This window comes from Lissotriton vulgaris, chromosome 4_1 (genome assembly GCF_964263255.1).
Source record: "Lissotriton vulgaris chromosome 4_1, aLisVul1.2, whole genome shotgun sequence".
NCBI lineage: Eukaryota > Metazoa > Chordata > Amphibia > Caudata > Salamandridae > Lissotriton > Lissotriton vulgaris.
In genome coordinates this window covers 1,625,786,608-1,626,074,965 of record NC_141691.1, presented here as the reverse complement: position 1 = coordinate 1,626,074,965, position 288,358 = coordinate 1,625,786,608, and the positions used below count along the sequence as shown (strand labels likewise).

Genomic DNA, 288,358 nt, shown 5'->3' with positions numbered 1-288,358 from the left:
ATTTTGGAAGGTGGTAGAAGCACCTTTCCTGACGGATATAAAAGATCAGCCAAGCATAGAAGTAGCTATTGAGGGACAAACCTGGGTAAATCATTTTGCAAAGATTTTTGGCAAATCCCCAGTAGTAGCCCCTACAGAAAGAAACAATAGCCCAAATCAGGATAATCCATTTCCAATCCCATTGGCAGTCAAATTACACGAGGTAATAACTGCAGTGAATGCCAGTAAGAGTGGAAGAGCCCCTGGTCTGGATGGGGTACCAGTTGACTTTTTCAAATTTAAATTAGATCTTTGGGCCCCCATCATAAAAAGGGTGTTTGACGCAACAATGAATTGTGGACTACTCACATCCTGGACCCAATCAATTCTGGTACCCATTTTCAAGAAGGGAAATAGAGAGGAGGTGACCTGCTATCGACCGATCTCCCTCCTGGACTCACTGGGGAAAGTACTAGGCAGAGTGGTTCTCCAGCGTTTATAGGAGTGGGCGGACGATACCGGGACCCTCTCGGATATCCAGTATGGCTTCAGAGAGGGCCTCGGAACAACGGAACAAGCCCTGAACCTGGCCCTGCTGATGGGAAAATATGTGTCGGCAAAGCGCGAGAAGTTATACATGGTATATGTCGACCTTTCCGCAGCTTTCGACTGCGTCTCCCACGCAAAATTATGGTCGGTCTTGATCAACATGGGAATAGATAAGGTTCTTGTGACCTTTCTCAGAGAACTCTACTCCAACGCCTCCTCCAGGGTGCGTTTTGGAGTACGGGGCGAACTGTCAGAACCTTTTTCCGTAGAGCGCGGCGTCAGGCAGGAATGTGTCCTTGCCCCCTTCCTCTTCTCCCTCTATACCAACGGCCTTGAGGTAGAGATGTTGAGGGGGGGCTTGGACTTGCCCCGTGTGAAAGATCGACTGGTGCCCGCGCTCTTGTACGCGGATGACGAGGTGATCCTAGCACGCACCCCACGTGAGCTACAAAAATCTCTGAACAGCTACGCAAAATTCATGAGTGACCTAGACCTTCACATAAACATAAAGAAAACATACGTTATGGTAGCAGGCCAAGTCAGGAAACATGGAAAAAGCATCTTACTCAATAATGAAAAATTAGAATCAACCCCCCAATACCCCTATTTAGGGATTACGATAGATGAGAAGCTCAACTGGAGAGCGGCCATAGAAGCGCGTAAACATCAACTTTTGCGCTCTATTGCTGCTCTTATGAAATTCGCCCAGAAATTAGGGAAAAAGCCTCCGGTTGAACTACTTCAGATCTGCAGAGCCAAGTGCCATTCCATCGCACTTTACGGGGCGGGCCTGTGGGGTCACAAAAACACAAAAGCCCTCCAGGTAGCGGAGAATACCTTCATGAGATTCTTATTGGCAGTCCCAAAAAGAGTTTCCACCTTTGCCTGTCATGCAGAATTGGGATTGCCACATATCGAGGGCCTGGCCAAAATTGAACCCGTACTTCTCTGGCGCCGAATATGGGTGTCAACAAAAAACACTCTCACCAAAGACATTGATGCGGACTGTATGACTCTAGATCGTGTCGAAAAAATAGACTGGTTAACATACGTAAAAAATCTTCTCACTGACTTAGGAATGGCTGGGTACAATCACAACCCTGAAACGATTGCTGAAATTCCAAAAAAAGAGCTAAAGGCAAAGGCGCTGAGCCATTTTGAAGAGTTACGTATTACTGTGGAGATTAAGAAACCATCTGTACAACACTCTCTAGCGGTCATGACTACTCTGGAAATGGAACCATATTTAACTTATGTTGATTCGCAGCTTGAACGATTCTTATTAGCGAGATTCAGGTTGAACATCTTCCACAGGGTTGTAGCATTTCCTAACAGAAATAGCTGGGAAGAAAGTTTAATGGCCTGTCCATGTGATGAACTATCCAAACAGTCAACAATTCACACCGTACTGCTCTGCAAATATTATTCCGCACACCGCAAGCTTTGGCTAACCCCCTGTTGAGAACTTTAGGCCTCAGAAAGTGTCGTCCTGCCATGTTGTGGCTGCAATTTTTAAGTTCTGAATACGTATGTAAAGTTGTAAGCACCTTCCTAAAATGTATTTTTAAACATAGGCTAAATCTCCAAAATAATCATTTTTAAATCACCTTGATCAAGTAATAGTTACATAAATTTTAAATGAACTGAATACGCATTAGTACTGTTAAAACGCATGTAAATGAAATGTATAAATGCTTTTATGGTTTTTCATGTAAAACTGAAACCGAATAAAGATTTTACTACTACTACTAGACTGCACACAGGCCTTGCAATTGTAGGCCTGAGACACACTTTACAAGCTGCTTCTGTGGGTGGCACAACCAGTGCTACAAGCCCACCAGCAGCATTTGAATTACAAGCCCTGGGCGCACATGGTGCACTGCACTAGGGGTTGACAGGTAAATCAAATAACCCAATCATGGAATCACCAATTAGTACATCAACTTAACATAGGGAGCACTTGCACTGCGGCACTGAATAGCAGTGGCACAGTGCCCAAAGCATATAACCAGCAAAACATATGAAAACAGAGGAGGCAATCCGTCAAAAAAAGGAAGGGAGACTCACGCCAATGATGCCAGGTCTAACACATATCCTGGCTTTAAACCCGGAGTGGGACAAGGGGCAAGTAGCAGGGTAGAGATCCTCCCTAAAGTCCCGTATAAGGGTTTCAAGTGGGACATAAGACACATAAACGCACTGTGATCATGGACTGGGAATCTGTGCTGGGAGCAGGGACCCATCTGCGTTGTATACGGGGCCTAGGAGCCGAGCAGTGACTGCATACCCCTTTAAATGCTGGATAAGAGCCAGTAGAGGGCAGCAGTGAAATTATCCTTGCTAAATTCTGCGATATGGGTTCTTAAGAGGGGAACAGACGTCATATTCCCCTATAATCTGGAACAGAGTATGCAAGGTGTGTGGGAGAACACATATCCTGCCTGTAGACCTGAAATAGGACTTGGGGCAGGTAGCAGGGCAGAGATCCTGCCTAGCGTCCTGGATAGGGACCCAAAGTCTGGAAGCAATGCCCTGTCTGCGAAGTGATTATGAATAGGAGCCCGGTACTGGTGGCAGAGGACATAACCAGCTATAGTCCATGATAAGGAGTCTCTAGAAAAGGGAACACTGAATGCATCTCTGCTATAATCCAGGATAGAGGCATTCGTGCTGTAATCCAGCATAGGGTCCCCAGTGGCGAGCAAGAAGAAAATGTTGGCAGTAATCTGGGTCAGGTCCCTGGTGGGTGGGTTAAAGCCTCCTACCATTACCTTGCAGGGTAGGTGTCCCTGAAGTGGTCAGTGTACCGAAGTGTAATCCATGACAGGCATTCCGAGAGGGGGTCAGGCCCCTACCCCCGCTGTAATCGGATCCTGGTGCCTCTTGGTGGGTTAAGGACCCTGACTCCTTGCAATCAGAGATTTGGGGTTGCTCAACGTGGGACCAATGTGCTGATCTTTATTATAATGCAGGACAGAGGCTGAGAACAGTGCACCATAGACCTTCGATGTGTTCCAGGAAAGGGTCGTGGGGTATACAGCACAGCACAGGTTAGAAGTGCAGCTACAATTAGGTGCAGTGATACCGAAGCCCGTGGTTATGAGGGATCTGCTACTCTCCAATTTTTTTTGCTATCAAAACTTGTAAATGTAAATGTGGCTGTACTTGTAAAGCGCACTGTGACTCCATGGAGTATCCTGGCGCTGAAGACCACTGGGGAACCCATCCTGGTTTTCCCTGTGAGATGGTCCCTTTCTGGGTATCTCCAAGTTGAAACCAGGCATCCCCGGCATCTGTGGGGGGCCATTGTAGAGATGAGGCAAGCTTAATGCCCAGAGTTGCAGAGTGTGTTCCCTGGTTAGAGTAGGCACCAAGGCGAGAATTATCGAATCCGCTTTGACCCTGGTCCACGACGAGGGTCGGGAATTGAACCCTGGTCCCAGGCCGTTCTCTGCTTACGGGTCTGCCGCCTCTAACCAGTGAGCCACACCACTCCACTTATGACCACGGACAATTTTACTCACTTGTGTTGGGGTTATGGAGCCTTTGCTGGGTCTCCAGCCCCACCAGCCTATTAGACTATTTGACCCCATGCCCCCTTAACACACCCCAGTGATCAACAACTGGTCTGCGTCGATAAATGCAAATGTGTGTCCGATAGGGCCATGTTGTGGTGGGGGTAGGTGGGGGAGGTGGGGGGATTGGCTGGCATTTGCATGTCACATTTGACAGCTGAGCCGGCTCTTCTAATACTGCAAAGACAGTACCTGCTGATCTGGGGAAAAGATGAAGCCTAATGGCTAGGGTGGAATCCAAATCTGGGCTACAGGATCGGAGTATCGGCAATGACGCTCAACATCCTGTGATTCTGGGCAAATCACTAGCCTAACAAAAAACAGGAATGTGTCCTTGTGTAACACAACTAGTGCTTGTGTAAAGCGCTATCATACATGGGTCAAGTTTGCACTATATAAAACTCCAATAAACAAAAAAATCTGCCATTGGGTATACGGAAGGGGGGTCTTAGTGAGGAGGGCAGTGTTCCGAGTGTCTCAAGGATTTGCTGACACAGTTTTGTACTGAACGATTAGCCATGCTCCTTAACTCTTTGACAGCCTTGTCACTTCAGGGTGATTTCCTAACCGATTTGGGGCTAGTAGGTGGCATCCTGGGGCGCCAGTGCACCCCAGGCTCACTACACTTCGGAACCAAGACTGATGGTACAAACTTCGCAATGTAATAGCAAGGTTTCACCTCCCTCACTTGGAATATGCTTCCAGCACTGATATGGATGCTGTAGCTGGAGGCACAGGCCCCCCAGTCAAAGCTTGCGGCCGTGACTGCGAGGGTCAGGTCGGCAATGAGGCAGTGGGTTCTGCTTTCCTGTCAGAGGACACATCCGTGGCTGTGCCAGAAAGTGGAGAACGGCGATAATTCATCAGGCTGCCGCCAATGCACCCTGAAATGAGGCCGCACTGGAGGACATTTTATGGGTCAACCGAAAACACCACCAACCTGAGCACAAACTGCAAAACTGCGCTGATCGCAATTCTATTTACATTCTCACAAAACCTGACACACACACACACAACACACACAATCCTGAATGCCTGTAGAAGCCAACACTGTCAAACACACAGACGTACACAGGGGCGGAACCGGAACACAGACACGAGCACAAACAAGCAGATAGAGACTTGGACCCTTCCAGCCACATAAAAGTGCATACACATACGTCGTATAGTATAAAAGAGACACAAGCACACTAATCGCATACAGAGGCACGGCCACCCTTAGACAGACGCACTCAACCCACACAAACACATCGATGCACACACAGACACACAGACAAACAGCACAGAACAAATATCTGCACCACGCATAGCCACATGCAGCCCTACCTACAACAACATAGGCACAGAGACACAGAAGCAAATGACAGACAAGCCCACACATCAGCAAATATACCCATGTATATTACAGCCTGTGCTTGAAATGGAAAAATAGAAGTGCTGTACTCTGAACCAGAGTACCTGCTTGTTTCTGAAAAGTACAGTTACTCTGCAATTAAACATATTAGGTCACTCTCGAAAAGTGCTGGTACTCTCCCTTCCAAAATAAAAAAGTGCTGGTACTCAGTACTAGGCCGGACCGGCCCATTTATGTCACTGATTACAGCCACATGCTAACAGGCAACCAGGTGCAAATGCACAAACACACACATACATGCATTCACATGGTTACCCTCACACACACATAAAACACATTATAACCCAAATGCACACAGACAAGCAGGCACACCAGAAAACAAGCACACACTCGGTGGCATACGAAACGTCTCTCTCACGCACACACATGCAAGCACACACCACTGTACCCAGGGTATCATATGTACAGGTGCCTGCAATGTCAAGGGCTGAATTTTGTTCCTGTTAAAGAATGCGCAGCACCAAGCACATGCCTGGTTGCTTTGAAAAGCACCGTGGGGGCGAGGCATTATATATTTTATACCCTTTGAGTGCCATTTCGAATGGTCACAACTTGCAGCTGAAATTCACTGATACTGGTAGCTGCAGCGATCGTTTGTTTTAGTGTGTCACCCAAATGTATCAAGTGACAGCTGTTTATCCAAAAAAACTCAACTCTGCAAAACCTGACAGCGAATTGATGTGGATATGGGGTTTTAGCCCTTTTGGGGTACTCTGCAACCGTAAATACAATCGGACCCATGTTTGTGTTCTGCCTTACAAGACAAGAGCACAGTCCTCCAAGATAGCTCACGAGCTTGTGGTTTCAAACCACATTGCTCCAGACTTAGCCCATCAGTGACCCCTGCCTGCCTGCCAACCCAGTGCAGACACCCCTTCACTGCCCTCCACACTGCACCGGGAGACCACGGCCACACTGCCTTTAGCTGCCAAGGGTCACGTATGTCATGTATGACCACAGTACTCTGGAAGATGTCTGGTCCACAATGTGGGACAACAGCGGGGACATAGCAGTGGTGCCACAGGCCCTGGTGCAAGCAAGTAAAATGTGTACCCTCCGCCCACTGTCTGAGAAGCAAAATACAGTAGCCACCTGGGGGTACTTTGCTCCCTAACACCCACATGATACTGAACCTGCTGCACTATTAATAGCTACACTCTAGAACGCAGGCTAATAGAGTAGCAGCATAGACTGAGAAAGCTGTTTCCGCACACAGTCTCCTCTATAAAAGTGTCTCTTACACACATCTCAGCACACCTCCATTTCCCCTTACACTGTGCGAGAAAAGCAGGTCCCTCTTTTAGCTGGACTGTGTTAATTTACTATATGCCTATAGTACAGGCATTTCTGTGTAAGTACCAGATTGCAGAAGTCTAAAAATGCAATAGGAATATTGAAGGCAACCTGAGAATGCTGCAGTGGGAGATTTGTGTGTCACTTTCGTATTCTAGTTAGCACCCCAGAAATCTCCATATGAAAGTTATGCTGTCAGCGATACGTATAATACAAAAGTCATAATAATGTTAATTTTGGCTGACAGGAAAGCACAAAGAGGGTTGAGGCAAGAGTCCTGCGCCTATTACTTATGGCTGCTTAATAGTATTGCGATGGTGCTAAAATACCAGAAAATGCACCCCTCTCCACTTTTAGACAGTACAATTGCAAAACCTAGAACCACCCACACATCTTTTAGCGTACAATGGATGTGTACATTTATACATGTACTATTTCGGACTCCGAAATACCATTTCCTTTGTGACCAACACATTATAAAAGTGAACTCATGTGAAATAACAAATTCAGAGCAGATTTGCTGTCACCAGAGCAACTTGACACTAGTGACTGTTCATTGCAAAGCTCACAGAGGCAGCTTCTAACTACAGCTCAACTTTGGCATGTTCTCAAATTTGAGTTGTCTTCAGTGATGTCACTGACCATCTCATGAGTGATGTAATATGTGATGTCATCAGCAGGGCATTGGGGGGCTCGATTTATAGTGACCTCAGCTAACTATACCGGCTGAATTTCTCTGGTTTTGTATGAGTGAAATGTCCAACTAACTATAACGGCCCTGAAACCTATGGTTTTTCAGTGAATTTCTAAGGTTTTTTAGATGCTAATTACTAACTATAGCGTCCCTGAAACCTGTGTTTTTTTCCGGAGAATATATATATATATATATATATATATATATATATATATATATATATATATATATATATATATATATAAAAATACGTTTATTTTAATGTTTAAGCCAAGCAAATAGTGCCATAATTTGTTTTGACTTTGGGATGGTTTGACAAATCTTCACAAGATGTTTGAAAAAAGAAGTGTGCCTCTGATTCTAGTTGTGCATTGAAAGCTTTGGGGTGAACTGTGAAGCGGGTGTGGAGAATTATAAGGATTTCCCATGTTAATTCCTATTGATATTTTAGACACAACAGCCTGAACCACTGAACATAAATACATCAAATTTGGCAGAAAGGAAGCTTTTGATCTAGACCTTTTTGGTATTTGGTGTAAATCTGTTCAGTAATCTTGGAGATATTAAAGAAAATCCAATTTTTTATATATATGGTTGTGAAGTATTTGCAACTATTTTGCATGGCAACAGAATGCCATGATTGACTGGTCTCAACCTGTGTAGAAAGTTGAGGCCACCCTTTCAAGTAATAGAACGTGGTCCCCTGGGCTGAAACTAAAGATGATAAAAGGTATTAGGGGTAATTGTAGAGGTATCCTGACACCATGGTTGCAATATAGGGGTGATTAAGAGCCCAGCTATATGTAAAATACATTGCAAAAGGTTTTTTTCCCCATTTGCGATATTCGTAAATTTGCTGCCATGCTCAGTACAGCCCCCTGTGTATAGTTGTGACTACTTTGAGCATATAACCACAAAACAACATTCACACCCACTCTCAGATGCACTCAGACACTCACACACCCAATCACAGACCCACTCAGAGACTCATGCAGCCATTCCCAGATCCACTCAGATCCTTATACACCTACTCAAAAACCCACTCAGGAACTCACTCACAGACCCACTCAGAGACTCAGGCCCCCACTCATAGATCCACTCACATACTCACGCACCCCCTCACAGACCATCTCAGAAACTCACACGTCCACTCACAGACACACTCAGGCATCCACTAACAGACCCAGCCAGAGACTTATGCACCCACTCACAGATAGTCATTCACCCACTCACAAACTTATGCACCCACTCACAGGCCCACTTAGAGACTCATGCACCACTCAAAGACCCTCACAGATATTCACATCCTCAAAACTACTCATATACCCACACCCAGACCAATACAGCCACTCATATACTCACTCTGTGAAACATACAGCCGATCACACACACACACTGTCAAAGGTTACAGATAGAAAATAGAACTAGAAAAACCTTATAAATGTACTTAATAAAATGAATGGTTACAGGGGCATTATAGTTAGGAAATCAAATTAAAATAACATAGAAATTCTTGGAAAAAAGCAAAGGTTACAGGTGGCATCACTAATGAGATCACTGATGATACATCTCAAATGACATCACTGATAAAAATCATCCAGTGAGTGTGTTTTGTAAGCATTTCAGAGAATTAAGGTAAGCTACAGCATAACTTAAATTAATATTCTTTTTGTATTAGCAATTAGTCAAACTATTACTTACAAATATCATCTGATTGGTTGTGTAAATGAAAAACAAATTTAAGAGTTTTTCACTACCAGGACGTACAAAGCTTTAAAGTACATGCCCAACTTTTTAAATATAATGCACCCTGCCCCCTTGACTGTCCAGGGCCTAGCCCTAGGAGTGACTTATATGTATTAAAATGGAAGGTTTGGGCCTGGCAAATGCTTTATTTTGGGCCATCTCGGAGTTATTTGTTTACACTGCGATCATCGTATTGCACTGTTCTTGTTTTTAAATTGGAAGAGGCTCACGCCCAATAAAATAGTTGTTGTGAAGTTCCCTATCCTTTTTTAATCACCACTTAGATATTATTTTTGCACTGCACTTTCCCCTTATATCAACATCATGTGGTAAAACCGAGTGATTGCGGGTTATTACCCCGAGCCAACCAACGGGGTATGTAGGCTGTCTCAAGGATCAAGAGACACAATACCCGGGTAGGATTACCAATTGATAATATTGATCACTACATGACATTGATGGGAATCCTCATTTCGGTTGATTGACAATCACAGGTGTTGCACATTTTGGTGATATGTTCTGTTGGTATAATATAATTTATCCTTTCCCGGTGTACTCTATGAGACATTAGGTTAATTGAGAGAAATCACTAATGGATTTCTAACCTAGACCCCTAAGTTGTCTTTGTTGTATTTATCAATTCCCCTGGGGGATAATACTTAGGCAAGGTCTTTAAACATCCCTCTAGCCCTCATCCATCGTATTGTTATTAGTAAATGCTTTATTTTGCCAGGTGGAAATAGCAGTTTAAAACTGCACCAACAGGCTGCAATGGCAAGCCTCAGATATGCTTACATGGCTACTTAAGTGGGTAGCACAAATAGTGCTGAGGCGCACTAGTAGCATTTCATTTACAGGCCCGGGATGCATGTAGTGCACATTTACTAAGGACTTTTAAGTAAATTACATATGCTAATTGGGAATAAGCCAATGTTACCATGTTTTAACGAGGGAGCCCATCCACCTTGTCATTGGGTAGCAGCGGTAAAGTACACAGAGTCATCAGGACAGCAAAATTGAAGGAGAAAGGTAAAACAGTTGGGGAAAGACCACCCTAAGGCTGACAAGTCTAACAGTAAAGTAAGATATTATTTCCAGTCCTAACTATAACGTCACGTTAACCTTTTGTTTTTTGAATGGAAGTCTGTCTTTTATTTTTACATAAATTAACAATATAAAGGGATGCAATTTTAAATAAGGCAGACATAATAGCTTTTTCGAAGGGACAGAACACCAAAATATAAAAGGCTCGTCTATTGGCTTTAGCAAGTGGTGAACACATCAGCCTATGTAAACCAATCACCACTGTCATTTTTATTAATCATATTCCCAAGTAATCTTTATAAATACACACATAGCAATGTACAATATTTGTTGTCATAAAAATAGATAAAATCAAGCACTTCTATTCACAACCAATAACTTGTGTTTGAGTCTTTTTTTAACACTGTTCAGGCCAAAAAATTCTGTCATAGAACCAACCACAAAGATGGGTACAGCATACAGTTCCAGCTCAGAGTGGTTTAAAAAAAATGTTAAGCTCTCTAGAGGTCATGCATTCTATGACCCAGGGGACTTATAGTATTGTTTTTAAGTTTCCTGATGGGCTGCTGGTATCTTTGCAGCCCCCTGCCACACTTTTGTAAATTGTTGCTGGTGCCCCGCCACTCCTTGTGGCACCGCAACAACTAAACTATATGAAAAAATGACAATGCAGGGCCCGCTGCTAGACCACATAATAATAGGTACGAAAGAACTAAGGCTCCAAGGGACCGATATGTCTCGTATTTATGATCGGAAGTACCTATTACTAAAAAGCTTGGTAGCCCACATGACATCGGCCTGGGAGCTTGACCAACATTTTCCCTATGTGGACCGGCTACCAAGTCATAGCTTAAGGAGGGAAGTCCTAAAAATGAGAATTGGAATAAACCCATGTTACGCTAATAACGGAGCTTGAAATCAAATGATAGGAGGTAATGGTGATTGCACTTGCACTTTAGGTACTACCTGCAATATTATACATATTTTACTAGATTGTATGTGGTTTTTAGATATACGATTTTAAAATTTTATAATATTACGAACAGGATGCAAGCCGCTAATTTGTTGGTGGAAATGGGGAATTTAGATATAGCCTGTGCCCTGGGGAAATATATGAATAAAGTTAAGGTGTTCCTCAAATGCACAGAGTAAGATTTAATAATGCAAGTCCTCAACATTAAATAAGGGTGAAACAATTAGTGTTTACAGTAGTAAGTGCTGTATGATTAAGGAGGTGTCAAGGCATCAATTAAGTGATTTTATTAATTTAACTGTTATAATACTCCGATTTTAAAAATGATAGTTAATTATATGTATATCGAGAAGTAGTATGTTTTTGATACCGCCGTGTTATGTATCTATTGTTGTTTTAAATTTTTCTCTTTTTAGTAGGATAAGTGGTAAATTGTACTTTTATGGTTGTAACAAACCAAATAAAGTTTGTTTTGACTGACTGACTGACAATGCAGGGCATTATATTAATGAGTGGCCTCAACCTTTCTTTTTTTTTCTTGGGTGCACCGATCCCACCGTGGGGTGAGAGCAAAACTATTATTCCTTTCTGTGAGAGTGAATTTCAGGAAATATGTTTTTCTTCCAGTTTGCTCTCTCTGGGGCAGTGACTAAGACTGTGTTCTGGAGGATGGGGTCCCGGGTACACTGGATCAATTGGGGCACTGGGAATGGGGTACCCGAGGTCATACCATGACTTAGTGTGGGGGGGACCCATGCCCCCTCACCAAATAATGCATGAGGCCCCAGGGAATGGGGTCTCAGAAATGGGAGACCTCATGCACGCCTCACCATAATTAAGTTTAAAAATCAGTCTGGCTCTGGGAGATGTGCCCCTCAGGCCATTTAATGGCTATAGAAAGGTGGCTGCAAGACTCCCTTCCCATAATTAAGTTTGCAAATCACCACAAGCCGTGGGATATGGGGCTCATTGGGCTTTATACTTGCTCAGGGATGGGGCCTGAATGCCACTTACACTCACAAATATGCATGCCGACCCCTGGGACCTGGTCCACTGAGGGGAATTGGAATTGAAAAAAATCTTTATTTTGCCTCATTGTGGTAGATCCCCCACAAGGCTTAGGGAGTCAGTGTTTCCCTACTCTGACCCCCTATATGTAATTTTTATATTTATTTAGGACACATTTTTATATACTTGGAAATGGTCCCTGGCGCTGACAATCTCGGTGCAAAGTGTATGAAATGAAGTCTCCTTTGATGCTGAGGTACCTTGGGGGCCAAGAGCCCCTCCTCTTAACACTAGTAAGACCCACAGAGCAGATTGCTGAGAGCTCGTCAGAGGCCCTACCCCTTTCTCCACCACTCTGTAAACTCACCTCCTAGTGCACTACTCGTTAGGGGATAAAGTTCTCTTGGATGCTAAGGGTCCTTGGGTGCAAAGAACCCATCCTGATACCACCAGTAAGTCCCACACAATGGGAATAATGAGAACCCGTCGGAGGCCTGTCTCCTTTTTCCACCACTCTTTACCTGTCTCTTGGCAAACTACTCATTGAGGGATGGAGTATCCTTGGATGCTGAGGGTCCTTGGGGGTGAAGAACCCCTCCTGTTACCACCAGTAAGTCCCACACAGCGGGATTGTAAGGAGTTAGTCGGAAGCCCCACCCACTTTGTCCACCACTCTGCAAGTGTCCCTTCTGGTGCACTACTCGCTGGGGGATGAATCCCCTTTGGATGCTGAGGGTCCTTGGGGGCTAAGAACCCCTTAGTTTACCACCAGTAACCACACAGATTGCTGAGAGCTCATCGTAGGATGTTGGACCCGGCCCTTTGGGCAGGTTCACCCCGAGACTTTTTGCTTTTTCCTAGCCTGTTTCTGTGACCTGGTGTTTGTGATTTTAGGCCTCTGCGCACTTTTTCACTGTGGTACAGTGTAAAGTGCTTGAGCTCTCTGTGTATGTGTGGTGAGTGACCTGTTCTCCCATAGGAATGAATGGGGAATATGTATGCCCATGGTAGTTCCTGATGTGTGGGGAGTGCAGGGGCGAGTTTGGTATGAGAGAACTCGTGAGACTGAATGCTGTGAAATGGTATATGCGGCATGAGTGTGTCTAGTCTAGAAGTGCCACTTTTAGAAGTTAGAAAGCAACTACGGGGTGGCTCTAATCAGCAAGGCTGAGCCGAACTAGCAGAAAACAAAAGAAGGGTGCCAGTGCTGATATGAATGATTTAATTAAACGAATCACCAAGCAGAACTTGAAAAATTATTCAAGAACGGGAGTCACTAATTAATAGTTTTTTTTATTTTACCATTTTTTGGAAAAGGAAAACTTTATGACTTTTTCATTGTATACATCATACAGAACAACTTTTAGAAGTTGGCATATTTGTGTAATTTGTGTCTGGCGTGTGATTGGCTGATGGGCCTGGGTCAGGAGTGCCTGGGCCTGCTTGTGGATTGACTGTCTGGTTTGAGGGTGACAGGGGCTGGAGAGCCCAGGAGGTTGTCTGAGTCAGCCCATGGATGAAAGGCAGCATCTGCTGCCAGGGAAGTGGGAGGAGATGGCACCTGATAGTGAAGGGCTGTGCCTGCCAAACCACAATGCTGGCTCCACCCCCCGCTGGGCGACTGTCACCTCTGTCCCTGATACTGACAGGACTTCCCTATAACCAGTTCTAACTGGTTCTCACACTGCCTACACAAATACTTCAAAGACTTTTCTGTGTATAAGAAGGGGCTGTGTCCCCTTCCAAAATGTTCTTGTTTCTAACTTGAGTCTGCCAGGGGCATGCTGATGCTGGGGCTCAGGGGAATCCCTGGGCCCTGCCTAGCCCCTGGACTCCTGAGGACTTTGCTTTGCCCTGGATTCTTGATGGACTTCTTCCTGGATGCTGGAGGATTTTCCTGCTGGGGGCTATGCTGCTCCCTCTGTTATTCCTAAAGCTTTGCCAAAACGCTGTGCAGATTGGGCTGTTTTGGACCTGGAGCGTGTGGTGCTCAACTGCAGAGCGTGTGTAGGGATCGGTGTGCTCATCGGCACATTCCCAACGAGGGTCGGAGGTCTGTGGTGCCTCCCCTCGTGTATCTTGCTCCAGAGCGCTTGTGAGGCCAAGAGGGAGGTCTTTCCCTGACCTGCGCCCTCAAAAGTCATCTGCCGCATATTCACCGCCGCTCCCCGGGGCCAGGAATACCCCCAGAAGTTGCCGTTCGAAAACGAAGGCTGCCGCGGTGAAGATTGGAGCCGCTGCGCTCCCATTGGCTGGAGGAGCCGAGCCCCCTCACCAACGCCGTGACGGGATAGGCCCGTGCGGCCCAGGGTCATCGTCGTGGTCGTGCCGTGATTGGCTGATACAGAAAAGGGTGTGGTGATGAACAGAGTGTCTGAATTAAGCAGACCACTCTTACCCAGTCCAAAGATCAGGGCTTGATCCATCACCGTTATTTATCTCACTGCAAGAAACCGGTCCCCGGAAGCTTGTTTCCTTCCCAGTATAAGAATTGGCTTGGTAGTTTGGTTTGCCCTCTTCCCATGATGCAATGTGACAGGGACAGACTAATTTGCATGTAGCCAGGTTCTGAGCTGGGATGGTGCAGTGAGCTAAAAAACGGTGATGGATCAAGCCCTGATCTCTTGACTGGGTAAGAGTATTCTGCTTAATTCAGAAGCTCTGTCCATTACCACCCCCCTTTTCTGAATCGTGATTGGCTGATAAGCGGAGCGTCACTGAGAGCCTGTCCCGGGAGCCGTACTGCCATTGGCTGACTCCCGGGTGTGTCAGAGGCTCACCCCAAACGCCGCGTCCGGATTGGTCCCTGTCCTCGGGACTGGTGGAGGAGCCGAGGGAGCTGAGGAAGAAGGTGGCGGCCGTTGCGGGACTCCCATGCCCGAGAGGGAGCCCCGAGAGAAGACCGGATAAAGCGTAGCCTGTTGCTGGGGCTCCCGTGTGCTGAGGGAGCCCCGGCGAGAGAGAGAAGGCCGGCGCGAGGCTCCCCGAATGGAGGGAGAGCCTCGAGTGAGGAGAGCCACCGATCGCCAGCAACCGGTGAGTGGGGCAGAAGAGAGGGAGGGGCGCCGGGACACATTGTCGGTGTCCGCGCCCCCCCCCCAATAGCGCGAGCTCGCGCTTCTTGTTAGTATGAAGCCATGAGGGCTTCAAGGGCGGCCCCGGTTGGCAGTGGGTCGCCCCAACGTGTGTAGAGCCCTGAGAGGCTCCCCGCCCCATTTTGTGTTTAGAGCCACGGAGGCTCTAGGGGGCCTTTTTTGATTTACGGGCCCACTGAGGCTCGAGGGCCCTTTCGTGGTGAAGAGGCACAGTGTCAGGGCGGCCCCGATAGGCAGCGGGTCGCCCCAACGTTGTAGAGCCTTGAGAAGGCTCTGAGGGGGCATTTCTTTGTGTAAAGCCCCGAGGCTAAAGGGGGCACAGTTGTTTCCAGAGCCTGTGTGGCTCCAACGTTTAGGGCATGTGTGGTGTCCAGAGCCTGTGTGTCTCCAGCGTGGCGCAGTTTGCGCCTAAGGGTCAGTGAGGACCCTGTCGCAGTTTGGACTCTCAGCTGCCCAGCAATTAGTGGGCAGCTGCACCGTTTAGGTTTTGTGATTGTCCTCAGGTGCCCAACAAGTAGTGGGCACCTGCTACATTTAGGCTTGTTCTTGGACTGGCGCTGCATGGCAGCGCACCCTGACATTGGACACAGGGCGTCTGAGCCCCAACAAGGCCAGTTGGCCTAGGGACTGCCACAGGTGGTAGCTTATGTAAGTTCTGCGCAATGTGATTTCTATGTTTTTAACAGTAATTGCCTACTGTGTGTTTTTGCGCTATTGTGTTGTTCTGGCACCTCTGAATGTTTTTAGGCATCATGTGTCTTTCTTTCCATGCGCTGCACCTCTGAATGTTTTAGACATCATGTGTCTTCTTGCGCTGCACCCCTGAATGTATTTTATTGCATCATGTGCTTTATTCTTAACACCTCTGAATGTTTTAGGCATCATGTGTTTCTCTTTATTACTCCTCTGAATGTGTTTCATGCATCATGGGTAAGGTGTTCTGGTTTATACCCCTAAATGTATTTTATTCTTAGGTGGTTGTTCTTTTTAGTACAGGTGGTCCTAGTGAGGTCCTGGTACCTGTTCCCAGTAGATACTGGATGTGATTTATAACTGTTACTTTGTGCTACAGTGATTTTATATTCTTTTATTCTTTATTCTAGAAGTGCTATTTCTGATTATGACAGTGGCCCATGTGGCCCTGTCCTGTACATAATTCCATGTGAATATTGCCCGTGCCAGTTGGCACCATGTATTTTGTGTGATACTATCTGATGTGTTTTTCCAATACAAAAGTTATTTTATAATAACCTTGTGTGGAGTCTCTTTTGTGGTGTGCCTAGTATGTTGTTGCTGTTGTGCGCTGGCACAAATGCTTTACACATTGCCTCCGAGTTTAGCCTTACTGCTTGTGCCAAGCTACCAAGGGGGTGAGCAGGGGTTATCTTGGCGTGTGACTTCCTTGCCCTGACTAGAATGGTGGTTTCTGCCTGGCTTTGGCGTCAGCCTTAGCCTACCAGAAATAGCCAGTTCTAACAGAGGAGATGTCAATGTCATTGTTTTTAAAAAAAAACGTAGTTAATCTGTTATACCCAAAGCTAACAATACCTTCATTTTAACCTTTTTTTGTGAATGTTTATTTCACCACATACAACAGTTCATTGTGCCCAACCAACCAGGAGCAGCCAGCCCCTACTGTGCATGGCTATTGCTCATGCACTGTGGGGGCTGGCCACAAGGACTAGCCTGTAGTCAGGCCCTGCACCCAACTATTACTGGGCAGTTGTCCACTAAGGGGCTTATTATGATTGCGGTTTTCCCGCATCCTCCGGGCCGGCGGAAGCCACCGCCGGCCCGGAGGATGCGGGAAAACCGCTGCAGAGCCTCCACAGACCCACCGCCAAATTAGGATGGCTGGTGGGTCTGGTATTCTGTCCGCAGCTTTTCCGCCGCAGTCGCCTTCTGACCGCGGCGGAAAAGCACTAACATGTCTGGCGGTGTCTATCAGACACCGCCAGGCATATTAGGATGTCTGCACTTCTATGCTTTTCCACGGCGGCTTTTCCGCCGTGGAAAAGCATACGGACCTTCACTTCCCCTGGGTGAAGGGGTTGTGGGGGGTGCACATGGGGGTACCTATGGTAGCCCCCTGCATTTGCGTGCACAAAGCTGCAGGCACCGCGCGGTGCCTGCCGCTTTGTGCACGCAAATGCCGTGCATGCATTTTTAACATTGCAGCGGGTGCAGCTTGAATCTGCACCCGCCGCAAGGTTAAAGATCGAGGATGTGACCGCCACCATGGCGGTCACATCCTAATCTGCACAGAGGGAACGCTGCAGCCCATGCGGACGTTCCCTCCTACTCTGGGGTCGCGGACGGACTCAAGTCCGTCCGCAATCCTAATGACCCCCTAAGTCTGGCCTTTGGCCATCCATAAAGAGAGTGGGCCTTAATGCTGGGCCTTTGGTGAGACACAACATACAACCCTCTCCAGAAATCCAACCATTCTGCACACAGACTTCAGCTATGCATTACAAGGGTTGGCCACAGGTGGCCAGGCCCTACGACCAACTTGTAATGCGTGGCCAGACCCCACTGACTAATGCCTTCGGTAGTGTGTAGTAAGGGTTGGCCTTCGGGCCTCATCTCACTGAGGACAGCCAATGTACAATATACATGACTGTTGTCAGCAGGGGCTAGCTGCTGGGACTGTGGCCAGGCCTTGAATAGATTTCTAAACCACATACTGCAAGACACTTCTTTGAATAATGTTCGATTTACTTGTGCAAGTTTGGTGTAATTCCATTCAGCCCTTTTTCTGTATTAAAGATCAAAGAATCCTATGGGAGATAAAATTGGAAATGTCACTTCCGGGAGCCCCTTCTTTTAAACTTCCGCTTACCAGATCTCTTTTGAAAGGTTTTGAGTAGAGTGCTGCCATTGAAGTAAAAAAAAAATATATATATATATATATATATATATATATATATATATATATATATATATATATATATATATATATATATATATATATATATATATATATATATATATATATATATATATATATATTTATTTTATCCGATGTGCCTGTGGCATTTAGGAGGTCACACGACAGAGACTTGCCATGCGGCTTTCACATGCTGCCTGCCTCGATTCTCGTTTGCATATTTACAAGCCGACGCACTTCAGGGTTTCAACACCCCTTCCTCATGGGCTGCAGCATACAAACACCTGAGCCTCGCATTTTAATTGTCAGCGATCTTTATTAACATCACTGCCCTTCAGTGGGCGTATGCTTACTGAAACATTGGTGCATGCTGGGATACACAGTTCCTAATGCGAGTTGCATTTGTTTTCTTTGGTAAGTTCAAGTGTTCTGTTGCATTTAGGCTTAATTTATATCCTTAGTAGATTCAGAGTCCCTTAGCAGGCATTCATTAACTTTAGAGTCTCTGTGCTGACAGAACACTTGAACTTACCAAAGAAAACAAATGCAACTCGCATTAGCAACTGTGTAGTGAAGGGCAGTGATGTTAATAAAAATCGCTGATAATTGAAATGAGAATTCTCTGAATATTCCAGTTTATTCTCATTTTACATGGGTTGAGGTAAAATCACAATGGGCTGTAAGAGTGCACATAAGAGTACTACATGATTACTAATTGATGTACTCTAAAATGCTATTGTGAACAGGCCCACAGACTCTGAAATACCTCAAGGCTATAAAACAAACACATCAGGCAAATCATACAACGCATTTCCGTTCCTATCTATGTCACTCACAGTTACATCTTCTGCAACCTACCTCTGCTTCCTTAACTGATGCATTAAAAAAACGTAGGGGCATATTATCAAGAACTGCGATAACATTTTTGCCGCTTTAACGGCAGGAAACTGCTGCTAAAACGGCGATAATGGGCTTGATAATATGTCCTTGTAAATTCCCATAGCAGCCCAGGTTCTGGTGTTAACCTGGGCTGCTATGGGAATTCACAAGGGATTATTATCAAGCCCATTATCTCTGTTTTAGCGGCAGTTTCCTGCCGCTAAAGCGGCGATAATTTTATCGTAGTTCTTAATAATATGCCCCTTAAGTCTTTATCTCTATGAGGTATCTTAAGATTTGCTGGTCGCTTAACCTGATCTTGCTTACCCACACTACCAACGCATTCCAAATGCCCTCAAAAGCTTTTGTACTTGTTTGGTCAGTTGAATATTATTAGGACTCTTGGTTCTATTGTGGTTTTTTTCATAACGTGACAATCCTGAGATTGGAGCTTCTGTTGGTTATTTTGTGTTTGAAAGATGTGTCCTTTCCGTCACTTTTAGAGTCTCTAGTTATGTATACACTCTAAAAAGGCACTGCAAATCTACACAAATATTTCACCATTCTGGTGTAAGAAATAAAAAACAAAAATGATTTCAAGAAACATTTCAGGTCTCTTCCTTTCACCTCGACTGGAAACGTGTTCACTTGATTCTCTGCCTACCTACTCCTTCCCTCAAACTTTAATTTTTGGAAATTGGGAACTGAGCCCTCACTGTCAGGTGATATATCTGAAGAATGATACACTGGGTAAATTGAAGCCATTCTTAACGATGCCTCTTCCTGAGGATGTTTTGATGGGCACCTCTTGGTGGGTGGGTCCTATTTGGGACAACACCTAATACCAGCAGCCTCGCCCATGGAAAGGACACTGATATGCTAGAAATTCACACTGGAGTAATTCATTCCATTTATTTCTGATGTCAGTGTAAGAATATTGGCACCTACCAGAATGACTTCAGGGCTCCCATGAACGAAGGCCATTTAAGGTTGTTGCTTCAATTGCCACAGCAGGAGCAGTGGCACCAGTGTCCAGAGGCCTGAGGGGTCCAGTGAACCATGATTATTGCTGTATTTCATGCTTCAAACATCGTCCGGGGGGGGGGGGGGGCATTTTCTTTCTTGCACTAGGGGGCCATTCCTAAAACCCCCTTTAAAAACTTACCCTAACCATAGTAACATTAAACCATTATAGAGCAGCATGGACAGTAAGCGCCATATTTTCTTCAAACATCTGAATATGTGGGATTGCTAATCTGTTTTACCTCTCGGTCCCTTAGATTTGCGTGCACAGAAAACATAAACGCAACAGTCTGGTTTTCTCACAGAGCATGCAAAGATCCACAAGCAGCATTATTCGCAAAGAGATCATATATACAGGGAACGAACAGTATGCAAGCATGCTCACATAAACACATGTATGCGCTCCATATATATATATATATATATATTGAGTGTTCATTTCTGACTGTATTTGATATCAGTATGTTTGTTCTCTTTGCAGGAATATCTTACCTGTAGTGTTTCGGTTAATGTGTGCTCTCTAAGAAAGTCGGCTGCTGACTTTGCCAATGCATGTTTTAGCTAGCCTCTGCCTACACCTTGGCCAAGAATAATACAACAGGCTGAGGTAATTCATATTATTTGAGTCCAAGTGTAATAAACTAATAAACGGAAAACAAAGTGCCAAATAATTAAATTGGCAGCATATTAATTTTCCAGGGAATGACTATTATGTATTTGAAAACTGAAAGGTTAGTCCTGCTTTCGTTGCATAACCCCTGTTGAGGTCACCTTTTCAGCTTTCAGAAATGTTTGTTTTAAATTGGCAAATCAAGTACACATTTGGTTTGTGAAACCCTAAAAGCAATTGGAAAAAAACTAAGATTTGTTCCCACTTATATTTTATGAAGCTCAGATTATCATGCCCTCTAGCTCAGGATTTTTTTCATCATAACCGTTGTTCAGCTTTTTCAAACACTAAGGATTATGCCCTTAAGGTATTTGTCTATATGATAGATTAATGCTGATATTCATCCACCAATATATGATCACATCTATGAATCATAGACTTAGTCCTGCAGAATAGTCGTTTTCTGCATATTCTGGGAGTCTTTAGAAAAGAAGCATATGCCAGGAAAAATACACAAATCTTAACAAAGGTGTACTCCTTCACCTGTCTGGAGAAGATTTTGCTGAAATATGCATTTGCATCTTATTATATGGCTGAGATACCCGCCACCCCCTCTCAACACAATCCCCAATGATGGGAAATCCGGAAACGGTTTCTGAACTTTTGGAAGGCGGGAGGGAGTGACCCTCCCGGCCGTATTTATTAAAATATGAAACAAAATCAAAACATTAAAATAACAGTTTCATATTATGTACAATTTCATTTCCACAGTACGATGTTTGGCTAACCTTAACAGATCTCTAATACAAAGGTTCTCCTAGCCGAACTAACATCCTACAAAACATTTGACTTGAAATTGTACATCCTAACGTTAAGGGCCAACGGCAAGGTCGTAACCGGTGTCAGATCCCTAAACCATCAATATCACCCTCACTTGTGAGGGGACCAACCGCACAGAGGTGTACCTCATGTGCACATACCAATTTCCCTTGACTTGACGGGGGCCCCAATTAACTCGACGCCATTTAACGGTCGTCCGAGGACTCGTGTGAGGTGTCTAGAAGGTAGCGTAAACCCCCCTCCCGAACCCCACACAACTTACCACATCTGCCGTCGCAGATGTCCTGGCCCTGGGAAATTCCCCAGGAGGGCCCGTAGCCCCTCCTATCCAGGAAGGGGCCTTGACCACCTTTCCTTTCCTTCCGGCGGCCTATCCTTAGACGGGACCGCCTCCCCGTTGAGGGGCCAATGGCCACCTCCCCCGAGCGCTCCCATCCGTAATGGGTGACGCCCCCCGATAGGGATCTTCCAATTACTGCTCACCGATCATGACCTTACCGCCCGACAATAAATACGACAAATCTACCTAAATTTCTAAATTACAAAGCAATTATAATTTATTATGAGCATGATTACTGATCAACACTAGTGCCAATACTTTATTTGAAAACATCCGGAAAGTGACCATCTTTATTGTATATTCAAAATATCACGACAATCATCACCACCTGAAAGAAATAGAGTAACCACATCAAAACTTTATTCAAAACAACTAGCTGTCCTCAGGGGCTGGTGGGTGGGTCAAAATTGGCTCTTCGTTCCGTCTCGAGCTCACGTGCAGCGGGGAGGTGCAGCTTCAGAGCACAGGAACAAGAGGAAGCTTCCATGGCTTGTTGCTCCTTTTATCCGTCTTCAGGGCGGGCGTAAACCCGCCCCTGCCTGCCTCCGTGGGCGTGGCCGGTCGCGTCCGTGTCTAGGACAACCCACTCCAGGGCGGGAAAAGGCGCGCCCCGGATACGCCGCTTCGGGCATACCAGCCGAGACTCGCCTCCCGCCCAAGATGGCTTCCCGGGGGGATCGTGGTACTCCACCATACGTTCGGGGGGACCGAATGGTCGCCCCTTTCCATATGGCTGAGATACCCGCCACCCCCTCTCAACACAATCCCCAATGATGGGAAATCCGGAAACGGTTTCTGAACTTTTGGAAGGCGGGAGGGAGTGACCCTCCCGGCCGTATTTATTAAAATATGAAACAAAATCAAAACATTAAAATAACAGTTTCATATTATGTACAATTTCATTTCCACAGTACGATGTTTGGCTAACCTTAACAGATCTCTAATACAAAGGTTCTCCTAGCCGAACTAACATCCTACAAAACATTTGACTTGAAATTGTACATCCTAACGTTAAGGGCCAACGGCAAGGTCGTAACCGGTGTCAGATCCCTAAACCATCAATATCACCCTCACTTGGGAGGGGACCAACCGCACAGAGGTGTACCTCATGTGCACATACCAATTTCCATTGACTTGACGGGGGCCCCAATTAACTCGACACCATTTAACGGTCGTCCGAGGACTCGTGTGAGGTGTCTAGAAGGTAGCGTAAACCCCCCTCCCGAACCCCACACAACTTACCACATCTGCCGTCGCAGATGTCCTGGCCCCGGGAAATTCCCCAGGAGGGCCCGTAGCCCCTCCTATCCAGGAAGGGGCCTTGACCACCTTTCCTTTCCTTCCGGCGGCCTATCCTTAGACGGGACCGCCTCCCCGTTGATGGGCCAATGGCCACCTCCCCCGAGCACTCCCATCCGTAATGGGTGACGCCCCCCGATAGGGATCTTCCAATTACTGCTCACCGATCATGACCTTACCGCCACAGGCCGGATAGTTGACCGGCTATCCGGACCCCCCACAAACACTCCTGCCTAAAGGTCATGTTATAAACTCTTTAACCAAGCTATGAGGTCTCCTATGAGTAACTCGTTCCCCACCCGGGACAAATGAACACCGTCCCCCATATACATACTGTCCCCTTTAATACAACCATGCGAAACAGAGTGCAGTGTACTTGAACGAAACAATCTACTCACTTTATTATTAATTTTCCTTACTGAATGATTCAAAGCAGAAACCGAAATAGCCCCCCGCCACACTTTTCGTGGGATCATATGGGACCATGCAATTGTGCACCCTGGAACTCTTCTAGCCAACCAACTTACTGTGAAAAGCATTGCCTCAAGAAGAAGTCGTCTACCAGTGGCCACCAAATCGTTGCCCCCAAGATGGACTATGATTATAGACGGCGGTGACCTTGTCCGCCCTAACAAACCCTCAAAAAATGATTGAAACCGGTCAATACAGAGCCCGCCCTTTCCGTAGAAGGACACCCTGTACCCGTATTCCCCAGCCACGTGAATCATGTCACCTGCTTTGAATACGTCCGCGGCACGCCTCACGTATGAGTGGCCCACGACCCACACCTCCTTTTTCACCGCCGGTGATGTCTGACCGCTGGTCACCAGGTGTCGGGTCGACTGCACAGTCCGCCCCGCCTCGTAGGCTTGCGCAACTGAAAACTAAACAAAACAAGAAGCGTGAGTACATCATTACAGCTTCACAACATGTGCAAACGCACATACCTCTTATAACAGTTCGAGGACCAACGCCCCACACGTTTTACTTGTTCTACATTTAGACCCCTGGCTGTAGCCTCTGTAGCAGCCCCTATCCGAAAGGAATGGGTCCCAAACTCGCCGGGGTTCAGGCCCGCGGCCGAGATCGACATCGCAAGCACCCGCTGAAACTGAAACCTCATCAGTGGGGTGGCGTCCGCGTGTCTCAACAAGGTCCCCCCCCATGATGCCACCCTTTGCGCTAAATATTCCTCTACGCAAACAACAGGGCACATGGAAGACCCGGGAATCCTTTGTATAATTATGCAGTCCCCAATCGCCCCCTGATCGGTCTTGGACCTGGCAAACGAGACGGTCATCGTCTCCCCCTTGACCTGAATGTGTTCTCGGCACAGTCCCCCCAACACATCCTGCTTGTTCTTCGCCACTAGTTCGCTTACCCGCATAGACCCATGGAATGCTAGCGCAAAAGCGGCTCGGAATAACACCGTTTCATACTGGGATGAACACGTAGCAGGGAGTACGGATAATAACAGGGCTAACCTATCCAGACCTATCGGGCGCCTATCATCTACTCTGTGCCCCTCAAGGCGTTGCCACCCACGTAGCGCTTTTTGCACAACGAAAGACGCTGTCGGGTCCTGGATCCCATGAGCCCTTGCCATAAAGGAAATGGCGGCCCGATGCCTCTGGGCCGTAGCCACTGATTTGCCTGCCTGATGTAAAGACAGCAGAAATTTTACTACAGACTCTTCCTGGCCCCAAAGCTCCCCGCTAGCAACCCCCAAAAAGGCCCAATAGGAACGGAACGCCCCTTCATATGCCTTCCTCGTCCTGGGTGCTAAACTCTCTCCCACAAGGTTTTGTAGTTCGGGGCACCGAGAGACCAGAGAGCTTCGGGAAAGGGTGCCGCCACCGGGTCCGCTATGGGCAGAAAACCCCAGAAGGCCTGCATACGAAAACGAGAAAGCGCATCAGCCGCTTGGTTCATCACCCCTGGCACATGTCTTGCCTTAAATAGCACATTCAATTGCATACACAATAACACAATTTCTTTGAGCAGTCTCAGAATCCATTTGCATCGTGCTGCCTGACTATTGATACACTCAACCACGGTCATGTTATCAGACCAGAACACCACAGAGTGATCTCTTAACCCCTCGGGCCAAGTTTTCAGGGCCACCAGAATGGGGAAAAGTTCAAGAAAAGCAATGTTACTTGTCAGCCCGCACTCGTGCCACCATGACGGACATTTTTGAGCCGACCATTGTGTGCCGAATATGGCACCAAAACCAATACTCCCTGCCGAATCTGTCCACAGTCCCAGCTCCTCGGAGGAGACCGCCGATTTGTTCCAGACAATTCGACCATTAAAATCCGCCAGAAATGCCAACCAAATGCGCATGTCCTGGCGAACCTCTGCCGAGAGCCTCGTGCGATGATGACCCTCCTTCAGGCCGACCATGGTTTGAGCGATCGAGCGGGAAAAGGGGCGGGCCATCGGCATTACTCGCAGGGCAAAATTCAACTGGCCCACCAATTGTTGCAATTGATGCAGTTTAACCTTAGACTCACTAATACACGTTTCTAGGGATGCCCTGAATCTTAACACTTTTTCTCTTGTTAATCGAAAACAACCTTCCTCTGAGTCGAGCTCGATCCCCAGAAACTCGAGGCAAGTCGAGGGACCCACAGTCTTACCTGGTGCCAATGGCACACCAAAATGATTCATTAAGACACAAAACTCATTCAAAGCCTGTCCACATTCTGGCTCCCCGGCTGCCCCCAGAAACAAAAAGTCATCGAGATAATGCATAACATGTTGAAAACCCGTCTTCTTTGTGAAGACCCATTGCAAGAAAGAACTGAACTTTTCAAAATAGGCACAAGATATAGAGCATCCCATTGGCATACATCTATCCATGTAATAGTGACCCTGAAACATGAAACCAAGAAGACGCTGATCGTCTGGGTGTACCGGGAGCAACCGGAACGCTGACTCAGTATCTGATTTTGCCATCAGCGCACCGGGCCCCAGGCGATTCAACATGGCGACGGCCTCATCGAAAGATGCGTACCGCACCGTACACACTTCCGGGTCTATCGCATCGTTCACAGAAAGACCACGTGGGGCTGACAAATTATGTATCAGCCGAAACTCACCCGGGTCCTTCTTGGGGACCACCCCTAAAGGGGAACAAACAAAGTTAGGAACCGGTGGCACATCAAATGGACCGGCGACTCGACCCCGAGTAACCTCCTTCCCAATCTTTCCCTGTACCACGGTCGTATGTTGCAAGACCGACAGTTGGTTCTTACATCTTGCTACACCCTGAAAATCCCCCACCGGGATGCGGAAACCATATGAAAACCCGTTTCGCAACACCCCAGCGGAAGCATGATCCGGGTATTCATTGAGCCAAGGAATCATTGCCATGGTATCAATCGGAGTAGGTAAAGGCGCCCCTCGGACCATTTCAGACCTGTTTGGCGCTTCCCCTACCACCGTTATCACCCGTTTTGGCTCTGCACATGGACTCAGGATGGGATGGCTGTCCACACCCCCCACATTCATGTCTAAACTTGCATGACCCCTGGGGCCTCGTACATTTACCCCTGTTAAAATTCCAACAAATCCCCCTTTTACCTGCGTTGCCATTTGGCTTTGAGGGATAGTCGTTACCTGCACCCGTCCGAAAGGGTGTCCCAGAGTATTGGCGGGAGGATTCACCCCCGCTACTTCCTACTAATGGTACTTTCAACATTCCTGTACTCTCCATTTTTGACCATGAGACGGAGTCATAACAATCCCAAGTCAGGATTGGGTCGTGTTCCTTCGCTTTTCTAAAAATATTATCGTAGCAAAACCACTGATTGCCCCCATACGATACGTAATATTCCATGATACGTGACTGATAAATAGGCAACTCGGTCAGTAACTCGGGCCTACGCTCGCCCATGATGGAGGTAAAAATTCCCCATGCTCTACCCCAAGTACCAATGTTTTCGTCAACCTTAAAGGCGGCCATCTTTGCGCGCCAAACACTCGGATGCATGAGCTCCTTTTGGCTCTTCACATGCTCCATCTCATAATGGTCGGTAAGTAAAGAAAAAATGTTTACATATTTATCCGCCCAAATCTTCTCCTTAATTTCAAATGGAACATGCTGAGCCACCTTCTCCCTTCGTGAAGGTGCAGACCCCTCCCCCGCGATCGGCAATGGCCGCTTACCTGAGCCAGAAGCTGCATTTTCCGCCGAACCTGGGCCTGTTGCTTTTCCCGCCGCCGGAGCCAGCGGTGTAACTGACAATGGCGCCTTCACCGCCTCTCTAGTTTCCCGCAGTTGTTGCATTAACACCCGGGCGTCGTCAGCCGTGGCGCCCTCGCTATCTTTTCCCAACCACGCTGCCAACTGTGCTGCTAACTCGAGAGGCATATCTGCCCCGGACACGGGAGTGACCACCACGGGAATCGGATTCCCCTCCTTCGGCGCCGGGGTTGGCTCTTCAAGTGGGATATCGGGAACCGGGGTTTCCCCCCCAGGTGCCCCCCTTCTGGACCTCTTGCCTCTCCCTCCTGGGACTACTCCCGGCAAAGGTCGTTTCGGTCCTCCTTCCCCGTCCTTAGCTGCCACCTTCTTTTTCAAATCGGTTACCTCTTTCATGAGCATGCGGAGCATCTGATCGGTGCTGACCCGCTTTCCGACTTTCTTGGGCATTCTCAGACGGAGTATCTGTAAGACAAAAGAAAGATTACAACGCTCAAAATTGGCTCTTCGTTCCGTCTCGAGCTCACGTGCAGCGGGGAGGTGCAGCTTCAGAGCACAGGAACAAGAGGAAGCTTCCATGGCTTGTTGCTCCTTTTATCCGTCTTCAGGGCGGGCGTAAACCCGCCCCTGCCTGCCTCCGTGGGCGTGGCCGGTCGCGTCCGTGTCTAGGACAACCCACTCCAGGGCGGGAAAAGGCGCGCCCCGGCTACGCCGCTTCGGGCATACCAGCCGAGACTCGCCTCCCGCCCAAGATGGCTTCCCGGGGGGATCGTGGTACTCCACCATACGTTCGGGGGGACCGAATGGTCGCCCCTTTCCATTTGTATCTGGGTGTTACGGACTTGGTCTCACCCATATGTAAATTTATTCCAAAATGTGTGCCACTGAGTATAGTTACACAAATAGCTTGGAATGTAGATGACTATCACAAAACCATGAATATAAGGAAGTAAACTAAATTCTGTCTGGCCAGCCGCCTGCCACCCTTCCACAGGAACATCCCTGTTCCCACTTATACCCCTTAATAAATGAGTGTAGACACACTACTTGGAGAACTTTCCATGGCTGTGTATCAAATTTGGCGGTGTAATTTAAGAATTAGAATCAGCAATTTGTGCCCACTGAAAACACGTTTTTCAGGATATTGGAGAGCATTAATTTCGATTGTCAAGATCAGAGTAAGGTCAAAACCTGACAGGTAAGTCTGTAGTAAGTTGAGGCGATCCATGTGTCATGCGAGTCGATGAAGGGGACTGTCATTTGTCATGTTGTTATGTGTCATGGATAGTTTTGAGGCTGCCGGCTTTGAAGCATGAAAAAGAGTTAATGATGTTTTTGTTAAGGGCAAGGCATTTGGAAAGAGCGCTTAATAATACACGGATGAGGATGGTATTAGATTATTGCGGTTGCAGCATCAGCTCCATGTTGCTGAAGTGTGACAGGAATGTTGCATTGGGGGGTAGAGGAGCTGGGTGCACAGGCACTATGAAATGTGTTAAGCTGCTTGTGGATTTGGCTGTGGCAATACTATTAACGAGGTAGCTGTTGAGTTCTGTATGGAGTGGCTAGTGGTGCATGGTGGGATTGGGTTTCTGCAATATTTGACTGCTTCAATGAGTGATTTATGTTCATTCTCTGCTTCAACTGTGATCTTGGTATCATCGTCAAATTTGGGTTAAAAAAATAGGAATTTGCCACAAGACATCATACAACACTAGCTTACTAAGAGGTGTAGGTCGCAGGGGTCCCTCACTCTGTACAAGAAGCATTTGCAAACAATACTGGGGAAGGTGCTCTTGGCAAAAGAACAATATCAGTTCTCCAGTCTCAACTGCAGGTTGTACTCAAAGCAGAGCAGCTGACTCCAGCCGCGGGACTCACCACTCAATCACCGGTGCCGGTGGCAGCTCAGTTCAGCATCATGTGACTCTCGCAATAGCTAACTTAATCTACCCGATGGCCCCCAGCGCCTGGGTACCCTTAGAGGTGATAAGTTCACATTTTACAAAATGTGGAATTCAATTCAATGCCATTCAAAAAGAGGGACCACAAGTCCTACTATGGGTACCATTATGTCCCAGAAGTTGTTGGTTTCCCCCAATAATGTTGTTGTTTTGCCCTAATCATTTATTACAAATACTTTTCGCATATATTCAAGAAGCAAGTCATGTACTTCATCTGTAAGGTGACTACTTTTGTCATGGCTTTATGTGACTCCTAATTTATCCAGTTTTAACATTGCAAAATGTTCCTTTCTGTTAATTTGTTCAACGTAGACAGGGCCTAAACTGGTAAAGGGTCTAGAAAAGCTGCCATATGTTTGTTGCAATGCTTCTATCAGAGACATAAGACCCTTTACGCAGTTTACCAAACAGCTTAAAATCAATGTATCTTTGTTCTCTTCTACAGTTGTACGGTTCCTACTTTCTCAGTAAGACTGTGCATTTAGGCAACATAAACTTCAAAACTATATTTGACTAATACCCTCAGAATATTTTGACTTAATTCCTGGCTAGATAACACAAAAGATCCATTCTATTTGGTGACTGACAAAATTATGGTCTAATTGCCACCGCAGAAATGTCAGTGTAACTGTGATTTGATTCATGTAGCAGGGACAAAGTACTGAGCTGAATTTTCTCAGGTCTCAACATGCCGAAACTTCCGTCTCCCATAGGTTTTTTTAGGAGGCCATTTAAAACTGCATCCATACACTTTTGACTACTGATCCAGAAGAAAATGAATGGTAAGCAGCCCAAGTGACATTAACAAACTCATATCTATTTATGTGCAATGCATTGAGCCTTAGCCTGTCTTTGGTAGAGAGAGAAGATCTCAATGCCTACTGGAGTAAGATGGAAGCTCTTCACTAAAATAAAAAAATCCACCCCAAAACAGGAAAGATTTTTCCTCCTTCTGAGCTGCTACATTGAGTGCATTGACTGAACTCCAGTCTAGGCTACACTCCTTATTAAAGAGCTACTCTCATGCTAGGTAGGCTTTGCACCCTTCTTCAGGGCTAGAGGAAAAGCATTAGACTTCATTTCCGGTGGATAAAGAGCTTCCTGATAGTATGAATACGTGCTCAAAACAAACATCCTACATAAATTCTATAAGTATGATGTTGATCATTGCCAAGCCTCAAAGAGAGGCCGCTATTGTGGAAAAATACTCACATTCAAGCTCAAAGAATGGGTGTTGCAGAGTCTGCCCACATGGAACGTTTGCAAATAGGTCAATAGGACAGTAAGATCTTGCTGGCTCGCCTGAAATAGCTCAACTGACAAGAAACAATATTGGCATTCTCCCCGCTGGTGGCAGCTGACAGTGCTACATCTGTAGATGATACAGCACTTTAGCTCAAGGGAGAGTACTAGGCCCAAGGGCCCAAGAAAATTAAGAGATAAGTAACAATTTTCCCGGCGCAGAGATAATAAGGAAAAAAACTCACTGCAGGGCAGAAAAAGGGGTGGTGCTGGGAATTGTATTTTCTCCCAGTCAGTCTCTAGACCCAATAGCGCGGCAGAGTCTTCTGTGGACTGAGAATGGAATTTGAAATGAATTCCAAAGCAGCTTTCTCAAATTAAGTGGACCAGCATTCTGAAAGTAGAACAGGAAATTACACAAGCATGAAGAGATGTTGTTATCTGCCGACCTTCACCAGAACATTAACTTTCGCTTAAAAAAGGCAGGGTTGTTGCTTTGAATCATAAACGGCCTGAATAGACAATCAAGACTGTCAGAGGTCAATGGGGCAGCATCAGCCGAGGTACTGAGATTCACCTAAATTCACAAGTGGAACTAAAGCTACTGTAGTGTGAGATGCTGTCATAGGGCTTAGGGCCTGAATATCAGTCCTTAAAGTATGTGTGAACCCCAATTTTAACAAATCCCTGCTCACCTTGGAACAGACTACGTTTGACTAATGATATGAAATTCAGTGATCACATCATGTACACTGTGTGAGAGAAACACCTGATCATAGATAGATAGATAGATAGATAGATAGATAGATAGATAGATAGATAGATAGATAGATAGATAGATAGATAGATAGATAGATAGATAGATAGATAGATAGATAGATAGATAAATCCACAGTGCTCCTGTGAATGCCCAAACCATGGAGGGTGGAGCGTACAGTCGGCGGAGCAGGTCGACAACCAAATTTTAATTCCCAACAAAATGAACGCTCAGGCAAGGCTCCAATGTGCAGTGAAAAAAGTTTTAATGGATACCCAGTGCAAATGGTACAACACGTTTCGGACATGAAAAAGCCTTGATCACATATCAATGCAGCCCCAGTGGGTAAATGCATTAGGGGTACCCGCATTATCCTGTGGGAAACATACTACAATGAAAGTCAGCATGATTGGACTTAGACAAAATTCAAAATTTTCAGACCGAGAATATAAAACTATTGCAAACTAAGGAAAATAAATGATCATGGGTGCCATCTTGAAAGCATATTAATACTATGGTGGGTGTTATGTTTTGAGACCCAAACTCTCTGGTCTGAAAGTGGCTTCAAACTAAAAGGTGAAATATGATCTGACAGGATAGAGCACCACAAAATTTACATATGAGTATGTAAACATCTGAATCAATTCAATGCACATAAAATCAAGAAATTGTGTGAAAACAAAGATATGTGACCTCAAATGGGCCTGTAATGATACAATAAAGACAATCAAATGTATGATTCAAAAAAAGCTGGACTCCCCCTGTACATAAGAAACAAACTACATTCAAGGAGGCACCCAAAAAGTCTTATCTGTAAATCAAAGTGCAGCACACCATTGTGTGTCCAAGAAGAAAATTGTAGAGGAATCCCGGAAGACAAGTCCATTTCAGCATGCGAGGCTCCTCTTCCTTCATTTCTGTAATAAAAAGAAACATATGTAAAAGTTAAAACTAATGCACACTCTTATGGGAAAGCTGCAGAGTCAAAGAGATAGAAATAGGAATTAAAAATCCCATAAGTGTACCTTGAGTTCTTCTTCTGTGTTCAGACCAGTATGATTCTTAAGGCCTAATTATGAGTCTGGCAGTCCGAGGACTGCCAGATTCACCAAGCAAGGCATTGGCGATCCAGCCACCACTGCACCAGCTGTCCTTCCCGTCAATTACAATTTTGGAGGTCAGACCACCATTTCCTGTGGTGGGGCGGCATTCAGGGGCTCATCAATATGCTGGTGGTGCTACTAATATTTAACAACAAGGGGTGGTGATGGACAGAGTTTCTGAATTAAGCAGAATACTCTCACCCAGTCAAGAGATCAGGGCTAGATCCAACACGGTTTTTTAGCTCACTGCACCATCCCAGCTCAGAACCTGGCTATATGCAAATTAGTCTGTTCCTGTCCCAGTGCATGATGGGAACAGGGCAAACCAAACTACCAAGCCAATTCTTACACTGGGATGGAAACAAGCTTCCGGGGACCGGTTTCTGGCATTTCAGCCATCGTCGGCCCGGCTTGCTTGAATCCTGATGGTGCAATGAGCAAGGGACTCACATCTGAGTATACCCTTCCACGCTTAGGGTGGACAAAATATTTAACAACAAGGGGTGGTGATGGACAGAGTTTCTGAATTAAGCAGAATACTCTCACCCAGTCAAGAGATCAGGGCTAGATCCAACACCGTTCCCAGCTCAGAACCTGGCTATATGCAAATTAGTCTGTTCCTGTCCCAGTGCATGATGGGAACAGGGCAAACCAAACTACCAAGCCAATTCTTACACTGGGAAGGAAACAAGCTTCCGGGGACCGGTTGCATGTAGCCAGGTTCTGAGCTGGGATGGTGCAGTGAGCTATAAAACGGTGATGGATCAAGCCCTGATCTGTTGACTGGGTGCGAGTGTTCTGCTTAATTCAGATACTCTGTCCATCACCACCCCCTTTATTGAATCGGTGGTGCTACTAAGGCACTGACATGCATGTTACGAGTTGCAGGACTGCCAGGGTGTCATTGAGGACTTTAGTCAACGAAAAGGCTGTCCTGGAACAAAGAAGCCCCCCTGTTGTGCATGGGGATGTGTGCCGGGGGCACAACATGCACCCCCCTGTGTGCGTGCACCCCATTTCCTGCATAGCATGGACTACACAGTCCATTCCATGCAGGAACTATTTGCAAAAAATGCCCTCCAGACACGAGAAAACTTGTAATCTGGCTTGCAGTGCGCACACAGGTTTGGCTGTGCAGGAGAGGGCGTCAGTGTGGCAGTCCGCTCCAGCACCACCAAACTCGTAATTGGTGTCCAGCTCTATTATGTGTCTAAATGCCTTTCTGCGCAATGTAAAATGTTCTATTCCCTCCTCTCCTAATAAATAGTACACATTTTATTGCAAAGTATGTCAATTTATTTCTGTCCCCAACGTGCATTTCATTGAAGTGTCTCACTACTGGATATTGCGGATCACAGTTGTCAATGGCCCACATGGGGAAACATCCTTTACGACACAACTTTTACAACGCAGTGCCTTTACAACGCGGTATTTACAACGACAACCATTACAACGCATTGCGCTGGGGGGCGCTCTAGGATAGGGAATACGTTTAATTTACTATCCAACACCTTCCCTAGTGTCCACGGGGACTGGAGTTGGAATAGTAAATTAAACTATTCACTATCCAGCAACCCAAAGCACTATGCGTTGTAAATGTTTTCATTGTAAATACCGCGATGTAAAGGCATGCGTGGTAAAAGTATGTGTTGTAACGTCATACATCCGCCCACATGTGTCCCAGAATGCATTTTCTGACAGTGTGTATTGTGCTGCATATGTATCTTCTGTTGCATGGACTCTCAAGTATATAGATGACAAATTGCAAACTGCATGTGAGAAATTGGATTATTTTCTTACTTCCTCTACCATAAGGACCTCATATTCCCTTCCATTCTTGCTGTTCTTACATGCCTTGAAACGGCTGCAGGGATAAAAATCTTCAAGTATCAGATCTTGATTTCCCTGAGATACTGTGATGTCACTAAGTACAAGACAGTCACTGAGGGAACGGCCCTTACGGTATGGCACACTGGGTAACTCGCTTCATGATTTTGTTCAAAACCCATTGAGGATATCTCCTCTCCTTGAACCTGGCCACCATGGCCTTTTCTTCCTTAAGATAGGATTCTGGTGTGTTACAGTTTATTTTTGCTCTCAGGAGTTCTCTGTATGAGATGCTCCATTTGAGGGCATCTGGGTAGTCACTGAGAGCATGCAGGAGACTCTCTTTCTGTTGGGTTTCTGTATAAGCTGGTTTGGATCTTATTCTCCCTGATTTCTTTGGGACATCCAAAAACTCAGTTCTCTCTCTGCTCATGTTATGTGGGAATTTCAGATTCAGTTTATTTGCTCTGAGTCTGTCAACAGATTTAAGGGCTTATCTTTCTCTGCCTTTCCAAATAATAAACAGGATGTCAATGTATCGAAGCCAGAGGATAGCATTTTGCATGTTCTCCAAAGTAGTGAGATCTTTGGACAACTGCTTCTCCCAGCAACCAAGGTAGATATTTGTAAAGCATGGGGTGAAGTAGGTGCCCATTGCAGTTCCGAGGCATTTCTTTTAGAGAGTGCCATTGAATAGAAAAATGTTTTCTAGACAATACCTAATCATATTTGATGATTGTGTAGAGTGAACCTACATCCAATGTCATAAGCAGGAAAGTCTCTTTCCATTCCACCCCTTCTAACCTGCCTAGAAAATCTTTAGTATCACGAACATACGATGGGGGCTCATTACAAAGTCCCTCAAAAAGGAATCTATATATTTGGGAACATTCTCTGCTACATTGTCACATGAGGAGCCTTAAGCCAGCCAAACAACGTGAGCGCCAACGACGGGGGGACTTCAAGCCCCATAACACTTGGCACCGGCCCCGGAGGCGCTGACGCTGATGCTGCATGTGCACCCGGAGGCGCTTTAAATTTCAGCATGGCCCCCGCTCTGCAGGAGCCTTAACCCACAAGCCAGCCAAACAACGTGAGCGGCAATGCTGGGGGGACTTCAAGCCCCATAACACTCTCTACCGTGCCCGGAGGCGCTGGCGCTGATGCTGCCGGTCAGCATAGGACCCGCTCCACAGGAGACGCACGGGCACGTGTGGGCTATGCCCTGGCCAAGGGTGGGCCCGTCCTTGCCCGTCATCGCCCGGAGGAGGTTGGGCTGGGCCACCCCTCCAACTCTCATAGTTTAGAAGGTACTGTCTTGATTATTGATATTTCTCTAACTGGATCACACACGTCTTTTACTCTACTAACTAATACCTTCTGGAATTAATTCTTTGTCCTATTTCCTTTTTGTTTGACCATTTTGCGCTTCTAATTTTCTTCCTTGGTTTTTCACTCTCGGCTGCGAACATTTGCTTGGGGGTACAAGTAAAATGAGCAATCGCATGGAGTGGCGGGCACTTTGGATGCCTTAATTGTTAGAGCAGAATCAATGATCTGCCACAAGATTGTAGTGACAGAGAGGCACTTATCGCTAGAACCTTTAGTAGTATCGAGGCGCAATTCACTAGGCATTATTGATGCAGGCACTGACCCTTTTAGCTGTCCTAATCCCCCAGTCAAAGGCCACCCTCAACCTTCCCCTGCAATTAACACATCTATCACAATTATTCCATCTGAGACAAACATAGCAACAAGGTCGCAGACCCTAACCTCTCACATTGAGGACACTGAGGATCCTAAGGACAAGCTGAGAGAGCCTATAGGGAAGTGAAGGAGAGGGGCGGGCACCCATATATCAAAACAACAAATACAGCCTTGTCAAAATGCCCATGAGGCACCTCAAACTCGTACTATCAGCACACAAACTAACATACAAACTACTGATACCCCCTCAGTATGAAGTGTTCCAGGGCACTCTGCGGTGGACACTGTCGAGAGGTAACCCTGGACCATGTTTTCACACAATTAAAAGACTTGCCTCATTTCGGGGGTGCCTGGAACATTTGGACTCTGCTATTAGCAAAATGATCGGTCTACATGAGACATTACGGCCTGCTGCTGCCGCAAGGGAGAGTCTGGGTCCAGTGGTACCACACACATTAGCCACAGTCTCACTCAAAAATGTGTACGCTAGGATAACAGCAATTGAGGACATGTTACGTAGTGGTCTAGGAGTATATGCTGAAAATGTGTTGCATAACCATTCAGTATTGGAAGGTAGAATAACAATTCCCACTTGTAGGGCCAAGTCCCCTCATGTTCTATACAACATACCCATAGAATCAAAGAGTACCTCCAGGCCAACATTAAATTCCGTCCCTGCTCATGTTAAGCCCCCTGACACTGTCCTGCCACTTATCTCGTCTGCTGTCTCTATGCAGAAAGTAGAGGCGAACTTGAGCCTGCTTCCTGAAGCCACTTCATTGACCATCATTTTAGCTAATGTACTGCCCCTCGCCACGCAGGCAGCCGAATCTTGGGAGGCGTTGAGAAACAAGGCACTCTGCTGGCCCGCTACCAAAACCTGGCTAACAGAGTCCTTGTTCACTGAATTTAAAATGGCAAGAAGGGTAGGCAAGATAGGAAGAGGGGAAAAACACTCCATTTGGGACTGTGTTGTTCTTACTTTTAAATCAACATGTTTGGTGCACAAGATTCTCTGTAGACTTGGTAGTGGTCTGATAGCAACATCTGGAATAAATGTCCTGCCCCTGGGGTATTTTTATCCCCCCAGGAATCAATCTTACCAGTCCTTACAACGGAGACAGATAACCACTAATACCTATCAACTGTTTAGCTTACCTGTTCATAACAGGTTCGATATTCTACCTTCTTTAGAAGATATAGATTGACTTGTTTCCTTACCTACTCCTGTGGCACAAAGCAGGACCACAAAAAATATCAACCCCACCTTAAATTTGGAATCTATGGATCAAATGAACCCTATTTATAATATCAGACTTAGTATTGAAAATCTAGTTGAGTCCCCTCCCATTTATCAAAGTTTGGGTTCACCTGATAATCTCTTACAGGCGGGCCTAGTGGCGGACGCTTATCTAGCTACTGATAATAACGAGTTGGGACTCCACACAATAGATATAAACATTAGCCACCCATGCTCCTTAAGTGACGCTGTGCCTCATCTCAAAGTAACCAGTATGGATAACGGTTCTACCAAGCGTGTAAGCAAGGGAGATCTCCGGTCTGCTCTATTAAACGTGATTTCATCGAACTTTGCAGGCCTAATTACCAAACTGTCCATTCCCCATTGGTTTAAATTAATTTATGACGTTCACGTTTTATGCTTTCAGGAAACTAGGGCAACTGAAATTATACATATTAATAGGTTTAAATCTTTTTTTACTGCTGCAGTGCCCTCCAACCATGGGAGGAGTAAGGGTGGATTAACCGCCCGATTCATCAACCAAAATTGCGCTCGCAAAGGGCCAGATTCTGAGAATCTGGCCCTTTGCGAGTGCGATTTTTGCATTTGGGATTCATCATCCCAAATGCAAAAATCGCTAATTGCGATCTCGCAATTTTGCGAGGATTTACATTTAAGGAATCTCTATTTGAGATTCCTTAAATGCAATTCATCATGCAATTTTGATTTGCGAATTCGCAATTTCTGCCCGCAATTTACCGCGAGGTCAGACCTCGTGGTAAATTGCGAAAACTCAGAAAAATGGATTTAAATGCATTTTTCTGAGTTGCATGTTACACACACACATGTCCTTTGGACATGTGTGTGTGCAACACCTGTGCAAAATTTCATTTGAGGGGTGCTACAGGGTGTCCTTTGGACACCCCTGGCACCCTCCAAATCTCTATTTTATTTGCGATGAGCAAATTGCTAATCGCAAATAAGGAATACTCCCCATTCATTCCTATGGGCCTTTTGGCCCATAGGAATGAATGGCGAGTTATTCCTTATTTGCGATTAGCAATTTGCTAATCGCAAATAAGGAATTAGTAGGAATCGCATTTTTTTTGCATATTCCTACATGAATCCCGTTTTGCGAGTCCTTAATAGCGATTCGCTATGAATTCCTATTAGGGGCTCGCAAAACGGGAGTATGATGAATCAGGCTGTTAGTATCTTCATATCCCACAGGCTGAATGCAAGTAGGATGTTCCTTATTGCATCTAATATCTATTATCAGGTCTTAAAAATACATATTGATAAACATCATAGTATTGTCCTTTTAAACTTTTATAATAATATCTCTGCCTCAGGTATGAGGGAAGTTATTAGGGAGGTACAGGTGGGTCTGGGCGTAAGCCTAGGGAATACATCCAAAGATCATTGCATAATTTGGGGAGGGGATTTTAACGTGGGCCCCTGTAGTTAAATGGAAGGAGGTCACTGTAACTTCCTACCCGATGATGGTATAGATTTCTCCCACTTCTCTCATTCTCCTGCTGGGGAAATGTTAAATTTGATTAAATATTCCATGGACCAAGGCTTTGTCAATGATCTGTGCTCACAGCCCATACCGTTTAGTAGCACTTTCAACAGTCGTGGGTTGTTATCTACCATTTACTTTTTTTTAATATCAGATAGATACACTGACAGAATTTACCATTTTAACACTCATGATGTAGCTTTTAGCGATCATTTACCAAATAATTTTACTTTAGAATTGCCAGTTTGAGCACTATCCACAGGATCTCTGCCAATCGAGCCCTTAAAAGATATTGTTATCAACAGGTCCAACGGATATACTATCAAATGGGCTGGGCTGGACACTTTACAACTAACCAAGTCACTTCTGACTACTTGCAAAGCAGACTTCTCGAATTGTTTGGATGAGACGGCCACAGACCTAATTATTTGTAATTCCTTTTGTAATATCTCAAAGGTCATTCAAAACAACCTGTTAGCCAAACTTAAAAGCACAACCAACAGTAGGTCAGATTTGTTTGATTCGCAGTGTAGCAAGTCACACGCAGCTTTAAAACCTGCCTTGCATGAGTCGAGGAGAGATCGGGAAGCAGTTAAACGAGCTAGGGCAGCATATAACACATCTCTTAAAAAACGCAAAGAGGGCATTAGACTTCAATTATGGAAAGCACTTAAACAGGCTTCTGCCTTAAAGGATATGAAAGGCTTTTGGAATACTGTAAATGCTCCATTCCTGGCCGCCAAAAATTCACCAACCTTCGCAAATACGACAGAGGAGGATAAATGGGTGGCTCACTTTTCTAGCCTACTGCAACAATGCCATCCCCATTACCAACGAGGGTCCCAGTGTGGGCTCCTGTAGTTACCTCCCTATCTGCCTCGACTTTGAGGTGGATGAAGTGATTCTGGCCATCAATGCTAGTGTAGGCGGTAAAGCCCCGGGTCCAGACAGTGTACTAGTGGACCTTTTTAAATCTTGTCCTCTGCTCTGGGGCCCACTTTTAACCACGGTCTTGAGGGCTTGTTGTACACAAGGCTTACCTCAACCTGGACGGAATCTATCCTGGTTCCCATCTTTAAGAAAGGTGACCACAATGACCCGGCCTGTTATAGACCTATCTCTCTTTTGGATTCCTTAGTGCAAGTGGCCGGGCATGCGGTCCTAAACCGACTACAGGTCTGGGTTGAGGACTCCGGTATCATCTCAGAACTCCAGTATGGAGTCCGTAAAGGCATAGGCACCGTGGAACAGGGCTTGAGCCTGAGCCTTATAATGGGAAAATACACTCAGGCGAAAAGCGGGAGTATTTTTATGTGCTTTGCCGACCTGAGCTCGTCGTTCGACTGCGTTAACCTCCAGAAGCTTTGGTGTATCTTAGAGGACATGGGGGTGGAAACTCAAATAGTCAACTTCTTAAAACAGTCCTACTTGGAGGCCGGGGCCAGGGTTCGCTATGGCAGAAATGGTGAGCTCAGCCATAGCTTCCCTGTTAAAAAAGTGGTGAGGCAGGGGTGTGTGCTAGCTCCACTCCTCTTCACCCTCTACAAAATAGCCTTGGTGATACTTTATCACGGGAATGTGATGACCTACCCTGTGTCGGTAAAAGGAAAGTTGGTGCATTGTTATATGCCGAAGACACTGGCTTGTTAGCACGCACCCCAATTGCCCTACAAAAAATCGTCACAAGCTTTGCTTCCTACATGTCAACCTTAGATCTTCATGTTAATATCTCCAAAACTTTTATCATGAAATGTAGTAAGCCTAGTGTTGAGTGGCGAGGAAAACTTGAATTTGTTGATAATTTTTCATACTTTGTTTTTGATAAACGATGCACATTGGCAAAAGCAGTAAACTGTAGAAAACTACTCTTCGCAAAAGCTATAGCTGCCTTGATTAGTTTCGCTACGAGACTGGTCAGCGTACCATCTACGATCTATTGACAATTTACAAAGCCAAATGCATCTCACTTGCTCTATACTGAGCCGGCCTCTGGGGATATGTAAACGTAGAGTCCCTTCAACGAATTGAGAACCAGTTTTATAGGTACCTTTTAGCTGTTCCTGATAGTACTGCTACGTATATTTGCCATTCTGAATTGGGATTACTATACCTGTCCAATCTTATTAAAATACAGCCGATCTTGTTGTGACATAAGGTCTGGACTGACGTGACCACAGGTTTTAACCGGGATGTGATTTTAGATTGTCTGAACTTGCAACAAGTAAAAAGTATCCCTTGGCTTGCCTATATTAAAAGCGTTATGTGCGACTCAGGCCATCCTGAGTTTTTTGCTAATCCTGACAGCTGTCCCTTATTACGAGGAGGGAATTAAAATCAATATGCAGAACCACCTGGAGATGATCAGGCTGTCTTCTAATATCATGAAACCTTCAGTGAGAGCCAACCAATTGCTCCTGACTCAGACTGGGATACAACCATATTTATTACATTCTTGCAGTAAATATGACATGTTTTTATTGATGCGCCTACGTTTAGGTACCTTTCACACCCTGGTTACTTTTCCCCAGATTAACGATTGAAAACACAAGGCTTGAGAACTTGCCGACCGGCTTTTATCAAGCTGCAACTTTTGGATGATGAAATTGTTAGTGACCATATTGCTAAGTTTCTGAAAGGGGTGCTCAGAACTAGAAAAATGATGCAAAGCCCGAACCTCGACTAAACGAGAATGGTTATCAATCATGTTTTGGTGGTGCACTGAACTGAGATGGTGGTTTTCTCATTTATTTTATTCGTGTAAATTGTATTTGTTGCTACATGTTTTACGTTTTATGATTTTATTTATTTGCTTGTAATATTTTGGCTGTATTAATTGACGTGTTGCGTGCTTTTATGATCTGATTTTTCAAATGGAATAAAGCATATCTTGACTTGATTTGATGGCATAATAGGTATGCCTGGTGGATTAGTGCAGTCTTTGTGTATTTTAAGGAGCAAGTATAGAACAGGTAGTTTGGGAAATTATTTTTTGATAAAACAATATTCCTCTCATTCTAATAATTCCTTGTCTTGCCATGTCTTAATTTTGTCCAAAGGTTCTTTCACACTCATGTTGTGAGTCTCTTTATCAATGTTTTCATAACATCTAATATACATATGTTGTCTCATCGCTTCTTGTATGTACAGATCCCTAAATAAAATAACAATGTTCCCTTCTTTATCCACAGGACGGATGATCATATCACCATCATCAGGTATTGAGTTATTTGCTTTCTGTTGTTCTCTGGACAAATTCCTTTTGTTGGATTTTTTCTCCTCATACCCTTGAGGTCTGTTGTCATTTTTTTGTAGAAAGTGTAAGTAGAATTGTGGGGTGATTTGGGCAGAAAAATTGCATTGGGGTGAAACGTTGCTGGGGCATCAACAATCATACACAATACCCAGGTCATCTAGGAAGGCTTTCAGGTCAAAATTCCCTATATCTTCTTGTTGATTGTTTTCTAGTTCATGAAATGAAATGTCACTAGCATAATGATATTTCTGATGGTCAGATTGGATGTGTCCCTGACATTAAATGATGTATTGTGATTATCGGGGACCTCTCCTCTAAATTTCATGTGGTGCCATTTTTTTACTTTAATTTTGGGACAAGCTTAAACAGATCAAATCGGGTTTCAACATAATTGACATTTTTTACTGGACAAAATGAGAGTCCAAAACATAAGGTGGATTTTTCAACCTCTTTAAGTGTTATCTTAGAGAGAATGCTAAAATATTTATTTACTGTTTCTTTGTCCATTATTGTTTCACTTGTGAGCTCTTTTTTCCATTTCCCATGAGAGACTGCAATTGTGCACCGCCATTTCTAATTTCTTTGGTGGTTTATTTTCCTCCTTTACCTCTTTCTCCACATCCGCAGCCTCATCTCCTTGTTCCTGTTCCTCTTCCTTTGCTTCTGTTCCCTGTAGTCTGTAACTGAAGAGTTTTATAAATGCATGCAAAATCGAAAATATGGACACATCAGGGCCTTCTTCTGCTCATTAAGTGGTGCCCTTTTCTTGTTATCTTTAACATGCATAAATTCCTAACTTTGATTTTTGGAATGTTACTTAAGAATTGATAACAATATGTTCAAGCATTTGTTACCATTATAAGATGTTCAGGGGCTTTGTCCACTTTACTTTTTTTTCTCTCTTTCTATACAGTCAATATTATAACTTAATATTGATAATTTATCCTTATTTGCTTCCTTACAGGTTTATCATTCAGGTTTGTGGTCTTCCCCATATTTTGCACTTTGTCCTATGCTCCTCTAGTGCCATTCCTATGGATCCCTGGAGTACCATCTGTTCCATGTGACCTCAGACCCCCCCAACCTTCACTAAAACTCTACTTATCATATGTTTGGCTCATTTGCTTTTTTGTTAACATTTTGTTATGTTCTATTTTATGGATTTCTATCTTTTTCTTTTGATCTTTATGTCTTAGTATTTTATATATATACCTATCCTTCTCTGTCTTTTTCAGATTTTTTTACTGGTCTTTTCCTGTCTCACGTTTCCTCTTCTGTCTATCCTTTTTTTCTCTATCTGGTTTAATGCTTCATGTTTATATTTTAATTCTTTCTTCTTAAAACTCATCTACAATCATACTAAAACTGTACATGACTGGGTTGATGTAAAAATGTTGATATATTCTTGGATGGTTTGCCATGTGGTGCGATGTCCAGCAGCCGGAAGGACGGAGCTCAGAAGGTGAGCGGTTAACTGGCGAGCAGGGGGGGAGCTCTGTCCACACCGGCGAGACGGAGCATGTTGCTACTTCACTTGCCATCCCCATTAGAGCAGGAACTCCGTGGGAATAAGTGGGGCGATCTCAGCTTGGACAATGTCCCGTTGTACTCTATGCAAGTACTTTTATTGAGCAGAGGGAACAGACGCCTGACCCCAAAATGGCGTCCGCAGCAAGGCGGTCCCGGTGGCCCTAAATTCTGGACAGTGCTTAGTTTCTTTGCACCTGGTAGGGACTTCTCAGCGGATTGCATGGTGAGTAGTTGATCACCACAGCACCTACGCTATTTTTGCCCCTCCTTCCAGATAGAGATGAAGGCCTGCCGGGAACAGCTCGTAGAAACCCGCGCCTGACGCCAAATTGCCGAGCAATTAAGATGAGGAAGGGACGGCTGAGTGTGAACAGCCGCTGACTGATCCCCATTGACTGAGGGGGAAATACAAGCTAACAAAGCCCCACTCAGCACAAGTTCCAACAAGCTTGGTTAAGCAGAATCTAACTACCTCTATGCCATGACGGCCAGTCCCCACCTAGCCTCGCGTGTAGCGGGAACAAACAGGAAAAGTGAAGAACACCTCCTTACACTCAGTGAGGACTGGAAATCTAAGCGGTGCTAAGAGGCTGCTGAGGGGCTACAGGGAAACACTGTGTAGACACCAAAGGTCACACAGAAGGGCACAGGAGGCAACCATCTTAAAACCGGACTACAGGAAGCCGCCAGGTTAACAGCAACAAGAACGAGTGGTGCAACAAAACAAAGACACAACAATACAAAGAGTCTCTGTGACCCAGCACAATTCTGGTATACAACGGGAGGCACCCAAACGACGCAGTCATGGCAGAAAGATCACCCACCTGGTCCTTTTCCCTGCTTACTTCCCTAGACAGCTGAGACCTAGCTACTTTTGTATGATGCCCAGTGGAGCTACATCGCGAGCGATAGGGGAGATTGACTTTGGACGCCCTCCTTTGACTATCACCTACCCAGCCGGACTTCGGGCAAACGCTCCCGCGTCTTTCCTGACCTTATCTTCCCCCTCTCCCTTCTCCAACCCTCTCCACTCCTACTCTTTCCAGCTTCTGTCCTCTGCCCGGTGGAGCTACCTCGCGAGCGATAGGGGAGATTGACTTTGGACGCCCTCCTTTGACTATCACCTACCCAGCCGGACTTCGGGCAAACGCTCCCACGTCTCTCCCGACCTTATCTTCCCCCTCTCCCTTCCCCAACCCTCTCCGCTCCTACTCTTTCCAGCTTCTGTCCTCTGCCCTCACCTGCCTCTGCTCTTTGTCCCGACCCTGTTTTTCTGTGAACCTCTTCCATAGACACTTGAGACTGAACTAGTTTGTCTGATGCCCGATGGAGCTCCCTGATTTAGCTATAGGGGAGAAGGGCTGTTGATTCCCTCCTTGGTCGTCACCTACCCAGTCGGTCTTTAGACTTCCTTTTGTATCTACGGTTGTCTCTACCCTTATCCTCACTTTCTCACCTCCCCTACCCCCCACTTCTTTTCTCTCTCCTTTATCTCCTCTCCTAATTTATTGCTGATTGTTTGATCTAATGTGTAATGGTTGATCTTTTTCTGTTATATTGTTGAACCACATTGTTGCACTTCCTTTCGTCCCTCTTGTCGTCTCCTCCCGCATCCTCCCTCTATTTATGTCTCTCCTTCTCCCCTCTCTCAATGTATTCAGACTGAACTATTTTGTCTGATGCCCGATGGAGCTACCTGGTTTAGCTATAGGGGCGATGGGCCGTGGATTCCCTCCTTGGTCATCACCTACCCAGTCGGTCTTTAGACAGACTTATTTTCATCTCTCCTTATTGTTTCTTCCCTTATCCTCCCTTTCTCACCTCCCCTGCCCCCTCCACTACTTTTTTCTCTCCTTTCTCTCCTCTCCTAATTGTATTGCCTATTTTTTTGGATTTATTGTGTAATTGTTGAACTTTTTCTGTTAGATTGTTGACTCTCATGTAAGTGCTCTGATACCTCTGGGTCTAGCCAGCGCTACATAAAACTCTTTAAATAATAAATAGTCTTGTCGTTATTTCAATGTCTCTGAAAATTGTCTCACAGAATGTCAGAGGTTTGCATTCTCTCATTAAACGACAACGTGCGTTAACACATTCAGCTAAATTAGAGGCTGGTATTGCTCCTATACAAGAGTCTCACTTAACGTCCACTGAATCTTTAAACCTTAAAGGAAATTGAGAAGAAGTTTTTTTTTCACCAGGGGATGGTAAACGAAATTGTTTAATGACTCTCTGTCATAAATCGATTTCTATCAAATTACTTTCTCAATTATCTGATGATGATGGAAGATGGTTGTATACCAATCTGGAAATTGTGAATGCTCCGATATCTTTGTTCAACCTATATTCTCCCACTAATGATAACCCCTCTTTTTGGTCTTTTATAACTCAACAAATGTAATCTTGCATTGATGATAATTTTATTCTTGCTGGAGATTGCAATCAAATTGTTGACCCTTTAATAGATCGCAGTTCATTGCTTTCCTTTAGATCAAACAAATCACATAAAATATTTCTCGATGTCATACAACAATATAAGCTTATTGAGGCTTGGAGAATATCCAATCCTGTTTCAAGGGAATATACTTTTTATTCCCTGGCCCATCACTCACAATGTCGAATTGATCACTTTTTCATATCACACAATGTTGCTCAATCACTAAGAGATGCAGATATTGGGTCAATTCTAATATCTGATCATGCTCCCATCTCTATTAAATTGGATCTACTGCCAACGTCTAATATACCTAGGAGATGGCGTTTTAAAAACTCTCTTCCTTTAGATTCTAATTTGTATTCCTCTTTTGTCTCCTTTTTAATGAATATTTTTATCTAAATCAAACTGGTAGTTTGTCATTCCCTGTTGTATGGAATGCATTTAAAGCAGCCACCAGAGACTTTATTATTGGTTTTGTTTCTAAAAACAGAGATTTTCATGCAAAACTGCAAGAGATCTTTTAGCGAGAATAAAGAAATTGGAGCATTCCTACTATTCCTCGAAGTCCAAAGAATGTTTATCTCAGCTCATTAAGGCGAAACTTCAATTCAATAAGGAGTCGACTGATAATACCTCATTTTATTTGTTGAAGTCTAGTGCAAAATTTTAAGGTGGCCAGAAAAAGGCTGGTACACAGTTAGCAAATTATTTAAAAGGTAAAGATAACAATCTTGACATTTATTCAATCTTCAATAAGCGCAACACATTAGGGTTTAAAAGATTAGTAAATATTAGGTGAATTTCTCCTTTTTTACAAAGAACTATATACACCAGAATCTAAACCCTCAGATCTTGACATTTCCCAGTTCCTTCCAGATATTTAACGTCCCTCTGACACTCATATAGATTTCAACCTTTTAGAATCTGACATCTCACAACAAGAACTCCTCGATGCTCTACAAATGCTGAAGAAAGACAAGGCCCCAGGCCCTGATGGGTATTCAGTGGAGTTTTTTATGCACTTTGCATCAATGCTTCTTCCTAAGTTACATACCCTTTTATATTTTGTTCTACAATCGGGTGAATCCTCTGTTGTTTTGTTTTTAGATGCACTAAGTTGTTGAATTCCTAAGGAGGGAAAGGACTCACAGCATTGCAAAAATTATAGAACTATTTATTTGGTAAATATTGATTATAAAATGTTTTCCAAAACTTTAGCCATGCGTCTGGAATCCTATGTCCCTCAATTGATGGGCGCAAGCAACCCACTTGTAATAAAGGACGCCACATCTCAGATAAATCCCTCTTGTTGTTTTTACATAATATCTAAGTCTTCTCACGTTCCTCACACATTAGCGACTGTGGCCTTAGACGCAGAGAAGGCGTTCGACCATGTCAATTGGACGTATCTCTTTCAAGTCCTTCAATGGTTTGATTTTGGCCCAAAAATCATATCTTTAACATCGCTCTTATATAGTTGCCATTTTTGTAAACAGCAACACATCCTCCTATTTTGACTTGGGAAGAGGTGTACGCCAAGGATATCCGTTGTCCCCTTTTCTTTTCAATTTGGCCTTAGAACCCTTTCTGTCTAAAATTTGTCAGAAAATAGATATACATGGATTTGAGGCTAACAATAAACAGATGAAATTAGCAGCATATGCTAATGACAAATTATTATTTATTTCCAATTCACAATCCTCTATTTCTACCTTCTTACATGAGGTGGATCTCTTATCTTCCGTTTCTGGCCATAAATTAAACAAAGATAAATGCAAAATACTACCTCTGACCAAATTTACATTTAAGGAAGATTTTATTATCTAAAATTTGAATGGGAATCCTAAACATATAAAATATTTAGGTTTACATTTTGCCCTTCCAATTCCAACAACACTTTCTTTATGTATGGAAAAATGCATACACAGAATTTCCACATTAGCATCCAAATGACATCTTTTATATCTGTCATGGTGGGGGCGTTTGGATAACATTAAGATGATGCTCTCTCCTGTAGTATTATACACTATTTCCAATATTCCACAACCAATTCCCTCAAAGTTCTTAAAAAATGTATTCCATACTGTCATCATTCTTATGGAACACTAAAAAGTCTTGCATGCCCTTATTGAGATTAATAAAACCAAAGTCTGAAGGCAGGGTGAACTTTCCTGACTTCCCCACTTATCACAAATCTTTCCTACTTTGTCAATCCTCGAGATTTCTTTCTGAACCTCAATTAGATCATCCTTTGTGGGTAGACCTTAAAAGTTCAAATCTCTTTCCTTTCTCCTTTAAAGAATATCTTTCCATTATCCGCAAACCACAATCTATGTCTATCCCTATCACATACTTGCAAACTTCTGGAATCTATCCCAAAGTTGGCTCCAACAGATTTGAATTCTTTCCTTGATTCTACACTATGGCACAATAACGTTATACTGATCCATGGCAAACCTTTGTTTTGGAATTATTTGAGACATGAAGGTTTATTTGGGACGCATCAAATTAATTATATCTTTTTCACAGACTAGTCAGTTTTTTGACTTTCCATCCTCCTACCAACCCAAATATACCCTTTAAAACAAGCCTTTTCAGCTGCTCATATTCAAGTTTTATCTTTCAGGCATCCCACTTCTCATCCTGTCAATAAGCTACATACTCTTTTGTATTGATTGATGCCCTAAAGCCTCTACTATTTATAATCACCTTCGTATTCAACAAGCTGTCAGAGGAAACTCTAAAGTAGAATTATCTTGGGAAGTGGCTCTTGAGGTGGAATGGCCGATCTTCTTTGGAAAAAAATATGGTCCAAAATTAGGAAAACCTCAAGAGTGGCAAATATCACACAAACAATATTTTTTATTTACAATAGAGTTTTTTTTACACTGGTCATCTTACATAAATTCCATTCTGCCGTTCCTGATACTTGTTGCACGTGTTCATCCTCTTCTGCTGACCTGAAACACTTGCTCTTCACATGTCTGCATGTACTCACTTTTTGGGAAAGTGTCTGGTCTCAAATTAACTTAATCTTTGGTTCTAGAATCCCTTTTTCAGTTCTCCACTTATGTTTGGAACGTTTATCACCCGTTTGGGGTAATTGCACCCATAATATATAGATTGTAGATCTGTTGATAGCTGTTGCCTTCCAACAGATTACCAAAAACTGTAAAGATTTTACTAAGTTATCCTTTCAGGCCTGGTGGTAGGCTTTATGCTACAATCATGGACCAGACACAGCTTTGGTCCATCCTATACATTTAGCTATAAAACACCTACATTTACGGTCACCTGTCACAAAACATATTGAAGCTAGTCCTAGAAAATCTTTTTCCCAAACTCCTATCCAGCAGGAAGTTGCCCAACCTCTGTGACATTCTTCAATTTAGCAACTTACCATTTTGTATCCGCTTATGTAATTTTTGTTTACTTTATAAAGGTTATAGTATTTAAAGTATCATACTATTATCTCTTTTTATCTGTACCGGCATTCCACTTCAGTCATGTATATTTGCAATTTTTTACTTACCAAGTTTTATTTAATGTTTAATTGTTCATTCATATGATTATATATTGCTTAATGAATCACTGCATTTTTATACTTTCAGTTTCTTCAATAAACTCTCTTTTGAAACTAAAAGGAACACATTGCCAAAAAAAAGTTCATGGTACCTGCTCTGTCTTCTTAAGAAAGTCAAGCCATTTCTTCCAGAAAGTTAATTTCAAAGCCCATTTTTCCAGTTACCTGCTTGCTGCTTGGCTCCGGACCACAGGTTGCAGCTTTCCTGCTCCCACGCCATATTACCGCGCCTGGGGGTGCTTCAAAAGCAGCCGGGGGCTCCCACAGCACGTGAAGCCCATTTTTTCAGTTACCTGCTTGCTGCTTGGCTCCAGACCACAGGTTCCAGCTTTCGTGCTCCCATGCCATATTACTGCGCATGGAGGCGCTTCAAAAGCAGATGTGGGCTCCCGTAGCACGGGACGCACACAGGTGTGCCCACGCTGTGCCCGGGTGAAACGCGGGCCAAGGGCGGGCCCTTCTGCGCCCATCCGAGCCTGGAGGAGGCTGGTCTATGCCTACCCCATTGGTTCATCACAGGACTTATTCTACTACATTCTAATGGCATCACCTTGGGCGCGGTTCTAACGTTTTGAGCACATGAAAGTTTGTTCTTCTGCAACAGATGAGGACCAGGTAGGAGGCAGATTGCCTTATTCCGTCCTGTATAGAAATTTTGTGCGGTTGTGGACTAGCAAGCCGGGGCTTTGGCTTTCTGATTTTCAATTTTTGGGAGATATCTTTTATTGTTATTAAGTCAGCATATTCAATCAACTATAACCCTTGCCAGCCTCCGGGACAGTGAGCAGCTACAAAGTACTTTACAATGGTTTTAACATGGTGAAATGCATGGCAACCTTGGCCCCAGAGAGGGTCACAGCTGGCACTACAGCCCCAGTGGCAACTATGGACGCGTTTCTACAACATGCCGAGGCTGTACTGGATAAGGAGATCGAGCTGGTAAATCGCCATTTTTCCAGGTCTCCGGTTAATGCTCCATCATTTATACCTGTAGATACTCAACCAACTCTGACTCGCATCGAGATTAATCCATCAAACATCCTGGGATTGCAAGAGACCATGCAGGATTTCATTGAGACAAATAACTATCCCACAATTCATCAGCCACCTCTTTTTCCAGCAGTCACAATCAGCAACCAGGGGGTCGATAATGTACCCTACAATCAAGGGCATGTGGCAGATACTCATCGTATTCACTTGGTTAAACTAAAAGCTGTAGGTCCAACACCTGCTGACCTGAAACACTTGCTCTTTAAATGTCTGCATGTACACAATTTTTGGGAAAGTGTCTGGTCTCAAATTAACTTAATCTTTGGTTCTAGAATCCTTTTTTCAGTTGTCCACTTATGTTTGGGAAGTTTATCACCCATTTGGGGTAATTGCACCCATAATATGAAGATTTTTGATCTGTTGATAGCTGTTGCCTTCCAACAGATTACCAAAAAGTGGAAAGATTTTACTAAGTTATCCTTTCAGGCCTGGTGGTATGCTGTATGCTACAATCATGGACCAGAAACAGCTTTGGTCCATCCTATACATTTAGCTATAAAACGCCTAAATGTATTGTCACCTGTCACAAAACATATTGAAGCTAGTGCTAGAAAATCTTTTTCCCAAACTCCTATCCAGCAGGAATTTGCCCAACCTCTATGACATTCTTCAATTTAGCAACTTACCATTTTGTATCTGCTCTTGTAATTTTTGTTTACTTTATAAATGGTATAGTATTTAAAGTATCATACTATTTTCTTTTTTTATCTGTACCGACATTCCACTTCAGTCATGTATATTTGTAATTCTTTACCTACCAAGTTTTATTTAATGTTTAATTGTTCATTCATATGATTATATATTGCTTAATGTATCACTGCATTTTTATACTTTCTGTTTCTTCAATAAACTCTCTTTTGAAACTAAAAGGAACACATTGCCAAAAAAAAGTACATGGTACTTGCTCTGTCTTCTTAAGAAAGTCAAGCCATTTCTTCCAGAAAGTAAATTTATTTCAAAGCCCATTTTTCCAGTTACCTGCTTGCTGCTTGGCTTGCTGTTTGGCTCCGGACCACAGGTTGCAGCTTTCCTGCTCCCACGCCATATTACCGCGCCTGGGGCGCTTCAAAAGCAGCCGGGGGCTCCCACAGCGCGGGAAGCCCATTTTTTCAGTTACCTGCTTGCTGCTTGGCTCCGCACCACAGGTTCCAGCTCTGCTGCTCCCATGCCATATTACTGCGCATGGAGGCGCTTTAAAAGCAGCTGTGGGCTCCTGTAGCACGGGACGCACACAGGCGTTTCCAGGCTGTGCCCGGGTGAATCCCGGGCCAAGGGCGGGCCCTTCTGCGCCCATCCGAGCCTGGAGGAGGCTGGTCTATGTCTACCTCCTGGGTTCGTCACAGTACGAATTCTACTACATTCTCACGGCATCACCTTGGGTGCGGTTACGTTTTGAGCACATGAAAGTTTGTTCTTCACCAACACCTGCACCAGATGAGGACCAGGTAGGAGGCAGATTGCCTTATTCCATCCTGTATAGAAATGTTGTGCAGTTGTGGACTGGCAAGCCGGGGCTTTGGCTTTCTGATTCTTTTATTGTAATTAAGTCAGCATATTCAATCAACTATAACCCTTGCCGGCCTCTGCGACAGTGAGCAGCTACAAAGTACTTTACATTGGTTTTAACATGGTGAAATGCATGACGACCTTGGCCCCAGGGAGGGTCACAGCTGGCACTACAGCCTCAGTGGCAACTATGGAGTTGATGAAGACTATATTGGATGCCAAACTGGGTTCGTTAATCCAACGCTTGAACTCAATTGAACAAGGCCTATCTGACCTTAAGCACTGTGTATCAACAGTAGGGGCAGTTGTTAACACTGGACCAGGTACCCCACTGGCTCCTTCATCGCCTGATAGAACTAACATGACAGACCTATCTACAGATCCCAGGGGTCACTCACAACTGATAAGGGGGAAGTTACTCCTCAGTTTCTGTTTTGGGTGTAAACCATAGATCCATGGACAGGCCGGCCAGGCTGGACTCTTCAGTTTTGAAGAATGCTCCACTGGGAGGGGGCACCCTCAGGGGGGAGCAGAGCCCCCTATGCAGAGTTTACCAGTCATCCACCTGCCAGCAGAATCTACACCTTATGTTCTGATATTGGGGAATGTGCCAAGCCTCTCTCAGGGCTCCAAGGTGGACTTTTTTCAACTAAAAAAACAAAGTCCTACTCTGGTTATCAAAGAATACCACCTTGGGATTGAGTGTGGAAAAAAATATTAACATGGTGCGTAGGGTTAACTGGATTAGAAGCTACCTTAACCCCTTTGATGCTTGTGATGGAACCATTCCGTCATCAGTCACGGTTGAGCTGTGCTGATGACGGAATGGTTCTGTCACAGCCACACCCAGTTATGGAATGTCCAGCAACGGGGGAAAATCAGGGCAGCACGCAAGGTGTTAAAACCTGTAAGGCCGACTGTGTTATTATAAACTTTAACAGGCCCCATATTGCGGAAAGGACCCTACCACCAGACCTGCACCTTGCTCCTTTTGGTCACAAGTCATCAATCATGGCTTTACCCCTCGACTTCTTTTACAAACCGGTGGCATTGCGGCGCAACAATATAAACACTGGCAACATTTCTCTTTATAGTAGTCGGATGCCGGTAGACAGAACGTTCAGGAACGCTCGCCCAGGCGCGTCTTCCACCACAGCTCATCCGAATCAGATTGTTTTAAGTAGACAGGATCTTGGTCCGCCTCCTTTGGAGCTGTCAAATAGATTTTCCTCTCTGACTGTGAAGGATGGTTGAGATTGACTCGGTGGCCCCTCTTTCATGGACCAAGTGAAACACAACGATCAGTGGGTTTGTTCACAACAAAGCCTTGGAGACTTTGGTGAACGTTGCAGGACTAGCTAATAAATTCTCTGATACCCTGTGGATTGCACTTGTGGGACAATTTTGGATGATATGCTTGCAGGAAACATGACTGACATATAGCAGCTTATTGTAAGAAGGTTACAAGTCTTTCTTCGTTCCAGCATTCCCCTCTTCGGCTGTCAGACCAAAAGGTGGTCTTGTAATTTATATTTCTATAGCGGTGGATTGCAAGATAGTGGTGCTGCCTACACAGAGCCAGTGCATACAGTCTCTGGCATTTAGAAAAGGGTTGATCAATCTGGGTCTTATTAACTTTTATAATTCACCAACAAGTTCCAATGGTGTGTGTAACATCACTATGTTGGGTTCTTTTATAAGGCAACACTGTAACACCGCTCTTCAAAATCTCATAATTGCTGGGGACTTCAACATCCACCCATGTGGAGCCCCAGGGGTGGCAATGTTGGCCGACTTGGAATGTCCACGTGTGTGAGGAATTCATTTTGAACACTCCTCTCTGGGGGACATGGTGAACAATTTCCTCCACTAATTTGATTTAATGTCTCTTTTATCTACATGTGACCCCCCATAGCCAAGCTGTTGTTCCCTCATTCAAAGGGAGAGGTGGAGGCTCACTTCTTGATTTCATATTGATTTCATCATCCGTAAAAACTCTATTTATGGGATTCAAGATCGAAGCAAGTGCCCATACTGACCATAACCCTTTGTGTGTCAGTCAGTCACACAGCTTTATTCGATTTTTGATAAACAGACCCTAAAAGCACATAAGTACATCTAACATTTCAGGACCAATAAATATACGTATATACATAGTTAAAATGAGTATTAAACAGATTTGTTGTGATGCAGACCTTTAAAATAATTTAGAAAAACCAGTTGATAATTAAAATTGCACAATACTACTAAGATGTGAGCCTGCCTTTTTCCTCTTCCTAAAACAGGTCCATAAAAATGAAGCAACCCGAAACATACAAATGGGTTCAGTAAGGCCTTTAGAAAATACAAGGTGACCCGCCATTGCCTAGAATTATGGTGCCTCAGGATTGGAAGCATAAATGTTTTCCTTTCCTCTGAATAATTTTTACAAAATAATACAATATGTAAGTCTGACTGTAGGGCATGGTAATTGCAAGGGCAAGGAGCAAGATCTACTAGTCTGTATTCATTTTGTGGGTATCCCAGGAGTACCAGAATCATATTCAGTAAGAAGCGCAATAAAATAAATATGTGCTGCACTTTATTTATGCGAGATAAATAATGAAAACCTGCTCCTGATATTGATGGGACCGGATCGTACGTAATGGAGGAATGATAGATATGTTTTTTTTCCCTTCAGGCATATTTTATTCTTTGGGTATATAAATCTGTTATCCATTTCTTCATGACATCTTTACAGGAGTCAGGGCCGAGAAAAGGTTTCCCCAACCCTAGAGCTTTTATTTCCGTTTCTACGTAATTTAGCCACCGGATCCTTTTGAAGTGATCTAGGTTACAGCATTCCCTAATGATTGTTTGGGTCAAGTCCACCGTAGTTCTCTGCCATATTTAAAGCCACAAGAGGACTTGAGCAAACCTTATGCTGTCACTCCAATAGAAAAGCCCCAATTCAAGATGTAAAAGTTTGGAGCTGATTGGGGTAAAGACACACGATTTAAAAAAAAAGGAGTCTTCCTTTTGCTGTAACGTAGCAACATAAACCATCCCCCAAACACCTGCTCCATATGTTACAGCTGACTTTGCTTTAGCTAAATAAATATTTTTAATTGCATCCAGTGGGCTTTCTCCCAGCTTTTTTGCAAATCTCTTAAGAGCATTGAGGCTCCTTTGCATACCCTGGCCTCTTGTTGTCATAAATTTAGACCACGAGTGATACTTATCAAAGAGCACTCCAAGATATGAAAAAGAAGTCAACCACCTAAATTCCTTTGCCTGCCAACTGAAAGTGGGGATGTTTCTCACCTCTAGTCACTCCAGCCACAATTATAAATGATTTGGATTCATTAACTTTTAGGTCAAGGGAGGCCATAAAGATGGAATGAGCTTTGATTAATTTTGTGTGTCAAAATCAGTGGTTCTTTACTGCTGCTAAGAGAGGAGTTGGGCAAAGCAGTTTGTGCGATCCACAGATGGCAGAAGGCGGCTAAAGTGGTCACAGATCTCTCCAGATGGATTTTATAAGTCAGTGAAAGACTCATGTGCAAGCGAGTTAGCAATGTGCACTTCATCGCAAAAATCTCCAGGAGAAGCTATCAGCACCTTTAAAACCATCTCTGCTAAAATAGGTGACCTTCTAAATATCCCGGGCCTATGCCCAGCCACCCAGGCCTCAAGATGGTTTGACTCCTCCTGTTCTCTGGCGGCTAGAAAGCTTTGGAAGCTTTAAACAGTAGCCCAAGAATTCAGACCCTGGTCAGATCGTGTCGGAATAATTATAAACTGGAACTGGCCAAATGTAAATCCACCTTGAAGGAAGAGGCATGGGGAGGGTTGATTGAGACCAGCACGCTGAGGGACAGCGGAGACTCTGGGGAATTATTAACTGTCCTCTGTTAAATACTGATGAAGGCTGTGCAGTAGTTGCATATTTCACAGAGGATAATTGGGTGCTCCACTTTGAAATTATATTTGAGAGCCCCGCTGAGCTAAATCGCCTGCCAAACCGTGCTATAGTTGGCGCTGACCTGGTTTTTAGCATAGAAGAGATCGAGGAAGGTATCGTTGGGCTGACTAGTAACAAGGCCCCAGGACCTAACGGTATCCCTCCGGACCTCTATAAATCTGATCCAATGTTTGTGCAGTAGTTAATGATGCGGCAAGGACCGGCTGCCCCGAGTCCTGGGCCACCTCGACCATTGTGCCAGTCTTTAAAAAGGGAAATTGTGATAACACCCACTGTTATAGAGCTATTTATTGGTTGGATTCAGTGGATAAGGTGGTGGGCCGAGTGCTTCTAGAAAGGATGACTAGCTGGGAAGGGGCACACGCTACATTATCAGAAGTCCGTATGGGTTCCACACAGTTCAGTCCAAAGTGGCCCAGTGCCTTAATCTAACCATGATTCTTAACAAATATACAGTTGTTCAAGCTGGTACCATTCACCTTGCATTCATGGACCTGTCTTCCGCATTTGATCACGTGAATAGGACCAAACTTTGGCAGTCCGTGACTGATATCGGGGGGGCAGAAATATAGTTTATTTTTCCAGAAGATATTCACCGTGCAACTAAGGCCCATGTTCCATTCTCACAGGATTTAAGAGTCTCACGAAATTTTGACATAAGGAGAGGTGTACACCAAGGGTGAATTCTAGCACCCTTTTTGTTTAATCTATATATCAATGATTTAGATAAAGACGTATTGTTAACAGGGGTAGATTATCCATATGTTGGCCGCCGTGGTCTCCCATTCATCCTATATGCAGATGACACGGTCCTTATCTCTAGGACCGCCAGGGGGCTACAAGCCCTCTTTGATGCATTCTCTGCCTTTATGTCAAAGCACGATCTATCTACAAATTACTCTAAATCCTACTTTATGCAGGTGGGTGCCAGTCCAAAACAATCCTCCCAATTTCAGGTTGGATCTGCTAGTACCACTGATGTCTTTTCGTATTTTGGGGATAGTAATGGACGAGCAGATGAAGTGGGGCCCTTTAAAACAAAGAAAGAAGGGAGATTTGGTACGGGTGAATGCAGCCATTTTTTATTTTGCATCGAAACTTGGAAAGAGAGGCATTGCAGCTCTCTTAAAGATCTATCAAGCCAAGAGTGTCCCGACACCTTCCTATGGTAGCAAAGTATGGGGGCACGTTACCACAGACGTTTTACAAGTAGCGGAGAAGGCATTTCTGAAACGTTTACTGGGAGTTTTGTGGGGCACCTGTAACCTAGTGGTACATGCAGAATTGGGTGTGCCATATTTATGCGACACACTGGACCTCCACCATCTAAACCTTTTGGATGAAAAAATGGTTGAGTGGGGAATCATTACTGAGTCTCGTTTCAAAAACTTTATTCGATTCATAAAATGGATCATAAAAGTACTGAACATACAATTCATCATGCCTCATTGGGTAAGAAAGTTCTTGTTTAAAAGCACAATTTTCCAAAAATTTATAAAGACATAATAATGACCATAAAAATATATGTAAAACATGATTTTGACCAGGGGATATTCTATATAATGTGATACTATCCATAGGCCTTCCTGATCTTTAGCGAAATTCTAATGAAATTTAGCATGGCACAACAAGTTTCTACGGAGGATAATGCTGACAGATAATCATACCCTTCTTTATAGGTGCAAGGTTGCCTCCCCTTCAGGATTGGTTTAATAAACCGAAGTCTTGGCTCTTGATATAAGGAGCAAAAAAGGACCACATGTATAGTGCTTTGACTATCCCTATTATTGCATGGGCAAGGGGGCAGCCTCTCACACCAACCCCCTTGTTTCGGGAATGCAAGCAAAAAGTGCAAAATGTCCAGTCTAAACCGTGTTCGTAGGAATCGCCATTGAACGTTAGGGTAAATGTTAAGTAAAACTGGGGTTGGGGTTTACAAGTAGCATCATCCACAGGTGGTGGATTCAATGATTTCCGATACATTGCCTTTATGTCCGCCTTATAGTTCCCCTCTATTTTTTCAGGATTGTCATAATAGGAACCCAGACCAATCTTGTTAAACATATTGCAAACATAAGACAACCAGGGGATCTGTTTTGAGTTCTCTAAAGCCATGCAATCGATAATAATGTCTTTAGTAAGTTGCAGGTCTTCAGATTTCCAAACTTTGCCCCATAACAATAGAGGGGACAAGCGAATTGTATCAGAAACACTGACCATGCCAATTTCTTTGTGGCAGAAGATGTTTGAACAGCCTTTGGGAACTGATAAGACCCTTTTTATAAAATTATTTTCCACCACCTGTATCACAGATGGTGTTTCGGTCCCCCACACCCCTGCCCCATAGGTGGCCACCGATAGACATTTTGAAGTGTAAAGGGTTTTGAGATGCATAACATGTTTTTGCCCCAATTTACTACAGAAACGAAAAATGCCCTCTATGGCCCGTGTCATGTTCTGGGCTCGAACCTTCATGACTGGCGTCCAGCTTAATTTTCTATTAAACAAGTTACCAAGATAGTTAAAATTTTCCACCTTTCCAATTGTGCGATTATTTACCACGAACTTCCTAATATTTGACCCTTTGGGCCCACAAGACATTATAAAGGATTTGTCAAAGTTCACCTTTAAATCAAGGTCAAGCATGAATGTATTGAAGGCATCTAAACATACTTGCATGCTATTCCCTGTTAATGTCATTAGGACAGTATCGTCTGCATAAGAAAGCATGGGAATACTTTTACCATTGATTTTTGGGAAGTCACAACCCTGGTTTAGTAGATACTTTTCAAGCCCATTTGTATAAACGAGAAAAAGAAAAGGCGCCAAAATGCATCCTTGACGCACACCCTCAGTAGAAGGTATTGGTTTAGTTATTTCACCTCCAGGGCCAAATCTGATTGATACAGTTGTTGCTGCATGTAACCTGCGGAGCAATGTGACCAGAGGTTCCTCAAAGCCCATATCATCCATCATCCGCCACAACTTATGTCTGCAAACAGTGTCAAATGCACTTGTCAAGTCCATGAAGGCAAGATGTACTGAGGATTTTTTTGCCTTCATGTACTTGCCTAGAATTAGTGCCAGATTTAGGCACTGCTCGTTGGTCCCCTTTCCACGCCTAAAACCATATTGAGAGTCAACTATAAGTCCTGTAGAATCTGCCCAACTTTCTAATCTCGCTAAGATTACCCTACCCAGGATTTTACATGAGGCATCTATTAAAGAAATCGGGCGATAGCAACGTGGGTCGCACCTATCGCCCTTTTTGAAAATCGGCACTACGGTTGCCTCCTCCCATGTACCAGGGATGCGCCCAACCACAACAGCCTTGAAGACATTCAGTAATATGGGTGCCCACAAACTAACATTGGATTTGAAAAGGTCCAGGGGGAGAGCATCTGGGCCTGGAGCTTTTAGTGGTGCTCCCTTCCCTAGGGCTTCCTCAATCTCTATCAGTGTGAGTGAAGAGCTGAGGGTCAAAGCCGAGGTAGGTGCCACCAAATCCCCTGTCCCTTCCGTATTTGCCCTTATTAAAATGGATTTAGGATTAAAAATCTTAGTAAAATGTTGAACCCATTGTTCAGCGGTGACCTGCATGACTATAGATTCTTTGTTGTCGCTCTTAAAAAGGGGTCGATTTAGGACCTCCCAAAAGAGTCTACTATCTTTTAGATCTGCAGCCTTTTCAAGGTCTTCCCAGGCAGTGTTTTTAGATCCTGCTTTCTTTTTGCAATAGCATCCCTATAGGCCTTTCTGCTAGTCCTTACAAGCTCTTTGTTTCTTGGTTTTTGGCGCAGAGCTAATTTTAGCGATGGGTGTGTGGCAGAACACACGGAATCAAACCATCTAAAGGCCTTTTGGCCCCCCTTCCCCTTGGGTTTCCTAAGGTGTTTTGCTACATGATCACACAATTTCTCAAAGCTTCCAATAACCTGATCGGGGTCAGATGCCGGGGCTAGACATGATTCCATTTCTGTTTTATATTTAACAACAATGTCTTCCTCCAGTTTTATTTCGTTTACCTTCCCCCATTTCAATGTGACACCTGATTCTTGCTATACTTAATTGGCTGTTCCCAGATCCTTGGTGATTCTTGTGTTGGCACACACAATAACAACATTAGGGGATTATGATCACTTGCGGGATTGGCCACCACCTCCAGCTTATCAAAATACTTGAAAAAGTTACTGGACACCAGGACAAAATCAATTGTACTCATCTCCCCCCTTGTGCCCTGAAAAGTTGGTATATGCGGTGTATCGGGGGCATACCAGGGGTCTACCACACACAAATCATTCATGATGATAATATTATTCAAAGCATCCCCCTGGGGTGTGTGTTTAAAATGGGTCAAGGGCTGAGCGTTCGAGTCCTCTAGTCCACACACGTTCGAACCTCCAAAACTGCACAAAGTGCAGTTGAAATCACCAACCCAGATGAGAGACGATAAGGGGTGCCTGCTGCGTGCTTAACCCACTGCGTCCTCCAAACTTTGTATTATCGAGATGTCATGTCCATTAAAGATGTTATAATACCAATTGATTAATAACACAGGTTCCGGGAAAAGATGTTCTAATAACAGTAGTTGGTACCAGTTTGTGTCCACCAATTTCGAAGTTTTCAACTTCTGTAGTTTTATAGATAACGCTGTTGTTTAACCTCCCTTTGCCCTCCCTGATGTGGATGGAACAGCCAAGACAGTGAATGATTGAAAACCCTCAATGTCGCAGGTGGACCTAGTCCACGTCTCCTGTAAACACAGGATTCCATGGGCCTCCACAAAATCCAACCATGCCTCATCTTCCAGTCTGCTTGTTAGTCCGGAAATGTTCCAAGATATTAAGGATATTAAGGATGACCCCTGTGTTCCATGGTTGCTTCCCAAAGCATCTCTTGTGCTGGGAAGATCTCGTTCAGGTAGTAATGATATATGCTTCTCATAACCCAAGGAGATGTTTCCCCCAAACGTGACAACATTCTGTACATGAGGGGGGCAATACTCAAAATGTCACAATCAACAGTCACCAACACTGAATCATCATTGCAAAGTGTCCCTAAGTTTTCCTTCTTTCCCAAATCTAGGATGGTAGGCACATTGCCTTCAGACCCAATTAGTGGTCAGTCTACCCCGTCCATACCCATTAGTGGGTCAAAGCGATTCAACAATGGGATATTATTATTATTATTATTTGGGAACCATCCCGGGTAATCTACACCTTGAAACCTTGGTCTTCTTGGGTTAAAAGGAACTTGTGTAAAAGGGCCCATGCTTGATGGTCCCATAAACCGGCCATTTGTCTCATGCCATGGGACGTGATAATTTTGTGGGCCTTGATTCCTGTTCAGGTTATGTGCCCAGCCCATGTGATTTTTACCATTTGTTCTATACCCACGGTGGTTGGGGGTTGGGGCAGTCTGATAGAGGTTGGGATAGAAATATTCAAGTCCCACACACTGAATATCACCCATTCTACCAAACCTAGCTTTACTACAAATGATATCCTTAACCCAAATGTCTCTAAAGTTAATCAGGATGCAATCTCCCTCCAGATCTTTTTTGCTTGGCCCAACCCAGGGGACCCTCCGCACACTTAAGATTTTTGTGGCAGTATCTCCGGTTAAAGGCCTATTGGTATTTAGCCAAAATTTTGTTTTGTTTAAGAGGTCCTCCCTTGTCTCATATTTGTTCTCTGCAATTAATGGAACACCTGTCAAAATTGCCATATACGGGGCAGACTCCGGGGGTATATTTACATAGATCTGTTTACCTTGTAAGGGGGTTTTACTAGGGACTAGATGTTTACTAACTGGAGTTTCTTTCCCTTCAGTATTTGGCAGGGTCGGGGCAGCTGTGTTTATTGGTGTAGCCACCACCATGGAGTTGTTAGCCTTAGAGTCTACAGTAGTCGCCGGCTTAGTTTTATATAAAGTAGCTGGCGCTATACAAGGGGTAATACCGTTAAGATCTGCAGACACTGCAGTTTTAGGTTGCTGTGGTTGTATCTGGTTGTTCTTAGCACCCTTTTTTGCTAAACTAGTATTATTGTTATTGTTATTGTTGCCACCAATGGTAACGGGTTGTTTGCTATTACCCACAAGGCTCTCCAAAAGAACGGTGTTTTTAGATGTTAAAAATTCTAGTTGATCTAGTTTTAGATTAATAATTTGAGTTTTTTCCATCAGGGGATTCAGTAGGTTTTTTATTAACTTCTCAAGACTGGCCATAAGTTCCTTATCTTGTTTATGGGTTGGTTTTTTATCTAAATTTGAAATGCTTTTTTCCATGTTCAAGAGCTGGGAACCTATCTGTGAAAGTCTGTCTTCAAAGGGGTTTAGGAGTTTTTTAAGTGTTTCCCATACCACAGTCAGGAATTCAACGTCTTTCCCTTTTATAACGCAGAATGGCACCCCACTAGTTTCATTCTCTATTACGAGATTCTTATTATCATCGTGAGTTACCACCAACGAATCTATATCAATTTCTGGTATTAAAACAGAAGGCTGCTTGTTAATCATTGAAAGTGGATCATGGGGTAACGGAGATGGTGCCTTGGTAGATAACTGTGCCTTCGCAATCTTGGCCTTTTTTCTTGCGTATGCTGTTAGGTTTTTACGCTTCCTTTTAGTATTAGTATTTGGCCCTTGATGTTTAATCTCAAAGGTTCCCTCACTCGGCTCTGTGGATTTCGATCTTAGCGCCGTTTCCGGGGAACCTCCCTTACCCTCCTTCTCTTCCCCGTCTAACCCGACCATAGAAGTTTTTGGGGAGTTAGAGGATACTGATAGTAAGCCCTCCGTTGGTATTGATGTAGTGGGTACTAATGGTTGGTGTATGTCTGCCTTAATTTCAATCAGGGTAAGAGGTGGCCCAATTAAACGCTTAGGGGTTTTTGCAAAAGCTATGGGCCCTAGTGAAGATTTTTTTGCCGCTGCTAACTCCAGTGACAGTCTCCTTGCAGCATCCAGTTCAATAGAAACTCGGTGCTGCATTTTAGCAATCTCTGTGTCTATGGCTGTGTGAGTCCTAGTAATAAAGTCATCTAGGGTACCATTTTTTAGTTTGGATTTGGCAGCCCTCTCCTTGTACTCGCGGGATGACATCGTCGGTAATCAAATGGGCCGAGGATTAGGGCCAAGAGGGATGGCCCAGTCCAGTCCACTCAGTCCTCGAACGGCCTCAAACGGCCCGCTCTTTGCCCGCTCTTCGTCCCGAGCTGCGTCCCGCGCTGCGGGAGTTTGCGACTGTGATATAGGGGGTGTGTTGGGCGGGGGGCGGGCCAGCAGGGAGAGCAGACCGTATGCTGTTTCCCGGTCTCACAGGGACTCCTGGTTACTGGAGTCCCTGCACGCTCGCAGCCCCGCCGAGCCTCTCACCCAGAACCGCCTTGGAAGTCCTCCCCAATGCCTGCCACGCACAACAGGGCGAAGCGGCACCCGCGGAGCGGGTGCGGCGAGAAGTGTAAATAAGCCGCTGGGTCCGCTTGCACAAACACACCGTCTGTTTCAAGGTGCCTCGGTTAGAAAGAACAGATGTCCCAAGAATGGAAGGTAGGGACTGCCTTTAATCTTCTGCAAAGGGCGGGGGGCGGGCCAGCAGGGAGAGCGGACCGTATGCTGTTTCCCGGTCTTGCAGGGACTTCTGGTTACTGGAGTCCCTGCACGCTCGCAGCCCAGCTGAGCCTCTCACCCAGAACCGCCTTGGAAGTCCTCCCCAATGCCTGCCACGCACAACAGGGCGAAGCGGCACCCGCGGAGCAGGTGCGGCGAGTAGTGGAAATAAGCCGCTGGGTCCGCTTGCACAAACACACCGTCTGTTTCAAGGTGCCTCCGTTAGAAAGAACAGATGTCCACAGATTCTCAAAGAATGCATGACCCTTAAGCATGCACTTCACATACCATGGCTTAGATATATCAAGAACAGTTTTGTAAGGTTAGGAAGAACCGAACTGTATACTAACCCTGAATTTGTAACTACAAAGGATGTGGGGTTAATAATGGAGACTTTTAGTAGCCTAAGGAAATTGGAGAGGGAAGAACTGGAGCTGAAGAAACACAGTGTTTGTAAATTCATCATGTTGAAAACTACACCGTTAGACGAGCCTTATCTCTAGGGCCTTTAAAGTATATATGAATGGTTTTTACTAACCAGGTTTCGACTGGATCTCTTCCATTTTTTTGTTGGCTATCCCGAGGGGGGGTAGCAGAAGCCAGGTATTAGAACCCTGTGGCTGTGGCGATGAGTCTCCACAGGACCCGCTTCACTTTACATTTTTTTGTAAATTTTATGAAGTCTCTTGAAAAACTTTAATCGCCCCGATTTTAAAGAAGATGAATTTTACACAGGCCTGCCCAGCTTTTATCTATCTACAGTTCTTGCATGATGAATATACTTTCTTTGTTCTCAGCTTCTTGAAATCTGTTATGTTGGCTACGTACTGTCTTGATTTAATTTCAGTATTAGACAGGGTATATGCCACCCCAATGATATACATACTCAAGAAAGAGGTCTGGGAACTCATTGTCTTAACTGTTTAAAATTTCTACTGTGGGTTTATGGTCATGTATTTACCTCCTTGCTCCCTAGGTTTTGAATCAACAAGGACGCTTGTGGGTGTGTTTTAACCGTGCCTTTGCCCTCCCTGATGTGGATGGAACAGCCAAGACAGTGAATGATTGAAAACCCTCAATGTCGCAGGTGGACCTAGTCCACGTCTCCTGTAAACACAGGATTCCATGGGCCTCCACAAAATCCAACCATGCCTCATCTTCCAGTCTGCTTGTTAGTCCGGAAATGTTCCAAGATATTAAGGATATTAAGGATGACCCCTGTGTTCCATGGTTGCTTCCCAAAGCATCTCTTGTGCTGGGAAGATCTCGTTCAGGTAGTAATGATATATGCTTCTCATAACCCAAGGAGATGTTTCCCCCAAACGTGACAACATTCTGTACATGAGGGGGGCAATACTCAAAATGTCACAATCAACAGTCACCAACACTGAATCATCATTGCAAAGTGTCCCTAAGTTTTCCTTCTTTCCCAAATCTAGGATGGTAGGCACATTGCCTTCAGACCCAATTAGTGGTCAGTCTACCCCGTCCATACCCATTAGTGGGTCAAAGCGATTCAACAATGGGATATTATTATTATTATTATTTGGGAACCATCCCGGGTAATCTACACCTTGAAACCTTGGTCTTCTTGGGTTAAAAGGAACTTGTGTAAAAGGGCCCATGCTTGATGGTCCCATAAACGGGCCATTTGTCTCATGCCATGGGACGTGATAATTTTGTGGGCCTTGATTCCTGTTCAGGTTATGTGCCCAGCCCATGTGATTTTTACCATTTGTTCTATACCCACGGTGGTTGGGGGTTGGGGCAGTCTGATAGAGGTTGGGATAGAAATATTCAAGTCCCACACACTGAATATCACCCATTCTACCAAACCTAGCTTTACTACAAATGATATCCTTAACCCAAATGTCTCTAAAGTTAATCAGGATGCAATCTCCCTCCAGATCTTTTTTGCTTGGCCCAACCCAGGGGACCCTCCGCACACTTAAGATTTTTGTGGCAGTATCTCCGGTTAAAGGCCTATTGGTATTTAGCCAAAATTTTGTTTTGTTTAAGAGGTCCTCCCTTGTCTCATATTTGTTCTCTGCAATTAATGGAACACCTGTCAAAATTGCCATATACGGGGCAGACTCCGGGGGTATATTTACATAGATCTGTTTACCTTGTAAGGGGGTTTTACTAGGGACTAGATGTTTACTAACTGGAGTTTCTTTCCCTTCAGTATTTGGCAGGGTCGGGGCAGCTGTGTTTATTGGTGTAGCCACCACCATGGAGTTGTTAGCCTTAGAGTCTACAGTAGTCGCCGGCTTAGTTTTATATAAAGTAGCTGGCGCTATACAAGGGGTAATACCGTTAAGATCTGCAGACACTGCAGTTTTAGGTTGCTGTGGTTGTATCTGGTTGTTCTTAGCACCCTTTTTTGCTAAACTAGTATTATTGTTATTGTTATTGTTGCCACCAATAGTAACGGGTTGTTTGCTATTACCCACAAGGCTCTCCAAAAGAACGGTGTTTTTAGATGTTAAAAATTCTAGTTGATCTAGTTTTAGATTAATAATTTGAGTTTTTTCCACCAGGGGATTCAGTAGGTTTTTTATTAACTTCTCAAGACTGGCCATAAGTTCCTTATCTTGTTTATGGGTTGGTTTTTTATCTAAATTTGAAATGCTTTTTTCCATGTTCAAGAGCTGGGAACCTATCTGTGAAAGTCTGTCTTCAAAGGGGTTTAGGAGTTTTTTAAGTGTTTCCCATACCACAGTCAGGAATTCAACGTCTTTCCCTTTTATAACGCAGAATGGCACCCCACTAGTTTCATTCTCTATTACGAGATTCTTATTATCATCGTGAGTTACCACCAACGAATCTATATCAATTTCTGGTATTAAAACAGAAGGCTGCTTGTTAATCATTGAAAGTGGATCATGGGGTAACGGAGATGGTGCCTTGGTAGATAACTGTGCCTTCGCAATCTTGGCCTTTTTTCTTGCGTATGCTGTTAGGTTTTTACGCTTCCTTTTAGTATTAGTATTTGGCCCTTGATGTTTAATCTCAAAGGTTCCCTCACTCGGCTCTGTGGATTTCGATCTTAGCGCCGTTTCCGGGGAACCTCCCTTACCCTCCTTCTCTTCCCCGTCTAACCCGACCATAGAAGTTTTTGGGGAGTTAGAGGATACTGATAGTAAGCCCTCCGTTGGTATTGATGTAGTGGGTACTAATGGTTGGTGTATGTCTGCCTTAATTTCAATCAGGGTAAGAGGTGGCCCAATTAAACGCTTAGGGGTTTTTGCAAAAGCTATGGGCCCTAGTGAAGATTTTTTTGCCGCTGCTAACTCCTGTGACAGTCTCCTTGCAGCATCCAGTTCAATAGAAACTCGGTGCTGCATTTTAGCAATCTCTGTGTCTATGGCTGTGTGAGTCCTAGTAATAAAGTCATCTAGGGTACCATTTTTTAGTTTGGATTTGGCAGCCCTCTCCTTGTACTCGCGGGATGACATCGTCGGTAATCAAATGGGCCGAGGATTAGGGCCAAGAGGGATGGCCCAGTCCAGTCCACTCAGTCCTCGAACGGCCTCAAACGGCCCGCTCTTTGCCCGCTCTTCGTCCCGAGCTGCGTCCCGCGCTGCGGGAGTTTGCGACTGTGATATAGGGGGTGTGTTGGGCGGGGGGCGGGCCAGCAGGGAGAGCAGACCGTATGCTGTTTCCCGGTCTCACAGGGACTCCTGGTTACTGGAGTCCCTGCACGCTCGCAGCCCCGCCGAGCCTCTCACCCAGAACCGCCTTGGAAGTCCTCCCCAATGCCTGCCACGCACAACAGGGCGAAGCGGCACCCGCGGAGCGGGTGCGGCGAGAAGTGTAAATAAGCCGCTGGGTCCGCTTGCACAAACACACCGTCTGTTTCAAGGTGCCTCCGTTAGAAAGAACAGATGTCCCAAGAATGGAAGGTAGGGACTGCCTTTAATCTTCTGCAAAGGGCGGGGGGCGGGCCAGCAGGGAGAGCGGACCGTATGCTGTTTCCCGGTCTTGCAGGGACTTCTGGTTACTGGAGTCCCTGCACGCTCGCAGCCCCGCTGAGCCTCTCACCCAGAACCGCCTTGGAAGTCCTCCCCAATGCCTGCCACGCACAACAGGGCGAAGCGGCACCCGCGGAGCAGGTGCGGCGAGAAGTGGAAATAAGCCGCTGGGTCCGCTTGCACAAACACACCGTCTGTTTCAAGGTGCCTCCGTTAGAAAGAACAGATGTCCACAGATTCTCAAAGAATGCATGACCCTTAAGCATGCACTTCACATACCATGGCTTAGATATATCAAGAACAGTTTTTTGTAAGGTTAGGAAGAACCGAACTGTATACTAACCCTGAATTGGTAACTACAAAGGATGTGGGGTTAATAATGGAGACTTTTAGTAGCCTAAGGAAATTGGAGAGGGAAGAACTGGAGCTGAAGAAACATAGTGTTTGTAAATTCATCATGTTGAAAACTACACCGTTAGACGAGCCTTATCTCTAGGGCCTTTAAAGTATATATGAATGGTTTTTACTAACCAGGTTTCGACTGGATCTCTTCCATTTTTTTGTTGGCTATCCCGAGGGGGGGTAGCAGAAGCCAGGTATTAGAACCCTGTGGCTGTGGCGATGAGTCTCCACAGGACCCGCTTCACTTTACATTTTTTTGTAAATTTTATGAAGTCTCTTGAAAAACTTTAATCGCCCCGATTTTAAAGAAGATGAATTTTACACAGGCCTGCCCAGCTTTTATCTATCTACAGTTGTTGCATGATGAATATACTTTCTTTGTTCTCAGCTTCTTGAAATCTGTTATGTTGGCTACGTACTGTCTTGATTTAATTTCATTATTAGACAGGGTATATGCCACCCCAATGATATACATACTCAAGAAAGAGGTCTGGGAACTCATTGTCTTAACTGTTTAAAATTTCTACTGTGGGTTTATGGTCATGTATTTACCTCCTTGCTCCCTAGGTTTTGAATCAACAAGGACGCTTGTGGGTGTGTTTTAACCGTGCCTTTGCCCTCCCTGATGTGGATGGAACAGCCAAGACAGTGAATGATTGAAAACCCTCAATGTCGCAGGTGGGCCTAGTCCACGTCTCCTGTAAACACAGGATTCCATGGGCCTCCACAAAATCCAACCATGCCTCATCTTCCAGTCTGCTTGTTAGTCCGGAAATGTTCCAAGATATTAAGGATATTAAGGATGACCCCTGTGTTCCATGGTTGCTTCCCAAAGCATCTCTTGTGCTGGGAAGATCTCGTTCAGGTAGTAATGATATATGCTTCTCATAACCCAAGGAGATGTTTCCCCCAAACGTGACAACATTCTGTACATGAGGGGGGCAATACTCAAAATGTCACAATCAACAGTCACCAACACTGAATCATCATTGCAAAGTGTCCCTAAGTTTTCCTTCTTTCCCAAATCTAGGATGGTAGGCACATTGCCTTCAGACCCAATTAGTGGTCAGTCTACCCCGTCCATACCCATTAGTGGGTCAAAGCGATTCAACAATGGGATATTATTATTATTATTATTTGGGAACCATCCCGGGTAATCTACACCTTGAAACCTTGGTCTTCTTGGGTTAAAAGGAACTTGTGTAAAAGGGCCCATGCTTGATGGTCCCATAAACGGGCCATTTGTCTCATGCCATGGGACGTGATAATTTTGTGGGCCTTGATTCCTGTTCAGGTTATGTGCCCAGCCCATGTGATTTTTACCATTTGTTCTATACCCACGGTGGTTGGGGGTTGGGGCAGTCTGATAGAGGTTGGGATAGAAATATTCAAGTCCCACACACTGAATATCACCCATTCTACCAAACCTAGCTTTACTACAAATGATATCCTTAACCCAAATGTCTCTAAAGTTAATCAGGATGCAATCTCCCTCCAGATCTTTTTTGCTTGGCCCAACCCAGGGGACCCTCCGCACACTTAAGATTTTTGTGGCAGTATCTCCGGTTAAAGGCCTATTGGTATTTAGCCAAAATTTTGTTTTGTTTAAGAGGTCCTCCCTTGTCTCATATTTGTTCTCTGCAATTAATGGAACACCTGTCAAAATTGCCATATACGGGGCAGACTCCGGGGGTATATTTACATAGATCTGTTTACCTTGTAAGGGGGTTTTACTAGGGACTAGATGTTTACTAACTGGAGTTTCATTCCCTTCAGTATTTGGCAGGGTCGGGGCAGCTGTGTTTATTGGTGTAGCCACCACCATGGAGTTGTTAGCCTTAGAGTCTACAGTAGTCGCCGGCTTAGTTTTATATAAAGGAGCTGGCGCTATACAAGGGGTAATACCGTTAAGATCTGCAGACACTGCAGTTTTAGGTTGCTGTGGTTGTATCTGGTTGTTCTTAGCACCCTTTTTTGCTAAACTAGTATTATTGTTATTGTTATTGTTGCCACCAATAGTAACGGGTTGTTTGCTATTACCCACAAGGCTCTCCAAAAGAACGGTGTTTTTAGATGTTAAAAATTCTAGTTGATCTAGTTTTAGATTAATAATTTGAGTTTTTTCCATCAGGGGATTCAGCAGGTTTTTTATTAACTTCTCAAGACTGGCCATAAGTTCCTTATCTTGTTTATGGGTTGGTTTTTTATCTAAATTTGAAATGCTTTTTTCCATGTTCAAGAGCTGGGAACCTATCTGTGAAAGTCTGTCTTCAAAGGGGTTTAGGAGTTTTTTAAGTGTTTCCCATACCACAGTCAGGAATTCAATGTCTTTCCCTTTTATAACGCAGAATGGCACCCCACTAGTTTCATTCTCTATTACAAGATTCTTATTATCATCGTGAGTTACCACCAACGAATCTATATCAATTTCTGGTATTAAAACAGAAGGCTGCTTGTTAATCATTGAAAGTGGATCATGGGGTAACGGAGATGGTGCCTTGGTAGATAACTGTGCCTTCGCAATCTTGGCCTTTTTTCTTGCGTATGCTGTTAGGTTTTTACGCTTCCTTTTAGTATTAGTATTTGGCCCTTGATGTTTAATCTCAAAGGTTCCCTCACTCGGCTCTGTGGATTTCGATCTTAGCGCCGTTTCCGGGGAACCTCCCTTACCCTCCTTCTCTTCCCCGTCTAACCCGACCATAGAAGTTTTTGGGGAGTTAGAGGATACTGATAGTAAGCCCTCCGTTGGTATTGATGTAGTGGGTACTAATGGTTGGTGTATGTCTGACTTAATTTCAATCAGGGTAAGAGGTGGCCCAATTAAACGCTTAGGGGTTTTTGCAAAAGCTATGGGCCCTAGTGAAGATTTTTTTGCCGCTGCTAACTCCTGTGACAGTCTCCTTGCAGCATCCAGTTCAATAGAAACTCGGTGCTGCATTTTAGCAATCTCTGTGTCTATGGCTGTGTGAGTCCTAGTAATAAAGTCATCTAGGGTACCATTTTTTAGTTTGGATTTGGCAGCCCTCTCCTTGTACTCGCGGGATGACATCGTCGGTAATCAAATGGGCCGAGGATTAGGGCCAAGAGGGATGGCCCAGTCCAGTCCACTCAGTCCTCGAACGGCCTCAAACGGCCCGCTCTTTGCCCGCTCTTCGTCCCGAGCTGCGTCCCGCGCTGCGGGAGTTTGCGACTGTGATATAGGGGGTGTGTTGGGCGGGGGGCGGGACAGCAGGGAGAGCGGACCGTATGCTGTTTCCCGGTCTCACAGGGACTCCTGGTTACTGGAGTCCCTGCACGCTCGCAGCCCCGCCAAGCCTCTCACCCAGAACCGCCTTGGAAGTCCTCCCCAATGCCTGCCACGCACAACAGGGCGAAGCGGCACCCACGGAGCGGGTGCGGCGAGAAGTGTAAATAAGCCGCTGGGTCCACTTGCACAAACACACCGTCTGTTTCAAGGTGCCTCCGTTAGAAAGAACAGATGTCCCAAGAATGGAAGGTAGGGACTGCCTTTAATCTTCTGCAAAGGGCGGGGGGCGGGCCAGCAGGGAGAGCGGACCGTATGCTGTTTCCCGGTCTTGCAGGGACTTCTGGTTACTGGAGTCCCTGCACGCTCGCGGCCCCGCTGAGCCTCTCACCCAGAACCGCCTTGGAAGTCCTCCCCAATGCCTGCCACGCACAACAGGGCGAAGCGGCACCCGCGGAGCAGGTGCGGCGAGAAGTGGAAATAAGCCGCTGGGTCCGCTTGCACAAACACACCGTCTGTTTCAAGGTGCCTCCGTTAGAAAGAACAGATGTCCACAGATTCTCAAAGAATGCATGACCCTTAAGCATGCACTTCACATACCATGGCTTAGATATATCAAGAACAGTTTTGTAAGGTTAGGAAGAACCGAACTGTATACTAACCCTGAATTGGTAACTACAAAGGATGTGGGGTTAATAATGGAGACTTTTAGTAGCCTAAGGAAATTGGAGAGGGAAGAACTGGAGCTGAAGAAACACAGTGTTTGTAAATTCATCATGTTGAAAACTACACCGTTAGACGAGCCTTATCTCTAGGGCCTTTAAAGTATATATGAATGGTTTTTACTAACCAGGTTTCGACTGGATCTCTTCCATTTTTTTGTTGGCTATCCCGAGGGGGGGTAGCAGAAGCCAGGTATTAGAACCCTGTGGCTGTGGCGATGAGTCTCCACAGGACCCGCTTCACTTTACATTTTTTTGTAAATTTTATGAAGTCTCTTGAAAAACTTTAATCGCCCCGATTTTAAAGAAGATGAATTTTACACAGGCCTGCCCAGCTTTTATCTATCTACAGTTGTTGCATGATGAATATACTTTCTTTGTTCTCAGCTTCTTGAAATCTGTTATGTTGGCTACGTACTGTCTTGATTTAATTTCAGTATTAGACAGGGTATATGCCACCCCAATGATATACATACTCAAGAAAGAGGTCTGGGAACTCATTGTCTTAACTGTTTAAAATTTCTACAGTGGGTTTATGGTCATGTATTTACCTCCTTGCTCCCTAGGTTTTGAATCAACAAGGACGCTTGTGGGTGTGTTTTAACCGTGATGAATTGTGTTATCGCTTTATTATATTTTATGTATCGATTACTTCTAATAGTGATGGATTTGGCTATCTTTTAATGATATTTTTATGTATTGATAACTTTTATGGTTGTATATGTTGAAACTGAATAAAGTTGATTGACTGACTGACTGACTGACTGACTTCAGACCTGATGTTCAATCCCTTGTACTATAGCATCTAAATGCTGGTAAAGCCTTAATTCAAGGTCTTCCAGACTCCACATTTGCAACCCTTATGGGCATCCTACACACTGCACCATGTCCCATGCAGGGCCTGAAGAAATATGCACACATTACCAGCATCCTGATGGAACTCCTTTGGCTCCACTTGCCAGCCTGCACTATCTTGAAAACGAGCTGCATCATTTATAAAGCCATCACAACCAGCTTCCACACTTATTTTCTTACCTTCTCTGGTGGTTCTTGGCACACCCACAGCCAAAACAACAGGCCTTATCTATCTATGCACCCAGGAACAGAACCACCCCAATGCTACTCCAATTTAGGAGAGAGCTGAAGACTGAGGGCCTCGTTTATGAGTTTTTGCAGCAGAGCAGCGCCGCAGTCCTTCCTGCTGCGTTCCTCTACGGCAAAAGAAAAGGGCAGAAATGCGCTGTAGCTATCAGATGTGGAGCATTCCTATCCTTTTCCCCTGCACTGATGCACAATGGGCTGGCGTGCGCCAACACAGGCACCTTTGCACCATGGTACAAGGGTGCCTGCGTTGCGGAGTTGATTGATTGTGTGCAGGAAGGGAAACCATCCAGCCCAAAACAATCACAAGAGGCTTTTTCCTCTTCCTATGTGCGCTTCAGAAATAAGCACACAAAAAAAAAGAAAAACGAGGAAAAATAAAGATGTTTCTCCTCGTTATGACACCCATATGCCTCCCCTACGGGGGCAAAGGTTTTTGGTGCTGCCTGAGAGTTACGATTTCACGTAAATCTGGGGCAGAGTCAAAAAGTCATGGATGTTGCTGGGAACACCCCCAGCCACACCCATCGCACACCCCTTTAGCGCAGAAAACTGCGTTAAAGGGAACGATATTTACAAGCCAGCATTAAGCTCAAATAAGTGGCTCAGTGCTGCCTGGTAAATATGGAGCAGGCTCCTGCGCCACCGGAGCATCACAAAAAGTGATGCACCAGCTGGCGATGCAAGAAGTTTATAAGTAAACCCCCCACTTCTTTAACCACTTCTATGCTCATGACGGAGCCGCTCCGTCATGAGCCTCGGTTGAGTTGTGCTCATGACGGAGTGGTTCCGTCATGGCCTGCTCGGCGCGCCTGCGCGGCGCGAATTCCGCGCCTGCGCTGGAAGTTCCATTGAGCGGGCGGGGTCATGACGGAACGCTCCGTCATGAGCACAGCTCAACCGCGGCTCGTGACAGAGCGGCTCCGTCACGAGCATGCGAGCGCTGCTCAGCATCCTGGCCCCCTTAGCGCTGCGGCGGAATTCCCGCCGCAGCGAAGGGGTTAAATAACACTGTATCACAATGCATCAACCGTCCACAACTCAGCTTCCTCTCCTATCACTCGCCGACTTTAGGATTGCCCTTGACAGCACTCTGCTGGCTATGGGGCTAAGTTCATGCTATAGGAATATCATGAACATGCATACATACATGTATACTTTCACAAGAAAGTTTGTGGAAAGCACCTTCTGGTTTGATGGTTCCAATAACAAGCCACTTTTATTTACCGACAGACACTACGTGGATTCGGTGGCAAGCAAGAGCCCGGCTCTTGGACCGCCAAAGTTGAAAATATGAGATAATGAGAGGCAACAGCATAACTGGCTAACTTTGCGAAGCCTTGCAATATATATGCAATGTTTCAGTAGCACGTGATGAGCTGGAAATCTCTCTTTGTAAAGCGCAGCTCCTTTCTGGATAAAGAGATAAACGAGGCGCTTAACAACTGACCGGCAGCATTCTTCCAGTGCAACTAACTGTTACTAGGCCGAGGACAGCTGGTCTTCCCCACAGACGTCTTAAATGAGAAAGATATCCCATTCGACAAATGCCTGCTCTGGCCGAAGATTCCAACTCCAACATAAGCATCGCACGCCTCTACCAAGTTTGCATTTCTATAAAACAGACACATTACAGGTTGGTATTGCTGTATCTTTATGCGTTACGTTCTTGCGCATAAAGTAACGAAAGGTTTCCCGCATGTTATGTTTGCTTTCCCTGCACCCCGTGGTATTCCTGCCTATATTGATTTGTGGTAAACTAGCAAGAGTCCAGATGTTCACGCCTTTGTCTGTAATTCCCGAACCTATAAACGCACCGGCTCCCAGCCTTTTTTCTATGGCTCTTCTTGTGAAACTTCCTAGAAATTATACCTCCATGCCTGAACACGCGCTGCAAGGGCTGCTTAGCATAAGCAGTTCACGCGCAAGAGACTCCATGAATAGTTGAAGTTATAAACACAAGACAGTGCCCCTCGTATCCCAGCTCAAGTTTACGTCGGGGCTATCTTACAGCATGATTTTACTGGCGATTGTTCTTCAGCATGCGGCGCTACCCCCGGTACAGTGGCAGAGGCCTCTTACCTAAACAGCGCTGACGTGAGGCAGTCGTCTTTTACTGGAAACCCCTTCTGCGGTTACAAAGATGAAATGCAAACAAGTAGTACACCTCGTGAAAGCACTCGGGCGAAAGATTAGATGAAAGATTTACACCATCCTAAACACCTTGAAATGAAAGACTATTCATGGACAGAACAAAACAGCAGTGGCAAAGAACAATAAACAAGCATTGGTAATGAAAATAGATCTTGCTTATGCATGAAGTGCATTTTAATGGTTCAGGCACTCAGTACGTCATTTTACATGCCCTCAATAATTCATTTTTGCACTCGTGCATCCATTCATCCATCTACTGATTCATTCTTTCATTCACCCTCTGACACAACCACAATCCACACTAATATAATAAAGAGAGAGCCCAAACCTTTGAGGTGGGTAATCTCAGGAACCACAGCACCAATCACAACACCCAATACAGCGTTGGAAAGGGCAGTTGCAGCAGAAGGACATCGGCTATACAGACGCCAACCATATACATTTAAAAGGTAAAAGAACTGTGCCAGCAAAGTAGTCCCTTGTGGGCGTGTCTGCGTTGTGCTGTGAGCATTTATTTATTTATTTATTTTTTAAACTTATAAAGCGCAAACAAATACCACGAATGGTGTCTCGGCGCTGAGCAGACAGAGAGGCACCTCCTGTGCATTATTGGATGAATAGCCAAGTCTTCACTTGCTTTCTAAAAATCATCAGTGATGAGCTGCTTTTTATATGGTGGGGCAAGGTATTCCAGAGCTTCGAGGCGGCTACCAAGAAGCGTCTGTCTCTCCATGTAACTGTTCTCACCCATTGAATGCATAGAGATGCGGATGAGGCAGATCTTAAAGCTCTCTTAGGGACATGCACCAGCAGTGATTCCCTAAAAAATTCAGGTCCTTGGCTGTTCAATGCTTTGTAGATGATACATAAAGCCTTAACCCCTTAAGTGCTGCTGACAGCCAACGGTCGTCAGCAGCGCTACCTCCCCAGTGCTGCGCACAGCCATTTGACGTCCATTCAGCACTGGTTCCAATGGACAGCGCAGCACTGGGGAGGGATGTTTACACGCAGCTAAGGTGTTAAATTTGGTTCTCTTTTTTACTGGGAGCCAGTGTAGTTGGTAAACGATAGGGGAGATGGATGCGAACTTGGGAGTTTTGGTCAAAATTCGTGCAGCAGCGTTCTGCACCATTTGTAATTTTTTTAAAAACCTGCTCCTGGGCATTCAGCAGAAGCCCATTACAGTAATCCACCTTGGATAACACCAAGGAGGACATAAGGTTTTTCCCCGCAGACAGGGGAAGGAAAGGTAGCAACTTTTTCACTTTTCGTAGCGTGAAAAAGGAAGAGGAGACTACTGCATTAGCATGATTGGTGAAACTTAGTCACGCCCCCAGCATGTGCTGGGGGTGTGACAAACACTGGGGGCGTGTGGTACGTTCCTCCCTTCATGCCATGTCTCATATTGTGTGCTAATCTCACCCTGCTCCCTTTAAATACCCCTGCACCCCATAATCATAACCCACCCTTACTCCTTAAAATACCCCAACACCATTAAACACTAACCCATCTTAACCCTATAAATATACCCTGTACCCCAAAACCCAAACCTATCCGTAATCCCTAAAAACCCTGAACCCTATAAATACCCTTGTACCTCAAAACCCAAACCTACCCCTGAACCCTAAAAAATGCCCCTGTACCCCAAAACCCAAACCTAGCCCTGAACCCTAAAAATACCACTGTACCCCAAAACCCAAACCTACCCCTGAACCCTAAAATACCCCTGTACCCCAAAATCCAAACCTAGCCCTGAACCCTTAAAATACCCCTGTACCCCAAAACCCAAACCTACCCCTGAACCCTAAAAATACCCCTGTACCCCAAAACCCAAACCTAGCCCTGAACCCTAAAAATAACCCTGTACCCCAAAACCCAAACCTACCCCTGAACCCTAAAATACCCCTGTACCCCAAAACCCAAATCTAGCCCTAAACCCTAAAAGTACCCCTGTACCCCCAACCCCAAACCTAGCCCTGAAACCTTAAAATACCCCTGTACCCCAAAACCCGAACCTACCCCTGAACCCTAAAAATACCCCTATACCCCAAACCCCAAACCTAGCCCTGAACCCTAAAAATACCCCTGTACCCCCAAACCCATACCTATCCCTAAACCCTAAAACTACCCCTGTACCCCATAACCCAAAACTATATCTGAACCCTTAAAATACCCAAACACCCCAAAACATATAACCAGTACCCTAAAACATATACCCCTATACCCATACTTACCTTATCCAAACATTTAAAAAAACATGCTTTTACCATTCATGCATTTACAACGAATTTCGTTGTAAATGTGTGCGTGTTAAAAGCATATAAAATGTAATGCCATGCGTTATAATGGCATTGCAGAGTCATGGTACTTTCGTAATGAAAGTATGCGGAGTGATGGTATGCGGAAAGAAAGTTGCGGAATAATGGGTGTTTACCCTCCCCCGGTAAGTACATTGATGACGGCCCACATCTCCAGCAACAAACTCATATTTTTTCACCACCTATTTAAAAAATGCACAGGTCTCTCTCATTGATGGCCAGCACCGACATACACTTTTAGACACATCTCCCACCACAAGTTCCAGAATTGCGAACTTTAGAGCTGGGGAGCTACGTTCGAATCTCAGCATCAGCTCAACATCGTGTGATTCCAGGCAAATCGCTTTGTCTCCCCGTGCCTACCACAAATGAATGTGTTCTTCTGTAATGTAAATTGTGCTCATGCCATGTTGTCGAGTTCGCGCTATATAATATTGCAAGGAAAAATAAAGTAGGGAAACTCGAGTTCACACACTAATACTCTTAAGTGCATCAGCAGTGCACTGTGAATCGGAGCGTTTCACAGGCCTGTCACAGATAAGAAATGCTATCTAAACGAAATCCTACAAAACAATATACTACTTGGCGGCAGCAATTCATACCCGAACAACGTCGGGACGGGCTGCTAGAAAACAATAAAAGAATAGAGAGGGACCCCTTAAAACTATCAAGGAAATTGAGGTACTTATACCGAAGGAAACAGGATTCCCTTGACCCAGCAATCAAAAAATGTTTGAGTACAGTGACTAACAGTTCATTAAAATATTGAATGCTATATTCAATATGTTATAATAACACGTTATTGTTAAAAAAAAAATATTCAAATAGAATTATTTATTGATTGATTCTCTTAAGGAAATTAGGTCCACCACATATTGAATACCATACTGAAAATATGTCAAGTCAAGTCAAGTCAAGTCAAGTCAAGTCAAGTCAAAGAATTTGTATAGCGCTCTACATACCCAGAGGGTCTCAAGGCGCTTGAGGAGGGGAGGGGAATTACTTGTCAAATATCCACGTTTTAAGTTTCTTTCTGAATGCTAGGTGATTCTGAGTGAGGCGAAGGTGAGTAGGAAGGGAGTTCCAGGTTTTAGCAGCCAGGTAGGAGAAGGATCTACCTCCCATGGTGGCTTTGTTGATGCGGGGTACAGTGGCAAGGGCTTGGTTGGATGATCGTAGCTGGCGGGAAGGAGAGTAGAAGGACAGTCGAGTGTTGAGGCATTCTGGTCCGATTTCGTAGAGTGCTTTGTGTGCGTGGGTTAGGAGCCGGAAGGTGATCCTCTTATTGACGGGTAGCTAGTGGAGGTTCTTCAGGTGACCAGAGATATGTTCTTTACGTGGGATGTCTAATATGAGCCTGGCTGAGGCGTTTTGGATTCGTTGGAGTTTTTTCTGGAGTTTAGCGGTAGTGCCGGCGTATAGGGTGTTTCCGTAGTCCAGTCGGCTCGTGACCAGGGCGTTGGTGACCGTTTTCCTAGTTTCGGTGGGGATCCAACGAAATGTTTTTTTGAGCATGCGAAGGATGTTGAAGCAGGATGAAGAGACGGCGTTGACTTGTTTGTGCATCGAAAGTGAGGAATCCAGGATGACGCCCAGGTTCCGTGCGTGGTCTGTCGGGATGGGTGCTTTTCCAAGGGCTTCTGGCCACCAAGAATCGTCCCATGCAGAGGGGGAGGTGCCTAAGATAAGGACTTCTGTTTTGTCAGAGTTCAGTTTCAGACGGCTATGTTTCATCCATTCGGCGACTTCTTTCATTCCTTTGTGTAGGTGAGTTTTGGCGGTGTGAGGGTCATTGGTGAGTGATAGGATCAGTTGAGTATCATCCGCGTAGGAGATGATGTTGAGGTTGTGTTGGCGTGCGATGGTAGCGAGGGGGCTCATGTATACGTTGAAAAGGGTGGGGCTGAGTGAGGATCCTTGTGGAACGCCGCAGATGACTTCAGTGGCCTCTGACTTGAATGGTGGAAGGCGGACTCTCTGGGTTCTTCCGGTGAGGAACGAGGTGATCCATTCTAGTGCTTTTCCTTGGATTCCGATGTTTCTGAGGCGCTGTAGAAGGGTGTTATGACAGACTGTGTCGAAGGCTGCGGAGAGGTCGAGGAGGATGAGGGCGACTGTGTCTCCATTGTCCAGTAGGGTCCGAATGTCATCTGTTGCTGCGATGAGTGCAGTTTCAGTGCTGTGTTTGGCTCGGAAGCCGGACTGTGAGGAGTCGAGGGAGTTGTTGGTTTCGAGGAAGGCGGCGAGCTGGTTGTTGACAGCTTTCTCGATGACTTTGGCCGGGAATGGGAGGAGCGAGATGGGACGGTAGTTTTTGAGTTCGGTGGGGTCCGCTGTGGGTTTTTTCAGAAGGGCGCTGAGTTCTGCGTGTTTCCAGCTTTCCGGGAAGGTGGCGGAGTTGAGGGAGCAGTTGATGACGTCTCTGAGGTGCGGTGCTATGATGGAGTCTGCTTTGTTGAAGATGTGGTGAGGGCATGGGTCTGTGGGGGATCCTGAGTGGATGGAGTTCATCAGGCGGATAGTGTCCTCAGTGGAGATTGGGTTCCAGTCATTAAGGATGTTCGAGGGTGGTGAAGGTCCAGCGGATAGTTGGGTGGATTGGTCTCCCGGTTTGTTGTCAAAGCTGTTGTGGATGTCTGCAATTTTGTTGTGGAAGAATGAAGCTGGGGAGTCGCAGAGGGTTTGAGAGGGGGTGATGTCGTTGGAGTTGGCCGAGGGATTGGTGAATTCCTTGACGATGTTGAAAAGTTCCTTGCTGTTGTGGGCGTTGCTATCTAGTCGGTCCTTGAAGGCGGTTTTCTTGGCTTTTTATCCTTAATGAGTTCGTCAATTACAAAAGAGTAAGTTATAGTCTAGAGGAGTAGTGGGTAGGTGGCATAGGATCGTACACCCTACTAGAATTAATACGGTCTGTACGGCATGACTCCCGCCATCCAGCACGGGGGGCCTATGAGTTAGAAACCCGTAACAGTTGAATCAGGGGCATCCCTATTGATATCTTTATATCTGTGGTTTCCTTCGAAGCTGCACGACCCAGAAGAGGGATTTAAAACCCAAGTTCAAGCAGCCGTGCGGCAAAAATACTCGAAATCCACCAAATTAAAACACGTGGAATACAAGAGAACGTCAGCCCAAGGTAAAAAAAAGAAGTCGTGAATGAGTAATGGAAAGTAGCTGGTGGATGTAACAGTCAATGATGGGATACTATATATCTCTCTAGACTTGAAAAATGGCAGAATCCACGAATCATATACGTGTGTGATGCCGGCAGAGAGGCAGATTTTATTGTCATGAAAAACGATTAGAGCTTATGGAACGCCTTGAATTAATTTATGAACAAGATGAGGCAACCAAATTGGGATTAAAGGGTAAAACTCACAAGTAGCGATAACCAAGACCCGTTGAGGGTCATCTGGCTACACATAAACAATGGTAGCAATAGAGTTTAACCCCTTCGATGCTCATGACGTTCCGTCATGAGCATCGGTCGAGCTGTGCTCATGACGGAACCGTTCCGTCATGACCACACCCATTTTCATTAGGGCCCAGGACCGGCGGTAAATCTGCGCTGCACGGATGAGGTTAACAAGTGGTCCGCTCTACGTGCTTTTGTTTTCTATATTAGAAGAGGTGACATATCACTCAGAAATTAAAAATGAGTAAAACGCCTAAGAAGTCTAATGAATGATTGAAGGACAAAAATACAAATCCCAAGAAACAAGGTTTATAATAATAAACCTTTTCTTTCACCTTGTTTGTCCCTACCGAATCACAATGTAGGCAAAATAAAACCACTGCATGAGGGTCACCTCTCTTGAACAACTAATGCGGGGGATGGTTAAAACCCAAGGCAATAGAAGGGATATTATTAACATCTCTGTCAAAAGCAGATCATGGCTTGTCAGTGCCCATTGATAGTGCAATAATAATGCCAAGAAATTAGGAAATAGGTGATGGTGATGAACTGTTCTGATAAATTCAACATGTACAAATATGTTCATTGATTTTATGTATATCTGTTTTACTTAGGGAGGAAAGTAACAAAGCAATTGAAATAATACAGAGACAGAAAACTGTGTGTCTTGATAAAGATGGTGTGATAAGCTTGAAGCCATCGGAACGCGTCAACGCTGTTAAAAGTACAAGCTAAGGCCTGACACAAACGTGTTAAATACTGATTGAACCATCATATTAACTACAGTGTCTTTGAATCCAAGTTGATGTACATTTGTATTTAACAAACATTGCGTCTTGCATCTGTGTCTGTCTCGATTATGCTGGTCATAATTGCTATGTGTTAGTAATCAATTTCCCTCTGAATTATATGTTTCTTAAATAGATTCGTAAGAATTTGTTTTATTGTGTTGTAATTGTGGAGCTTTATGCGGTTTTAATTTTGGGCACAATGGTATTTGAATAAAACATTTTTAACAATAAAGTGTTATTATAACATTTTGAATATAGCATTCAAAATTTTATTGGACTGTTAGTCACTGTACTCAAACATTTTTTGATTGCTGGGTCAAAGGAATCCTGTTTCCTTCGGTATAACAACCACAATAAAACCAGTAGCGGCTCGTGGAGGGAGTGCCACGGGGCCGCCGGGCGGGGCGGTGGAATTGTAGGGAGGGGGGTAGTAATTTCCAGCTCCCAGCCGACCAGAGTAATGTAAAGGAATATATAAATAAAAATGTTTATTGCGGTGCTGAAACGCATTTGGCGTTTCAGCGTGTGCGCAATGAAATTCAGGTTTTTTTTTGTTCTCATCAGACCAGGTCCACAAAAGGTATAAGTGCTGACCTCCGGGGTCTCCCTGAAAATATTACCATCCGGAGCCCTTTTGTTATTTGATCTAAGTTGCGTCACTCTGTACCTTGCTTCTCATACTCCTACCATAGGTAGCCTTGTCATCGACCAGACCCTCTCGACCGCCACCACCGGGGAGAACAAGCAAAATGGTAAGAAGGCCGATTCATAGGACTATTTTTATATTACTTTCCGACAAGAATTTACCCAGTTCTCAAAAGGGAGCCAGAACTCATTTCGCTTAAGCGTTAAAGCTCTGTCAATCATAACCGTGTATTTTACTGAGGCTAACCTTCTGCTTTGTTCGGGGGCGTAGCTTTAATCAATTTTTAACATATTTCCCTGCGAGGCAGCAATATTAAATAAAAGATTAGTTTTTTTATATTTTGTGCTAGAGAATCGTGGACAACCGGTAACCCAAAGAATATCAGTGGAGAAGTGTGGCTCACTGGTTAGAGCAGGCAGACCCTGAAGCAGAGGTCAGACCGGGACCAGGGTTCGATTCCCGACGCGGCAGGGTGTTGAGCTCAAATGTCCACGGACTCGATAACTCTCGCTTCGGTGCCTGACCTAATCATGGGTTCACACTATGCAACTCTGGGCATTAAGCTTGCTTAATCTCCACAACGGCCCCCCTGCGGCGGGATGCCTGGCTTTCACCTTGGGGATGCTCTGTAGGGGCTATCTCACAGGGAAAAACCAGGACGGGTTCCCAAGGCAAGCGCAGAGATACCCCTTCGGGGGTCGATTCTGGCGCTATATAAGAAATGCAATAAGAAATGCAATAAGAGGTATGCTTACCTGGAGCTGCACTACAAGTATTAAACATAATGTATTACTCACATCCCTCCAAAAAAACTTGGAGTGCCAGGCACTCCAAGAACATGTGTTCATCATTGCTTCTTTCATTCCCACATTTGGAACACTTCGGAGTAGCACCTTTTGCAAATTTTGCCAGCTTCTATGCCGTCCAGTAGACATTGTGGAGACAAAAAAGGTGGTTCCGCCTTAAATTTGCAGCACGTACTGTGGAGTATAGCATGTCACAAGACACTTGCCATAAATTTGTAGACTGTTCTCCCGGCAAGTTCTTTTCCCACAGTATTGCTGGCAAATTAAAGTCTCCATCGAAGCATTCCACTAGACTCCAGTACCATCTTGCCACCTCTTTTCCACGGGGTCCTTCAGCTTTTATTAGGGTTTCTAACACAATTGATTGTCCCTCATCTCTCCCATCCGTGAGGCTTCAACTTTTCATTTGAAGGTATTTACATTTTGACAGTTTCCCATCAGCTTTCTTCTGGGACTGATCCCAGCAAATCAATACACCTTCATCCATCAGTTGCCCCCAGGTTTTTATCCCTGCGTCTTTCAAAGGATGTGCCAGGCAGTCTTTTGACCACTCCGGAGACCCTGGGGAGTCCCAAACAGGAGCAAGTTCACTATAATAGTTTATGTTGGATTCTCCCCTGATCTTATACCAAATTATTGCGAAGCTTTGCAGCGTCTTTAATCGCACCTTTTTAAAATATCGTGGGTCTCCAGATTTCTGTATGAACTCATGCTCGCCCCCTTGTACCACAGATAACATAGCTTTAAACATTCTCCCGGTATCTGAACTGTCTGGTTTACTTAATAGACATTTTCCCCCTTTTAATAAGAATGCCCAGGCATAATAAGACAGAACTAGTAGTTGAACGCCCTCTTTATCATATTGCCATCTGAGCTTTCTCTAGGCACTTCCGGTCACTTTTGACGCCCAGATAAAGCTACTAATATTTGATTGAGATTTTCTAAACCTAACTTCTTTAAAGGCCATTGGATTGTTTTGGAACAAAAATGAAATTCATTTTATTTATTTATTTCTTTACATTACTTCAGTCAGCCGTGAGCCGGAGTTTACTACCCCCTACCCTGACCCTCCCCCACCCCGCCACACTGGCCCGCGGCACTCCCTCCACGAGACGCTACTGAATAAAACACACACAGACTCAACATCACAAGGAAGATAAATTGAAAGAATACAAGTAGAAAAAAGAAAACATGCTGCCATCTCAACATATTGGGAAAACGACCGCAATAAAAAAATACAGAGGAGCCTATGTCAGTTATACAGTGGTACTATGCATAGTCTATAGTTGTTAGAACATGTTTATAACCAACGTGTTGGCCAGCTTGAAATGGTAAAATAATAACCCTATGAACAGCGGCATTCCATAACAGATGCATTTGTTAAAGCAAGTAGCCTCACTGGATGGGTCACACTGCAAACAAAATGAGTGGCAAGTAAGTGACCCATTAGCACTGTCGGGAAGCTGTAGTATCCTTAGTGAAAAATGAAAATAAAAAGACATTTAGCAAAGAAATGAAAGGGGGAACTATGAAAAGACAACATTCTAAACTAAAAAACTGGTCATCCAACCCTGACATTGAACTGCTCTCATTGTGTGACAATGACACTCAAACAGTAAAATGGCAAAAGTCTGACACTTAGGGGCCGATTATGATGGCAGACGGACCTGAGTCCGTCCGCCACCATAGAGTAGGAGGGAACCTCCGCATGGACTGCGGAGTTCCCTCCTGTGCAATTAGGATGTGACCGCCACCCTGGCGGTCACATCCTCTATTTTTACCATTGCGGCGGGTGCGGCTTCAAGCTGCATCCGCCGCGATGGTAAAAATGCATACATTGCATTTGTATGCAGAAAGCGGCAGGCACCGTGCGGTGCCTGCCGATTTCTGCATACAAATGCATACCTATGGTACCCCCCTGCATACAAATGCAGGGGGGTACCATAGGTACACCCCATGTGCACCCCCCACCCCCAACGGGCCCCCGCAGTGAAGTTACACATGCTTTTCCACAGCGAAAAACCCGCCGCAGAAAAGCATTTTTCACAGCCCATCCTAATATGGCTGACGGTGTCTGAGAGACACCATCACCATATTAGAGCTTTTCCGCTGTGGTTGTAAGCCAACTGCTGCGGAAAAGCTGCGGACCGAAACCAGGACCCACCAGCCATCCTAATGTGGCGGTGGGTCTTTGGTGGGTCCGCAGAGGATTTTCCGCAGCCTCCGGGCCGGCGGTGGCTTCCGCCGGCCCGGAGGATGCGGAAAATCCTCCATCGTAATAGGCCCCTTAATGTGTATTATTTATTGATTTTTTTGTTACAAGATCAAAAGGTCCTGACAAAGAGCTAAGCCTGATGGTCCTTCTAAACACATTCCTGCAAGATTTATTACAGTTCACATCTTCTACCCACAGCGTTTATTATATGGGATAACTCACACTCAAATCCTTCTCTAGCAAGGTAGTCTATGAGATGTTATGCAAAACAATACTTGAATGTACGCTTTAATACAGTACAAAAAAAAGCAACCTTAAAGACCAATTGGCTTTTAACATATGTGAGACAAAGTAAATAAAACAGGTCTTCTGCCTTTGTTCTAACTTTTCATAATAAACAGACGTATGGAATCAGAAATACAGTTTACTAGTGTACCAATCAGGCCTATAGCTTTTAGTGTTGGCTTATGACCAGAAAAATGTCAAGCTTCCTGTATGGAGTTTAATATTTCCCTCAAGGCAACCATTAGGCCTACAGTATAAAATTGCATATGTCTTCAAAATTACAGTTGGGAAAGCAAAATGCTATCTCTCCTAAGAGAGACTAGCAAGGATTATCACAGTGCAACTCTTTTATAACCACCATTTGTCAGAAGTGGTAACCAACTCCAAAACCTCTCCCTGCTGTGGTAAACTCCATATAATAAAATACCTATCTATATGCTTTAAAACAAAATAACAACAATCCCCCCAAAATGTCTATGGACTATAGCATGTGCTTTTCGCTATAAATCTGCAAAGTCTGTCACATTTATCGTAATAAACAATGGGGCCAATAGCCATCATCATCATCATCATGCCACCATAACCAACATATTCCTGCTGTTTTGAAAACAGGCTTTTCCACCAGCCAAAAAGTGAAATACAAGCACTCTTTTCAAGCAAAGCACACAATTTCGGCCCAATCGAATCCTGCACTCAGAGAAACGCACATAAGGGTGGAGCCTAAGCCCTTCTCTAAGTATTATCGCTTTTTTACAAGGAAGAGACTATCTGTTATTAATAAGATACAAATTTGTTCTGGTGTCTTATGCATTACCATATCTTATTTTGTGACGGCTATATTATATAGTTGTGAATGCATTATTGAGATCAACTATACATTAGAGGGGAGGGTATCTCTTTAAAAGTATCAGGTTTAGGTATGGAATGAATGGTATATAGCTTATTTTGGAGTAAATGATAGGAACTTCAGTTTATTCTTTATCACTTTTTTAACACATTTTGTTATTGCAATATGATTCTTGTTTGTAATGATTTGGGTATAGATACAGATCATGAGATTATAAACACAATGAGTCTCTTGAAAGGGAGGGTATAACCCCAGTATATGAATTTCCTTCAGAGTTGGAAATTAATAATTGACGGGCCGAGTAATATAACTATGGGCACACTTGTAAGTCTGTCTTCAGTGTATGACACTTATTTAACATTTTCAAAACATTAATGAGACTGCGTTATGTGTAAACCTAATACCCATATTCAGGGTATGACATTCATGGAGTATATATTGATATGATGCTTGGATATCTGCCACCGTTTTATAATCTCCCTTTCCCTTATTAAGAACCACTGCAATATGGCGACTATAAACCATTACCACAATATATTCCATTTTCTATCTATAGATGCAATCATGACTCTGCCTTCTGTTTATGGTAACTATTAGGCATTACTGAAGAAGGAAGGCAACTGGTGAATATGCGCATATCCCAAATATGCATACTCATGGCGTAAAGTTGGTAGGATATTTATTGATACAAAGCATTTATATCTGTTACTTTTTTAAACTTTTCTCTTGCCTTACAATGGACCACTCCAATATGTCCATTATAAATAGGCTTTCCTGTTTTCAGTTTCTATTTCCAGTAAATTCAGGTGGGGTTTTCCAGTGTTTTCAAAACCTTAAAAAAACAGTGGTTATCAGTGGTTACACATTTTTGCACCATTAAAAACAACAGAAACATTGTTTTGCCGGTGTTTATGGAATGTTTTGATTTTATTATTGCATGTTTTCTGCACTGATAGTGTATGTGTATAGACTGTGTCCGCAAAGGGTATATGAGGTCCTAATACATTTTAACAAATCTAACTTATTGTAGTGCACCATACAATACTTCTCTAGTGAGGCTTTGGTCATGCATGCTCACTCTTTCCTTCCCGTGTAAACTTTTATCTGTGAAAAGGCCCTCTCCACATTAGCACTTGAGACGAACTACACTAAAACAGCCAGTACATAATTTGCTAACTCTGGCCACCGACATTGCTTTCCATGCAAATACTGGTGCAACTGAAGATTGTGATTCTGTGGGACAGGTTCTGCAAGATATGCGTTGAACTGGGCGCATGTGCTCTAAGTTATTGAAGTGCTCAAAAATGAAGCAGTACTTTTCAAAATCTGGAAAAAATCTTACTTTGCGGAAGGGATCTGGAACTTTTGCAGAGTTCCTCAGTGAGGCTTTATTGTCTTCAAATGTCACAGTTGGTGAAGGGACATTTCAATTCATCATTGCAGGCCATTTCTCATGCACTGTAAAATAAAATTTCCCGACTTGCTCCTCAAAGTTTCTTTACCTACCAAGTGGCAAGGTTTCTAACATGGAACATATTGCAGTGCCAAAGTCACTATAAGTACTGCCCAGCCTACTCTTGCGGAGATGTTCCACATCTATAACAATTACGCTGAACACACGGTAGACAAGGGTATCTTTAGACTCTAGTCTTTGATTATGTCCACTACAGCAGTCATGTTTTCCTTTACAAATCTAAGAATGCAGTAGAGTGTCACATCGTTATCAATATGCAACCAAAGATCCTCACATTTTTAGGTCGAGCCTCAGCCAGCACGCAAGTGCTGCTCTGGTGATCTGTTGCAGGTAGAGTACGGTGGAGACCCCCCGCCCATAATTTTCATTGGCTTGTGTCTTTCTAAATGCCGGCGTTTGATTCCTTAATAGGCTTGTTAGTCCCTCTTTAGTACGGCCATGTTGTCATGTGTATCCTCCCATGGCTACTGGCCCCTTTACTTGGTTGTTACATGGTACGAGTACTTTTTTTTTATTGAGCCGGGACAATGGTGGCCACTTGTTTGCAATGCAATAGGTCTCGCATTTAAATGCGAGACTTCAGCTGGTTTCTTTTAATTTGTCTCTCACTACCTACCGCCTCCCAAACCCCCACTGCTTGACACCTCTTCGAGATCGAGATTGCTGTTTTTTAAAATTTAAATTAAGTGATATGCTATGAATCACAGAATATTGGGTTGAGGTTCGAACACTGGTCCTAAGCTCCCGAGTTGGCAGCTATGATCACTAAGCCACATCCTCTCCCTCTGCAGCATGATATTACTGGGGCAACTGAATACAGTGTGTTTATGCGCACCCACCCTTTCTTCTCTCGCCTGTCCTCCATTCACTTTGTGGTCACTCTCCCAAGCAGTCTTCCCTGTTTTTGTGCATCTTCTGTCCCTCCACATGCTCCCTCATCACTGCTTGTTCCCATCCTTGCTTGTTAATTCAGTTATAAGAAGCTTTGCACAGGGGTGTGCACGCACTTCTTTGACTTCCCCCTTCCCGCAGAAGCCCTGCTTTTGGTTTTTTGCTGCCTTGTTTCCCGTTGAGACCGACTTTGATCCTGAACGGGGCGGAACTCAGCATGCCTCTGGGAGGAAGCACATGGGACTAAGTTGGTGTCTGAGGAGAGCTCTGGCGATCTTGGGAAAGCAAGCATGAGCCGTACGGATTGTTATGTTTATCCTATCTCGGACAAATTGCACCAGGCAAGCAAAAACATGGCTCTGTGAGCAAGAGACTTCTTCAGCTGTTGCTGCCCACGGTAAACCTTTTGCAGGCTCTGCTGGTGGCAGAGCGAACCGTAATGTGGGTACGGTGTTTATCACTTGTAGGGAAAAGCTGATCTGTTTTTATTTCTGTGTATGCAGAGTCAGAATGTGTATTTTTAGAGTTGATACTGAAGGAGAAATCACATCTGGGATTTCTAAAGTTTAAGGAGGGACAAGGTTTTTAAAAAAAACTTTTTCTTTTGTTAACAAAAGACCACAGAAGGCAAAAAATGTCCCATGTAAATATAATATGTGCCGGACATTTACAAGCATTACATTGAATCAGTTCCATCATTGCCTAATAATATCGTGAAGCAACACAATATAAGACGCCTAGATCTGCTCTGTCAATGCTGGAATGCGTGTTTGTGTCTGTCGGGGTGGGGCACTTCTAGGGGAACAGACTCATCTAGACCTCTTTTCTGCTCAAGGACTTTCTTTACATTTCATTCAATTCATACGTTATTACAGTTTCCAATTTCAGGTAAATCCTTTCAGTTTGACTAATTTCTTACTCTCTATTTAACACCGTATTCCAACTATTGCATTCTATTGTTTAATTAGTTACATAGCTCGTTCCATAACCTTTTGTGGCCTAAAACACTTCAGTTTATATTGCTTCAGTATATATTGCTACAATGGTGTAAGGACTGTGGTGTAAGGCACTTATGATAATCTTAACGGCTAGGGATTTATTTGTGAAAGACTTTGCTATTGTTTCATTTGAACCATCATACTGTTTATGACTCCGTTAGTATCAGTGTGCATATGGAATAGAAAATCGGAAATAACAATTTTTTATTCATAGTTGTGTGCACATTACGCCTGAACATGACCCTTAGGGGGCCATTACGATGGCGGGCGCTTCACCACTGCCAGCTGGGCGGTGGTGATCCACCTGCGGTGGTGGCGATCCACCTTACATTACAAGCCCATTTACCCACCACCAAATTAGCATGGCGGTGGGCACCACGGTGGATGGAAAGTCCATATGCCGCTTTTCTGCCGGTCGGATTGCCGGCCGGGCGAAATTGGCACACATTATAGTGGTAGTGCCTTGCAGGCACCGCCATCCATATTATGATGTGTGTGGTGGTCATGCCTTTCCATGGCGGAGACTCCGCCATGGAAAGGCATGCAGAGATTGATTTTGGGGGCCCTTTGGGGGCCCCTGGGGTGAGTGGATGCATGGGGGTACCTGTGGTACCCCCTTCATTGCCATACACAAGGTGGCAGGCACTGCGCAGTGCCTGTCACGTTGTGCATTGCAATGCATGACATGCACCTTTAACATTGTGGCGGGTGCTGTTTACAGCACCGCCCGCCGCAATGTTAAAGGCAAGAATGCGCCCGCCGATGTGGCAGGCGCATCCTAATTTACCTGGTGGGACCGCCGCACCTCTGACAGTCGGTCCCATTTTCCATTACGGTGACGGGTGGTGCCCCAAATGTTAGTTCAAGAAAATATATTACCATATCAAAAAGGGTCTTTGTGCTCTACATCAGCTGGGCACATACTTAACTGATTTTAATCAATATTTCACTTCTGTTTTTTTTTAAAACAATATTCTCCAATAATGATTTGCTTTGCCAATTTCTTCTTACTCGTGATGACATGGCATATCTTGCATTTTGTGGCATGGTCAGGGTGTTGTCTTTCATTTGACTGTGCCAAGGCGAGTTGAGTTCTAATTTTCACCTAGGGTCAAACATTAGTTATTGAATAACATGTTGAATTCTACTTGCTTCTGCATTAGTATTTAAAAAATGGAAGCGTCTATGCATGTGGAGGGGAAGAGGGACAGAAGTGACATTTGACTAATATTCTGTGGCTGGTGACAAGTGTCCGTTAAAAACATGCAAACACAGTCAGCCCTAGACAGGGGGAGAAAAACAGAGAAGTGTCATGCTACGTTTTTTAACATGATCAGTAAAGTAACCATTAGTGTAACTTAGTAAGTTAATGTAGTTGTTGCAGGGATTTCAAACAAGTGTGTGTATTTATATATACACACACATATACATATACAGAGGCAGAAATAGTGCATTTTTACTCATGGTTAGGTGTAACTTTATATCGCAAAAGCTGTTTTATGTTTTTTTTAACAACTTTAGTGCCATTTAAAAAAAAAAAGAAAAACACACAAGATGATGGACCGAATGTTGCACAATGGCAAAACATTCACCCCCAGTCACAGATCTTGGTTTAATCCATTGTTATTTTTCTCACCAAGCCACCTCAGTTCCAACATGGCCATATGCAAATCAGTCTTGGCCCTGTGCCTCATGGGAACAGTCTAGCCCGAACTGCAAAGCCATGTCTTCCCTGACCAGAATCAAGCATCCTAGGATCGGTTTCTGGCTATCAGCCGTCGTCAGCCAGGATAGCTTGACTCCAGTGGCCTAGTGAGCATGAGACCAACGTTTGGGCATACCCTTCCCACATAGGGTGAACAGCAAAACACACAAGATGATGGACGGAATGTTGCACAATGGCAAAACATTCACTCCCAGTCACATATCTGGGTTTAATCCATCGGTATTTTGCTCACCAAGCCACCCCAGTTCAGACATGGCTATATGCAAATCAGTCTTGGCCCTGTGCCTCATGGGAACCGTCCAGCCCGAACTGCGACGCCATGTCTTCCCTGGACCGGAATCAAGCATCCTAGGACTGGTGTCTGGCTATCAGCCGTCTTCAGCCAGGATAGCTTGACTCCAGTGGCCTAGTGAGCACGGGACCCAGATTTGGGCATACCCTTCCCACATAGGGTGAACAGCAAAACACACAAGATGATGGACGGAATGTTGCACAATGGCAAAACATTCACCCCCAGACACAAATCTGTTTTTAATCCATTGTTATGTTGCTCACCAAGCCACCCCAGTTCAGACATGGCCATATGCAAATCAGTCTTGGCCCTGTGCCTCATGGGAACCGTCCAGCCCAAACTGCCAAGCCATGTCTTCCCTGGACCGGAATCAAGCATCCTAGGACCAGTGTCTGGCTCTCCATGCCACTGGAATTAAGCTATCCTAGCTGATGAGGGCTGAAAGCCCGAAACCGGTGCTAGGATGCTTGTTTCCAGTCCAGGGAAGACCTGGCTTGGTAGTTCGGGCTGGACTGTTCCCATGGGGCACAGGGTCAAGACTGATTTGCATATGACTGGGTTCAAACTGGAATGGCATGGTGAGCAAAAAAATGATGGATTTAGGCCCAGATCTCTGTACTGGGGTGAATGTCTGACATTCTTCTGCATTCTGTCCATCAACTGTTGTTTTTGCATTTGTCACCCCAAGTGGGACGGGTATACTCAGACGTGAGCCCCGTGCTCTCCATGCCACTGGAATTAAGCTATCCTAGCTATTGAGGGCTGAAAGCCCGGAACCGGTCCTTGGATGCCTGTTTCCAGTCCAGGGAGGACCTGGCTTGGCAATTTGGTCTGGACTGTTCTCTTGGCACACATGGGTCAATACTGATTTGCATATGGCTGGGTTCAAACTGGAATGGCATGGTGAGCAAAAAAATGATGGATTTAGGCCCAGATCTCTGTACTGGGGTGATTGTATGACATTCTTCTGCATTCTGTCCATCAACTGTTGTTTTTGCATTTGTCACCCCAAGCGGGACGGGTATACTCAGACGTGAGTCCTGTGCTCTCCATGCCACTGGATTTAATCTATCCTAGCTGATGAGGGCTGAAAGCCCGAAAACGGTCCTAGGATGCTTGTTTTCAATCCAGAGAGGACCTGGCTTGGCAGTTCGGGCTGGACTGTTCCCATGGGGCACAGGGTCAAGACTGATTTGCATATGGCTGGGTTCAAACTGGAATGGCATGGTAAGCAAGAAAACAATGGATTTAGGCCCAGATCTCTGTACTGGGGTGAATGTATGACATTGCTCTGCATTCTGTCCATCAACTGTTGTTTTTGCATTTTTTACCCCGATGCTCAGACGTGAGTCCAGTGCTCTCCATGCCACTGGAATTAAGCTATCCTAGCTGATGAGGGCTGAAAGCGCAAAACCGGTCCTAGGATGCTTGTTTTAAGTCCAGGGAGGACCTGGCTTGGCAGTTCGGGCTGGACTGTTCCCATGGGGCAGGAGGGTCAATACTGATTTGCATATGGCTGGGTTCAAACTGGAATGGCATGGTGAGCAAAAAAATGATGGATTTAGGCCCAGATCTCTCTACTGGGGTGAATGTATGACATTGTTCTGCATTCTGTCCATCAACTGTTGTTTTTGCATTTAAAAGTAAATGCCATTTCATATGGGTTCAGTATGGTAAGTCTCAGGCAGAAACGCCAAGCGGGGCGGGGTGAGACAGGCAAATAAAGGGATGGGAAATACACAGAAGGAATTCTTCTGTATCTGGAGCTTAAGGCTCAGGTTAGCACTAGGTGCCCCAACCCTTTACCGGACAGTGCTCCACGGGGCATTCACGAGTGTAGGTTTGTACTCAAGATGAGCAGAAGCCGCAAGTGACGGATACTTGCCGTCTTGGATAACTCGATGCCCATGAAGCGATAGTTACTGCTTCAAGTGTTTTCTCCTGAATCAGGAAAAGACACTTTTTTACACCAGACCACAATTTGTGCTCTTTATTTGAACGAGGGCTGGACGCGCCTTAGCGTGTGCGGACCACCCCGCTCACAACACACGGTCCTGACGAAAACCAAATAATTTTTCCATATGGTTGAAACATATGGACCTACTTTTAACTAAATCACATAGCACACTACGCTATTTTTAGATTTATCACACTTCTTGAGACACCAAAGCCTTCCTAAATAGGCACTGGTGCCACACTGTTTTTAGCAGGGTTCAAGCACTCAAGAATAAAGTCTTGGTGTGAGTAGTCTTGGCCCTTTTTAATACACGTATCACAATATCTTTTCTGCACATATAAAAAAACAAGAAACCCGCTCCACTGTAATCAGGTGTCGCAGCACACCCTATGGGCACTCGGCCTATGGGGTGGGACCCCGATGATGAAGCATGTCACCAACCAGGTTGGTGAGTGAGGGGTCTTCTTCAAGGACAATCACTGTCCGGTAAAGGGTTGGGGCACCTAGTGCTAACCTGAGCCTTAAGCTCCAGATACAGAAGAATTCCTTCTGTGTATTTCCCTTCCAAGGGGGTACTCCTCCATTGTTGTTTAATCTATCTCAGGGGACCAGGAGTTCCCACCACACATAGCCTGTGCAATCTCCCTTACTCTCTCTTTTGATTTATACAAATAAAGGGATGGCACAAAATAAAAGGTGGCCTTTCTCACTTTGACTCCTATAAGAAAATGGGCTCTCCAAAACCAATTTTATGTGATGTCACTTTCAGCTAAATCAGTTACCTGCTTTTGTTGCATTCCGGCATGCCGGTATTATTCTATTTATGCTGTTTCTGTCACTGAGCTCGATCCCTCACAAGGTGCAGTAACTTATTTTACTTATTTATAGGCTTGTATAGCGCTAGACTCGACTCCCGAAGGAGTATCTCTGTGCTTATTTCACCCAGCAGGCTGAAGGGTCAGTGCTCTCAGGATCCAGCAAAGAGGGAGACGCTATATTTAAAACAGAAAGGTCTTCAACAATTTCCTAAAGGCTAGATGATTAGTGCATAACCTAAGAGTAGCAGGCAGTTTGTTCCAGAGACTGGGGCCCAAAAATGAGAGAGCTCTTCCGCCCAGTCTCGCCCTTCTAATAGACCGAAGACCGAACCTGTAGAAGATATTTGTTGCTGAAGCGGAGGGTACTTACAGGATTGTAAGGGACAAACTTCTCAGCCAGGTAGAAAGGGCCTGAGCCATAAATACTCTTATGGATAATACAGCAGGTTTTGAATTTAACCTGTTGTCGATTGGTAGCCAATGAAGCTTTTCCAAAAGAGGACGGGAGGGTGTTCTGGGCGGGGCATTGAGAACTAACCTTGCAGCGGTGTTCTGAGCCACCTGGAGCCTACTTAGCAAGTTGTCGTTTGCTGATATTAGTAGCCCATTACAGAAGTCCAGACGGCTAAGCACTAAAGCCTGGACAAGGGTCTTTATAGAAGCGTCTGGCAGTAAAGGAAACCCACGTCTAAGGAGTCCAATTAAATGGAAGCAGGACCCAGTTGTTTGATTGACATGCTCCTTTAATGACAGCCCTTGGTCCAACCGAACACCCAGGTTCTTTACTGTCTGCTTAGGACTGGGGACGGGGCCCAGATCTAATGGCCACCAGTCCGGCGACCACAATAGTGGAGCCTCCCCAAACAGCATGACCTCGGTTTTCCCTACATTACATTGCAGGAAATTCGAGGCCATCCATCGAGACACAGCCCTCAAACCTTCAGAAAAGCAGTGCTTAACTGCAGCAGTCAGAGTCTGAAAAGGAAAAAGCAGCTGAGTGTCGTCAGCGTTTTTAGCCAAAAGTGGTCCAAAGGGACACCTAATGATAACCTGTGGTATTGCGCCTTTTCACTGCGTTGTGCACAGTAAAAAAGTAAATGTTTCTGTACCAACAATAATATGCTGCATAGCTAAATACTTCTAAGGTCCCAAAGGCGAGACCCATTGCATTGCAAATGCTTGTTTGCCTTTGGCATCGTCACTAAGCACAAATTCTGTAAACAGTTGCCATATGGATAATATAGCATTCACTGCCTCTAGGACTGAGAACCACTGGCTAAATGACACAGTTGGGTGGACTCTTTCTTTGATGCTACGCAAAGTACAAAATGTGAAATATCTGCGTTTTGGTTACCGCATATAACGAAACAGTGCACCAGAATGGACTGCAAAGTCAATAGCATTCTTCATTAACTCTGAAGATATCAAAGATGCTTTCAGCAAACCATCTAGCAAGGATCTCTAACAGGGAAGCACTTCAGCTCAGGTATTGATTTTGACAGGTCAGCATACAACATTTTCATATACGTAGCTGAATTACTGCAAATACAAACAATATCACTCCAATCTTTGTTTATTTATTTATTTTAGAATTTGATAGCGCGCGAATCAGACCCGTAAGGGTATCAGAGCGCTTTACAGGATTGACAGGTGGTAAAAACAGTCTTAGGACAGGAGTATACAATTGGGACAGGAACAGGTAGATGCATTATACAAGGAAAGAAATAATAGGCATTAACATATACCGGATACAAACAGGTAGATGCATTATACGAAAGAACAGCTGTCTCAATTCCCTGGTGGGATGCTCAGAAGTGCTGGGTAGATATCATCCGGAAGAACTATGGGTAATTCCGTAATAGAAGGAGAATCAAAATCGCTGAGGTGATTGAAATACAAGGGTTAGTAGAGGAATTTGCCCATCAGGAAAGTTTTGGCCTCCTTTTTAAAATACGCTAAAGATGGAAGTCTTCTGATGGTGGGCGGGAGTGAGCACCATATTCTTGGGACGGCCCCAGAGAAGGCCCGATTGTACGTTTTTTTCTGGTTGGAGCAAAAGGTCTCTGGCAAATCGTGAGATTCTGGCTCCTCCGGATATCACATGTTTCTGGGCGAGAAAAGCTGGCCTTGTAAGTAATGCAGGCCACCTTAAGTTGGATTCTGGCCTTGAGAGGAAGCCAGTTTAAAGCTTTGAGTTGGAGAGAGATATGGTTGAATTTCTTTGAACCTGTTAGGAGTCTGGGAGTGGCGTTGAGGCAGGCTTTCAATGGGGACAAAGAGTTCTTGGGTAGACCTGCAAGGGTAGAGCACCCATATTCTAGTCTGGAGATTACTAGTGCCTGGGTTGCCATTTTTAGGTCGGGGTGTCGAGGAAAGGTTTCAGGTGCCTTAGGTAGCACAGGTGAAATCTGGCAGTTTTGGCCATCGAGTTGATATGGCCACGCATATTCAAGTTGCAGTTTAAGGTTATTGCCAGGGATTTAGCAGAGTCCACAATGGTGAGAGGGCAGTTTAACGCTGTGATAGACTTGATCCATTCCTGAATGTCTGAATCGGTTTTGGGTGGGGAGAAAAGGAGAAATTCTGTTTTTTTGCGTTAAGTTTGAGCGGGTTAGAGGTGAACCAATGCACCTTCAGCTTCAAGGCCTCATTCAGGGAGTGAATGTCCTCAGGGGAAGAGATTTTAATGTAGATCTGTGTGTTGTTGGCATGCATGTGATAGGCGATGTTGGTGGTGTGTAGCACCTCAGTGAGCGGTTCAAGGTAAAGATTGAAGAGGGTAGGGCACAAGTTTGATCCTTCTTATGGCACTGCAACCCTGATTGGTGAGGGAGCGGATAAGTTACTGTTGATAAAGGATTCTCTGTGAGCAATTCTAGAGGAAGGACCTAAACCATTCAAGAATGGTGCCATCCAATCCCATCCGGAGTTTGAGGCATTCAAGGAGAGTTTTGTGGTTGACCGTATCGAACACCGAGGATAGGTCTAGGAGGATTAGGAGACAGGTTTTGCCTTGGTCAAGGGCTTGGAGGGCATCATCCACGATATGGAGGTGGGTGGTTTCTGTGCTGTGTCCACGTCTGAACCTGGATTGGAAGCCATCAAGTAGGTGGAAGTTGGTAATGTGTTGGCTCAACTGCTGTTGCACACATTTCTCCAGAACTTTGCTAGAAGTGGGATGTTTGATGTCGGTCTATTGTTGTCAGGGGAAGCAGGATCAGGCACAGGTTTATTTAAGATGGGGACGACTTGTCCGGCTTTTAGAGAGTTGGGTATCGATCCCTGTATTAGGGATGCGTTGATTATTGCAGTCCTAGAAGGGATGATCACCTAAGAAGCGGTGGCTAGGCAGTTAGAAGGGAGAGGATCATTGTAGTGATTGTTCTGATTTAGGGAAGATAGAATTTTTGAGACAAGAGTGTTTGTAATAGACTTTAAAGTTGGACCACTGCGCTAGGTTTTTGGATGAAGTGTGGGAAGGCAGTGCGTAGAGAAGAGATTCAAAGCAGGTGTAGTTTATGAGTGCATTGCGGAATTGACTTCTTGTTGAACTTGGTAAGATCTTTTTGCAGCAGCATTCCAAGTGACACTGCATTCAATGAATTCCAAACGTCTGGTGTCATGTTTTCATCGTTATCTCAGATGTTTGGTGACAGCACTCTTGTCACATATACTTGTCACTACACCTTGCATTGAATGTGTAAAGCCTGGGTTGTTGGCAATTCACCTATTATCAATACTGACTCGCTAGAAAAGGGGGCTGATGTATCAGAGGGTTTCACCCATCTTCTGTCTGTGGGTAAATGTGATGGTACATATTGGGAACAATTCTTATGAAACTACCCATTTTATCCATCAGTGAAATAATCCAACATAGCCAAAATATCAAGCATGATTTTGATTTTCTGATTCTCTACAGTTTATAAATAATTAAATAAGTCCTAAAACATGCTTCGCAACCCCTGCATCTGTAGACCAACGACCATGAAAATGGTAAAAAGCAAAAGGAACAATATTTCAGTGACATCCCTAAACAACAAAATGCAAACAGAATAATGTGAGCCCAGTCTTTCCTGCTGCTGCCTTGTAAAACAAAGTTACATTGTATGGCCCCTTCAGGAAGAAATCATAATGGAGTTGCCAAACGAATGCCCCCCTCACTACAGCAGCATGCAACCCTCATGACGTTTTATAAAGACTAGGCCCAACCCTCTGCAACTATTCAGAAGAACTGTTCGCCCTCGACTCTTGGTCCACAACCTCAAGTGATGTAGTATCCCTTTCTCTAATTGCCATATATGTTTTGTATAATGCCCAGAAGTTCTTAGGTCTACTACGTGGTGGGAGAAGATCACTGAAGTGCCCAGAAGTTCTCAGTTTGCATGCTGCAGAACAGCATGTCGCTCGTCCATTGAGCTATCGTAGGGATCGGGCCTCGCAACCAACACATCGCTACCCTTCGCCTAACTAGTAGCAATCCCATGTCAACCAACCTACTGGCCCCTTTTGGTGTCAACTTGGGGTAGCCCAACAGCGCCAGTGCAGGCTCTGGGGAGAGTGCCAAATCAGCCACCTGTTACAACTCCTTAAAGACTAAATCCCAAAATGTGGATATCCCAGGACAATGCCAGGCCAAGTGGAAAAAATCAGCCATCTGTTCACTGCAGCAGTCGCAATTCACCCCCCAGACCTCAGTCCGTACCTACACAATCTCTCTGGGGTGCAGTAGACCCTATTTAAATAAGTGAATCAGTCTGTGTCTACCATTTAAAGAAATGCACTTTGTGCTGTTGCAGCAGAATTTTCACATATTGTCATCTATGTCCCTGCCCAAATCTCTCTGCCAAGCCAGGCGAGCTTTAGTGTAGTGGTTTCCCCTACAGGTTATGGTCAGTTTGTATATTTTAGACACTATCCGGGTCGGAGATTCAGTTTTTATGATATAGGATAAGGAGGACAGCTCCAGTGGTTCCGACAAGTCGCTACCCAGGATATGCAGCAATGCTTTCCATGTTCTGTGGAACTGAAATTTAGTAAGGAGGTTTACTGCTAAATCTCTGGCCTCTAGCACCTCCCAGCTCTTTGCTGTGCTCTCCTCAAACAAGTCCCCCATTGTCCGCACCCCTATCAAGTAAAGCGCTCGTGTGACTCCCTTATCTCTGCATGGGGTAGCCAATTACACCATTCCAGCGGCGTGAGTGGGGAGTACAGAATGGCACCCACCTGCAGTTTTAGAAGGATGTACCAGGCATGCTTGGTAGCATTCACTGAGTCCAGCATCCCCGTCCTACACTCCACAGGCGTGAACATCAGAGGAGGTAATGGGAGAGGGGAGGCCACAACTTTCTCTATACGTAAGTGGGGGCTGTCAGGGGAGCAGTGCATCCAGTGATAAGCATGCGCACTTTGTGCTGCCTTATAATAAAAGTCCTGGTTGGGTGCGCCCAGCACCCCATATGGAAGGGTAATGTAAGTACGTTCCATCTGACCAACCAGCCAGCTTAATCATCAATGACGAAAAAAGGAGCCCGGGAGAAACAAAGCAATATTAGTAAAAAGGAACAAAAAATGGGGCAGTATTACCATTTTCATAATGGAAACTCTGCCCAGCATGCACAGTTGCAAAAAACACAGTTGATGGACAGAATGTAGAACAATGTCATACATTCACCCCAGTACAAGGATCTGGGCCTACATCCATCGTTTTTTTGCACTCCACACCACCCTGGGTTAGACACTGGCTATATGCAAATCAGCTCTGACCCTGTGCCCCATGGGAACAGTCCAGTCCGAACTACCAAGCCATGTCTTTCCCAGACCGGAATCAAGCATCCAAGGACCGGTTTCTGGCTATCAGCCTTCATTCAGCCTGGATAGCTTAACTCCAGTGGTGTGGAGAGCCTAGGACTCACGTCTGAGTATACCCAGCACACTCGGGGTGAAAATTGAAAAAAACACAGTTGATGGACACAATGTAGAACAATGTCAAACATTCACCCCAGTACAAGGATCTGGGCCTAAATCCATTGTTTTTTTGCACTCCACACCACCCTGGGTTAGACACTGGCTATATGCAAATCAGCTCTGACCCTGTGCCCCATGGGAACAGTCCAGTGCGAGTGGAGTGCAAAAAAACGATGGATTTAGGCCCAGATCCTTGTGCTGGGTATACTCAGTCGTGAGTCCCAGGCTCTCCACACCACTGGAGTCAAGCTATCCAGGCTGAATGAAGGCTGATAGCCAGAAACTGGTCCTTGGATGCTTGATTCCGGTCTGGGAAAGACATGGCTTGGTAGTTCGGACTGGACTGTTCCCATGGGGCACAGGGTCAGAGCTGATTTGCATATAGCCAGTGTCTAACCCAGGGTGGTGTGGAGTGCAAAAAAACGATGGATTTAGGCCCAGATCCTTGTACTGGGGTGAATGTATGACATTGTTCTACATTCTGTCCATCAACTGTGTTTTTTGCAATTTTCACCCCGAGTGTGCTGGGTATACTCAGACGTGTGTCCCAGGCTCTCCACACCACTGGAGTCAAGCTATCCAGGCTGAATGAAGGCTGATAGCCAGAAACTGGTCCTTGGATGCTTGATTCCGGTCTGGGAAAGACATGGCTTAGTAGTTCGGACTGGACTGTTCCCATGGGGCAGAGGGTCAGAGCTGATTTGCATATAGCCAGTGTCTAACCCAGGGTGGTGTGGAGTGCAAAAAAACGATGGATTTAGGCCCAGATCCTTGTACTGGTGTGAATGTATGACATTGTTCTACATTCTGTCCATCAACTGTGTTTTCTGCAATTTTCACCCAGCATGGACAGTGGCAGTCGGATCCAGCTTTCCACCTTGTCTTCTAATTTGCTAATTGTCAACCCGTAGTTTTCCCTGAACACTACCTCAGCGTCCATATGGATCTTAATACCTAGGTATCTCACGGGTTCTGTTGACCACTGCAAAGGGTAGTCAGGTGCAAATGGGGTTGAGGCTGGTGTGAGGGGGAATATTATAGACTTTGGCCAATTATCATGAAGCCCAGACATCGCTCTGAATCGCACCACTTCTCACAGGACAGGGGAGAGGTTACGTTCAGGGTCCCTTACATATAGTAGTTAAATGTGGCACCAGTAAGTCCATGAACGCCTTGTAAAAAGTTACTGTTAGGCTATCCACTCCTGGAGCACTACCTGATTTCATGCTTCATAAAGCCGTGGTGATTTCATCCCTTTCCAGAGGCTGCATAAGATATTCGCGATGTGTGTCCGTTAGCCATGGTTGCTTTATGTGTGTTCAATAGTCCAATATTCACGCCTCAGTGCCACTACTGCGAGTGGAGCACTCAATATTATTGCCAAAACCTACCTGTTATGGCAGCTTTTTCAGTTATTGTGTCTCCCTCAGTTGTTTTGACCTCTGCAACTATTGTTTTGTCCCAACGATTTTTGAGAAGTTGGGCCAATACCGCACCCGGCCGTTCGCCTTCACTGTACGAGCGAGCTGTGGCATATTTACAGAGGTGTTTTATTTCAGCATCAGCCGCATCATGGTATTTTCCTAATTTTGTTTTAACCTCCTGTGTGACATTATCATCAGCCCTTACCAGGAGTTTTTCCTCCAGACTGGCTAGTGGACCCTCCAGGTCCGTAAGTCATTTGCGTATCGCTTTAAGTACCCCAGAGTGCTTAGTCATAGTGATACCTCGGATAAATACTTTGAACGCCTCCCAGACCACTTGAAAGCTGTCCACTGACCCTACATTAGAAGCAAAGAACATTCTGATTGCTTCCGTCAGTTCCTCTTTAAAAACAGCATCTAGCAGAGAGTAAGGTGGGACCCTCCAAGTAAAGGGGGGAATCATTTTTGGAGGGGTATCTAATACTAGTAGTATTGGGGAATGGTCTGAAAGCATACAGGGAAGTACCTCACTGGCTCGGGCCCTCTCGTGTAACGACCTGGCTGCCAGCCAATAATCTATGCGGGTATGCAAGTCATGATACCCTGAGTAATGCATATATCCCCCTTTTTCCGGGTATCTCTGACGCCACACATCACACAAGTCAAACTGTACCATTGCATATTCTACTGTTCGGGCTGCCGCCGTGATATGCCTCTCTGGCCCTCCGGATCTATCCTTCTGTGTAGTGATGACTAAATTGAGATCTCCACCCCAAAGCTGCTGACCCCCAAACGCATGCAAACGTTTTCTGACAACGCAGTGTAAAAGTTGGGATTGTCAAAATTTGGGCTGTATATGTTAACAATAGGTAGTTCCATTCCCTTTCCCCTACATCTGGAGATCACAAATCGCCCTTCATCGTCTGTGTCTAATCGTTCGAGTTTAAGAGTGGTCCTAGGGTTTACCCATGTAATCACTCCTCGCGCATGTATGGTGAAACCTGCAGCATGTATGTTTCCCTGCAGTCTCCTGCTGCGTAGCATAGGGCTCTTGAGGGGGAGATGTGTCTCTTGCAGTAGTGCAACATTAATTTTGTGTGTCTCCCCAAGTAGGACAGGACCTTTCTAAATTTCCTGTGGTCATTTAGGCCTCGCACGTACCAAGTGAGTGCACAAAACATGCTACTAGCTGCATTATTACTGGACCTTATAAGGATTGTCATGGGGTGTGTAGTGACTGCATTGCCGCGTCTGCGGCTTAGATATATAGGCTGTGTGCTCACCATGTACAAGGAAGAACACAGCGTGAAAATTGCCCTTCATACCCCCACCCACGCAAGGCATGCCCCAACTACACCTTGATGAAATTCCACAAAAGATTCCCCATTCGCCCTCTGAATGTTCAGCAACCCAAAACAGCAAAAAAACTGAACAAGGAACCCCCCCCAGTACACTTCCCAAGGTGTGTGGCACACTAATGGGTGGATGTTTCCCTTCTAGCAGGGTAATGTGACGGAACCAGACTGGGTTCACCCCCCCACCCACCGCATCAGTGTATCTTTTCACACAAAAAGTGGCATACTGGAACTCCCACTAAGAGACGACCACTCTGTAAGTAACACTATAGCCCAATTGTCTCTGTGGGGCTCTCCAATTGTCCAATTGTCTGGCGCACATTCAATCAAGCGTTCACCCAAGCGATCCCATGGTTCCCCATACTTCTCCCCTCAGCCACCTCCAGAAGTAGCTCTCTTATCTGTAACAAGTGTAGTCCAGTGATCAGTCCTGATCGTCCATTCGGCCCCCAGCAGCCCCTCCAAGGAACTCCGCTCTGGGCTGCAACACTTTTCTTCAGACCACTCCTTCAGGTCTTTCTGTAGGGCTTTAGAGTCTGTATAGACTCTTGATTGGCCCTGCCGATTGACGCAAAGTCTTGCCGGGTACAGCATGGCATAGTCCAAAATGTTAGTTGGCACTTCATTAGCGCAAACTGTCTGCCTGCTTCCTGCACTCGTAGCGTGAATTCCAGGTACACCGATATACTGGAGCCCTCGTACTGTAGTGACTGTTTCTCCCTGGCTACATTCAGCGGTGAATCCCCGTCTCAGTAATTCAGCAGTTTCGCAATTATCGGTTTCGGGGAGCACCAGGAGCTGTGTGCTCTCTCTACCACGAATATGGGAGAGAATGTCTTGCTTCCAAGCAGTGTTACCAACAGTTTCTTGATGAATTATTCTGGGTCGACTCCGGAAGTCCTGTGATCCTTAATTTGTTCCGGCAGGATTGCGCTTCAAGGTCTTCGGTCTTGTCCTGTAAAACCTGCAGCACCCTCCCCGTTTGTTTGTGTTCAGTGTCCATTGATGTCTGTGCTTCCTCCACCTCTGTGACCCGGTGCACCGTCATATCCAGCCTTTCTGTGTGTTTGTCAACACATTTGGACATTCGATCCATCCTATATGAGAGGGAGTCCAGTTTAGTCCCCAGCATTGAGAGGCTGTTCTAAAAGCCTTTCTCCATTGCAGCAAGCATTGTGTGGATGTCTCCATCAGCCTCCTCTGGGGCTTGTTCCTGCATGTTCTCCCCATCTTCTGAGGCATTCTACCTCACTTTAGTTTTCCTTTGATCAAATGTAAGTTTAGGCTGCATCTTGTCCACTCTACCCATCGTGGCTGGTCCGCAACGACTACTAATGACCTGTATTCATCAATCAGCTAGTCGGGCATCCACAGTCAAGCAGCTCACTCCGAGTTATGCCCTCTGTGTCCACCCACTGTCATGGGCCAGTGTACTGACCAGCATGAGCCAGGTGTGTAGCAGCCTCTCAGGTGTGCCTCACTACAGAGCGGCTGTCGCCAACCGCCACAAAAAATGACACCACCCAAGAGTCACAACTATTCCGGCCTCTCAGGCAACTGGACAAGCCAAGACGTGCCAGGGACTAAACTCGGGCTCAGGAGGACACTCCTGGAGAGCTACTGCTGCCAGCGGCACTGCCCCCCACCTTGATGAGGGGATACCACCACCTTAGGCAGCTTCTTGCACAGATTCACACAGAAGGACGTATGGTTACTGGGATTCGAAACCAGCCACTCCTGGCGTGCACAACCAGAAGCCTTTCCTCCGTCGAGAACACCATGCGTCCTCTCAGTCAGTTCCAGTCTTGCAGTACTCTGTGTGAGATGGCGCCGCTGTCTCCAGGATTCCCACACTTGTGCCAGCGGGTGCAGGGCTACACACAGTTCACCACGATGCTCCAGAGTCAACTCTGTCCCCAATCAATAATTACCCTAGGCTGCCGCAGGAACTACAAAGAACATCAGATAGGCCTCCGTATATGCAGGCATCAAAATGGCCGTCCTCACCAGCCACGCTCCTGTCTAGCCCGCGGGCCCACTGCTTTACTCACAGCGTTCCGGGGTATTTTCACAGTCCTTGCAACCCCGCCGCAGGTCATCTCAGGTTACCTGATCGAGCCAGCTCGGGCCCACACAGGGAGAGAGCCTCCACTAGAGATGGCACCGGGCCCTACTCCGCCATCGGCCTGCTCTTCAGGCCTCCTGGGTTTCCCGCACTCTCTCGCCACTGCTGGCCTCGGTACCTCACAGGTATGCCGCTTTCCCGGCAGCAATATGCACCGCAGCTGCCACCGCTGCTAAGGTACTCTGAGCTCGCTCTGACCCCAGAAGCGCCCGGGGGTCAAATCCGCCACTGGGTTTCAGGCCGCCGCTCCCCTGTCACAGCAGTTCAGGGATCGTGGTCCGGGGCAGAGGTTCTGCAGGCAGAGTCAGCTAGCCCGTTCGTCAGCGGGGGTTTAGGAACCAGAATTGGCTCACCATGCTCCCGAGACACAACAGATCAGACTGCAGCTCGAGTCCAATCAAATTGACAATGCAGATGCAGGATTCCTACAGGATTGTGTGATGGCGATGCAGAGTTTACAGTTTAAGCAGCCATCTTCATTGTGAGCCAGCTGCGCTCCTCTAACCCCTGAGAACATTTACTCCATTGGTTAGAGAGGAGCCAGGAGTCAGTCTCACCCACAAGCTGGTGCCAAGCATAAATGTGGAACTCCCAGTAGCCTTCTCAGACCACTGTACGACATAAGGAAGATCAAAACTGGACTACACCATCTTTCTAAGACCTTGAAGGACTGGACCATCTCTTTCGTGGAACCCAAGACAAAGAAGTGGAGTCCAAGGGTCATAAGCTTGACTTCCCATTCAAGCTACAGGGACACAACAAGCTACAAGAGACCATTCCAGTTCCAACTGGGTCTGAAATGGACCCAACTAGTAGCCTCATCTGGAGTAAATACTAACCCCCAAGTATTGTTCCTGTAGTCCTGGTACCCTTGGCTGTCTCTGGCAAGACTTTTCGTACCACCCCTGAAATTCTGGGATTTAAAAACGGTTAGCCTCCTTTCAGAACCCTATTCAGAGAGCCACAGGCATGCATTGGCTACTGGGCCCAACCGTGGGGGTTGAAGTGTTTTACTACTGATTTCCTGGATTGTGCATAACTGGGCCAAGTACCCCTTCTGCACTTGACTTTCAAGGTATACATGTTCCGAGCAGCCCAAGGCTCCCTTGTGGAGGAGTTGCGGATACAGAATACTGAACACAGGATCACAACTCAAAATATGAGCAGCAATACATCATTGTCCAGATAAATACTCACTTTTATGAAAAAAGAGAAGTAGTTTATTTATACTGCTCATCAACACAAAGGTAATGTACCACATCCACAAACAATTTCACAGTCTTTCCCTGGTGTTGGGGCTCAAGTGTTCCTTTGGATGTTCCCTGTCCCACTCAATCTTCAAATCAGCGATCATGGTTATTTCTCATTCACTATTTGTAACATCCTGGGTATGCCCGACTAGTAGTCTGAGTCTCAAGAGTGCACTACGACTCTAAATTTAAGCCAATAGTGTTCCAGCGCTAAATTAGCAGCAAGTTCCCCAGGCACAAAAGACCCAAAACCAATCTTACCCACACCCGTTGATGTGAAGAATTCACTGTTCCAGAGTGTGCCCAATCTGCAGCCCAGTTCAAGAAAGCCTGCTGCACGCAACCAAGATGGCTGCGCTCAGCAGGTGCAGAGTCTCTCAGTTGCAGTGGCACTCCAAAAAAGACTGGAGGCTTTCTGCAGCTCCTCCTGCGGGTAAGTGTTCATTTGGCTCCCAATGGGAGACGGCTACGACGATCAAGTCTTGGGTGTCTCGCCTGAGTAAAGGTGCGCAGATGTCACATTACTTGGTGCTCCCGGTGACCACCTCTGACATACCAGATAACCACAACTCATTTTCCTCAGGCTCCAGCCCAATCAGCACAGTGAACTTCTCCATGGTGGCCCATCCTGGATTATGGGCTCGTCCCTACGTAAATGCACACATTTTTGCTTTTCACTGCACAGCAGTATTGTTCGACCTGACAAACTTAGGTAGTGCTTCCCTAAACTTTTTTCTCATGGGTTTTTCTAATTCTCTTTTAGTGGCCTTAGGGCTCTGGGCACATTCCCACTGTAAAGGCAGTATCAAAATGAGCACGCCATTCCTACTCACATTAGGAATTGATGCTTACATGATGTTTTTAAACATTCCTGAAGCCTTCCATTGCTGGTGTGTGGGTGTGCACCTATGAGGCTTTTAAACATATGTCAAGCCTGCCATTGTAAGCCAGTGTGTGAACAATTGCAGTTATGCAGTGGCATAGCAAAGGGGGTGGTGGGTGGTCAGGCCTGGGTGGCACGAGTTTTGGAGGCAGCAGCCTCCACCCCCCTCTTTTTTCATGCGGCTGCCATGGGTGGCAATACAGAAACCGCCAGCTCTGTCACATGGCTGCCATGGGCAGCAAAAGCAATAACCGCCACGGGCAGCACATGGGCTAGCTACCCCACTGAACTTATGCTCAGGTTGGCCTTTCTAAACCACTGGCAAATCCTGAAGGGACCTTTCACTAGCACTAGAGCACCACTGGGGTAAGTCTTTTGGGGTGAAGCTAGTGATAGGTAAAAAGCTGGGCAGGTACACATATGTGACCCCTGCCCAGGTAGTGAAGAAAATCAATGTGTATTTTCACTACATGATCTTCCCATAGTTTAACAAGGGGAATGGATGAAATTACTTCAAGCTGCAATAGTGGCTTACAGTGGAGCAGGCTCCTAATGTGTCCTATCATTGAATTCACAATTACAAACCATCTCCTGTGGTAAAGAGGGATTTGTCATTAATCACTTAGAAATTCCACTCTTAAGAAAGTGAGCATTTCTCTGCTATGAAACTTGTTTGACTCCAGCTCACACTGGAGGCCTGTGCAATAACCACAATATCTATGCAACTGGAACAACAGACTTCTGCCATTTGAGGACCTGGCTGAATAGATTGAAGGGAGAGGTTTTGACACTTGGCCTCTGGGAATGCAGATCATAGTGCGACTAAAGATCAAGATCTGCATTCCACAGCTTCATGGCAGGCAGGACTGACATTCAGTGGAAACATCTGTGGGAGCAAGACCACTGACTCATTGTCAGTGAAATTGCTCTCCCCCCTTCGCAGCTCCACCATCAAGTGAGGCCTTCCCTGCACTCTCGAGTGCTGGTGTTCGAGACCCTCGTCCAGCCGCCGGTCTCACCTCAGCCTCATCCCTGGTGGTCCAGTGGACCTCTGTCTCCTTTCTCTCGCTCTGCTCTTTCTCTCCGTTTTCACTTGTTTTTCACTGATTTCAATCTCCCACTTTTACTCTCCTTCTGTGTCTTTCTTCTGTTCTCTGTCATTTTTTACTGATTTCAATCTCCCCTTCACCCCCCCTCTGTGTCTCTCCTCCGTCCTCTCTTGTTTTTTTACTGATTTCAATCTTCCCTTTCACTCCCCCTCTGTGTCTTTCCTCCATTTTTACTCGTTTTTCACTGATTTAATCTTCCCATCTCACTCTCCTTCTGTGTCTTTCCACCACTTTTCTTGCACCTTTCACTGCCTCATTTCCACTCTTTCCTCTCTTATTTGCCTTTTCTGCCCGTTTTTCCCTGCTGCTGCTGCCCCCGTGGCCCCTCCCCCCAAGCACGGCCAATGCGGCCTGCCCAATCCAGATCCCCTCCCAGCTGTCCAGCCCTCCCGACCCCTACTTAATGGTGGCTGCTGCGGGGACAGGCGAGCAAGACCACTGACTCATTGTCAGTGAAATTGTTCTCCCCCCTCTCAGCTCCACCATCAAGTGAGGCCTTACCCTGAGCCCCTGCACTTTTGAGTGCTGGTGTTTAAGGCCCTCTTTCACCCACAGGTTTTACCTGCGCCTCATCCCTGGTGGTCCAGTGGACCTCTGTCTCCACTCTTTCTCTTCGTTTTCATTTGTTTTTCACTGATTTCAATCTCCCCCTTTTACTCTCCTTCTGTGTCTTTCCTCCATTTTCTCAAATTTTGTACTGCTTTCAATCTCCCCCTTTCACTCCCCCTCTGTGTCTCTCCTCCGTTTTCACTTGCTTTTTACTGATTTCAATCTCTCCCTTTTACTCCCCCACGGCCCCTCCCCCAGCACGATCAATGAGACCTGCCCAATCCAGCTCCCCTACCAGCTCCTGCCTCCCGGCTGTCCAGCCCTCCTCGACCCCTACTTAATGGTGGCCGCTGAGCGTCCGTGCTGCTAAAGCGCCAAAGGAAAGCCAGCCTGCTCCCGTCCGCGACCCAACCGCAACCAGCACTAGGAACCCTGGACCTCCTCAATGGCAACACTATGACCCAGCGGCACTCCACACTCTCAACCCAGGATGCAACAAAAACTGCAAGCTAGCATCACCAACTGACACCCACGGACCCTTCAGCTATCACCGCTGCCGGCACACCTGCAGCACCGCCAAGACCATGGATCCGGTGCACCCTGCCTGCAAAACCACAACCAAAGTGAAGACCCTAAAATGCATCATCCTCAACGTCCAATCCCTCCACAAAACACCACTGAAATCTGTGACCTTCTCAACAGCACCACCTCGGACGTTGGGTTCTTCACCGAAACATGGACCAACACCACCTCCGGACCATACATCGCCATAGCCATTCCCCAAGGGTACCAGATCTCCAGGAAGGATCGCCCCATCCGCCTAGGAGGAGGAATCACCATTGTCCACAAATCCGACTTCTGCCTGAGCACACTCCCTGACGAGCCCACAGACCTGATGGAACACCTTCACTTCAAGATACTGGCAAGCCCTACCACCACCCTCCGAGGAACCCTTATCTACTGATCCCCTGGACCACGCAGACTTTTCGCCAACTCCATCATGGACATCATCTCCCCGCATGCCATCACGTCCACCAACTACACCCTACTGGGAGACCTCAACTTCCACCTCAACAATCAACTGGACCCCAGCACCACATCCCTCCTGGACAACCTCCACAACATTGGACTCCGCCAGATCATGACCGAACCCACACACTCAGCAGTACACACCCTTGACACCCTCTTCACAACAGGTAACTCCATCACCTTCAGCCACACCACCGATCTCCCATGGACTGATCATTGATGCATGCCTTTCACCCTCAGAACACCCACCATCCACGGACACATGCACCTGCTCCCACGAAGAAACTGTACCAGAATCACTGACGAACAGCTATCCTGATCACTCAGCAACTCCACCCCAACCATCGCGGTAAACATCGACCCCAACACCGTAGCCCGAACCCTGCACAGATGGATCTCCGACAGCGGCAACACCATAGTCCCTGCTCAAGAAAAACAACAACACCCACGCCAAGAAAGCCAGATGATTTACCACCAAACTTCGTGAGTTCAGACGCACTTGCCGCCACCTTAAAAAGGCCTAGAGGAACCCAAATCCAGAGAAGCCTACAACAACTTCAGAGCCGCCACCAACTTCCACCACCAAATCATCAGAAAAACAAGGGAAAAAGTGATTGAAGACAGAATCTCCACTCATGCACACGACAGCAAAGAACTCTTCTACATCATCAAGGAGATAGCCCAACCCACCAGCAAGTCCATCAACATCCCTCCCACCCAAGACCTCTGCGACAAACTCAGCTCCTTTTTCCACCACAAATCAAGAGCATCTACAACAACTTCGACGAAGACAACCAACACACTGAACTCTCACCGACCACCCCAGACACCCTGAAACCATCGATCGACAACTGGACAGCCCTCACACTGAAGACGATGAAGTCAATCCAGTCCGGGGCCCCCACGGACCCCTGCCCCACCACATTTTTAATAGAGCGTCTGACACAATCGCACCCATGCTCTGCCACACCATCAACCGCTCCCTGGCAACTGCCACATTTCCCGACGACTGGAAACAACCCGAGATCAACCCCTCCTGAAGAAACCCTCGGTGGACCCCACCGACTTCCAGAAACTACAGACCCATTTCTCTGCTCCCGTTCCCAGCGAAAGACATTGAGAAAGCCATCAACAGACAACTCGCCACATTCATCGAAGAGCACAACATCCGCGACTCCTCCCAATCCGGCTTCAGAAAAAACAACAGTATGGAAACCGCCCTCCTCACTGCAACAGACGACATCCGCACCCTACTGGACAAAGGTGAAACAGCAGCCCTCATCCTCCTCAACCTCTCAGTGGCATTCGACACAGTCTCTCACCACACCCTAATATTCAGACTCCACGACGCAGGGATCCAAAACAAGGCCCTCAACTGGATCTGCTCCTTCGTCTCTGGCAGAACGCAGTGGGTCAAACTCACCCCTTTCCTCTCCGACCCTACACTACCACCTGCGGAGTCCCCTAGGGGTCCTCCCTCAGCCCTACACTCTTCAACGTCTACATGGCTCCGTTCACCCCCTTTGTCAGAATCTACGGACTCAACATTGTATGCGCAGATAACACCCAACTCATCCTCTCCCTATCCAACTAACCCATTACCGCCAGACACAATTTTCGAGAAGGCATGGAAGCCGTCGCCAAATGGATGAAAAACAGCTGCTTACAACTAAACACCAACAAAACAGAAGTACTCATCATGGGCCCAAACCTCAACGCATGGAATGACACCTGGTGGCACCACCGCCCTCGGAAGCCCGCCTACCCCCACGGACCACGCACGCAACCTGGAAATCATCTTGGACTCTGAGCTCAAAATGGACCACCAGATCAACTCTGTCTGGTCCTCCTGATTCCACACAGTTTGCATTCTACGTAAGACCTTCAAATGGATCCCCCTCTAACACAGAAAGACCATCACTCATGCCCTGGTCACCAGCAGACTCGACTACGGCAAAGCACTCTACACCGGAATAAAGAAAAACCTCACACGCAAGCTACAGAACATTCAGAAGCAAGACTTGTCCTTGACCTGCCAAAACACTGCCACATCTCCCAGCACCTGTGCACCCTCCACTGGCTTCCCATCAAAGCTAGAGTCACATTCAAGATGCTCACTCACGCCCAAAAGGCCCTCCAAGACACCGGACCAGCATACCTGAACAGCTGACTCAAATTCCACGCATTCCAGAGGACCCTACGATCTGCCCAGCTCTCCTACGCTGTGGTCCCCCGCACCAGAAAGACCCGATCGGGAGGCGGATCCTTCTCCTTCCTCGCGGCCCAAGCCTGGAACGCCCTGCCGCTCCACCTCGGACAGACAGCATCGCTCCCAATCTTCGCAAGAAACCTCAAAACCTGGCTCTTCGAAAGACGCTCCCCTTGTGGACTGGGGCCTGCTAGCCCCCCCCCCCCCACAGAGCCTTGAGACACTTACAGGTGAGTAGTCGTGCTTAACAAATGCCTGATTGATTGATTGATTGATTGATTGATTGGTTCAACCCACCCCCAACTTCAAAGGCACACTTCTGTATAACCACTAGTACCATACTTCATCAGAGTAGAGGTACTCTTGTGTGGACTAGGGAAGGGAGACTCTGGGACTGCGTGGTGCACACTGCCAGAGGAATCTGTTGTGCACAAGGAGGATTGCTGCAATTGGAAGAGAACATGCACCCTTCCTGAATAGTGACTGGCCAGGGCTGATTACCTGATGCTGTGTTGCACCCTGAAGTGCTCTCCCCAAGGGCTTGTTAGTTTCTTCCCTATTCTCTTGTGAAGTTTCAGGGACATCAAAGACCTCCCGTGAGGGACCCACACCACCCACTTGTGACACCTGGAGAGCGGTGCCATCTTAAGTGCCCACATCCTCTTGTGGATCCAACTTGTAGCTTGGCGTGAGTGTGGAACTGAGTATTCTTCCTGGAGATTAAATTGCCTTGTGCGAAGCCCCAGAAGTACTACCTGCAACTCAGGAGTGTGGCTCCTGCATGGTGAGGCCTCAACATGCATAAGCTTCTTGTTGGTGGTGAGCAGATTCACTGGTTGTGGGGCCCCAAGTGGACAGCTTTGTCGATCGCGCTGCATCTCTCTTGTGCGACACGCCGACTGCATGCTCATTGCGTGCAGTGTCCAATTCATATTGAGGCCTCATTCAATCTCGTGCTGCACTGCTGAACTTGCGCCTGTGTGTGTGACCAGAATTGTCTGGTGCGACCCGTAACAATCTGCATCTGTCATTGTGCCTCATTTCTAGGGAGATACTGAGTTTGCAACTTTTCTTTGCATGTGACCGGAACTGTCTGGTGCAACTCTTATCAACGTGCATCAGACATTGTGCCTCATTTCCAGGGAGTTGCGGAGGAGGGATTTTGCAATCTGAGGTGCCCGGATTGCCTGGGTGCTACTTCCATTGACGTTTGTCTGAAGGGGTTCCTCCTTCTTCCGAGAGGCTTCCCTGCTTCAACTACCAGTCATCGATTGTTCCTTTTGTGCCCTCAGGATAATGGACCATCTGACCTCTCATCACCCTGCTATGATGGCTTTGTATTGTCAGGTCGGAATTTGCAAACAAAACAGGTGATGGACCGAATGTGGATCAATGTCACACATTCACCCCAGTCCGAAGATCTGGGCCCAAATCCATCATTTTTTTGCACTCCACACCACCCTGGGTTAGACAATGGCGATATGCAAATCAGCTCTGACCCTGTGCCCCATGGGAACAGTCCAAGCTGAACTACAAAAGCCATGTCCTTCCCAGAACGGAATCAAGCATCCGAGGACCGGACCGGTTTCGAGGTAACACCTCTCATCAGTCCGGCTAGCTTGACTCCAGTGGTGTGGAGTGCCTGGGACCCACGTCTGAGCATCCCCAGCGCACTTAGGGCGGAATTTGCAAACAAAACAGGTGATGGACCGAATGTGGATCAATGTCACACATTCACCCCAGTCCGAAGATCTGGGCCCAAATCCATCGTTTTTTTGCACTCCACACCACCCTGGGTTAGACAATGGCGATATGCAAATCAGCTCTGACCCTGTGCCCCATGGGAACAGTCCAGTCCGAACTACAAAAGCCATGTCCTTCCCAGAACGGAATCAAGCATCCGAGGACCGGACCGGTTTCGAGGTAACACCTCTCATCAGCCCGGCTAGCTTGACTCCAGTGGTGTGGAGTGCCTGGGACCCACGTCTGAGCATCCCCAGCGCACTTAGGGCGGAATTTGCAAACAAAACAGGTGATGGACCGAATGTGGATTAATGTCACACATTCACCCCAGTCCGAAGATCTTTGTATTTGTATTTGTATGTCGATTTATAGAGCGCGATTGCTGCCCGGGGGCGTCCAAGCGCTAAAACCAACAGAACAGGAGGGGGTAGCCAAGGCGTTATCAGACGGCAGTGAAAAGGAAGGTTTTTAGCTGTTTCCTAAATGAGGTAAGATTGGGGTTCTTCCTTAGGTGGAGGGGTAGGGTGTTCCATAGCTTGGAGGCATTGTAGCTGAAAGTCCTGCCGCCAGTTCTGGATTTTTTTATTTTGGGGATAGTGGCCGTTAAGGTCTGGTTGGAACGCAGATTCCTGGTGGGTTGATAATGTGACACAAGGTTACGGGTGATGAGGGGACCCGTTTTCCAGAACGCCTGGTGCGCAATGCATAAGGCTTTAAATTGGATTCTTTGGGGAATGGGTAGCCAGTGCAGTTTTTTCAGTCCATTTTTGACTGATTGACGTCGGGGGATCTGAAGCAAGGTGCGCGCGGCGCAGTTCTGTACTGTTTGTAGCCTCCGTATTGTGTACTCTGGGGCAGCGAGGTACAAGGCGTTGTTATAGTCCAGTCGTGACTGGATAAGGCCTTGGATGGCTACTTGTTTTGCCTCCATCGGTAGAAGATGGAGTACCTTCCTTAGCACTCTGAGCAGGCCAAAGCAGGTGGCTGCTAGTTTGGTGGATTGAGTGCCAAAGGACAGAGATCCATCGAGCCACACCCCAAGGCTCTTAATACTGTCTTTTGGGGCAGGGGGGGTACCCAGACAGGGTGGCCATAAAGTGCCAAGGGAGTTGGGTTTTGCAGGGCCAAGGAGCATAAGCTCTGTCTTGTCCCCGTTCATTTTTAATGAGGAGGAGGACATCCAGTCCTTAACTTCCTTGAGGCATTTCTTGAGCCCTCCTTCCGAGGTCTGGCTGGCCTCCTGTGCCAGAGAGACCACTAGCTGAGTGTTGTCAGCGTATGAAATGATCTTAATTCCATACTGACGAACAACTTCAGCCAGTGGCCTCATATATATGTTGAAGAGCGCAGGGCTCAGTGAAGAGCCCTGCGGGACTCCGCATTTTAGAGGTCTGCTGGTAGAGGAGGATGTTCCGTCGAATACCCGAAAGGATCTGTCCTGTAAAAAGGATTCAAACCAGGACAAAGCTTTGTCTTTTATACCAATGTTTGCCATACGGTCCAGCAGTATGTCATGGCTGACCGTGTCGAAGGCCGCGCTTAGGTCAAGGAGGATCACTGCCACTGATCCTCCCTTGTCCAGGATGGTTCTGGATTCCTCGGTGACCATGAGGAGCGCGGTTTCGGTACCATGTCGTGGTCTGAAGCCCGTTTGGGTAGGGTCAAGGAGCTGGTGGTTTTCAAGAAATTTGATCAGCTGGCTATTAATATGTCTCTCTAGGATTTTGCTAATCCAGGGAAGGAGAGAGATTGGTCGGTAGTTGCTGAGGTTCGAAGGGTCCAGTTTGGGCTTTTTTAATAGTGCACGCACCATGGCTTGTTTCCATTGTAACGGGACTATGCCGGTAGAAATGGAAGCGTTGAGGAGGTCCATTATGACAGGCAGGGTGATAGCCGAGGCTGACATAATGATGTCTGGCGGGGCTGGGTCCCCCGGAGACCCGGATTTGACTTTTTTTGCCAAGGACTCAAGAGTCGAGATATTAAGAAGGGCAAAGTGGTCAAGAGTGGGGGAGGAGTTCAAGTCGGAATTGCTTGAAGTAGAGGGGGTATTGGGTAGGACAGGGAATGATTCAAAGATGGTGGTGATTTTTTGCAGGAAGAAGTCTGCCATGGTGTTGCAGTGATCTGCAGTCTTGGTCTCATCTAAACTGGGTGGTAATTTGGTGAGGCTTTTCACAATACGGAAAATTTCCCTGGGTTTAGATTTCGCCAAGATTATTTCATTGGCAAAGTAGGCTGTTTTGCTGGCCTTGATTTGTTCTTTGTACGTTTTGAGTAGTTTAAGGTATTGACTTTTGTTGTCTGGCAGAGAGTCCAAGCGCCATTTTCTTTCCGCTTGTCTACACTGGCGTTTCGTAATTCTGAGGGGTTCGGAGTACCATGGAGCTGATTTGTGACAGCGTTTGGTGGTGGATTTTCGTTTAGGTAGAGAGAAGTCTAGTGACTTGGTAATCCAGTCCTCATAGGAGAGGTTAGCAATGCATGGGTCATCGTTAAGCGGTGGTAGGTTGCTGGACAGTTTTTTGGTCCATGTCTCCATAGGGAGGCGGGACCACGGTCTGGCAGTTCTTATAGTGGGTTTGGTGGCTGGGGGTTTAGGGGTGTGCCATAGAAGCGGGACCATTAGATGGTCGGTCCAGGGGAGCGGGAGAGGTAGACTAGTTGTCAAATTAGTACAGTTACTGAAGACCGGGTCAAGCAAATGGGCCCAAATCCATCGTTTTTTTGCACTCCACACCACCCTGGGTTAGACAATGGCGATATGCAAATCAGCTCTGACCCTGTGCCCCATGGGAACAGTCCAGTCCGAACTACAAAAGCCATGTCCTTCCCAGAACGGAATCAAGCATCCAAGGACCGGACCGGTTTCGAGGTAATTTGTATTGTCAGGTAGCATTGCCCGGTTTGGGTCTAGGTGCTGAGAGTAATTGAGTGAGCTAAGTAATGCTTCCAAGAGAGGTCAGAAGTGGGTCAAGAGACTTCATGACACCCCCTGTGCTTCACAGAACTGGGCTGGTGCCGGAAGACACAGTGTGGAATCCCTTGATTGACTCACCCTCAGCACACTTCTGCTCCCCAAACCGTGGGTGAACTTGCCGAGTAGTTGTCAAATCTCCCTTTGTCGACTGACACCTAATTATCTGCTACCTCCCCCACCTTCTTCCCTGGGACACTGATTAAGTGTGACTCCGGCCACCATCAGCCTAGTATCGGGGGGAAGTCTTTCTTTATCTTCAGCCCATGGGTGTAGGGTGGCTGGGGTTTGCTGAAAGGTGAAAGAGGCTTGGAACACCAGGTCTGCAGGTGCATTATCAATTGACCTGCCGAATATCAGTTGCACCACATTACGGTGCTGTGTACATGTGTGTGCGCGCCATATGGACCTGTCTGGTATCTGTGGCACAGCGTATCTGTGCTGAGTGAGTGTGTCGGAGTGACTACCTGTTATTATTTACACCGCATGGTGGTGTTGCTTTACACAATGATTCCTTGCCAAAAGAATACTAATTTTGACATTGTTTTTACCTGTGCAGCCTTGGCCCAGGGTGCTGTTTAAAAGTGTTGAAATTATCTGTGTGTACACATTTCTGATATCATTGTGTTCTGAGGTGCATCTTATAACTGTGTGGTATTGAATTATAATAATTGCCAGGCTGGGCCTCATTCTGATAATGTTTCGCGCCGCATAAGAAAGCTGGGAATAAAGTAGGATCTTTCCCAAGAGTGTATATTACATTTTAACACGGTTGGGCTTAGTACTCCTAGTTATATTTCCAAATGTGATTTATGCCCAGAAATACATGATGTTCATGTTGTGTTGATTAATGCGTGTGTTGAATACACACTTTATTCATATACACCATGTGTGAAGTCTCTTTTGTGACGCTCATTGTATTTATTGTGTTAGAGTGCTGTGCCAATGCTTTACACATTGCCGCTGGGATAAGCCTGACTACTAAGTGCCAAGCTACCCAAGGGCAAGCACAGGTTATATAGTGAATGTAATCACCCACCGCTGATGAGAGTGGTAGGGCCTCTCTTCTACCAGCCAGAATGTGCAAGATCCAACAAGTCTGTTCCATGGGGGCCCCTCCTGGCATATGTAGTTGCCACCTCGCTACTTCGCACAGGCTCAGGCCAAATCACCTCAGCATGAAACACAGCTAATTTCCTGACGTGTGGGGGTCACCGTCTCAGTCCTGCACACAGGCAACAAATGGAACAGTACAGCTGTCTTTTCCTCACACCTCGCACAGGAACCCCACTTGACAGGTCAGTCCGCTGGACCTCATTCCCTCCAACAATCTCATCTTCCTCACTGGGCACACTGGCCTTGTCAAGCAGGCAGGCTCGAGGGAAGGTGATCTTGTATTCCCTGGATGGTGTCCATCACCCAGCAGGGAGAATGGCAGGCCTTGGCCCCAGTACTGGTCGCAAGTGGAAGTCTTGCAGAGCTTCCCCTCCTCACACAGCCCATCTGGCTTCTTAGATGATAGTTGTTTTGGGTCTCAGGCTTCCTTCTTATAGTCCCTTTTCAGACAGAATGTGATTTAGGGTCTATGTCTTTGAGGTTTTATGTTGGTGTTCTGATTCTTTTGAAGTGTCCACTCCTCTGCTCCCTCTTCCTCTTGAAATTCAGGAGTGGCTTCAAAGCTAATAGTCCCACAACACAGTCAATGGAAGTGACTGGAGCTCACTCCTGGATTTTAGTCACAGTACTATGTCACAAGGTTAGCCCACTGCCCCATCCCTCCTCTTTATGATTCTCTTATCAGCCCCATCTCATTCCTGAGATGTGCCCAGGCCTCTCCCTAGTGACCTCTCAATGAATCAAAGAGAACTCTTTGAAGGGTACAGGGGAGTCATTGTCCTCCTCTGCCCAGTGTGTGTCCCACCCAGCTTACAGGAATGCAGCAATACACAAATCTATCTGGGGGAATCTCTCTACCACCTCTCCGTGTTTCAACATGGTCTCACAAAATGGAACCCAGGGCCCTACAAAATTATACCATTCACAAGCACACACACATCCAGTGCATCTATACATCATTAACACACTGCACAGTTCTATATCCTCCATGTACTGTACCACTCAGAGGCACACATACATCCAGCAGTTGCATCGGACATTCATGCACATTATATGTCCAAATAGGAATCCCTTTAGCCCTCAATTCAGACAATAATATGGCAAACGAACTGCCTCCATAACTGCAGTCAAAACTAGGCAATGCTCTGTCGTGTGACGTACAAAAACATTAGCATTTTCATTATTCAGCTTTACAGAGTTACGTCAATCAGAAGGGACTACTATTAAACCTATCAACTATCTCCAAATTTCAATCCCTTTCAAATAATACACATTTATTTTTTTCCTCACTCCAAATTCCATCACCTTTATGTTGGTATGATTTATATTCAGACCAGTGGATGTAGAATATGTTCATAGAAACAACAGTCGATCAGCACAACAACATTTAACTATTGATAAAAGACACGCCCATGCTCCCAGGTGCAAAAGCTAAACCTTTGCAAAAGGTTTTGCAGTAATAAGCAACAGGATGATCATTCTATAATTAGCCAGATCCACTGTGCTCCAATTTAAAAAAAACAGTAAGGACATACAATGTTGCCCTTCTAGTTCCTGGAATCAGTTCATTGTCCCAGTACCTCTTGATTCCATAACAGTCTGGGCGTATAGGTTGGTCAAATGTTTTATCTGTAATCTTCACTTCTCCAGGAGGGAAGCATTCTTGCCTCATTGTTTGTTGGCTAGACAAGAGCTCTACTTTATTTCAGTTACAGTTTAAACACACAATTAACATTTTCTCAAATAAAACTAGTATCCTCCCAGTAAATACTGATTTGAAAATCCAGCATCTACAAACAGAGCACACAAAACATGTAACTGACGAAGAATTTTACTTCTTCAAAAACAATTTACACTGTTCTCTGATATTAGGATAGAAAAGGAGGGAGTTCTTTCCACTGAGACTGATGAACAATATAAGCACAAGGCTTGTATGTAATGGTGACTTTCAATTCTCTTTATAATTGAATAAGATTTATTTATGGAATGAAATGTTCAATAGTTACTAAACAGTTAATCATAATAAATTAGATCCAATAAAACACTGGATTAAGGTTGATGCGGATTCCGTTGTTGAACATTTGCAGATAAAAATTTTGGGATAATGCTAAAAGCTTCAGACTTTTGGCATTGGATTTAAGGATTTGAATATTAGATTCTGAAATGCTCCAAGTGCTCCAGCTTCCAGATAGAATTTAACAGCATAAAATACGGAGCCAGTGAATTATTTAATCACCTGCTATTAAAATCAAAGGGCCTCATTCATGAGGTTTTGAAGTAGGGCAGCGCTGCAGGTCTTCTTGCCATGCTGCCCTATGGCACAAAAAAAGGGCAGGAATGGGAAACGTTCCTGCACAAAAACAATCACAAGTGGCTATTTCCTCTTTCTATGTGTGATGCAGAATACAGTACACATATAAAAACGAGGAGAAATAAAGATCCTTCTCTTCATTGTGCCTCTCCTATACCTTCCCTGGGGATGCGTAAATTTTTGGTGCTTCCTCAGAGTTAGGATTTCTCGTAAATCTGGAGCAGTGTCAAAAAGACATGGATGTTGCAGGGAACGCTCCCAGCAACACTTGTAGCACACCCTTTTAATGCAGAAAATTGTGTTAAAGGAAACAATATTTACTAGGCAGCATTAAGCCAAAAAAAGTGACTTAGGGCCAGATGTAGGTAGCCCTTTACCGATCGGTAACGGCCGAAAATACCGATTTTTGGCCCTTACCGATCGGTAAACAGCCATCGAGATGTAGGGAACGAAAAACATAAAGAATCGGAGTGAAAACCGATTCGGAATGAGCACCGAATGGGAAAGAATCCGATACGTACATACCGAAAATCGGACATGTAACGAATCGGAAAAACACCGATTCGGATGCAAAGACCGAATCGGTCCATGTACCGATTCGTTCGTGACACTGAATCGGAAAATCACCGAATCGGTCCATTGACCGATTCGTTAGTGACACCGAATCGGAAAATCACCGATTCGGTCCATTGACCGATTCGTTAGTGACACCGAATCGGAAAATCACCGATTCGGTCCATGTACCGAATCGTTAGTGACACCGAATCGGTAAATCACCGATTCGGTCCATGTATCGATTCGGTAGAAAGACCGATTCGGACATGAGCCGAATCGGAAAACATGCCGATTCGTAGGATTCGCCGATCGGGAAATTCCCCGACTCCGACAGTTGGGGAGATGTAGGGAGGCACAGAAACACCAAAATCGGCTCAAAATCGGTAGAATTCACTCGGTATTTACCATGGATTGCAATCAGGTGGTAACCAACTCCAACCCATATAAACAGTCCCAAAATGCATTGCAACTTGCAGGATGGCAGCTTTCTATGTCATTGCGAGGCGGCTACGGCTACAGCAGGAAGGACAGAGGGAATGGCTAAGAAATGAACAGGTCTACAGACAGAGGATAACCCTGTTCATGCTCACAGAGGCAGAGATACTACAGAGATACAGGCTGGACTCTGACACCATACTTGAGCTCATCAGGGATCTCAAGCCATTCTTGGACCACCACACCCCAAGGGCACACGCCATCCCTGCGCACATCTAGGTGCTATGCAGCCTACACCTGCTAGCGTCTGGCAGCTATCAAAGTGGTGTAGCAGCAGCAGGAGGGGTGAGCCAGAGCAGCCTGTCAAGGTTCTTCCACACATTCCTTGACGCCATGATACACAGGATGGACCAATACATCTCTTTCCCTGCAACCCACGCAGAACTGCTACAAACCAAAGCTGACTTCTACCAGATGGCACAATTTCCCCAAATCATCGGTTGCATAGATGGCACGCACATTCCGATTTGCCCACCAGCGGACACCGAATACATATACCGCAATCGCAAGTCTACACACACCATCAACGTGCAGGTGATCTGCAATGCAAAGTGCACCATCACAGACCTGGTAGCAAAATTTCCAGGGAGTACCCATGACTCCTATATTTTCCAACAGAGCGGCATATATGCACGGCTGATGGCTGGCGAATTTGGAGAAGGATACCTCCTAGGTGAGACACATCATCAGACCCCCATAACACATAGTAGGTAGGTGGAATACATGTATGCATGTGTCTAATGTGACCCCTTTCTCTTCCAGGCGACAGTGCATATGCCCTCCGCTCATTCATACTCACCCCCTACCTCAACCCCTCCACACCCAGCCAAAGGAGGTATAACCGGGCCCACATACGCACAAGGAATGTTGTCGAACGGACCTTTTGCATCTGGAAAAGTAGATTCAGATGCCTGCACAAGAGTGGAGGTGCAAGGCAGTATACCCCCATCACCTGCTGCAAGATCATAGCTGTATGTGCAATGTTACACAACCTTGCGGTCAAGAAGGCCACTGAAGTGGAGTTGTCTGACTACGAGGACCATGACGACGACGAAGCTGTGCCACTGACACAGCCAGCTGGGGTGTGTACGCCAAGTGATGGCAGATACAGACGTGAGGAGATCACTGAGAACTATTTCTGACTGAGTACAGATGCAAAGACAGCTAAATGTTGCTTGGAAAAAACAAATTTTAATAGTGTAGCACCACAGTTACAGCACTGATGTGCAACAAAAAATGGAGTATGGTAAATAAAATAAAGTCCAAGGTACTGGTTGCCTCACCCGCCCTTGCCAGGCTATTTTTTTGCCCGCTTGCCAGACCCACTGGGGTGTCCCTCAGCCCCCTCTGAATGCCCAGCAGCATCAGCGGAGCGCCTGGTGCTCCTCCGTGGCTCAGACGCAGCGCTGGCCAGGCTGCTGCGGCTGCTGCTGTCCCCAGCATCACCCAGGTCCAGGGCCGGATTGGAGGCGGTGTTTGAAATTATCATGGCCTCCATGGCAGTGGTGATCCGGGCCATCCCCCTAGTAAGCTCAGCCGTATGCTGACTAAGGACGGATTCCTGGTTGGCACTGCGATGGCACAGTTGTGCCGTCGCCGCTGCAAGGCGGCCCATGGCGCGGTTCAGAACCCGGGCATCCCGCCTGCGCACCAGCTCATGCTCCTCCTGTCTGCTTGCTGAGTGGGTGATGGCAGTGGTTAGCCTGCCTAACCCTGCTGCCACCTCCTTGTTCGATTCCACCACGGCCTGGAATCCCTTCACCAACTCTCCCATCTGCATGTTGTGCTGCAGGAGCTGGCGTTGGCAGGCCATAGTGGATCTGGCTTGTTGCCTCTGAATTTTCACCATTTGTCCCTCCAGGCCCAGGAATACACTGCCCTCCCGTGCTGGTGCAGCAGTGGTGGTGATGTTACGGCGCCGGGCACTGCTGCTTCCAGCCTGCTGAGTGGGCTGGGGTGCCACTGGTGGGGGTGTGAAGCTGGCCGGTCCCTGAGCCCCTGCTCCCAAGACAGGTTGAACAGGTGGCAAGGCCACGGTTGTGGCAGGAGCTGGAGTCGGCGGAATGGTGTCCCTTGTAGGGGAGTTCTCTGGGGAGAACTGCAAGGGGGGTGTGCTGGCCATTACTGGGGAGTGCAGTGCATCGTAGTCAATGACCAGGACTCCCTCCATACCTAGCCCTGTGGTGTCTCCTTCCTCCTCCTCCTCCTGGCCAGCCTGGCTGGTGCTCGGCCCTGCGACTGCAGTGTCGGACGGTGCTGCTCCCTCTGCTGTCACTGTTGTTCCGCCTGATGGGGCCCCTAGGTACAAAGAAGCATTTGTAAACTGAGTGCCGATGTATTACAGTCAGTACAATTATAGCATTCCACATGTCCTTGCATCTCCTTACACTGTGTCACACTGTTTCCTGTCTTGTGAATCTGCACTGCCATATTTAGCTAACTTCTGCTGACTACATGTACCATGATGCTTGTCTCTTGTATGTTGGTGACAGTACTGTGCTGGGGTTTGCCTATGCATTGTGTCTAATGGGGAGGTGTCTGGTAGGGTGTGTCATGATGCGCATGCTTCTTACCTGTAGCTGTGGCTCTCGCAGAGCTGTCCAGGGTCCCGATTCCACTGACACTCTCCCTCTCAATGGTGCTGGAGACCAGGTCCTCCAGCTCGGTGAGGGGTGGCTCCGGGTTCCTGCCTCCTCCTGTGCCTCCAGCCTGCCTCTGTATCTCGGCCATCTTCCTCTTAGTGAGGCTGCGGATGTCATAGAACCTTTTTTTAAGTTCTTCGACAGACCTGGGGGTGACACCCGCAGCATTCACCTTCTGGGCGATGTCGGCCCAGATTCTCCTCTTGGTGCTGTCTGGCACGTTCAGGGACAGCTTGCCAAACAGCTGGCGGTGCACCCTCACCACCTCCTCGACCAGCACCTGAAGTTCGGTGGTGGTGAACTTGGGCTTCCTCTTCTGGGAGGACTTCTGGCTTTCTGACTGCTCTGCCATGTTCTCCAGTTCAGTTGGCAACCTCCTACTCCCACTGCTGCAAACTGTGAGTGTTGAGCTCAGGCTGGCTCTCCAGAAACTTCTTAATTAGCTGCACCTGCCAGTGTTGCCACTCCCTGTTTGGGTGGGGGACGGGGAGCCACCTCATTGGCTGAATCGGCTTTTGCCGAATCGGCTTTTAACGATTCGGTAATATCCGAATCGGTAAAATCCGAATCGGTAAAATCCGATTCGGTATTATCCGATTCGGTAAAAGCCGAATCGGTTCCTTCAATGCATTCCTATGGGCTTTTTCGCCATGGGTGTGTTTTCATGGCTACGAATCTATGATTGCCGAATCGGATTTTACCGATTCGGCTTGTACGGAATCGGTATTCGCCGATTCGGGAATATCCGATTCGGTGGTAGCCGATTCGGTAATTTCCGATTCGTTGTTAGCCGATTCGGTACTTTCCGATTCGGACCGAGCCGATTCGGAACGTACCGATTCTCATTACCGATGCCGACCGAATCGGTATTCATTCGGTTTTTTTTCCCTACATCTCGTTTTCCGATTTCAGAATACCGATTCGGCCCGCCTCGGTATTTTGAAATCGGAAAATCGCGTTTACCTACATCGGGCCCCTAGTGCTTCCTCGTAAATACGGTGCAGGCTCCTGTACCATGGAACGTCGCAAAAAGTGCAGTTTGACAGCACAAGGTGCCTCATAAATGAGGCCCAAAAAGCTTTTACAACTTAGACTACTGAAATTCTGAACTTTGAGAAGAATAGACCACTCACCTATATCACTATGTAATGGACAATTAACATTATGGTTACTAAAGAGTCAATCAGCGCTAGACAGACTATACAAATATTGTTTCCGTAAGTGTGACTTGAAATTATGAGAACCAACAATGTGGTTTTTATAAAGATAGTAAACCCCATACCAATTTTATAACAGATGGACGATAACACTACGAGGGTGCATAAGTGAGCTCAAATGGCTGGCAGGAGTCATCCTTTCTCCCTCTTGGTGTTCCCCAGCAGAGCTCTCTGTAGTTATAAGGATAAATGGACACTACTGCGGAATGGAAGATCTCAACACCTTTCTTGGAAAGCACCATTGTATGATTGCAGCCATGGTGCTTGCAGATGGTTGACGGCCTTTGACCAGGGGCTTCTCTCTGCAGGGTGAGCCTTGATTCGCCCTAGCGTGTGCAAAGAGAGGCAGCCGAGGCTGGTGTACTTCCTAGAGGTGCCAAATAGGAGTCTGAAAATCTGTGATGTCTAAGAATGAAAATAAAAGACTGTAGGCAAGCACATTTTATTGCTCCTAATAAAGTGGTTCATCATAAGAGTTGCAATTTTTGAGACTGACTCCACGCTCCAAACACTCTTCAAAATGTGAAATTGCAATATTCCTGTGGGCAGATCCACGTCTCAAAGATGCTTCAAAAAACCAATGGTAGAAGTGGGCGAATGCAAAGCAACGAATGGCTAAGGAGGTGTGACCCAAAGCCCCTCTGTTCATTGTTTTGCAAAACATGAGGTCTTTGGCTTTTGAAAAAAGAGGGCCAGATGTATCATAGTGTTGTGCTGCCCTTGCATCACGCAAGGTAACGCAAGGGCAACACTACACTAAAGTCAGATTTACCAAGTAACGCAGCCACCTTGAAAGGCCCTGCAGAGCTTGGTAAATCTAGAGTAACACAATGTAGCACAAGTCGCTGCCTTGCATTCCCCTGCATCAAGGAGCTTTTCCCCGGGTGAAGCGTGGGTGGGTGTTCCCACACATCCATCAATGGATTTTGGCCCATCTACAGATTTATCATGAGTGGTAGACGTGGGAATGCACCATAACTAGAGAAAGAGAAAGAAAACAAATTCTCCTAATTTTTCCTCTTTCTATGTCAAAGAAACAATGTGTCCCTTGAAGCACAAAAACAATCCTGCATAAAATGCAGGCACCTTAGCACTACAGCACAAGGGTGCCTACATTGGTGCAAGGCAGCACATTGTGTGCCAGTGCAAGAAGAAGACAGGGATGCCCATAAGCATGTTAAGTATGGCACATTCTTGTGCTCTGCCTTTCATGCAACGCAGCACAGCATGGTGTTCTGCTTTTTTGCATTGCGTGACAGTTTGATAAATCTGGGCCTAAGAATCAGACTCATTAAATATCACACAATGTTCTGGATGTGCTGAGACTATTTAATAAAAGTATGTACAATACATATTCCAGGGTGTTTGGGCATGATATGCCCCATTCTAATTGGTAATCCCACCTAAACCCAATGCTTTTTAGACACAGTCTGCAGCTACAGAGCATGTGGTGGGACCCTGAATTGCTACCCCATCCTCCCCTCCCCCAAGTTGGAAAGGATATACCAGCTGAGGATTGCAGATTTCCCTTTACGATCCCTTGATAAGTAAGTGGAATGAGAAGAATGCAAGGAAATGCCGAAACCTAAATGACTTACAAAATATGTAAACGTTTATCATTGCTCTCTTGCTAATGAGTATTGAAGCGGTTTAGTCATAGTGACAATGGCCTTGCTATTTGTTTTATTTTCTGTGTTTAATTTTCATAGTTCTATGAGTCATGCTATTTATTGCATTATTCCGTAATATTGCTTGTATCGCTACCAAATTGAAAGCACCTGTGGCCGCATCACAGAAACTTGCAAATGGCTCATGGTGTCATGCAATTACATTCTTACAAATATTTAGGCTTATGAAATAAAGAATGGAACAAAAGGTATTTACACCAGGGCAATCATGTAGCAAACTAATTTTGCACTTTTTGTTAAGTACCTAATGCGAATTGTACAAAATATATGCTCCTCACTTTTAAAATGTGAAATATGGGCCCTTGCTTAGCAAATGTGGCAGAATCTTTTTTGTTCAATTTTTCCATTACCTAAGTACAAAAACAGTTTTAGATATCTTTGAAGATTTTTAAGTGTCATTCATTAATTAGGATTTCTGTAGTAAATTAAAATAATTCTGGAAATATACATTTCACAGTCCGTCTGTTACACTTCATATAGTTCTGGCGTATGACATATGAACTAAAGCAAAATCTGTGTTTTAATGTGTACAACAAAAGCAGAATATTGATGCAAATGTTTTTCTGCCCTATTTTTTCAACTGCGCAAATTGTCTATATCTGTATAAAATTGTGATGACGTTGTTTCTGTATTCAAAATTATATATTCTAATTTATTTTGTACATATTTAGGACTAGGTGAAAGGAGTTTTTTTGTTTTTGATGTAAAACAATTTTTTTTATAAGTAACCTAAAGACATATTTTAGATTTCACTAGTGCATACATGATTCCGTGAGAAGTATAATTAGCACATTGGGTGGTGGACAGGCATCTGGAGTAACTAGGACTGGCTCTCGCCGCCCAGTGCAGTGAATGCAGTCGTGGCCGGCATGACTCGTGGGTGGGGGTGAGGGTTGTTGCATGGGGGGTTTAATTTAATAATAAAAAAATATGCTTAACTTACCTTCCTGCCGGCCAGGTCCCATGTTGTCTCTGCTCCTCTCCTACTCCTCTGCCTCAGGAAGAAACAGGAAGCAGGCAGCCAGGCTCCCACCCCTAAGCCAATCACAAAGTTTCAAGCAGCGTTGTGATTGGTTGGGATGCTGCCCAGCCAGGGGCTAATGGCCTGGCCATGTTCTCCATGTAGGCTGCATTGCAGCGTGCATGGAGAAGGACAGAGTATGCCCCAAAGGGCCGACCAAGCCAGTCATGCACACTCAGGAGTGGGCACCCCACTCCTCCCCTGTCCAGCCCTGCTCACAGAGCAGCCCCGCCCACCTGCCTGCCCTCAACCAACACCCTTATGTTCTGCTTTCTCGCAGTGCGAAAAGCAGAAACATAAAATGGTAGGTATTACCATTTTATGTTTCTGCTTCTCGCACTGCGAGAAAGCAAGGGGGCGATGCCCTTCTGGCCTAGTGAGGAGCCTCCCCTGAGTAAATGGTGAGTGAGGTCTTCTTTCCACATTTATGTACCCTAAATCCATCTAGGCTATATCCCGCCATTTAAAGAACAGATTGGGGACAATGGAGTAACAGTGTTGGAAGAGGCCAGAGTGACCACATTGGGAGACTTGTTTCAGGAGGGTACCCTGATCGTATTTGAACAATAGCGTGATGGCAGACAGCTCCCGGCGGGACACTTCCTGGGCTGTGGTTGGCTGAAGGCTGAGCTTGGGCGAAGATGGCAGATCGCAGATGCAGAACTTGTCACACACCCGTTAGCACCCTCTATGCACACTGTGCGCTAATTGATAACCTGGCTGATTGTGCCTTTTCGCAACATACACTGTGAGTTTGGCAGGATGACATGCGTCAGGAACTGATGCAGAAAGAATGGAATAGAACACTCCTCTACTTGGGGAAGGTCTCCCATAACACCAGATTCCAAAACATTCAACACAATATTTTAAATAGGGCTTATCTAATGACTGGCAAGACTTAACAGGTTCTTTCCCTGGTCCTTGTGGAATTGCCCAAGATGTATGGACCCTGAGGCAGATATAGCGCACATGTTCTGGAATGGTACCATGGCTAACAACCTGTGGCTAACAGTAACAAACAATCTCACTGACCTCACAATTGCCAGTTGCCTGCTTGGGATAGACAGAAAGGGACAGGCTGGGGCTGCTGTCACTCGCTTCATAGACCTGGCAATACTGATGACCTGTAGACTGATAGCCATGAATTGTAAAGCTGTAGCACTGCCTAGGGTGGAGCACTGGAGTGTGGAGATGCTCAAATTGGGTAGGGCAGAGGTGATAACATTAAGAGGAGAAGAGGCGTGGGCCAACGAAAGAGCCACCAATAGCAGTGGATTGGGAAGGACTGCAGGCACCCACAGAAGATCGAGACATATAAGAGTGCGTCGACCAAGTTCTGTGCATGGAGGGGATGTGGGACCATGCCACGAAAAATTGTTATGGGATCGACCCCAAAGATGATAAATGCTAACAAGCAGGGGGAATATGCGTATGGGGCTCAAGAATCACGGGATGGCTGGGACACGCCCGCCATTTAGGGAAAACTAGAACATAACGACTGCAAGTTTGACTTATTGTTTCTAATATTGTTCTCTGTTTTTTATTCCTTAATATCTTAAGAACATGCAACCGCTGCAAGAGCAGTAATGGCTCGATATAATAGTAGAGATAATGTTGGCAAAATTATTCAGATTGAGATATGTATCTAGCTATCAAGTGCTGGTAAAACTGCTCTAAAGTGTATATAGAAAATGCTAATAATGATGGTAAAAGAAAAGAGTATAAATAGCACATTTTGCATATGTGCACTAGATTGATAAAATCGTTAACATCATGCATAACTTATAAGGATGCAGGGTAAAGACCTAGAAACATAATAAATCTGACATCTTTAGATTATTTAAAAGATGTCAATGAAATACATAGAAAGTCACTTGACATAGTAAAGTTGTTTCTGTACAAAATTACCTTATAATAATAACAAAAGTAGATTTGCTAGTGTGAGGCTTTAGCCATCTTTCTCTTATCTACCTCGACTACTTATGTTAGTCAATTCTTGGAACTAGTAGGAAATATCTTAATATCTCGGGCAGCATTTTAATAATATTGAAAAATAATATCATTTATAATAAGTGTGCAGTATTAACTTGCAGCTTTAAAGACAAATTAAATGTGTTTAAACGCAACATTTTGTAGTAGGCCATTCTATTTACTCACTGACCTGAAAAGCTGAAATGGCATTGCTTGAACAAAGCTGACAATACCAATGTATTTATGGCTCTGTTTGCATCTGTTTAGATTTATCATGTATTCTTTTATAAGATGTTTTTAACAATACTGTCTGTCCTTATCCCTTGTGTAAATTTTCTTATATTTTATTGTGTTTTTGCTTTTATTAATTTATTACACAATTTGAATAAAGCTTAACTTTGATTTGACTAAAGAATGCTGACATAACCCTAAATGTTTATTTTCTTGACCTTTTTATAAACATGTTGTTTCATAATAAATAATAGTTGTATAAATGTTTTTCATATATTTCCGCAGAATATTTCTACTTACAAGTAGAGCACTGTTAACAATGATTAAAAATCGGTCTTTTAACGGGTTAATGATGAGTTCAAAGATGTAGATTCAGCATTTAAACTTGATCTTGACCATTTCAACTAACAGGTATTTACTTTCAAATGAATGGTTCCTGTTAAATGTTTTCTTTTTGTATATTGATATTTCAACTTATACATAGACCATTGTTAATAAACTTAATATATTAGAAGGTTAGAAATGTAGTTTATACGTTGGAAAGTAGTCCTAATTGAGAAAATAACCCACATAAACTTAAAAGTGATACAATTTAGTAGCAAACTAAACATTGTTGTCTGTGGACTATTGTATTCCTGTGAGAAGACAAGGAGTGATCCTGTTCCAAGGGAAGCATCAAAAGCTGATTGGCTGACTGCAGATGGAGGAAGCAAAATATCGCAAATCTTCATGAAATATGTAGTCTATAATAGTGTAATAGTGTGTGTAAACCAACACACTCTTTTCCGGACATTTGTCCAGACCAATTTATCCTTAATTCATGCTGTGTTGAGAAGTTCTGCTGAACTATTGAGCTGACTTTAAAGCTGAAGCTTTATGCTTTCTCTCGCTCTCAAACAAACTGTTTTCATCTTAATTTGAAAGAGGTAGAAAAGGGGCAATCCTTCCAAACTGCAATTTGGCATGCATTTTATCAATGGTTTTCAACCACAATTGTGGACTCAAACCATTATACAGTTACAGATGCTCCACTGCTGGTTCCCTCTCCTATGCGCAGAGGGGGTTTGGCTGCTTGTGGGAGTTGGGCTTTTAATCTTTTTCTTTTTACTTTTAATAAAAAGATTTTTGGGGCTTCAACTAAAAACATAAAAAGGGGTATCACTACTTGGATCCATGTACAGCTGGTTCCTGGTTGGGTATGTTTCTCCCTTGCCAAACTGAATTTTCTGCGATCCATGCAGAAGAGCGGTATGCGCCCGTAGAGGTGATTTCAGGATCCACAGTGTGGTCTGGAGCATACAATGTTGAGGATTCAACATCTTCCTGCCTCTTTTTTTTTTTTTTTTGAAAATTTCTTTATTGGCAGGATAAATGAAGGCATAGTAAGCAGAGCATAACAGTTCGGTACATAAGTCTCATATTTGCATCATATAATCGCTCTGACAGGATATACGTATTTTCATTTTTCATTATGTTACTGTAACACCCGAACTAAACTCCCCCCTTCCTCGCCCTCCCCCCTTCAGGCACTTCCCATTCACTTTTATACCAGCCCGTGATGTCGGACATTCCTACACGTGTATATAGCGGGTGTTACAGCATCCCTGTTGAATGAGCACTAGGGGCATGTGGGGTTAGATACTGTCGTGTGAGTGCCGTCTGCAGCCGTGCACCTCTATATTCGTGCAATGGGTCCCACCTTTTGGTTGCCGCCGCATATGTGTCAGCCTATAAAGTGGAACTACTCTCATTCCTGGTGTCCCATGTCTATGGTGTGTTCTGAGTCCGAATCGCTCCCCGATTCCAATGACCCCAACAAAGTATTCCAGTCCAGGGAAATGGGATGTTTCCTAAGCCCTCTGCGTTCTTCGTGCTGTAACGTCATACTTTCAGCCTTTCCCCACCTCACTAGCTCCGCCCTCCACATTCCAGGGTCTGGTGGCTTGGGGGACTTCCACCTCATGGTGATCGCACGCTTCGCTAAGATCATGGCTAAGTCTGTGAACCGTGTACCTACGCTCTTTCTCCGTTCCACAGGGCCCAGTCCCAGGAGGGTATATTCCAATGTGTTGTATGGTTTGGAAGGGACCAGCCTAGCTAAATCAGACTGCACTGAGGTCCAATAGTACCCCAGCTTAGGGCAAGCCCATAGCATGTGAACCAGCCGGGCATCCTCCCCCCCACACCTTGGGCATGTATTAGGAGTGTCTGGGAACATAGTGTGCAGGCGGTGAGGCGTCAGATATGCTCGATGGAGGAGCATGAGCTGAATGAATTTAAACTTCTGGTTCCTCGATACCTTTTTGGGGTATCTCAAGATCCTGTCCCATTCCTTATCCCTGAGCGTTCTCCCGATGTTGTGTTCCCACTTATCTCGTAATGGTTGCAGTGATATGGCCCTGCCCTCTCTTATACCATGCGTTATCCACCTGGTCAGGTGGCTGCCAGTCCCCATTAGATACTGCATCGTGATTAGCGGGTTCGTGGGTGGCTCTGTCCTGTCAGGGGCCCATGCCTGTGCTATGTAACATTTCACACCTGCGTGTAGCAAGAACGACCTCCCAGGTGAGTGGTGTGTAATGCGAAAGTCCTCAAAAGCCATCATCTTGCCATCATTAAAGAAATCCCCCACCTGGGTCACTCCCAAGTCGTGCCAGTCCGTAAGCATGTGGTTTGATAGTGTTCGCAGCCCAGCTGGTAACCCTAGTAGTGGTATCGTAGGTGCGTAAGATGGCGTGGGAGACGTGTATTTCACAGCCCGCCTCCAGTGTTCAATCGCAATGCGGAGACGGGGTGGTGTGGATCTCGGGATCCCCGCCTTCGGGAGCAACAGGGCGTGAACCCTCCCTCTATTCCATTCTGAGTCAGACATATCAATTTCGTGCAAGTTGCGTCCTGCCAGCCAGTAGGCAAGCCATTGCAGTTGACATGCAAAGTTATATGCCCGGAGATCCGGGACCCCCATACCACCCGCGGACGTGGGAAGCTGCAATTTCTTTAGGCTAATACGTCGCCTCCCGGTGCCCCAGACCAATTCAGTCAACAGGGTGTCAAGCGTTTTGAATACCGCGGCGGGGATTTTCAGCGGCAGTCCGGTAAAGTAGTACAGCAAACGTGGCAGGACCACCATCTTGGTAATAGTCACCCTGCCCGCCACCGCTAACGGGAGCGTGATCCAAAATCGCACCTGTGCTATCAGCTTCGTGATTGCCCTACCCACGTTGCCCTCTAGCAGGTCCCTTGGATCTCTATACACTTGTAACCCTAGGTAACGGAAAGTGTGCTCCGCCACCTGGAGTGAGTAAGGTGCAAAGGGAAGATGAGTTTCCATCCTGGTTGCAGAGAAGAAAAACCCATATGACTTGGGTTCACTAATCCTAAGGCCCGACATGGTGCTAAAGGTATTAAATATGTCGGGCACCGGGTCTAAGTCCCCTCCCAGGTCTCCGAAATAGAGTATAATGTCGTCCGTGTACGCTGATACCACATGCGTCGTCTCACCCCTCCGTACACCTCTGTGCTGCGCGGACTTCCGGAGCTTGCACAGTAGGGGCTCTAGCGCTAGTATAAACAACAGCGGGGATAATGGGCATCCCTGCCTGGTACCCTTAGCCACTGCCAATTGCGCCGATATGCACCTGTTTGTGCGGATCCGTGCAGTTGGATATGTGTAAAGTAGTTTCACCCAACTAATGTACTCTTTCGGCAGCCCAAAACATTCGAGTACCGCAAACATGTAGTCCCACTTGATGGAGTTGAAGGCTTGCTTCAGGTCTAGTGATACGCAGCCCTCCGTCCCCGTCCCTCCCGGTGTACCTAGCATGATTTGGCTGAGGCGCCGCAGGTTCATAGCAGTGCTTCTGCCCGGGACAAAGCCACACTGGTCTGGGTGTATGAGCGACGGAATGTATTGAGCCAGTCTGTTCGCTAGTAGTTTACTTAATATTTTGTAATCAGTGTTTAGTAGTGATAACGGTCTGTAATTTGCTATGCATAGGCCGTCCCTATCCGGTTTCAGCAGTGACACTATTAGTGCTTGTAGTGTGGTCTGTGGGAGACCCCGGGCCTTAAGTGCCTCCCCGTATACCTCCAGTAGTCGTGGTGCCAGAAGATCTATGAAGGCTCCATAGAATTCCACTGGAAGGCCGTCCGTGCCCGGGGCTTTGTTCTGTGGAAGGGCGCGGATGGCCTGTCTAATTTCTGCTATTGTGATAGGCCTCGCCAACTCTTTCCTCTGTCTCTCCTCTAGCTTTGGTATTTCCAACCCCCTCATGAAGTCCCCGAGGGTCCCATCTACCATAGGGTCGTGTGGGCCGTATAACGTCCCATAGTAGTCTTGAAACGCTGCGTTCACACTCAGCTGCGTTGTGGCCATGGTCCCCCCCTGGTCAAGTACCTCCATTATGGGCAAGTGTATCGGGTCGTCTTTTACCAGCCGGGCTAATAAAGGTCCTGCCTTGTCTGCCTGCGCATGTTGTCTACTCGTGTACTCTCGGTAGTCAAGGATACGCAGCTCCTCTAACAGTTCTGCATGTTGGATGCGTGCTTCCTGTAGGGGCGTGAAAGGCACATTCGTGCCGGCAGCTTCACTCTCCAGTAGTGCCAGGCGTCCCTCTACATCCCGGAGTTTGTCCATCACAATGTGCCTCATGCCCACCCGTGTGCTCATCGCTTCACCCCGAATCATGACCTTAAAAGCATCCCACTCCACCTGGCGGGCGCTCGCTGACCCCCTGTTTATGTCAAAGTAAGTGACAATGGCCATCTCTAGTGATGCGCGGAAGGTCGTGTCTTCTAATAGGTCCGGGGTAAGGCGCCAAGTTGGTATGGGAGTCGGGATCCTACCCCACTGAAAAGTGACTTCCACCGGGCTGTGGTCTGAGAAAGTTTTCCCCATGTGTTCCGCAGTGGCGTGGTGCAGAACACATGATCGATTCTGGTGTGCAACTTATGTGGTGGTGAATAGAATGTATATTCCCTGTCCAAGTAATTCCCCACCCTTCTTCAAGCGCCTTGAGACCCTCTGGGTATGTAGCGCGCTATATAAATCTATTGACTTGACTTGACTTGACATGCATCTGTTAGTTGCCAACCCTCTGTCCACTGCGCTAGCGCCTCAGCCTGTTTCCTACTTTCCGTGGCCTGTAGTGGTGGGTGTGATCTATCCATCGATACATCTAGTACAGCATTAAAATCCCCTCCCAGCAACCAGGGAAAATCAGCCTAATCAGCCAGCACTCCGCTAAGCGTCACCAGGAACGCTGATTGGTTCGAGTTCGGCGCATATACACTTCCCAACACAACAGGGCAACCATCCAGCAACCCTCGGACAAGTACATATCTGCCATTCGTATCCGCCCTCAGCTCCACCAGTTTGAAGGGGACCGAATTCCTCAGCCATACAGCTGCCCCTCTCGAGAAGGCTGAGTAAGAGGTGGCGAACAATTGACCCTTCCACTTTTTAAGCAATTTCCCACTTTCTGAGGTCGTTAAATGGGTTTCCTGAAGGCAGGCCATATTGACCTTCCTGCGATTCAGTTGAGCTAGGATTCTATGCCTTTTGTGGACCGACCCCATGCCACGAACATTCCAAGTGCACAATTTATAGTCATTAAGGGTCCCCATCCCTAGCGGCAGCAGGTGTAGTCGGTGGATTCCGCACCATGGAGCAGGTATAATCAAACAACCATGAGTCTCGTGCCCGTACAAGAAACAGCCCCGTAACTCCCAGGTCCCCGAACAAAACCTTCCGGGATCCAAACAGTAGAGCCCAACGTGGGCTTGTCTTACAGTTAAACATGTCTATACGGTGGGGGTCTGGGGCCTCTTACACCAGTCCAGAGTCAGTTGGTAGCACTCCATCGCACCAAGAGCAAAGAAGGCCCCCCCCTCCCCCCGATCGCCTTACAGATAGTTCATACATTACCATCCGACTCGTCGCCTAGCCACAGTCACAGGTCATGTGCTTCTTGTGCCGTGATCTTGGGAAACAGCTGCAGGCTATCAGCAGACCCCGACACCTCTGTGTGGGTGGCAGAGCGGCTGGCTGAGGCGGCAGGGTCCTGGGCGTCGTGTTCAGCCAAAGCGGCCGATGTCAGGTGGACCAGCCCCTCGGTCCTGGCCGATGACGGTCCCCCAGAGTCCGCGTGCCGGTGCATGTGATCCTTGGCCGCTCCCCGCTGGCGTCGGCCTCCCCGGTGCGATGATCCCTCACCGTGGTCCACCCCAAAGGTGTCCTGCGAGTTCGGGGGCCTCAGTGTCACTTCGATCCATTCCGCCGCTTCCTCCGGTGATTCAAAAAAGTAGGACCTATTGTTATATAGCACCTTGAGTCGTGCCGGAAACAGCAGTGCGTACTTCAGATCCCTGTCCCGCAGCATTCGCTTAACTCCCAGGAACGTCGAGTGGGCCCTCTGCACCGCCGGGGTGAAATCTGGATACACAGAGATAGTCTTGTCCTCAAAGCGCAATGGGGCTTTCTCTCTTGCGGCCCTCAGGACCGAGTCACGGTCTTTGTAGTGTAGCAGGCGGGCAATTAAGGGGCGCGGTGACGCTCCTAGTTTAGGCGGCCTTGCCGGCATCCGGTGCGCTCTCTCCACACTGTATAGTGGCGTGAGGGCTTGGGGATCCACTATCTTTTTTAGCCAGTCCTCCACGAATTGGGTAGGGTCCTTCCCTTCGCTTTTCTCTGGAATACCCAGTATGCGCACGTTATTGCGGCGGGCCCGCCCTTCCGCATCATCCAGCTTGTCCCATATCGATTTGATCTGCTTGTCCATTTGCTCGAGTTTCGTAGAGTGGGATGTTTGTTGTGGTATGAGGTTGTCTAGCGCTATTTTGTGCTCTTTGACTTTCTCCGCCAGCTTCGTATGGTCCGCCTTAAGCAGTGAGAGGCTCGTCGCCATGCTGTCCATTCGGGATTCGAGCGCCTCCCTGGATGCCTTGATCTCCATTAGTATAAGGTCCAGTTTCGCGTCTTGTGAGGATTTGCCCGTAGGGGGGGATCATCTCCACGTTTGAGGACGCCAGCGGGTCCACCGAGCCCGTGGACTGAAGATCTGCTCCAGCTCCGTGGTCCTGCGCCTTGGTCCTGTTCCTGCCCATATTACGCGTTGGATGTGTCCCCAGTGCTATTGGTCTGGGCCAGCGGCGAGTGAGTCCCAGTCGAGTGAGATGCCGGTGTCCCCCATGTACAGCCGCAAGGGAGGGGTCACCCGTCGCCGCTCCGCCGCGTCCGGCGTATGCAGGAGGCCTCACCAGCCCCCCCCCCAGGGCCCAGCAGTCACAGTCAAGAAAAGGGGGGGGTTCAGGAATGGCGGCCCACACAGCTCTCTCGGGAGCTGGTATCTCACCCCGTTATTGCGCCAGTGAAGGGGGGTAGGGGGCCACTCAAGGCCAAATTTTGTTTGCGGTGGGGTGCCTATTATCCCGCTTCCGCTTCGTGTACCGCACCTCCTGGCCGGCGGCCCAAGTCGGCAGGCAGAGTCCTCGTGGTGCCGGGGGTGGCGGGGGGGCAAGGGGGGGGCCCTCCGTCCGGCCCGCAACTGACAATGTCCCTCGTAGTCCCTCCGGGCAGCGGCACTCGGTGCAGGTCAGTCGTAGCAGTGTTCTCAGGGGGTCCGTTGAGCGCGGCGGGGGCAGGCGCGCTCAGGCCGGGATCCAACGCGGTCAGCGCCGCTTCCTCACCAGGCAGACAGGGCGGAACGGCAGTCCTCGCAGGCAGCGCCCTCACCGGATTCGAGCTCCCGGGACGTTCGGCAGATCACTGGCATGTATCCCTCCCGTGGGTCTTCCGCTGGCGTGCTCCGGTACGCCGCCCCTCAGCGGCCCAGGTTGCACCCGCAGCAGCCCTAGCCGGCGCCGGCCGCCTCCACACGCCAGACCGCTGCTCCACCACGAGGGCCAGGCCGCTCCCGAATCTCTGCCAGTAGACAGCCGTCCGCAGTCCTCCCCAGCCGCTGATCGGCGTCGGGGGTCCGCACCGCCTCCCGGGACCGGGGGGTGTATCGGGCAATCGGGGGGGGGTAGGGGGTAAAGGATAATCAGCTAGTATAGGTGGTTATGGACGGAGCCTCGCTAGATCGCGTCCGCCATGTTCGGTCCTTGGCCACGCCCCCTCTTCCTGCCTCTTAGCAGCATTGAGCTGCCTAGTGCGCCATACTTTCAAGTGAATCAACACACTAGTATTACCAAAAGAATATTCCTGGAAAGCTGTTTTTCGCAACTTTCTGGACCTCTTTTCAACTGGTGGGATGATGAATAACTCCCACACAATGGACTGGGAGGTGCTCAGCGAGTCATCCTGCTGCTCCTTTTATTTACCAAGTGGAGTTGCTGGTCTTCTCTTCCTGATGCTATGTTTTGTTTTCAGGTGAACCCCCCACAAATGTCTAAAAAGGAAAAAAAAGACAGCAGACACTTGATAGGGTGTCAGTAGTCTGAACTGCCACTTTCTAGTATTAAAAATGGTGAGAACTTCCTGCCTATACATCAAACTAATGGCATTATCCAAAGAGAGGGTGTTCTCCATCTGTCATAGTTGCCACACTACCAGTTTTTTTGGTAAAGTGGTACCTCAACACCTAAAAATGCAGAACTTTCAATAAAATCTTCTAGACACCTTTCTAATTTACGGTAGAATTCTATTTAACCACACCACACCTTTTTTATTTAGGCCTATGAATAAACCTCTAGGCTTAAACTTTAAATACATCTATCTCTTCATAGCGAACACAAATTTTTATTACAAAATCCAGGTCCTCGGTAGCTCCCGCAGGGCCTGGACCTGGAAATAAACCTTTGCAGGAAATACTGTGGGATCTTCTCAATGGTTCGATGTGTCCTTACGGAGTACCACGGTAACGTATGAGAGATCATAACAAATTATAAAATGAAAGCAGCTATTTGATCAGTCATTCAAGACACACTACTAAAAAAAACCTTGGCCACTTAGGGCAAACATAGCAAACACAACACGATTATGGACGGAGTGCTGAAACGTTTCAACTACTCTCCCCAGTCAAGAGATCTGGTTTAATCCATCATTGTTTTGCTCACTACGCCACCCCAGTTTGGACCAACCATATGCAAATCAGCCTTGACCGTACTCCTCGTAGAAACAGTCCAGCCCAAACTACCAAGCCCGGTCCTCCCTAGACCGGAAACAAGCATCCTGGGACCAATTTCAGAGTTTCATGCTTGATTTCTATGCCTATATAAGGGCAACGCGAATTGTACCCATATAAGGGTATGAATCTGGAAAATTCATTCAGAATCTAAAACGCCATACAACAAAACTTTTCAACCACTCACACCAAGTCAAGATATCTGTGTTTAATCAATTGTTTTTTTCCTCCCTCCACTCCAGTTTGGACCCAGCCATATGCAAATCAGTTTTGAACCTGCTTCTCATGGAAACAGTTCAGCCCGAACTGCCAGGCCAAGTCCTCCCTGGACCGGAAACAAGCAGGGACCAGTTTAAGAGTTTCACCCCTCAACAGTCTGGCCAGCTTGAATGCTGTGGCACAGCAAGCAAGGGACCCATGCCTGGGCATACCCTTGGCCACTTAGGGCAAACATGGCAAACACAACAAGATGATGGACGAAGTACTGAAACTTTTCAACCACTCACCCCCGGTCAAAAGATCTGGGTTTAACCACATTCCAATTCATTTAAAATATACTTACACCAGGAAATGGGCAGTTGCCCAGGCTCCTGCATTATACAAAAATCATGTAGGATGGGATGAGGACTCTCCACACCATAAAATTCAGTTAAAAAATGAGCCCACTGCACAGAGACAGTACCCAGTTAAGCAAGAAGCTAAAAAACATTTCAGGGAGATCTTAGATCAACTTGAATACCAAGGGGTGATTGAAACATGCACCTCGTCAATGAACAGTCCTTTGTTTCCTGTCTCCAAACCAGACAATACATATTGTCTAGTTTTGGATTACAGACATTTAAACTCTTGTTGCAAAACATTTGCAGTGCAAAATGCACACAGTACAGCATTAATGAATAACATTGAGCATAGAAAATATAAAACCACATTAGATATTTCTAACGGTTTCTTCTGTCGAAACATTGCACCAGAAAGTAGGTATCTACCTGCTTTCTCAATTATGGGGACACAGCGTCACTTCTGTCGTCTCCCTCAGGGATTCAAGTCCTGTGTTATTTTCAGCAAGGGTAACAGAGTTACTAAAAACTTATGATGATGAAGCATTGTCATATGTCGATGACATCTATCTGACAGACGATGATTGGATAGGCACTTGAACAGGGTGAATATCATTATACTTGGATTCGCCTCTGAGGGTTATAAATTCAATTTAAAAAATGTAGAAATGCCCATCTCAACATCCTGTTTCTAGGATATGAACTTTCAAGAGTAGGCAAAAGCCTGGCAGCAAACTTTCTAGCAAAGTGTGCGCTGCTCCAACCTCCAAAAATGCTGAAAAACCTACAGTTGATTCTAGGATTCTTAAATTTCGGAAGAACTTACATTCTAAACTACGCAGAAAGGGTTAAACTTCTCTATGAATTAATCAAACCTTATTTTAAATCAGTTAATTGGACACAAAAACACACAGAAATTTTGCGTTTAATGCAAACAGACATGTTAGCAACTAACCATTTGCAAACATGCGTAAATGTATGCAACTTAGTGATCTGAATCATTCCAGGACAATGCGCATTCACATACTTAACCTTTAACGAAGGTAAAAAAAGTACCATTAGCTCAAAATCACACTTGTACACACAAGCAGAAATGAAATTCACTTCAACAGAAAAAATTCTGACTGCTGTTCAGACTGCTGTGGCAAAAGAGAGAGCCCTCGCACAGGGTAAGCGCATTATGGTCGTTACACCTGCACCTGCTTTAGAGGCAGTGACAAAAGCGAGCATTCCGTATGCTAAAGCTTTACATTCGAGATGGATACAATGGGCTAATTCTCCTACTGCAACACACGTTGAATACATTTTTGGTCCATATTTGAAAACAAAAGCATTTCTACAATACGAACAAGAATGTCCTCTGCCTACTGAAATTCTGCTTCTAGAGCAGTATGAATGTATAATTTATACTGACGGATCAGCTCAACACACTACGGGGAGGTGAACAAGCCTATAGTGCGGTGTGCGCGATCGTTAAAGGTCGCTGGCGCGATGGCAAATTCCGACCAATGGTCACAAACTCAATCTCTAGGAGATTGTACAGCTCAGCGAGCTGAGATACAAGCATTCAAGATGGCACTTGAAAATACAGAACGTGAATCCCCACACTCATAGTGTGCGATTCGTATTAATGTATTCAATCTTACAAAGAATACTCGCAAAATTGGATTCAAAACGGTTACAAAGATGCAAAAGGTGGCACTATCAAGCATAAAATGTTTTGGGAACAAGTAGTAAAGTTCGTACCAGGACTACAAAACACTCACGTGATACATACACTGAGTCATCAACGTGATGGCGTTCACGTTGCAGGGAATTCATTGGATGATAATCCGCAAAGGCAGCTGTGCAAACAGCTTCCGTAGCTGCAATCACTCGTTCAAAAACTAAATTAGATTGCGAAATAATGCTAGCCACAAGCAAAGGCAGCGGTGCAGCATTACCTAATAGGTTTCCACTCAAATACTCATATATAATTGATGCAAACTCCTTTCTCTTTGCTCGAATCCCAGGAGTGGGGGACAGGGTAATTCCAAACAGGCAACGTAGAGTAGCTTTGATATACGAAGCACATCTGGGAGGGTCTGATACATCAGGGGAGCTCTAAAACAATATTAGAATTAAATGAGATGTACTGGTGACCAGGAATGAATGCACATATTCACATATTTGTGATTAACTGCAAAAACTGCAATAGAGATCGCAGCCCAGAACGCCACCAGATTCCTGACTATAGCATCGTCAGCCCAGTACAGACATCATTGTTAGACAGCATTAGACTTTCTACACGCAGACGTCTCCGTGGACAAATGCGGTCTCACAAATTTTAAGACAAGGTTAATTTGGATATGGCCTCAGCACTTGGCTGACGCTCGAACTGTTATAAAAGAGTTGTGAGTTTTTATCGGCACATACGCAGTCGGCAGGCTACATTCTGACCAGGGTCCTGCGTTTAACCCGAGCTTACAAGGAGTCCATGGTCAGTTTGGGCGTTGCATTGCGGTACTCTAGTCCATTCCATCCTGAGAGAAATTCAGTTTTGGAGACAAAAAAGGGACATAAAGCAATCTATAACAGCTAGGGTATTAGGTTCGGGTGACGGGTGGATCAAACATCTAATAAGTGTCCAATGTATTCTTAACAATCTGCCAAGAAGTTCTCTAGGGGGAATCACTCCATATGAAGTCCTTTTTAGGACAAGAATGTTAGTAGCAGACCTCGATTATCAGACTTCAGTGGTAGACCAAAAACCTTTTGATTTATTTATTTATTTATTTAGTGTGTTTTATATAGCGCACGGGTACCCCAACGGGGTGTCCTGGCGCTCCTGAGAGTGTAAATGAATCTTACTCCTGAGGGAATTAGCAGAAGAGGAATGTTTTTAGTGCCTTACGGAAAGGAAGCTCATCCTGGATCATCCGGATGGCAAGAGGGAGTTTGTTCCAGTGGGATGCGGCGCAAGCTTGGAAAGTTTTCCCGCCAGAACGTATCTTTTTAAATCTAGGGGTGGTGAGAAGATTTTTGGAACTGGAACGAAGAGATCTGATGTTCTTGTAAGGGCACAGACAGGAGGAGAGGTAATCAGAACCCTTCCACTTAATTGCCCTGTGAGCCAGTGTGAGGGCTTTGAATTCAGCCCTGTTCTGTATGGGCAGCCAGTGGAGTGAGCGCCGGTGTGGGGAGATGTGCTCTCTGAGGGAGACGTCGCATACTAGTCGGACTGCTGCGTTTTGAACTATCTGTAGTTGATGGCAGAGGCCTGCGGCCAGACCAATATACAGACCTTTGGCATAGTCCAAGTTAGATATAATCAGCGCTTGGACTATGGTTTTCCTGGTGTTAATAGGGAGGAAGTTGATACATTTTTTTTAACCATCCTTATTTTGGAAAAGCAGGCTGCTGAGACTGTCTGTACTTGGTTTTGAAAGGAAAGGTTGGAGTCCCATCTGACTCCAAGGTTTTTTACGGATTCCTTAGTAGAGGGGGGTGGGCTCAGATCGAGTGGTCACCAAAGGTAGGAGTCCAGGGGGGACGTCTGGTGGAAGAAAAGGACCTCAGTTTTCCCAGCATTAAGTCAGAGGCAGTTGTTATCCCTCCAGCATGCAATTTTACGCAGACAGTCTTTTAAAGGGTCAAAAGAGGACTGAGAGGAACTGTCATAGGAGAATAGGAGTTGGATGTCATCCGCGTATGAGGTGGCTGTAATTCCAGACTGGGCAATCATCTCAGCCAGTGAGGAGAAATAAACGTTAAAAAGAAGGGGGCTTAAGGAGGAGCCCTGAGGGACTCCCCACTTTAATGCATGGCTTTCTGAAGTATACGGGGGGTAAAAACCGCCTGAGTCCTGTTAGATAAAAAAGAGGACAGCCACTTCAAGGCCTGACCTTGAAAGCTCTTGGAGTGAAGACGATCAAGGGGGACAGAGTGAGAGACGGTATCGAATGCTGACAACAAGTCCAGCAGCACCAACACCGCCCTCGATCCTCCGTCTAGTGTCCAACGAACAGCATCGGCCATCTCTATCAGGTCCGATTCCGTGCTGTGACCTTGTCTAAATCCATGTTGTGAGTTGTAGAATGACCTGTGGCTTTCAAAGAAGCTTGCCAGCTGTTGTTGCACTAGTTTTTCCGGTACCTTAGCTGGATCCGGTAACAGGGAGATGGGTCTGTAGTTGGCCGGCTCATTGGGGTCAGCGTTAGTCTTTTTAAGAATAGGGACTAGTCGAGCATGCTTCTACGAGTCTGGAAAGGTACCAGTCCGGAGAGAGTCATTCCAGATGCTGTTCAGGACAGGGTTAAGGAGTGGGGCCAAGGCTTTATATTGTTTAGCCGGCCATGGGTCGGTTGGCGAGCCAGATCTGCATTTAGATAGTTCTGCTAAAGAGAGATCAAAGTTAGATAAAACCTGGGAAGGTTCTGGGCCAGGTTTTGTATGAGCTGTAAGATTGTGGGTGAGGTCAGAGCGATTTTTTCTGGGAAAGGAGTTGTAGATAATGGCAATTTTTTCCTCAAAGTAATCTGATAGACGATTGCAGAGGGATTGTGATACAGGGGACTTTCGTTTGAGGGCCATAGGGTTGGTAAATGATCTCACAGTGTTAAAGATTTCCCTCTCAGAGCCTTGGGCTCGGTTAATTTTTTCCTCTAAGTAGGTTCTTTTGTGATCTATGATCTTTTTCCTGTACATTTTGAGGGCTGATTTATATTCTATTTTAGTATCAGGGGAGTATGAGAGTCTCCAGCGTCTTTCCAAAAGTTTACAGGCAGATTTGCATTTGCGTAGTTCTTCTGAGAACCAAGGTGAGGAGGGGGCAGAACGGAATGTTTTAATGGGCCTGATGGGGGGGATTGAATCAATAGCAGAGGAATTCCAGCTATTAAAGTTGTTCAACCTGGAGCCTAGATAGGTGGCATCCCTAGGGGCAGTGGAGCCCAGTTAAGCTCCAAGGCTATCTGGAGATATATTGCTCCAGTTGCGCCCGAAAGTTTTGGCCTGAACACGAGGTCTTTCTTGGTGGGATAAACAAATGGAGAACGGGATAAAGAAATGTTCAGACCAAATCACTGGGTAAGGGTCACTAGTAACTAAGTCTGGAAAATTGGAGCATATCAGGTCAAGAGTATGTCTGGCCTTGTGGGTGGGACTAGAGATCCATTGCTTTAGACCTCCATCTGAAAGAGTGGAGAGAAAATTGGTGCTCGTGGGATCAGAGGTGTCCTCCGCATGGAGGTTAAAGTCTCCGAGTAAGGTAAAGTTTGCGTAGCGCGAGCTGGCCTGAAGGAGATAATCTAGAAAATCCGGAAGGGAGGAGGTCTTGGATTTAGGGTGTCGGTAGACTAGTAGACCTGAGAGGGTTATGTTTGCTGGAAAATGGATACAGAAAGGGAGAGCCTCAATGAATTCTATTTGAGTAAAGGGGAAGAAGGAGATAGTCCATACCGATCTATATATTATGGCAATGCCTCCACCGTGATTGTGACTTTGTCTGTTCGCACTGTGAATATTGTAACTAGAAGGGATGGCCAGGGATAGGGCGGGATTGGTTTCCTCCCCTAGCCAGGTTTTGATATCAAAGACCTTTTGGCTGTTTTACAGGACTTAAATGAAATAAGATCTAAACAAAGTAATGTGTTCCTGAAGCCAACCACCACTGAAGGAAAAACGACCGTCCCAGAAAGGCCTGTCTGGATTCCTAAGCTTGGGGATCTAGTCAAAGAGAAGATCGCGGCAAAGAAGGAATTTGGGCCTTCTCACAGACAACCAGTACCTGCCCTAGCAATCCACGGATTAAGAACAGTATTACTGCCGCCCCTTGCTGGTAAAAAGGAGAACAGGTTTGTGTCAATCGGCCTGGTCAAACCACATCATGTGGTCGATACTTCGCAGTAGGACAAGTGGACTCTGACGAAGTAGCAGACGCCCTAATCTAGCTACTATCCAAGAGGTTCAAACTGAGAGACTCATCACATTTGAAGAATCTGCAGTGAGAAATGAAGAACTAAGCAACAAAGATATGGAACGTGTACCTCTTGAGACCCAAATAACAGTTCAAGAAACACCTATCTACAACGAAGTAACAAGTGATCAAGTGGTTCCAGCGATTTCGACAAATCTGGATGCAATCCCCACCATTGACAGAACTGCCTCTGGCTAGTTCATTAACTTTGATACGTTTTCTGAGGATCCCAGCGAACCTGAACTGACACCAGCAAAAAGAACTTTAAAAAACAAGCAACTGACCTTTTTCATCACCTGGAAAAGACTTATCTAGTTTCACCATGGATTGAACTTTGGATTGTGTTGGGTGAGCTTTTTCTTCTACTTTGGTTGATTCTGGTAATTACCTTGGGAATGCTGATAAATAGAAAACATGTCAAAATGGACACAGCAAGTAAGAACATCAACTTACTCCTCAAGCCACACAAATCATCCCATCATGACGTAGAGACTTGTCATCAGTGAACATCACAGCCGTTCCTATACCTGGTGGTACAGCTTGAGACAGAACTGACTATGACATTTTTGGCCCATCTGAGCTGTTAAAGATTCCTCACTTATTCAAGATTTCATTAAGTGACTTTGTTTCATCTAGTACCTTTTCTAATGATTGGGACTTGAGGACTGTAAATAATATGATGTCAGACCTAGAAATGTCTGCAGTATTCACAAATCATGAATATTTAGAAGGTTCATCAGACTATGAACAAATGTATAGTTATAATCACTAAGGTCATCATTTCTTGCACAAATCTGTAAATCCTAGAAATGTTTGAATGTATAACCAATGGGAACATTGTCCTACGCCACCAAAGGGTAGCTCAAAAACATTTACAAGAATATTTTCGTACTTTTCAGGGTTCAATGTATCCAATGCTGAATCATTTTACTTTAGAAATATAAACAAAACAGGCATGAAAAGTATGTTGACAAATACCAAACAAATTTATTCTGCAGCCTTTTATGCTCAAATGTCTAAACTAGGTTTCAATTTTTGGAAAGACAACATTGAGACAAAAACTGTCTGGGGCACAAAAGATTGGCAGGTACAGGGGATAGAAGCTATGTTTAGAGCCTATATTATCCCTGAGCAAATTATGTTTTTGAATGACACTGTTCAACTGACGTCATGTCTTGGGTTAGCCAAGATAAAAGACCTGAACAATTTGTCCATACCTACACCTACACCTGATAGCAGTAAGACTTCAGAGGGGGAGGTCGACATACATACTATTTTGCATCACAACAGAACAGATCCAGATTGGAAAAAATGGCCCACAGACACAACAACTGTCAAGATAGATTCCTGAACAAAACACAGGGTTTCACATTCACTAGGCCAGACCCAAGATATGTTCAAAGACAGCTTCCAGGAATAGTAACAACAGTGTAGGGAAACTGTGCCTTGAATGGTTACATAGATCTACACTTAAGGATGTAAAGCAACACTTATCTTTACTTAATGATGGTGCTGATCTTAGGGAATTCTTGCTAGGACCAAGAACACTGCATCATAAACGTTTTATATATGCCGGTATCTATGCTGCTTAGAATGAAGCATGGAAGATTACGCACGCAGAGACTGCAGAAGAATTTTAGAAATTGATCATATTCATTTAGAGAAAACTCTCTCTGTGGTTGACAATGGGTTAACAACTCTGTCATCCAGGATATATTCTTTGGACAGCATAGTGTCTTCTGCCATAGACATCATGGAACCGGACTTGTTCATGTTGCAACATGGTCAGTCACAATTACGTTCTATCAAGCTATTAGGCTGGACGTTGCAAAACCTTTGTTCAGGCTATGTGCCTTGGCGTTTAATCAATACTTCGTCACTGTTTTCAGAATTCAATCTCACTGATAAACAGATCAAACTGGCACAGAGGGAAGCAGACTATACAGAGCTGAGCATTGATAAACTGGAAAGATTGCCCTTTACTGTAACAGAAAAGCCAGCTACTGAATGGATAATACATGGAACAATCACTCTGCCTGTTACAATTTTCCATTTCTAGTATAGCCTAAAACATATACCAGCAGGCACATATGAAAGGTTGGGTAAAGAATACATCAAGACATCCTGGGAATTACCATACACACATAGATGTTGGATTGGGGACGTGAAGAGTTTCTTAATGGAAAAAACTGTAAAAGTGGTTCTCTCCTTTGTCAGGGTCTTAATTTACACGGTGCCTGCGATGGTTCCTCCTACAACTTATCCTGCCACCTGCTAGGTTCTCCGGCTGCAGTGATTTATCCCATTTTTGGACAACTTTCAAATGAAAGTTACATCATGTTGAACGATCACAGCTGCTGTGGCATATTGCCAGGTATACTATATCTAGAATCTGTGTCTGCCAGGGTCACTTGCTGTATGCCGAGATACATGCCCTCTTAACTACAAACTGCCCTGTACATTTCTCGGAAATGTTAATTCGTATCTTAAACATGTCTGATACAAGCGTTATTGTACATGTATTTAAGACCATATTTTCTGGACTGTTAGCACCTTTTGAAGCAGTCCTAGGAATTTTTCCAAACTTCGTGCACTCTGTGTTTGGCGGACTGCCTATCATTTTGGGACTCGCTGCAGGGATACTATTTTTGCTCCTACTGCTGCGATTTGGCAAGCCACTTCACCAGCGACACCCGGTTCTCCATGGAAATAACTCTACTGGCGATGAAGTGTCATGAGCGCATTGTCCACATTTTGGGACTACCTCGTCTACGAGAATGAAATACCACATGGTTTCTGTCATTCAGACCAATCTGGCAAGATTGCATCTTACCTGTTCTACGCTGCCTGCTATCCGTAGAAGAATGCATGTTAGACATGTCTCACACTACCCTGAGTCATGCCAAGAGATGTTGATACTTTGCTTGAACCAGTAACGGCCCTTGCACTGTGTTGTCCCCGGCGGCTACCAATTCGGATGACGGCATTCATTGAGATCTCACAGAAGCAAAATGCTGACGGTGAGGTACGAGAGGAAACAGGCGCGCAGGTACCATATATTACGAACATTGCTAATGTGATCAATGCAGACGGTGATGCTTCACATCTATGTGTGGTCAATCTTCTAAACGAGGTAATCCAACTTTCACCTACAATGGTAGACAACTTTTTTACAGACTTAGAAGATTAGATGCTTTCTCCAAACACTAACACTGACTTTTGATTTGGCACACAGTGTTCTGAGAGACTTTGAATTCGACCTTCATTTTTCAAAAACACAGTTCTAACTTTGGGACTCTTTTTCCTATTATAATTTTTTTTTTCAAAATTTGTATTTTTTCCTTTTTTTGGCACAAGTGATCTGCTTAAAGTAGAACTATTCATAGAGAACAAGAATTCTTTGATAACCTTCCAGAGACAATCTTTGACCTTGTCCACATATGCAAACAGTTTTATGTAATCTGACATGAAATGGTTTCGGCCTTTTTCTTCTGTATTTACGAGCCATTTCATGAATGTATATATTTTCATGGTTCTTTCATTTAGCATCCAAATGTCAACATATATGCTTAGAATGAAACATTGCTTTAAATGCGTACAGCACCAATGCATCTTTTATGCGTACATCCAGTTCAAATGCATTTTTAGTATTTTGGGTGGGTTTTAACACATCATGTTTAGATATCTTTAACGTGTTTAGAATTTAGTAATGTCGTACATAAGAAAGTGGAGTGGATGTTGTATGGCGTTTTAGATTCCGAATGAATTTTCCCAATTCATGCCCTTATATAGGTACAATTCGCGTTCCCTTATATAGGCATAGAAATCAAGCCCTTATTTAGGCATAGCCCATGCATCCAAATACATGGGTACTTCCATCCATTCATCAAACATCACAACGATTTCTTGGAAAACCAGACTCTTAAACTGAAGGGACTTCCCCTAGCCTGGATATTGATTTCTCCAACAAACTCATTATTATGCATGAACAACTAATCCTTAGGGGTTCATCCATGATGTTCATATGCCCGACTTTACGTCAAAGGTGGCATTCCTAAACACCTTCAAGGTATAAATGTACCTTCACTTGCTATAGCAAAGCACGGTGTGGTTCAGTGCAGTTCGACTACCTACTTGCCCGACGCAGCTCGCTACAACAAGTGCCGAAGGAAGCCGACTCTCCAGCTGACGCACTGATCAGAAGCTGTCCTACTGTGCTGAGAAATCCAGCTCCAGTGTTTCTGACTCCCCTTGCAGGGTGTTGGGAAATGGAGTCTGAGACAGAGATACCAACCTCCTTCATTCTAAGGTATGGGGCTGATTAGAACCTAGAGAAACCTTTGGCAATTCTTGGCAGAACTAAACCCTATGCTAAAGACCACACTTACTTCTTCCCTAGTACTAGACTTAGGTTAGGTACATTGGGGTAGGCGTATTTTAGAAGCACCAGTTGAGTATTTTAGCCTGTGTTATTTATGTATTTATTTTTATTTGCCATAGCACTAGACAATGCTATTACAGTATTATTTTATGCTACTGTTTATGCTGTACGCATTATACTTTGCATTCTGTCTAACGATTGTAGCAGTTCACCTCTCTTGCATGAGAAAAAAGACTGGTCAATAAATACTATTATTAAAAACGCCCGTCTCACTATTTCTCTGCAACTCTGTACAAACAAAGCATGCACGATTGACTGAGTAAAATAGTTATCTATTGTTTCCATGACTCTGAATATATTTGTTCCAGTCCTAGGGAAACAAAGTTGTCATGCTTATGTGGTTGTCAGAAACTAATCCTTTCTTGTGTATTCAAGAATGTTTCTAGTGACCTCTGAGCTAGCTGGCACTCACAATTAAGTTTAATATATTCAATAGAGACATATTGACCTCAGTCCCATGTTAAATCTATAGGATATATTATTCCAATGCGCAGAGCCTATTGGGAATATTGGAACTACACTACAGTTTCAGCACTTCATCCATCATCTTGTGTTCGCTATGTTCGCCCCAAGAGGCCAAGGGCATGGCCAGATGTGGGTCTCTTGCAATTCCCAAGGAGCTTGTTTCCGGTCCAGGGAGAATCTAGCTTGGCAGTTCAGGTGTGGGTATTTCCATGAGGAGCAGGTTTAAGGCTGGTTTGCAAATGCCTGGTCCAAACTGGGGTGGCATAGTGAGCAAAAGAACGATGGATTAAATGGAGATATCTTGACTGGGGGTGAGTGGTTGAACGGTTTCAGCACTTCTTCAATCATCTTGTTGTGTTTACTATATTTACCCAAGTAGCCATGGGTATGCCCTGGTATGGGCCCCTTGCTTGCTGTCCCTCTGGATTCAAGGTAGCCTGACAGATGAGAGGTGATACCCCGAAACCAGTCACAGGATGCTTGTTTCCGGTCCAAGGGGGAACTGGCCTGGCAGTTCAGGTTGGACTGTTCCAATGGGAAGCAGGTTCAAGACCATGTGCAAATGGATGGATCGAAACTGGGCTGGCACAGTGAGTAAAAGAACGATGAATTAAACGCAGATCTCTTGATTGGGGGTGAGTGGTTGAAAAGTTTCAACACACTGTTTATCATCTTGTTGTGTTTTTTATGTTCACCCCAAGTTGCCAAGGGTATGTCGAGACGTGGGTCCCTCGCTTGCTATGCCACTGGAATCAAGCTACCCTGGCTGATGAGGGGTGATACCCCAAAACTGGTCGCAACATGCTTGTGTCTGACCAGGGATGAGCTGGTCTGGCAGTTTTGGCGGGACTGTTCCAATAAGGAGCAGGTTCACGACTGATTTCCATACGGCTGGGTCCACAATGTGGTGGCATAGAGAGCATCAGAATAATTGATTAAACCAGGATCTCTTGACTGAGGCTGAGAGGTTCAAAGTTTCAACACTCAGTCCAACATCTTGTGATGTTTGCTATGTTTTCCCTAAGTGGCCAAGGGTATGCCCAGATGTGGGACCCTTGATTGCTGTGCCAATGGATTTAAGATAGCCTGGCTGCTGAGGGGTAAAACCCCAAAACCGTTCCCAGGAGGCTTGTTTCCGGTTCAGGAAAGACCTGGCTTGGAAGTTCGGGCTGAACAGTTCCCAAGAGGAACAGGGTCAAGACTGATTTGCATATTTCTGGGTCTGAACTGGGATGGCGAAGTGATCTAAAGACTGATCATTGATTCAACTCAAATCTGTGACTGGGGGTGAGTGTCTGAAAAGTTTCAAATCTCCATCCATCATCTCCTTGCGTTTGCTTTGTTCGCCCTAAGGTGACAGGGTATGCCCTGATGTGGGTCCTTTACTCACTTTGCCACTGGATTCAAGCTAGCCTGGCTGATGAGGGGTGTTATCCCAAAACCGGACCCAGAATGCTTGTTTCTGGTCCAGGGAAGACCTGGCTTGGTAGTTCGGGCTGGACTGTTCCCATGAAGTACAGCGCCAAGAATGATTTGCACATGGCTCTGTCCAAACTGGGGGGGCAAAGTGAGCTAAGGAACGATGATGGGTTCAACCCAGATCTGTGACTGGGGGTGAGTATCTGAAAAGTTTAAGTGCTCCGTCCATCATCTCCTTGTGTGTGCTTTGTTTGTCCTACGTTAGTAGGGTATGCCCAGATGTTGGTCACTTGCTCACATTGGCACTAGATTCAAGCTAGCCTGGCTTATGAGGGGTATTACCCTAAAACTGGTGGCTCAGCAATCAGCCATGGACTGGGGGCCTTGGTATGTTCTCCGCGCAGGCTGTAATGCAGCCCGCATGGAGAACTAGCAAAGTGTGCATGACGGTTTGGCTGGCCCAAGAGGGCCGGCTAAATAATCATTGCACACTTAGGAGGGAGCTACCACTCCTCCCCTACCCTACTCTGTCAGCAGGGCAGCCCCATCATGCAAAGCTGCCACAGCAGAACAAAATAAAATTATAACATTATATTATTATCATTTTATTTTTCCTTTCTTTAACTGCATTAAAGCTGTGGAGCGACGATCCTCCGCCTTAGCAGAGGAGCTGCCACTGCTCAAAAGGATGAAAGGTGGAGTGGACCCACTGAGATATGAACCTGTGACCATGAGATCACACACAGGCCCCTACTGTGGATGCATTAGTCCACTAAGCCACCATATCCAGCTCTACTCAGTACCAGACATTTGGGAGCAATCGTCATTGAGGAGTCAACCCTTCTTGAAACCACAGGTAGATACGATTAATGGGGCTTGGGCTTAGCAGCTACCCTACTATTGATGAACCTATTTTAGCATGCCATTCAGATCCATAAGCATACATCACAGTCACAAAAACACCTTTAGGAAGCCAAAGTTCAACATCAGTTCGGGGGGGGGCTTGGAGGCAATTTTGATGCAGTACTAATTGCATCAGCTGTATGCCGGGTGAAAGAAAGTGATTTATTAACTGCAGACTAAGTCAGTATGTATTTATTTAAAAATCTTCTTCCCCATCGAATAAACAATAGTGTTTGAATTATCCCCGTAGCTTGTTACAAACTGGAGGTAGTAGGGTTTTGTTTTTATTCGGATCTCTAGTTTTTTTCATATGACAGCTAAAATTCTTTATGGCAAAAACCCCATTTTGGGGCTAGTCACTGTAGGTGTATGGGAACATTAAATGTCTTCATGAACTACATTTCAACACTAGGCACCCTACCTTGTGGGGCTACAAGGGCTACTTCAGATGACTTATTAATTATTTAAAAGTAGGGTTGTTTCCTGTCAAAAAAGGGTTATTGTGACAGGTTCACTTGCAGGTTTAAAATCTGCAGTTGTCAGGCTACACAGGTAGGCCTGAAGCCATTTTTGGCAGCCCAGTGGATGACACAGCATGTGCTGCAGTCTACAGGTAATATTTAACATCTTCATGCCATCGATTTATTTAATGCACCAATGATATGGTCTTACTGAGAAGGCAAATATGCCAAGTAGGATTTAGATAATTTTACCAAGGTTTAGGAGTGAATGCACATACACTACAACCTAGACAGCATTTTTCCAATGTGTAGAGTTTAAAACCAGCAATACCAGTCAGAACACAAATGGAGGTGTTCAGGGAACAAAGGCAAATTCTCACATCAGAAATCCACATTAAAAAAAAACATATTGAGGTCAAATACTGCTGGAGGTCTTTGGGGTCGAAGTCTTCTAATGCCACAAGTGGCAGCACCCCCTTCGGCAACCAATAAGTTCCTCCAACTTCAGCCCACCACGCTACATGCGCTTTGCACACTGGAAACGCAGTATCATACAACTGGACTGCTGGCCCTACTAATCAGGGAGGAGCTAAGTATGTTTTTGCCAGCAGGATCCGTACAACTCATTTTGTGCAATAGATAAAAGTGAGACCAGCTCTTGCCTGGCTTACAAATTCCATTATACATCTGCAGCACAAGCTATCCATCATTTACAAGTCTCCAAAGACAGTTAGCATATTTATTTATTTATTTATTTTAAGAATTTTATATAGCGCTGGCTAGACCCGGAGGTATCAGAGCACTTTACATGAGGCTCCACAAAATTATAAGATTACATCAGTGGCTACCAACTGGCCAGGCTAAGTAAGGGGGGGTTTTCCAGGGAGGGGAGGGGGGGAAGGGAAAAAGAGCAAAAAATCCTCATCTGTCAGACTTCGTGTCACAAATTCTTTTTAGGATCCGTTTAATCTGCCTTGGGAGCAGTGGGCTTTTTTTCTATGTAAGAGGAATGAAGGGCCTGACGAGTAGGGCGGGGGGGAAGACACTAGATGAGGGGGATAACGTTTTTGTACTGGAACGTCAATGGCCTACGTGTAAGGGGGAGGAGACACAGAATATTACAGTATTTGAGAGATTCCCCTGCACAGGTCATCGTCATCCAGGAAACTCACCTTCTTCAGCAAGAGGTGGAGGACATGTTGAGGAAAGTAAGGTGGGTAGATAACTTTATTTGCACTAATCACAATGCCAACATTCGGGGGATTCTCATTATATTCAAAAGCCAAGGTACAGATCATCGAGCACGAAGAAGACCTCAGTGGAAGATGGCTATATGCCAAAGTAAAATTAGAGGGGAGACCCTACATCTTGGTGGGATATTATGGCCCTAACCAGGACGACCCTTCATACTTGCATAAAATTCAGAGCCACCTGTTAACAAATCAGGACCCAATAATTTGGATGGGAGATTTTAATCTAGTACTAAATTCTACCTTGGACAAATCCCCCAATTCCAGGGCACTGACTTACGAGAAATCCAGACAAACCCTTAGGGTGATCATGTCAACGCTTGGGTTAGCAGATGCGTGGAGGGAGAGGGCGGGCAACGCACTAGGTGTATCTTATCGCAACTTAAAGTATAATCAGAAATCTACGCTTTATTCAGCTATGCATTAAGAGACTCTTTGGAGGAGTTGGTTTACTTGCCCTCGCACTTACCAGATCACTTGGCCATTTTCTTCTCTTTAAAAACAGGTCACCAAACCGGACATACTTCTTGGTCTTTTGACCGTACGATCCTGTTAGAGGAAAGCCAGACAGATCTTCTCATCCAGGAAGCTAATTCTTTTATGGACATTAATCTAAACTCAGCCCCGTTGGGGATTGTGTGGGAGGCCTATAAAGCGAATTTGAGAGGGAATATTACCAACAGGGCTTCCTACCGGGGGAAAGTTTATAGGGCAAAAATTGCTAGTTTAGAACAAGAACTTGCCCTCTTTGATCAAAACCTTGGCTCGAGTACAGGTACCAAAGAAGATCAGAAACAACGTATGGAGTTAAAGGGAAAGCTCAAAAGTATTCTCCAAGAAAGGGTGGCAAAAAGGTGGGAAGCTAGTAAACTCTCAAACTTTGAATACGGTGAACCCTCAGGCAAGGTCTTAGCCTGGAAAATTAAATCTGACTAGGCTAAAAAACATATCAAAGTCATCAGTATAGAGGGGGAGCCCAATGATAGAACTTCCACCACAGACATACGGAATGTATTTCTTGACTTCTTCCGAGCTATATATAGTGAAGATATATTGGACGACCCGGTGGTAAGGGGTAGATGGTTAGATAAGATATCCCTCCCGACTCTTTCCCCAGATCAAAGGCAGCGGTTGGATAGATCAATCTCGGAGTCAAAGGTGAGCGATGTCATCAAAAAGGTGAAGCGGGGCAAGGCTGCTGGACCCGACGGGCTCCCTGGTGAGCTATACCGTGTTTTGGCGCCCGCAATCACCCCAGTGCTCAGTAGAGTATTTAATGAAATCCTACTAGAAGGGGCTATGCCACCTAAATCGTGGGGGGAGGCAACCATCGTTCTAATTCCTAAACCTGGGAAAGATCCAGCCAAATGCGGTTCTTACAGACCGATTTCGGTGCTTAATTGCGATTATAAGATCTTCGCCGCAGTATTGGCGGCTTGGTTGGGGCGCGAAGTCGGTACAATCATCCACACTGACCAGAAGGGCTTCATCCGAGGACGGCAACTTGCGGATCTTACTTATGACTTAATAAGGGCAGTGGACATCGCCTCAACTTTCTCTCTACCTCTGGCCATTATGACCTTGGACGCCACGAAAGCGTTTGATAGAGTAAACTGGCCATATTTGTACGAGGCAATGAGGAAGTTTGCAATTGGGCCCAATTTTTGTAGGGCTATAGGTCTTCTATATGGTAACCCCAGTGCGAGTCTTTTGGTGAACTAAACTTGTACCCAGCCCTTCCAGATAAGTAGGGGAACGAGACAGGGTTGTCCCCTCTCCCCCCTACTATTCAATATTTACATCGAACCCCTTGCACAATCCCTGAGAGATGATCTAGGTATCCCCTCGTGTCATTTTGGTGGTTGGACAAAAAGGGTGGGGCTATATGCGGATGATATCGTTATCTACACCACCGACCCGGCTGTGGCTTTCCCTATAGTGGTTGAGAGGGCAAAAGAATTCGGACGTATTTCAGGTTACGACATAAATGCTGAGAAAACCGAGCTTATGACATGGAACATCACTAACCCAAGCGTTGCGGTGACTCCCTCAATCCGTTACCTCAATCCTTTACCTAGGAGTTAAGATAACGCAAGACATAGACATCCTGGCTAAATCCAACTTAGATCTGGTTTTCCAGGAATATAGGGCCTTATTAAAATCTTGGGCCGGTCTCCGACTGTCAATTTTTGGGAAAGTCAACATTGTGAAAATGTCTATCCTCCCTAAACTCACTTTTATTTTCAACACCATTCCCCTGGCATTTGACTCTAAGCAACTTCAAAAATGTCAACAGGAAATTAATTCTTTCATCTGGGGAAACAAAGCAACAAGGCTGGCATGGAAAAAACTAAGGAGGAGGAGGGAAAAGGGAGGGCTCGCCCTGCCAGACCTGCAGTATTATGCGTGGGCCTTCCAGCTTTCCCATGCAAGGGTGCTCCTAAAGTCCCCAGTCAATTCCTCAAATGGGAGACTATTTAAGGCAATGTTGGTCGGGCTAACCTTCCCCTAGACGGGTTTCTATTTAAGTTCAGGGATTGAAGGTTCTTTAAAAAGGTCAGGCTAAAGATTCTCTTAGCACTATTGAAGATCTGGGTGCAAATTAAAGCAAAAGTGGGGCTGGCATACTTCTCCAACTATGCCCAGATATGGGACTCCCCCGGACTCCCAATGTGTTTGAAAGACAGCCTGGCAGTCCCTTTGGTTGAAGCCGGGCTCTCAAGATGGGGTGAACTGTTTGTTGGAGGGACACTGGTGGAGTAGGATGAGCTTAAAAAGAGAGTAGGGCCAACCTTATCAAGATTCAAATACATGCAACTTAGTAGTTGGGCCAGGGAACAAACCAGGAAGAATCCTATCATTGGGAGAGCTAGCCTCCTTGAACACCACTTAGTAGGAAGACAAACAGGAAGTAAGGAGGTTGCCTTCTGGTATTGGTCCATCTTGGAGGAGTCGGACGGGGATTTCAATATCCCGATGGAGCTATGGCAAAGAGAAACTGGGATGCAGGATGGGGAAGTATGGATAAACTCCTTTTCTCTTCTATATAAAGTTGTTAAACCGGCTTGGTTGAGACGGAACCATTTGTTCACCTTACATCGGGCATATCTCTCCCCCTTACGGCTATCCAAATACCAGGCAGGGAAATGTTGCAACAAGTGTCTACTCCCAGCAGCCTCCGACTCCCACATGTTTTGGGATTGCCCTAACATAAAAGTTTTCTGGGAAGAGGTAAAAGTCACCTTGGAATCAATCCTTAAGACAAACCTTTCTCTTACTCTATCATTAGTTATATTTGGTTTAGATCAGAACATCACGGGGGTGGCGCGGTCTTTCCTATTATATGCTATTCTCTTAGCTAAACGCCAGATATGTACATACTGGGTAGATTAGATACCATTGCTCCCACACACTCTGCCTGGCTGACATCCCTGTATGAAACCTCTAAGCTAGACCTGGCCAGATCTTGCAGTCCACAGAGTGTCACCTTTTGGAACCTACTGATTGAGTGGAACTGAACATTATCTAGGCTCGTCGGGTTTTTTTTTTTTTGTTTTTGTTTTTTTTCCCCCAAGGTCCGATGATTATGCCCATTCACTTCATGGCCCTGTTCTGAGGTTGGCTCCGATCCCGTTATTTCTAAACTGACCCAACAGGCAAGAAGTTGCTTAGAGGAGTGTTAACTCGGTGCAAGACATCTCCCGCCAACGTTGATAAGTTCTGTCTTCAGTGGGAAGCGGCTCAATGTAAGGGCCTTGCTCCCCAAAGCAGTAAGGTGGTTGGTTTGTTTCCCTTTGCTTCCATGGAACGAGAGTTGGGCAGATGAGGATAAAAAAAAAAAGATTACATCAGTTCCAATTTACATCAGTTGCTAGACAAACAATTACAAGAGCATAGAAGACGAGATTAGTGAAGTGTAGAGGGGAAGGGGTAAAGGTAAAGGGGTAGGAGAGAGATACTGCAGAAAGACGGAGTAAAGTCTGCCCAAAGTCTTGCTGGGTAGGTGACGGTCGAGGGGGAAGTCCCAAAACCCATCTCCTCTGTAGCTATCAGGTAGCTCCACCGGGCATTGGCCAAAAAGCTAGGTCTCAATGGGAAAACATTTAAAGAACATGGAGGGCAAAATAAATGGAGCGTAGAGGGGAGGGGGCAGGGAAGGTGAGAAAGGGAGGATAGGGGAAGAGACAACAAGGAGAGACGAAATGAAGTCTGTCTAAAGGCCGACTGGGTAGGTGACGACCAAGGAGGGAGTCCACGGCCCATCTCCCATCTCCCCTATAGCTAAACCAGGTAGCTCCATCGGGCATCAGACAAAATAGTTCAGTCTCAATACATTGAGAGAGGAGAGAAGGAGAGACATAATAGAGGGAGGATGCGGGAAGAGACGACAGGAGAGACGAAAGGAAGTCTGGCTAAAGACCGACTGGGTAGGTGACGTCCAAGGAGGGAATCCCCAACCTGTCTCCCCTATAGCTAAACCAGGTAGCTCCATCGGGCATCAGACAAAATAGCTAGGTCTCAAATGACAAGGGGAAATTCACAGATAAGAAGGACAGGAGAGGGCAGAGGTCAGTAGCAGGAAAGTGGACGGAGCATCTGAACCAATCAAACACTCACAGCCAGTCAACAGATCTGGGTTTAATCCATCGCCGTTCTTTAGCCTACTCTGCCACCCCAGTTCAGATATGGCCATATGCAAATCAGTCTGAACCTGTGCCTCATGGGTACAGTCCAGCCCGAACTGCCAAGCCATGCCTTCCCTGGACCGGAAACAAGCTTCCTAGGACCGGTTTCTGGCATTACAGCCGTCTTCAGCCAGGCCTGCTTGAATACAGTGGCAAAGTGAGCAAGGGACTCACGTCTGAGCATACCCTGCCAACTTATGGTGAACAACGCGGTACAAAAGGGGGTGGTGATGGACGGAGCATCCGAACCAATCAAACACTCACACCCAGTCAACAGATCTGGGTTTAATCCATCACCGTTCTTTAGCCCACCCTGCCACCCTTAGTTCAGACATGGCCATATGCAAATCAGTCTGACCCTGTGCCTCATGGGAACCGTCCAGCCCGAACTGCCAAGCCATGCCTTCCCTGGACCGGAAACAAGCTTCCTAGGACCGGTTTCTGGCATTACAGCCGTCTTCAGCCAGGCTTGCTTGAATCCAGTGGCAAAGTGAGCAAGGGACTCACGTCTGAGCATACCCTGACAACTTATGGCGAACAAAGCGGTACAAAAGGGGTTGGTGATTGACGGAGCATCTGAACCAATCAACACTCACACCCAGTCAACAGATCTGGGTTTAATCCATCACCGTTCTTTAGCCCCCTCTGCCACCCCAGTTCAGATATGGCCATATGCAAATCAGTCTGACCCTGTGCCTCATGGTAACAGTCCAGCCCGAACTGCCAAGCCATGCCTTCCCTGGACCGGAAACAAGCTTTCGAGGACTGGTTTCTGGCATTACAGCCGTCTTCAGCCAGGCTGCTTGAATCCAGTGACAAAGTGGGTAAGGGACTCACGTCTGAGCATACCCTGCCAACTTATGGCGAACAAAGCGGTACAAAAGGGGGTGGTGATGGACGGAGCATCTGAACCAATCAAACACTCACACCCAGTCAAGAGATTTGGATTTAATACATCACCATTCTGTAGCCCACTCTGCCACCCCAGTTCAGACATGGCCATATGCAAATCAGTCTGACCCTTTGCCTCATGGGAACAGTCCAGCCCGAACTGCCAAGTCATGCCATCCCTGGTCCAGAAACAAGCTTCTTAGGCCAGGTTTATGGCATTACTGCCGTCTTCAGGCAGTCTTGCTTGAATCCAGTGGCAAAGTGAGCAAGGGACTCACGTCTGAGCATACCCTGACAACTTATGGCGAACAAAGCGGTACAAAAGGGGTTGGTGATTGACGGAGCATCTGAACCAATCAACACTCACACCCAGTCAACAGATCTGGGTTTAATCCATCACCGTTCTTTAGCCCCCTCTGCCACCCCAGTTCAGATATGGCCATATGCAAATCAGTCTGACCCTGTGCCTCATGGTAACAGTCCAGCCCGAACTGCCAAGCCATGCCTTCCCTGGACCGGAAACAAGCTTTCGAGGACTGGTTTCTGGCATTACAGCCGTCTTCAGCCAGGCTGCTTGAATCCAGTGACAAAGTGGGTAAGGGACTCACGTCTGAGCATACCCTGCCAACTTATGGCGAACAAAGCGGTACAAAAGGGGGTGGTGATGGACGGAGCATCTGAACCAATCAAACACTCACACCCAGTCAAGAGATTTGGATTTAATACATCACCATTCTTTAGCCCACTCTGCCACCCCAGTTCAGACATGGCCATATGCAAATCAGTCTGACCCTGTGCCTCTTGGGAACAGTCCAGCCTGAACTGCCAAGCCATGCCTTCCCTGGACCGGAAACAAGCTTCGTAGGACCGGTTTCTGGCATTACTGCCGTCTTCAGCCAGGCTTGCTTGAATCCAGTGGCAAAGTGAGCAAGGAAATCACGTCTGAGCATGCCCTGCCAACTTATGGCGAACAAAGCGGTACAAAAGGGGGTGGTGATGGACGGAGCATCTGAACCAATCAAACACTCACACCCAGTCAAGAGATTTGGGTTTAATCCTTCACCGTTCTTTAGCCCACTCTGCCACCCCAGTTCAGACCAGACATGGCCATATGCAAATCAGTTTGACCCTGTGCCTCATGTGAACAGTCCAGCCCGAACTGGAGGCGCGGGTATTTGATAGGTATTCCGGTGTGGTTTCTGGTCCCGTTGCATTCTGTGAGAACCTTCGTTTCTCCATTATGCTGCGTGGAGTTGGTGTCACCTGATGGTCCAGTGTAGAGCCCTGTCTGTTGTCTGTGCGTTACCCCAGCTCAGAAAATCGTGTGTGGCCTCTGCTTCAGTAGTCACTTCCGGGCAAGCGTAGTCCACACCCCACTTCCCCGTGAGTACTCAATGCGCGGGTGATGGATTGCGCCTCAGGAACTCAGTCCATCTGGCAGGTGCTGGGAGGCCTCACTCCATAGATATCAGTGGGGAGGGAGATTGCATCAAGCTGGGTGCAGACCGAGCGTTCTGGCGGCCATCTTAGGTCAGGCGATCACCTCCTGACGTTCCTCTGACCGTCTAGGTCAGTATAGGGGGGTCGTACGGGAGACATCAGATGGCTCGAGGGGGTCTCACAGCCTACCTCCCGAGCTCCGTTGCGGTGTCCTCGCGGAGTGGGCTGTATCACCTCTACCAGTCAGTCTCAGCCGTGAAGTCTCTTGGGCGCAATTTTGAGTCCAGGCAGCACCGGTGTTGGATAGCATCTAAACTGATGCTGGAGAGTGTGCTCCGTGCCCTCAGATGAGGGATGCTGAAATTACCAAGTGTCTGTTAATACTGCAGGTATGCAGGAGCCTTATCTCTCCTGGACGATGCCGCTAAGGCGGCGGGGTTCGGAGGCAGCTCTGGATCGCTGGGCCGATTTCCGGCGTTTCCCCCGAGCTCGCGGTGACCTCCTGCAGAGTTCTTGGAAACAAATGAGCGTTGGAGAACAGGATAGGTCACAGTATAGCATCACACTATTATGGAATATTATTGCCAATGCTGCTGATGCACAGGTGCTCTCTAGCCTCATTCCAAGATAGAAACTGCATTTGAGTGCTGATATAAGATTATTGACATAGTTTCTTTAATAGATCATATTAGGTGGAATTAAAGAGTATGGCTAGATTGGTGTTGAGATGATTGAGGAATCTGGAGATAGAGTGCATTGCGATGTTTATATGAAGGTTTTTCATAGCAGGTTTAGTGAGGGGTAATATTCACAGGAAATAGAATATCGTCAGAGAGTGTGAGATATACGTCAATTCCCTTTGTAGTGGTAAATTTGTGTTTTAAGATAGGAATGTTCAGAAAAGAGTTGTGTGAAAAGTGTGTGTTGTTCATAATGATTTGGGCAATGCATTGAAGAGTGTAGGACAGCATCTGAATCCTGAAACAAAGTTCCTGAGTCACTTTAGTGGTCACATATTGCCAGACTTAGACGAGGTAAGGGTAGAAAGGGAGATATATTAGTAGGGGCTATCACCTGCCAGGATTAAAATAATTAGAAGGTATTACTGGAGGAGGATTCCAACTCCACCTCTCTTAAGCAAGAGCGGGTTTTGTGAAGTGGCTTTAAAATGGTGGAGTCAAAGTGGTTAGTGATAAACCTGGCCTTTTTACATAACACGCAGAGTGGGAAGGGATGACAATAGATTGGGTATCACTGAAGGCTTGTAGCAGAATCTTTATCATAGAAGATTGTGTTTGCTGTGTGTTAAGGCACAGGGTGAGATTAAATTATGTGGGAGTGGTTTGCTTGGAATTATGAGAATTAGTGGAGAATAGAGTTTGGCTGCAGTTCCGGGAAATATGTTGGCAAAAAAATATAACATGAATGGCTATGGTGTCAAGTGGTTTTAGACAATAAGAGGCAGGCAGTAAACATGAAGGTGGTGTGTTTGAAAGAATCTTAAGACTGAGTTATTTTTTTCTTGACTAGGACATGTCAACAATTTGTAAAAGGTACAGAGAGTGGGACTCTAAGCAGTTACATAGCAACAGCTAATATGGTTTAATGTGGAGCTACTACATGGGTGACGTGCAGTCAGTGGTAGCAGTTCACTCGGATGATTCAGAATCTGATGGACATAGTCCACATACTGAGTTCTGGTAACAAAACCAAATGGGCCCAGTTTAATCAAAGTTTGTCGGTATCAACTATTTACAGTCCTCAAAGTAGGAGCAGTAACAAAAATCAAATGCCTCACAGTACATTTAGAGGGGACAGGATGCAAAAGGTTAAAGACCACTCACTGACTATAGCTACAATCAAATGGATACAGTCCCCATGAGGACGAACATTGGTAAAATGTAACAAAGTCAAATTAAGACACACTACTCAGAAGGTGCTTGCGTTGCGTCGGCACACCCCTTCAAGGAGTGCCCGTAAAAAAAATGCAATTGGGAAGATAGTTAATGGGACATTGGAAGTAGTGGCATGGGGCAGCATTTACAGATGAGACAGAGTTGAATGGATGAGTGATGAAAAAGATAACTGAATGGGTAGATGATTAAAGCATGAATGGGTACAGGGTGAGTTCAACAATCGATGAATGGTTGGGTATGTGAGTGCAGTATTAAATGGTTGAATAAATTGGTGAGTGCATGAATGAAGTAATAAGTGGGTGTATAAATGGTTGAAGACAGTTCACGCCAGTCTTACAAGGTACAGCTGCATAAAATGCCAAGGTTTGCCAATTGTATGCCAGTGTAAACATTACACCAGGGCTGGTTAACATCGTGCCAAGCTGACCGCAATATACATGTGAAGAATTACCACCATTATTCCAGTGCAAGCATTACAAAAAGTGGTCACCATCGTTCCAAGAATCCCAGCAATACATCAAGATTTACTGCCAAATGACAGTGCATGCATTATGCAGGAGCATCCTCCATTGGCCGAGAGTGCCCACCATATGTTAGGATTTACTACCATTGTGTACGTTCAGTTTTGCCCAATCACTAGAGTCCTTCATGTTCGTGCACTGAATTGCTTCACTGCTCATTATTCCTAAATGGATGTTTAGATTTTCCACATTACTCATCACCCTGCGTTTAAAGTTGCCCCATCACTCAGTAATCCATAGCCTACGGTAATATTTACACTAGCACTCTTTCATTGTGATTGCTGGTTCAGATTTGCACTTAGAAATCTTGGGTTTTAGCAAGATGATCACCAGCACTTAGAAGGCCTGGCTGCAGATGCACATTTGTACTATGACACAGTAGCCCTATCTCGGGCTCAGATTTGTGCCGTGACTCGATAATCATTAGACAAAGCTCCTCAATACTTACTCAGTACTTCACTCAGTAAACTGACCTACACTTTGGAAATGCTGGCTTTTTTATTTTAGCCTAAATATCATGTGAATCACATACATAATCAATCAATCAATCAATCAATCAATCAGTACATTTGTAAAGAGCACTACTCACCATGAGGGTCTAAAGGCCCTGGGGGGGCTGTTACTGTTCGAATAGCCAGGTCCTGAGTCGCCTCCTGAAGGTTAGTAGGTCCTGGGTCTGCAGTAGGAGGGTGGGGAGGGTGTTCCAGGTCTTGGAGGTGAGGTGGGAGAAATATCTGCTGCCGCTGTTGCTCTTCGGCTGCGGGGGACGGTGGTGAGGGAGAGGTCGGCGGAGTGGAGCTGTCGGTTTGGGGTGTAGAAGGTGAGTTGTCTGTTGAAGTATGCTGGTCTGGTGTTGTGGGGTGCCTTGTGTGGGTGGGTGAGGAGCTTGAAGGTGATCCTTTTGTTGACGGGAAGCGAGTGAAGGTCTCTCAGGTGTGGTGTGATGTGGCTGTGGTGCGGGATGTCGAGGATCAGGTGAGCAGAGGTGTTCTGTATGCGTTGTAGACGTTTCAGGAGCTTGGCCGAGGCTCCTGCGTAGAGGGCATTTCCGTAGTCCAACTTGCTGCTGACGAGGGCCTGGGTGACCGTTCTTCTTGTTTTGGTGGGGATCTACTTGTAGATCTTGCGGAGCATACGGAGGGTGTTGAAGCATGAGGACGAGATGGCGTTCACTTACTTGGTCATGGAGAGTGTTGAGTCGAGGATAAACCCCTGGTGGCGTGCGTGGTCAGTGGGTGTCAGTGCTGCTCCCAGAGTGGACGGCCACCAGGAGTCGTTCCAGGCTGAGGGGGTGGAGCTGAGGATGAGGACCTCTGTCTTGTCTGAGTTCAGCTTCAGACGGCTGTTCTTCATCCACTCTGCGACGGCTTTCATTCCTTCTTGTAGGTTGGTTTTGGCAGGGAGGGGTCCTTGGTGAGGGAGAGGATCAGCTGGGTGTCGTCGGCGTAGGAGATGATGTTGAGGTCATGCAGTTGGGCGACATGGGCGAACGGTGCCATGTAGATGTTGAATAGTGTCGGGCTGAGGGATGATCCTTGGGGGATGCTGCAGATGATCTCAGAGGCTTCGGAACGGAAAGGGGGAGGCGGAAGCTCTAGGTTCTGCCAGAGAGGAAGGAGGTAGTCCATTCCAGAGCCTTGTCTGTGGTTGCTGTGGAACCCAGACTGGAACGGGTCCAGGATGTTTTTCTCCTCAAGGTAGCGGGTCAGCTGTCTGTTGATGGTCTTCTCGATGACCTTTGCCGAGAACGGGAGCAGGGACATGGGCCGGAAGTTCTTGAGGTCCCCCGGATCCGCCTTGGGTTTCTTCAGTAGGGTGTTAATCCCTGCGTGCTTCCAGCTCTCCGGGAAGGTCGCGGTCTCGAAGGAGATGTTATTGGCGCTTGTATTTCTAAAATTTTCATTTTCTAAGTTATTAATTATACTCCAAAACATTCTTAGATCCTTAGACTTACATGCGAAATGGAGTTTGGCCCAAGTCTCTTCATAATACAATTATTTAGCCCTCCAGATTTTATTGTTATAACCCCTCTTTAGATTTCTGATTTTAAGCAACGTTAAAAAGTAGGAGGATCTCTTTGCTTTTTTGTACACTGATCTTATTGTTTTGTTGAGAGACAGTTTCAAATATAATAAGTGGTGGGAAAACCAACCTGGGTTCCTAGGATTCAAAATTACACCCCCAGATGGTTCCCTATCGAGAAATGTATTCAATAGGGAGCCGCATAAGGTGGGCCATAGGGCAATCATTGGAGTTCCATCAGAGTATTTGACCTGCGCATCAAGGATTAGAAGAGAGAGAAAGTCAATGATATCTTTCTCTGTTTTCAGTAAATGAGTGCGCTCAATTTACAATGAAACACTCGGGTTTCTTCACCACATTTTTGAGTTTCATCCGTATTTATTCCGAATGTTTACAAAGCAAAAGATCCAACATTGGAGATTAATTCAGCAAGAACCTGATTTAAAAGACTTATACAACGAGAAAATAACCTTTGCGTTCCAAAGGTCCAAAAACATTAAAGAACTCTTGAATACTCCGAAGAAATCTACAATGACCTACCGTGGCATGCAAAAATGTCAAAATTGTACCCACTGCGGAAATGTTATTGTGGGAAATCAATTTACTCACCCCACTAAAGGACACCAAATTGAACTGAAACATAACAGCACATGTGATACAATGAACTGTATATATGCAATTAAATGTCCTTGTGGAAAAACATACGTGGGTCAGACCGAAAGAAAAGTTAAAACACGTATAACTGAACACAAGAGCAATATAAGACTCATGAATTCTAAATCCACCATCGCATGTCACTGGCTAGAAGCTCGACACCAAATTTCTCAACTACGTTTCACGGTTTTGGAGAGAATCTCACCACGCAGAGACCTGGATCCCTCTAAGCAGAGACTCAGATGTGAATATTTTTGGATCAAAAAACTTAATTCTGCCCACCCCATTGGGCTTAATGATCGAATTGAATACTCGTGTTTTTTGTAAATTTTCCCAACATTAGACTTGTACTATATCCGAGACCCGTTAATTAATTTTGGTTGCATTTAAAAACATGTTTTCAATTATTATATTTGTTGCATGCACATATGATGTCAATAGCCTTTTTTAGCAGTGTTATCACAGACATGTTTTACTTTTGATTATAGTGTATTGTTCGCCCACAGTATGTTTACATAGCTTACTTCCTTGAAGCCACAGTAGACCCTGCCACGTGACTAGAGCATAGCACCTCCGTGATTGGAAGGCTTTCCGATCACGTGACCGGAACTATAATGCTTCCACTTACTTATTAACATTTGGCGCGTAACTTTGAGAACGCCAAAACGACAACAGCTAGTACACTTCGTGTAGCAGACCCGATGGTCGATAGTAAGTAGAACTGCCGTTTGATTGTATGCTTATAGCTAAGCGATCTTGAATTGTACCATTAGTATAGTTTTTTCCGTGAGGCAGTTAGTCATAAATTAGATAATTTTTCATTAGGAATTTTATATTTACCACAGTAGATAACATTTAGCTGAATATGATTGTATCGTCACATTGATTATGTGCAATTTTTTGGTTTTATTGGTTTCGTAACTGTTGTAACTTAATTGACATTGTGACTATTGGACAGGGAATTAATTGGTCCTGTTTCTTTTCATTTTATAGACCCCTGACGAAGGGTCTATTCCTATGGACTCGAAATGCATTGGGTGTTAAAGATGTATTGACCATTGGCAAGATAACCTGCAATGAACTGTGTTATAAAACAATAATCAAATGGATTACTAAATGGATTTTTTAATTTGTAAACATTCGGAATAAATACGGATGAAACTCAAAAATGTGGTGAAGAAACCCGAGTGTTTCATTGTAAATTGAGCGCACTCATTTGTAGGAGGGAGTTTCCTTCCACACTATATACTGTGTTTTGCAAGACAAGGGTAGGACGCCTTGTGACATGAGTTGCGCCAACCGTTAATTCAAGTATACTTTGTTAAAAACTCTAAAGAAATTCGAGTGCACAAGGATAACAACTTTCTAATCTTTCTCTGTTTTCTCATTCCATATTAACCTTTTTAAATTAAAAGCGACCAGGGCCGTTCCCAATATTTTAGTCTCTGGTAGATACTCGAAGGATAAATTGATCGCAATAACTTGCGGATTATGGTCGCTCTCCATCCTTGGCACAACCTCATAACTTTGGACTTGTTCTGAGAGTTTATCTGACAATATCGTATAGTCAATTATAGAAAGACAGTCAGCTTTATTAAATGTTGGAAAGTGCTCCCTATCATATAACATAGTTAGATTGTATTTAATAAATTCACAATTAGACCATTGGGATAAAAGATCTGAATGGGTTACCCGCTTTTTATACGATAAAAGATGAGTGTTAAAATCTCCCGAAATAATCATCTGAGCATCCCTATGATCATATTATCGCACTTTCACCATTTCCCATAACTGAATAAGTTGAAGTGATCTCACCTTTTTTTTTTAACTTAAATAAACATTTAAAATGATCAACGATTGACTGGATATTAATTTAACACATTGAATCCATTTAACATGAAGGCCTATTTCATAGTGTTCAACATTAAGACTTAAAGAAACATAAATTCAGAGTCCCCCACTAGGTCGACCATATGCAGCGTCCCTGCATGCTGCATTCAAATATTCATAATAGCCGATCAGCGGAGTGCTGGTCAGATTCCACGTTTCTTGCAAAAGTAACAAATCAAACAATTTTAAAAAACCTACAACATTTACATCTTCTACAAGTGTGTTAAAACCATTTGTATTCCAAGAGCAAATTCTAACTGCTGTTGGTGCATTGTATGAAGTACCCCAACATCAATCAGTCTTTGCTGTATTTTTTCCAGATAGAATAGCCGGGAGCCAACTCCAATCATCCGCTGCCGCATGAATCCCTTTTTAGTTCCTCACACACTCGTGACCCTGGCTGACAGCTTTTGATTTTAATGCCACCTAGCCTATTTAGGGCTGAAGATGGACCTGAAGCGCCTTTCAATACTCTAAATTGATTAACATCGGTTTGTTTTGGAGTCTCCTTCTTCAGTATGGGTTTTAGTGGGGTCGGATATTGCAGACCGTGGAGTCTCCATACTTTAATCCCCCAACTTTCAAAGTCGTTAGAATTCGCTAATATTTTCTTTACAATATCATCCTTTAACCACGTTGTGATGGTTATCTCCCTATTATCACCATCTAACTTAAACTCTACAGAATCCAGATCCTCGGTTGCAACATCCTTAAAATCAGGAGTTGCTTTTAGTAATTTCAGAATGTTCCCTCTATTCAAAATATCATGTGAACCGCGGGTCGAGTATTGGGGGCAGAAAATAACTTTTCGGTTTTCAACCTGCAGTTTGGGGGATTCAATATTACTCCTAGGCCCTGGACCAGATCGATCAGTATTACTCCTAAGCCCTGAATACGATCGATCCATATTCCCAGCAGTCACCAACAGGGGATTATCTTGCAGTTTGGGGGATTCAATATTACTCCTAAGCCCTGGACCGGATCGATCAGTATTACTCCTAGGCCCTGAATCAGATCGATCCATATTCCCAGCAGTCACCAGCAGGGGATTATCCGGGCGATTTAAACGATCAGGCTGCTCTGGCTTGGATTGAGCAAGAATACTGGAATGCTCAACCTGTTCATTCTTGTTAGGATGCAAAGGGGAGGGATTTACTAATTTTCCATGAGGCAGCTTCTGGTCTTGTACACAGGGCTGTGCTCCCTGACTAATTTGATCCTTATGTGTAAGGGAAGGGTTTACAATTGTATCAATGGCCATATATTGCTCTCCTTTTGAGACTACTCCATCATCTCTAGACCAAACGGACCCTATTTCTTTTGGACCGGTGTGTATATTATTATTGGACCCTATTAATTCTTGAACTGGGATAATCTCATTCTGGAAAAAGTTTTCATTAAACTGATAAGGGTGTGAATCTTGCATTGGCTTATCTTGCCATACCCGGTTCTCTCGGATTGGCAGTATCTGGTTTTTAGTCCCCACAATAAGAATAGGCTCTTTCTTTGGCCCTTCACTTCCAGCTTTACTGCATGGCTTAACCTTTTTATTGGCTTGAGGTGCAGTCGAAGGTCTAAAAATTGGGAAGAGAGCCACTGGACCAGAATTCAAGTTTAATGAGCCGCTATTGTTTGCTACCCCAGTAACTATTTTTTTATCCCGGGCTGCCTTGTTATGTGCTTTTCTCAATCTTTTTCTCGCCCTTTTTGTTAAAACTTCAGGTCTCCTGTTTCTTCAGTGTCCATAGTTACTGTTGAGCTGCTCTTATTTGACTCCTGATTTATCTTTAATTTAGGGGAGTGTGATGTCTCTAAAGGTACAAGGACGAGGTTTGTGTTCTATAGTTCCAGTATTTCTTAAGTCTTCACTCCTCCCATCTTCCCTACTGGATAATAGTTTTACTTCATGGACCATAGAACCAACAATTGATGGCAGATCAGAGATGTTATCAATCAATTGAGCACACGTGCAGGATATTACCTGATTTTCTTTATCAGCTTGAACTGTAGAAATCAAATTAGTTAGTTGAAGAAGCTTCGCGTCAATTCCTACAATGTGTGTCGCTAGAGTATTTAGAATATCTACCTGAATGTCTAACTTATCAGAGTGGAAATTAAGAGCTTTTGTTATAGAATCCATTGTATTAAGCAAACAATCCCATACTCCATGCTCAGAATTACTAACATTATTTTCCAAGGTGTCTAGTTTTATCGGAAAATTTCCTTGAAACTCAACCATCATCCCCGTCACTAATGCCCTAGTCAAAGCCACTTTTAACTTTCACTAAGTCCACCTTGCCTGCCAACCCTTGTCCTCCTAAAGTTCTCTCACTTGTTACAGACACATTTTTGGTCAAATTAGTCAGCTGCAATCTCTCTCTATCAGAAGCCACAATCCCAGTGCACTGGAAGAAGGCAAAAATCATCCTTTGCTTAAAAAGCTGTCAGCCGATCCTAACCAATTTAGCAAATTTAGATCCATTTCTCTGCTGTCCTTCACCTTTAAAAGTTTGGAAAAAGCTGTGACCCACCAGCTGTCTAACTATCTGGCCCGCTACTAGATAGCTCTCAATTTGGTTGTCGACTAGCACATAGTACTCAATTCGCTTTGCTCTCCATCTTAAATGGCATCAGAACCACCTCTGACAGCAGTTGAGCCATTGTTTTAATCCTTCAGGACCTGTCCTCGGCCTTTGATAGGGTCTTGCATTTTGTTTTTCTCTCTCATCTTTTTGAATTGGGTATTTGTAAACCACCTCTGAAATGGTTAACTCTTTCCTTTCAGGTCGACCTCAAGCTATTTTGCTTCCACCCTTCCGGTCTACCCACCCCTGTCAAATATGGTGTACCTTAAGGAGCTTTCCTTAGTCCAACTGAATTTAATATCTATGTCTCTCATCTTCAAGCTTTGGTTTGTTCTCACGGATGTGAGATTGTATCATTTGACAATGATTCACAGATAGAGTGTCTATTCCAGCCAAAACACTGGAAAACCTGATCATGATCCACAATTGCATGGAAGATGTTTCAAGATGAATTAAAATTAATTGACACAAGCTCAACGGAGACAAATATTAAGTGTTGGTCTTTGACAAAAACATATCCATTTAATCTGATTCTTGGTAGCCTTCATCCTTTGACAGTGCCCTTTACCCAAGTACTCCGTTTAAAATCTAAGAATCTTTTTGATGACAAACTTTCTTTTCAACAACAAGTCAACCACGTCTACACTGTTTGCTTTGCTTTTTTTACATATGCTAGGTAAGGGTCTTCCGGTTCTTTCCCATTCTGCTAGTAGAACAGTTGTACAAGCCCTACTGACTTTTAGATTCGATTACAGGAACTCGCTGCTACTTAGAGCCCCTAAAAATCTCTCTAATCGTGGTGCACAATTTGGTGACCTGCCTATTAATGCCTATGCCCACCTCTTGACATATCTCCCCTACTTTGGCCAACCTCCATTGGCTCACCAATTGGAAATTAATCATCTTTAAGGCAAAAAGGAAGGAGGACCCAAATCCAGACCTGTTCAAGAGCCTCAAGGGTGTAGAGCCCATTACAAGCTCTAACAGTCACATAATATAGAGAGAGGTTGGAGGCTTTAAAAAATGTTCTATTTGTACTTTGGTGTTATTAAAACATTGATTTAAAAATGTGAACAGCACTCCTAAACTAAATAAATGGTATCACTTTCACAATATCCATAATTTCCAAACAATTGCTGATATGTCATATCAATATACCCTGATGAAGTGACATGAGTAATATAAGTGTTTCGAAACGTGAGTCAGATGGCATTTTGGAAAGTGTAATTAAACACAGATATCTCCACCTATTTAAATTGATGTTTCAATATAACCTGAATAGAAATTCCAAACTCTTTTGAAGCCTCCAACTTGTATTTAAATCATCTTCAAGGCACTTTGATTTAAAATTAGAGCTCTAAATAGCACTGATCCAACATAACTCTACAGGCCTCCACACACACTCAGATCTTCTTCCTTGCATCTCCTGGCCTTGCCCTTTATGAAGCTCCCAGGACAGGGAGGTCAAACCATCTCAATCCCTGCAGCAAAACTTCTGAATTATCTACCTGTGGATGTCACCACTAGCTTTAACCTGACACCCTTTTGAAAACAGCTAAAGACTTGTAATTCACGCAGACCATCTAACTAGTAGACCTGTCTTCTCTAGTGCCAGGAAGCTTTAGATGTCAGCGTGCTTTATAAACTGAAAATAAATAAAACAATCAATCTGAGGCAGGTACATTAAGAAAGGTAGACCCATGGTACCACAGATGCTGTGCTCCGAATCTTGGACTATGCTTCATGTCATTTGTATAAGCTTTCACTCTTCCACCCTTTGCATTTAGCACATGTCCCTGACACAGTACAGTCACAACAGGCAGGCTTAGCTAGACTATTATTACTTTCTGAAGGATCACATTTCTACTTGAAATACAGTGTGGGGGGCCCTTATAGTGAACAGATAAGGGTGGTAGACGTGAGCAGGGACAAGTGTTTTGAGGATGTGACATCCCCATGCCCACAATAGTTTGCACAAAATCTAAATATCCACAATCCTTATGTTTAATTCTAAATCCTACCGGTTCATATTTATGAGAACAGATTAAACCTTGAACACTGGTTGTGCAAGAAATAATGTGTAGAGTGTTATTAACTTTACCTTAAGGACAACAGTTTAGCATCCCAAACACCTTCACTAAGAGGAGGTTTCATAATGTCTTTTCCCTGGATCCACTTGCGATTTGTGTGGCAGTGATGAAAGGAGTTAGGATTATTGGAAGCATTTTACACATACAGAGGTCCAAAATCCCTAGACAAAGCAAGGCTTAACATTTTAGTAATTTATGGTTGGAGTGCTGGTTCACATTTCAGCTGTGTTTTGACCAGCATCTTTCTGGAGGGTGAATGTGGTGCTGAAACGTGACTCTACAGTGATAAAATGTGTGTGAATTGTAACAATCATGAACTTCGTATTAGTTATATCCATACAGGAAACAACAGAGAACCAATTCATTTTAGTCCATTAAAAGGTACTGTCAAAGGGTTTGTGTTCAAGCTGTAACTTTTCGATTTGTAGACCTTTGCTGCTGTTCTGTATGTTGAAGCTCATTGCAATCCTTACAGGGTTCAATTACATGCCAATGATGTTGTTTGGGTGAATCTTCTAGTATTGCTATTTTCTGCCATTTAATTGTTTATTTATTTATTTTATTTATTTTTATTTAAATAGTTTTATATAGAAATATTCTAACAATAGAGATTCAAGTATCATACTAATCAATTGTGTGTCTAGTTTTGATGTGCTGTTTGAGGTGCATCCTACATGCTACACAAGGATAGACATATTTTTCAATAACCCCCTGCAAAACTAATTACTGCACAATACTCCTGTAAACTCATACAAAATATGTACAGGCTTCAAATAAGCAATAGATTAAGGGCAAGAACCTCTGCAAAAAGTATAATTGCCAGGGCTGAACTGGAAACCAAGCTCAGTCCTGGCAAACATGTTCAAAACAGCCCCATACTGCAAGAGGCTGGAGCTTGATTAAGGTCAAATTGCCTTCATGGCTTGGTCATGGTAGCCCATCAAACTCTGAAAGCAGCTCATCCAGTCTGCAGCCCATCAGAAAATCTCCAGAGTGGCAGAGTAGAAGTCATTCTTGTGGGATGATATCAAATAAAAACAATACTTCAAACATGCGTTGGCCCAAGAAGACTGACCCATAGCCCGCTCTGTGTGTATTTGTGTGTTGATGAGATGAGCTCCGATATACACTATATCTGTGTGTAGCCTGACCTAAAAAATTGAGTGCTAATAGACATCACTCTAGCAACAGAAGCTATAACTATAAAATCATGTTTAGACAGGCACAGGCATATTACCAACAACTAGCGATAATTATCGCTATGTTGGCTTAGCGGCAATATTTTTATCGCCGAGCTGCGGCGATTTTTATCGCTTAGGAACCTTGCTATTATCAACGTTTATCTCCTGAGCGATAAAAATCGTCCGAAATGCATGAATATCGCTGAAAGGTCAGCGATATTCATGCATTACCAAGCTAATGCTCTTAGCCATGGTATCCACCTACCATTGGATAACATGGCTAAGAACTGCTCAGGCGCAAGTGTTAGCTTTTGGAGATAATCGCGCTTAGCGCGAATATCTCCAAAAGTTGGTAATAGGAGATAGCGATGTTAGCGACTGTTTCTAGTTGCTAACATCTTGGCACGCCCACTTTGCATGTCATTAGTGATAAATGTCACTGACATGCGAAGCGGGGCCCAAGATGGTCGCTATCTCCTACTAGCTGTCGCTAACTGGTGTTAGCGACAGCTCGGTAATAGGGAGATAATTTTATCTCCGCTTTCTTGGCTTTTAAAGCCAAAAAAGCAGAGATAAACCCCCTTGATAATTTGCCCCATAGTTATCTAAAAATAGAGAGGGAAGGACATGTGTCTTACCGCCTGATTCATGAAGCAAAATTGCACTCGCAAAGGGCAAGATTCTCAGAATCTTGCCTTTTGCGAGTGCAATTTTGGCATTTGGGATTCACAATCCCAAATGCTAAAATCGCTAATGAGGAATTAGCAAATATGCGAGGATTAGCATTTAAGGAATCTCTATTAGAGATTCCTTAAATGCTATTCATGACACTTGCAAAAATTGCGATTTAGCAAAATTGGGCCGCTATTTACCGAGAGGTCAGACCTCTCGGTAAATAGCAAAAACATAGAAAAATGCTTTTAAAAGCATTTTTCTAAGTTGCATGTTGCACACACACATGTCCTTTGGACATGTGTGTGCGCAACACCTGTTAAAATGTGCATTTTAGGGGTGCTACAGGGTGTCCTTTGGACACCCCTGGCACCCTTAAAATCGCTATCTGATTTGCGAGTAGCAAATTGCTACTCGCAAATAAGGGATACTCCCCATTCATTCCTATGGGCCTTTTGGCCCGTAGGAATGAATGGGGAGAAATTCCTTTTTTTGCGAGTAGCAAATTGCTACTCGCAAATAGAGAACATGTAGGAATCGCTATTGATTTAGCAATTCCTACATGAATGCCGTTTTGCGTGTCCTCAATAGCGAGTTGCTATGATTCGCTATTAGGGCCACGCAAAACGGGCCGTACATGAATCAGGCTGTTAGTCCTAGAGCTGTCGACTTTGCACCATAGTGAACTAGTTTCAAATGTTATGTTCGGCTCATTCTAGGTGAATTGCTTAATATCCCTATACCATATGATGTAAACTGGTTCTGTTGTAAAGCACTCTGATGTCCTTGGGCCATGTTAGTACTACAAAAAATTGAAATAATTTGAGGTAAATAGTGGACTGTGACTCTGTACAAGATATTCCACTAAGCCATTCGAGGGGCAGACTCGTCCTTTCAGTTCATCCGACTGATGAAAAAGAAAACCCTACAGGAACTCATGCATTTATTTGACAAATGTGTTGTCGGCAGCTTATGTCTTCCTAAAAAAGTTACAGTATCCTCCTTAACATGTCTTATTGATAAGGTAAGTCTGAATTAGATTGCTGCATTTGGATTTAAGAACATATTACCAAAACTATATGGAAATTCATATGTACTCGTCATTGATTCAAGATCATTTATTTTATTTCCTTGTTATTCTGTTATAGTACAGTCTGTAATAAATAGAATTTAACAGGTACATCCTGAAAAGCAAAACATGACACTAACATCAGACTCAAAGAAACATTTTTTGCGATTAAAACAAGGCGAGTGTAAGCAGCAGCAACAACTTCAAAATAATAAACACATGTTCTATGTAGGAGGGTGGCGGCTCCTTCTTCTATTCGGTTTCCACTTCTACCGTTGGTAACAGAAATCACCCTCAGTCTGCGGAATTCTGACACTATTGCTGCACTTCCCACAACCAGTATGTTGACTTTTAAACTGCACCTTATGTGGGTGCTGATACAGTTCTTGGGGCTAGGCCAAGCAGAAAATAGGAACAAAATGTTTGAGGTTTGTTTGTTAACACTATATACCGAATTATCATTTTAATATGTAGGTCAAGCATTCAAGACCTCTTGTATATGCTTTAGTATATACCTACATGTGTATGTACTTTGTGGGCTCTGGAGATCATCCCTAGGACTTGTCTGCTTCCGCTTAGGGACTTTTTTCTGTTCAACTACCTCTATTTAACTGTCTTTATAGAAAACGACCAGTAGAGGTCAGTGAAATGCCAGAATTGCTTTCTGCTAAGGGACTTTCTTTTTTTAATTTTTATGGTAACTGCTCTATTTTACTTTCTTGATAAAAAACGACCAGAAGAGGTCAGTAAAATACCAGAATCACTTTAGCATTCTCTAGATTCCAGTGCATAGAAATTGTCTTCCACGAGCACCCGTAGAAAATATTTTTTTCAAATCTTGTATTTCAGTGATATGACCACCGGAGGCCCAGATTTTATAATAAAAACAGAGCTTTAGTTTATACCATTTCCCGCTGAAAAGCAATATTTCACCCCATGTTCCCATACGCGTGTCACACAGTTTGGTGCTTACTTTCCCTCCATGTTAAAGAACAGTCAATGTTTCAGTACCCAGACTAATGTGCTGCATAGCTAATTACATATAAGGCCCCAAGGGCGAGACCGATTGCATTGTTTTCTTAATTGGCATAGTTCAATCCAGCTGCCACTCTTCAAAAATCCATTCCATCTGATATAATATCCAATATATCGGTCTTACAAAACACGTGATCTTTTGTTAAATAAAGGTTCATTAATGATCTTGAGCCCTCTTAAACCTCAGAACCCCATAAAACTGCAGAACGATTCGTGGTACAAGTACAGAAATGCTGATCTGCTGACACGTTTCTTTTATCAAGTTAAAAACTTCCCACATCCTAATTCGAAGTAGAAATCCCTTGATTGATGGTTGATATGCAACCTTATAATGTGTACATGATCCGGAAGTGCATGTTCTGTAGAAGAAAGCAAACACGTAAAAGGTCACTTACTGTGCGCTTAAAATGCCATCGCTGCACAACATAAAGCATCTTACCGTTTTGGTGAGTGGGAAAAACGTAGGTCACACAGAGTACGAGTTAATTGTAAACCGACTTATAAAAAAATCAACTATTTAGTTTGGTCACTATGTGCTTCTTCGTGTTTAGTGTTTCATAGATTGTGTAACTTTATGCATAACGTAATTATAGAAATGGAAATGCAGTGGTTGTAGACTTAAACAAAATAAAAAGTACTAGAATAAATGTTGCTTTGTTCTGAAGGATGACACAAAGGTGGACAGTCTTTTCCTCATGCACAGGTAGAGTAGGTACCCCACGCCGGCCACCAGGCCAGCCATGAGCGTGGTGCCCAGGATGGTCGGGGCCCTCTTCTTTGCTACGCGGAATGCGGTCGGTAACACTGCAGATATTAAGATGTTGTTAACATTTCCTAGAACTCGCCGAAAGGTTTTCCGCTTCAGGATTCGTTCATAATAGTTTTCCAAGTTAGGACGTTTTCCATTGCCCCAGTTTCTTCTTGCAAATCCAAGAAACTTCAGCCGGTGTAGGGTGACAGCCAGGGATATGTCAGCCAGACTGAAGAACTGGCCACAGAGCCACAGTTCCTGTCCCTCCTCTAAGGAAAGGAGGGAGAACACAAGGGGGTTGACACTTTGGCACTCAAAATAACAGTGTTTATTTTTTCATTTATTTTCACTTCATTTTCTGCATGCACTAGAGTCGCAAAATTGGACAACAAGCTTTGGCAATGGTAATAGGCCTGGCTTGCGGTTTGAGTCTTGACTAAAACATTAAAGATAACCTGCTGCAGAGAAAAACCCAAACAAAAGAAACGATTGTTTATGTATACAATGCATCTGTGAGATAAATAATTTAACATGTAATGATTGTGTACTTTGAGAGATAAACTGCATGCGCGCTATAGATGGCAGACGAATACACCAGCAGAACACCAAACAGCCAACATCATGAGGTGAGAGGGCAATACTCCTCGAAGTGGAGCCAAAGTCCACCCAATAAACATATTATAAAGCATTTGTAACTTTAGGTTGACAGACAGCTGCACTGTGCTGCCAGACCTAAAACACAAAGCAGTTATTCTAACCTTATGTTTAACATGGCAGCTTTAGCATTAGGCGTAGTATTTTACTGCGCTTGTTCTTCGCTAAAATACTTCAATGCACTTCTTTCATGACTTAAAGGCTCGGTTTATTTATTTATTTTATATGCTTCTATAGCGCCTGAATAGATCCCCGAAGGGATATCTCCGCGCTCATGCTGGAAGGGAAGATAAGACCTGTACCTGAACACTACAGAGATGAGAATCATAAACTGAAATTAATTAGTGGTGAATAAATGGGTCTTAAGTGTTTTGCGAAAGGATAAGTGGTTGGTAATGAGTATAAGTTTAAGGGGAAGGGAGTTCCAGAGAGCGGGACCTGTATGTGCAAGAGCACGACCACCCAGGCGAGATTTTTTTATTTTGGGGACCTGAAGTAAATGAAGGTTACTCGATCGAAGTGATCGACCTGGCACATAGGGTTGAAAAGCTTTGGTCAGATATTTGGGGCCCTTTCCTGTCAGGCATCTATGAATGGTACAGAGAATTTTGAACTTCGTGCGTTGCCGCACTGGCAACCAATGGAGCTTAGCTAGTAGAGGACGGGAGGGAGTTCTAGATGGAACATTGAGAACTAACCTTGCCGCCGTATTCTGGACTACTTGTAATTTGTTTAGTTGGCCTTCATTAGTTGACAATAGAAGGCCATTACAGTAGTCCAGTCTACTGATCACAAGTGCCTGGACTAGGGTTTTCCTGTGACTATCAGGAATATAAGGGAACACTCTTTTCAATAGTCCGATGGCCCTAAAGCATGTGCCTGCAACTTGGTTGACATGTTGTTTGAAAGTCAGGGCTTGATCGAACAGCACCCCCAAGTTTTTGACAGTCTGCTTTGGGACAGGGACTGGTCCTAGTTCTGTGGGCCACCACTCCCCCGGCCACAATTTTGCCGCCTCTCCAAACAGTAAGACTTCCGTTTTGCCCACATTGCATTGAAGGCAATTCTCGGCCATCCAATTTGCGATGGCTCTCATGCCTTGAGCAAAAGATTTTTGCAGGGCAGAAGTGAAAGTCTTAAAGGGGAACATCAGCTGGGTGTCATCAGCGTAGGATATCGGGGTAAACCCATATGGCCTCACTAAGTCGGCTAGGGGGGCCACATACACATTAAATAATGTGGGGCTTAGGCATGAGCCCTGTGGCACACCCCTGGTGAGCTCCCTGGAGGTGGATTTATGGGAGCCCAGCCTGACTTCTTGAGAGCGTCCGGAAAGGAAACTTTCCACCCAGGACAGGGCTACACCTCCCACCCCTACATCCTTCAGACGATCGAGAAGCACTTTATGAGACACCGTATCGAAAGCAGCAGACAAGTCCAACAGCACCAGAATCATAGATCCCCCACTATCCAGTGTCAGCCTGATGTTATTGGTCACTTCTAGTAGGGCTGATTCGGTGCTGTGGTTTGGCCTGAACGCAGAATGTGAAGGGTCCAGGCCTTCTGCTGCTTCCAGGTGATTCGATAGGTGGGTGTTTACGTGCTTCTCCGTCATTTTACCGATGTAGGGTAGAAGGGAGATGGGCCGAAGGTTGGAAAGGTCTGTCCAGGGGGAGGTTGCCTTCTTCCTTATGGGGTTTACCACCGCTATTTTCCATTCCCTCGGCACCTGTCCTTTCGCCAGTGAGGTGTTCATAACTGACTGAATGGAGGGTCCAAGGATGGAAATCAGAGGAGCCACCATTTTAGCAGGAAGGTGATCATTTGGGGAGCCAGTTTTCATGTGGTTGATGAGGAGTGGAAGGTCTAGATCACTGACAGGTGGAATGGTGAGAAAGGTGCTTTTACCATCCAGGATTCTGGCTTCTTCTTCTTTCTGTGTCCGTCCGAAAAATAGAGGAAGGAAGCAAGAGGAATTGTAGAATAATACCGGAAGACAGACAGAATGATGTGGGGAAATGTGGGGGTTTTGTATCGAGAAACACAATAATTTAAAAAAAGAAAAATTACGTAGTGCTCCCAACCACACCTCTGCAACCTCTAGCAATTATAAGGTGTTATTAGTGCCCAATTTACCAACCTTTGAAGTATGGAAGGCTGAGGTGGCCTTGCCAGCATTCAATCTTGTATCCTACATATTACTTCAGCAGCGAGCGCTCAATGTACTGGATAAGCCACCAGGCGCTTGGGAGGTACAATATCACCTCTTGAGGAGAGACGAGGTCTGGCTCTAGACCCCGGCAGGATAAACGGGCAATAGGAAGCAGTTGAACAGACAGAATCAATCAGTGCCTCATTAAGTGTGCCTTCTGCCTGCGTGGGCTCGTGCAGCCACTTAGTTTTACAAGTGTCTGCCCACTTAATCCCTGCAGTAGCCTACTGTGGGCTGCAAGAGGTGGCGCTGAAATGACCCAGCAGTGAAGAACTGAGGCTGTGGGGACAGCAGAGAACCCATCAGAAGACCCTATCTTCTTCCGCCACTCCCTCCAAGACGGCCAATGACGCAGCTGTGACTACAAGAAGGGAAGGATCTGCATTATTCACCTGCCAGTCTCTCGCGTCTAATGACTATGGACTCAACGCCACTGAATGTCAATAACTATAGGTACAATGTCTTCAACTAAACGCGAGCAATGGGTAATGGAACAATAACAAATGGAGGAGCTGATAGTTGGCATCCTGTTTGAAATGATCAATTTATACTGGAGAAGCCTGCAAGCCGCGATAATTACTAGTGAAAGGTGTGCACAAAGGATTGGTGCGAGTATGTCTGAACAGAGCAATGGGACCTTGCACTATTTGTGAAGTGGCAACAGTTGCTGGCACAATGTTTGCAGAGGAGGACTCTGGGAACTTTACTACTGCTGACCAGTACTAAAGTGCATGTGATTTTCCTCTAAACATGGATTAATTGGGTTACACCTATTTGGAATATTTGATTTACAGGCAAGTCAGTTGTAAAATGGTATACCATGTACCCAGAGCCTATAAATGAATGGAACTTGTGTGCCTGCAGCACTGATTGTGCAACTCAAAGAAGTAGCCTTTCAAACCTGGATCAGGCCTGCCACAGCAGTGCCTAACTGTGCAGTTTAATACCACTTCAAAAGGCATTTAAAACTACTTACCAAGCCTTAAGCTCCCCTTTTATTACAAATAAGTCACCCATAAGGAAGGCCCTAGATAGCCCTAAGGGTAGGGCGCTATGCAAGTAAAAGGTAAAACAAGTACTTTAATGTTTTGCATATCCTGGTAGTGACAAACAGCCTATTTCATTTTTTTACTACTGCAAGGCATACCCTTCTCATAAGCCAGCATTGAGAATTCCTTAATACACTTTTAAGTTATAACTCCAGATCAGACCATAGTATCTTTTTCATGTTTCATATATTTAAAATGATAATGATAAATTCTCTAAATTGGTGAAGTCTGATTTTAAATTACTGTTTTAGAAATGACACTTTTAGAAAGTGGACTTTTCTCTCTGCTTATAACTCTGTGTTTTTGCAGCCTATCTCCAATACATGTCTGAGTTTGGGTGACAGCTACATGCGGTGCATTCCCTCTAGACAGCCACAAACACAGGACGGTGAGGCTTTTCTGCATTCTGAGCACTCATCCTCATTCATCTGCATTCTGATGGCAGATGTCCAGTAACTGTGAACTAATAACATCTGACATTGTGAAAATATACCTTATTGTATCACACATCTACAAATTGTTATCCAAGATTGTGATAGGGAATATCGAAGGCAGAAGATTGGAAGGTCGCAGTATAACCATAATTGAAAATTTGTGCTTTTAAGCTGCTGATTTTTGTTGTTCTGGTCTCAAATAATCTATTAAATGTTACTTTATTTTTGTACATAAGCACAATAACTTTCTTGTGTTTTGTTTTCACTTTATTACCGTTTGAAGTGCTGCATAAATAATGTATGTGTTGCCTATAAGTTAGGCCTGACTGCTTGTGTGCCAGTCTACTAGAGGGTTAAGCACAGGTTAATTTGTGGTTTGAATGGTTTGCTTATGTTTCACCTTCATGAGAACTGTGGTTGCTGCTTGAGTATGGTATCAGCCCTCTCAAACAGTAACCCAATGTATAAATGCCTTAAATATATAAATTCAAGGTACATAGATGTGGCGTTAAGAATAGTAAATCCAAAAACCCTCTGCGGAGTTACCTCTTTGATATTCAGTACCTCACTATTCTGGTCACAATATTATGAACCTTTGATATTCTGCCATTGATGTTCCCGACCCACACCTTTTCCATAGATATCGGCCTCTTCTGAAGTTGTCATAGCTTGGATTGAAAGAAGGCTCAACTTGATGGAGATGCAAATCGCTCTTGGTTGCTGCCGAACTTTGTAAAGCTGTACTGTACTTTCTTAGTAAGATATTTTCAACCCATGGTTGTCACCTTGCATTTACATTTTATTGAAGAGTCGGCCAGTCTACGGAGCTACAGAGGTGAGATTTCGTAGAATCTTGCGGTCTCCTGGTGCAGCACACAAGCCTGATTTTATGTTCACCAGTGAAATAGTAACTCGCTCACCTTTCTATTGCATCTAACCTACAATCAGGGATTAGTCCTCCTTAGCTCCTAAGTACAACTTTTGATCGTCAAATAAATGCTAGGAAGCCCTCAGTCAGCTCTAATTTCCTCCTCTCCTTGTGCCCAGTTCATCCTCATTTCTGCTAGATTATTGCCTAGGGTGTGAGGGAACTCTTTGGTGGCCTCACTGAAGCATTAGGTACATGACTACCCTTCCACTGCTCCTCTGTACGCCCTTCTCGGGATTACCTTCTTAAGCTTTACTTCCCTATGGCTTAATATGCTCCCCTTAGCCAGTCTATCTCTCCTCCGCTGACTGTTGCATCCCCACTGTTGCATTTTAAATGCAAGTTGATTATCTCTTCCCTTCTTCTTACTAGGGCCCCCCTCTTGATGGGTCTACCTTTCTTCCACCGCTCTTCCTATATTTCTACCCTGAACCTGCCTTTTCACTTAACCTCTTCCTACTACTAGCTACACTCATCATGGCACAAACACAGATTTCTCCTCTAACCCCTTAACTCAAACAGGTTTGAACTCTTTTAAGATTATCTACCCCCCAACTCATTAAAAAATGCAAAGAAGACCTTCAAACACAATCTCCTCAAACGTTGGCCTGAAACGCTAATATCGGCCACAAATATCTCCAGTAAGGGCAGTGTAATGACCGACCTCATCTTCTACACTAACAGAAGAGCACAATGGAGTAAGGCCCTCACTTCTATGCTTCACTCCAAACAATTGACCAAAATGGTGCACAGTTTCCGTTTAACTACACTACCTTCCCTGGCCCTTAAGAAGGAGCTGACCGTCTCCATTTACAATAATGGGAACATCCTTGTTCAAGCCTCGGACCTAAACCTCGAGTGATTTGACTATGCCTTCCTGAGGATTAAGAACACTTTAATTAACTCTAAACCGGCCACCTGTCTTCAGATCTGTACACTCAAAATCTCTGCGCCTAGGGTGACAGATGCCCCCTCCTCCCCATATCCTTCTTTCAAATCTGTAAACACGCACCCCACTGATCTATCCAACACCATGGAGGATGTGTTCATTACCCACACCCTTAACACAGACAACCCCATTCTGCCTCGCGTGGCAGATGGTTTATCTGACCTGAGTACCACCCACCTAGAGGCTCTCCTCAGCTCTGCTCCTCCTTTACCAAGCCCTCCCTCTTATCCTTTGTCCCCTGCTCCACCCATTGTTCGCTCCACACCAACTCTAACAGCCAGGTCTGCACAGGTACTCCTCCTGTAGGCTCAGGATCTTCCAATTCCAGGGTCCAGAACCTTGCTGCTGTCTCCAATAACCGGCACTCTACCCTCGCACACCTTACATGCTTCACATCCGGCCTCTCCTAATTCCGTTCTGCCTACGCCTATTCCCACTCCGGTGTCTGACTCCTGCCTCTAACATGACCTTATCTCACCCTATAACTGTGTAATTGGTCCTACTCTACCCTCTTTTACCCCTCTTGCTGCTGAATCAGTTCTAGCATCTTTTTCAAGATCGGCGAATCAGGGCATAAACAGTCCCTACCTGGAGGAGAAGATTACTGACCTCAAGCAGGGGCTCTTGGTAGTCAAAGTAATGGTGTAAAGCATACTTCAGTTCTCCTTGAAGATGGAGAAGCTTTGGATTACAGCCCTCACTCAGAGGAACGATAAATACAATACACAGAATTTGTTCCACTCAGGTAACAACTTTCCTTCTTTCTGCTCCCCTCCTAGTTCGGGCTGGAGAACTAGACCTTTACCTAATCATTAATCTAGGCCCCACAGACCCCTACCTCAGCTATCTGAAAAAGACATTCTCGCCCTTCTTTTCTCTTACAATGACTCGAGAACGGTCTCCTCCTCCTACCCTACTCTCAACATCCCCTCCATCGCTGCAGACCCTGGCAGGGAACCGAGTCTTAATCACAGATTGGTGAACAAAGAAAACCTACTTCACATAACCACCACTCATCAAGAAGTGGTTAGCTCTAATCTGCACGTCAAATCAATGCTAATATTTAAGATCTCATCATTACGCAAAACCTGGACTAACTGATTGTCACCGAAACCTTGTTTAATGATACCTCCTCCCCAGTTCTTGACATCTTGATCCCCCCGACTACACCATTCACAGAAGTGATCGACTTGTTAAAACCGAGGGGGGGGGGCATTGCTTGTGCATTCATCTCTCTAACCTCACAGTAAAACAATCTCGATGTTATGTGTTATCCTCCTGTGAACAGCTGGTCACCAAAATCTGGAATAAAGGCAAGAAGGTCTGTGTGCTGCACTTGATCTATCATCCTCTGGGTGACAATCTGGTCTCCATTGAGCAAATCATGGAGGTCATTAGCTCAAACTCGGATCAACTCTGCCGCATCTTCCGCTGAGACTTTCACCTTCATAGGAATGACACAAATGATCCCATTGTCTGCTCCTTTAAGACTTTCCTCTCTGACCCCAGCCTTTTACAGCTCTGTAATGGCCGTACACACAATAAGGGTGCCACTCTGTACCTTATCATTGCAAAAGACAACACCATACAAAGAGGCAACATCTTACACTGTGACTGGTCTGATCACTATCAAATTCCCTTCCTCATCTTGAAAAAGGGCTTGGGTAGACAGGGACAACCCCTTAACCCCTTCGATGCTGATGACGAGCTCAGCTCGTCATCAGCCACGGGGGCGTGTGCGGATGACGAGCTGAGCTCGTCATCTAACGCAGCTTTTTGAAAAAAGCGATGAGGTTAAAGCGAAACAACTGACGTGCAATATGAGAGACCTCAACATCAATATGCTAACTTCAATCACCAAAAATAGACTTCAGCCCCCCCGCAACATGACCAACCTAGATGATCTCTATGATCACTGCATTAACACGGTGTTAGATTTCGGGGTCTCTAGTTGGCACAGGTAGGTACTTGTGACAAATAGAGACCCTTGCCTCTAGTCAGGATAAGGGGATTACACTCCTAAAATAACCCCTGCTCACCCCCTTGGTAGGTTGGCACAAGCAGACTGGCTTATCTCAGAGGCAGTGTGTAAAGCATTTGTGACCATATACAGTAACCCAGTGACAACACTACAGATGGACACCAGACAAGGTTTTATATAAAAAATAAGTATACTTTATATAGAGTTACCACAAGACCATAAACAACAAAAATACACAATACTGTTACTTTAAGATGGTAGATTTTGCTTAGTTAAGTTCAGTTCTTAAGATGCGACACTTTGCGTCAATGTACCTTACGATGCGTTGCGCTTCCACGACAAGCAATGTCGCAGCGAGGGAAATGCAGCAAAGTTCTGGTGCAAAGAAATAAAGACCTTCCAGATGCGACACGCTTCTCTGGGGATGCGAGAAGTTCTCGGCTCGATGCGTGGACTGCAGCGGCGACACCCTTGTTCAGCGATGCGACGGCAACAGCTTCAGTTGCGACACTCTTCTCTCACGAAGCATGAAGTTTCCCCACAATGCGACAACTACAGCGGCGACATCCACAATGCGATGGCAGCAGCTCCAACGGTGGCGCGCTTCTCGGGGATGCGAGGCACTTCTCTTCAATGCGGTGCAGTGCAACAGTTCCAGCGGCGACACCCTTGCTCAGAAGTGCGACGGCAGACACAGCAACGGCGACACGCTATGACCTCATTCGAGAGTCTTCTCTCAATGCAGTGCAGTGCGACAACTCCAGCAGTGGCACCCTTGTTCAGAAGTGCTATGGCAGGCAGCAGTGACGGAGACAATCGTCCTCTTTGTTGTGGCACGCTTCTCTCGGTGCAGTGCGACAACTCCAGCGACGACACCCTTGTTCAGAAGTGCAACAGCAGCAGCAGCGACGGCGACACTCTTCGATCTCGTTGTGTTGGGCTTCCAGCTCCTTGCAACAAGCAGTTCCTCAGAAGGCCCAAAACAACAGCAGGCACTTCCAAAAGGACTCAGGGGAGCTGGGGGCGAAGTCTGTTGTCCCTGAGACTTCAGCAGGAGGAAAGCTCTTTTCCAAGCCCTTGGAGATCCTTCACAAGTTGAAAGCAAAGTACACAAAGTTCCTTTCCCCTTCCTTTGGCAGTAAGGCAGCCACTGCAGGCCAATCCCCCAAGTAGAACTTCAGCTTGGGAATAGTCTCTCCTCTGTTTCTTTAGGTTCCTCTCCTCAGTAAAGGTTTCTTCTTGTAGTCCAAAGTGATCTAATTTCATGGGATCAGGGTCCCAATACTTATACCCCAAAATCCTTTGTCTCTGAGGGGAGAGGGGCCTTTGCCCAGTCCGCACCAGTTCTGAAGCACTCTGTTTACCAGACTTCTCCTTTCCTTTCACAGTGCAAGGCAGAAACATCAGACGCCCACAGGAGGTGAAGCTAGGATTGTGGAAGGCAAGTACAGCCCTGGAGCACTTTGTTGACAGGACTCCTTCTCTTCTTTCAGTGTGCAGGGCAGAGACATCCGACGCATCACACGGGGTGGAGCCAGCACTGTGGGGGGCAGGCACAGTCCTATTCAGGTCCCAGGTGCAACTCCTCCTTCCCATCTAGATGCAGATCTCCCTATTCACCACTAGGCTGATTCGTTCTGTCTCCTGAAATCCCCCAGCCCCGTCACTCACAAACTCCAGACAAGAAATACACAACCTAGCAGAGGCAGGCTTGAAAGGTTAGGCAAGAAAATAACTACTTTCAAAAAGTGGTATTTTCAAACACAGAATGTTAAAATCAACTTCACTAAAAGATGTATTTTATCATCCTGAGTCCAGGCCTACTAAACTCGAATTTTCACCATGTTCTCTGAGTCAGTTAGGATTATAAAAATGTAATAATCTAACTGCCCATTATGGCCTATGGAGAACAGGTAGCCTTGCAATAGTGAAAAACGAAAATGGCTGCAATTCACTATTAGGAGATGCCACACACACAGAGCATGTCCTACCTTATACTTACAATTCACCCTGCCTTTGGGCATACTATAGGGGTGACTGATATGAAGAAAAGGGAAGGTTTAGGGACTGGCAAGTGGGTGCACTCGCCCAGTCAGTGTGACAGTACCAGATTGCGCAAAGGCTCAGCAATGGCAGGCCTTAGACACATTTTGCAAGGCTGCTTCTGTGGGTGGCACAACCAGTGCTGCAAGCACACCATCATCATTTGGATTTACAAGCCCTGGGCACACTCTGTGCACTATATTAGGGTCTGACAAGTAAACTAAACAAGCCAATCATGGAATCACTAATCCATATATCAATTTACAATAGGGTGAACATATGCACTTTAGCACTGATCACCAGTGGTAAAGTGCCAAGAGTCATAAAACCAACAAAAACAAGTCAGACAAAATACAGGAGGAAGGCAAAAAGTTCAGGGATGATCCTGCAAAAAGGGCCAAGTCCAACACAACCCCCTTCCAGCCAAAACGCAGGGTAGAACAATCACTACCTTGATAGGCTTCCCTGCTTTGGGTGAATTAAACCTGGAACTGGCCCGCAACAGCAGGGGCATATTCCAGTTCTAAGCCAATCTGAACCCATTACAATTCCTCTGTCCATACTCTCAGGGTCCACCAAGCTAATCCATGGGGAACCCTTCTCTTCACCTGTGGACACCACCTGTGCAGCATCTAACCTTAGCTTGCTCACAGGTGTGTCCCAACAGACAGACAGCAAGTCACAGTGGTCACTGACAGTAGTCAGGGATGAGACCAAGGCCTTATGCCTCTCACGGCTCTCAAACCTCTGTGGCGTCAGAGAGCGGGGGCAGTAGCCCCAGGTGCTTGGCACACTTTATCCACTCTTCCTCCTGTCGGGTCAGGTATGACATCCTGACACTGACCCACCAACCCCAGGCCTGTACCTGGGGGCTGGACAAGAGACTGAGGTGGCCTCTCCCATACCCGGTCCTCCTCCTTGGGGCTCTGTACCCTCCCACTTGGACAGGTACCCCCTTCCAGAATTGTCAGGGTGCCTGTAGCAGGTGTCCTGCACAATTCACACACCAGTTCAGGGGTTCTATCCTGCAACTGGGCTACCAGGTTAGGGGGGACACCCTGAACCTGGCCCTCCAACATAGGGTCTAAACCCTCTAGTTGAACCGGGGTCAGAGGCAAGGACTCTCTCCCTCTGCACCCCCTTCCAGGGTGCTGTACCCTCCCAACTGAAGGGGTACCCCTAGAAGCTATCTCAGTCAAAACACTGATTAATGTTGCCCCTTCCTCCAGGTCAGACTACCTCTGAAACTGGCTTCCCAACCCAGGGACCAAACCCTGCACTTGAACACTTGCCCGGCAACCCAGGACTTCCTTGGGAGCACATATTCTCCCCAAGCGTGATACATAACTCATGTGTCGTGTGACAGTCTGCCTGGCACAGATCTCCAGACCCCTGTCAATCTGACAGTGCGCGAAGATCCCCCAGGACAGGAGTGGTGCCACCATGGTCATTAACTGGTGGCCCCTGACCCACTGGTTCCTCCACTGGGGACTCTTTCCCCCTCTCACCCCTCAGTCTGGACTTCTGTACCCTCCACTTAGGAGTGGCATTGCCAGACACCAGAACTAATGGAGGCCTGCTTACAGACACTCCCAGTTCACCAGACACTAGGGGCTCCCCCTCAATGGGTAGCCCATCAGGACAGCCTAGGGTCCCCACCTGGTGTTCCCTTAAAGAACCATCCAGGCTCTGAGACTGGGTTTCGGGCACCTTGGGACATGCAGCCCCACCCTCACTCCTTCTCCACTGAGACAGGACGTGAGCCCCTACACCCCTCCCACTACAATGGGACCTAGCTGGGCTACTCTGTACCTCTTCCACCACTCTGGGTGGGAAGATACCTGAGCCACTCCTATTGGGATCACCCCCAAATGCCTCTCCAGACCCTCTGGAATCCACCAAAAGGTCTGCCTCCAATTTGAGCTCCCTGGGGTCAGAGAACTCACTCTCCATGAGGTGTTGGAATAGCTCTGGAAAACAGGGACCTACAATATGCTCTCCCACAATTGGATCACACAGCTCCCCACAGGGGTTAACCAAACTATCCTTCACCTCACCATCCAGTGCCTCGCACACGTACTCCACACCACTCTCCTGAGATTGGTAAGACAGTATCTGACTGTCTCTGCCATTTAACCCACACTCTTCTGGGCGGTATTCACACTCACATACAAGGACTTCAACCCTGGGGGAACCCCTCTCCCTGCACCTTTCATCTAGAGTTGGTAGAGTCTCCCTCCCACCACTAGGACCATGAACCCCTGCACCAGTTACCCTATTCCCCTCAGGGACACTGCACACTACTGGAGCTACCACATGTCTTGAACCTCCTGGTGTATGTTAACCCCCTCCAAGTCAGGTGCCATGTCTCTGGGTGTATGTACTGCTCCCTCAGCACTAGACAATTCAATTTTGCTGCCACAATCTGAACTGGACTCCACCTCCAACTCAGCAAAGCTCAATCTCTGAGCTACACACATTTCTTGTTGCTGGGCTGAGACACTCATGGCCTCAAGCCTCTCGAGCTCCATATCAAGCTTCCTCATTATCAAGTCATGCTCAAACTGCATTTTCTTTTCTTCCAGGGCAAATTTCCTATTCTCTAACTCCAGTTGTCCACTCCACTAGAGCTTGGCGAGCTCCATTTCATGTATCCTACATCCCTCTCTGTCCTCCCAATAAAAATCAACAGATGCTATGGATGCTGCTTTACTCATGGTGGTTAAACTTGGCAGTTCTTGGCAAAAATAGAAAATCCCAAAAAGAAATCTACCAAAAAGTATGTGGTTGCGTTATGGTCTGCACTCACTAAGTAGTATTCACCAATCACTGTACATGAGTCACAAATGCAAGTCCAGAATCTCACTGCTGCCACCAATGTTAGATTTGGGGGGGTCTCTAGTTGGCACAGGTAGGTACTTGTGACAAATATGGACCCTTCCCTCTAGTCAGGATAAGGGGATTACAAGCCTAAAATAACCCCTGCTCACCCCCTTGGTAGCTTGGCACGAGCAGACAGGCTTATCTCAGAGGCAGTGTGTAAAGCATTAGTGACTACATACAGTAACCCAGTAACAACACTACAGATGGACACCACACAAGGTTTTATATCAAAAATAAGTATACTTTATATAGAGTTACCACAAGACCATAAACGAAAAAAATAAACAATACTGTTAGTTTAAGATGATAGATTTAGCTTAGTTAAGTACAGATCTTAAGATGCGACACTTTGCTTCAATGTACCTTGCGATGCGTTGCGCTTCCATCAATGTCGCGGTACAAAAGGGTTGTGGTGATGGACGGAGCATCTGAATCAATCAAACACTCACACCCAGTCAAAAGATCTGGGTTTAATCCATCACCGTTCTTTAGCCCACTCTGCCACCCCAGTTCAGACATGGCTATATGCAAATCAGTCTGACCCTGTGCCTCATGGGAACAGTCCAGCCCGAACTGCCAAGCCATGTCTTCCCTGGACCGGAAACAAGCTTCCGAGGACTGGTTTCTGTCATTCCAGCCGTCTTCAGCCCGGCTTGCTTAAATCCAGTGGCAAAGTGAGCAAGGCACTCACGTCTGAGCATACCCTGCCACACTTATGGCGGCCAAAAGCGGTACAAAAGGGGGTGGTGATGGACGGAGCATCTGAATCAATCAAACGCTCACACCCAGTCAAAAGATCTGGGTTTAATCCATCACAGTTCTTTAGCCCACTCTGCCACCCCAGTTCAGACATGGCTATATGCAAATCAGTCTGACCCTGTGCCTCATGGGAACAGTCCAGCCCGAACTGCCAAGCCATGTCTTCCCTGGACCGGAAACAAGCTTCCGAGGACCGGTTTCTGGTATTCCAGCCGTCTTCAGCCCAGCTTGCTTGAATCCAGTGGCAAAGTGAGCAAGGGACTCACGTCTGAGCATACCCTGCCACACTTAAGGCGGCCAAAAGCAGTACCAAAGGGGGCGTTGATGGACGGAGCATCTGAATCAATCAAACACTCCCACCCAGTCAAAAGAAATGGGTTTAATCCATCACCGTTCTTTAGCCCACTCTGCCACCCCAGCTCAGACATGGCTATATGCAAATCAGTCTGACCCTATGTCTCATGGAAACAGTCCAGCCCGAACTGCCAAGCCATGTCTTCCCTGGACCGGAAACAAGCTTCCGAGGACCGGTTTCTGGCATTCCAGCCGTCTTCAGCCGACTTGCTTGAATCCAGTGGCAAAGTGAGCAAGGGACTCACGTCTGAGCATACCCTGCCACACTTATGGTGGCCAACAGCGGTACAAAAGGGGGTGGTGATGGACGGAGCATCTGAATCAATCAAACACTCACACCCAGTCAAAATATCTGGGTTTAATTCATCACCGTTCTTTAGCCCACTCTGCCACCCCAGTTCAGACATGGCTATATGCAAATCAGTCTGACCCTGTGCCTCATGGGAACAGTCTAGCCCGAACTGCCAAGCCATGTCTTCCCTGGACCAGAAACAAGCTTCCGAGGACCGATTTCTGGCATTCCAGCCGCCTTCAGCCCGGCTTGCTTGAATCCAGTGGCAAAGTGAGCAAGGGACTCACATCTGAGCATTACCCTGCCACACTTATGGCGGCCAAAAGCGGTACAAAAGGGGGTGGTGATGGACGGAGCATCTGAATCAATCAAACACTCACACCCAGTCAAAAGATCTGGGTTTAATCCATCACCGTTCTTTAGCCCACTCTGCCACCCCAGTTCAGACATGGCTATATGCAAATCAGTCTGACCCTGTGCCTCATGGGAACAGTCCAGCCCGAACTGCCAAGCCATGTCTTCCCTGGACCGGAAACAAGCTTCCGAGGACCGGTTTCTGGCATTCCAGCCGTCTTCAGCCTGGCTTGCTTGAATCCAGTGGCAAAGTGAGCAAGGGACTCACGTCGAAGCATACCCTGCCACACTTATGGCAGCCAAAAGCGGTACAAAAGGGGGTGTGATGGACGTAGCATCTGAATCAATCAAACACTCACACCCAGTCAAAAGATCTGGGTTTAATCCATCACCGTTCTTTAGCCCACTCTGCCACCCCAGTTCAGACATGGCTATATGCAAATCAGTCTGACCCTGTGCCTCATTGAAACAGTCCAGCCCGATCTGCGAAGCCATATCTTCCCTGGACCGGAAACAAGCTTCCGAGGACCGGTTTCTGGCATTCCAGCCGTCTTCAGCCCGGCTTGCTTGAATCCAGTGGCGGCCATAAGTTTGGCAGGGTATGCTCAGACGTGAGTCCCTTGCTCACTTTGCCACTGGATTCAAGCAAGTCGGGCTGAAGACGGCTGGAATGCCAGAAACCCTTTCATCAATTACCAAGTATAACGGATACATTTGATCAACACAGGCCTTCCTAATGTTATTTTGGCTTCCCACCAACACCCCCTCACCCAACTGCAACAATTGATATGAAGCACCCCTGCTGCTATTTGACCATTTGCAAACAGGGCAGCAGGGCAGCTACGAGTAGTTACGGCCCTCCTTCGCCATCACAGAAATGAAGGAGGGTCATCTAGCCACTGTCCTGTTGGTAACCAAAAATTAGGACAAGTCAACAGTTGTGAGCTGACCTGGTCCTCTTTCACCCTTATGTTTGTGACTGTGAAACACTGCATTGACTGCTTCCTGCTGCCCTGTTCACAAATGCACACAAGTATGGAAGCAGCCTAAGGCGTTCAGTGTAGTCCTCCCTCTTCTTTTGGCAAGGCAGAGAGGTTAGGACAAAGTCACACCCCCATACCCCTTGGTTACAGCAGGGGGCTTAGTGGTTTCCAATGCCGAATCTTCACCGTGGCGAAAGCGGGCCAGGGGGTAATAAAACCCCTCCTGGCCCTCTTTGCCCCCCACAAGTTAAAAAAAAATCCTACCAATGTTTGCGAACATTAGTGGGGGGATTAAAAAAATACTACCCCCTCACTCGTGGGCAAGGCAGAAGAGTGAAGGGTTTTAAAATGGAGTGTTCGCCCCCTGCCATTAAGAAACATAGGAAGGCTGCTCTGTTTCCAAAGCTACTCTAGGCATTAACTTATCACCCCCCTCATCCTTGGCCAAGACATAGCAGACAAGTAACCAAAAATGCACTCTCTCTCCTTAGGCAAAGCAGGGCATAGTAGAGCATCTGGACGGAGTGGGTACACAGGGCACTAGCCATTTATGAGCTACTGTTTTCTTTCTCTTTTTTCATCCTTCACTTTTTTTTACCCCCTCCACTTTGAATAAGCGAGGAATTGTGCGATAAACGAACACCTACATAGACATAGCAAGGATGGGGACGCATTCAGCACCAGAGCGGTCATGAACTCTGTAGGAGAGTAGGGTCTGCTATCCTATGGTCACCCCAAATTTTTGCTTTTTGCTTCACTGGTTTCTGACTTAATGTGGCTGTGGGCCTGCTAATCAGACCCACAGCCTGCTGTTCTCTCTCTAAATTGATGCCAATGCACTTTAGGTGTATTACGAATTGGAACTGGTTCACCTTATGAGCCCCTGTAATAGTGCACCCTAGGTGCCCAGGGCATAGGTGTATCCAAGGCCTACCAGGGGCTGCAGCACGTATTGTGCCACCCCTGGCCTGGCCTCCATCTTTGACACAACTGGCTGATCACTCAGCTGGGGTAAGTCGGTGTAACCACCTCTTACTTAGGTACAGTATGTCTGTGCCTAACCCTAAACTGGACACATATGTTCCTATCAGCCACTCCTATGGAAGGCCTCATCAATCCTGGAGGCAGAGTGCTTGGAAATATGTGAGATGGTGCTCTGGCATGAGCTGAGCCTGTCTGCAGCTGTCGGGAACAACTCCCTAAGCTGTTCCGGGATATTGCCATACCATATACTCTTAAGTGCATTATAATCCTCGCGGTTAAATGCTAACTTTGGTTTGGCTTTATCAAAACATGTCGAGTAAGGTGTCATACGAATTGGAATACTATCCCCTCGCCAATTCTGGCGACGGGGATAGCATTCCACCCTTCTAGAGGGACACGACATGTGCGTAGCCTTAACCCCGGTTAAAGTTAAACAGAGCCTCAGCTTCACAAAATGGACGCTGCCACCACAGACACAAGTCTGGCCTCCTGCTGCTGACCGAAACTCGGCAGATGGTGGCCTGGACAAAGGGTTTCCTGCCTTGGGAGGTGCGAGCACCACCCCAGACAGGATTTTGTGTATTAGGTAGGACAGGGCTGAATAGAATCAGACATGCCCGGGGCACACAAGGTGTCCCCGTGCATAGGCCAGCCCAAACCGGTTCTGGGGCCTTCCAGCCCCAGTCCTGGCGCGGAGCTGGACAAAGGAAAGGGGGTGTAACCGCCCCCCTTCCTGGTTCCTCCCAGAGGAGGGCCCTAGTAGGTGATCCACCCCCTAGATTGGAATAAGAGGGGGAGCAGTGCCATTGCACAGCAGATCATCCCGAAATCAACTTAAAACTAAGAAGAAGACTGGACTTCGACATTCTGCTGCACAGAAGACTGAAGAAGAATCTCCCTTGTGGCCAAGGAGTGACCACCCTGTGAACACAGGTACCAACCAGCAACTCGACGTCTGCTTTGCCGCCGCCTCCCGCCGGAGCCCGAGCCCAGAGCCCGACAAGAACCAGATTCCCAGACCTCTCAGAGCCCGATCCACAGTCCCTGCAAAGAAGGGACCCGTGGAGGCACCGAGTGACGTGGGACCGGACCTCTTGAAAGACACCCGAAAAGCTGACTGCGCAGCTTCTGAGGCATCCTCGACGTTGTGCTTTGGGGATTGAGAACCCCCACCACCGAGCAGCCCTTGCACCGAAGATCAGCCCTCCAGCATCTCCACGATCTGCGTGGGGCCCTTTTGCATTGTGCCACTCGACGCGCCATCCCGGCCACTAGCCACGCGGCCAGCGGCCATCTTGGCGACGAACCCGAAGATTTAAACAGCAGGTCTGGTTGCTCCAGACCTACCCAAGCTCCTGTGAAAAGGAGCACCCGCTCTGACCTTGCTGGTCCGAGTGAACAGCATCTTTCAACTTCTGCGTGGCTTGCATTTGCCAAGGCCTGTTTGCTCCGATCAGGTCGCCGACACCGCCAACAGCGAGAAGCCTACGTGGGACAGCTCGTGACCGACTCCTGGACGTCCTCGACCCCGGGTATCCACGTGGCTGCTGAAAGAAGCTACCCGACAACGCCTGTTTGCACCCGACATCACCTGGTTCCACTCTGGTTCCACGGTAGTCACTGGCTAGTGACTTTGAACACTGTCCCCTCTGCTTTCAGGTCTTCAACTCTTCAGATCCACCCTTGGATCCACCGGAACTCTTCTCATCGAGCCGCCTGCAGCATCTCCTGCTCCAAGCACCATCGACCAGCGTGACGAAACCCGACACATCTTCGACCCTGTGCACCCGCTTCCTGTGGGTGAGGTAACTCAGCTCCGCCGGTGCTCCTGCACTGGTACACATCCCAAGGGCCTGTGTTTTAAGTTTCAGCTCCGTAGGTCACTCGGAAGGTTCCTAACTTTCTAACTTTGTGCTTTTTACGCACCATAGACTTTGTATTGAGAAGTGCGTGCACTTTGAACACTGCACCCGAGTCCCGTGGGCCTTTCCCGACTTAGCTAACTCCAGTCTCGAATAGCTCCAGCGATTCCCAAGGCCCTAGGCCTCTTCACTTTCCTCCTGGTATCCCTTATACCACTTATTTAGTATATGGTTTAGGTGGCCCCTAGGGCTCATCCATATTGTGCAACTTTTGTGTATTTTAAACTGTCTTGTGATTTAACGCTTGTGCTTCTGTGCTCATAAAGAGTCCAGGGGATTTTATAGTTAATAAATCAACATATATTTTCAATATATATCTGTGTGGTGTCCCTTTCATTTGGTATTCAAGGGGGTTGTGTATGGTATAACAGCTGGCTTCACATGCCTTTCAGAGTTTAGCCTAAGACTGCTTTGTCCACGTTACCACTAGGATAACTGGTCTACAAGGTTGAATTACAACCATCATCATAAGGGTTGCTTGGCATGGTACAAAGTGATCACTAGAACTAGTGAGCATTATATACCAGGCCAACTTCTCACATTGGTGAGCAGCGGATTGGGATCTGAGCTTGCTGTTGTTTTACCATTACAATCTTTGAGATTATCATTTGAAAGATCATACAGGTACCTGCTAGGTACATATAAAACAAGACTAGTATACTTAAGTTCTACTGAACTTAGTTGTTGTAGAGCAAAGGGAGTAGCACACCCTAGCTACAACTACTAGATAGGTTTAGTAGGTAAACACCAGTGTAGGTAGATTGCAACACATCCACCCACACTAGAGCAATGTCTGGAACAGAGGGGTCCAGTGGACTTACTCCTGTTGAGAGTGACCCTCCAAGGGCACCATCCCAGTTTGCTATTTTTCCCTTTAAGGAATTAAGACAGCTTTGTGTCTTAAGGGGTCTGAAGACAGGGCCTTCCCCTACTGCAGACCACCTAAGAGAGCTCTTGGATCAGTCTGAGGCTCTAAAGACCTCTAAAGCAAACCCCACAGGGGATGCTGAAGGAGGCCATCCTTCAGAGGATGACACTGTAGACACCCCTACCCCTATCATCCTAGTAGATGAGGAAGCCTCCACCACTGGAGCTCCTCAGGTAGATGAAGAGGAAGAAGAAGAAGAGGAGGAGGAGGTGGAAAGCAGTGAGTCAGATGATGACAGAGATAGTCAGGTGCTGGTCAGTAGACTGAACCAGGCTAACTTAAGTCAACTTGGGAATGAATCAGGTAACAACCCATTCAGACCCCCAGGTGGACTTAACCAGGGCCATAGGAGGAGAAGGCATCACTCAGGTGAATCCAATACCTCCCATGTCCCTAGAGGCTCTCATGGTCACTCCAGAAAGGAGATGACTAGCCCTCAGAGAAGGGAACATGAGGCCAAGATGAGAGAGGCTGAGCTTAGGATCCAGAGGCAAGAGTTAGAGGTTGCCCTGGCTAAGGAGAAACTTGCTAGAGCAAGACAGCCTAGAGAGAGTGGGGTAATAGAACCCACTGGTGGCAGCAATATCCACAAGGATAAAGACAGGTCTTTTGATAATAGAAACCTGAGTAAGATTGTGCCCCCCTACAAAGCTGGGGATGACATCCATAAATGGATTACTGCAATGGAGAGAGCCTGCAGAGTACAGCAGATCCCTCAGGAGCAGTGGGCAGCAATCTTGTGGCTCTCCTTTGAAGGTAGAGGCCGAGACAGACTCCTCACAGTTAGTGATGGGGATTCTAGAAACTACCTGGTCCTGAAGAGTGCTCTGATTGATGGGTTAGGCTTAACCACTGAACAGTACAGGTTAATGTTCAGAGATACCCAGAAGACACAGACTCAGGACTGGTCTGAATTTGTTGAGTGTGCCACTAAGGCTCTGGAGGGATGGTTGCTGGGAAGTAAGGTTACAGACTATGAAGGATTGTACAATTTGCTGATGAGAGAACAAATTTTAAATAATTGTCAGAACCAGCAGTTGCATCAACATTTGGTTGACTCAGATTTGACCTCTCCCCAAGAATTGGGAAAGAGGGCAGATAAATGGGTAAGAACCAGAGTTAAGCAAAAGAACCAGAACCAGAACCAGGGTGGTGACCAGAAGAAAACAGACCAGAAGGGTGGGGAGCAGAAAGCTAAAGACCAGAAGTCTTCAACAGGGCCCCAAACTGAGACAGAGGGTGGGTCCCAAACTTCCAAGAAGAAGAAGAAAGAAGGTCAGAAGAAACCCTGGTGTAAAACTTGTAAGAACACCTCTCACTGGACAAGTGAGTGTAAAAAGGGTGGAGCCCCCAACACTGCAGCCCCTAAGGCACCTGCACCCACTAGTACAGTTAGCAGTGTTGGTCCTCAAGCCAAGGGTTTAGTGGGAATCACTTTGGGAACTGAAGGAGATTCTGACCTAGTCAGAACCCTTACACAGGCTGTTCTGGTTTGTGAAGGGGACATAGATTTGACCCCTGACATAAGTCCCAGTAACCTGGGCAAATACAGACAGACACCTTTGATTAACAACAAAGTGGCTCAAGCTTACAGGGACACATGTGCCAGTGTCACTATGGTGACACCTAACTTTGTGGACCCTGGACAATACATGCCAGGCGATGATTACCTGGTGACCAATGCCAGCAATGTCACTACTACACATAGTGTGGCACTTGTTAACTTTTCCTGGGGAGGGGTAACTGGCCTAAAGAAAGTTGTGGTTAGTGCTGATCTCCCAGTAGAATGTTTGTTGGGCAATGACCTGGAGAACTCTCTATGGTCAGAAGTTGAGTACAGGACTCATGCAGAGATGTTAGGGATATCATCACATGTCCTTGCTGTGACCAGGTCACAGGCCAAAAAGTGCCTCTCTGAACCTCAGGTCTTGGATCCTGGAACAATGGACCAAGTACCTCCCAAGAAGAAGAACAGGAGGGTTAAGGCTGTGCCTTCCCAACTGCCTACAAGTGAGGATCAGGCTTCACAGGAAACTGATCTAGAGACCCCTGAAGGAACTGTCCCTGAAGAACTTGAACCTGATCAGGTTGAGTTTCTGGGGACAGGGGGACCTTCTAGGGCAGACTTGGGGCAGGCTCAGTTAACCTGTCCTTCTCTTGAACCCCTCAGACAGCAGGCTGCTGCTGAGGCTGCTGGGAATGCTCAAGGTGCCCATAAAGTATATTGGGACGATGGACTCCTTTATTCAGAGGCTAGAGACCCCAAGCCTGGTGCTACCAGGAGGTTGGTTATACCTCTGCAATTTAGGGGCTTCCTACTCACCTTGGCCCATGATATTCCTTTAGCAGGACACCTAGGCCAGAACAAGACTTGGGACAGGCTTGTCCCTCACTTTCACTGGCCTCACATGTCTGAAGACACCAAGGAGTTTTGTCGCTCCTGTGAAACCTGCCAAGCCAGTGGTAAAGCAGGTGGAACAACAAAGGCCCCCCTGATACCACTACCTGTGGTGGGGGTTCCCTTTGAGAGAGTGGGGATTGATATTGTTGGTCCAATGGATCCCCCTACAGCATCTGGGCACAGATTCATACTGGTGGTAGTGGATCATGCCACCAGGTACCCAGAGGCAATTCCCCTTAGGACCACAACAGCTCCTGTTGTGGCCAGGGCCTTACTTGGAGTTTTCTCCAGAGTGGGGTTTCCTAAGGAGGTAATATCAGATAGAGGTACCAACTTCATGTCTGGATATTTGACAGCTATGTGGAAGGAATGTGGTGTAAACTACAAGTTCACCACTCCTTATCACCCACAATGCAATGGGCTTGTTGAGAGATTTAACAAGACCCTAAAGGGCATGATTAAAGGATTACCTGAAAAGCTCAGGCGAAGATGGGACATCCTCCTGCCCTGCCTTTTGTTCGCTTACAGAGAGGTCCCTCAAAAGGGGGTTGGATTCAGCCCCTTTGAATTGTTGTTTGGGCACCCTGTAAGAGGACCCCTGTGTCTTGTGAAGGAAGGATGGGAGTTACCTCTCAAAAAGCCTAAACAGGACATAGTGGACTATGTACTTGGTCTCCGCTCCAGGATGGCAGAGTACATGGAAAAGGCATCCAAAAACCTTGAGGCTAGCCAAGAATTACAAAAAGCTTGGCATGACCAAAAGGCTGTCCTTGTTGAGTTTCAGCCTGGACAGAAGGTATGGGTGTTGGAGCCAGTGGCCCCAGCAGCACTCCAAGACAAATGGTCTGGACCCCATACAGTTCTGGAAAAGAAGGGAGAGGTTACCTACTTGGTGGACCTAGGAACTCCCAGGAGCCCCCACAGGGTGCTCCATGTGAACAGATTGAAGGCATATGTCAGCAGGGCAGACATGGGCTTGCTCATGGCTACAGATGAGGGACAGGAGGAAGAGAGTGACCCTCTCCCAGACCTGCTCACTCAGAACCCTGAGGATGGTTCAGTTGATGGTGTGGCCTTAGGTGACAACCTCACTGAGCATCAGCAACATGACTGCAGACAAGTTCTACAGGCATATGGGCATATGTTCTCCTTGACACCCAGTCAGACTAACTGGTGTACACATGTGGTGGACACTGGTGACAGTCTTCCTGTAAAGAGCAAAATTTACAGGCAACCTGACCACGTCAGGGACTGTATAAAGACTGAGGTGCAAAAGATGCTGGAATTAGGTGTCATTGAGCCTTCAGAGAGCCCCTGGGCTAGCCCAGTGGTTCTGGTCCCCAAACCTCACACCAAAGATGGCAAGAGAGAGATGAGGTTCTGTGTGGATTACAGAGGACTCAATGCTGTCACCAGGACAGATGCACACCCTATTCCAAGGGCAGATGAGCTCATTGACAAGTTGGCTTCTGCCAAATATTTGAGCACATTTGACTTGACAGCTGGCTACTGGCAAATCAGGTTAGCTGAGGAGTCTAAAGCCAAGACAGCATTTTCTACCCCTAGTGGGCATTATCAGTTTGTGGTGATGCCCTTTGGTTTGAAAAATGCACCTGCCACCTTCCAAAGGTTGGTGAACCAAGTCCTCACTGGGTTGGATGACTTTTGTGCAGCTTATCTGGACGATATTGCTGTCTTTAGCTCCACCTGGGAGGATCACCTGATCCACCTGAAGGAAGTGCTTGAGGCTCTGCAGAAGGCAGGCCTCACTATCAAGGCAACAAAGTGCCAGATAGGGCAGAGCAAGGTTGTATACCTGGGCCACCTTGTAGGTGGAGGCCAAGTTCAACCACTGGAGAGTAAGATCCAGACCATCAAGGACTGGTCCCCTCCAACTACCCAGACTCAGGTCAGAGCTTTCTTGGGCCTGACTGGGTACTACAGGAAGTTTGTTAAGAACTATGGGTCCATTGTGACTCCTCTTAATGATCTGACATCCAAGAAGATGCCCAAAAAGGTTCAGTGGACAGAAATCTGTCAAAAGGCATTTGATGACCTGAAGAAGGCCATGTGCTCTGCACCTATCCTGAAGAGTCCTGACTACTCAAGAGAGTTCATTGTCCAAACAGATGCTTCTGAGTTGGGAGTGGGAGCAGTGCTTTCACAGCTTAATGTAGATGGCCAGGACCAGCCCATTGCTTTCATTAGCAGAAGGCTGACCCCCAGAGAGAAACGTTGGTCAGCTATAGAGAGGGAGGCCTTTGCTGTGGTGTGGGCCCTGAAGAAGTTGAGACCATACTTATTTGGCACTCACTTCAAGATTCAGACCGACCATAAGCCCCTCCTATGGCTTAATCAGATGAAGGGTGAAAACCCCAAACTACTCAGGTGGTCCATTTCCCTACAGGGGATGGACTTTACAGTGGAGCACCGCCCAGGGACTGACCATGGCAACGCAGATGGTCTCTCCAGGTACTTCCACTTAGAACATGAAGACACAACTGGTCAAGGTTAGTCTAATGTCCCTGCGTTTGGGGGGGGGTTATGTAGGAGAGTAGGGTCTGCTATCCTATGGTCACCCCAAATTTTTGCTTTTTGCTTCACTGGTTTCTGACTTAATGTGGCTGTGGGCCTGCTAATCAGACCCACAGCCTGCTGTTCTCTCTCTAAATTGATGCCAATGCACTTTAGGTGTATTACGAATTGGAACTGGTTCACCTTATGAGCCCCTGTAATAGTGCACCCTAGGTGCCCAGGGCATAGGTGTATCCAAGGCCTACCAGGGGCTGCAGCACGTATTGTGCCACCCCTGGCCTGGCCTCCATCTTTGACACAACTGGCTGATCACTCAGCTGGGGTAAGTCGGTGTAACCACCTCTTACTTAGGTACAGTATGTCTGTGCCTAACCCTAAACTGGACACATATGTTCCTATCAGCCACTCCTATGGAAGGCCTCATCAATCCTGGAGGCAGAGTGCTTGGAAATATGTGAGATGGTGCTCTGGCATGAGCTGAGCCTGTCTGCAGCTGTCGGGAACAACTCCCTAAGCTGTTCCGGGATATTGCCATACCATATACTCTTAAGTGCATTATAATCCTCGCGGTTAAATGCTAACTTTGGTTTGGCTTTATCAAAACATGTCGAGTAAGGTGTCATACGAATTGGAATACTATCCCCTCGCCAATTCTGGCGACGGGGATAGCATTCCACCCTTCTAGAGGGACACGACATGTGCGTAGCCTTAACCCCGGTTAAAGTTAAACAGAGCCTCAGCTTCACAAAATGGACGCTGCCACCACAGACACAAGTCTGGCCTCCTGCTGCTGACCGAAACTCGGCAGATGGTGGCCTGGACAAAGGGTTTCCTGCCTTGGGAGGTGCGAGCACCACCCCAGACAGGATTTTGTGTATTAGGTAGGACAGGGCTGAATAGAATCAGACATGCCCGGGGCACACAAGGTGTCCCCGTGCATAGGCCAGCCCAAACCGGTTCTGGGGCCTTCCAGCCCCAGTCCTGGCGCGGAGCTGGACAAAGGAAAGGGGGTGTAACCGCCCCCCTTCCTGGTTCCTCCCAGAGGAGGGCCCTAGTAGGTGATCCACCCCCTAGATTGGAATAAGAGGGGGAGCAGTGCCATTGCACAGCAGATCATCCCGAAATCAACTTAAAACTAAGAAGAAGACTGGACTTCGACATTCTGCTGCACAGAAGACTGAAGAAGAATCTCCCTTGTGGCCAAGGAGTGACCACCCTGTGAACACAGGTACCAACCAGCAACTCGACGTCTGCTTTGCCGCCGCCTCCCGCCGGAGCCCGAGCCCAGAGCCCGACAAGAACCAGATTCCCAGACCTCTCAGAGCCCGATCCACAGTCCCTGCAAAGAAGGGACCCGTGGAGGCACCGAGTGACGTGGGACCGGACCTCTTGAAAGACACCCGAAAAGCTGACTGCGCAGCTTCTGAGGCATCCTCGACGTTGTGCTTTGGGGATTGAGAACCCCCACCACCGAGCAGCCCTTGCACCGAAGATCAGCCCTCCAGCATCTCCACGATCTGCGTGGGGCCCTTTTGCATTGTGCCACTCGACGCGCCATCCCGGCCACTAGCCACGCGGCCAGCGGCCATCTTGGCGACGAACCCGAAGATTTAAACAGCAGGTCTGGTTGCTCCAGACCTACCCAAGCTCCTGTGAAAAGGAGCACCCGCTCTGACCTTGCTGGTCCGAGTGAACAGCATCTTTCAACTTCTGCGTGGCTTGCATTTGCCAAGGCCTGTTTGCTCCGATCAGGTCGCCGACACCGCCAACAGCGAGAAGCCTACGTGGGACAGCTCGTGACCGACTCCTGGACGTCCTCGACCCCGGGTATCCACGTGGCTGCTGAAAGAAGCTACCCGACAACGCCTGTTTGCACCCGACATCACCTGGTTCCACTCTGGTTCCACGGTAGTCACTGGCTAGTGACTTTGAACACTGTCCCCTCTGCTTTCAGGTCTTCAACTCTTCAGATCCACCCTTGGATCCACCGGAACTCTTCTCATCGAGCCGCCTGCAGCATCTCCTGCTCCAAGCACCATCGACCAGCGTGACGAAACCCGACACATCTTCGACCCTGTGCACCCGCTTCCTGTGGGTGAGGTAACTCAGCTCCGCCGGTGCTCCTGCACTGGTACACATCCCAAGGGCCTGTGTTTTAAGTTTCAGCTCCGTAGGTCACTCGGAAGGTTCCTAACTTTCTAACTTTGTGCTTTTTACGCACCATAGACTTTGTATTGAGAAGTGCGTGCACTTTGAACACTGCACCCGAGTCCCGTGGGCCTTTCCCGACTTAGCTAACTCCAGTCTCGAATAGCTCCAGCGATTCCCAAGGCCCTAGGCCTCTTCACTTTCCTCCTGGTATCCCTTATACCACTTATTTAGTATATGGTTTAGGTGGCCCCTAGGGCTCATCCATATTGTGCAACTTTTGTGTATTTTAAACTGTCTTGTGATTTAACGCTTGTGCTTCTGTGCTCATAAAGAGTCCAGGGGATTTTATAGTTAATAAATCAACATATATTTTCAATATATATCTGTGTGGTGTCCCTTTCATTTGGTATTCAAGGGGGTTGTGTATGGTATAACAGCTGGCTTCACATGCCTTTCAGAGTTTAGCCTAAGACTGCTTTGTCCACGTTACCACTAGGATAACTGGTCTACAAGGTTGAATTACAACCATCATCATAAGGGTTGCTTGGCATGGTACAAAGTGATCACTAGAACTAGTGAGCATTATATACCAGGCCAACTTCTCACAAACTCCCTATGTTTCTATTTAGTTTACCCCCCTCGATGTTGGGCAAAACGGGGGTGAGACTAATAAGCAACCATCTGCTCTTGTTCAATTGCAGTGTGTTGTACATCCCATCAACCTGCACTTGAACATGGTGGGGGGATAAAAGGGCTTCTTTCTTTACACCTCATCCTAGGGCAAGGGGGTTGGGCGTGGACATACCCATGTCTAGTCCTTAAGCAAAGTCAGTGAGGCTACGAAATTAACCTTCCAACCTTAATCAACACCTTGGGCCTCATTTATGAGAAATGACGCATCGCTGCGTGAAAGCAGCGATGCATCACTTCTCAGTGCGCACTCCTTGCGACATTCCTGATGCGTCATATTTAATGTATGACGCATCATGTCGCAAGGAGTTACAGATACGTCAGTATTTCTGACGTATCTGTAAGCGCAAAAGTGACGCATTGCTGGAGTGTGTCACAAAAGTGACGCAACTCCAGCAATGCAAACTTTCACATGGGGCAAGCCCCATGTGAAAGGGCCTGCGTCAGTCTTACGCCTGCTGTGAGGCAGGCGCAGGACTTTGATGCAACGGTGTCCTAAAAGTGACGCAGTGAAATCTCATAGATTTCACTGCGTCACTTCTACGACCCTTCCTTGCGTCAATACGCCCCCCTTGCATACATTGTACCTGGCGCAGGTATAATGTGGCGCAGGGGTTTACAAAGTGACGCATCTACCTAGATGCGTCACTTTGTAAATATGACGCAACAAGGCGCATTTTTTACGCCACTGGTGCGTCACAAAAAGTGACGCACCGGCGGCGTAAAAGTGACGCAAGGTCTCATAAATGAGGCCCAGGGTGTTTACAAAGTCACCCACTCTTGGGCAGGACACTTAACAACAACCCATTTGCCTCTTAGGTAAAATGGGGATGACAAGTAACATCTCCTGTATTTCACCGAGGCAGGAGAAAATAAATAGGCATGGTGGGTTTGATTAAATATTACACACTCATAAATATGCCTCATTTGGAAAAGAAAGGGAGTTAATTTTAGTAAATTACTCACTCCCCGACCTTGTCCTTGTGCCAAGTGAGCATTTGAGAAGAGGGCACCAGACCAGCTGGCACCTTGCCTGTGCCTTCTTCCCACATACACAACAAGAAAATAAAGGAGGTCTGGGACTCACAAGTGCCCTGGCACCCTGTCCATACTTGTAAATAGGGCAAATTCTTAACAAGGAGGAAGTAACAAGGAGAAATTAAGATATTTCTTCTCATTGCACCTCTGTTGGGTAGGTGCACCATGTTGGTGCAAGCCCAGGTTTACAAGTCTTTGTAAATCTGGGTTTGCATCAAAATACATGGGTGGAAACACCCATGCTCCATCCATGTAACGCCATCCCATGCAATGTAACACAAGACAGCGCTACTGACTTTGCGTGGTTAAGTAAATGCTGAAATGGATTTTGCATCAGGACTACACCCCAAACGTGACACAACCCGAAGTAAAGTCTTAGTAAATCTGGCACTAAACCTTTAGGGCTCTATCACACAAAAGAAGCACTGGATGCGCTAAAATAAGACAGGTCTCTGCCACTGATTTGGCTTGACTGGTGTCTTAAATAGCAAATGAGATGGAGAAGTGGGATTTCACCTTAGACAATGGTAAATGGTTCCTTGCCACTTTAACTTTAAAGGAAAGTCACCGTACGTCTGGAAACGCAGCACCATATGTTGACATCTCTAAAGTAATTCCAGAACATAAGGCAATAACATAACACACATTGAAAAATAATACCTCAACGTCATAGAACACAACCGAACAAAACCTTCAAACAGAATTCAACATGACACCCACAGTACATCACAACATAAAGCACGAGAACATAATAGCACCAAAAAAACACACCACACGCCAACAGCTCAAGAAGATGCAACAAAATAAATATGTACAAATAGTATTGTCATATCTTACTACCTAAACAAATATGCTTTCATGATATCGATAAAAGGTGTTTGTAGGAAGTGCTACCTTACTTACCACCAATGTCGTAATAGAGCCAGTTAAAAAATGTTTGAGATCCGCCCACCATTATCTTGCTAGCATGAAGTGCCTAATGCTTGAAAAAAAACATTTAGCGTAACCCAGGTAGCTATTCTTCAATACGTTCACATTGCATGGAAATCAAAAGCCACTGATGCAATTTTAGCCTTAACTGCATGTGTGTCTTTTAAAATGGGGAGGCCCTGATTGAGCAACATTGCAGCATGCAAAAAATGATGAAATATGTAATGGGGGCCTTGAAAGAGGATTTGGGTCGCAAACGTCCTATCACTCGGTTCATCGGGACATACAAGTTGTGGAGGCTGTAGTGACGGAGCCACCCGGCCCGTCCTTGCACGCACACACGCACGCATACACCTCAGGGGCGGGTTTAGCCCCTGGGTATAAATAAAGGGGCGTGAGACCGCTCGGGGTCTTCGGTCCATAGCCAGTAGCCAGAGTGTGTGATTTATTGTGTCCTAAGTCGAGGTAGGCCCCACTACGTGGCCTAGGCGTATCACTGCCCTTACGGTCACCACACTGTCGACGTGGCAGGTCCCATCCCACGCCTCGCCCCGCAGACGTGTGCCAGCGTGCGTGCCTGCTGCCTGGAGGGCTCGAGCCTGCTGTGCTTGAGCCCTCGGCGTTAGGCTGGGCGCTGCGGGTGCCCACCCCACTGCCGCAGCTGCCGACTGTCGAACACGCTGCCAAGCATTCAGAGGAGGCGCCAAGATAAGCCCTGGAGGGTGTGCGGCCCGCTCGCGTGCGGCCCTACCTTCGCTGACGCTCTGGTACCGGCTGCACCGCGACCGCGCCCAGAAGCGAGCAGCATCAAGCCCGCACTGGCCGCTGCACCTGTGACGTTGTCAGCGCATCGGGGGGAGGGTGTCGGCCCCGGCGCTTCTCCTGTGCCCGCCAGCCGCCTCTCGCGCCTTCCGCGCATCGGGGGGGATGGATCGGCCCCCGCGCGCTAGCACACCCCCACACGCCTGACGCCCCTGGAGGAGGTAAGGGGTTCTTGGATGGCCTACTCCCCCTCCCGCACAGGGAAGCCTGCCTCAGGCCCGGCGAGGGAGGAGAGAGAACAAGGAAAAAACAAAACAGCATGTGTGAGGCAGTGCCTGCAGGGAGATATAGGAAGCACATCGGGACTGTGAAAACCCCCTCACACATGGGAAAAAAAGACGTTGCTCGGGCCCTGCTGGGGAGGAGGCGTCAGCACACACTGCCACTGACCTGCCACACCCTGGCATGCCAGGACCACGCCACTGCGAGGCGCATACCACACCCAACACAGCAAGTGTGCAGCAGCGAAACAAAGGAAAATTTCCACTGCACTCCAGCCCGGTTTGCCCTGCACAGGCCCTACATCACGACCGGCACCAGCCACGGCACAGAGGACCCTGAGACCAGGCACCACGCCACGCGGTGCGAGCCGAAGAGAAGCCCGCATACCTGCCTCAGAGTGAGGCATATCTCAGCACAACCGGCACCCGACACCTACTGCCCCGCCAGACAACATGAGCGTGCAACCGGGGGATAATGGAGGAGCTACAGCGGCGCCCGCAGTTCAACAGGCACCACGACAGGCAGGGCCCCAGGCCGCCACACCACCTCAAGCTGGCATCAATGCAGCAGGCCCAGCTGCGGCCGCCATGCCAGCCCCTCCCGGACATGGGCTAGCAGCCCCCCTCCCGCCTTTCAGTGAACTTTCCGACCTATTCACAGTGGCGGCACGATGGCGCTTACGGATAGGGAGACTTGAACACTATTTCATCGGGGTCAGAGAGACGGATTGAAAGGTTAAACGCTCATTGCTAATGTGCAATGGAGGCGATGAACTCTACGAGTTATTCGAGACGCTGCCGGACAGAGGCGAAGCAAATGACTACGACGCGGCAGTAACCGCGTTGAATCGATACTTTGACCGAGGGTGAATCCTGACTACGAGTGGTTTAAGCTGCGCCAAGCATGCCAGGGTGAATCAGAATCCATCGACACCTTCTACGCTAGGCTGAGGAAACTTGCGACAGCCTGCGAACTGCGAACTGCGAACTGCCGGACCAACGACTGGAGATACGCACACAACTTATTCAGGGTTGCAGGTCAGTGCAACTCAGACGCCTCATCCTCAGGCAACCGCGGATATCCTTAGATGAAATCCTCGTCTTAGCAAGGTCGCACGATCTCTCCAATGCCAGGGCAGATGAGATGCAGGCGGCCCTGCATATCCCAGGAATGGTTGCAAAGGCCCCAACCATCAAGGAAGAACAGGTGGACGTGATCCGCCACCGACCGCCGTCAACCCAGACACTCAATCGACACCGCGCACGAGCACGTGTGGGAACTGCGGAATGGACCACTTGGCAGGAAGGGTATGCTTCGCGAAAGGCAAGATGTGCTCGAACTGCGGGAAGCCAAATCACTTCGCGAAAGTGTGCCGCAGCAGCGGCGGTCGACGCCCAGGATCAGGTGCAAGAGGCCCCGCACAGGCCGTGCGACAGTTGTCGCTGGAAGACCCAGGACCCTGCAGTGACACTGCATGATCGGCTTTTCAACTGGATGATGATGACAACGTCTTCTTCGTGTCATTCGTAGGAAGGGAAGGGTCAAGGAGGAGGCCGCCCCTTCATGTGTGAGATCACCATAGCCGACTCCCCAGTACAAGCGCTGATCGACACGGTGGCGTCGGTAAATGTGATGGATAGCGCCCAATACGAAAAACTGACTCCACATCCGACGCTATTGCCTTCAAAGGCCAAAATCTATCCCTACGACAGTGATGACCCGCTTCCCCTATGAGGGGTGATAGAAGTAGTGGCTGTATGCAATGACCAGGAGGTGAAGACAAGGTTCCACGTGACCGGAGGAAGACAAGGCACGTTACTCAGCTGCCACACAGCAGAGGATCTCCAACTAGTATTCTTTGCACAACAAGTGCACGAGCTGCACGCGGACGTGATGCTGAAGGATTTCCCTACCTTATTTCAAGGACTCGGCCGCCTGAAAGGGAAAACCTTCAAGCTCCATGTGGACCACACAGTGAGACCAACTGCATTGAGGCACAGACAGGTGCCCTTCCACCTGTGGCCACAAGTGGAGGAGGAGCTGAGGAAGCTTGAGGAATTAGGAGTTATAGAAAAGGTGTCGGCCCGACGCCCTGGGTTTCGCCCCTCGTGGTCGCACCGAAACCGAAACCTAAACAGCCTGGGGCCATACGCCTATGCGTGGACATGCGCCTGCCCAATAAAGCCGTGAAGAGGGAGAGACACCTGATGCCCACGATGGACGACATCGCAGCAGACCTAAACGGAGCTCGTGGTTTTCGAAGTTGGATCTGAATGCCGGGTACCATCAGCTCGAGGTACACCCGGATAGACGCAACATAACCACATTCTCTACGCATGTCGGCCTTCAAAGGTACAAGCGGTTAAGCTTCGGCGTGTCGTCCGCCGCGGAGGTGTTCCAGAACGCAATTAGAGAGACTCTGTCAGGGTTGCCGGGAGTAATAAGCCTGAGTGACGACATCCTAGTCTTCTCTAAGACGCTCGAAGAACATCATATACACCTCCGCACCACCCTGCAACGCCTGGCTGACCACGGCCTTACACTGCACCGGGCAAAGTGCTCCTTTTACAAAGAATCGGTGGAATTCTTCGGGTACATATACTCGAGGGAGGGGCTCCAGGTGGACCCAAAAAAGGCAGAAGCAATCAGGTTGGCACCAAAACTGACATCAACAACGGAGGTCAGAAGCTTTTTAGGGATGGCCATGTACTGTGGCCGTTTCATCCCCTGCCTGGCGTCCCTCTCGGAACCCCAACCCATGCTGACCAAAGCGGGACAACCCTGGACGTGGTCTGCGAAGGAAGATGAAGCGTTCACAGCCGTCAAGGACGCGCTGATCGACGACAAGGTCGTGGCCTACTTCCTACCACATTGGTGCACTGAAGTTGTTGTAGATGCCAGCCCAGTTGGTCTGGGGGCTGTCCTCATGCAAGAAACGGAGGCACATGAATGGGTGCCCACGGCGTACGCCAGTTGGCGTTGACTGCAACCGAGATGAGGTATGCACAGATCGAACGGGAGGCCCTGACAATCAAGTGGGCGTGTCAACACTTCCACCTATAGCTATATGGACACGAGTTCAAGGTTGTCACGGATCACAAGCCCTTGGTGCCATTGTCTGCGGGGATAGCCAGCCTCGCCCCTCCCAGCATTGAGAGGTGGGCCGTGCAGCTACAGACGGTTTGAGGTCATCTACGGCCCCGGGGCGGACAACCCGGCGGACTTCTTGTCAAGGCACCCAGGCTCAGACACCACGGACCAAGGGGTGGAGGACACGGAAGAGGCCGAGGAATTCGTAAACATGCTGTCGCAGGCGGCGTGCCCCATGGCCCTCACGCTGGAAACCATCGGGAGGGCCACAGAAGAAGATGAGTGCCTTACCCGAGTGAAAGCCACTTTAACGAATCGCAACTGGAAGCACTTCCTGGATCGGGTCAGTGCCCTCACGACCACCGAACAGCAGTCAAGACAGCAAATGTGGAGAGCTCAGAGTGAACTCAGTGTGGGGCCACACGGGATAGTCCTCCGGTGCACAGCAATTGTGATCCCACACAGTTTACAGAGAGAAGTAGTGTGCCTGGCTCACCAAGGCCACCAAGGAGTATCAAAGACTAAAGCACGGTTGCGCAGTAAAGTATGGTTCCCCGGCATGGACTCGGCAGTGGAAGAAGAAATAAGTAGCTGCCACTCGTGAACCATCACAAGTCAAGACCCGGCCCCTCATCCGCTGATCACTGAGGACTTTTGTCAAGTGCTGTGGTCGATGCTCAGTGTAGATTTTGGGTCCTTCCCAGATGGACGCCACACACTCGTGGTGATAGACTCGTACTCACGATTCCCGGTAGTGGAGGTGGTACCCTCCACGGTAAAACAGACCAAATATCGACTACAAAATATCGAATGGACATAATATCGAGTACAAAATATAGGCTGGACAGAATATCGAATGGACAGAATATAGACATCAAAAATATCGTTTTGAAGGTAAGTAATGTAATATCGAATTTTAAAATATAGATAGTCAAAATATCGAAGTACATAATATAGGTTAAGAAAAATATCGACATTTTAATAATATCAAATTTTTTATAGTGTATTTTATGTGTTAAAAGTGTTTATTTATGTTATAATGTAATTTAATTAATGAATTTTTAAATTTTGCTTAATTTAATTCTGTAGCGGGTTGTGGGTTTATAGGGGAATAGGGTGGGAAGTAATTTAATTATAATTAATTAAATATGTAAATTTATTTATTGGTATTTGTTTATAATTAATTGTTAATTACTTTTTATTTAGTAATTAATTACATTTTAATTGCCAATTAATTTTATTTAATTGATTAATTGATAATTATGTTAATTTAACTAATTTAAATTCTGTAGCGGGTTGTGGGTTTATAGGGGAGTAGGGTGGGAAGTAATTTAATTATAATTAATTAAATATGTTGATTTATGTAGTTTAATTTAATTATAATTATTTAAATATGTTAATTTATGTAGTGTAATTATAATTAATTAGATATGTAAATTTATTTATTGGTATTTGTTTATAATTAATTGTTAAATTAAATTTTTGGGGAAATTAATTAAATTTTAAATGCCAAATAATTGTATTTAATTGATTAATTGATAATTATGTTAATTTAAGTAATTTAATTTCAGTAGCGGGTTGTGTGTTCATAGAGGAATAGGGTGGGAAGTAATTTAATTATACCTAATTACATATGTTAATTTTTTTGTGTATTTATTAGATTTTAATTGTTAAGTAACTGTTTAATTACTAATTAATTAAATGTTAATTTGTAATTAATTAGTGTTAATAGATAAATAATTGTAATGATTAAATTAAATTAGTATTTGTAATTAATTAATTATTATATAATATTAAAGTGGTAATTACTTTTAATTATATTTTTATAGATATTAATATATATATCTTTTTAAATAATATATGAAGTATCTACTTTCTCTACTGTTGCACTCACTGGAGTGGGAATAGTAATTTTTACCCCTACGCTATCCAACGCCTTACCTACTGTTGCACTCTCTGGAGTGGGAATAGTAATTTTAACCTCTACGCTATCCAACCCTTTCCCTACTGTTGCACTCTCTGGAGTGGGAATAGTAATTGTTACCTCTACGCTATCCAGCGCTTTCCCTACTGTTGCACTCTCTGGAGTGGGAATAGTAAGTTTTACCCCTCCGCTATCCAACGCTTTCCCTACTGTTGCACTCTCTGGAGTGGGAATAGTAAGTTTTACCCCTACGCTATCCAACCCTTTCCCTACTATTGCACTCTCTGGAGTGGGAATAGTAATTTTTATCCCTACGCTAACCAACGCTTTCCCTAATGTTGCACTCTCTGGAGTGGGAATAGTAATTTTTACCCCTACACTATCCAACCCTTTCCCTACTGTTGCACTCTCTGGAGTGGGAATAGTAATTTTTACCCCTATGCTATCCAACGCTTTCCCTACTGTTGCACTCTCTGGAGTAGGAATAGTAATTTTTACCCCTACGCTATCCAATGCTTTCCCTACTGTTGCACTCTCTGGAGTGGGAATAGTAAGTTTTACCCCTACGCTATCCAACCCTTTCCCTACCATTGCACTCTCTGGAGTGGGAATAGTAATTTTTATCCCTACGCTAACCAACGCTTTCCCTAATGTTGCACTCTCTGGAGTGGGAATAGTAATTTTTACCCCTATGCTATCCAACGCTTTCCCTACTGTTGCACTCTCTGGAGTGGGAATAGTAAGTTTTACCCCTACACTATCCAACGCTTTCCCTACTGTTGCACTCTCTCGAGTGGGAATAGTAATTTTTACCCCTACGCTATCCAATGCTTTCCCTACTGTTGCACTCTCTGGAGAGGGAATAATAAATTTTACCCCTAATTTTACCCCTACGCTATCCAACCCTTTCCCTACTGTTGCACTCTCTGGGGTGGGAATAGTAAGTTTTACCCCTACGCTATCCAACGCTTTCCCTACTGTTGCACTCTCTGGAGTGGGAATAGAAATTTTTACCCCTACGCTATCCAATGCTTTCCCTACTTTTGCACTCTCTGGAGTGGGAATAGTAATGTTTACCCCTACGCTATCCAACGCTTTCCCTACTGTTGAACTCTCCGGAGTGGGAATAGTAAGTTTTAACCCTACGCTATCCAACCCTTTCCCTACTGTTGCACTCTCTGGAGTGGGAATAGTAATTTTTACCCCTACGCTATCCAACCCTTTCCCTACTGTTGCACTCTCTGGAGTGGGAATAGTAATTTTTACCCCTACGCTATCCAACGCTTTCCCTACTGTTGCACTCTCTGGAGTGGGAATAGTAGTTTTTACCTCTATGCTATCCAACGCCTTATCTACTGTTGCACTCTCTGGAGTGGAAATAGTAATTTTATACTTCCGCTATCCTACGGTAATATTATTGGATATATTTTAATTATATTATGTTACTATATAAAGATGTTTTAACAAATATGATTGTAATTTTTTTTATAATTTTAATTAATTAATTAATTATTATAAGGTAATTTAAGTATTTTAAGTATATTTTAGTAAATAATTTTTATTTTAATTTAATTTAACATTGTTTTTAATAAAGTCGATATTTTTACAAACTATATTTTTGTAAACAATATTTTTTACTCAATATTTTTGTACTTACCTGTTTGTAGATACAAAGTCGATATTCTGTCTGTCGATATTACGTCGCCGATATTTTTCGTACTCGATATTTTGTCCCTCGATATTATGTCAGTGATCCACCCTCCACGGCATTTGTGCACGTGAAAAAGCCGATGGAGAAGATCTTCGCCATGATGGGCCTACCGGAAGAAATCAAGTCAGACAACGGTCCACCATTTCAGGGAAAGGACTTCAGGCGTATCTGAGGGCAAGAGGAATACACCACCGGAAAGTCACCCCACAATGGCCACAGGCAAATGGCGAGGTCTAGAGATTTATGAGGACTTTGAAGCACGCTCTCCAAATCGGTGTCGAGAAAGGAGAAGACGCGGAGGAATGCATGTGCCAGTTTCTGAGTGCGTACCGGCAAACACCACACTCCACCACCCGGTGTGCTCCGGCGCATCTGCTGTTCAAGAAAGCGCCAAGAGACTGTGTTCCGATGGTACGGTCATGGTGCCCGCCAGAACTAGACCAAAATGCCACGCAAGAGAGGAGAAGACGCAACAACGAAAAGGCCAGCAGGGCTCGGAGAGCCCAGCCCAGGTCTCTGGTGGTTGGCGACAAGGTTGTCCTCAAACATAGATACCCAAATTAGAAGTATGACACCGCCTATGAACCCGAGGTGTGGGAAATCGTTAACATCCAAGGCACCATGATATCCGCAACCCGAGGCACGAGAGCAGTGACACAAATGTGTCATGGTTCAAGCGCGTTCCCCGCGGGCGCGAGGAGGCCAGTCAACCATCGGAGGAGGCGGAGCATATGGGTAACGAGCAGGAGGTCAACGAGATGCCGACAAGCCAGCGGGAAGTGGAAACACCCCCGCCGAGACCTGAACCAGAAAGGAGGGACATCCCGGACAGCACCCCAGGAGAGGCCCGGGACCCGGCAGAGCAGCCCAAAGGTGACGGAGTGACGGAGAGTCAACGGAGCCAGACGTACCATCTAAGGCCCAACCCGACTCCTAGCCAGAGACTGAGAGACTATGCCTGCAAACTGAACTCCCGCAAGAAGGTCTCATGGCCTGGACTATTGATCTGTGAGTTTGGAGGGATGTAGAGACGGAGCCACCTGGCCCGTCCTTGCACGCACACTCGCACGCATACACCTCATTGTCGGGTTTAGCCCCTGGGTATAAATAAAGGGGCGCAAGACCGCTCTGGGTCTTCGGCCTATAGCCAGTAGCCAGAGTGTGTGGTTTATTGTGTCCTAAGTCGAGGTAGGCGCCACTACGTGGCCTAGGCGTATCACTGCCCTTACGGTCACCACCGAGGCTTTGCTCAGTTTTCAAAGAAAAATATTGAAAAAATAAGTAGAAGGCATTGTTATCTTAAGTATTATAAATGCAAAAATGAAGGAGAGGCCCAGAGCGCGAATTATTATCCTTTTTAAAACACTGTATATGAATGAAGTGATTTACATTTCTAGAAGACGTCCACATTCAGTTAGAGGAAGCTCCATGGTATGAATTTCAAGAAACTGGGAGTAATAAACCCAAAGGACCTATTAGGCAGAACATACAAAACGTTCTGTTTCGAACTGGAGCGGTCTTTAAACTTGGAAGTACAGGTTAAACAACCTATAAAAATAACAAGTAACAACAGTATTATAAAAATAAAACATATCTCTTGAAGGGAATTCGAACCAATTGCTGAAATACTTACACATTCTGATTAATGTTCTTTCCAGTGTGTCACAGATAACAATGAGGGCCTACGTGACGGATTTATATTTGGAGGAAAACTAAGGCAATCCATTCTGAAGAAATTCCGCCATCTACTGGCTGTGTGCAGACTAGCATGGAAAATGAATAACAATTGCTGATTTACAAACGTAGTATGTAGGTAGCCTACGGATTTTTATGAATGACGCATAATTAAAACAATGTCACCTATTACATGAATTATACACGGGCATTGTAAAGTAGTGTACTGTAAGAAATGTGCCACGAACAGAAATAGAAGAATCTAGAATCATAATGGACTGCATTACTGATGCTGGACTGAGGAAAAATACCATATCGCCATTACAGGCATTGGCATTCTAAAAGGTACACTGGCAAGCTTGATGTGATGAAGAACAACATCTCGTTGTCGAAAGATTACAGAAAGATATTACTAGTATAAAGGATCATCTGGTAAAGGGGGAACGTTTTAGTAAAGGATGCAATTGATTGCAAAACAGAAATGCATACTCAAGAGAAAGATTAGTTATGATTTGGAAAAATGAATAACGACCTGACATACATGAGTATAAAAATGAACTGGATCTAAAATTCATGGAGTGATAAGAAGGACGAATACACGCCAATGGATATCAGTGTCTAACTGTGTATGAGCAGTTGAGCTGGTTGTATAAACTGCTACTAAAGTACCCAAAGCTATGTTTAAACACAACACTGGACCAATTATTTCAAGGCAGGGGGGGTTCACTTGAAACCTTTCGCACAATGTGAATACACAAACACAATACAGCTGAATTTCCTTCACGAAAGACGAGTGATCATCTACATATGTATTTGTTATAAAAAATACCTTCCTCTTGAAAACTGATTATGTTGCTAGCTTCTACCTACCTCATAGAAAACGTAATAAAATTGTTAGTGCTAAATTGGTCAGCTTCTTCCAACACAGCAAAATGCTCTGAGGGGACTGGCCTCATCCTAAATCCATATCATTTTATAACAATTGGTTCACTTTTACTAACAGTCACACTAGCTGGGACCCTCTGTGCCCTATTTATTTGGAAGTCTCAATTAGCGTCACTGGAAACACAGATGTTGCAGATGATGGAGCAGGGTTTTCGTGAAATAAAACCTGCTCAGATTGAAACCTTCAGTGTGACAAATGCTAACGAAGAAACGTGTGAAACTAATAAAATAAGACTAAAAGGGGAAAAATGAAAACTGCGCAAGTGCGTGCTGGGATAAATGGAGTAGGGCTCAAATGCACATGACTAATGTAGAAACTAAAACAAAATTGAGGGTTTATCTTTCACTAATAAATAGAAAATACATGTGCAGTGGGTAAAGAAACGGAAAGCAAATGAAAAGCATTCAAAGCGCGCTTGATAATAGAGTTTAATAAAGTGAAGATTAATGCATGTGTTTGTCTTTCCTAGAAGCATAGTCTGCAGCTTTGCAGAGAAGGCCCCAGAGACTCTTTACTGTTAACATGGGATGTTTTAAAAATATAGAAAGGGACAATTGAATGCTTCAAGCTGATCCTCGCATGCCACTGATGATGGTAAAGGTTGTGTGGAGGAAAACAATGAATACAACAGAAGCAGAACTTCATCCAAGGTCGGGCAAGAGGACATTTTCTTCCGCAGTTCGATACTTTTGCCTGAATGAGGATTATGTGCAAGTCACGGAAGTAGATATGGAAGTTCTACTACTGACGGCTGAATGATATATATAGTTCGGTTCAATGATAGAATATCGATGTAACAAACATCGATGTTCTATATCGAAGTATAAACATAGAATGCAAAAATATCAACTCCCTATACCTAAACAGGTGAGTACAAAAATATAGAAGTAAAAAATATAGATGTAAAAATATCGAATTCAAAATATATATAGAATAAAACATATTAAATATATTAAATAATGTTAATATTTTTAACAAACTAAATTAAATTTAATATACATTTTAACTAAATACAAGAAATAAACTTAATTTAAGAAAATGCAAACACAAACATAATAATGTATACATATACATATATTTAACTATTATCTTTATTTAATTTGGAAACTTTAAAATTATATTAAAATAACAAATATATATAGCAATATTTTAAAACAAAAAATGTTAATTCTATAATAATTTAAAACATTAAATATTTTAAAAAATGAAAACTTACATTTTGCAATACAATAAATGCAACAGTAGGGAAAATGTTGCATAGCGAAGTGGTAAAAATTACTATTCCCACTCCAGTGATTGCAATGGAAGGGTAAGTAATGGATAGCGGAGGGGTAAAAATTATTATTACCACTCCAGTAGGAGAAATAGTAGGGAAAGTGTTGGTCAGCGGAGAGGAAATAAATACTATTCCTAACCAATGAATGCAACAGTAGGGAAAGTGCTGGATAGCTGGGGGTAAAAATTATTATTCCCACTCCAGTGAGTGCAACAGTAGGGAAAGTGTTGGATAGCGGAAGGGTAAAGATTACTATTCTCAATCCAGTAAGAGAAATAGTAGGGAAAGTGTTGGTCAGCGGAGAGGAAATAAATACTATTCCAATCCAATGAATGCAACAGTAGGGAAAGTGCTGGATAGCTGGGGGTAAAAATTATTATTCCCACTCCAGTGAGTGCAACAGTAGGGAAAGTGTTGGACAGCGGAAGGGTAAAGATTACTATTCCCACTCCAGTGAGTTTAACTATAGGAAAAGTGCTGGATAGCAGATGAGTTAAAAATACTATTCGTGCTCCAGTGAGTGCAACAGTAGGGAAAGTGCTGTATAGCAAAGGGGTAAAAATTAACATTCCCAATCCAGTGAGAGAAACAGTAGGGAAAATGTTGGATAGTGGAGTGGAAAAAAATACTATTCCCACTCTAATGAGTGCAACAGTTGGGAAAGTGGTGGATAGCTGAGGGGTATAAATTACTATTCCCACTCCAGTGAGTGCAACAGTAGGGAAAATGCTGGATAGCGGCGGGGTTAACATTTGTATACTCACTCCAGTGAGTGCAACAGTAGAGAAAGTGCTGGATAGCGGAGGGGTAAAATTAATATTCCCACTCCAGTGAGTACAACAGTAGGGAAAATGTTGAATAGCGGATGGGTAAAAATTACTATTCCCGCTCCAAAGAGTGACACAGTAGGGAAAGTGCTGGATAGTGAAGGGGTAATAATTACTATTCCCACTCTAGCGAGTGCAATAGTAGGGAAAGTGTTGGATAGTGGAGGCGTAAAAATTACTATTCCCACTCCAGTGAGTGCAACAGTAGGGAAAGTGCTGGATAGCGGAAGGGTAAAAATTACTATTCCCATTTCAGTGAGTGCAACAGTAGGGAAAGTGCTGGATAGCAGAGGGGTAAAAACTACTATTCCGACTCCAGTGAGTGCAATAGTAGCAAAAGTACTGGATTGCATAGAAACAAAAACTACTAATAACATTTAAACAATAGAAATGTCTTAAAAAAGCATAACAAGAAATAAACAAAATTAAAAACATATACATTAAAAAATATTAAACATAAAAAGTACACATATTATAATATCAATTAAATATAACAAAAAGCTACACATATTATATAAAATAAATACATTTAAAAACAATATTTATTTAAAAGGAGCAAATATTAACAAACTAAAAAACTATGTAAAACATAAACTTTTTATTTTATTTCCTACCCTATAACACCACACTAATGAAAAAACACTTAAAAAGTTGTATTTGAATTTATGTACATAATTAATAATCAATTAAAAAATTATTATTAATAAAAAAATGAATACACATGTTTTAACACTATAATATACACAACACACACCTACAACTAAGTGCACAATTACCATATTTATTTTTCAATTAATTAATTTAAATTAATTAACAACTAATTATTAATTCATTAATTAAACATAAATTACTTCCCACCCTTCCCACCTATAAACACCACAACACACACCTACAATAATTAAACAATTACCATAATTAATTACTAATTAATTAATTTAAATTAATTAACTAATTATTAATTCCTCAATTAAAAATAAATTACTTCCCACCCTTCTCACCATTTACACCTATAAACACTACAACACACCTAAAATTAATTTCAAAATTACCATAACTAATTGCCAATTAATTAGGTAAAAATGATTAACAACAAATTATTAAATAATTCATAAAAAATACTTTGAACATTTAACACTATAACATCTTAATCAAACAAATATGAATAAATAAAAAATATTCAATACATTTAGTATAAATAAATTACTTCCCACCTTATTCCCCTATAAACCCATAACCCGCTACGGTACTAAAAGCACAACATTAACATTAAAAAAAGATTAATAACTAAAATTAATAACGAATAAAAATAGTCAATACATTTATTATAATTAAATTACTTCCCACCCTATTCCCCTATAAACCCACAACTTCCTAAGGTACTAAAAACGCAAAATTCAAATACTACTAAACAATTCTTATACAAAAAAAATATTAAAAAACTACAAACAATTCTTATACAAATAAACATACATCACATACATATAAAATGTATACTAAAATACACAATATTAAAAATTATCGATATTTTTAACAACTATATTTTTGCAAATGATAATAAACCCTTCGATATTTTTAAAGATCGATATTACTTACCTAAAATCGATATTCTTGGCCATGACATTTTTTCTGACTATATTTCTGACCTTCAAAATTTTTACCTCTATATTTGTGCAAGTCGATATTTTTACATCAATATTATGTCTCTGCACCGTATAGGTCATAAAAAAGACGCGTTGTAATTGAAGTCATGACAAAAGTGGTGTGATTCAGACACCCCTTGTTTTTCTCTATATGGGGTAGATAGAGTTGGGATTGGACTATTGTGAGTTTAGAGTATAATTAGTTAAAGATAGGGGGTAGGTTTAAGCGCATTTTCCTTCACTTTGCGAGAGGAGAGAGCTGTGTTGCTGTTTCCCAAATCTATGGGCTGGCTGCTGTTCTGCTGAACCTGACTCTTTAACTTGCTCCTTAACTCTAATAAGGGGTCTTGGTTACTCTCATGGCCATAGGGTAACTTTCCAGATTTATTGAACCTGGTTAGTATGGTATTCCTAATTTGCATAACTGATTTGTAAATGACTTATTTCTCTATCCTTTTGTCTCTACGCCTATCCACTCACTCATTGTGCTAGACAATGAGATGCATAACAGCTAATATATTTACTGAATGATTTATTCTGTTATGTGGTGACTTATGATTCGAGCTGTGTTTGTACTTGATGAGCAAACAAAGTATTTAGATAAAGCATTATATCGCACAACTGAGTTTGTCTTTATTAGAGTAATTTATTAGTTAGGTGAGATGATTATTCTATTGTGAAATTTTGAGATTCTAAAAATATTTTGCCAAACCCTGATTAACTTATAAAGATTTCATTGCCAAAGATAGGTATAATCAGTGATGAGCTAAATGGTAAGTTGGTTTAAACTCCCCCAGTGGGAAATTGACAGTAGTGGTATTGAATTTCGGTCCAGATGTTAGATTTGTTAGTTTCCTGAAACGCTGGATATGTTTTTGGTAGCAGACTGATGGTTTAATTAGTTGATTTGGCAAATTAATAGGTTTGAATTAATAATTTTAGTTACTAACATATTGTGCTATTGTTAGAAGTGTGGAGAAGTGTGGCTCACTGGTTAGAGCAGGCAGACCCTGAAGCAGAGGTCAGACCCGGGACCAGGGTTCAATTCCCGACGCGGCAGGGTCTTGAGCACAAATGTCCATGGACTCGATAATTCTCGCTTCGGTGCCTGACCTAATCATGGGTTCACACTCTTCAACTCTGGGCATTAAGCTTGCTTAATCTCCACAACGGCCCCCCCGCGGCGGGATGCCTGGCTTTCACCTTGGGGATGCCCTGTAGGGGCTATCTCACAGGGAAAAGCCAGGACGGGTTCCCAAGGCAAGCGCGGAGATACCCCTTCGGGGGTTGATTCTGGCGCTATATAAGAAACATAATAATAATATGTAGTCAAGAAGAAACGGGTATAGAGATGCCTAATATCCGGGGATATTCGTAGCCTAATGGGCAGAGGAATAGTGTGGTACACACTGAGAAGTGCGTTGTCTGCTGGTATGATATTAACCAACGAAAGAGTTTGTTAATATTGCATAGGGAATTCTGAAGTTAGTATAGTGGAGATTTATATGGGTACCTTTAGAAAGCGCAGCTGAAGAAGTCCCAAAAATGTTCACTTAACTGAGAGTGGGGTAACGATGGTCGATATTCTGCTAGTAGCGAAAGAAGTTCTTTGTTTGATTGTATCTATCTCTTTTTTAGTGGAGCAGACAAGGCAGGATTGTTTTATGTTGTTTCTAATCCTATTTTTCCTTTGAAAAAGGTTTGTAATGAATTGCCAAAAGATTTTGTAAAGGGAGGGAGGGTTAGTAGTAGGAGTTATACCAATGTCACAGATCAAAGAGAGCCGCGCTGACATTGTTGTGAGCAGTTACAAAAAGAAGAAATATTACAGCTTCACTGTAATGACGATTTATTCATCACTGAAATGGCAATAAGGAAATCTTCCAGAAATTTGCCTCGATTCAGAATATTCTTAAGGACTTTGTCAGATTCACATTTACAGTGTCAAAATAATGTTTTGCGGGTAATTTGTCTGTAAATACAATATCTTTAAAACTTTTAAAGCACTTGAGTGTCTGAGGTCAGAAATCTAGAGAAGGTACAAGCCCCTTCAGGTGAGAAACGGATGAACTCGTGCGGTCCGTGAAAAGCAGCAGCAGAGTTCAAGTAAGCCTCAAAAGCAAAGCTAGTGTGTCTACTGGGAGGACAACTGGTGGCACCCCGCCTGCACTGAAGTGCGAGGCTTACAATAGGAACACAGGGATCACGAGGAAGCCATACAGGAGTTGGCAACCCTTGCCCATCAAAGATGCCAGCTGGTGACATTTGCCATTTCGCTTCCAATCAAAGACATCTACCCTTGTAATCCTCCATTCCCCACAGAGAATGGGCACCAGTTCAGCGAGGAGCCTGCCCTTGCAGGCCATGCTTTACCTTATTAAAGATGGCTGCTATGTATTCTTCCATCCTGGCAAGTGGGTAACAAAAAAGGAGGACAGGGCCCAATTTCTTAAGTCTATCGCCAATCCACACAGATACATCGACTGAGTAACGCTTTGCCTGTGGAGTGCTCATGTTTTAAAATTAATCTTCTGCCCTGCACCAAGCGGAAGAATGACTCCAATCAGAATGAAAGCCTTTATCTCCAATAAATGGATATGATGTCTTCCAGCGACCACAAGCCGTAAACTCGTAAACAACCCATAACAGAGGATGGAGAAGTGAGTCTGAAATCTAGACTGGACACCAATAATGAGGTTGTCTTTGTTGTGACACCACTCCACAGCTGCTTTCCCTGCATCCAAGACTGTGCTTTGGGAGCAGCTTCCTGGGGCCAATGGCATTGAAATGTTGAGATGAGCAACATGTGACACAATTCAAACATTCAATAGGAACTGAACAAAAAAGACCAGTACCCACAATGCTATTAGGAACCATGAGACGTCTGCAGTAGAAAGACAATTCATATGTAGGTGTGTAAGGATCTCAGGGGAAGGAGGCCACTTCCATTGCTGCGTCGTCAAAGATCACAGCTAGGGTGCAACGCTGCGTATGTCCTGTGTAATGTAACGAGAAGAGGAGGCACTACTGGTTTACATTAAAGCACCTTATAATACCTAGATATGGAAAGATGTGCAGCTCTGGTTGGGACGGCCACATTAACTTCGCAGAGCCCCAAAAAAAACCTTATATTGATATTTGTCCAAATGTGCCATAGACGTGAGGTGCTACCACTGAGGCTGCCAGATGGGGACATGAACATTGGCACTTCATGGCCAGGGTGCAGAGTCAGATCTCATTTGAAGCTGTGTAGAATGTGGGAGAGAGATACCTCCTCGAATCACTAGCAAAGGCATAGATGCATGTGCAGAAGGGCAATGATTTTCCTGTGTTCTTGTTGTCTAGATACAAGTGGAATTGATAAACTAATTATTGTCATTTGTGTGAAAAGGTTTTCTTTACCCTTGTTGCTAGAAGTGCCTGAAACTACTATAGAAGTGTTACAAAATAAATTATTAGTAGGGGTGGATGGTAATTCACCACAAGTAATAATGTCACTAATCCAATAAGGGGAACCAGGAAATTGGCACTATTAAATTATAAAGTTTGAATTAAGTATTAGCGACAAAAAGATCAAAGCATCAACTGCAGACACTTGGTCATGCTAGACTGGATGCAAGTGAAAAGTTAAGGCCTAAATTTACCTGACCTAGAAATGGAAGTCAAAAATCCTCAGTGGGGCAAGGCAACAGAGATTGGCTGAGATAGAATCCATGACGCCGGATAGCCGACAGACGAAGTACTGGTAAAGCTGTAGACTTTTGGTGGGAAAGCTCAGTGTGGTAGAAATTCGAAATGTATGCCCTAGGAAGGTCCCTTGCCAGACGGATACTTTTCACACCTTTGCACGTTGAAGATTTCTACTTTTTATAACCTCGGATTCCTCTAGTGGGGCAAGGCTGTAATCTGTAGTCAAAAAGGGCTCCACAAGGCCAGATACTTCTCCACAACTTCCCGCTCAAACGGATTTGCTGGTGTAGAAAAGCTTTAGGTGGAAGCAACCCGAACCATTGGTCCAGCGGCAATGCACCTTCATAGAATTGAGTTTCTGTCAGTTCTCCAAGTAAAAATCTTTCTAAACGTTTTCTAGTTCCATTTTTGAGGGTTAGGCAGGAGGAGTTCATTTTTACACATATCAAAATGCCCCAGGACCTTAGGGACCCCACTCAGAGGTCAGGACTCTCTCCAGGAGAGGCCATCAGCAAGGTTTAGGGCAGGTCCAGTTGCATCTGGTCAGCTGGGCTCTTCAGGAAAGTGGGTTTCTTGCAGATTTTGTGCCCCTGTATCTTATTTATTTATTTATTTATAACAACATTTGTAGAGCGCGAACGAAGGCCCTAGGGCATCTCGGCGCTGATAACTGAAATGTTTAGCCCACAAGGGGTGCTGAGGTAAAGAGTAAGGATCATAAGTTAAAAAGCCAGGTTTTCAGATTTTTTCGGAAAGACCAGAGGGAAGTGCTGGTCTTGATAGAGAGAGGGAGAGTGTTCCATAGCTTCGGTGCCGCTACAAGAAACCGTCTGTCACCCCAGTGGACCGGAGGTCAGCCAATTGACCATTGGAGTCTCAGTCGTGGGAACTAGTGGGAGCAGGACCAGCCTTTGGAAGTCTCTTGCCAGGTCACAACATAAGGTACAGTCCTTCTTCTGTCTTCCGAAGAGGGTGCTGGGAGTGCCACATTTATGACCAGTGCCAGCCTGTGGGTTGGGGAAACTCCTTGCCACTCCGTAAACAATTTGGTAAAAATTCCCATGGGTGGCCCCACCCACTTTGTAGCACTTCCTGTGTGTTTTACTGTAAACTATCTAACAGTGCCCTTCGAGACCTAAAACCATGATGGCAGAAACTTTTTTCTCGACATCCAACCATAAATGTGGCTATGATACTAGTCACACTCTGTCTTTAGGTCTTTTGGTCACTCAAAACCAATTCTTGGAGTAGCCTCTCTCCCACTGGGTTAATGCCTGGCTGCCCAGCAGCACAATGGAGAGGACAGGCCTAGATGTGAACTACATCTGCTTGCAACAGAGGGGTATACAACGTTTACAACGGAATTTTTACAACGCACTACCATTAGAACGCAGGCATTACCACGCATACCATTACAACGCATTGCGCTGGGGGGCGCGCTAGGATAGGGAATAAGTATAATTTTATATCCAACACCTTCCCTAGTGTCCACGGGGACTGGAGTTGGAATATAAAATTATACTTACCACTATCCAGCACCTCTAAGCGCTATGCGTTGTAACGGTATTCGTTGTAAATACCGCGTTGTAAAGGTATGCGTGGTAACAGTATGCGTTGTCACGTCATACATGCAACAGAGGTGGCACCCTTTGCACTTAATTAAGTTCATAGGTGCAGCCCAGAGGGCCATCCTGTCAGTGGAAAGACATCTCCCCACACCCAAGCACGTTGTCCAATGTCTGGTGGCAATACATAGAGGAGAGCCAATAACAGCAGGTGACAGTGAAAACTGGCAGAAAGGCACATTTGGCTTAGGAAGGAAAACCCCAGCTTTCTAAAAGTCCTTGAATCAGTTTTCTAGCTATTACCAAACTAAAGTTATGAATTATAAGGTGCTTTAATGTAAACCAGTGTTTTTCAATGGGAGAACCAGCCTTCCCGCAGTGAAACACGATTTTGTGGGTTTTTGATTGCCAATACATGACATAGCTTTTAAATACCATGCATTCTGCCCTGTAGGGCCTATTTGAGGGGAGAATTATAAGTATTAAAAAAAGGTTTAGGTTTATTTTGCCAGGCAGAATTAGCTGTTTTAAAACTGCACAACTAGGCTGCAGAGGCAGGCCTGGAGACATGTTTTGTAGTTTCACTAGTGGTGGCACAACATCTGCTGCAGTCCACTAGTGGTATTTAACTTACAGACACTGAGTGCATATAGCCCATTTCCACATGCTTTAGGGGTCAGAGTAGTTGCACAGAGTCCTAGGTTAGCAGTGTCCCCTTGCGCAGAGCAAAAACGAACAGCAGCATCAGCCCAGCAAAATTAGGGTGATTATACAAAGAGAGGAGTATTCCTTAAGGAGTAACTGAGGAAATGTATGTATGTAAAGAGGTAAGGAACATGAGACCGAATACAGGGGTGTTTTGAATCCATGTTCAATGACTAATATCATCCGAGTGCCCACAGGAAATGGATTACTTCTAATCAGTGAGAGGAGGGAGTAAGATCTGTGTCTTTTACTCATTATCATTATATAATCAGAAGTGGAAATTAACTATCACAGCATATATATTTATTTATCTGCCTACCAGAAGGTGTATTTGACTTATGTAGGAATTGATAAACTCAAAATTCCATAGTGCATCCCCATGACCGAGTGCCACAATTTTTAATTGTTATATTAACTTGTCGAAATGTTGGGTGAAATTCACTATGCTCTAAAATGACAAATTCGAGATTGTTCCTGAACCTCATTAGCAATAGACACATTGAACCATGCTTATTTTACGGTTAACTCAATAGATGCAATTATTCGTGCAACCATGAACATTTGATCACATGAAGATGTCAACATAACAATGGCACCTGTTTCCAAATCTGCTGCTCATCTGAATATTGCCTTAGGATATAAGATGCTTTCACCTGAATTCTCCCAATCCTTCAAACATTATACATTTGATGCCCAGAATACTTGATCCACATTGATTTATCCCAAGAGAAGCAATACCTTTGGAAATATGTTTTTTTCCAGAAGAACAATGAACATGGATTACTCATCAGGAGGGTCAAATGTCGCACAGGCAAAATGCATGCCTCAAATTGAGAGGTGCAGACACTACACAGTGTTGTGGAGGATAGGAGCAATATACTTTGTATTTTCTCTAGATAGCATTTTGGACAAATGTGACATCTGTCATCAGGCTACAGGTAATGGAAAACTTGACTACAGTACGGCAATCTTCCAAACATGGCCTAACCAAGCAGATCTGCAGGTTGACACACTGGGCATAGAAATGCTAAAATACCTCGATATCTTCAATTCAGTTAGTGGGGTGAGAGTAACAAGTGTTGGTGCCTCAGGAACAGGAATGAAAGAGACTTCAGGGGCAATTCATAAAACGTAGCTGCACCATAAAGAAAATACTCCTAGGAATGGGTACAGATTTACTACTTTTTGAGTTCATAAACATTCCCTGTGGGGAACAGCGTTTACAACGCAACTTTTACAACGAAGTACCTTTACGACGCAACCATTACAACGCAAGTCATTACAACGACTTGCGCTGGGGGGTGCTCTTGGATAGGGAATAGTTTTAATTTACTATCCAACACCTTCCCTACTATCCACGGGGACTGGAGTTGGAATAGTAAATTAAACTATTCACTATCCAGCGCCCCCCAACGCAAGTCGTTGTAACGACTTGCGTTGTAAAAGTTGCGTCGTAAAGACATGCATTGTAAAAGCATGTGTTGTAACGACGTACATCCTTCCCTGTAGCAGAGAAGGATTCCAGGAGATGTATCCAAGTTTCAGGAGAAACAGCAGGATTCCAGATGAAGGATCCATCTCAGAGGAGTAGCAGGATTCCAGGAGTAAGTAACCAGAAGGCAGAAAAACACAGCTACAGTTGACAGAGCACTCATAGAATGGCACGATCAGGCTCTTTAAATAGTGAAAAATAGGGCAGAACAGGAATTTGTAAAGCAGAAGCAGGAACTGGCATACAGGATGTACAATAGTAAGTATGGCTTGGGAAAAAGACTATTGACAGAGAGCGCATAGTTGGCCATGTTATTTTGGGAAGAATAAAATCTTCCACCTCCTGTCAAGTGGCACAGAGCAAGGCAGCAAGGCGGCCAGATCTAGGAAAATCCTGTAAAAAGCAGCAAGAAAAATTTTAATGAAGTCTGGGAACCAAGCAAAGGGCTGTTTTGGGTTGGTAGAGATTACACTGAAAGAAAGCTTCAGGCATGAGAGGAACAAAAGACTGCATTGTCCGCCTCTACACTGAGAGTGTCAAATTAAAGTATCGTATGAAACAGCTGCTCCACATTTATAAAGCGGGGTCTCTTTAAGATCAGTGTGACAGCGTTTTTGGTCAGAATGCAGAGATGGCCTCGACAGAGATGTCCTTATTGAAGTCCAAAAAGTGGTGACAGAAGAGGAGTTTTATTCCAGCCCATCGTTGGAGCAAACATTTGACCATTTCCAGCATGGGAAAAGGTCAGATCACAGTTTGTGTATACCTACATACTAAGAAGTTTGTAGACTTCACAACCTTACATTGTTCTGCCCATTTTCCAACTCTACAGTGGGAGTTACTACTGCTTTTTTATCCACTGTGGTACTGTAGATATAAACTGTAGTAAATCCTTTTAGTAACCGCCTCTCACGCGATAGAGTCTCCACGGACTACTGTTACGCTTATTGATTTCTCAGTCATCTGGTGATACTTACGTACCCAGCGCCAATGTGATGACCATTAAGACTTGATTTGCCTTGAATTTAAATATCGTGGCCACGGGTTATAGAGTTGTATACCAATATATCATCATATATTTTGAAATCGTTTTTTTGGGGCAATTTATAAGCCCTTGGAATGGATCTCTAAAATATACCCTACAGGTTTTTTAACCAATTTATCCTATACGGTTGGTTTTAATAGCAGTTCAAAGAGTACAGTCTGGACAAGGCAAACTTCCTGGATATCCAATATATGACTTTTGGAATCTAAATTTGAATACAAATTTTTGAATTTGTCCTGGAGCAGGTGAAGAATATTATCTTTTTCACCGAAACTCCACGTTGACACTTGCCTAAACCAATCAAATTCTTCCTGAGCTTGCTGGTTGTTTATAAAACACTCATGATATTATTGTTGTTTATGTATTAGATGATCTGAATTTATGAAATTGTAAATTTGATGTGCTTAATGTAATAATATCATTTTAGTGTGTGAATATGTTGAGTTTTGATTACACAACAGTAATATAACTATTTTGACAGTGAGGAATAAGAACATTGAATTGTGACTTTTTCAGCATTTTTTATGACTTTTAACATGCTTTATTTTATTGATTAGTTGTACAAATAATAAATGAAATAAAGACACTGTCTTTCCTAAATCCAACATGCTTTTTTTGTTTTCTTCATGATATTTGAAAAGTATTGCTTTTTGTTCACCCATTGATGCAGTTTAATTTGTAGTCTTCAAGGGTTGTATTGCCTGTAAACAGAGAGGATCTATTTATATACCCTCTTCTGACTAGGTTACATCCATAAGAAGCCATCCCTCACTCTACATCACGGAGGCAACTTATACATCTTTGTAGAACTTTTTCCAAGAACACATAATTGGTTTTTAATAAAAATTGAATTTCTTCTGTTTCTGGTACACATACCCAGTCCCTTTTTGTTTATAAAGGGTAACTCTCAAAGTGCAGGTCTAACGTGAAAATATTTACTGGGGGGTAGGGGGGAATGCCTGGTAAATACTGACACATGAGAATTTTTGTGTGGTAAGCACCAACATCTGCATATTGTGCCCATCCGTGTGGTAAACAGAGAATATGAGATAATTATCATTCCCAACGCCTCTGTGTCGGATTTTTTCAGGTCAGTAATTATCGCTTATGACATCTGGGCACTGGTAAATGATTCCTAAATAAACATGTACAAGACGAAAAGTTCCCAGGCCTTTCAAATAATGCTTATGAAGATATGATGCAGACAAATTAGGATAGCAGAAGCCACATTTGTTAATGCTCTTGAGTTGCAGCCAAACAGCAAGGTAACACCTGCAGTGGAAATATATATAAATCTGCCCGTCTAGTAAACACTTTCCATACACTCTGAATAGTCACCATTTACCTTCTATGAAAGTGAGAGGAAAACGTGTCAATTGAAAAGGGAAATTTAGGGAAGTTGGAGAAATATCCTGTTTGAGAGGAAAGAAATGTGTTAGTGTGCAATTGTTGCACTTGTATTGCATGATAGCTTCCCAATAAGCATGTGCAAACATTTTGAATAGAGGTGTCCTAGAACTTGACCTAAGCTAAAACAAGTATTTTAATGCTAGAAATAAAACACACCAATTCTCACCTACTTAACCGCATCACTTAATAAAAAGAAAAGTGCAATTGGATAATACTTCAAAAAAGCAATATAATTTGACAATAAGTCTAGCAAGGAGACATCTTTTCAAGATATTCAGAACCTAAAGTTTACCCGACCCCAGTGAAAAACAAACAGCTTTTCTCTTGGGCTCAGGAGAGTGTGGGAGTCAAGCAAATTACATCATAAGACCCTTAAAATCTCTATCTTACAGCTGCAATGAATTCATGATGTTTGCAATTATAATTGACTAAATATCACAAAATGCTAAAATACTAGCAGAACAGTAGTGTCCAGGAGGTGCAGTGGAATAGGTCCAGTGAATCACTGCGTGCGATGATATAGGATGATAAGGAGGGAAATCAAGTGGCAGAAAAGAAGAGAGGATCACCAATTATTTACTAACTGTACAGTTATAAATTGTAAATAATACAATTCCATTCATCAAGAATATTAAGTAAATAAAGAAATAAAGGACTTTCCCATCCTTGCTAAAGTACATCTGTAAATAGGAATATACACATTCAAAGTTACTTTGTTATCCCCTAGCTGCATGCCATTTAAAAGCTATTATCCACCATACCAGAAACATCCCACACCCTACTCACCTTTAGCGCACCACACAACCACAATTTACATGTGACTTTCACTACTGTCAAACTGGTCATATCGACCACATGAGAAAACTTCGGATTCTATATACGGTTAACAGCCATACATGTCACTCCAACCACGTCTACACTGATCACCCCAACTGAAGAGGGAAGGAAGATTGAGACAACATTGACAGTGACATGCTGAAAGTTTCAGTGGAAGCGCCAGCAAAAAATATGATGATGGGATTCCTAGTACATTCAGGCAAAAAAAAGTGTCTTAAATTCCTCCAGGGAACAAAAAATGTGGTTACACTTCCTGGAGTGGGAGAGAGAAGTGGAACAACCCATGTAAGGCAGAAAAGCAAGTGTTGCTTTGAAAGATGGTGTGAAAAGGGGAAGTGATAGTTCTTGCATGGGAAGAGAAGGAAGTAATAGGCCCTGTAATGGGGCAGATTGGGATGGTATCCCACATACAAAAGAGTAAATGGAATGGAAGTCTCTTTGTGGGAAGAAAAAAGATAATGCATTAATATAGCAATATTACTGTATCTAGTTTTTTGTGAATAAGACTTTTTTTAAATTATAACTCAATTTAGCAGTACTAAAGGTATTGATCTCAGAACAGTGATGCCAATGTCAGGGGCACGTGGAGTGAGAGCACCTTAACCAAGATTTGCTCGGTGGATCAACTTGCTCCACCCATTCCTCCCATCGGGCGATACGTCTCCAACACTATACATGTGTTGTGATTCTTTTTAATAAAAAAATTACATATATATATATATATTTAAAGCTCCAAAGTGCACCGGCAGTCCCAAGGCACTCAATAGCGGGTGCAAGCTCCGCGCCGATACTCGCGGTAAATATTAAAGCTCAAAAATCATTTCTTTCAGGAAATGTGAAGCGCACTCCAGGGGTAAAGCGGCAAGGTTTTATTTTTCAGCCCACAAACAACTTGTGCAACAGATGCGTTTCGGACACCAAGTCCTTCGTCAGTGTTTACACCTTCAACCGTCTGGCAGCAACATTTAAGGTTTGCCAACGAACTGAAAAACGGACAATACTTTACAGTGCATGAAAATGCAGCGGTCATTTCAGAGTGGGTTAAATAACACAATAGACATTTAAAGTATATACATATCAAAGAAAATGTCATAAAGGCAACTATGGTATATATAGTTAGGACCTAACTACTATAGGAAATCCGCAACATTCTATTGGGAATAACTTTGGCGCCGGCTGAGGAATTTGCGTGTAATTTTCCAAAATTTTGGCCAACTCTGCTCCGCTCCACCTGAAAGTTTCGGGGGGATTTGTGAAGTGGGGGATGATAAAAAAGGGGGGTCCCAAAACATGTTTTCCCCATGTTAATTTCCATAGGTCCATAGGACGTTCTGACACGGCTACAGCCCGAACCGCTGAACGGAATTACGCCAAACTTTGCAAAATTGTAGGGACTGGTACGCAGATGTGCCTTTGCTATATTTGGTGAAAATTGCTCCAGTGGTTTTTTCGAAAATTAACTTCAAAAACACATATATATCAGGGCGGAGCCTAACCACACATCTCATCGTGAGATACGATTGGCTGTCAGCACTAAAACCAAGAAGTGTTGGCAGCCATCTTGGGACCAATATACATGATAGCACCTCATTAAAAAAGCATTGTAGTTAATAGATGGTTTTAGGACGTTAGTTACATTATAAATCATTTGTTGATGGTACCATACTCATTTTCGGAATTGTGGTGTGTTCTAAGGTGATTTTACCATGTGAAAAAGCCTTCTGCTGGGATATCATGAATCATGTTTGAAAGAAAACTATTATCTCATGCTGTTCCCACAGTGGTTTGGAAGGGGATCTAAGCTAAACTGAAAGCATATTTTCTGTAAATTCACATTATCTTTCTCACTCATGTGAGAATGAAGTCAGACATTCTCAGTAAAATATGTACATCCAACAAGGACAGAGACTGTCAGTTGATTCCTTTGTGTTCTGCTGCAGCCTACTGATTGGAATAAAGTGGTAACTCCTAAAACATTTAATTTAAAAAGGAACAAAATGAGGGGGTATATTTTGACATGCAGTCTCCCAAGATGGCCACCAGAGACAAAAGAGCCCAAATGTAGTCCAAATATCACCCAGATGTAACCCAAGTATAGCCCAATGACAGAATGTCCAGAGTGTTCTAAAGAACAACTAGAGCGCTAACAGTCTTACTTATTACAAAGGTATGGCACACCAGAAGTCATCTTGATTGGAATGAAGTGGTAAGTCTGAAAACATTTAATTTAAAAAGGAACAAAATGAGGGGGTTCATTTTGCCATAGAAAGTATGATTAGTGTTTCAGAAAGAAAAATTAGGGCACATTTTGAGTGACTTCTCAAATCCTCTTTTATTTCATTAAAAAAATTCTGACATGCAGACTGAAACATGCACTTTGAATACCAGCAGCAGACTTCCCTGGTGAGCAGTAGCTTTACTACAGTGATCTAATGAGCAACTAGAGTGCTACCATTCAGAATTTATGGCAAATGTGTGACACATCTGAATGCCTTCTTGATGGAACCAAAGTAAACAAGCATTGAAAATGCAATAGATCTCGCCCTCGTTTAGGTTAAAGCCATTCTGTTTGTAATGAGGTGACTTTTTAGCTTTGCTTTTATTAGTGTTTTTAAAACTTTCATGTAAATAACATGCATATGTATGCATATATGTATATGTATGCATGCATTTATATTTGTATTTGTATAGATATTCAGATTATATATGTTTATGTATGTATATATATACACATACATATATATAAATGCATATGCATATATATGCATATATATATATATATATGTATATGTGTGCGTGTAGAGAGAGGTAGAGAGGTAGAGGTAGAGAGGTAGAGGTAGAGAGGTAGAGACTAGTAGAGAGATAAGTAGAGAGAGGTAGAGAGGTAGAGAGTAGAGAGTGAGTAATAGAGTTGAGAGTAAGTAGTAGAGAGTGGTAGAGAGCAGTAGAGAGAGTAGCAGAGAGTGAGTAGTAGAGAGTAGTAGAGTGAATAGTAGAGTGAGTAGTAGAGAGTAGTAGAGAGTGAGTAGTAGAGAGTAGTAGAGAGTAAGTAGTAGAGTAGTAGAGAGCAGTAGAGAGTGAGTAGTAGAGAGTAGTAAAGAGTGAGTAGTAGAGAGTAGTAGAGAGTGAGTAGTAGAGAGTGAGTAGCAGAGAGAGAGAATAGTAGAGAGTGAGTAGTAGAGAGTATTAGAGAGAGAGTAGTAGAGAGTGAGTAGTAGAGAGTAGTAGAGAGTGAGTAGTAGAGAGAGTAGTAGATAGTGAGTAGTAGAGAGTAGTAGAGAGAAAGTAGTAGAGAGTGAGTAGCAGAGAGTAGTAGAGAGTGAGAAGTAGAGAGTGAGTAGTAGAGAGTAGTAGAGAGTGAGTAGTAAAGAGTGAGTAGTAGAGAGAGTAGTAGAGAGTGAGTAGTAGAGAGTAGAGAGTAGTAGAGAGTAGTAGATAGTGAGTAGTAGGGAGTGAGTAATAGAGAGAGAGTAGTAGAGTAGTAGAGAATGAGTAGTAGAGAGTGAGCATCAGAGAGTAGTGGAGTAGTAGAGAGTAAGTAGTAGAGAGTAGTGGATAATATTCCAAAGTTTGGCACAGCACCACTTGCACAATAGGTCCAATCAAATCATATCACTTAGAGTCCTTATTGAAGCGCTGAATCTTGGTGTATATTCAAATGCTTTTATTTTCCTTAAGTTTATGTACCACAGCCAGCCGACGCGTTTCGTTCTGTACAACAGAACTTTTTCAGGGGGTTCTTATTTCCTTCAAGTTATGTTGGTATCCTGTTGTCATATAACTAGATATTTCTTCCAAATGTTAGACAAGACGTTAGTACATTCTTATTCAATGTGACTAGGTATCAATTTTACCCACACAATTCCGGCAGACTTGAGTAATTTATAGCATCCTCAAAGTCAGTCTTTCAAAAATTCCAAAGTATAGGACATGATAATCCAAATCCAAATGTTTCTCAAGAAAAGTATTTTTCAATCGTTCGGAATATCGGCGTTTGGGCAGATATGACCCAGGGACCCCCAGTATGCAAGGGGAATTAGTCCCCCCTCTGCAAACGCGCCAGTGGCCTGCGTTGCAGAGAGGTGTAAAAAGGGGCATAGCCTCATTACACCTCTGTAATGTATACCACTGGCGCATACTGGAGGTTCCAGGTGGGCTAGTGGGCCCCCAGGGACCCCCAGTGTGCAACGGGAATTAGTTCCCCCTCTGCAAATGCGCCAGGGGGCTGCATTGCAGAGAGGTGTAACAAGGGGCATAGCCTCATTACACCTCTGCAATGCAGCCCCCTGTCGCATACTGGAGGTTCCAGGTGGGCTAGTTGGCCCCCAGGGGCCCCCAGTATGCAAGTGGAATTAGTTCCCCCTCTTCAAACATGCACGGGGGCTGCGTTGCAGGGAGGTGTAAAAAGGGGCGTGGCTTCATTACACCTCTCTGCAATGCAGTCCCCTGGCACATACTGGAGATTCCTGTTGGGCTTTCAGGTCTTATATAGTTAGGAATTAGCATTAAAAAAAACTTTGAAATTCAATGAAAAAAACATAGGTTTCAGGCCTTATATAGTTAGGAATTAGCATTTAAAAAACCTTGCAGATTCACTGAAAAAAACATAGGTTTCAGGCCTTATATAGTTAGGAATTAGCATTTAAAAAACCTTTGAAATTCACTGAAAAAACCATAGGTTACAGGCCTTATATAGTTAGGAATTAGCATTTAAAAAAACCTTTAAAATTCACTCAAAAAACTATACGTTTTAGGGGTGTTAGAGTTAGCTGGACATTTCACTCATACAAAACCATTGAAGTTGCTCCTATATAGTTAGTTGTACTAACTATATTTCGCGCACCCGCAATCCACTGCTGATGATGTCACATATTACATCATTCATGGCATGGTCAGTGACATCACTGATGACATCTCAAATGACATCACTGATGACATCACTCGTTCGTTCGAACCTTCCTATGCCTGTTCATTTGTACAAATGTTATCTATCATTGGACAATTAGATGATACCTGGTGATTCTTCATTTCTTCTCTGTAATTCTGTCTCGACCTGATCCAGAACCTTTTCCAGCTCATCAAGGATTTTCTTCAGGTATTTGATGTTATCATGTTCCAGCAACTTAGACTGAAAGGACCAAATTAAAAAGCATTAAACCAACTGTTACTCTAAAATATAACAAATCAACACTATTTATTGAGAAGACAAACCAAACGTTTGCTTTTCAAGAACATAAAATTAACTATTCAAATTGTAGGAATGGACGCAACCATGTGTATTTTTAATGAAAAATCCCTGAATTTTTCAGTATTTTTCGAGATATAAAACATATTCCAGAAATTACATTTCCTTGTAGCTCCTTGTGCGCATCTTTGCTGTGTGCACCCAAAACGTCACCAATTAGGAGTACAAAAGGAAGCAAAATAACTCAGAAGCCAATGCACCCCACTTAATGCTCCGGAAAGGGAAACGTCTTGCTTACATAGCACTCCACACCCAGAGTCCATGTCACTGGGCCACTCCATTCTAGAGCATTATGTTTGTGCCCCGTCCTCCTCCTCCTCAAAGTGCAAGCTCACTCGGTATCCAGTCCTCCTCTCTCTATTTTTTTGTGATAATTTGAATCTTTTAAAACAATCATATACCCAACCCCTCTCACCTGCCCTTAAAATTTATCGTGCAAAAGCCCAAAGTGGTGCCCTCTATGGAGCAGAGATTTGGGGATTTATCTCTGTAAACAAATTGACGATTTGCGAAAATAATTTTGTAAGGGCTCTCATCTCGCTACCTGTTACTACGCCGCTCTCCCCACTCTTTTACGACCTTGGGTTAAAGAGAATAGGTGATCTAGCAGCCCTGAGACCACTGCTTTATTGGCTGCGCCTATGGACCACTCCGCAATTATCCGATTACCGTAATTCATTGCGGGAGGTCCTAGTATATATTGCGGCAAAACAACTACCTTGGTTCAGACATATCGCTAAGGGGTGTAAGCTATTGAATCTGACGGTCTTGTGGGAGAACCCAGAAAGGGCCACTAAACATGATATTCTGACCCTCAAATCCACCTACTGGAGCTTAGTAGGGGAAAATATACTAACACTCAAAGAAGCGGAAAGAGGCTAACTTCTTAAATATCAAATCTAGCCCTCTGTTTGAACCCTTTCTTGACCTGATTTCACCCCCCTTTGCCAAGAGTTTGTGCATTAGGTTTAGATATGTGTTAGATCTGGGGGTCTCTAGTTGGCAGAGGTTGTTACCACTGTCCAAATAGGGACCCTTGCTTCTAGTCAGGATAAGGAGGAAACCGTCTAAGATAACCCTTGCTCACCATCTAGGTAGCTTGGCACGAGCAGTCAAGGCTAATAAGAAGGCAATGTGTAAAGTATTTGTACCAACACTCACAGTAACACAGTGAAAACACCACAAACTGACTCCACAACAGTTTAGAAAATGAGCTATTTAATCTAAACTACACAAGACCAAAACAACAAAAATCCAACATACACAGTTCAATAATACGGTTGCAAAAGAGTTCTTAAGGTTGCGATAAAATAATCCACAGTTGCGTGAAAAGTACCTTTTAGTTGCGACAAAGTTCCAAAAGCAGAAGTTGGTGCGGTGGAAAACAAGCGATGCGTTGCTCCTGAGACCTTGGGGAGGCGTTTGCGACAGCCCCGCTGCAGCAGCGGGCGTGTTGCGACGAATCCGGTCTGTATGGGGAGGAAGGCCACTTGTATGGATTCCGGTGCGTAGGTTCCGTAGGAAGTTTGTTCTCGCAAAGGCACGATGCGACGATCTCGTAGGGGCTGCGACAATCTCAGGGGCGATGATGCAATCCAGCGGTTATCCTCTCTCTCGCAGCTCCTCGATGCGATGATCTGAGACGATGTTCGCAGCGGCGTCATGCGGTCCGCAAGCAGGCGGTGCGGCGATCCCTCCCAGCGATTACAGGCTCTGCGATGACACTCGCAGCGATGTTAGTCTTCCCGGTCTGGTGCGTCCCGCAGCGAGCGATGCGATAACTTTTCAGTTGCAAAAGTCTCTCAATCTTAGTTTCCAGCTTCCGAGCACAGGTACAACTTCCAGAGGCCCCACAACTGGCTCAAGCACTCTAGGAAGGACAGAACTCTCTCAGCAGAGTTCAGGGAAGCTGGGGGTGAAGTCCTTTTGTTCCTGGGACTTCAAAAACACGGAGCCAGCTCTTTTCAGGCCCTTGGAGATTCCTTCAAGACAGGGGACACAGCACAACAGTCCTTCCGCTCTCCTTGGCAGCAAAGCAACAGCCGGTCAGTCCAGCAGTGCAACAGCAGGACAGTCTTCCTTCTTCAGATTCAGCTTTCTCCTTTGCAGAGGTTCCTTCTTGATTCCAGGATGATCTAATGTTCTGTTGTCAGGGGTCCTGTACTTATACCCCTAAAAGTATTTGTTCTAATTTGTGCAAGTGGGCCCTGAGCGCGGTCTGAAACAGTTCTGGGTGTTTCTTGAGCACTTTTTTTTCTGGCTTCTCCTTTCCTTTCAGAGTGAGGGGCAGGGTCGTTAGCCACCCAGCAGGAGGTGGAGCCAGCATTGTGGAAGGCAGGCACAGCCCTATTCAGGCCCAGGTGCTATCTCCTTCCACCACTCAAGTTGCAAAGGCAGTTATTCAACCTAGGGCTGACTCAGCCAACCTCCTGGGGAATCCCCAGCCCCTGTCACTCGCAAACCAGACAGTCAATACACAAACCGGCCAAGGCACACAGAAAGGTCAGACAAGAGAACAGCAACTTTCTAAAAGTGCTGTTCTCAAACACAGGATTTAAAAACAACCTTTCCTAAAAGATGTGTTATTACATTCTGAGTTCAGGGATACTAGATTATTATGTTCTATCTTGTTCCTATGGGAAGATATGCTGGTAGCCACTTTAGCCAGCATCCCCCATGTTTACCAATGGAGCAAGATAGCCTTACAATACTGAAAAACTAAAATGGCCGTAATTCACTACCAGAGCATGTCACCTGCATCAGCACATGCTCTACCTTTCACATACACTGCACCCTGCCCAAGGGGGTACCTCGGGCCTTCCATAGGGGTGACCAATGTGCACAGAAAGGGAAGGGTTAGGCCCGTCAGTGGGGACATGGCAGTTCACAGACTGCACACAGGTACTGAGGTGGCAGGCCTGAGACACCATTTTAGAGCTACTCGTGTGGGTGGCACAATCCGTGCTGCAGGCCCACTAGTAGCATTTGACATCACCAGCCCTGGCACACCCAGTGCATTTTACTAGGGACTTCGTGGTGATACAAATATGCCAATCATGTATATCCAATCTCAATAACAATTTACACAGGGAGCACTTACACTCTGGCACTGATCAGCAGTGGCAGAGTGTACAAAGCATCTAAACCAGCAAAAACGAAATCCAGCTCAGGATCAAAAATACAGGAGGTAGAGGCCAAAAAGACAAGGGAAACCACGCCAAAGAGGCCAGGTCTAACAATATGGCAATCTGTTATTGAAATTTCCGGGGAAAGAGGCGACTGGCTTAGCTCCAGATCCTTGCCCGGCTTGGCACGAAGCCAACGAAAAAGAAGAACACCTCCTGTTTTTGGGCACCAAGTACTGGCAGCTGCACAGGAGATAGATTCGACCTTTATGTTTAAATCTGGGTGCTAGGCAGCACCAGACTGCGTTAAGGGTTTTAAAAGTAGATACCTCAGGGGCAATAGTTTTTACTCTCAGTTGCTTTTTATTTTCCTTTTTGTCCGATTCGCCCCCAAAAATTTGCATAGTATTGAAGTAATCTTTTTTAACTTTTTCCTTCCTTATGTTTTACATGTATCTCAAAATATCAAGTCGGTACATGTGGTACAGTACCCTAAATGCTAGGTGGTTGCATAGAATCCCTCTTAGCTGGACTAGGCCGAATGAATTTATGTATCCTCAAATGTTTGTTTTTAATTCGATTTGGGATGTCATTTGTACCTATGCTTGGAATGGTTAATACTATTTTAACTGCGTAGTTATTTATGTTTTTATCTTTGTATACTTTCATGGCTTTTTGTACAAATGACCAAATAAAGTTATATACGATGATGAATCTATGATCCTTCAAAACCATGGTGTGATCACAACATTGTCTTGATAACAAAGATCGACTTTCAGCTGAGCAGTGGAAGGATGAGGCTGCATGCCTAGTTGGGGCAACATAACATAGTATAGCTTGCTCTTTAATCCAGCTCATTAATTAATTAGTCTGATTACTTTTTACTTTAAAATCTTAATCTCTGTCAAACTAGACCATAAAATCACATGTACTACAATGAAAACAAATAAGATAAAAAATGAAATATAAAAGACAATTTTTAAAACCAAACATTCACAATTAAAAAGTTCAAAATCGTGTTAAAATGACAAATATACATCAAGCCTCCATCCCCCCCCCATGGGACAACAATGTTGGTGGGTTAAAAGCTCAATTCTTCAAGTGCTGCACAATAAATTAAGGTTAAAACAACATTGAATTGCGAAGCCTAATTGCTAATTTTAAACAAGCACTGGCATAGCCAATAGGTCTCGCCTTTGGGACCTTATAAGTATTTAGTTATGCTGCACAATATCCTTGGTGCAACAACATTAACTGTTGCATGGCTAAACACTTATAAGGTCCTAAAGGCGAGACCTATTGGCTATGCCAATGCTTGTTTTCTATAGTTTTAGCGAACTCGACCCTAATGTATTGAAGCGCTTTACATTAGCACCAATTATATTACACAAGGGCATATTCATTGTTGGTAGGCGCAGGGACATGAAGTTATTTGCCCAGAATCACAGTATTTTGAGTGGGTGCCGAGACTCGAACCTGCTTCCCCAGCTGAAAAGTCGGCGGCTCTGGCCGTTATGCCACATCCTCTCCCCTCATGGGAGGAATAGAGCTTATACTGACAAAATGACACTTCGTAGCACCGAGAGGCAGCAGGTGTTGAAGGAGGGAACATGACAGGGAACGAGGAGACGGAGAAGCAAGGAATGGACTGTGGAGGTTAGAAGCGGAGGAAAGAAAAAAAGGGAAAGGGAAGAATGGAACAGGACAAAGAAGGAGGGAGAAGAAAGAGAAGGAAGGAACTGTTGACGGGGAAAGGGGTATGTGAGAGTGAAAACGGGAGAATGTGAGACAAAAAGAGAGACCAGGACATGTATAAAGGGAATGGGAGGCACAGGAGAGAGGAAAGGGGGGAATGTTGGAGTCAAGGAGGGAAGACAGAAGGCATGAGGGATCAAGAGAGTCTAGGGAGGAACAGAAGATAGAGCAATGGACGAAAGATGCAAGATAGAATAGGACAGGCAAGGAGGGAACAGAACGGAAAGAGAGAACAGTGGTGGAACAGAGGAACGAGAGAACAAAAGGAATGACCAGTAGAGGAAATAAAGGAGGAGGAAATAGGATAGTCAGGGACTGAGGACAGGGAAGGAATTAACTGGAGTGGGAGAGATGGTGGGAGGGTAGAAGGGAACAGGAGAGGGATTAATGGAACAGATGAGGGGGCTGGGGAACCGGAGAGAAGGAGGGGGATCAGGAAAGAGCGTAGGAGGGAAAAGGATTGGTATGGTCATGACAGATGGGAAGGAATAGGAGACTTAATGGAAGTATGCGTGAAGGAGGGAACATGAAACAGAAAGAGGGAGATAAACAAGGGAACAAGTGAGCGAGGGAGGGCAAAATTATCCAAATCTGGTGTTCAGGTGAATGATTACTTTTCTAGGCATTGCCCATCCTTTAGATGTGGTAACGTGTTTTCATGCTGTCGTGTTTTTATTGCCACCTAACACAGCGAGGAAGGTACGCCTTACATTCAGATACAATCTGCAGTGGAAGAGACCGTTTCCAAAGCTGCATTTGCATGCTGCTTAGTAAAGCAGTCACCGGCTCTTCTACTGAAATATTGCTACAGTTTGGAGATCCAGAAACGGCTCAAATACCTTTGGGTCGAGTTCGAGCATTAAAATAAACGCCAAAAAAAGGTTAAGATGACTCGCCTGCCATGGGGTAATTTGTCAGTTAGGATAGTAATCTAATCTTTGAAGGAGTTGTCATATTTTTAGACAAATGGGGGTGGGGAAGAAGTAGTCGGTATGAGAATTATGAATGAGCGCACTGCCCATGAGGCTTTGATAATGCATGCTATGAGGCTTTGATAACGCATGCTTTCCATTCATTCATTTATGAGTGCGCACAAGTCACATTGCTTGTTTTTGACAGGAAATTCCACGATGTCAACTTATATTCAATTATAAAACATGCCAAGAGTGCCGTGATTTTGAAATCTAATGTTGTATACCCAAACTTTCACAAACTAATTAATCAACGTTACGATACAATTACCAAGGTAATAGTGCAGCTGTGACCAAGACTTTCTGAGGGTAAAGGTGACCTTGATGCCATTCGGATAAAGCATGCTCCATATGCTCCAATATAACCATGTTTGACTGCTCATTTGAATCTTAATTACAATACTGGGCTAAAAAAAACCGACATTAGCAGGGACACTAACTCTCTGGAATTTCTCTGATTATTTACTTTCTATGACGCACACTAAAGTCCCAGAGCATTTTTGACACACATCACTTTGGGGAGCAGCACGGCTGTGATTTCTGCAGAGCATGCCTGTGAAAGTGAGGCTTCAGTGAACTGTTTTAGCACATTTACTTTCTAGTTTATCCAAGGGCACTATTTCTCCGCAGTGTAAACAAAAGGGAACGTGTGAGAAAATTACACTCAAGATGGGGATAGAGCGCAAGTAAAGCCTCCTTTCAAGGAAACAGAAGGAGGGAGATAAACAAGGGAACCAGTGAGCGAGGGAGCACTCAATTGTAAAGGGACAGCCTTTACCTTGCGGGAGCGAGCGGCGCCAGGCGCAATGATTGCTAACATATGGCGCCTGCTCGCTCCGGCAAGGTAATCGTCACACATGCACGAGGGCTCATTGGGGACCGTGCAAAACATGCACAAGTTCCCAATAAAGCCTGGACCAATTCCAAAAGGCCCCCAACATAGCGCTTGTGCGCTGCATAGCGAGACCTAAAAATGGCCCACCTTGAAGCATATTTCCAGTGTCATAAAGACTGCAGATATATCGGAGCTGCTCTGAATTTTTTAATCTGCTCTTTCTGAATAACTGGAATCAGGAAGCCCTTTCTCAAACGTTTATAAAATGTACAAAAGAATATAAAATGCAGCACGGTTTGGCCTGAAAATTCATCACATGGGCAACGGCTAACACTGGTGCGATCCTATTGGCCAAGAGGGAAACATGGGGCCATATTATCAAGAAAGGGCGATACATTATCGCCGCTTTTATCGTCAGGAAACTGCAGCTTAAGCGGCGATAATGGGCTTGATAATATGGCCATGTGAATTCCCATAGAAGCCCAGGTTCTTGTGTTAACCTGGGCTTGTATGGGAATTCACAAGGGCATATTATCAAGCCCATTATCGCCGCTTTAGTGGCAGTTTCCTGCGGATAAAAGCGGCGATAATGTATCGCCCTTTCTTGATATTATGGCCCATAATTTCTATCTAACTGAGCCCAGACGAACTCTGGTGAGTTATGATCTTTCCCAAGGAAGGCTAACCCGTGCTAGACACAGCTCCATCCCAGGACACGTTTGAATCATCCGGTTAATATAATGTTGGTCTTACTATTTGCACTCTAACACTTTTCATGTCTTTACTCATTTGCAAATATCTTTTTAACATTTTCAACTTTTAGAATTCGAGATTGAATGGTTTAAAGTTTCGTTCAGTAGCCAAAAGAAAAACAAGCAATCCCTAACCAATTCCTTTCGTACCACATTTAATATTTGACGGCACACCGGTGTGTGGAAGCTTACTTTAATGCGCTTCTGCTTCGCAATATAGGCATCTTGAAGATCGGGGTTTTCCTGGGCAAGTTTTTTTAGTTCTGTTTCTGTGTTTCCGATTTGGCCTATCGAACAATAATAAAACAGAGAACAAAATAAATCATTTAAAAGTAATGGTGACATCAGATATTAAAATTGTGTGATACTTAATTCCGTAAAAGGAGTAGATTTACAAAAGAAAAGAAACTACAGCACTACAACCAGATGTTGAGATTTTTAACATTTCCAAATGCACAAATAAACCACGGATTTTGCGTACTGTAGAGAGACTCCGGTGTGCACATCTGCAAATGTACGTTCAGACGTGAGTCCCTTGCTCACTTTGCCACTGGATTCAAGCAAGCTGGGCTGAAGACGGCTGGAATGCCAGAAACCGGTCCTCGGAAGCTTGTTTCCGGTCCAGGGAAGACATGGCTTGGCAGTTCGGGCTGGACTGTTCCCATGAGGCACAGGGTCATACTGATTTGCATTTAGCCATGTCTGAACTGGGGTGACAGAGTGGGCTAAAGAACAGTGGTGGATTAAACCCAGATCTTTTGACTGGGTGTGAGTGTTTGATTGATTCAGATGCTCCGTCCATCACCACCCCTTTTTGTACCGCATCTGCAAATGTAAGCACACTTGTGCCTCAAGTGAAGCTTGTGAAAACAGAATACCTCAGCAGCTGACAAGATAGAGACACGGTGGTCCACTCGGTATTTTAAATGGTGAGGTGTTCTTCCAATACTGTAAATAGCTTTATTTTCGATATAATTAATATCATAAAAAGCAATATATTTACATTAGAACAATAAAAACTACATTGGTATAAGCATATACTTTAAGTAACAATTTACATAAAATCCAATAATATAGTCTAAAATACTCTCAAGCGAGGTGGGAAAGTCTGTTGAATCTAATATACCAAGCCCAGCCTAAAAATTTAGCCATTCCACTAGCAAACAATGGCCGGGGTCCGTTTTTAAGATTCTTAGGGCCTCCTTGTGAGATCTAGTTCTGAGTTCTCTGCACAGTGGCTTCAGCCATCTTCTACGAGGTACTGCATAGGCCGGGCATTCAAACAATAAATTTGGGACTGACTCTAATCTCTCCACACAACAGGGACAAAAAGGGGTTGTCTGTACCTGGACCTTCCAGCTAGTAGTCATAGTTCCTACTGGAAGAACCCCTACCCTAAATTTAAAGTAAAGGGCCCTATCCCACGTGGCTCGGATAAAATCCAGATAAGGCTCACAGAAATGCACCTCCTTTACCAGGAGAAATTCAGCCGTTGACCTACACAAATTGACATTACTCTTTCTGCCCTCAATCACCCATGCCCAATATAGCTGTTTCAAGATTGACTTGGGCGGGGCAGATCTAGTGATCCAGGCGTCCTCGAGGCCCATATCTATTAGAAGGCGCTTAACTTCCCTTAGCCACTGAATCTTAGCCCAGCCAGGCATTAGGAGGATCTCTTTTAGCCCCTCTGCGTAGCTGGACAGTTCAGGAACTCTCCAGATACGAGCCCATAAAAGGAGTGGGTGCAACCTCGCCTGGTCACTGATCGGTCGAGTACCCATATCAAGAAGAAGAGGAAGGGTTGGGGTGCTGTAAGGGAGAGCCATTAAATCTTTGTGGAATTTATTTTCGGAACGGGTCAACTGGTCCACGTTCTGCACACCCCATAATTCTGCCCCGTAAAGAGCTGAACTGACACCTCGTGCCCTATAGATATCAAGAACCGGTGCAATTGGTTTGAGAGAGGAGCCCCGATGTTCCTTAAGAAGGGCCCCCGTCACCCTCTTATGTGACAACAGCATCTTGTGGTGGTGGGGTTTTCAACTCATAGAGTCACAGAGACGGATGCCAAGATAATCAAACTCTCTGACCCTCTCGAGTTGGACTAAATCAAGGGTAGGTGGTTTGACTGATTTCTTCGGGGGGTTTAGGACCAAAAACTTCGTCTTCCCTGTGTTAATGACTAGTCCCCTTCTTCCAATACTAACTAATAAAACTTTATGTTACATTGCCACTGATATAAACTGTGTCTTAACACCTGAAAAACAATAAAATCAAAGAACGCACTACAAGTCCCTCTTTATAACCCTGGCCCTGCGCTTCCCTCTTACATATCCAATGCCACTTACTAGTTTAGATTTGAGGGCCTAATGTACTGTTCTCATTTGCAAACCAGGGATGCGCAGTTTGCACACTGACTGGTTTGTGCATGAGAATGCAATGTGTGATAAAAACCTATGTAATGGTAGGGTGCATCACAAATTGTCCATAGCTTTTTTGTCTGTTGTACTTTTGGATATGTTTGCAAAACTTTCCCTGTCTTTTGAAAACCTTGCCCCACATTTGAGTGTATGAATCTTATTTGGTTACCTGTGATATGCCTGTCTTTTTGAATGAATGTTTGAATGCATGTCTACTACTTTTATGTTTTATTTGTGCATTGGAAAAAGTATTTTTTGTACTATGTATTGAACCTTGAAATATATCAGAAAATGTTTCTAATAAAAAGCTATTGAGTAGCAAATACCCTTTCTCGAATTCCTTTTCCTGTTTAGGATGTACATTGCTTGACCATAAATTGTTCTTATCAGTACTGGTATCTCTGTTTTGTTAGTTCATTTTCCGGCTCAGCCCTACTGATTAGAGCCAGCCCCCATTAGCTTTTTCGTTTTAAACCCATCAATGGCACAAAAGGCACTTTCATTCAGATGCCAGGCCTATTGGCATTGCCAATTCTTGTTCTGACTTGCAAAAAAGGTTTCAATAACATGTAAAAACATGTAAAAATGTGCTTAGTGGTCGCATAACCTGTGTTTTTCCAAGCTGCACACTGTGCAGCGTCAAAACACCTTTATACTGGAGGCCATTCGCTGATTGGCTGCAATATTAGCGGCACAGCATGATTAAAGAAGTATTTTATCGAGAAGAGCATAATGAACTAAGAGTATTCAATTTGGCACTAAAGGATCACAACTTCCTATCTCTTTTAACTAGTCTTATGCTATTTCTAATTTTTTTTAAGGTAACCACTGTAAACTGGCAGCATGGTGTGTTTCTTGAAGACAATGGAAGCTACATTTTCTTTGATGAAGTATTTCTACTCCACTGTGTGTAAGATGCAGCATACAAACTAACTGAACATGATGGTCCTGACAATTTCTGGTGGGTTCATTGTCTCTAAACGTACATACACTTTAGGATTATGACATGCTGCTTTTGCAGTAAATGTTTTCACAGCACATCTCTGATCCATTTCTGTAGACTCTACTCTGCCCAGAAGAACTGATCCTGCGGTAAAAGAATACAAGGATCGAGCGCTCCAAGATGAGGTGTAAAATAGAAAGTACCTTGATAATTAATGAACAGTGAGCAAAGAGTATCATGTTGTCACTGTTGAAAACAGCAAAATTAACTTTGCAAATATTGACTCTACCTGATGGCATGATATGAACAGCACAATTATAGAAATTAAAGCATCAAGACACATGCAGTCATGGGTTTCAATGGCGTATTCACCAACAAGACAAAGACGGCACTCAGATTGAATGGAGAAAGTGGTTCATCACAAGAGTAAAACATAAAAAAGCAGCCTATTTACCAATATTTTGAATAAAGAAAATACACTACTATCTCTTTTATGTAAGGTTCCATTTAAAATAAATATTCTGTGCAAGATTTCACCCTCAAATGTATCTGAAACATCTGGTTGAAGGAGCAAGGTCTTACTTCTTGCATACTGATAGACCATCATCAACATTTAGGGGTTGACAATGCCACAAAAAAGCCCCTATCAACATCCTTGTGGCTCCAATGTCTGATCTGGAGTGGAAGATAAGCCGGCTTCTGACAGCAAAGCCTGTGCTGCCTTCACCATTAGAGACCCTTGACTCAGCAGGCCACCTACCACAAGACAGTCAGGAGCAAACATCTATTACAACGCAAACATTACATCGTAGTGCCTTTACTACGCAGTCAGTACCACGACTGCGACGTTACCACGAGTTCCAATACAATGCAAGTCATTACAATGACTTGCTTTATGGAATACGGTGTTGGATTTTAGCCCAACACCTTCGCCACTGATACACTGACTGGAGTTGGAATAGTAATTTAAACTATTTCAAAGTCCAGCGTGTCCCTAAGGTAAGTCGTTGTAATGACTTGCGTTGTAATGGAACTCATGGTAATGACACAGTCGTGGTATTGACTATGTTATTAAGCCACGTGTTGTTTTTGCATGCGTGGTAACAGATGCTATTCCCGTCAGGTCTTGCGGCCGGTCATCCTATATACCCCTTGACGACAGTCATTGATTTTCCCTGCACACTTCCCCATGTGCAAGTCGAAAAGACATGCCTATCAACATGTGACAGGTAGCTTTCATTCTATGGGGGTGCTCTGAAAAGCAGAAGGATTAACTGTTTAAGCCCATGCCTCTCTCTAGGGCTTATTTATCATGCCCCAAACCACAGAGTCCTAATCACAAAGGTTCTCAATAAAGTTAACAATTGGGGAAAATATGCAATGCAAAGTAAGGGAGATTTCTTACATAGCTAATGACAACAAATAAATTAACAATAAGAATAATGCCACAAGTTGGATCCTGTACTTTTTCACAACGCGAGGGCCATTATAACATTGAGGAAGCACAACACATGCATCATAAAGGGGAAATACATTCCAAAATACAATAGGAAAATGCTAATTAAGCACTTAATTTCCAGCACAAATAATACCTAATAGCACTTGGAACTTGACGACCGTTCACAATCCAAGGGCACACATTGAAACATATCGGTATATGTCAAGCTAATACCCACCAAAACCAGCACCCCAACATAATCAACTTTATGTAAAAACTCTTAGAGTCGATATACATGGATGTCACCCAACACACATTGAAAATACTGGTCACGTATCTTTACCTTGCAAAACAAAAGCAAAACCTGCTAGGAGAGTTTCTGCAAATAACTTCCACAGAACTAGACCATAACTAATGCATTTGCATCAATGTGTTCCCTTTTGAAGGAAATAGCACAATAAATAACAATATTAGATAATGAATTTGATCTCTAAGGGTTATCCTGTGCCAGATTCATGGAAGGGAGCAGAGATGGTAACAGTGTACAAAAAGGGCGCAAGAGATGACCCCGCCAATTACAGACCGATCAGTCTGATTGACGTGATCCAGAAGGTGGTTGGCAGAGTCATCATTTCTAGGGTGGGTGTCTGGATGGAAGAGGAGCATGTTCTCTCCCACTTCCAAGCAGGTTTCCGCCAGAAGGTGGGCACGATGGACCAGGTCTTCCGTTTTTTTTCGATCTACTGGAAGGCCGTGACCATCAACAAGGGTAGCCTCTATCTGGCATTCATAGATCTTAAGACAGCGTTCAACCTGGTCCCTCGTGCAAGTCTGTGGGATATTTTGGGGAAGATGGGCATCCCAGGGTCACTTTTGGGTCTTATTGTGAAGCTACATCAGGGGTATTATGCGAGGATCAGATGGGGGACCCAGGGACAACTAACAGAAAGGGTGCCCATGAGGAGTGGAGTCCGCCAGGGATGTGTTATGGCACCGACCCTATTCTCCCTCTTTGTGAATGGAGTAGTGGATCACCTGAGAGAGGAAGCGGCAGATGCGCCATCCCTGGTGGGGGAAAACACCTACTCTACTCTTCGCGGATGAGACCATCTTGATCTCTAAAACACCTACAGGTCTTCAAAAATTCCTGGACCGCTTTAATATGTTTTGCACTGATAGAGGCCTCACCATCAACACCTCTAAAACTAAGCTTATGGCCATTTCACCTTCTAAGAGATTCAGGAATAATGTTGCGCTTAACGGTGTCCCTTTGGAGTTGGTCGATTCCTTTGACTATTTGGGTGTAAGGGTAAACAGCTGGATGAAATGGAAAGACCACTTGGCCAAAATGTTATTAAACCACAAAAGAGTCTCAGGGGTGGTTCTAAGGGAACAGCGGGAGTCGTCTAGCAAACCTGTGGCACCGACTCTTGCAATTTATGATGGTCAAGTATTGCCGGCAGCATTATATGGATCCGAGTTGTGGGGGTTTGAGAATATAACAGAGTTAGCCACGTCTGAAAATAAGTTTATGAGAGACCTGGTGGCCCTCCCGGTCTCCACCTCATTAATTCCACTACGGTTAGACCTAGGTAGGCGCCCCATAAAAGATATAGTGCGTCTGCGCCCACTTCTCTTTTGGATGCATCTGAGAAGGACCCAGGAGCTCCATGACTTTGCTGCAGTTCTAGATGAACTTATTCTCCTCAACACAGGCAACAAGATCAAGTGGTTGTGCAACCTGAGACAGCTGGTTGTGCAACTGGGCTTAAGTGAAGCATGGTTGAGTCAAACACCCCCTCCCAAGGCAGTGATCAAGAAGCTCTATTGGGACTGGGTACAGGAGAAGGTCATACGCAGAAGTGAAGGGGGCCCTCTCTCCCAGCGTTTCCTTGAGATCAAATGGACAAGAAAACTCGAACCCTTCCTTGACTATATAGAGAAACCACTGGACAGATCACTCTACCTAAAACTGAGGCTCGGGATCTTACCGGTGAATGACTTCTCTTCTGGGTGGAAAGGCTCAGGTGTCCTACCAAAAGCCTGTTCTGGTTGTGCAGCCCCCAACGAGTTTGTGGCTCACTTTTTCTTTGCTTGACCGGCATATAGGGTTGCCAGGAAGATATGGTTTAAACCACTATGCAAGGGGTTGGGCCTTAGATGTCACACAAAATGGCCCTATGGGTCCTCTGCACTGACACGTCCTCTATTGCCATGGTGTGTGGGGTAGCTAAATATTTGGGTAGTGCGTGGCAGACACGTACAAGGAGGTCCAAATCTCTGCCTATCGAACCTAAAGGCCGGTTGGCCCCAAGGCAGGAAGTGTCTTTTAATGATTCTCATGACAACGGTTTTTATTGTATATTTTAGTACTGTATAAATTGAGTAGCATGTGATGTTGTATGTTTACATAGGATTGGTGGGTCCTTGCATTTTTATCTTATTAATGTACTGTATAAACTGTACACTTATATCTTAGTAATTTTAAACAAAATTGAGTAGTATGGGATGCTGTATGTTTACATAGGATTGGTGGGCCCCTGCTCTTTTAATTTTTCTCTAATGTTCTGTATAAATTGTACACTTTTATGATGACATTTTTTATCGAATTAATTAAACTACAAAAAATAACACTGTGTCAAAGCTCACAAGATGAAACCTTTTCCAGCCCCATGCATGGAAAAAAACTGTACTTGAGAAAGAACTATCTGATTGATAGGAACAATGGAAGATAAAGGTGACCCCAGTTCCACCTGGAATATCCGACCTTGCAAAGCTTTACTGGCATCGTTGCACCCAGGCGAGTCTGTAAAGACTAAAATTAAAAATCATAATTTTTAACAGTTTATTCATAGCTTGAATCTGACTCAAGGGCATTAGAACAACAAATCTAGACTACGTTACATGTTTGTTTTCTTTTTTAGATGAAGGGATATTAAGCGATTGGCCAGATTCACAGGATGTTGAGCTAAGGTTGTGATTAGGACATGGTTCCTCATGTAGCAAGGCCGTCATCTCTATCCACAAGGCCACATCTCCTTTCATGGGAGAAATCTACTGGCTGATCTGAACTCGGCATTTACTCTGCAGTTGCCAGACAGACCGAGCACACTTCTGTCATGACCTGACGAAGGATGATCACAAAAGATTGTATAACACAGTTGCAAATATTTAGCCTAAAAGAAAGGTGCTTAGTTCTGCCTTGATCCGGAAGTCTGGTGCACATGCGATTTTGGAGAAGATTTGTATGTTCATCCCCCTGATATACCAAGCCTCAATTAATAGGTCTATGGTCTTGTCTCACCTAACTACAGAGCTGATGTAAGCTGAGGGTTCCCAAAGATCTTGATGAGAAAACTTTAGAAGCTACACGGTGTTTCGCATTGTGGATGTCCTTCACAAACCAAGTGTGGTCCATGCCGTTATCTGCACTGGTATAAAACTAGCCAGTTTGACACTCTGACCTCATTACCCCACATGTTCACACAAGACCAATAAAATCTTTCTTACTTAATTAAACTGTCCCATTTAAAGAAAAGAGCATTTTGGAGGCATGCATGGTTATCCCTCGATTGTGGAATGCCCTCCCAATCTAGCTGGGTCAGATTTCAGGTCCTTTCAATGATGAACACATCTTTCAGGTTAGTGGATCTCTCAGGGCTGGCCATTAGCATGTTCGAGGTGGGTTCACATATGGGGTACCAACATTCAGAAGGGCGCAGGCTGAGCTTTCAGCAGTCTCCATACAGCCTGGCTCTAAAGAAAAGTGTAGTAAAAACTGTTCTGAAATCTGTTCTTCTCCTTTCTCTTGTCCCCCCTCACCTTCCCCACCCCCTCCCATGTAGTGCAGGGGGCACCAGATTTTGTTTCACCCAAGGCGCAATCTGAGCAAGGCCTGCTCTGCGTCAACTCTTCTGTTTATGCCACTTGTGGTCCTGTCTTCTGTATGTCATGTCCGAGCACTATGTCACTGTTTTCAATATAAGTTCTGGCACCACTAATAAATAAGTAAGCAAACAAAATAAAAATACAAAAAATCGTTATTTTTCTTTTCAGAAATGGTCACACTACTCTTTGGACTGCTTGTCTTTCACCATCTTTGCTTTAAGTCTCCCTACTGGTCTGCATCTTTTGTCCTTTCCCCATCCCCTTCCTACTGGTCACAAAGTTGAGAGCCCCTGTCTCATGCATGGTCCTAATACACCACCCAACTATTCCAACTGCAGAAGCCATGAACTCATGCAGAGCACCTGCTCCAATGCCTATAAATGCTCACATAAATATGGCACTGTCGCCAACGATTCTGAATGCACCAATGCCATGTCATGTCATGCTCAGGAAACATACTGAGAAGCACTAATACTTCCAAGAGCTGCAGAGTTTCAACACCGACCGTGCCAATAGCCGCAGGCTGCCACAGACACCACACACACTGAAAGCTATAGCTGTAACATCAGTTCACCTAAATATAAGCATTATGTGGCTGCATCTACCAAGGCCACAAGGACCCGTCGTACTGTCCGTTGAGAAGACCACGTTAGGTATTACATGGATGCTGGTCAATGAAACTGTATCTCAGGCCCCTTCTACGGCATCACAGAATGAAAAGATGTCTTAATATTCAAGCGCAGATGGGAATAAATGATCAGGCCCGGGAAGGACAACAAGGTAGGCATAAGCATTGGTTGCCAAAAAAAACTGTTGCCATGTAAGGCAGGTGAAGGTGCAGAATCAAATACCAATGCTTTGGAGTGGTGGGATGTAATATATATATATTGGTGAAGAGGCACAAACAGGCGTGGCCATACTCAGCATCGAAGAAACGTAACTGTTAATGTAATGGCTTATACAGATTTACAACAACCACAACAGGGTGGTAAACGAAGTGCTGAAACTTTTGAACCACTCACTTCCAGTCAAGAGGTCTGGGTTTCATCCGTTGTTCTATTGTTCACTTCGCCATCCCAGTTTGGACCCAGCCGTATGCAAATCAGTCTTGACCCTGTTCCTCATGGGACCAGTCCAGCCCGAACTGCCAAATGCCCAAGAATCATAATGATAAACATAGTTACTTATTAATTTGGAACTCAGAAATGGTGGCATCTGCTAGTAGATTTTCCTGCAGGATGTTTATAGAATTTGCAGAGTGCACAGCTAGGTCAATTTGACAGCTGGCTGATCAGAGATGGTAAATTATGTTTTATGGAAACTTGCTAAGTGTGGTGGCTGGGGCATTATGGAAAATTGCAAAGTTTGCTAAGACTCCAGTGTAAATTGGTCTTGTATCCTACTAATATTTCACAGTTACTGAACTACAGTGCTATAAAATGCACTTTATTCCATGGTACCAACTAAACATCCTTGGGTAGAACACACCCACCCCCATAAAGTGGTCTTTATATCGTACCATATTTTGACCAATACACTACTTTCATCTAGATTTACTAGATTGCCCACAGAGGAGGACTTTCATCCCTTCCAAGTAAAGTGATTTTCAACCCTACAAAATTTTGACCAATGATGCTGGCATAACAAGCTTCAAAAGTATTATTTACCGCCGAAAATCTCATTAAGAGTGGCCTGCAGCCTCGGGCAGGACTACGGGCGCCAACATCCACAGTGGCAGAGAGCCTCTACTCCCACACTTCAGATTGCTAAATTGGCACTAAAAGTATCACCTATGTCCCACAGCATGGGGAAAGCAAGCAACTCAGAGCAAGTCTATGGGCGCCATCATCCACAGTGGCAGGAAGCATCCACATCTGCACTTCCGCATGCTAAGTCTGCGCTGATAGCGGCACCTGGGTCCAGCAGCACAGGAAAAGCCAGCAATCTTAGCTTATTAGCTTCGATTAAGAAATACACTAAGACCAACTCCGGGTCCCTCTACTAATGTATTGCAAACCTTAGCAACGCTTTTGATTTGGTTGATCACTCAATTCTCTGGCTTACTTTGCTCTCATTTGGAGCCCCTGAGAATATAGTCTTCTTTTTGTCCCAGCTATGAGAATCTATCTGCTAAGGTCTGTAATACAAATATGGGAAATGTTTCCCTTAATTTAAAATCAAGAGGGGAAATAGAAAAAGGGTTGCATTTTAGCACCTTTTTTGTTTTCTCTTTTTTTAATGGGGTTGATGATGTCCTTCTGGGTCTGCAGCCGATGCGCCCATCGCCTCTAGACACTCGGTTCCAATGCTGTTGTTTGCCGGTGATGCTGTGCTAATGTCAAGGACTCCTGTCAGCCTACAAGGACTGATTGACACATTTTCAGATTTTATGGAGGATAGGAAAACATAAAAACGATGGCATATGGGGAAAAATACAAAAGTGTAGAACCATCCATATTAGGGGCTCCCCAATTGAGAGGGTGAATTCATTTTGTTATTTGGGAATCCAATTCTTTAATAATTGCTCACAGACCCAACATATACAAAATGCTTAGTTAGAAAACAAGTTGAGTTTTTAAGGCGTTTTTAGGTTCTCCCACAAACATGGCAGTCGCCCAGTTAAAGAAATGATCACCATATACAAGGCGAGAGCATTGTTATCTGTCATGTATGGTGGAGGCATTTGTGGCTACACACCATGCTTCCCCCTTCTGGTGGAGGAGACAATTTTTCTTAGTCCTTTGCTGAGCACTCCAGCCTCCTGACCATCTTTAATTGTTGGGAGGACTCACTTTTGCTGAATCATATTCTACTTTGGTATTCCATCTGGCAAAAGTTAAATAACATTTTACCATATCAATTATTTTAGATTATTTAGCATTAATCCATGCTTTTAAAATCCCCTGGCTCTCTTACATCAATGAAACGTTTTAATCACTATTTGGTTTGCCCGTACAACATGTTCCACACATTATGCTAGGTATTGATACGACTGAATTTAAGGCTTCCTATCCAAGTATTAAATATGAAAATAGAGACTTTGTTGAGTCAAAGAAACTTACAGTCATTTCTTACATGCCAAATATTTCTCAGGAGGGTTGCCAACAATACCTGTATCTGGTGACTAATACCCAGCACCGCTCTGTTCTAAGTAGGCTGCGGTTGGGCTTAGCACATGGTTTGTTGCCTTCCCCACCATGAAGCAACGGCCCTTGGAAATGACCCCATGCCAATGCGATGGCATCTTGAAGCCAAACACTCAGCACTTTATTTTATTCTGTAGATTTTATGATGGTCTAAGGAGATATTACCAGAGACCGATTTCCGTGCACAGAATATTAGGGAGTATAACGCTGCCTCACGATAGTTGTGTGCACTGGAGGCTCCCTCTATATGTCTTATGATTGTTCTTTATATATGGGGCGCAATTTGAATTAGTAAAAATATGTCATTTTAATTTATAGTATGAGGTTGGAGCTGGGACTTCTTAACTGCACTGTTTTAATTCTGTATACTGTACATCTATTTGCAATATTTATTTTATATTGTGTTTTGCACTTAGTGGTCAATCACAATTGTGCTAATAAACATTTTGAACTGTATTGAGTGGTCTGGAGAAAGTTGCAATATTCATGGCAAACTTTTAAATCTACAACCAAAGGGCTTGGATTTCATTCGGAACAAATATAAAACAGAAATCCAATATAGATATTGTTCCTCATCACACTAAAATGTGAACGTTTATGTTCTGAAAATTAGCAAGCATGTTTAAGTTAGATGTCAGCAGTTTTGACCTGCTGAAACTTAGGGCCCCATTAGGATGGCGGGCGGATTGCCCCCACCAGGCTGGCGGTAGCCACCGCCGGCCTTGCGGGGGCAATCCACTCGCCATCCTTGTTGCATAGACCCCCCGCCATATTGACATGGCAGGGGGGTCCGCGGAAAAGGGTTTATATGGTGGCGGTGTCTATCAGACAGCGCCAGCCATATAGAATGGGCTTCTTCAGATGCCTTTCCGTGGAGGCAATGCTGCCACAGAAAGGCATGTGGAGTCTGCTTTGGGGGCCCAATGCAGGCCCCCATGGACTTCGGGTTGAGTGGGGGTGCACATGGGGGAACCTATGGTACCCCCCAGCAGTTCCATGCACAGCATGGCAGGCACCGCGAGGTGCCTGCCATGCTGTGTAATGAAGTGCACAGCATGCCTTCCTGCCATTGTGACGGGTGGTTCTGAGTGCATCGCTAGTCACAATGGTAGGAATGCTGGATGCTCCCACCACTGTGGCGGGCGCATCCTAATGCTGGCCACGGGACCCCCGCCTTTATGGCAGGCGGTCCCTTTCACCGCTAGGATGACCGTCATCCTAATGACCCCTTAATATGCGACACAAACTATATCGCCATCCATTAATTACATAGTTTGTAATTCTGATTCTTACACAAAGAAGGGTTTGCAAAGTGATCTGAAACATCTGGGCCACTTGCAATGAAGACCTCCATGTCTAAATATTTTGTAGTGGTAAAGTGTCCAGGCCTCCTTTCCAAGTTGTTTAACCCCCAAAATGTATGTGCCAATATTAATGGTCTGATGTACTGCAAAATGTGCCATTAATTACAAATGTCCCAAACGGCTCTAGGCAAGCAGCTAGCTTCCTTGCAGAGTAGATGTTAAATCACTCAATTATTGAGCTGCGTTCCTGGCACAGTGTTCTTTAAAAATCAGAACTACCTATTATTTTTTAAATTTTTCTTGAAAAGAAGAACTCTCATCTTTGGTAAACTGGTCTTTATGTCCGATCTAAGTCTGGCCCCTATCACTGGATAGAATTATCCTTCACACTGTGGTTCAGATGTTGCTCACCATTTGGACTGCCACAAATGTTTATGAAAGGTTGGGCCCCTGATCTATGGGCGGCACTCTGCATTAGAGGGAAGGAGGATGGGAAGGTTTATTTGAAGACTTCCTCTGATCATAAGTAAGGTTTAGTATCATATACCAATCAGCACTCAGAGCTGGTGACATCATGACTCCCTGTAACATAACGAGTAGGGGCCATATTTATCACTGGTTGTGTCACTTTTGCACCATTCAATGGAGTGCAAAAGCAACGCAACCCTTAAAATTTGATTTATCAAGCCACACAAGGCCACCTTGCATGGCACTGAGGCCAGAGTAATGCAATGCAGCGCAAATCGCTGCATGGCATAACTCTGCCCCAGGGAGATGCTCCATGGGTGTCCCAACTGTACCTTAAGTGGTGGTTCTGTGAATGCGCCAAACCTGCTATGTCTCCCCAGGTGAGGTGTAACAAGGAGAAATATGTTGATTTCGCATGGTGTTTTCCTCTTTCTATGTGTGCTGTATTCTGAAGCACACATAGAAAAAGCAAAATGCCACAGAGATTTTTTTTGTGTAGAAAGGGGCTCCTTCCTGTACAAAAACAACCCTGCTAACAACGAAAACACGAAAGTACCACATTATGTTAAATACAGCACATTCTTGCTCTTTCCGTGTCATGGAGGTCAGCAAGATGACTTACTGCGCTGAGTGACATATTGGGAAATATGCCCCCAAGTGTGCTCTCATATAGTACAGGGCACATAAACATCAAGCCCTAAGAAAGTTAAAATGACTTCCTTTAATCATGGTTAACAGGAGTGGGGTTTCTGTAGGCATGGCCCTGAAATATTCTGTTTCTATTGAAAGAATTACCCTTATTCCAGTACTTTCAGCAGAAAGACTTGTCTCTGGAGGACAGGGTATTGACCTTCATATAACAGTGCATAATCTTATATTCTTTGGTGGCTTTGGTCATGGGAAGGCAGGATCATGTATTGTAGCTAATTAACCATTCTTAGTAGTTTCCCAGATGACTGCAGTCTGAACAAAACCACTTTTAAAGGATTTGTCTCAGGACAGGCAGCGTTGAAAGGGGTCGAAGCAGACAACTGTGCCACCCCCACGTTGTGCGGATCTTCTGAAGCAAACACCACTGCATTAAAACGGCAGCAGCTCCCTTGGACTTCTGGGGTGGAGCAGATACGTTTGTTGATGATGTCATTATGTTACGGCTCCAGAGGGGTAATGATGAGTTTACGTACACAGAGAGAAATAACACTGCCCCATTTAAGTGTTTGTGGGCTCATACTAAAATGCTTGACACCCACCGAGAAAGTCTCATTGCCTTGTTGTAAGTACGCACCTATTAGTCAAAATAAAGTGTTTAAATTTAACATGTATAATTGTCTGAGACCAATATTACTTCACATAAACAATAGTGTGACTATTTGCCCTTCTGAACATTTAGCCTTTTTAAGGAAATACATTCATATCCTTTGGCGTGGCAGAGAGGCAGAGAAAAAGAAACACAAATAAGAAAATGGTGTTTACTGACCCCAACACATTGATCTCTGTTTCCAGACATATTCACCCAATATCATGTTTTTGGTGGAGTGGAGTCAGGCGGTATCTACTATAAGGTTGTGGGCACCAGTTTATATTGTATCTGACATTTATCGACAGCATGGAAGTTGGATATATGAAGCGGATGCTCCTACGTTGCGCTTTCGTATGATGGAAAGCATGATCAGCAGCATGACTCTTCCCTTCTGATGGAATACTGAATCATGGAAGGTTTAGGTCAACGCAAAGACAGATGCATGTTACAATATTTCAGAAGGTCACAAAACCCCACACTGGCATGGCCCCCATTTAAGTATCTAGTAAGTTTGCCGGAGAGGAATGGGAAGAAACTCCCGTAACAAAATTACCGCTGGTTAAATCAGCATGTTTGTTATGTGCCTTTACACCAGACAACTAGCTAGAAATAAATATTAGCATTAATTACTTATAGTAAGATTATAAAAAATCCTAAATATATTTATGTAAGCAGTGCATTATCAACAAATAATAAATAGGAGAGGACCACTTGATGTATGAACTATCTGGAAGTGATGGGCCGCATTTCTCTTTTGAAAAATCCACTTTGAGGGTTATCCTGACACTCATTTGAAGGACTACAAAGTATTGCACTGATGCAATACAGGTGTAATTGTATTCTCTTTCACAAGTCATCACATAGTACACAACTCTATCATACAATCGCGTGTGCTTGTGCTCTCTGAGGGTTACAGTCTGTAAATACATACTGCGGATTCTAGTGGTTGCATAGGCCGGTATCATCGAGTCCACTGTGAGTTCCGGGTGTAGAATGCAGCCGTGAGTATAGGCGTCCATGGGCAGGGAGTCCAGCAGCTCTCTGTAGTGCTGCACTCTGGGATAGTACATGCTCCCTTCTTCAGGCATTAATCGCGGGGTATTGTCTGAAAATGTATCAGAATGAAAGTATGTAAAACAGAGTTACCTTGTCAAAAACAGTGATATTTGACAGTTACTAATGGCAAATAAAAATCAGACTCTTAGTATAGATTAGGATTGGAATTGTGTACATTGGTATTTTGAAACTCTTTATGTTCCTACAACTTGACCTTTTTGTGGCGTTCAGAACAATATAATAGATATAGCACCCAATCGTATATCATTATAATGAAATAAAGATGGAGTACACTGACAGTAGATAAAAACACATACACATAAGTCTCATCAGAAATTAATTAAAGAAATACACGAAAATAATGTGCTAGTTAAAGTAGAGTAAGGAGAGGGGTCACTATTGAACGAGCGGTGTAACTACATCTTATGAGTGGACATGCCCCATCACTAGAAATAGAAGTGATTAGTCATGCAAGAATTGGAGGGGAAGTTTAGCACCTGTTTAAACATAAGAATATGAATGCAGCACCCTGAACACCCTGCACCTTTTGCAGCCTCATTACTATTCATGTCATCGATTGCAGGCACTATTGTATCTACAAACCTCTCTGTGCCAGGCTACGTGGGGAGGGGAGGCCCCATTATGCCCATATTTTACTCTCCATGCCAGGTGAGGCCAGGAGCAGTCATGGTGCAGAGGAAACAAAGACAAGCACCTGATCATAAGAGATCTGGAGAAGCACGCCTTGTTTTTGATGACACAAAGAGAGGTGATATGAAGAAAGCATACCCTGTGTGCCTACTCTGCACAGCCGATGATGACCAAGAACATCACACAGAAAACTTGGAAAATGCTTAGAGCTGCACCAACAAACAGATGTTTTTATTCAATAGCCATGCATTTCTGACTGGATGACTGCAGTGTATTTTCAAAAACAGGAAAAAATAATTATAGTTTGAGCAGAAATGCCGATTAGAACAAATAATCATGCCTCATCTTGTTGCAGGGATTCTGCTCCTACACAGAACTGTGCACAGAGACCCAGGACCTCAGTGAATTGTGGTAGACCAAAAAACTCACCTCAGTAGCTAGAAACCCTAACCAGCTAGCATCAGTGTCACATTAGCTCTTCGTCCTATAGCAAAAGAACCAATGATTAGACAACCCAGAACATGCAACTTAGGTTATACTCAGGAATGGAGGGAAACAAGAACATTCTTTAGTTATACTCTCATACCAGTCCACAACAGGAGTAAATAGAGACACGGGAAAGGTTAAAATATTTATTTTAACGACGTGCCCTAAGATGCAGTATCTTTGCTAACATAAGCAGACATACGACTAGAAATAATATGATCAGCATTGTTACAATTCCATAAAACACAAAAGGAGAAATCATATTACAATGATGGTGAAAAAAGGTCTTATAGCGCCTAGTATATCACCCTCCCTAGCTAGTAACTATGTTTTATAAAATAAAGAAGGTCTCTTAGGCTTCTGTGAGGGACCCCATACCTCCAAGATCAGCAGGAGTGTATCACATCAGGATCTGCAAAAGCTCTCTGTCTCTCTGGAAAACGGGAATCTTCCAAGTGTCTGAAATCATGCCTACAGTGCAATAATAAAGGTACCAGAATCTCCGTTGGACTGCAGCTGCATGTATGTTATGTTTAAAACGTGAACTGATCAGCCTGAACAACAGCTACTTTGACGGGACGCCCCTTGGCTGGGCCAGCCGTGTGCTGTACAAGCTCATATAACATTTACATTAACATTAACATTAACATATAAACACCTTGGAGACTTTAGCACTCACTGTGCAGACTAGGGTCGCGATGTAAGTCTAGGGATTCTGAAAACAAGCCTTTCTCATGTAAAATAATTCACGCAGCCTAACTTACAACAACAGCTATATGCAATGTCATGTGCAAAAGCAGTTAAAGGTATTATACTTTTAATAAGCCTATGCTAACATAGCAATGTGCGCAAACGAGTCTCAGCCCTCACTACAATCTATAACAAGATACTACTACAAACACAGGTTCATTTTGAAAAATGGTTGATGTGATTAAATCCCCCTAATGGTGCTTGCATTTTTATTGAAATTACTGCAATGTGAAGAACAGACCATCAATTTATTTTCCAAAGACTCCAAACTGTATTAATGCTTTTCAAGATATCGATTACCGTATCTGAATCACATTTCATGATTTTTTTTATATCATTCAATAATTTATTTATTTCACCGCTGACTTAGCGGTGTTTTGGAGTTAGGGTTGCCAGAGGTTCGGATCAAACCTAGGTGGACATTGAATAGAACACTACTTTTAGATAAAAAGGTACTCCAGCTGTTAAAGGAGAGAAGTTGGCAGTATTTTGGAAGTAACCTGGTAACGTCTTCCCTGTGAATGGTATGGGATGTGTATAAAGCAGTTGGCCAGGGCATCTTGTGCAAGTAGGGGGCACGGAAAGTGAGAAAATTGTGGGAGCGGGAGAAAAGAGCTTGACAGCTAAAGATTAAAAAAACAAGGGCCATAAGTACGACGAAGTGGCAGAGCGTGTCGTTAGCCTCCTTGGCTTAACGACACCCTCCACCACTTCGGAAATGCAAGGATGCACCATATTTACAAGAATGTGGTGCAGCCTTGCGTTTCCCACCTGCGATGGCGCTAGGTTTCACAACTTAGCGCCAACTAAGGCATCCTTGCACCAGAGTGCAAGGGTGTCTGTGTGCAGGGGATGATTAGTTATGTTCAAGTTCAAGTTCGGGAATTTGTATAGCGCACTGCTCACCCAGAGGGTCTCAAGGCGCTGGGGGAAGGGGTCCATTATTTGTCGAACAGCCAGGTTTTAAGTTATTTTCTGGAGGAGATGTGGTTCTGAGTGAGGCGCAGGTGGGTGGGGAGTGAGTTCCAGGTCTTGGCAGCCAGGAAGGAGAAGGATCTGCCACTCATGGTGGATTTTCGGATGCGCGGGACTGTGGCGAGGGCTTGGTTGGAGGATCTCAGTTGGCGGGTGGGTTTGTAGAAGGACAGTCGAGTGTTGAGGCATTCGGGTCCTAGGTTGTAGAGGGTTTTGTGTGAGTGGGTGAGAAGGCGGAAAGTGATTCTTTTGTTGACGGGGAGCCAGTGGAGGTCTTTTAGATGTCTGGTGATGTGATCTTGGCGAGGGATGTCTAATATGAGTCTTGTTGATGCGTTTTGGATGTGCTGGAGTTTTTTCTGTGATTTTGCTGCGATTCCGGCATATAGAGTGTTACCATAATCCAGTCGACTCGTGACTAGTGCGTGGGTGACAGTCTTTCTTGTTTCGAGGGGGATCAATCGGAAGATCTTATTTAGAATGCGGAGTATATTGAAGCAGGAGGACGAGACTGCGTTGACTTGCTTGGACATTCGAGAGAGAGGAGTCTAGGATGAAGCCAAGGTTGCGTGCGTGGTCAGTGGGTGTGGGTGCTGAGCCCAGAGCAGAGGGCCACCAGGAGTCGTCCCAAGCTGAGGGGGAAGATCCTAGGATGAGCACCTCCGTTTTGTCTGAGTTGAGTTTTAGGCGGCTGTGTTTCATCCATTCAGCTACTTCTTTCATGCCTTCGTGAAGATTGGTTTTGGCGGTGTTGGGGTCTTTGGTGAGGGAAAGGATTAACTGGGTATCGTCGGCGTAAGAGATGATGTTGAGGTTGTGTTGGTGCGTGATGGATGCGAGTGGGCTCATGTAAACGTTGAAAAGGGTGGGACTGAGTGAAGATCCTTGTGGTACGCCGCAGATGACTTCAGTGGTAAGCATGGGCGAATTTTGCGAATCTCGCGTTCGCGAATTTTGCGGATTTGCGAACTCGCAATCCGCAAAATCCGCGAATTCTCGCGAATTTGCGGATTTTTTTTTTGTGTGTTCGCGCGGGTTTCTGCCAGTTCGCGAGGGTTTTTGTACAATTTCGCAAACGCGAACTTACCTGTCGGGTCGCAAGTTTTGCGAACTTGTTGTTTCTACGTGTCCAGCCTGTTTGGGACACTCTTCTTCATCACTGCCACCCTCTGTCACCACTGCCACTCTCTGGTTCACCCATGCCACCCTCTGGCTCACCCATGCCACCCTCTGTTTCATCACAGCACCCTCTGGTTGTCCAGTGTACATTATTGTGGCAAAGCAAAGCACACCTTCCCTGCCTCAAGTGACCTGAATTAATTTGGGGCTGATTAATGTGTCACAGAATATTTTTTTAGCTGGCACCTGCTTCCTTAGTGCTTCCTGATTAGTGATCTTTTGCACTTGCTAAGTGCTTTCATTGTTGCAAAATTAGTTACAACACCTGCCCTGCCCCAACTGACAATAATGAATTAGGGGCTGAGTAATGTGTCACTGGATTTGAACTTCCAGCCTGGCTCCTGCTTGTCTCCCTTAGCTGTAATTCAGGACCTTTGTGGCATATGTGTAACTATTCTGAGGGTCAGAGCAGGGTCACATAATAGTTGCAAGTAGGCAACTGAACTCTGGAGGGGCCCCTCTGGAAGCACTACAGGAAATGGCTACTAATGATGAGCTTGAACTTTTGAACCTGGTAAGTAGTTTCAGTTTTGCTAAGATCGTATTTCTGCAATTTAGCGCTTATTCGCGGGGCGGGAAGTTGAACTGGGAAGCCGCAAACTCACCCGAACAGTGCGAGCAAGCCATAAAATCCGCTGCTCGCTGATTTGCGGATTTTGCGGGAAATTCGCAAATCTCGCGGATTGCGAATTTACCGAAAATCCGCAAAATCCGCGAGCGGAACGGATTTTCCGCCCATACTTATTCAGTGGCCTCAGAGGTGAATGGGGGAAGTCGGACTCTTTGAGTTCTCCCAGCGAGGAATGAGATGATCCAGTTCAAGGCTTTTCCTTGTATACCGATGTTTCTGAGGCGATGTATAAGGGTGCTGTGGCAGACTGTGTCGAAAGCGGCGGATAGGTCGAGTAGGATGAGGGCCACTATTTCTCCATTGTCCAGGAGTGTTCGGATGTCGTCGGTCGCTGCAATGAGGGCGGTTTCGGTGCTGTGTTTGGCTTGAAACCCGGATTGAGATGGATCAAGGGAGTTGTTGGATTCAAGGAAGGCGGCGAGCTGGCTGTTGACGGCTTTCTCGATAACTTTGGCCGGGAATGGGAGGAGAGATATGGGACGGTAGTTTTTAAGTTCAGAGGGATCTGCTGTGAGTTTCTTCAGAAGGGCGCTGAGTTAACAAACCATGACATTTTGCATTTTCCATGTGTGCTAGGCAGCACACTTGAAAAAAGCAAAAACGAGGAAAAATAATAAATTTCTCCTTGTTTCCCAACTTTACTACCAGGGTTTTCTGTGTCTTAATGTTGGTGCTGCCTCCTATGTATGCCACCCTTGTCCATAGGGGCAGCGTCAAATACAATGGTGTTGCGGTGGAATACCCACCAAAACACCCACTGCACGCCGCTTTCACTCTAAACATAGCATGAAAGGGTGCCTTATGTACAAGGCAGCGTTAAGTCACATTAAGTGGCTTAACGCTGCCTTGTACATAAGGCAAGGGTCCTATCACCACGGGAACGTCACAAAAAGTGACATTCCCATGGCGATAGGGGCATGTACATATGCCCACAAGTTTTTACAAGATGTCTGAACTGAACCAAGTACGGCAGCATGTGGAAGTGAATTCCATTGCTTTGCAACCGGGACTGAAAAAGCACGATTCCCGAAAGTGGAACTTAAGTGACATCGAGCAGTAAAAGATTTGCTGATCTAAGATTCCAATCTGGCAGTGAATAATTGAGATATTTGGAAAGAAAGGTAGGCGAATTGGCATTGACTATTTAAAGAATAAAACTAATTGCTTTAAAATGAATCCTTGCCAGCAGTCAACGCAGTGATCTAAGCAAATGTGTCATAAAAGCGTGTCTGGGAGAGTAAGAAATCAGAGGGGATGCTGGTCCTGCACCAATTAGAGGCAGTCTAGAACTCTTTCTCGAGCAGCCAAGAAGATGGCATTTGCATAGTCCATGCTGGGCTGCACCAAAGCTATTACAACCAGAATGTGAAGAAGAGGAGAACAGATGATGGGTAAAATCTTGTTTAAGGTCAGCAGCTGCAAAAAACAAATGTGCATAGGTTTGTGGCCTTGGCTTCTAAAGAGACTGCCTCATCTATATACATTACAAACAGCTTGAGAAGGGGGAGCGTTGGAACCCATGCACTCCGGCCAGCAAGAGGCACCTCAATTACTGAAAGAAGGGCCCCACAGAATTTCAACTTTAGATTGATTTAGACACAAGATGTTGTCTGGCTTCCACAATCTATGTGTAGATAACAGTGTATTTTTCAGGATGCAAGAGTGCTCTGAGGTCACTTCAGAATTAGATCAAGGAAGAGCAAAATATCAACTGCTTATCATCTGAATACAGATAAAATGTTGCTCCAACCGGATAGGGCAAAGGCTGTCACTTTCCGCCGTCTGGTTCTACTCACATTGAGCTGTGAAGTCTTCATGAGACAACATGACGTGTTCAGGGCTTTATGGTACTGAGGAAAACGTGCAGACTGATTGTAAACACTCTGTTGATATCAGGTCATGTTATTGAGTTTGTGGGGCGGTTTTTGTTTGAGGGTAGTACGAACTGGTTTTGAGTCTGACCAGAACACATTTTGGCTTTGAGAGAATGATGCAGCCATAGGATTTGAGCTGGAATTAAGTTTTTTATGGCAAATGGGTGGAACCACCGGATGTGCATCCCACTTGTTAGAATTTACTAACCGGCCACGCCCTTCCCATAATGCCTTGCTCGGCGTTGCATTATGATTGGTACTTTGTATTGCGCTGTGGTGGGGTTTACAGGAATCTTAAGTGATTCATGTCATTGTTGTGTAGCACATCAACGTCCTCATTATCAGTACCTTGGATCACAGAGGAGAAAGCCCAAGGAGCCACATCAAACTAAGGAAACAAAACAGACAGCAATGTGTATTTATTGTTTCTAACTGCTTTGTGGCGATAGAGCTCACAGACTCCATCAGCCAACAAATGGGAGAAAAAGCCAGACAGTGGAATGTGAGCATCAATAAAGAGTGAAACAGAGGAAAGGGAGCACCCTGGGATTCCCGCAGAGAGAGAGCGAGAGGAGCACAGTAGGGCGGAGGAACCATTGTTCCGAGAGTTTGTGGTGAGTTACTCTCCAGCCTCTGCTATGCTCCTTCTGGGAAAGTTAAAAGGTCTAGCCGGTGTATTTGCTAGGAAATGTGCTACTGGGAAGATTCAGCCCGAGTACACTGGAGGGACAGACTGGGAGTGGACAGCCATGGGATGCTCCCCTAGTGGACCTATAACTAAGGGCGCATTCTGATTGGCTGGACAGCTCCTACCACTCCAACCCGAGTGCCAATAGATTGATTGATTGATTTTAGCTTTTATATAGCGCATACTGTCACCCTACGGGCATCCTGGCGCTTAAGAACAGAGAACAAGCCGTGACCAGAGTAGAACAGATCGCCACAGAAGGGAAGAGCACAGACTAGATTGTGGGATAGAGCCAGGTCTTTAGATTCCTATGGAATTCTAACAGAGAGCTTGCTAATCTAAGGTTCTGAGGGAGCTCATTCCATAAACAAGCGCCAACCCTACTGAAAGCCCTACCTCCAAGCCTGGCCCTCTTAAACCGAGGAATTGACAGCAGGCCAGTACTGGAAGAGCGAAGCTGCCTTGTGGGAAGATACCATCCGAACCTTTCCTGCAAGGGAACCGGGCCAAGCTCGTGCACCGCGCGGAAGACCATACACAGGGCTTTAAATTGTACCCTTTCCCTAACAGGCAGCCAATGGAGCTCCCGTAACGCCGCGGTAGAGGAAGAACTCCGCGGCCTACCTAGAGCCAATTTAGCTGCTGCAGACTGGATTCTTTCAAGCCTTGAAAGATGTAACCAGGGGCACCCAAATAGAGGGCATTGCAGTAATCCAGCCTGCTGCCCACAATACTGCTTACCACCAAGGTGCGATTCTCATTAGGTAGTAGAGGGAGTATTTTGCGCAGCATGCGGATCAGGGCAAAGCAGACACTCGCAGTTTTATTTGCCTGTGATTCCATCTGAAGGTCGGCGTCGAACATTACCCCTAGATTACGGACTTTCCTAACCGGGATGAGCGAATCATCCTCTGGTAGGAGTATAAAATCACATGTCAGTGATCTAGATATCCTGCCTGCAGAGCAGAACATCAGCTCCGTCTTCCCACTGTTAAATTGTAGGGAGTTCCTTCTGAGCCAATCTGACGTCTGCCGCATACATTGCTGGAACACCTCCATCGATATTGCGTGGTCCCCTTCCAAAGAAAAGGCCAGCTGCGTATCGTCGGCATAATTGACTAAGTTGACTCCGAAAGATTTTATAATAGAGAACAGGGGCTGCAAATAAACATTAAAAAGAATAGGGCTTATTGCAGAACCCTGCGGCACCCCATGAGCAACGGAGGATTTGGCAGAGGAGAAAGGTGCAAGGGTTACTACCTGCTGGTGACCCTCCAAATAGGACTGAAGCCAATGCAGTGCCCGGCCTCTCACTCCCAACCTCCTCAGCCGTTCCATCAGCAGGAGATGGTTTACCATATCGAAAGCGGCCGACATATCGAGAAGCACTTGAATAGTAACATTCCCGCTGTCGACCTGCATACGTAAGTTATCCATCATTGTAGTCAGAGCGGACTCAGTCCCATGCCCCGGATGGAAGCCAAATTGGTCTTTATCCAGAAAAAGATTCTCCTCCAGAAAGCAGGATACAGTCCTGCTGACTGCTTTCTCCAGAATCTTCACCGGATATGGGAGGAGGGAGATGGGCCTGAAATTAGCCGGTACGGATGGGTCCAAAGAAGGCTTTTTAATCAATGGGGACACCACCGCTAATTTCCAACATTCCGGGACCTTACCTTCTTCCAAGGACTGGTTGCAGATCTGCCTCAACCAAGGAAAGGTGCCACGCCCTAGAGATTACCAAAATGTATGGGGAAAAGGATCCAGGGGAGAACCGGAAGAGACCTTATCACCTAGGTCGTTAAAAGCCGTATCAGTTAACGTCTGGAAATTATCCAGATAGGCCGACAAGAGCGGCTCGCACTGAGTCAGATGGTCAGGATTAAGTTTTGCAGTGTTGGCATTGTCCTGCAAAGTGTTCACAATACTTGCAATCTTATCCTGAAAGTGCAGGTTAATGCCATTGCATAGTTTTTGGGACGTTACAATTTTATTTTCTAAGCAAGTGGGGGACGAGAGATCTTTAACTATTTTGAATAGGGGTCTAGTCCCATTGGGCGCCTGAATGATAGAATTAGCATAGAAATCTGCCTTGGCCCTAAGGATTTGCTCTTTATATTGCAGTTGTCTCTGTCTGAGAGCATTTTTATCTTCCTCAGCGTAATATTGCCTCCACTTTTACGCCTTCTTACGGAGCGCACAAAGCTGTTTCAGCTTCTCACAATACCATAGAGGTTATAGCTCATTAGTGCTCGTTTTATAGACAGCAAAAGGTGACCATCTGAGCCGATTAATAATGAGACTTCAATGTGGCATGCATTTTGTACGTAGTTGTCTTCATCAAGGGCATAAGACACTGAACAAACACATCAGCCAATAAACAAAGCTGTTCTGCTCTTACCACGGTGTGGTGTTGTAAGAGTGTGACTTGGGTAACCCACATTTCACACTAAATTTCTTCTAGGAGTTTTGATAGATGATGATACTGAGGCACAGTGAGTTGGAGTTAGGGTGACTTTGCCAGGTGTCACATTGTTTGTCCTTGTGGGAGAAACAGTTTGGAACCCAGGTGTCCCTCGTTCCAAGGTGGGTCTTTTAGCGGATACAGCAGCTGGTGGGCAATCAAAATAAAACACAGGCAAAAGTACAACATTAAAACGGCTTTGAAATAGTGGTCATCTTAGTGCTGGCAAATCTGTTCAGCGTCAGCAAGGATAACTGTAAGGGCTTGTTTGAGGGTGCGGCAGCATTTCCTGAAGCAAACACATGTCTAGTAGTGTGTTGATGCTAATGACACGCCTTATGCAACAATTTCTGAAGCATTAAGAAATGCTAGTGCTCTTTGTAAACATTGACATCTCACAAATGGATGAGCTGTTTGTCACCAACAACAAAAATCAAGTTGTCACTTGGAGGGAGTGTTTAACTGAACTCCAGTAATGACTGGTTCTGTCAACAAGTGAGCATAACTCACATCTGACTGCATGAAAGACAACACATTTTGGAACCCTGTGTCTGTCCACCACTAACCTTTGCCCTTTGCCACAATCTAATGTCACACGGTGACACATCACCACCGACAGATAAAAATCGGCAAACGCAAAACTAAAAATATCAAACAATTCTAACAGCCAGTTGTTTCTCCTTCTGCCTCTGTTGAAAATAAGATACCAATCCCGCAAAACATTATTTACTCCCTTCTCTAATTGGCACAGTGTTTTGCATCCACACTACATCACCCACAAACTGCCACAATCACCTGAGAGCCACTTTATCCTGAGGTGCCACCAGCTTTCCCCATGCTATGAATTCCAGTCTTCAACGATTTAACTGTTTGCTTCTTTTCTAGCACCATTACAGGCTCTTCGCATTCCTATTGCAGCAGTTGCTTCCATTACGAACCCTGTGTCAGGGAGCCATCCATCCTATAACCAGTCCACCACCCCTAACAAATTCAAAGACCTTCTGAAAGCTGGCTGATTCAACACAGCATCTATCCTCCACCATGACACTCAGATTCACTGCACCCCCCTGCTGAGCAGCGTTAACTTTTCGTATCACGCACTGAATGCAATCTCCATAGATTCTGTGTGCCCTGTAATCCTTCCTTCCGTTTTGAATTGCAGAGACACTTTCAGAATCTCCACCTTTGTCTGGATGTATTATAGAATGAAATTCATAAAATGGATATTTGGAAATGTAACTTTCACCCACTCAGTCTGTCTAGAGTGAACCCGAGTTCTACCTGACTTCAGGCTCTTTCAAGAGCTGGGCCGGCCAGCTGGGGCCCTCAGTAACCTCCCATGGTGGTGTGAGAGGCGGATCTGGTACAGTCGGCTGTGAGCAGACAAAGCGGAAGTGACGCAGCGACTCAGGGGAGCCAGTGGTGGCAACGCCCTGCTGGTACAGCATAAGCAATGGAAAGAGCAGAGGCTGTTGGGGCTCCTTTCCTAGCACTTCCTTCCCAGTCATTTGCCATTTTACACGTATGCACCTGTTTCCCCTCTGAACCCACTCTTTTTATAGTCATTTCGCTGTCAGCAAGCTGGACTGCAGAAGAGTATATGGGCGGAAATATAATTGGGGCCAGAGGGGACAACAGAGACTGCAGTTCCACTCTTGCAGTACTAAAGGTAGTTGAGCCATCTGTGCTGGCAGGTCCTCCCTTGCTTGTGCTTATGGAGCTAGGATTGACAGGATTTGTAAGTCAAGTGCTGTGTTGGCACCAGGTAAGGCCTGCTACTCTACTGGGTGTGAGGGGTGGTTTGTGGCCACAGCTCGATGGGAGATGTAGCAGCGTGTGTAGGTGGCCTGGGCTTGCATGTGCAGACAATGTGAATCAATCAGAGGAGTTGTGTGATTGATGTATGCACATAAATTCACAAAGTACACATAACTCCGGACGCTTGAATAAATGGGCAGGCATTTAAACCGCTGTATGACCAGCTTGGAAATGTACTGATCTATGACATCAATATATTGTATGCTGCAAAATCACCTTTATGATATAAGAATAATACACCCACAGAGCACATTTATATGTTTTGTCAGGACTCTAGACACTAATACCAGTTGTGATTACAAAACTCAGTGACTGGCTTGTTAAAGATCAAAGAAGGGTGAAAAGCTGAGTGGACCCGCCAGAGTTCAGATCTGTGGCCTTCATCTTACAAACAGGTCTGTGCAATTGACATATTATTCCACTGAGCTCTCCTACAAGATTTGGTGAGTAAAAATGGCATAACCCATCCACTGTACGGTGTAGTGCTATGACACTACTCCTACGAAGCATGAATTGACCTACAGCAAAGTCATGCTTACCAAGGACCACGCAATCATATAGATCATAGCTTGGTAACTGACATTTATTTAGCTTAAACCAGGCAGCACTAGTGAGGTAGGCATGGCCCAAGGCTGGGGATTAGTCGATAAATACTCGTGTGTATGTATAGAATCCATACATTACCATCCACGAAGGTCCTTTCCAGATAGTCGATGATCTGAGTGGCTTCACAGATGATATCCTCCCCGTGGATGAAGACAGGCACTTCTCCTGAAGGGTTCAGGCGCATAAACCAAGGCTCGTTGTGTTCACTCAGAGGTAGGCTCACGTCATGCTCTTCACAGTGCAGTCCCTTCTCGGCAATGACCAGGCGCACCTGAAAAATAGGACATTCCTGGATTAGCTCTTCACTCTTGGTATTTTGAAATGAGTTTGTGTGCAAGGCAATGCATTGCTGTCACAGCCTTTTTACTTGTATGCGCCAAACCGAAAGCAGACTTGTGTGATGTTCGAGATTAGGAACAACATTCCTTTGATTGATTTTGAACATTTTACTCATAGCACCGCAATAATGCTATTGACCATTAAAATGATATTGTTGCATCAAAATCAATAAAACGTAGCGCTGCCTAATCTACTCAACTTATTTGTAAGTCGCTAAATGAAGGAGATAACTCGGGGCCAGGAACTTTACATTCCCTACTTCCAAATCACTCTCTCGCTGGTTGCTTGCTGTTTTATCAACCAGGGTTGCGCTTTTTGTTTTCGTTCTTCTCCGACCTTGTTCCCCTTCAATGTGTGGGAAGGATTCACTATTGTGCCCTGGCACCACAACGGCTGTCCTGAATATGCTAGGAGTTGAGGTTAGCCTGGAACAGTATTGTGCAAGGGTGGACTCCACCATGGCATTCATGTTCACAATTATTTAAATATTATCACAATAGTACAAGGCCAGCATTACAGCAGGTGAGGGTGCCATGGAAGACACCAATATGTCACAAATTACCCCCATTGTGTAATGGATTCACACAATATGGGAATAATGCCCTCCCCCCCCCCCCCACCCCCATATTGACACAATCACCACTCTACAATGGATGCCAGGGACGGCCATCATAATGTGAGGAACAGCATTTTACATTTTACAAGGGGTGGGCAATGGGCAGCATCCAATGGATGCCCACAAGTTGCCAAGAGCTACCACCATAGCAGAAGTAAGTGGGAAAGGCTCTTGGGGGAGGAGTAATCATGAAGGGCCTTAAGTGTTTAGTGGAGGGGCCAAATAGGACTACTTTTGGCAGTCAAGAGGAGAGTGTCACGGGAACCACTATGTGTGCTTCAGGGGGCCGAGTACAGGCAGGTCTTGGGTGCTTCCAACACAGGGCTTCCATTTTTTCTCTATTGCTAGAACAGCTTACAGGGAGAACTCTTTCTTCCACCAGCATAGCATCAAGGTCCTGTGTTTTGCATAGCGACGTTCTCTGGGGCATTTATTAAAATTAATACATAACTCTTCCTCTCAAGGCGCCAGCATCGTTGACATAAAACCTGAAAAGGCTACAGAGCAGGCATTTTCCAACTATGCACCCAGGATACATTAGGACCACCCCAAAGCTACTCAAATTCAGGAAAGAGTTTAAGACTCACCTCATTGAAGAACATCACAATGAATTAACCATCCACAACTGACCTTCCTTTCCTAGAACGTGTTGTCTTTATGCATGTACAGCGCTCTGGTGCCTTTTGGCTAGGTTTATGCTATAGAAATACCATATACATAATTTTACTACTGATATAAGAAGACCGAGATTGTGCGTGAAAGTGGGCGTGCTGTATGTGCTACATTTTGAATGTTGTTTTCAATGAGGATGTGTTATTTTGGTTCTCAACACAGCCAAAAAAACAAGCAAACAAAAATATATATTTGCTAATGTACAAACTGAGATCAAAACATCTGCACCATTAGATATCGATAAAGTAACTTTGAAATATAAATGTGTTTTTACAGTTTGGATTGTGCATTAACTGTATATGTCGTCACAGATTGGCTCTTTTAACTATATTAGGCTGCAAAATGTGTCTTTTTGAGACAGTGAACGTCAGTCACCAAATGCCACTACAAAAACTGATATACAGGCATATGAGAATTATACATTAATGTTTTAATGGTCAGCTGGTTTCACATTTCTGGCCGATACAGCCCCAACAATGCGTCTCAAAGGACCTCGGATTCCACCTTTAAAAAATTAAGAGTTAACTTAATGTCAGAAAAAGTTTTGTTCAGTTTGTATAGGGTCATGCACAAACCTACACTGGATTAGAAACAGGGGCAGGACTTTCTGCTTCAACATTATTAAGAATACATTATTAAGAAACGCCAAATGTAAACGGATCACAGAAAAATAATTAAATCTTACTAAAATAAATGCAAAATTTGCGATGAGGTATTACCATTGAAAAGATCACTTCATGAGACTGAGTTTAAAAGTGGATGCAATGTGTGTTGCTCTAGAGCAGTGCAACTCAAAGTAGGACCCGGGGCCACATGCGGCCCTCCTGACCTTTACATGCGACCCCCTGAGCAGCAGCAGCACTGGGCTGCTGTTAAGTCGACTGAGCATTAACATTAAAAAATATATTAAGTATAGACCAAGCACGTATTTAAAGGTTAATTGTAGTTAAATAAAAGGAAGTAACTAGGCTCTTAACGTTAGGAACATATTCACTTTTAAAGACAGAAAAGATGTAAAATACAATAGGCTTTTCAAAATTCAGAAAGTGTATTTTATTGATCTGTGGAGCCATTTTACCGTAGTAAATCAAATTATAGCAGTGCATTCAGAAGTATTTTTTTAAAGTGATAGTTTTCAAACATGAATTTAGAAACATTCATGCCCCCCTCCTCCCCACTGACAACAAAGCCATTAGTGATTACATCCAAACACAGAAGATGGTTTTGTACAGCACCCATTCAAAAGTCATGTATTTCGAGGTCCTCTTATATGTGATAAAGAAAAAAAAAGAGGAAAAATAAAATAGAATTGTCCAGGGTCACACAATTTGGTCAAGTGGAGAAGCCGGGATTCATCCCAGGGTTTCTGGTTTCACATGGCACAATTGAGTTCAGCCAGTAGATATACATGCTTCGCTTCCCCTACACCCCTCCGCCACTAGCATCAGTGTGACCCCTGGGACAATGTTTGTGAGTACCCATGCTGTAGGGGATTTCTAAAAAGGATAAATACATTCTCAAATCATTGCCACTGAAGGAGACACCGTCAATCACTCAGAGGCACAGCAAGTATCAGCAATAAAACTGCCACTGGTGTCCTTTGTGGTAGGTCGCAGCATGTCCTGTCTTCCGGAAGTGGATTGACATGAATCTCGGTTTTGATCGTCCTGGCGATTTGGAATGTCCCAGAATACTCTCAAACGGATGTGCACTGTTCATGTACCGTGGTGTGCAACATGCCTGTAGCGTTATTCAGACTGCCTGAGTAACGTTCCATGCACACATCACGTTACATGCACACTGCACATCAGTTTCACGGTCTCATGCCCTCGAACATAGGTGATGAAAGCGGGCGCTGCAGCTACAAAGCCTGGCTGCCAGCATGGACGTGCACAGCTGTTTCATCAGTCACTTCGCATGGCCCCTCCTGTACCCCTTTGTGCCTCGGAGGCGTGCAGGCAGGTGCCAGGCACCGCGCGCTGCCTTCAACGCGCGCTTTGGTCAGGGCGCGACGCGCTGTCCGGTGCTGAAACCTTTTCTCTTCAGCTGCCTACCTTCTGAGAGGTGAAAGACTGGGTCCAGTGATACAGAACGAGCTTCTCGTTTCCTCCGAGGGCTGCGTGTCCGACCACGGGGTCCCTACCAGGGTCCTGCCCGCCGCCCTCCGGTGCCATCTCCGCAGCCCCCTGGTCGCTCTCCATCTCCTGCTGCCTCGCTGCCCGACCCTGCGCTGTCACCAGCTACGCAGAGCCGTCCTCGAAACAGAGCACGTCGGGAGATGTAGTTTTATCCCTCAGTATATTCCCACGGAAATATATTTTTATACTCACAAACATTTTTATTCTTTTCGATCTAGGCAACTTTCAAGGAGCTAATTAAATATAATTTGAACGAATATAACAATTTTGTACTATCTAGCACGTGTGGAGTTGAATATATATTAAAAAAGATTACAATCCAAATGGTGCCGATAAAACATGTTTTTTCTTATATATAATCATGTTCGTGCAATAACATTTAACTTTGAATACATATATTTCGGAGTTAGTCTTAATATTTTCTCAGTTTAAATAACTAACTACCTCAGCAAGTCTTAATAATATAAGCATTTAAAGATATTGCCTTGCAACAAACCCACATAGATAACATACTGTCAAAGACAGCGATGGGTTCTAGCACATGTTCTATATTTTGCATTGGTAACTGCCATGTTTGATTTGTTGTGATGTACCAGTCTGTTTAAAGGGACAGTCAAGCACATGATGTCTCTATATGGCACAAACGCCAAGCAGATATCATCTAAAGAATAGTCTGGAATGCCTACTGTTGCTGATTTTCAGAGATGCAGAACTCGGCAAACAGGATTGGTGTTTGTTGTGTCTCCTTTTCCTTTAAGTATGTTGTATACCTCGTGCCGTTGCACGAGGATTGTCATTCTTTTCTATGGCTTAGTTTTCATTCAACTATATGTTCCATTCTCCAGTCGTTTTCCTTGGCAACCAGCATTCTTTGCTGCTGTGCCTGCGCCAGGGAGAAGGACTGAAGGCGGTGTGCTCCGTCAATCTCGTTATTCTTCAATAAATCCTTTTGAATACTTATTGGATTTCGACCATCATTACTTAACAGTGTTCCTCTCCACGCTGGACGGCTCCTTTAAGTATAGACTGGTAACAAAGTATATACGTACAAATGCTATAACAATATCTCAATCTGCAAGCTCCTATTTGTTGCAGTACATCACGCCCCTGGTTCCACTGGGTTCACTGTGCGCACAGTGATGTACTGTTATAGAACTTTGGCAACTGGGCTGTGAAACTAGTACCACGACCAATAAATAACCCTACTGTTCTTCAGTTCATGGCTCCACTACTTCCACTCAGCTCCATCTACAGAGGAGGCAGACGTCAGTTCATTCAAGACAAAATGTTAATTTGACTTTCTCCCATATTTTATTGCAAGTCAATGAGTAAATAACGTTCACATCTCTTGTGTGGAGCTTGCATTCCTTGACAGGTAAGTGCTACTGCCTCTTGAGCCTCGTCTCCCCAACCTGCTCACTGTATAGCACCACATGTTGACATAAGCTCTCCATCCTGCTTTTTGTGGCCCTCCTGCCAACAGACTATGTGGATTGGTGTCGTTACAACGCAGGCTATTACAACGCCTGCTGTTACAACGCGGTTTTTACATCGCATACCACTACAACGCATAGTGCTTTTAAGCGCTGGATAGTGATTTATTTAATTTACTATTCCAACTCCAGTCCCCGTGGATAGTAGGGAAGGTGTTGGATAGTAAATTAAATATATTCCCTATCCTAGAGCGCCCCCCAGCGCAATGCGTTGTAATGGTTTGCGTTGTAATGGTTGCGTTGTAATGGTAGTGCGTTGTAATAAATGCGTTGTAAGTGATGTTTCTCGACTATGTTGCATAGGGCTCTAAGCTGCTAGAGCAGAGGCCCGCATCTCAATGGCAGTAGCGGTCGGCAGTAGGTGTTTCTATAGGGCGGTGACTTGGGCAGGAGGAGGGGCAGGGTGGGGGGAAATAATGTATGGATTACGGAGTTTTACAGGTAAGTAAACATTTAAATACATAAAACGAATTTCGTTGCGCGCACTGCATCACATTTGGTGATGCAGTGTGCGCAACGAAATTCGTTTTATGTATTTAAATGTTTACTTACCTGTAAAACTCCGTAATCCATACATTATTTCCCCCCACCCTGCCCCTCCTCCTGCCCACGTCACCGCCCTATAGAAACACCTACTGCCGACCGCTACTGCTCAATGGTAAGAACCTGGGCAACCGAGTCAGCTCCAGACGCAGTATAATAGGGCTTCCACTTTACTGTGGTTTTTAATGTTATTCAAGATGGACACTGACCTGACTGTAATTAAATGGAGCACATCACAGAAACTACTGGGCATTTGATGGTACTTAAGGACAGGTAATCCACAGATTCTGGTCCTATGCAGTCTGCTCTTAGCCTACTGTACTAGCTGCACCCTGCCGTAGAGAGAAAGGAAGCTCACCAAATGCTCGCCGTATTCCAGAAATGGAACAACCCTATGGCCTGGCCTGCACCAACCTATCGGATATTTATTGATGCAAGAGAGGAAGAGATACCCTGCACATACAGAGAAGTTGAAGCTTTCTTAGGTCCCCTTTGACTGGTCAGCCACTGGCTTGTAGCAAAACCTCCACCATCCCTATAACCAGCTCTTGGTTAGGGTTCAGCTAGTATTAGGAAAGTGAGACAGAGAGAACACGGCCGAAAAATTGCCCAACCTGAACCGAAATAGTTTTAGGATTAAAAATAAAAGCCGAAATATTTTACAGAAGTGAAGATGAGGAAAATTTAGGTTATGAACATTATGATATTGGTGTCAAAGAGCCTATTTATTCAGTGTATACAATTTGTGTTCTTACTCAAGGCACATTCAGCTTTGCCATTTTCTAAAGTGCAGCAAGATTGCCAACCTGAGTTTCTTTTGCACAGCCCTTAAATAATGATTACAGGAGAAGCAGCCATACTGTCTTTTAGAGCTTAAAATAGGAGCCAGGCTTACATAAAGTCACGAGACTACTACACATAGGCCAAATATTTACCAAAATGCCCCTGCAATTGATTCATATGTGGAACACTCAGTTGCTGTGAGGATGAATAGGTTGTGTAAGGGAGAAATCCTTTATGATTTAATGGTCTTTTAAGTTCTTCCTCCAAACCTTTGACTTTTGCAAAAGGTGAAATAAAAATCCCTGGTCAGCTCGAGGCAGCATGGCAGGAGAGTTACCGGAACCCAGGTTATGAAGCAAGCAACACAGAGGCAGTGGAAGAACCCGCTGAGAGCAGAAAATATTACATGAGGACCCAGAGGGTGCATACAATGGGAAACGGGTAGCTCAAGCACATGCCAGAGGAGGGGAGCCACTCGGTGCTCCAAAAGTTAAAGGGGCAGCTTGGTGAAAGCATCAGCCAGAGAAGCTGGGCATCATGGACAAGTAGTTTATGACATCAACCACGCAGCTACATAGCATTAGGAAGGTGCCAACAAACCAGCGGCCAACTTTGTTCCTTATTCATCTTGAATGCAACATCAGGGTATACCATGCTATCATCACTGTCAGTATTAATTAAATGCTATCATCACTGTTAGTATTAATTAAATGATGTTAGGCTTGCCATGAAGAGACTAATGCTTTCCCAGGTGAACCAAACTAAATGTACTTTCCCAAGGGTAACCCAACTGTCTCAGACTGAATACCATACTATTTAACAAGTCGTGTCACATGTACAGTTTTTGGGAACACTAAAGCCTACTGTAGTAGAATGGTGACAGACTCACTGAATGTCTTTTGTAGTAAATGTTGCTTTTTGCTGGTTTCTTATTGGTTAAGAGCCTGTGAACAACGTACTCATATTGTGAGTGAATGACATCCTTGGTTTAAAGATCTATAAAAGGGTGTGATTCCTCCATGATAGGAAGACACGTTTCCCCTTTCTTCCAAGGCAAATCTATGCTGCATTTTCAGTAATACTTCATGAGTTTTTTACTGTATTTCTTGTGATTTGTACGCTTATTACACTAATTGATTGATTACTACGCTTATGCATTTCTGTAATTGATATTCCTTGAGTAAACCTTTAAACTTTAGACCTTGTCTGTCATTCTTAATCAGGAATGCTTTTACCCTACTATTGAGTGTGTACGATTTATTTATCAGGAGAGACAGTTCGAACAGGGAGCCCCAAAGTCTGGTAGGGACTACACCACTCTCGACCAAAGCCCTTGGTGCGCACAACAGTGAATGAGATATAGGTCTGTGTGCTGACACAGCGACCCTACAAGTATAATGGGATGCGGTCAGTGAGTGTGGGAGTGGGGTAAGCTGAAACTAAAAAAATATACTGTAACTATGTTGATGGCTGCTCACCTTCAGGTAACTGCATATAAAATATAACGAAGAAACCTTAAATAACAAGCATTTGCAATGCAACAGGTCTCATATTTACGCGAGTGACAATGGTTTTTAATTATCTTTTGGTTTTTGAAACAAATAAAACGCATTGTCATTTACAATGCCAATTGCTTAAACTCATGTAAATGTGAGACCTATTGCATTGCAAATGCTTGTTTTTTTATAGTTATTGCCCACAATGTGCATCCATGGCAGGTGGCCACCCTAGACAAGCATCACAGGTTTGTGAGTGATACACCAGCAGCGTGTGCCATAAACAACTTACCATATGGCCTTCGCGTAGAATGGATCTGCTCCTTCCCGCCAACTCTCTCTTCAGATGGTGAATCACAAGTAAATGAGGGGGCGTAACACACTGTGCTGAGGAGGCCCCCTGCAGCTCAGCCCCCCCCCCCCACTACAGGGGATGCAGGGGGGGCCTGAGCAGCGGGGAGCCCCCTCAGCACAGTACTCAAGCCTGAGAGCTCTGGTCTAAATCCGGAGCGGGGGTCCCTCGGTGTACCTTGTAGGGGGGGCCCCTCAACTTTCGTTATGCCACTGAGTAATTGATTAAGGAAACACAGAGCAGGAGGTATGACTGGTGACACTGTGGGCATCATTTATGAGCCCTTGCGTCACTTTTGCGCCGCCGGTGCGTCACTTTTTGTGACACACCAGTGGCGTAAAAAATGCACCTTGTTGCGTCATATTTACAAAGTGATGCATCTAGGTAGATGCGTCACTTTGTAAACCCCTGCGCCACATTATACCTGTGCCAGGTATAATGTATGCAAGGGGGGCGTATTGACGCAAGGAAGGGTCGTAGAAGTGACGCAGTGAAATCTATGAGATTTCACTGCGTCACTTTTAGGACGCTGTTGCGTGAACATTTTGCGCCTGCCTCACAGCAGGGGTAAGACTGACGCAGGCCCTTTCACATGGGGCTTGCCCCATGTGAAAGGACGCATTGCTGGAGTTGCGTCACTTTTGTGACACACTCCAGCAATGCGTCACTTTTGCGCTTACAGATACATCAGAAATACTGACGTATCTGTTGCTTCTTGCGACATGATGCGTCATACATTAAATATGACGCATCAGGAATGTCGCAAGGAGTGCGCACTGAGAAGTGACGCATCGCTGCTTTCACGCAGCGATGCGTCATTTCTCATAAATGAGGCCCTGTGTGATTTAGGGCCAAGGCTTCTTTCGGGCTTGCCACAGTATCTCTCCTACCATGGATCCTGATTTCTTCATTGCCCGACCATATAACGTGTAATGTCACAGTCTTTTCTTTCCTTCGCCACTTACTAGGACAGACAGCAACATTTGGCTCCCTACAGCACTTACACGGCAGCGCTTCCAATTTAAGTAGGGTGCTGTTGGTTATTAAGCTATAAATCAGGTTATTCTAGCCTAATCCCCTTCAATGCAATCAGTGCACTGCAGACACAGAGTTTCTTCAATTTGCTCTCAAAATGTACCCCTTTGTGTCCTCAAATGTTAATATGTTAAAAAAGGGTTTGCGTGATGTTTAATATATTTGCATGATTCCTTCATCATTTCCCCGATTTTCCCTTCTCTCCTTCTCAGTACATTGGGGCTGCCTACTGGCATAAAAGACCAAACAACCGACATGGCATAATTCGGATTGAATTGTAAAAGGACTGAAGCTTACTTGGGTTTAGGATCAACAAAATGAAGAAGTAAGATTATAACAGAGGAGATAATTCAAGGGGTCCTAAAATGGGCTTGATCTACAAAAGGGAATTGCCATCAGAGCAGGCTAACACTAATGGAGAAATCAGGAGATCGCCTGTTTAGTTAGAAAGGATGCATAGGGAGGTAGATGAGGTAGTGTGTCACAGGACCCCTCACTGTGCGGCAAAATTGCTGAGTAGGTAAATTAAATGGGTTGGAGAAAAACAGATTCTTTGAATGGAGGAAAAGTACAACCTCTAAAGAAGGCACAGGCAACCGAAGTGCGGGCGGGGGAGGGGGGAGAAAGGGCAAGAAGGAACGGACAACAGGAGTGCGGGCAGGGGGAGGGGGTGAGAAGCCACGGACAATGGGAGGGAGGGGTAGTAGGGGAACCTCATTAAAAAATAATCTTCACTGTCTAAATAACACTTGAAGTAATAGGGCCAGTAGCCATGGGAGGGTACAAATGATGACCTGGCCATAATATGGAGGGACTAACAAGCCTCATATTCAATCAGAAGACAGCATTTACGAAGGTCAATGGCACAAGCCAATGGAAAAATGGGCGGAGCAGTGGGCGGGGCTTCCCTCATGCAGTGAATTACAGCAAATCTTCACCAGAACAGTGCCTGCACTACGATTCCAGGCTCGACTTAAAAAATAAATGGAAAGTATACAAATGGCCAGGAAATGCACCCTTAGGTTTTGAAATCTAAGTTGGTTATTGCGGCCATTGCAGATGTCTGTGTAACCAAAGAGTCAGAGACTTACACCCTGGTTGACACAGTGGGGAATAGAGACCTATATCTATAATGCTAAAAGGTCCCCGACTGCAAAAGAAAGCACTGTGAATAAGTGGTTATTTTAAAATGTAAGAAAGGAGGAGACAAAATATGCAACAAGATTTAGTTTTTACGATAAGCACATTAATAATATATGTTTTTAGTACTACGCAATCAAACTGAATTTAGACTAATAACAAATGGAAATAAGACTGGTAGGGATATTAACCCCTTTGATGCTGATGACGAGCTCAGCTCGTCATCACCCACGGGTTTCGTGTGCTGATGACGAGCTGAGCTCGTCATGGTGCCACTAAAATGGCAATTTCCAGCACAGGAGGGGGAAAACACCTAGCACCCAAGGTGTTAAGGACCTCGTTCTCGACGCCAAAACTTGGGAGGACCATTTTTCCAGCCTTTATGTGGCAGCACAAAATGAAAAAATACTCTAAATTGCAGCTCCTGTATTCAATCCCAATATCAACCATCTCCATTTCAGTTTGGAAGAGACACTGATGGCAGTTAATACAGTCAAATCAGTGAAAGCACCCGGCCCGACAAAATTCTGGGAGATTTGCTGAAGCATGACAGTAGTGTTTGAGGTCCATACATAAACCGATTATGCAATGCTATTACTTCGGGCTCTCTCATACCTGAATCATGGAAAGGGGCAGAGATCATTACGATTTTTAAGAATGGTAATCGCTATGGCCCCCGAATTATCAACCAATAAGTTTAATTGACATGTTACAAAAAATCTTTGCTAGGAATATTTTTATGAGATTAAACGATTGGCTTATAGAGAACAGGGTGCTCTCGAAATTCCAGGCAGGATTCAGATCCAAAATTAGCACAATCAATCAGGTTTTTAGATTTATATGTTTATGCTGGAAATACATTATTTTAAAAAAAGGGCCACTTGTATATTGCTTTTGTAGACCTCAGGGCCACTTTCAACCTCATGCTATGGAACTTACTTTGGTAATCGATGAAATACCAAGGAGTGCCTGATGAATTACTCATGCAAATAATAAGACTACACAAGGGCAATTTTGCCAAAGTAAGATGGGGTCCGAGGGGCGAACTCACCAAGGCAAACCTGGTAAAAAGAGGTGTGTGCCAGGGGTGTTTACTGGCGCCCACCCCATTTTCTTCATATGTTAATGATATTCCAAGACACTTGCTCGGGTACACTCATGATTCGCCCAAGCTGTGAGGGGATTTGGTGCCAGCGCTTTTATTTGCTGACGATACAATATTAATATCACAAACCCCCAAAGGTCTACAATGTTTATTGGATTCTTTTAACACCTATTTCAACAAGAAGGGCCTCAAAATAAATGCCAGCAAAACAAAATACATGGCAATAAACCCACGTAAGTCTTTTAAAAAGAATTTAGCAATTAATAATCAAAAACTAGAATATGTTCAACATTTTAATTATCTGGGTATAACCTTGGATACAAAGTTGTCCTGGAAACTAGAATATGTTCAACATTTTAATTATCTGGGTATAACCTTGGATACAAAGTTGTCCTGGAAACCGCAACTGGAAAAAAAATAAGATCACCCTGCTTCAAAACACATTACCCATGATAAAGAAACATGGGAGCAGCAGCTGGAAGATGGTGTACCCCGCCTGAGGGGTTTTTAAACACAGTGCTCAATCAGCTTCTCTTTATGGGGCTGAAATATGAGGGCCCAATTGCAAAAAGAGTTTTGAATCAGGAGAAAATAAATTCTTTAGAAGATTGTTAAGCTTACCAGTAAGAACACCTCTAATACCTATTGTTATGGATTTAAATGTCAAACGAACATACCACCATGCAATACTAAGACCCTTATTATTTTGGGTGCGGCTCAGGTCAACTTTAGAATTGACACATTATAAGGAAGGTCTAGAGGAGATCTTAAAGATTGACCAGAGCAAGAGCATCCAGTGGCTCAAGCATGTTTCTTCTTGGTTTGAAAAATTAGGCCTGTGCCATTTTTGGGAATGTACGACACAGCTGACATTGACATCCAGGAATTTGTTAAAATCCACATTCTGGGCTTACATTAAAAAAAAGTGTTACATGGCTCAGATTATGGTACATTACCAACTAAATTCCTTCTTTTCAAAGAGGTAGCAAGTTTTGAGTCCTTTCTAGACAAAGTTCACCCACAACTGGCTAAATCCCTATATATGATGTTCAGATATGGTGTGTTACAAATTAACATGAACTCCTCAAAATGGGCTACAAATCAAGATGGAAATAGCAATAAATTCTGTGAACTATGTCAAAATGTGTCCAAGGAAAATGATTTGCACATATTATTCTCCTGCCCGGCATATGGCAAACCCAGGAACAAATGGATTAAACTTATTTGTCGAAATATGAATACTAGATTTTGCCTAGAGGCGGGAAGAATATTGAAAACTGACACATCACAAAAAATTGTTTTTAGTGTCAGCAGATTTTTATTTAATGTGAGCCTTATAAGGGCAAAAAATGGGCTACAATTTTGAAGTCTAACAAATTAAGAATAGGTGTTTTCTAAGCCAACGGCTATTAGTAAATTATGCATATGTATTTTAGGCTTTATGGTACTATAAAGCAGCTTGTGTATCTATTGAGTGGTACAAAGCATTGGTAACCCTACGATGATCAAATTGGAATTGCATTGAAAGCTAAATATAATAGATTATGAGCTCATACTAGAGTAATGGATACTGACTCAAACACACTATACAAATTAATTTTAAGGTATTTATTTCTTGTTTTAACTTATTTATATATTTTAACTGTTATTTTGACAGTTAGGTAATTGTATTAAGTTTCTTAACGACAGCCCCTACCTAGACGAAGTGTTATTAAATGCAGGCGAAGCTGTTATAGCTGTATCAAAATAAACAGTTTGTGAATATTTATGACATATCTTTTATGGTTTCATGTGAACCTAAATAAAGAAATTCTGAATTTGAATTGAATTTAGACTATATAGTGCAAAACATTTTCTAACTTTACCTTACAAGGGTGCACTCCAGAGCTTAGCTAGTAATTCCCTAACATTAACCCCCCCCAAAAAATAATCCTGGTCACCATAAAGCTTAAAATGACTCTATCAATTAAAGATATGCCGGCCCCAAGTAGCCTTTAGGTTTGCTGATTAACAAATTGCACACAGGCACCCTAGCAAGAAGGATTGTTTCTTTGTTAGCTATCTGTCCCTCCCTAGGCTTCACAGTACAGGAGACCCATGCCCTTCCCTTTCAGCTTTCGGCACCTTAAGATCAACATTAACCATTCCAGGGACAGTTGTGTTTTTTGACCAGAAGTATGGGAACTGTAGTAGCAAAACTGAAAAAAGGTTGAGAATCCTGTTCCCAATATATCCCACTCACTTTGATCTCTGTGACAAACAATACAACTTCATTATTCTAGCACAGGTGAGAAACAGAATGAGGTCTCTCCATTCAAGCAGTGCTTGTGGTATGGAGTAGGTAGAATATACATGAAAGAACATGTTTCAAAAAGTCAATAGACCCGTCATTCAAGTGCAATCACTTTGGAATATGGTTCTGCATGCCTATGTGTGCATGTGTTCAGACATTTCAACTCACATGGTGTGTCTCATAATATTGGCTCATTCACACAATCACCCAGTGAGGAGCTGGTATCACACCCTGTGCATTCAATTAACTGGACGCTGCACAGCTAATGTCCATTGCAGGGTGTGAAACCTCCCCATTAAATCAGTGGCAGCCTCAAGAAAGTTGATTTTGTTTGGGTGTGGGATGGGGCCAGGCAATTAGTTAAAGTGCTCAGCACAAGACCCTTGTTTCCTTCAAGCACTCTCCCCTCCTCACACACTGAAAAATGTTGGCAGGTCTGTGTGATGCCACATTAGAACCAGACTTATAGGTTTTCTCAACAACATCCAGGGGAAACAAGACTTGAAGTACACAAGATTCATATTAAGAGCCAGCTCTCTGGGGCCAAACCTATCAACATTAAATCGACGAAAAGTT

The 288,358-nt window shown here is 44.9% G+C and overlaps 1 protein-coding gene across 1 annotated transcript; it reads right to left on the bottom strand.

The window, feature by feature from the left end:
• Positions 1–176,924: 176,924 nt before the first annotated feature.
• GDAP1 (ganglioside induced differentiation associated protein 1) lies at positions 176,925–277,628 on the bottom strand. Its single transcript, XM_086966995.1, has 6 exons — positions 277,459–277,628; positions 273,856–274,048; positions 261,531–261,704; positions 245,882–245,976; positions 238,020–238,134; positions 176,925–178,945 (listed from the first exon to the last, which is right to left on the bottom strand). Exons 1-6 carry the CDS (start codon positions 277,603–277,605, stop codon positions 178,563–178,565), a joined length of 1,107 nt encoding a protein of 368 aa, XP_086823121.1. The 5' UTR covers positions 277,606–277,628; the 3' UTR covers positions 176,925–178,562.
• Between the last annotated feature and the right edge of the window lie 10,730 nt (positions 277,629–288,358).

Excerpts from the sequence above, each read along its gene's own strand:
- GDAP1 (XM_086966995.1), bottom strand. The coding sequence starts at position 277,605 with ATGGAGAGCGACCAGGGGGCTGCGGAGATGGCACCGGAGGGCGGCGGG. Across the intron at positions 245,977-261,530 it reads TGCAACCACTAGAATCCGCA|GCCAAATCGGAAACACAGAA; the intron begins GTATGTATTTAC and ends ATTGTTCGATAG. Across the intron at positions 178,946-238,019 it reads AAGAAATGAAGAATCACCAG|AGGAGGGACAGGAACTGTGG; the intron begins GTATCATCTAAT and ends TCCTTTCCTTAG.